Source organism: Coccinella septempunctata, chromosome 1, assembly GCF_907165205.1.
Source record: "Coccinella septempunctata chromosome 1, icCocSept1.1, whole genome shotgun sequence".
NCBI classification, from domain to species: Eukaryota; Metazoa; Arthropoda; class Insecta; order Coleoptera; family Coccinellidae; genus Coccinella; species Coccinella septempunctata.
Window position 1 is genome coordinate 60,381,145 of NC_058189.1, and position 288,358 is coordinate 60,669,502.

The following is a 288,358-nucleotide window of genomic DNA, read 5'->3' on the forward strand; positions in this document are numbered from 1 at the left end:
TTTTAGAAATTGTCATAATTCCAACTAGAAAGCAAATATTTCGTGAAACTCACACAAAGAATAACCATACATCAAGTATTGAAAAAATTCAACCAATAATGACGTACCGACATTCGATCTATGACAAATAAACTCTTAAGTTTCAATGACAGATTTATTCGCTGAATAACACTATCTGAAACTGAAAAGACATTCAGCATTTTTACTTATCCTAAGGCCCGGTACTTTCACGTGCGAATAACTAAATTTATTCGATAGATAAGTCTTATTCTTAGGATAAGTAAAAATGCAGTATTTTCACTTCAGATAGAGTTATTCATCGAATAAACCTGTCATTGAAACTTAATAATAAGATTTTATTTGTCATAGATCGAATGTCGGTACGTCATTATTGCTTGAATTTTTTAGATTCTTGATGTATGGGTTATTCTTTGTGTGATTTTTACGAAATATTTGCTTTCTAATTCGAGTTATGACAATTTCTACAATGCGGTGTCTTATTTAACATTAATCAGTGAAAAGTTGTATACCGTGCTTTCATAGAATTGTTATTCGTCAAATAATTTCATCTGAAAGCACCGAAATAAGGTATCCTTCAGATAGGAAATTATTTCACGGATACTTATTGACAATTAATCGAATAAATTTATTTATTCGCACGTAAAAGTACCGGGCCTAAGAAACAGATGGAAAAAATTTATGGAAATTCTACATTTATCGACAAAATCGAGATATCTTGCTTTTCAAATAATAGTTCTAATCCATACAAAAAAATGTTTTGCCATTCGAATTGATTATATTATTGATTCCTTCAGCATTTTCATTCCTCTTCATGAAACTGAGAATCATTTTTTGCTGTGATAGAAGCAACATAGTTCTTCATAACTTCAATTTAACCATGCATGAATGTAACATTAAAATAGGAAACAGGAAAACTCAGAGTTCTTGTATTTTCCCACCTATTTTTGAATCATATTGGGATACTAATCAAAATCTTGTACCTACCTATGTATGTTCCTACAACACGCAAATTGCCAATGCAATTTCTACGTTATGTCCAATGTGAGCTTCCTTCAATAATGATCCTGACAAGGGTTTCGATGAATAATTAATGTAATGGATTCGACGAAACTCCATGCAGCTACAAGCACGATCAAAGGTCGACATTATTGTCCTGATGTGTTGATAATCACCAATCCATCAATTCGAATTATTTCCAACAGTCTCGATGCCGCACGATGCATGATGAATGATTATTTTTATTGGTGGTTCTCTTGCTTTTTACACACATACAAGGTATCCCACAAAGCCAATCCTTGTCAAACATCACCTTTTGACGAAAAGTTCATTTATAACATTATTTCGGGAATAATGAAACTAACCAACACTCGACATCTTTAGACTATTTAAAAAATGTTGGGGGATGATTCCACGGAACAAACTCTTGATGGAAATTCGAAAACTCGAAACAGAAGTCGACCCGTTTTTTGAATCTTTGACAATTCTTCGTTTCTGAGATCTGTGGGGGTCAAATTTTCCTTGGGACAACAACGTATCATCCAGATACTAACCTACGAAAAGGAATGTTTTTGATCACATTTCAAAAACATTTTAATCACTAAATTTTGTGTATTACTTTCTACTCACACTATATCTGTAGTAGAAGTAGGTACCTAAATGTAGTTCAAAAAATCAATTACTGTAATATGTTCGGTAAAAGAACACTTCCTCGAGGAAATTTAACGCGTAAGAGTAATGTGTGAATCACAGTGAGGTTGATGAAGAAGCACAGGGTATCCCAAATTGCTAGATTTTGGTTGTTTCTGGTACTTCTAGACTAGATAGGTAGAAACGAGTCCTGGGCTTTTCGTGAAAAGTCCATTAGTGGAAACTGCTTCAAGATATCTTCATTTGTATTGAAGATATAACCGAATGTTGATATCCTGTCGATTTAGAAAAGGTGTCATACTTCCTTACTCAAGGCAAAATCACCATTTTAGTTAAACTTTGATTCTATGAAACCAGTGACCACAAAATTATGCACTCTCAACTCAATACATCTCCATCTCCATCTCTATGATACGAATTAAAACATTCATAGAACATAGAATTACAGATTGTCAGCTGAAACATAAAAATATATAACTTCAATAAAATCATGTAATTCATGTGACACTCATTCTGTGAACAAAGTCGACATATTTGTTTTAAAGAATTCACTGTATTCAACAGCATACATAAAACAGGAAATGTCTATGATGGCGCTCCTGACTCTCTGCTCTAAATCAGCCCTGTTTATGACTGGAGTCTTGAGAATTTTCTTTTTAACATATCCGCATACGAAAAAATCCAAAGGATTGATGTCTGATGATCTTGCTGGCCAGGCAACAAGACCATGCGTTCCCATCCACTGATTCCCGAATAAACAACTTCCACCTTATTCATGGAATAATGTTCGAGAGACTCGACAGTAAGTGATTATTTTACTTTTATTCTGAATTTGCCTTAATGTAAGTAATATATGTATATCAACATATATTTTTTTTGGAAAAGCTAGTTTTTTTGCATGGATTGAGATCAAGTGATTCAAGAGAAGAATGCACTCGAATTCAAAATAACGAAGTTGTTTTTTTTACACCCTCAGTACAAGAGGTTATTGAGGTTTAAAGAAACCTCAAACTTCCGGTTCGGCCCTAATAAAAAGATATAGCTATTTAAGTTTTCATTATGAGCTGTGCCACCCCTGAAAAAACCAAATTGCCTTCAGAATAACTAGCTGAACTGTGACACTACTCATCTGTGGATCTTCCAAACAAAGTTGTGCTCAGCCAAAGAACCCAATTTTTCAAATTTCAGAGATACTTTTTAATTTTTGAACATCGAATTACTCTAAAACGGCGCATTATGCGAGAAAATATGAAGAATACTTTTATTTTACAAAACATTGAAATATTCGTTAGATAGCATCCAACTTGGTTGCAAGAGTTGGGTTCTTTGAATTTTTGGTATTTTTATGACACGTAATGGTCATAATGAGAAAACTGAAAGACGTGGTTGATATCTTGTGTTCGAAAGAGATTCATCCAATAAATGAAAAACTATAGAGATAGAACTTAAAATAACATTTTTTTATAGTTTTTCAACAACCTTTTTTTTTTTGAACCCAGCCAATTCGAAAAAAATGGTAAAGGAAAAAAGTGTTTTCTTTGACCTAAAGAATCTACTGTTAAAATATTTGTACGAGTCAAAGACTCACTCTGTATAGTGTGGTATTCCCGGTGAAGAAGTGCCTGTAGAAAGTTTCCATCGTTTTTAGATACTTTCGAAAATAAAGAAGTTATGGCACATTTTCGAAATCGACAAAATATCGAAATTTGATTATATCTTCAAGATAAATGTAGATATCGTGAGAAGGTTTTCACTGATGGACTTTCCACAAAAATCAAGCCCAGAAGCTCCTTTCAACGTTTTTACCAGAAACAGCCATAATCAAGCAATTTGGGATACCCTGTACAGGGTGGGCAAAATTCGTTGTCTACTGAGGGGATCTCGAGAACTATAGCAGCTAGAAGAAAACGGACGACACATTCTCGAGCTCTTTTTACCTTACTATTTCAAATCTGAAAACAGATCCAGCCTTACGGTCATAGATTTTGAGTTATGAACGAAAATTGAGAAATTGTCATTTTCAATGAAGCTGAATAACTCGCTTATTTGAACTCGTATTCGAAATCCGTTGTCACATTCTACAGGCACTTTTTTATGAGGAATTCGAATATGATATTAAGAAATGTTTCGATCCAGTCATTTTCGAGATACAAAAGGGATTTCTGATTTTTCAAATGCAAACTATAGTTGAAAGTTCTTTCATCTTGCTGCAATTTTTTTGCTGATTTCAAAAATGTATCATATGTTGCTATTCACATGAATGTTACACGAGAAAAAAAATCAATCCTTTTTCCTACTTTTCTACTCTGTTGAATTATAAGGGTTCTGGGTTACCATAGCAACCGTTGAATATGCATTATATTTTGTGAACCTGAACCTCTATGATTGAAATCAGGGATTACTGAATAAATATTTCGATGATTAATTTGCCATCGTTTGTTCTCGCGATGTTTGCCATGCTTATCTTAAGATGGTTCTGGTTCACAATTCGAACACTACCTTTGACAGAAGTACCTATTTTTCATCATCTTACTTCTTTAAAAATTATAATTACAGATAGCTATCGTATTTTATTTATAATATTACTGACTCTTAAAGTGTCTTTCATAAATTGAAAAATGATAATTGAATGAATTTTCTTTTTTAATAATCAGACGAAAATCTTTTACTCTTTTTGAAAGGATATCGATCTCGATATCGATATATAAAAGAAATAATTATTCGTCAGTCAGTGATTCTTATCGCAGAAGGTTGAGTTCACATGGGATTATGTGCAGTTCACGAACCACAATGCATTTTCAACGGTCGCTATGGTTACGCCAGCCTACTGAAAATTCAACACTGAATCGAAAAGCTGGAAAAAGTATTGAATTTTTTTACTTACGTTATATTCATGTGAATAGCGACATATGATACATTTCTGAAATCAGCAAAAAAATTTCAGCAAGATGAAGGAACTTTCAACTATAATTTACATTTGAAAAATCAGAAATCCCTGTCGTATCTCGAAAATGACTGGTTCGAAAAATTTATTGATATCATATTCGAACTCCTCATAAAAAAGTGCCTGTAGAATATAACAACAGATTCCGAATACGAGTTCAAATAACCGAGTTATTCAGCTTCATTAAAAATGACAATTTCTCAATTTTCGTTCATAACTCAAAATCTATGAATGTTAGGCTGGATCTGTTTTCAGTTTTGGATTAGTCAGGAAAAAAGAGCTCGAGAATGTGTCGTCCGTTTTCTTCTAGCTGCTATAGTTCTCGAGATCCCCTCAGTAGACAACGAATTTTGTCCACCCTGTACATTCTTCTGTGGGATTTCCCTGAACCAATAAGGGAGCTCTATACGTCGGACGAAACTGACATATATCTAAGCGCGGGCTATTTGAATCCTGAATGATTTTCGAAAGAGATGATTTTAATATTTTTTTTTAAATCGAATTGTATGATGAATTGAAACAATGAAATATTATGATATTCTATCACAAACTATCATCGAAAAATAACCGTAAACTGAATTTTTTGTGTCTTCAACAGGTTAGGCAGTAGAGAGTCTGCGTGGAATAATTCGAAAAATTTGCAACGTTGTTGGCAGAAGCCCCCGGCGATGCGGCTGTCTTCGTGCGGAACATTTTGCCGCCAACCGACGACGTCACAATACCCTCCTCTATTCCTACTGCTGTAACGTCGCGACGCGTATACGTACGAAGTGCGCTCTCCTATTCGGTCCCAACTTTCGCTCGAGTCCCAAGAAATGTGTCGAGAGTTCTGGTAAGTGGTTTAATCTAATTGATGTAACAGGTGTCGGGAAATATTGCCCGCGGGAGGGATTCGAGCTTGAATTACGACGTTGGATACAGGGTGAGTGGGGCTGAATGTTTAAGCTCCAATGAAATGAAATTTCAGCTGGGATATCTTAGAAACACGTTTTTAACTGTAAAATTGAGAAAGAATAATAAGTGAGAATTGAATCTGGGTAGAACAGAAAATTAAAAAAAGAAAATTATCATATTCGAAAGTGTCAGATTCGAATATATGGAGTCAATTACATGTTGAGAAATCTACATTCCTTGGAGGGCGTCGGTATTGCCAAAAACATTTTTATCTGGGAAATGACGAAATCAGTTTCTTTTCAGATCTCTCCATTCATTTTCCAAGAATCTTTTTTGCATTCATTATGAAAGTTGAGTATCATGAAAAACTCAACAAGTTTTATCTGTAGCAATGTTTTATACGTCCATCTTTTTAGAGATTGCGAGCGATGAGTGCAAGCAGCTCAGCTCGGGTGTATATTTGAAGTAGAATGAGGTAGAACTTGTCAAAATGAAGGGTTTCACCAAAAATCACCTATACAAGACTTTCAAAATGACAAAGTTGAAAAAAAAAATTGAAAATGATTACTGAAATAGACCCTAATACGACCCTAGACCGTTTGTTAGCTGAATTATCGCAAAGCAGTGGGAAAAAACTCATCTCCTGATTCGACCATCAGTTGATTTCTTTTAGGATATTGGCTATATTGTCTGGTTCGATATTTACGTGAAAATGGAAACTTAGGATTGCCGAATTGTTGTCATTATTTTTTAGTAACTTACACGATTTTATGAAATGGCTAATTTCGATACCAACTGACAGAAGAGACTTAGGACACAAGTGTAAAAAATAGAATAATACTTCAAAATCTCACCAATGAAACTCGTCTAAATTATTCACGAATTTTTTCACAATTCGCATCACAATCTTCTTGTTCGGACATTCCAACAATCGTCGTAAAAATGGGATGAAATGGGGAAACATCATAGCACTTTTTCAACATAACTTACATAAGCACTTTCAAGGAAGTGTCTCGATTTTCTACATTTTTTTTCACCCTAAATTGCACGATACAACAATTATGATTCTCTCAAAAGTGACCTGATGCATCTAATCCGATGAACTTGGTACTGAACCATTCATTGTCCAGCCTTATGATTATGTTTTGTTTCGTTTTTGCGATGCCGGAGATACCTTCCACAGTTCCGTACTTGAAATTCAACGAAATTTTGTCGAACATCTAGGGGTTGTATCTCAGCCATCTTGGATATTTCATATAGATAATTTTTGGTTAAACGACTTATTTTGATGAGTTTCACCTACCATAAAAAAAGTCTCACCTTTGAAAACACCCTGTATTTATGCCAAATAAATATGTTAATGAATGGAATCGAATGCAGAATGGCGAATGCACAGGCACAGGTATGTGCCTGGAATCAACATCTGCATTCATATGTCTTCTTTTTGAGAAGATCGATATTTTCGTCATGTCTTCATTAAAGAGAAATAAATTCCACATGAAAAGCTACTCGAATAAATTCTCTTCAGTAGTTCACTCTAGTGAAATTCTCATCAAAATCGGAAATCTGTTTCAAGAGGTATGTAAGGACCCCCTTCAAATGGAACATTTTTTTGGAATGAATTAAAATGTCGAAATATGTTATTGAGGGTTATCCTCGACAGTTAGATATAAGTATGCCATGGTGGACTTTTTTATAGAACTTCTCGAGCTCTGCAAAATTATGCTGGATCATTTTACTTTATCTAATATTTTACCCAGCGTCGACCATAAAAGACTTTTGTTTATAAAAAATCGATATTTTTCGTAATCTCTTCATTGTTCATCTGAAGTGTAAAAAGAGAGAAAAATGTTTCGCTTACTAGAAAAAATACTGTCGGAAAGAAGGTTTTGTGTTTTTGTTGATGATAATAGTAGTAATTTGAAACTTTGAATAACGGTCTTCCATAAGGATCAGCTTTAGCACCTCTTATCTCTTCTTTTCAATTTATATCTGTGTGATTTCCCCACTACTTCTTCTGAGAAATTTATATATGCTATTGATATTGTCTTCGTATTCCGTCATTCTGATTTTAGATGAATAGAGAATAATCTATCTACACATTCAGAACTTTTGAGGATTTACTTTTTCTAGTGGCGTTCACGTCCTAACCCAAATAAAACCGAGGTTTCGTGTTTCCATTCAAATGAAATTGAACGTACTTTTCTATTTTGAAACATAACTTCAATCCAAAATATCTAGGAGCTAAGCTGGATTCACCGCTGAACTTCAAAGCGCATTAGGAAAATCTGCGTCTGAAGTTGAAAACTAGGAATAATATCCTGCATAAATTAGCTGCTACTTTATGGGGCGCTGAGGCAACTACTCTTCGAACGGCAACTCTAGCTTTGGCTTTTTCGGCTGCTGAATATTGTTGCTTCGTTTGGGTTAATAGTGCTCATGTGCGAAAAAATTATGCTCAGCTAAATCCTTTTATGAGAATTATCACTGGAACTATTAGATCTTCACTTGGTTCTTTCAAACATTGTACCGCCAAATATTCGGAGACAGAGTGCAGTTATAAACTCTTGGTATAAATTTCACTCCTTTCCCGACTTGTTTCCCATATGTTTCAACTCTTTCCTTAATTCGAATGTGAGGGCTAAGGACATTTGGCAATCAGAATGGAATACGTGCACTATCTTTCAACCAAAAATCAGTTAGTGATCCTTCGAAAAGAGTTCCTGGTATTTTCCCAGGAAAATAGGATGTATTCTGAATAGTATAAGAACAGGTCACGAACGTTGCAATAGTATGCCTTTCAGGTGCAATTCAGTTGAAAGCCCTAGTTGTGAATGTGGGAAACCAGAAGAAACCATAAATCATCTGGTTAATCATTGTCTCATTTGTAAATTTCAGGATGGTTTAAGGGCTATTCACGCAGTTTCCAAATATTTTTTGAATTGGAGAAGACTGCCTATATATATAGGATAAATTTTTGCAGTGTGAGATGTCCTTCAATATGAAATATTTCAGCTTTTTTTCAAATATGCTAAATGTCTCAGACTATTGATTAGGAGATATACCATGTTTTAGAATTAGGATATAAATTTAAAAAAAAATGAAATATACTTGTCCCAAGTCACCCACCGATTTGGGAGGCTTGGGACACAAGTTAAAATCCATTTCTCCACTCTCAAATGAAATAGGTGACTTGGGACGGTGTATAGTTTTGAAAAATTAGAATTTGTGATTATATAGTTGAAATTCGGTAAGGAAATTGAATGAAAAACCCCTATTACAGCAAAAGTAAATATATTGCAACTCAAATGTAAAAAAACTAAACAAAACAAGGGAACTTTGATTTCTTTCATTCTTTGGTGATTTCTTTGTGGAAATAACGTAAATAATAATATCCCGCGAAGAATCGGCATATTTCCTGCTGCCAATGCGCCGCTTATATCTATTTGGCAGTGTCCCAAGTCACTCAATGAAAAAACAAAAGAAATGAATATGATCCGTGTTTTATAATTTATTAATTTGGTAGGTTCAGGTGAGAATATAAAAGACATCGATGAAGTATCCAGATGGACTGATTTATTTCCTGTTGCTAACCATGTATTCTGCACATGTGTACATTAAGATAGTCAAAACATAGAGCAATATACACTGTTAGAACTAATGAATATACAACAATCCGTGTTGCCGTTTGATTTGTAAACAACCTTGTTTCATGACATATCTAATATCTCATTATCCCACGTTTCCAGAAAAAAAATACACCTGCACAAAGTGAAACATATGTACAGGACATAAGAAAGTATAAAGTCCATAAAAAACGCGCTTTAACTCTTCTGAATTTGTTAATTCTTCCTGTCAATTCAAACGCTCTGGTCACGGAAAACTCAACAGGAATTAATTGTTAAACTAACCGAAAAGACGCTACACAATCTTATAAGTTTGTCCCTGCACTCATAAACGGTAAGAAACAAAGAAATCTGCAAGGGGAGTAATTGTCCCAAGTTACAGGACATTCCCAAGTCACCCGAATCTACCGGCACTGCAAAATTTCATTTCTTTCATCTCTGAACGGAGCGTTTCCTGACATGGCTCCATAAGAACCTCATCTTATATTGAGGTAGTGGTTCTGCTGGTTCTGCATTCCTCTGACACCCTTTATAGACAGACACACGGACTTTCACATTTATAATAGTAGTAAGGATACCGAAATCAATGAATGAAAACAATGTAGATGCTATTTCCGATTTGTAGAGGGGTTCACCTTTTAACCTGAAGCGCTTTTCATGATCAGCATTAATTAAATATTTCTGGCAAGCCAAACCCAACATATCGATTTGAATATTTTCATGGTTTGCATATATGGAAATCAACTACTCATTTAATGCTATTTTCGATGATAGGCTATCAGGTGGCAGTAGCAACTTGTTACATAATATCCTGCAATGACTCTTGTAAACATTTCGATGTGTCGACGAAATACAAAGTAATTTATTGTTTATCAACGTCATTTATTTGAAGGACCTCAAAGTTGGAACACAAAGAGCAACTCTTCTGAAATGTCTTAGATTTCCTGGTCACATTTGCACAACTTCAAACTTCAAAGGCCTCTAGCATGGAAACGAGTGGACTTTTGACCACTCTCTTGGTTCCGAATGTAGGACTCTTTAATTTTCATTGTCGGTGCTTAGATAACATTCGTATTTCCTGGGCAGATATTACGGAAAAACCACTTTTGGGAGCAGAAACATTTCCTCCAAGGGGGAAAACTCACGTTAGCCTTACTGGCCTACCAATGAAGCAATGAAACTAACAAACCTTTGGATGGAATTAAATCCCTATTGGGCTATTCATTTTTGGTCTGGGCTACATGTCTGAACTTCAAGTGTCTTCCTCCTTCCACTGTACTACACAAACTTAGGTCCAATCTGAGGGAATTGTATTTGAAAACTTTACGGTCTTATTGAGGACTGTCTTTTCTATCATTTTCCCGAATTTGACTTTGAAAATTTCCGGAAAATAAGTTTTTTCATGAGTACTACCTATATTCTCGTATTCTTGCCTCTGTCTCATATTCTTCGAGGTCGAAAGATACGTGGAATGGTTCGTTTAATAATATGGTATGAGGGAATGGAGGTTCGGCATGATTATGAGAAACGAGCTGTACAAATGAAATTCTGCCTAAAGGCAATGAGCTATGAGAAATTTCTTCCATCGATTTTTCAGAGTGAATTGTTGTAAAGCTGACTCTTCACTGCGTAACATATGGTGTAGCTGAAGCGTGGAATCCTTATTTCGATTAGATATATATTGTGTCAATATAACTGCCATTGGGTAGATAAAAATGTTGTGTGTCCTGGTAAAACTTGGATGGAGTGAACTGTGAAGAAAACTTCATCGAACGGTCAAGTCATAAGTGTTTTATAGCAAGACACCTACGACTTTCTGCAGAAGAAATATAGCATTCTTCTCATGAATAGGCCTAAATATAGGCTTTTTTAAACAGTCCTTAAAACATCGTTATATTTATAGCACTTGAAATAAGTCGAAGTTTTGCAGTGAAGTTCTTTCGCAGAATTGAGCAAGTACTCAAATTATCAACTAGCCACTATCATTGACAACAAGCCACCACCTTGTAATTATGACTCTTCACTGAAAAAAAAATCACAACAATCACAAAGGAAAATTAGACGTTTATAATATACAGGGTGAGTATTTGACACGTACAAATATTTTAACAGTAGATTCTCGAGGTCAAAAGAAACACTTTTTTCCTTTACCATTTTTTCCGAATCGGCCTGGTTTAAAATATACAGGCTGATGAAAAACAATAAAAAAATTATTTCTAGTTCTATCTCACAAACGATTGTATCGATTGAAATGAATTTCGGAATATAGTCTTTCATTTATTCGATAAATATTTTTCGAACACAAGATATCACCCACTTCTTCCAGTTTTCTCATTATGACTTTTACGTACCATAAAAATACCAAAAGTTAAAAAAACCCAACTCATGAAACCAAGTTGGACGCTACCTGATGAATATGTTTTGTAAAATAAAAGTTTTCTTCATATTTTCTCGTATAATGCGCCGTTTTGGGGTAATCTGATGTTCAAAAATAAAAAAGTATCTGTGAAATTTGAAAAATGGGGTACTTTGACCAAATGCAACACTTTTTGAGAGATCTACATCATCAGATTTAGCTAGTTATTCTGAAGGTAATTTTATGTTTCCATGGGTGGCACAGCTCATTATAAAAACTCAAAATGGCTGTATCTTTTTATCAGGGTCGAATTGGAAAAAATGGTAAAGGACTCGGTAAAGGATTAGCCAAAAAAAAAGGAATTCAGTAATATAAAAAAAAAATTAGATGAGCAGCGATTTAAAGTCTGAAGCTTCTACAAACTTATTAAATTTCTCAACTAGATCGGCCATCCATTTAAGTAATGAACTGTTGAGGGATTATTTAAGAAATTCAACATGAAGCAAATAAATGTTTATTTCATTTTCAAATTACAAATGCTGATAATAATATGCTTCAAACTTTTATCGTACTGCGTACTGCATCATGTAAAATACATTCGTTGAAAGTACAGAGGAAAGCCAATTTTTAAATTTAACATACGACTGTATAAGTAGTTATCGAACAACTCATTTTCATAAGAATGAAAATTCGAATTCGTTTCAGGCAGCACGTTAAATGCATAAAAAGTAGAAAAGATTTCCAGGTCAGCCCAATGGAGATTGGATATTTTCACTTCATGGGAAAAGCTTCTAAAATGATTATTATTATATGAAAATGAAAGAAGAAATTATAGTGTGTGCTTTTCTCCAAGGTTTGGACGCCATCCAATTTCATTTTCTATCGGAACCAATTAAGTACGAGATCCTTTTATTTTCTGTAATATATAAGGGTATATAGTCCAGAGAAACCCTGATTGTCTCATTTTTGATACGATGTGAAACATAATGGTTTTATCGAAAGAGATAATAGTTCTCTCACCTTTTCAAAATTAGATGTTAATATGTTTCTAAATCATATTTCCAACTATTGATTCTCAAACTCCAAAAAGGTAAGCAATTAATCTTTTTTTAATATACTCACTCTGATTTTTGATAGTTCACTGATCTTATCGTGTAAAACAACTAGCCAAAAATCTTTCGAATATTGTACTATGACACAAAAGAGCCTCTCATTATATTTTATACCTTTATCGTGAAAATATCCTCATTTAAATGCAAGCTAGAATGTTGGTACTATTCTACAGAAATGTCAGGGCATATTCAGCGGACAATTTGATAGTAAAAAAGGGTAACAGAAGAGGCACGCCAACGCGTTCATTCTGAACACGAACTGGGAATAATTAGGTTAATTTTATTGCAAGTGCTAGTAGATAACTCCGTTTCCTTTCTGTGAGACTTGATTTGTTCAAGGGTATTATTTTCAAAGGATTGGGGTGTTGAGTTTACAAGTTTTTTCACCCTTCTCCCATTCAATCTGGGTAGTCAAAGAGATTTTCTCTGAAAACAACGGAAGAACGGAAAGTTGAAGACAATCGATGTAGATTATTTGAATGAACAGATACGAGGATATATTGAAAAATTTTTAGCCCACTATAGAACCAAACAAAATTTCAATGTCAAAATATTTTATTACTCAACATATTTTCCTCTTGATTGGATACATTTATTACAACGATCCTGCAACGTCTCTAGACCTTTAAAAAAAAATGTTTCTTCTTGCTCTGCAAACCAGATCTCCACAGCTTGCATTACCACCTCGTGGGAAAAAAATTTATGTCCTTTTCAACTTTTCTTCAGTTGCGGAAAGAGATGATAGTCGGATGGAGCAAAATCTGGTGAATATGGGGGGAGTACTAGTAATTCAAACCCTAAATCACGAATTTTTTGCATGGCAACATGATTTTTGTGCAGGGGGGTTGTCCTGCAAAAACAAAATACCTTTGGATAGCTTTCCGCGTCTTTTCTCTTTAATTTTTTCCCTTATTGTGGTCAGTTATTGCTCTACCCTTATCCAGAAAATCAATCATGATTACTCCATGGCAATTCCAAAAAACTGAAGCAAGAACTTTTCCAGCAGATTTTTGGACACGAAATTTCTTAGGTGTTGGAGAACCAGAGTGTCGCCATTCCATCGATTGTTGAATTGAACAATTCGGTTTAAGACGTCTACATCGTTTTCAAATCGAGCACAGATTGAATGCGATGCTTCTACCCTTGCACGCTTTTGGTCAACATTCAAACATTTGGGGATCCATTTTGCAGCAATTTTTCCCATGTCCAAATTGTCGTGAACTGTATGATGAACGCGTTCGTATGAAATATTCAGTGCTTCAGATATCCGTTTTAACCCAATTCGACGGTCTGATAAAATCGTGTCTTGAACTGCATCGATATTTTCGGGGAGTGACATAGAAACTTGCCTTCCCGATCGGTTATCATCTTCAATGGAAAATTTATCTCTTTTGAAGCTTGCAGTCCAATTTTTCATGGTCGCATACGAAGGACATTGATCACCGAGGGTATTAAGCATATCTTCGTAAATCTGCTTACCTCTTAAACCTTTTAAATACAGGTACTTGATGATGGCTCGATACTCCACAATTTTCACAATTTCGGTGGACATCTTTCTTTTAATTTATTGCGTAACTCTGGTTTATTTTTTGACCTGAAACTTCTATAATGAGTTATTGTTCCTTGCTATGGTAATGCAATATTTTTTCATGCATAGAACTGGTCAAGGATAACTAGATATCAATACGTCCTCGTATTTATAGATTATAGAAGTTCATTAACTGCTATATTCATACATGCATATTTGATAAGACTTCAATGTGGTACAATAGGGATGAAACTGATTCTATTTCTACTACATCATTTATTCAACCTGCCAATGTCTATTCGATGTCCAACTGAGTTCAATACCGTCCCTTTATATATCGGAATCACAGGGTCAGATTTCCATCTGTCTGTGAAAACTATGGCTTAAAGACGAAATATTATAGTAACGGCTGCTTCAAGTACATTCCAACTGACTTCTTTGGCTTCAATCCCTTGATTTCCTCATCATCATAATCGATACCGTCAATATTCTTCTGGAGGTAGCTCTCGCTATACAGGGTGAGTGAAGATTCTTGAGGTCAGAAGAAACACTTTTTTCCTTTACCATTTTTTCAGAATCGGCTCGGTTGAAAAAATACAGGCTGTTGAAAAACCATAAAAAAATTTAGTCCTATCTCACAAACGGTTTTATTGAATGAAATGAATTTCGGAATATAGTCTTTCATTTATTTGATAAATTTTTTTCGATCACAAGATATCGCTCACTTCTTCCAGTTTTCTCATTATGACCATTACGTACCATAAAAATACCAAAAATTCGAAGAACCCATCTCTTGAAACTGAGTCCGACGCTATCTAATGAATATTTGATCGTTTTGTAGGATAAAAGTAATCTACATATTTTCTTGTATAATGCGCCGTTGTCGAGTATTTCAATGTTCAAAAATTAAAATGTATCTGTGAAATTTGAAAAGTTGAGTACTTTGGTTGAATACAACTCTGTATAAAATATCCACAGATATAAAGTGTCACAGATTTAGCTAGTTATTCTGAAAGTAATAATAATATGAAAACTGAAAATGACTATATTTTTTTATCAGGACCGAATCGAAAAAATAGTATGGGAAAAAAGTGCTTCTTTTGACCTCAAGAATCTACTGTTAAAATATTTGTACGAGTCAAAGACTCACCCTATATAGGTGAATGTCGGGTATAAAATTCAATCAACACGAGCACTAATTCTGACGTCTGAAAAACGTCAAAATGCATTGCTAATCTCTTCTTTATCAAATGATTTAACCTGAAGCATGAACGTATTGTTTCAATATTTCTCCTTTCATTTGATTCCAGAACTTATTGTTGCCCGGTTTCAACTTTTCTCATAATGTGTCCACCCTCCTATTTTAAGCCCACTGTGCTCATAGATATACTTGTTGCACGTATTATTATGAAAGTTGAATGAACCACTTAGCCCTTCAAATAACATTTCAAGGTAACTTGCGACTTCACCAAAGTTCACAGCAGATTTGTTCCAGGCATCTGCAGGTAGTGGAAAGTTCAAACTAGATTCCCAAGAAGCCTGTACAAAGGATATTGCGAAACCGTATAAATAATGAATAAGAAGCTCATCCCTCACAGTGAACTTTCCTCTAATGGATTGATCCATACTGTCAACCTCCATTATTATTTTCACCTTGCCAAAACTTCTTTCTGCAATTATTAAAAAACGCCAGAAAAACAATAAATTGTTCCACTACCCTTCCACTTTTGTTTGCTGGGCGTTTTGATGAATATTTCTGTTAAATATTGATTGAAAGATAATATGGGATGACTCATTTTTCTTTATTTTTTTTTATGGATTTTCTCTTCAGATATCTACAACATAAGGAGGAGAAATCCCATAAAAAAGTTCAAGAAGAATATTTCTGCTACCCTAGCTCCAGCCTTAATGGTTTTATATCAGAAAGTTTCAAGTTCAATCTGTTCATATTTTTACAACAGTCAGGGAGCAGTCATTTTTCTTTCTCAGGATAAGATCAACTCATCAACACACGCTGTTGCACAATCCTGATTTTTCCAGGTACCAAGGTGATACCTCTCAAAGGCTCTCTGAAGAATTTGTGCATATATTTTATTTCCAAATCAATATTGTGATATTAAAATATAATAAATCCCTGCTTTGAAAAATACGATTTCTTCACTAATCTTCACAATAGAATAGAAATGTTGAAACTGTGAATATTATCCCTTCTACAAACTTCTAGCATTAACACTAGAATTACAGTAGAGCGCTATATTTCTCTTCACTATGAACACTCCTTCGATTTCAGTCTGGTGTTAATTTCCAGAATTCGTGGTGAACATGATGAAGCAATCAATTCAAACCACTCCTAATGAACTATGCATGCAGTCGACAAAACACATACGATTGAAAATTTTCCAATAGAACGATGGAGTGGATTTTTTCGATCAGAGTCCTCATGAACATGTGCATTCCATGTTCGTGAAAACCAGGATGAAAATCCATTACTCCCAATAACCGAACGAACTAATTCATAAAGAATCGAGTTAGCGAATCATTGCATAATTTCACATTAGTCCCCATACATACAAGCGATGCATGCACAAAATATGTTTTTGGAATGGACTTTTCACCTCTGCGTATTGGCGAAACTGCTCAGCATATGAAATGGAAATTTCCAGTATTGTACTCCGCTTTTTGAGCCCATAGATTCAACTGGATTGAAGCTTTAGGAAATGAATTTTCTGTGTGCGATTCTTATACAGGGTGTCCTCGCCATGGGGCAGCGGTCGATTACTCTGATTCTATTAACTTTACAAAAAAGAGTTTCAAATAAAACTTTCCTCTTTTTGAGTAGAGCATTTCCTAAAATTATTTAGGACTATACAAAGTGTTTCGTTTCTTCTGCACAGCTATCAACTTCGTTATTCTAAATGGAACACCCTATATACTTTTACATTTTTTAATTCCCTGTTAAATTTGAATATGATTTTGATGACACAACTATGTCTGAATTCTCTACTGTTTCCGAGAAATTTGACTTTTTATTAATATTTTGACAGTTTGAGGTACTTACATAAAGGACTATAGCTCCGTCCCTATTCTATATAATTGATTCAAATTTGGACTGTGTCTAGTCAATAAATGAAACACTAAAAATTTTTTCGTTAATAACTTTATTATATACAGGCTTCACGAAAACGTAGATCCATTATCAAAACAGAAATTCATCAAGGTCTTCATTTCTTTGAATGGCACCCCATATTTTTTTTCTGTTCATTCTTTAAACATTCTGTTGTTTGCTTTTAGTTGCTTTAAATAATGAACAGAACAAAATATGGGTTGCCCTTTAAAAAAAATCAAGATTTTGATGATTTTTCTGTTTTGATAATGGATCTACGTTTTCGTGGACCTATAATATGGTTATTTACAACAAAAATGTTTAGTGTTTCATTCATTGACTATACACAATCTAAATTCGAATCAATTACATAGAATAGGGACGAAGCTATAGTCCTTTATAAGTACCTCAAACTGTCAAAATATTAATAAAAAGTCAAATTTCTCGAAAACCGTTGAGAATTCAGACATAGTTGTGTCTTCAAACTACTATTCTAATTTAACAAGGAATTCAAAAATTTAAAAATATATAGGGTGTTCCATTTAAAATAACGAAGTTGATAGCTTAGCAGAAGAAACGAAATACTTGGTATAGTTCTAAATAATTTTAGGAGATGCTCTACTCAAAAAGAGGAAAGTTTTATTTGAAACTCTTCTTTGTAAAGTTGATAGAATAAGAGTAATCGACCGCTGCCCCATGGCGCGGACACCCTGTATCTCAGAAATTCAAGAAACATTGAACCTATGATTTCAATAATTATTGGGTTGTTCGGAAAGTCATTTCGTTTTTTGTCTAATCGTATTTTTACAGCAAACTTCCCACTTAAGCCGCACAATCATTATACAGGGTGTTCCTAAATTGAACGTACAAAGGAAAAGGGGAGATTCCTTAAGTGAGTTTAAGAAAAAAAAGTCCCATAAACATGGGGTCGCAAACGTTTCGTTCTCGAGATACAGAGTGTTGAAGTTTGAATTTTTTTCAAGTTTTTTTCTCATAGTATCTACACTTCACTAGATATTTAACTGAAATTTGGCATAGATATTACATTTTAGAGTTCTCACCACGTGACATGGCAATTTCGATAGAAGATCTACAGGGTAATAATTTGATGTGTCAAAACTGGCACTGAATTCATTCACCACAGATTACAAACTGGCCTTCCTATCATAGTTACGAGAATTTCGAGAGAATCGTTCAAAATTTTTTTTCTCGAAATCGTTGGTAGATACGACAAAACTACAAGAGACCGAAAAGTTTAGTATAAGAACAAAGCTTCTTTTTATATTTTTTCAAATTAACAGTTGCTCACCAAAAAAAAGTTCTGCAGAAGAACAGGTGGCAGTGTTCGAGAAAAAATAACACCCTGTAGATCTTTTATCGAAATTGCCATGTCACGTGGTGAGAACTCTAAAATGTAATATCTATGCCAAATTCCAGTTGAATATCTTGTGAAGTGTAGATACTATGAGAAAAAAACTTGAAAAAAATTCAAACTTCAACACTCTGTATCTCGAAGACGAAACGTTTGCGACCCCATGTTTATGGGACTTTTTTTTCTTAAACTCACTTAAGGAATCTCCCCTTTTCGTTTGTACGTTCAAATTAGGAACACCCTGTATATTTTGAAAGCTGATATAGTGAGGCTTGTTTGTTGAAACTTTTGTTTCATTCTTTGCAATAGTTTTTGTTTGGTGCTCTATCAAAGATGGAAAATCGAAAGCAGCATTTTCGGCATATTTTACTCTTTTACTCTCGAAAAGGTGAAAATGCAGTTCAAGCAAAGCGAAAATTATGTGATGTGTATGGAGAAGATGTATTGACCGAACGACAACGCCTAAATTGGTTTGCAAAATTTCGTTCCGGCAATTTCGGAGTTGAAGATGCACCACGTTCTGGAAGGCCCGTTATAGCCGATGAAGACAAAATAAAGGCATTGATAGATGCAAACCGCCGAACAACAACTCGTGTGAGTGCTGAGTGGTTAAATTTATCAAATTCGACCGTTCATAATCACGTGAAACGTCTTGGTTTAATTTCAAAACTTGAAATATGGGATTCACAAGTTCTTACAGAACGAAATTTGTTTCGCCGCATTAACGACTGTGATTTGCTTCTCAAACGTCAACAAAATGATCCATTTTTGATGATAATTATTACTGGCGACGAAAAATGGGTTGTTTACAAAAATATTAAGTGCAAGAGTTCATGTAGTGAAAAAGATGAACAAGCCCAAATCACTTTAAAGGCCGATATTCACCAAAAAAAGGTTATGCTATCTGTTTGGTGGGATTTCAAGGGGATCTTTTTATTTGAGCTTCTACCGGAAAATACCTCGATTAATTCTGTGTACTGTGATCAACTGGACAAATTGAACGATTCCCTCAAACAGAAAAGACCAGAATTAATCAATAGAAAAGGTGTAGTGTTCCACCACGATAATGCGAGACTGAAATGACTGCATACAAGTTTAGTAACTCGCCAAAAGCTTTTAAAACTTGAATGGGATGTACTATCACACCCACCATATTCTCCAGATTTTGCACCTTCAGACTATCACTTGTTTTGGTCTCTGCAAAATTTTTTAGAAGGTAAGACCTTAACTTCAAATCATGACGTCGCATATCACTTGGACCAGTTTCTTGCCAGCAAAGATCAGAAGTTTTATGAACTTGGAATCAATCTCTTGCTCGAAAGATGGCAAAAGGTATTGGGCCAAAATGGGTAATATATAATTAAATAAAATATTTATGCACTCTAAAAAAATCGTGTTTCATTTTCCTCCAAGAAAAACGAAATGACTTTGAGAGCGACGACACGACCCTATACAAAACATTATTCCAATGGAATAAAGATGATTTTATTGTTGCATGTTGCATGTGAAGTTTTTAATTATACTACCATGTTCCATATTTCCGTTCATATCCATATTCGAAGAGGCACTCATCTAGGCTACGATGATGGAGACTCAGGGATTCAAATCGAAGATTCATAATCTTCTGTTGAATCCTGTAATTGAAAATAAAATTGGGAAAACTAAAATATCATTAGGTTTTCCTCTCCACGTTTGCTGAAAAGACACATCGATCAATACGATTAAGTTTGACGATATGAAAATTGAAGAGATACTTTCTGAAGATGAGAAATTCTGAAACGAAGGTTATTAAATCCTCCAACTCTATTGATGAATAGACGTTCCATGAAGGCTTGATTGTTTGAAGTCTGAGGGTTCAGTTCGAAAGTTCAGTCAATATCAGACGCTATACGGTTGATGTAGGATTGATAATTTTATGTATAGATAATCCCCTAAATGTCGGAAAACTTCGTTGGATCTGATGATTTTCTTCGAGAGAAAAAAGTGAACACTGGGTTGAAAATACTTTTGGGACGTCAGAAGTATAAGTAGATGAAAATGGAATTGAATTAAATGGATTATAGAGGAACTGGCTGGTTGAATTTTTTTATACATATTGTAACCAGTCCGGCTCTTGCGGTCGGTCCTTTCGAGAACCAGAGCGGTCGAAAGCTTCCAGAATAACAGCGAAGGTACCTGAATGTTTCCGGCGCCTATATGAGCCCAGCGGAGGAGCAGGTAGCGAAGTACAAGTACAAGTACAGTTTCAGTGCAATCGACTAGTGGAAATAAACAAGAGTGGAAATAAATAGTTTGTGAGTTATAAGTGTATTAAGTGTAAATAAATAATTTTAATAAGTTGGACGTTTTAATCAAGCGAAGAAAACGTTACATTGGTGTCACGTGTGAGGTTCAACATCGCTCGAATTAAATAAATATTTTCGGTTATTTGTTAATGCCGGTGACCACAAGATTACAGAACGCAATGGAGACTCAAGCGGTAATGGACTTTTTGAGTAAGATGAACGAAAGAATGGAAGAAAATTCTCGAAAATTGAATGAGAAAATGGACGAGAACTCTTGTAAGTTGAATGAGAAAATGGACGAGAACTCTTGTAAGTTGAATGAGAAAATGGACGAGAACTCATTTAAGTTGAATGAACAAATGGAAGAAAATTCCAGAAAATTAAATGAGAAAATTGATGAGAAATTGAATGAGAAAATGGACCAGACGAGGGAAAATCTCCAAGAGTTTGAAGCTGATGTGGCGAGATTAGTCAGGCTGGCTTATCCATCTGCTCCAGATAGCTTCCTGGAACAGCTATCAATCCAGACATTCGTGGATGGGATAAGGGATAGCGAAATACAACAAGCCCTGAGACTAGCACGCCCTAGAACCATAGATGATGCCTTGGCCCAGGCTTTGGAAATTGAGGCAGCGAAGCAAGCGTCGCATAGAGGACACCTTCGTGTAAGACAAGAGCAAGAAACAGATCGATCTGTTGAGGAGATTGTCAGAGAAAAAGTCCGCAGAATATTGCTTGCTAGGAAAAAGGAAGCTGTGTGCTGGAACTGCAACAAAAGGAGGTATTTCAAGCAAAATCGTCCAGAATTTGAAAGGGCTACAGCTGGGAAAATAAGAGGAGTCGCTGTGGTAGACAATGGCTCGACCAAAACCATCGAGTGTCCCCAGAATTCCAGCCATTGTTCGCGCCTGGAAGAAAAGATCGATTTAAGGCGGACCACCGTAATCGAAGACGACTGGTTACCTGAAGAAATTCAAAGAGCACAAGAGGAAGATAACGACTTGAAAGTAATCCTGAGTTGGAAGAAGAGCGGTAGACGACCTACTTGGGAAGAAGTATCCAGACTGAGCCAGAATATGAAGTCGTATTGGGCACAATGGAAAACGCTGAAGATTGATGGAGGTCTTCTGAAACGTTGTTGGGAAAATGAAGATGGAACTGAGCAAAGACTTCAGTTGATTGTGCCGAAGAGCCGTGTGACAGACATTCTGACCAGACTACATAATGGAACTTCAGGTGGACATTTCGGGATAACTAAGACGTTGGAAAAAGTCAGGCAGCGATTCTATTGGCCAAATTGTAAGAGGGACGTTAAAGATTGGTGTAGAAGATGCAAGGTTTGCGCTGCTGCTAACGTACCTTATGGTAGAGGAAAAGCACCAATGAAGCAATATAACGTCGGATCTCCCATGGAACGAGTAGCTATCGACATCGCTGGCCCCTTTCCCGAAACAGACCATGGAAACAAGTACATTTTGGTAGCGATGGACTATTTCACGAAATGGGTGGAAGCCTACGGTATTCCTAATCAAGGGGCAAGTACGGTAGCTGATAAATTGGTCAGAGAATTCTTCTGCAGATTTGGAATACTTCTGGAGCTGCATTGTGATCAAGGCCAAAATTTTGAGTCGAAGTTATTCCAAGAAGTATGCAGCAAATTGGGAATTCACAAAACAAGGACTACACCTCTTCATCCACAATCAGACGGCATGGTCGAACGAATGAATCGGACCATGGGAAAACATCTAGCAAAAGTAGTTTCTGATCACCAGCGGGATTGGGATGAATATTTACATCTATTCACCATGGCATATAGATCTTCGATTCAAGAATCTACCAAGGAAACTCCATCCAGTATAATGTTCGGCCGAGAAATAAGGCTGCCTTGCGACTTAGAGTTTGGATGTAAGCCTGGAGAAGACGTAGCTGGGGAGGACTACGTTAGTAAATTAAGGAACAAGCTGGATTACATTCATGACAAGGTACGCAATCAAATGCAGCAAGCAAGTGACCGAATGAAAATGCGCTACGACATCAAGGCCATTGAAGGTGGATTCACCACTGGAGATCTGGTGTGGCTACATAATCCACAAAGGAGGAAAGGTTTTTCACCAAAGCTGCAGAGACAGTGGGAGGGACCGTATGAAATAATCAAGAGGATAAATGATGTAGTTTACCGGATAAGGAAGCCCCCCAGAGGAAAACCAAAGGTTGTCCATTTCAACCGATTAGCCCCGTACGCGCAGGACAAAGAAGAAGTACGTCTTGTGGAAGCCCCGATGCAAGGTAGCAGCGATTACCAGAAGTTTATGGATTGCTATGGTGAGACACGCGTTGCACGGTTCGGCGTTACTCAGGAAGTACATCAAGATCTCTTTACCGTGTCTGAAGAATACTCTCTCGCTCATTGCGTAGCGAAGGACCTTCGTATGAGCAAAGGATTAGCAAGAGTATTCAGAAATAAATTTGGACGTCAGGAAGAACTATTGCGACAGCAGCCAATAATCGGACAAGCTTTGAAATTGAAGGCTGAAGGTCGGTTCATTTATTACCTAGTCACCAAGCAACATTCCTATCAGAAGCCAACCTATCAGAATCTATGGACGGCACTGCATAGCTTGAAAGAAGACCTTCAACGCTTTGGAGTTAGGAAATTAGCTGTTCCCAAGCTCGGTTGTGGATTGGACCAGCTAAATTGGCGAGTTGTGCGAAGCATGCTGGAGGTGGTATTTCAGGGGACTGGTATACGGATCCTGGTGTGCAGTTTCAACCCAAAGCAGGCCAGGGAGCCTGGAAAAACTGTGGAGTGCTACTTCCATCAGAATGGCTACTGTAGGAATGGTGATGACTGCAAGTTTCGCCACGGTCCTCGCAGAAATTCACAAAATCTGTTCTGGGGCAGAACAGGCTTAAGGAGGGGACAGTGTAACCAGTCCGGCCCTTGCGGTCGGTCCTTTCGAGAACCAGAGCGGTCGAAAGCTTCCAGAATAACAGCGAAGGTACCTGAATGTTTCCGGCGCCTATATAAGCCCAGTTTCAGTGCAAGCGACTAGTGGAAATAAACAAGAGTGGAAATAAATAGTTTGTGAGTTATAAGTGTATTAAGTGTAAATAAATAATTTTAATAAGTTGGACGTTTTAATCAAGCGAAGAAAACGTTACAATATCTATTATCTTTTGTAACTCATTGTTACCTCACACGAAAAACGTTCTCGAGTCAAAAAAGGCTCTCAAAAACGATAAGATACAAGCTCGAATGTCAATATGAGATTTCGAATGAACCCTTTGTCAACAGGAAGAATTGGAAAACACTGAACCATTGTTGCCCCATAGAACCCGCTGTTTCGTTTTCAATGGGCCACTCCGTATAATGAATTTCATCCTGGCGTCACTTTATGGAAAGATGAAGCGCCTCTTAGATTATGTATACGGTTCTACGTTCTGATCTATCAACTTTTCCTTCATTTACTGCTGAGTCTCGAATTTTCATTGGGGGATATGATTGATGGGGGGTTAAAATCGTTCATTTTTCAGCCGTCTTACGTCGAGACTGAAATCCCCCTGACTTTGTTCCGCACATTTCAGGTTGGTTTTTTCATTTCCGGTCGAAAGATAAATGGACTGCTTTAAGTGCTGAATCTTTGAATATTCGTCAAGGAGAATACCTGAGGGACAATGACTGTAGTAATAACTAAAGACAGGATTATTTGCGATATGGGAATCTAGAGAAAAAATATTATAATTGCCAGTTAGAACAGACAATTATACAGTGTGGTCCAACGAAAACTCAACACCTCGATTTACCGGCTTTAAAATGAAAATATGGAAAATCGCTCGGATTGTTTCGCTCTTTGCATCTCCGTAACTGCAACCCTATAACGGGAGTGAGCACAACCCCTTGATTTTGAAAAGGGATGAGGGGTTTTCCGATAACTCATGTTGAAGATCTTATCGAGTACTATTTGATCCTGAAAATTCGCTTCAAAATCTCCATCGATAATGAAATGACAGGTAATATAGTGGGGAGTACTTACTTTTGTGATTGGCATTAAATGCTGGAAATGGGCTCCATTCACTTCCATGCAGTAATATAAGTTTTGCTGAAAACCTTCACGTACATTACTCAAGATTTCTGGTGTAATTTGACCGGCATTCATTAATGAACCAGTGACTCAGGCTGGGTAAATTTTGGTCTTTCGATGACCCCATAGGAAAAAGTCCAGTGGAGCCAGGTCTGGTGGTATGGGTGGCCTTTCAATGTGTCTCCTTCTTTCAATCAAGTTGTGAGGAATATTTTCATATGATAACTGACGCACCGGTTGAAAAAAACTAGGCGGTGTGCCATGTAGTTGGAAAATCATCGTTTGATGGTCTTCTGCATTCTCCAATACTTGCACGAGCGCTGGATAAATAGCGTTCTCCAACAGATCTGAATAAATTTGGTCAGTGAGCTTACCAGGTATAAAAAAAGGCCGATTATATATAAATACCCGACCACCGATTAAACATTCAATTTTTGGGGAAGCTGAGTATGTACCTGACGAAATAATCGGTCGGTTTACAATGCCGTTGAGGTGAACTGATCCGAAAAACAGATATCGAACATGTAGTTTTGATTACCGTTTATCATTTCACTGAGCACTTCACAGAACTGGAATCGGTGATCGGGATCATCCTCATTCAGTTCCAGAATCCAATGTATCTTATAAGAATGGAATTTATGTTCTTTGCGGATTCTCATGATTGCTGTGCGTGAAACACCAGATACATCGGACAATTTCTTAGAACTAAAGGTCGGATCCATTGCTACATGACCTAAGACAGCCACGTTACTCGCTTCGTCTCTTTTATGCACCCTCTTCACCCTCAATCTTGCAGGAATATGCAGCATACAAGCAAGCTTGTATGCTGTTATACCCTGCAACCACAAGAAAGGTGAATCGAAAAACTGTCTTCTTTTTTGGACCAAAAATTTATACTTTTTTGGACCAAACACGAGTGATTTTCCACATTTTCATTATAAAGTCAGAAAATCGAGGTGTTAAGTTTTCGTTGGGCCACCCTATATACCTACAAGGGTGGGCATAAGCATTGAGTACTAAACTCGATATTAATACTCAATGGCAAAAATCTGGAATGAAAGGTATATGTTTTCTTCAACCAATGAATCAAAATAAAAACGCTGAAACTTGTCAGTTGACTGTTTATTACCATTACCCCCTTCTTCTGGCAATAAAATTCGGTGTTTTCTTTAACAGCTAAGCTTCAACCCCATCCAAGGTCCTAGTATACTGCCACAATGACCTAATATCCAGTATAAGTTTTCTGCCCAACAGAGATCATAGAAAAATGTTTTGCTTACAGCTTGAAACGAGAGGTATAATCCATTCACTTTTATTTTAGCACTCGGTTGGCCATGGAAATTTGACACATTTCACTCTGTATAGTACGAAAATGTGGGGTTATGACGCTTGTCAAAATATTTTTGGGTTTTAAATCAACGCTATGTTGCCCGTTCTACGTAAAAGTTTCTGTTATTACGTATTTTACCACAATGTCGAATCTCTTCGGAAAATATGTGACGAACATAATCAGTTTATACGAAATGATTGCGGGCATACCAAATCCAGTTATTTGCATGGGAAATACAAGAGATCAGTATAATATCATAATATGCACAAGCTTGAGGAGAGTTAATGTTCGTTATCTTCTTTGGCTAAAGTTTGAATACGTTATATCAGTTGTAGATTTAAAAAATATTAACCCGAAGATGAAATGCATATGATGCAGTGGTTGAGAATGGGGAATCTCCCGAAGGAATTAACAGATAATTACAAGAATGTTGAATTATTCAACAAAAATCATCTTGCATCAATATGAGTAAAAGGAATTAAAGGAAATTTCAAGACAAGATGAACTTCACCTTCGAACAAAAATTTCACATGAATAAACAATTAACAAGACAACTAGTGCGTATTTGTACCTGTTCATCTCAATACATTGATAAAGTAATAATAATTAGGTATTTATTGGTACCTAAAGACATTTACAATGTATAGGACAAGTCAAATGAAAAATAGAAAAATGAATTTTTGGGAACTTATTCTACGATGACATTCATCGAAAATCCTGTAATAAACTTTTCGCATTTATTCACTCAAACATAAAATTCTCAAATGCCACCACTTTTTTGGGTCTCCCAACACAAAGAATTTATTTGTCATCCTCTTCATTCACAATCTTTCTGATTGTGGAAATATTCAGCTGAAATATAAGTCGTTTAGATTCAGATGAAACTACCGTCTACCATCTGACGTATTGTGGGTTTTAGAATATCAGGGTAAAACTATTTGAATGAGCAGACTTGAATTCTAAATAGCACTTCCTGAAACCCTGTTCCTTTTTTCAATCACTTTCGGCATTTTCGTAATAAAAATTGATAATAGTTGTGGCAACGGCGTTATGACATTAACGACATTTCATGAGTGCCAACCTTACTCCGTTCTAGTAACAAAAACTTGAGAAAATTATTTCATGGCCAACCTGACTGTTGAAATAAATGTGAATGAAGTATACTTATCCCCTTTTGACTTGAAAAATTTTTCTTTCGCATTATAGTGAAACGACCTGTTTGTCGAGGGTGTTGTAAAGGATAATTAACATTCTCGTTAAATAAACCAACCGGAAACTCTCGTCAGTCTAATTGGCTCTGTAATAGCTCATTATGTTGCCTGTAGATGACATATTTACATGTTGTATTGCAGATGAGGAAGTAAATTAATTACACATAATATGCAAAGTTTTTCTTTTCTTCAGAAGCAAGTAGCTTTCAAACTGAAAGGTGCATGGAAACATACAACATAAACATCGTTTCAAAATGTTGATTTGTTTAATTTTCAACGAACTGTTCTGTATTTCAAGTTACATCATTCGTTAATATAGTTCATTTCCTCACATTTGTTCAGCAATCATTTGAGCTTTTTCATGACGTCGTTAAGGTATTTCTATGTCTTCATTGCACTGAAACCTCATTATTTTTATTATATTATATAGATTTTCAACAACTACAGACCTATGCGCTTAATATATCTACAATCAGTTGAGTGGGGCTTAGAAGATTTAAAAATTCCTCCTATAATAATAAAACAAAATACTCCGCCTGTCGTATCCTCCTGTCACTTAGGGCTCCGATGATAATTTCCGGGAGGAAAACAAGAAATTTGCCTTTAAATATGCAGTATTTCGCATCAGAGGAAGGGAAGACATTTGTGATTGGGCCCGAATATAGAACCAGCCAGTGGAAATTTCACCGAGCAGACATGACAATTGAATTGATACCAGAATAGTTTTGCAGCCCATTTCAATAATTGCGGTATGGAAATACGATTTGCTATTATTTCCGCTATCATCGAATCAGATTCGGATGCATTAACTGGTCGCAGATTGCTTTTACTAAGCCAGGATATTTTAATAGGAAGAGGACAAATATTGTATGTGGTATCTGATGTTGAAGCTTGAATTTTACGAAAAATGATTGGGGCTCAATATTCTTGATAGAAGCTGTAAATTTACATTGACGGTGGATACAACGAAAAGTATGTAGGTATAGTAGACTAAACGTCTGTAAATTCAAAATTACCTACATTCATACGAGGATGTATTGATATCTAGTTAGCCTAGACCAGTTCCATGCATAAAAAAAATATTGCGTTACCATAGCAACGAACAATAACTCATTAGAGTGTCAATGTGTCAAGTTTGAGAGGTCAAAAAAGTAAACCAGAGTAACGCAATAACTTAAAAGAAAGAAGATGTCCACCAAAATTGTTAAAATCGAAAAATTGTAGTATCGAGCCATCATCGAGTACCTGTATTTAAAAGGGATAAGAGGTAAGCAGATTTACGAAGATATCCTTAATACCGTTGGTGATCGATGTCCTTCGTAAGCGACCGTGAAAAATTGGACTGAAGATGATGACCGATCGGGAAGGCAAGTTTTTGTGTCAGTCCCCGAAAATATCGATGCAGTTCAAGACATGATTTCATCAGACCGTCGAATTGGGCTAAAACGGATATCTGAAGCACAGAATATTTTATACGAACGCGTTCATCATATAGTTCACGTCAATTCGGACATGGGAAAAATTGCTGCAAAATGGATCCCCAAATGTTTGAATGTTGACCAAAAGCGTGCAGGGGTAGAAGCATCGCGTTCGATCTGTGCTCGATTTGAAAACAATGTAGACTTCTCAAACCCAATTGTTACTATGGATGAGACTTGGGTACATATCTAGGATCCAGAAACAAAGCAACAATCGATGGAATGGCGACACTCTGGTTTTCCAAGACCTAAAAAGTTTCTTGTCCAAAAATCTGCTGGAAAAGTTCTTGCTTTAGTTTTTTGGGATTGCCATGAAGTTATCATGATTGATTTTTTGGATAAAGGTAGAACAATAACCGGAGATTACTATTCGATATTATTGACCACTCTACGGGAAAAAATCAAGGAATAAAGACGCGAAAAGCTATCCAAAGGTGTTTTGTTTTTGCAGGACAACGCCCCTGCACACAAATCTCATATTGTCATGCAAAATATTCGTTATTTAGGGTTTGAATTACCAGAACACCCCCCTTATTCACTACACCTGAGCAAATGAAAAAAATTCGTGAACATACGTGGACCTACGAATAACCCTGAATTGGGCACCATCCCTCGCCTTATTAAGTAGATTGGTCTAGGGATTGCAAATGCAAAGAGATGTTTTCTCTAGGAAATGAAGACAACAACTTCTTAGGAAACGTCGGTTGAATGAGAAGAATTTAACAGTAACTGCAAGGAGCTTAGGCTTAAACGTCCAAAATAACGATTAAATGGAAAACCCCCACCCTGTTTGTTTCACAAAGAACTTTTCTTCCCCCACGTACACTATACCATAAATGACGCTTTACCTTCATCTCAATCAACTAGTGGGAAAGAAGCGTTTCAATACGGAAATTTCAAACAAAAGTATTTAACATCATAAAATAACATGGGACGCTTAATTTTAACACCCCGCTTTCCTAATTTTGCGCAGGCAGCGTCTCAAAGGACCTTTGGAGGATTCGGATGAAGTTTGGCGTGATGAGAATAAATTGCTTTATGTGTATAGATGCGCGAATGCATCAAAACGATGTTAACGTTCTTTCGTCACATGCAAAGCTCACTAATATACTTAGGGCCATATCAAAATTCGCAGTAAAAAAAATTAAAACGAACTATTTCGAGGCGTAGGAAGTAAGGGTTCATCAAAAAATGCGAGAGAATTGAAACAAAGGTTTTTTGATGAAATGTACTCAAAACAAAAATTTAATGAATGTGCCCCATTTGGTTTCAACCCTCTGTGCCAGGGGTTGCAAATTTGTACAGGGTGGGCAAATTTCGATGTTTTAGCACTACAGTTTTTAAACCAGAGGAGATACACAAAATCTGATACCCAATTCTCGTTCTCTTTTTCTGAGAAACTAACAATTGTAGTAGTAATTTTTGGCCACTCTCTTTTGTTTTTGAGTTATAAGTAAAAATTGGAAAAATGGCGATATTCAAATAAATTTATATCTCCGCTAATACTGATGCTAGAGCTCTGAAATTGAAACATTATACGGGAACTTTTTTCCGTAGAATCCAGTGGCGTGCTCGCCTTTTTTGCCGGATTTTTAATTACGAAGCTATTACCCGTAGTTATGTTTTTTTAAATGGGAACACTAGTTTTCTATGCAATTTTTTGAAAGCTTAAGTTTTTCTGATTTCAAAAATATATAACATCATATGGTTTGTATCAAAATAAATGATAGAAAATGATCAAAAACCATTTTTCTCAATATTTCTATGGTTTCAACTTTTGATGAGCACAGAAACATATAGCATCGTATGATTACCACTGTCTCCTTCTATAAGCCTTTTCATTATTATGAAAATTTATTAAATATATCTTGATTCAAATTTTGTGAAAATTGGTAAAAAGCATAGAAAGAATTACATTGCCTGAAGAAGACTGCTTTTGTTATAGGAAACTCTATTTTTCTGTGCTTGTCAAAAGCTGAAACCATAGAAATATTGAGAAAAAAGGTTTTTGACCATTTTAAATTATTTATATTGATACAAACCATATGATGTTATATATTTTTGAAATCAGTAAAAATTAAGCTTTCAAAAAATTGCACAGAAAACTAGTGTTCTCATTTAAAAAAACATAACCATGGGTGATAGCTTCGTAATTAAAAATCCTGCAAAAAAGGCGAGCACGCCACTGGATTCTACGGAAAAAAGTGCCTGTATAATGTTTTAATTTCAGAGCTCTATCATCAGTATTAGCGGAGATATAAATTTATTCCGATATCGCCATTTTTCCAATTTTTGCTTATAACTCGAAAACAAAAGAAAGCGGCCAAAAATCACTACTACTATTGTAAGTTTCTCAGAAAAAGAGAACGAGAATGGGGTATTAGATTTTGTCTATCTCCTCTGGTTTAAAAGCTGTAGTACTAAAACATCGAAATTTGCCCACCCTGTACATGATTTCTGCCAATCTAATGAGGATTCCTTTTTTATGAAAGGAGATAAAATGGAAGTACGTATTTCAGGACTTCTGGAAAATCATCCCCCACCCTTTGAATTAGGGGATGGAATTGAGAGCGCACAAAATGACTAATGTGTGGGATTGAAATGTACCATATCCAGCAAACACTGAAATCAAGCCACTGTACGCAAACTCTACAGCATTGCTGCACTTGAAATGCAGCTATGGTAACTGTATCAGAACTCTATCTGAACTGAACTGCACAAACTGCATTTGATATACAGCCACAGTTCACCTGCACTTCAAATACAGCGATGGTATTGCATTCGCTGTACAACAACTGTACAGGGTGGGCAAATTTCGATGTTTTAGCACTACAGCTTTTAAACCAGAGGAGATAGACGAAATCTGATACCCAATTCTCGTTCTCTTTTTCCGAGAAACTTACAATAGTAGTAGTCATTTTTGGCCACCTTCTTTTGTTTTCGAGTTATAAGCAAAAATTGGAAAAATGGCGATATCGAAATAAATTTATATCTCCGCTAATACTGATGATAAATCTCTAAAATTGAAACATTATACAGGCACTTTTTTACGTAGAATCCAGTGGTGTTCTCGCCTTTTTAGCAGGATTTTTAATTACGAAGCTATGACCCAAAGTTATGTTTTTTTAAATGGGAACACTACTTTTCTGTGCAATTTTTTGAAAGCTTAATTTTTACTGATTTCAAAAATATATAACATCATAAGGTTTGTATCAATATAAATAATAGAAAATGGTCAAATCCACTTTTTCCCAATATTTCTATGGTTTCAACTTTTGACGAGCACAGAAAAATAGAGTTTCCTATAACAAAAACAGTCTCCTTCCGGCAATGTCATTCTTTCTATGAATATTGGTAAAAAGTAACCAATATTCACAAAATTTCAATCAAGATATATTTCATAAATTTTCATAATAATGAAAGGATTTATAGAAGGAGACATTGGTAATCATACGATGCTATATTTTTCTATGCTCATCAAAAGTTGAAACCATAGAAATATTGAGAAAAAAGGTTTTTGACCATTTTCTATTATTTATATTGATACAAACCATAAGATGTTATATATTTTTGAAATCAGTAAAAATTAAGCTTTCAAAAAACTGCACAGAAAAGTAGTGTTCCAATTTAAAAAAACATAACTTTGGGTCAAAGCTTCGTAATTAAAAGTCCTGCTAAAAAGGCGAGCACGCCACTGGATTCTACGTAAAAGAGTGCCTGTATAATGTTTCAATTTCAGAGCTCTATCATCAGTATTAGCAGAGATATGAATTAATTTCGATATCGCCACTTTTCCAAAACAAAAGAAAGTGGCCAAAAATGACTACTACTATTGTTTGTTTCTCAGAAAAAGAGAACGAGAATGGGTATCAGATTTTGTGTATCTCCTCTGTTTTAAAAACTGTAGTGCTAAAACATCGAAATTTGCCCACCCTGTACATCAATGCCGCACTTCAAATGCAGCAGTGGTAGTGCAGTAACTGTATCCAAACTGCCTTGCAATTACGAATCCACATTGATTTAATCAAACAAAATTTTAATTCATTGAGTACAATATGTATATAGTCTTTGACTCCTACAAATATTTCAACCGTAGATTCTTGAGGCCAAAAGAAACACTTCTGTCCTATATAATTTTCTCCCTTCGAATAAATCTATGACACCACACATCTGTGGATCTTTTAAACAGAGTTGCATTCAGCTCAAGTACCCAATTTTCCGAATATCACAAATATGTTCTATTTTTGAACATCCAATTACTCGAAAACGGCGCATTATACGAGAAAATATGAATAATACTTTTATCTTACAATTAGTTCAAATATTCATTAGATAGCTTCCAACTTGATTTCAAGAGTTGGGTTCTTTGAATGTTTGGTATTTTTATGGTACGTAGGTAATGATCATAATGAGAAAACTGGAAGACGTGGTTGATATCTTGTGTTCGAAACAGATTTTTTTATGGTTTTTCAACAGCCCGTATTTTTCAAGCCGTTCGGAAAAATTGGTAAAGGAAAGAGCTATTTCTTTTGATCCCAATAATGTACTGTGTATATCTTTGTAGGAGTCAAAAACTCACCCTGTAAAGAATACAAAACAAAATGAAGATGGAATACAAATTATTAGAATATATGAATACATAGTTCTTTTCAATTGTCTCTCTTTGTGAGCTTCTCGTACCTCTCTAGTACATGTTTGTCAACCATGTTTCAACTATTACGTTGTGAATCCATCATCACGTGAAGATGCACTTCGTATACTATTATCACAACAAAAACATAGTAAAGTCTGTTCAATAGTTCACACAGTTCAATAGTTTTCCACACACAATTCGCCTACTCGACAAATCTTTACTTTCTATCCAAAACTAATCTAATACAATATGACCAACGCAAAACGACTTACGTTAAGCGTTCATCCATTCAACAAAGGACAAACTACCTACCCTGGACGCCCGACTTACTGTGCAGTAACTGTATATCAAATAGTGCACTTTTGAAATGCAGAATTCTCAATACAGAAACGATACATATCAAATACTGCATTAAAAATGCAGAAATATCCATACAGATACTGTGGAATAACTGTATATTAAATTCTACATTTCAAAATGAAGTATTATCAATACAGAAACTGTTCAATTTCAACAGTACAACAATTTGTTTGCTGCATTCAGGTTCACTTGTACTGCACTATCTGTGCAGTTGCTGTATATTGTGTTTGTTGAGGACAAACACAAACATTGTAGACCCATTGACCCATTAAACATAATATGTATTATAATGTTCGACTTCCCACATGTGTCTTTGTCGTTTTAAAACAGCCCTCCCACTAGTCCGATCTGGTTCATGAAACAAGTTTCAACAGAATTCGTCTGTCTATACTCTATGTAGAGGACGTCAAGTGCAGGCTAATTCCCGCATCATAATTTCTATAGCTGTGTTGTAAATCGATTAAATATGAAACCGCAATAGAGCCATTGTGGCCTGTTTCAATGAGATATGAAGTTTGTTGCTTTTAAAATAATTCCGTTTCATGATAATCGAAGTTAAACAAAACGAAATCATAGTCCGCTCTCAGAGTATCGCTCAAACTCGGATAATAGCTTGGCTTATATTATTATTATCTTAATATGTTCAGGAACACTGATACAGCGTTTCAATGTAATCAAATATGATGAAAATATTGTTAAACTGCGGATTCATATAATTAAATCAAAACAGACAATTTCCATTTTGTATCATGAAGAATTGTAGACTGAGCTTTTCTCAAGACCATTGAAACATAATTTCTTGAAATTGTTATTATTATTACGAAATATTTACAATTCAATACAGCTCAGAATGGAAGGCAATGAACAGTGTACAATGGGTCTGGAGTCTGGAATTATACTAAGTTATATTCAAATAACTAGGACACAATGTGATAAACTAGGCAGTGAAAAATGATTCGATGCTGGATTTTCATCCCGAGAAGGAAAAATATTGTCTTTCGTCTGTATGTCACTGACGCAAGGTATTTTTTTCAATCCCTTCTTATTGAACAAGGATTTGTTTTTTGGTGATGAATTTGGGAATAGTAGAGTCTCACAAAGTTATTTTTGATGCTGAATATATTGGGAGGTCAGTAATGATGCCCACGAGAGTCCCGTCTAGTTTTCGAGACGAGACTTGATTTTTCATCGAAGAGACGAGACTTTTCTCGGTTTCGTCTCGAGTCTCGTGCGAGAGTCTCGCAGTGGTCTCGTAGTCTCGTGAAAATTTTGGACTTCGTAAAGTGAAGCAGCTGTGTCCTAAACAAATAATATACGATATAACGTCTTGCGTTTTGCAAATACTGGAAAAAAATTACCCTGTAGATTACCTAGTAGTTGGGGAGCCGACGATGCTAAATCGGGATTTACTAGAGCGTCGTGAAGATCTAGTGGATTTTGAAGATTGGATGGTAGAAAGAAAAAAAGGTTCTATAATGTATACACTTTCAGTGGTGGATAAAGCGTCTGCAGGGTCTCAAAAATGTAAAAAAAAATCAGCAGGTGTACAAACTCGAGCGTTTCAGATTAAGATACTGTATATGCCCTACGTGTCTCTGATAATGAATTCATGCTTATCTGACAGTTTGCGCGGTGGGACTGGCCGTACGGAAGAGTTGAAAAAGGTAAAAAAAAATTTTTTCCAGCGTGTCAGATTTTCGAAGGATATGTTAATTGGAACCAAAGAAAGCTACTTTTCAAGGACTGACAATTTGGACGTGACGCAAGGTCACAGCGGTCCTTTGAAAATGTAAAAAAAAATCGTTACTTGTACATACTCGAGCGTGTCAGATTTTTATACAGGTGGTTAATCTCGGTGTTGTAAACGTGTTGACCGATTAATCTGACACTAATCAGGGGGGTTTTCTTAATCTGACACTTTGAAGATGATAAAATTTTTTTTTCGAATATTTCCCTGCCTGTACCTCTAATCGTTTTTGTATTCTTTATGATAGTTGTAGATAATAAAATTTTACACAACTTTTGTCTGAAGCAATTTTACATACTCTTAACCGTTCTTGAGTTAGAGGGCGATAAGGGCGAGAAGCTTAGCCACACATGCGAAAGGGCAAGGTCAATGTAGAATCCCAGTCTAATCTACATTCATCCAATTGTCAAAATGACAAGCTATTTCTATGATGACAATTTCGAAATTAGTCACGAAAATTTTAGTGTGTTCTCTGACTGAACCTTAGTATGTACAATAGTACATTCACTCGTTGGAAAATATTCCAACGAGTGAATTTTTGCTTCACCATCTCAAAAACGTTTGAACGTAGAAAAAATTGCTTGGGACAAAATTTGTAGAAAATGTTATGCTCTTCAACTTTTATGATGAATGTGAAAAAGATTTGAAGCTCAGGGATGGAGATAATTCAAAAAAACTGATTTTTGTGACCTTTATGGCCAATTTTTATTGTTTTGGCTTGCTAAAACTGTCAGATTATATTTTTTCCGTTATTCTTGAATCATTAGCTTCAAAATAAGAAAAAACGCCATCACGCTCGAGAATGTACACGTGATGTTTTTTTTTTCGCAACTTTGGCGCCCTCCCACACATTTTCGACACGCTTAAATTGTCAGATTAAGAGAATATATACTTTTCAACATGTAATTAACCACATATATCTTAATCTGACACGCTCGAGTATGTACAATGATCATTTTTTTTTACTATTCTGACTCTCCTCGACAGTTTCCCCTATATACAGGTCTAATTTTTGGTAGAGGTACTCTACAGGGTCCAAAGTATGTCCCCTTATATTAATCTGACACGCTAGAGTAAATCCCGAATTTCTCGCTTCGGCTCCCCAACTATAGGGTATGCGTTACAGTTATAATTAGATATATTCCGCTTTCAAAAAACTTTATGGCTACGAGACTATGAGACTCTCGCACAAGACTGAAGACAAGACGAGACTAGAGACCACGAGACGAGACTTCATGTCTTATCGGCAAGACGAGACGAGACTTCAGTAAAGTCTTTTGTCGTGGGCTTCAGTGAGGGCGCAAGTTTTGACTCACTATTTAAATCGATTTGGAAGGTAGAATATTGAAGAGGAAAATATAAACAGAATCATATTTCATTCATGCCAAACCAAGCCGCAATTTTTCCCCTAACCAAAAATCTCGTTTCTTTCACTTTTTAATCCCGAAACTCGGGGATTACAAATACGAGTCGGCTTCCCATCTTCTTTTCCTGCTCCATGAGGACACGTTTCCTGGGCGACATCTTACAGTGTCTCAATATTCCGTCTCACTTAAATTCCTGATTGTAATCGATATGCCTTTTCCTATTGGTACCTCTGATTTTTCGTTTCGAACGCATTCCTGATGGAAAATTCGCATATACAGGGGTTTTCAAAGGTGAGTCGTTCAACCAAAACTTGTCTATATAAAATATCCAAGATGGCTGAGATACAACCCCTAGAAGTTCGACAAAATTTCATTGAATTTCAAATACGGGACTGTGGAAGGTGACTCCGGCATTGCAAAAACGAAATAAAAAATAAACATATGGCTGGACAATGAATGGTTCAGTACCAAGTTCATCGGATTAGATGCATCAGGTCACTTTCGAGAGAATCAGAATTGTTGTATCGTGCAATTTAGGGTGAAAAAAAAAATAGAAAATCGAGGCAGTTTCTTGAAAGTGCTTATGTTATTTATGTTGAAAAAGTTATATAATATTTCCCAATTTCATCCCATTTTTACGACGATTGTTGGAATGTTCGAACAAGAAGATTGTGATGCCCATTGTGAAAAAATTCGTAAATAATTTAGACGAATTTTATCGGTGAGATTTTAAAGTATTATTCTATTTTTCACACTTGTGTCCTAACGGCCGTTTTCAATAACCTATCTATCCATCAAAACTGTGGATAGATAGATACTAGGGATAGACAAATCTGTCATTCTGTGCTTGTTTACGTTTCAATATTCTATCTGCAGATAGCGATTCTTACTGGCCGCAGCGATCTATCCCTTCCTCTGAAATGAGGTCAGATTGACAATCAGAGATAGGAACTTTCATTATATATGCGCCTATCTGCGTTTCAAAGAAATTTGAAGTAAACCATCGATTGTAAAAATTATCTCCGGTAGTTCAGTTTTTTGATCTGTCGAGTTCGAGCAGTAAGGGGTAGAGATAAGCGTTGGAAATTGCTATCAGGGTGCATTTCAGTGCTTTTTTCTTAACAATTGAATTGTAATTAACTTTAAAAAATGGATTATTTGAGTAGCGACGATAGCGACATGGAATTATTAGAGATGATTATGATGAAGAAAGTGAATCGGAAGAGACCCAAAAAGTTTATAAAGCACGAGTTGATTACATGATTATTTTGAATGATTACGAGTTCACATGTAGAATTCAACTGAGCAAAGGTGCTGTGAGTGAATTATTGGATTTAATTAATCCATATTTGAGGGCGCAATGTGGGAAAATTGAAACCGAAGAGTTGAAGGATTCGGTCAATCTTCTCCAACTCTCCTCTTTCAATTTATTGTTGGTAGCATTAATAGCTCTGCTGGTAATAACCCCATCAGCTGCTACAAATTGTATCAAAGTATGGCCTCTTCTTTAGTCATTGGTTTTGATTTAGGCTGCAAAAATCATTGCCTTCAGAACTTGAAATTAATGAAAAATGAATATCGATAACAACGGCGCTTTTATTTGAAGGTACTCACGGTTGAGGAATTCATTTTCAAGTATTGCGTGTTTGAGAATCTCGATCAACAATTATTGTGATGTATTTATTGCCGTATGCACCTTTCATTGAACGACGTTTAAGCATAGAATCTCTATGGGAAAAAAAGACATTAAGGAATTGAGCTCGTTTAATGAAATGGTGCATACGGGTATGTAGTCATACACACACGATTAACCTTCTATACATAATATTCAAATATTTACACTTTCTAACACACTCCAATATCTCAACCGCTAGAAATGAATTAATGATGTGAGGTCTTATATTAGTGTTCTGTGGTCTGAGCTGAATAGATTCCTATCTATCCTTGCCTTGAGATAGATAACGTCAAACCATAATTGTGAAATGCAAACCATAGATAGATAACTACAAGGATAGATAGGCAGACAAACTGGAGATAGCGATCTATCCCTTATCTTGGATAGGTTATTGAAAACGGCCGTAAGTCTCTTCTGTCAGTTGGTATCAAAATGAGCCATTGCATAAAATCGTGTAAGTTACTAAAAAATAATGAGAACAATTCGGCAATCCTAAGTTTCCATTTTCATTACCACGTTAATATCGAACGAGCCAATATCCTAAACGAAACCACATGGACGAATCAGGAGATAAGTTTTTTCCCAGTGCTTTGCGATAGTTCAGCTGACAAACAAACGGTCTAGCTATGGTTGTGTTAGGATCTATTTCAGTAATCATTTTACATTTTTTTTTTAACTTCGTCATTTTAAAAGTTTTGTATTGGTGAAACGCTTCATTTTGACCAGTTCTACCTTCTTTTGAAAAAAAGCCTCACCTTCAAATACACCCTGTACATAACGAAAAACATTACACCTCCGCATCATCTAAGAATAACCGAGAAAAGGAAATGGTTTAGGTGTCACAGCTGCAAGAATGAATTACTACGGAACTCCTTGGCCCCCGAAATATTGATGGAGTTTCGTCATGTACATTGTCGTTCGTATACTCGGGACTTTTATTACTTTTCTTGAACCATCTAGATGAAAAATTGCTTACACTTCTCAATTTTCAGAAGTCGGGTTTCCTTTTCAATTATATTCGACGCAAACGTTAGGTTTTATGATTATATCAAAGGAACACTTAACAGCAGGGGACTGTAGCTATTTTCTTATTGGAACTGCTTTGTTCACCCAGTTCTGTTCGATCCCTTGATGGAGCAGCCCTTTGGTCTAGCTCTATTGCAATCCCCTGTGAAGTCGAATGTATAAACTTCGTTGAACTAAGTGACTTCGAAATAATAACTTCCAGTCACAGTACGAATTTTTAACTAGGTGTATCGCGTAGTTATTTCAGTTTTGTAAGGAGAAAAAGTTCGGACGGATCCATATTAGGCAAATAATATGGTAATTCGATAAAATATTTGTTGAAACTTCAGTCAGAATCTAGTTCGAAGTTATATTCTGGTCCATTGGGGTGGTGAAGAAGCTGAAGTTTCTGATGACCAGTTAAATTCTTCACTAAACCTCGACGGCTTTCGATAATACAGGGTGGGCGAAATTCGTTGTGTACTGAGGGGATCTCGATAACTATAAAATCTAGAAGAAAACGGATGGCACATTTCCGAGTTTTTTCCAGAGCAAACCGTAGGTTTCGTAACTCGTTTTTGAGTTATTAGCAAAAAATGAGACTGACTTTTTCTTTGAAGTTACATATTTGAAACTTGAACTTTCTTAGGCACTTTTATACTCAGAATCTCATCAAAAGATTTCTTTTCAATTCAAAAATAACAAAGTCAATACAGAGTTTACATTTACAAAAACGAAAGTTCGCCTAATGATTCGAAATGAAAAAATATTTTGAGCTCGTCAGTGGTCTACGTAAAAAATTGCCTGTAGAAGGTTCAAGTTTCAGATCGGTTACTTCGAGACAAAAAAGGTATGAGAACTTTTCGAAATCGTTAAAATCCCTTTTTTTTAAATAACTCAAAAATGAAGAGTCGTAGGAGGCTACGGTGTTCTTTCACCATTCTTTGTTTCTCTGAAAAAGAGGAAATGTGTAATCCGTTTTCTTCTAGCTCTTGTAGTTCTCGAAATACCCTCAGTAGACAACGAATTTTGCCCACCCTGTACAGGGGAAAGTCAGAAAACTCCATTCTTGCTATGCAAAATCCAAATTATTAATTATTATTAATCCATATTAGGCAGATAATATGGTTATTCGATAAAATATTCGTTGAAAGTTCAGTTAGAATCTAGGTTGAGGTTGAAGTTATATTCTTGTCCACAGCTTCTGATGACCAGTTAAATTTTCCACTAAACCTCGACTGCTTTCGAATGTACAGGGTGGGCAGAGTTGGTGATACCTGAACTACAAATTTTTAACCCAATGAGATAGAGAAAAATAAATGTACCATTCATATCGTCTTTTTTCGAGAAACTAATAATGCCATCAACTGCATTCCTCTATCTTCTTTTGTTTTTGAGTTATAGGCCAAAATTTAAATTTGGGTGATTTCAACTTTGGTCACCATTTCCGTTTCTGTTTGTGCTAGGATGTTGAAATGAAGATACAATACAGACACTTTTTTGATAGCAATCCAGTGGCGTACTATGATTTTTTCCTACAGGTTTATTTGCTGAGCTATAACATAAAGTTGTGTTTTTTCTTATGAAAACAGTAGTTTGAAATGACTTAGAAAGTATCGCCATTTTTTTACCGTTTCAGAAATATATCATACATCACCCTCAATCTTTCTAAATCATTCAAAACTACTGTTTTCATAAGAATAAATATATCTTTATGTCATAGCTCAGCAAATATACCTGTTGGAAAGAATCAAAGTACGCCACTGGATTGCTATCAAAAAAGTGTCTCTATAATGTTTTCATTTCAACATCCTAACTTAAACAGAAACGGAGATAATGACCAAAGTTGAAATTTTAATTTTGACATATAACTCGAAAACAGAAGAAGATAAAGTAATGCAGTTGATGTCAATATTGGTTTCTCGAAAAAAGACAACCGTAATGTGCCATGCATTTTTCTCTATCTCGTTGGGTTGAAAGAGTTGTAAATCAGGTATCACCAATTTTAGCCACCCTCTACAGGAGCAAATCGGAAATCTTGCTCTGCAAAATTTAAAACTGTTTCTTTATTTGACAATTTATTCATTGCGAAAATAGCAGAAATATATTTTTCCGTGGACCTAAACAAAAAATGAAATTTCACGTACTGATTTCCTATCGAAAAGTCGACTATTTTGAAGGCAGATACTTTTCGTCCTCATACACTTTTCTTCCGCTCTGTTCCTCCTTAGTTACAGATGCGAGAGTCATTCAATCAATTTCGACAGCCAGGATTTGATGAAAAAATATGTGTCTGCTACTTTTTACTAGTGAACTCAAAACATGGTTCGACTATTATTTTTCATTATAATCAAGAATGGATAGTGATAGCCATATGGATATGAGTAACACACTCCTTCAGAGATGAGGGCATTGGCAACTAAGGTCAGTTTGCATTAACGGCACAAAAATGTGCACTTACTTTCATAAAGTAATGTGAGGTCGACGAAAAATGTAATATGCAACTCACCAAAAAAATGTCGATATTGTCTCGCCTGCTTGCTAGTCTCGGCTTTCAATTTGCGGGCTCGACTGTAATAGACAGTTTTTATTCATTATTGGTAAATTATCAACTGTTATATGAACTAAAGGAATGGATTACTGTGAAAAATCTAAATGACAGATGACTCTCAAGAAAGTTAAAAATTATATTATTATTATTACAATTTGTGCTGCCTATGGGCAAAAAAGAGTTTCGAACATTCTTTTTCAGGGATGGATTCCCTTATATGGCAAGATACCTGTACATCATGAAGAACACCAAAGTCTGTATAGGATGAGTAAATTAAATTATTTCCCCACCTATAATTTCCAGACGTGCTTAGTGCATGAAAAACCGTAGCCACGGCAACAAATTGACTCGGTTTTGTTCTAAGTAATTGAAGGTAAGTTTCGCTGCATGTTGTCTGGTATAATTTTGTTGGAAAGGTAGGGTAAAATATAAAGAGTGATTACTTCCCGCGTGTAACGACGAGGCAATTGCCTCTTATGAAAAGCAGAAGGGTCTTCTTCCATAAGCAATTGCTCCTTCAGCATAACTCCAAAAATGTGGCTTACATGCCTTTCCGAAGAAAATTGAGCACTTATATCTCTTACGCCACGTTGTTTTACCCCTGAATGTAATCCCCCCACAAACATATTCTGGATTCGTCTAGTCGATGTTAGATTAATATACAACAGTTCGAAATGAAATATGCAACTTTTGTGGGTCTCCCATATTATGTCCTTGATCTTTATGTTCTGCCTTTTTGCGAAAATCCGATAACCTTTCCTTTAAACTGGACACTGTTTGAAAAATCATATAGGTACCCTGAAAGACACTTTTAACAGACCGCGTCAATTGTCACAATATGAGGATTTATTGAAAAATTCTTAGCTTACTATAGAACCGAACAAATTTTCAATGTCAAAATATTTTATTACCTACTCAACATATTCTCCTCTTAATTGGATACATTTATTAGGTACACCGAACCTGTAACGTCTTTAGACCTTTCAAAAAAAATGTTTCTTCTTGCTCTGCAAACTAGACCTCCAAGGCTTTTATTACCTCCTCGTTGGAAGAAAATTTACGACCTTTACTACCTTTTAAACTTTATTTCAGTTGAGGAAAGAGATGATAGTCGGATGGAGCCAAATCTGGTGAATAAAGGGGGTGCTCTGGTAATTCAAACCCTAAATCATGAAGTTTTCTTGCATGGCAACATGACATTTCTGTGCAGGGGCGTTGTCCTGCAAAAACAAAACACCTATGGATAGCTTTCCGCGTCTTTTCTCTTTGATTTTTTCCCGTAGAGTGGTCAATAATGTCGAATAGTGATCTCCGGTTATTGTTCTACCCTGATTCAAAAAATCATGATCATGATTACTCCATGGCAATCCCAAAAAACTGAAGCAAGAACTTTTCCAGCAGATTTTTGGACACGAAACTTCTTAGGTCTTGGAGAACCAGAGTGTCACCATTCCATCGATTGTTACTTTGTTTCTGGATCGTAGAAATGTACCCAAGTCTCATCCATAGTAACAATTCGGTTTAAGAAGTCTACATCGTTTTCAAATCGAGCACAGATCGAACGCGATGCTTCTACCCTTGAACGCTTTTGGTCAACATTCAAATATTTGGGGATCCATTTTGCAGCAATTTTCCTCATGTCCAAATTGACGTGAACTATATGATGAACGCGTTGGTATGAAATATTCAGTGCTTCAGATATCCGTTTTAGCCCAATTCGACGGTCTGATAAAATCATGTCATGAACTGCATCGATATTTTCGTGGACTGACACAGAAACTGGCCTTCCTGATCGGTCATCATCTCGAATGGAAAATTTTTACCTCTTTTGAATCTTGCAGTTCAATTTTTCACGGTCGCATACGAAGGACATTGATCACCAAGGTTATTAAGCATATCTTCGTAAATCTGCTTACCTCTTAACCCTCTTAAATACAGGTACTTGATGATGGCTCGATACTCCAATTTTTCGATTTTCACAATTTCGGTGGACATCTTCTTTCTTTTAATTTATTGCGTAACACTGACACTTCTAATGACTTATTGTTCGTTGCTATGGTAACGCAATATTTTTTATGCATAGAACTGGTCTAGGCTAACTATTCGCGAATCCAATTACCGTTGAGAGCGCTGCGAAATGAAAACAAACTTTGACGTTTGTCAGTACTCTTTTCGAGATTTGTACGGCGTAACAGAGTTTTTCTAGAAAGTCAAGATATTTATCGGAAGTGAATTGATTGATTTAGTTTCGTAAAGAAAGATCAACATTCTTTGGAAATACCTACTTCATTTGAAAGGGATGAATTGTGGAATAAAATCGAGCGATGATATTGGTGATCCACTGTACCTAGACACAAAATCCTATTATTTCATAGATTCTTTCTTGAATTAAACCTTGCTAATAATGTTGAGGCAGCATATACTGAGTTTGTGAAGTTTCTATTTGAAGTATTTCAATTCCATGTTATGATATAGGTATGCCCCATACTGAAATCTCAAGAGACATAAATATGATTCAGCTCATGGAACAAGTTCTACAGATGAGAGAAAGCTTTCATTTGGTAGTATGAAAATTATGAAATTGTATTTCTAAATCGTCAATTGAATTTAGCAGAAAACTCTCGCAAAGAAAAATCGTTTAACCTAACTCCTTCCAGTTGAAAGCACTGGTATAAATACCTTTTCCAATATTTTTTCGGAAACAATATTTCTATTCAGAAACCCAGACAATAATCCCAATATAACTTCTCCAAATAATTATTATAATGCTTTGTTGGACAACGTGAGATAAGAAAAAACATAAGGAACTAAACTTGTTTTGACTTTGCAGTACTGACAAAGTAGTTTCGTAATTCAGTCGGCAGAGGGCGTCTAGATTTTTGGATTCGCCAATAGATATCAATACACCCTCGTGAACTCCTTTGCTAGACGGAGGGAGAACAAATTCTGATCCGAATGGAAAATGAAGAAACCTGAAACTGTAAAGACAATTACAGTTGATTGCTGCTGCAAAACGTGAAGAATTCGTGTTCCTACTGCGAATATTCAGGTGAGGGGAGAATCCATCATAATGACGAAATGAAATACGCATCAGGGAACAATGGGGAATGTCATATGCGAAATGGAAGGAATTAGAGCACTGAATAAGCATTATTATTTCCCTTCCCAAATTGGGGGAATTGTCCTGAGATCTGGGGCATTTCCCGAAAATATATGCAAGAATGTTTTCGGAGATGAACGTTGACTCAGATGAAAAAATTTCTTTATTTCACATTGTCATACCGACAGGGTGTTCGCCCTTATATGCTAAACTATAAAAGATATAAATAATGTGGTGATGAAGGAAGAATCTATTCTTCAATTATTAGAACCACCACCCAGACTTTCTAAAGTCTGTAACAGAATTAAAAATCATTCTTACCTGCAAAAATCTGGCTGAGATATTAAAGTGCAGAAAGAAGAAAGCAGTGTTGCTCAGGTCACTTTGAGTCATCAGGTCCCAGGAAATAAAAGAGCCACTTGTATTTAACCCCTTTCATTGAAGGATACTGTTAGAGCAGAATGAAAAAGTCTCCCAAGAATGTTCTTCTATTGGAAAATGTATATTCTTTTTTCGTTCAACAAATTTCCTGGTTTTTCGCGAAGGTTAACATAGATCAAATTGTATGAGATGAAAAAGATGCCAGCTTCTAATAACAGAAACAGAAATTTGCATTATACGGCGTCTATAAGAAAGGTGTTCCGTTAAAAAAACTTCTTTTGATGATATAAGTGCCAAAGAGGACAGTTCCTCTTTGTCAGTGCCCTATACGATTGCCAGAGTCCACCGTTATCTGAATTCCTCCAAAATACATCAATCATTTGATATGAATCTTTCGCTATCACCCCTTTCCAAAATTGAAGGATGTCCTTGACAGACAGGTTATCTCTCACAAGATCTACCTTGTCGACGTGATAAATGGATGCCTATTTAACAGAATGAGATTTCGGCCTTAAGTTCTTCTATCCGACAAAATTATACTTTATACCTATAATTTTTTCCAGCACATTTCACAGTGAATTTGCTCGCAAATTGTTTCCATTTGAGGATCAATGTTGATGTCGAAAATAAAATAACAAATTCCGTATTGAGTATCAGCAATGCTTCCTGAAATTCTCTGTTAAATAACGTCGCATCAAAGGGCTGAAGAGATCTGAAAACCTCTCTCCTCTCTCTTTTTCATATAGCGATTTCACAATTCCAAATTGGAACTGTCAATTAAGTTTGCAATTTGATTCTCCCTTCATTTTTCACTGTATCTATAGAGAAGAGGATTCGGATGAGAACTGGCGTGGTATGACCGTGGACATCTATACAGGGTGAGTCTCTGACTCGTACAAATACGAGGATGTATTGATATATAGTTAGCCTAGACCATTTCCATGCATAAAAAAATATTGTGTTACCATAGCAACGAACAATAACTCATTAGAAATGTCAGTGTGAAGTTTGAGGTCAAAAAAGTAAACCAGAGTTACGCATCAAAGTAAAAGAAAGAAGATGTCCACCGAAATTGTGAAAATCGAATAATTGAAGTATCGAGCCATCATCAGGTATTTAAAAGGGTTAAGAGGTAAGCAGATTTACGAAGATATGCTCAATACCCTTGGTGATCAATGTCCTTCGTATGCGACCGTAAAAAATTGGACTGCAAGCTTCAAAAGAGGTAAATTGTCCCATTGAAGATGATGACCGATCGGGAAGGCCAGTTTCTGTGTCAGTCCCAGAAAATATCGATGCAGTTCATGACATGATTTTATCAGACCGTCGAATTGGGCTAGAACGGATATCTGAACTGAATATTTCATACGAACGCGTTCATCATATAGTTCACGTCAATTTTGACATGAGAAAAATTGCTGCAAAATGGATCCCCAAATGTTTAAATGTTGACCAAAAGCGTGCAAGTGTAGAAGCATCGCGTTCGATCTGTGCTCGATTTGAAAACGATGTAGACTTCTTAAACCCAATTGTGACTATGGATGAGACTCGGGTACATTTCTACGATCCAGAAACAAAGCAACAATCGATGGAATGGCGACACTCTGATTCTCCAAGACCTAAGAAGTTTCGCGTCCAAAAATCTGCTGGAAAAGTCCTTGCTTCAGTTTTTTGGGATTGCCATGGAATAATCATGATTGATTTTTTGGATAAGGGTAGAACAATAACCGGAGATTACTATTCGACATTACTGACCACTCTACGGAAAATAAATTGAAGAGGAAAGACACGCATAGCTATCCAAAGGTGTTTTTTTTGCAGGACAACGCAACGTTGCACTGCACACAAATCTCATGTTGCTATGCCAAAAATGCGTGATTTAGGGTTTAAAAGGTCGTAAATTTTCTTCCAATGAGGAGGTAATAAAACCTGGTTGGTATGTGTGGTTTGCAGAGCAAGAAGAAACATTTTTTTTCAAAGGTCTAGAGACGTTGCAGGTTGGCTGTAATGAATGTATCCAATTAAGAGGAGAATATGTACAAGTGTTGATGGCTAAAAATTGACTTCCATTTTTTTTTTCATTGGTTTCTTAATATATATCTTCTTTTTCGTAAAATTATAACAATTCTTACTTTCTTTTGGGTTGAATAATAAAACTCTTGCTAGAATTTTCCCTAATATTTCCGAATATTTCTTTGAAATTATTGGATATTATAATGTCATTATGGATACAGAAAACTATACCGTTCTTCAAACAGTCAAAATAGATAAAGCACAGCTTTCGACACTTATTTTGTCGTGCCTCTAAACAATCATATTCGATATTCCCTGGAGGATTGGAAATTTCCGTTCACAATGCCTCTAAATTGTAGCTCGACAGTGTGGGATTCCGAGAAAACTCATTTTACGGTCATGTGTATACGGTACGCTCCTTTTTTCAATAAACATCTCTCCCTTGAAGAGCAAAAACCAAATACATGCATATATGGAGATCTCTCTTTTCCAGGTCCTCGATGAAGTAAACATTTCATCTTTGTTGAGGAGATGGGAATAACATTCATTCATCTGTAGGAATACGTGGCAGTAACAGAACCGCGTTTTCATGATGAAAACACCCCCGGGCAGTGCGTAGCCGGAACATATTGACAGGCGGTTTTTCAAACGGATATCGTGTGGTGATAACGATTATCCTGAAGCCCATCCACCAGATCCAGGATATTGAAATGTGCATCGTTTGTAGTTTCGTGCATCGGACGTGAGTTCGTTTTCATTCGCGGGAAAAACTTCAATTTTCCCTCAAGTGTGTGTTGACTTCACCTTCCTCGTATGCGAACAATCTCTGCCTAACAATGGATATCGCGCTTTGTGGGAAGGAGGACGGGGAAAATCAAAATTCCAACAATTTGTTCGGGTCGTTAGCCGAGTCGTCGTGGATTTGTGTATTCCCTTGCTTTGTTAGTCGTCTTTTCTGCTGTACCTTCCACTCGTATATAATACCTATAGATACTTGGAAATAATCATAATACTGAAAGAATGGATCGCGGGAAAAGACCGCCAAAATAATAAATAATAATTTGGGTTCAAGTCAACTTTCACTACCCAGATAAAAGTTAATGTTAAAATTGATCGTTATCAGAATTCAAGCCAGAGAAAATTCGAATCTGCCAAATACGAGGATGTATTGATATCTAGTTAGCCTAGACCAGTTCCAGGCATAAAAAAAGTATTGCGTTACCATAGCAACGAACAATATCTCATGAGAAGTGTCAGTGTGAAGTTTGAGGTAAAAAAGTAAACCAAAGTTACGCAATAAATTAAAAGAAAGAAGATGTCCACCGAAATTGTGAAAATCCAAAAATTGGAGTATCGAGCCATCATCAAGTACCATTATTTAAAAGGGTTAAGAGGTAAGCAGATTTACGAAGATATGCTTAATACCCTTGGTGATCAATGTCCTTCGTATGGGACTTTGAAAAATTGGACTGCAAGCTTCAAAAGAGGTAAATTTTCCATTGAAGATGATGACCGATCGGGAAGGCCAGTTTCTTTGTCAGTCCCCGAAAATATCGATGCAGTTCATGACATGATTTTATCAGACCGTCGAATTGGGCTAAAACGGATATCTGAAGCACTGAATATTTCATACGAACGCGTTCATCATATAGTTCACGTCAATTTGGACATGAGGAAAATTGCTGCAAAATATTGGAATGTTGACTAAAAGGGTACAAGGGTAGAAGCATCGCGTTCGATCTGTGCTCGATTGGAAAACGATGTAGACTTCTTAAACCGAATTGTTACTATTGATGAGACTTGGGTTCATTTCTACGATCCAAAAACAAAGCATCAATCGATGGAATGGCGACACTCTGGTTCTCCAAGACCTGAGAAGTTTCGTGTCCAAAAATTTGCTGGAAAAGTTCTTGCTTCAGATTTTTGGAATTGCCATGGAGTATTCATGATTGATTTTTTGGATAAGGGTAGAACAATAACAGGAGATTACTATTCGACATTACTGACCACTCTATGGGAAAAAATTGAAGAGAAAAGATGCGGAAAGCTATCCAAAGGTGTTTTGTTTTTGCAGGACAACGCCCCCTTATTCACCAGATTAGGCTCCATCCGATCATATCTTTCCTCAACTAAAAAAAAGTTTAAAAGGTCCTAAATTTTCTTCCAACGAGGAGGTAATGAAAGCTGTAGAGGTATGGTTTGCAAAGTGAGAGGAAACATTTTTTTCAAAGGTCTAGAGACGTTGCAGCTTCGCTGTAATAAATGTATCCAATTAAGAGGGGAATGTATTGAATGATAAAATACTTTGGTATTGAAATTTTGTTCGATTCTATAGTAGGCTAAGAATTTTTCAATATATCCTCGTAGCTCTCAACTTGTTTGTAGATCAGAAATGTGAAATAAGCAAACTGAGATATAACGCATAAATTTCCAGATTAAATTACTTCAAAAGTACTCGAGATGCATACATTGAAATGTGTTCAATAAAGTATCTTTTTAGCATTTTATAAACGAAACTCAGTACCTACTCTTGCCCTAGAAGATTCAAGCAAGTTAACTTTCAACGGTTCAAATATACACCAAGTGTAAATGAAAAGTTGCGAAAAAATTCAATCGTCAAAAAATTCAGTAGAAAAAATTTTTTTTTAGCAGCCCCATCATATACAGGAAGAGTCTTGGACTCGTACAAATATTTGAATCTTTTTCGAATACAAGATATCACCCACGTCTTTCAGTTTTCTCATTATGACCATTGCGTACTATAAAACAACAAAAATTCAGAGAATCCAACTCTTGAAACTAAATTGGAAGCTATCTTGTGAACGTTTCGTGAAATAAAAGTATTCCTCATTTTTTATCGTATAATGCGCCGTTTTGAAGTGACTTGATGTTAAAAAATGAAAAAAATCTGTGATATTCGGAAGATTGGGCACTCTGTTTAAAAGATCCACAAATGTGTAGTGTCATAGATTTAGCATGTTATCTAAGAGTAACAAGAATTGTTACTATTCAATGTTGTTCTAAAGGGAATTTTGTTTCTCCAGGGGTGGCATAGCTCATTATGAAAACATAAAATGGCTATATATTTTTATCAGAGCCGAATCGGAAAAAATGGTATACGAAAAAATTGTTTCTTTCGAACTCAAGAATCTACTGTTAAAATATTTGAGAGAGTCGAAGACTCACCCTGTTTAGAGCTTCCTAAAGATGGCACCTGAAAAGCTATTTTTAATATTTTCCTTATAAACTAAAACACATGAATTTCTTCCACCCAAACAAACCTGTTTTTTTGCAGGGATTTCCGGAAAAAAAAATGTAAACAAACTTACGGGATTTTAATGATCAGGGAGATGAATACATGTGAACAAAATAATTGCTATACACGTATAATTTGATAAAAAGTTTCGTTCGGAAAAGATCCAAGTTTTGAAGTCTTTGGACTCAAACTTTATTTCATTTATAATTCAGGAAGAAACTTCTATAATGATATACACGAGAATTCGTTTCAACTACGAATATCCGGGAATACTTAATAAATCATCGTCTAATTGATTGAATTTATTAAAACTATTTGGCATGGGAGAGCTCAAATCGAGTTTCCAATGCAAGATTTTCAATAAGTATAAAGTATAAGTAAAATTGTTAAAAATATACCGAAAGATAAGTAGTGTCAAACTTTTTCCTTTAGAATTTTTGGCAATTTAAGAACTAAGCTTTATCAATATAATCCAAAATTGATCAATGAATTCAATAAGCATTTCTAGTAGGCTTCTTAAATCATAAGAGCAATGCCATTCAAAGTAAAATCGAATTTTTTAGGATTGATCCCAAATGAAAGTATTTCTTGTTAGAATTTTTGTCAAACCTTTTTTTTAGTAGGTGAACTGTGAATTCATGATTCGAAAGCTTCCAAAATATTTTAACTTCACCCACTTCAAATTCTAATTGAATGAAAAAATTGTTCGAAATACTGCAAATTTCACCACTTCAATACAAATTGAAGCTTTCAACCTGAACTGCTATAGTTCCTCTGCTGTTTAGTAACGAAAGCAATTGTACATTCAGAGCGACCAAATCGTTATATACTATATAGGGTGAACAAATTCATAATTCCAATATTTGAGAACCAACGAGATTTTTAGCAAGAATCCAAACAATACTTTGAAATTTTCAATTCTGATCAATCAACCCTTGAAAGATTTTTCTCTCACATGGCCGAAAAAAAATTTATCAAAAGTGTACCTATTCCTTATTTTCACATCTTCCTAATAACCTTGGTAATAGGGGAAGGTATCGAACAGTTTATTAATACTAATAGCGATTTTCGATAGGTGTTTTTTCACTGCCTTCTTGAATTTGGCCAGTGCTAACTACTTGATTTGCACAAAAAATCTAAATCCCAAGGCAATAAATACTTTAAATTCAAATATTCCAGAAACAGCTGAAGTGAAAGCTAACTCTCACCAGTTTCCACTGGAAAAATCTTGATCAGCTGTCAATTCGACCAAACTTTCTGAATTTCTGTTGAGATTCCCGAAGTTTAGATTCCATCTGATGGGCATCCAGTATTCGAATGAGAGGGAGGTATTATTTTGATGAAATTTCCAGCCGCTTTATTTCGGGATATTCCATTAGGATCGTCAGTATAATTAAGGTGGAACTACTTGGGCTTTCTCCTCCAATTTACATCTCATTATTCTCCAATAATGAGTAAGTATTTGCATGAATATCAATGAGGAAGTTTCTGCGAGGAATTGGGGTAAAATGGAACATTTTTGTTGCCTTCTCATTAAAGCCCGTGTTTCCATACTGAGGTCTTGGATACGGTGAAATGAAACGAACATTCTGAGTTCAGAAATATAACGGAATTCTACTTCTTTGACGTGTATATGAGACAGAGGAGATAAACAACTGAAAGCTGCATGGAGGTAGGGGTCGCCAAGTTTTTGAAAATTTCAAGACAGAAGAGGTAATTTCAGAATTTCAAAACAAGACAAGAACTTTTATGTCAATACCAAGATTTCTTGTCAAAAAAAAACAAGAAATCTTGAAATACCTTGTCTAACCATGAATACGCTAGAACGTGTTTATTTGTGGAAAAGACCTAAAATGAAATACCTATTTTTATTACTGCACACATTTTTTTCAGCAAAATGTAAGTTAATTGAAAATAATTAATGATAATCTTGTTGAAACTCCAATTGGAACCTAGATTTGTTATCCTAACTTTTAGGCGTAGACTTTTTTTATGTTCATGAAAATATGGTACATATAATTTAGGCTTATTTATTATTTTTTCCGTTGGTACTTGTGTCCACGTGAATTCGAAATGATAACAATTTTTTTCTGTCAGTATTGCCACTATATTGCATTAGTGAATGCTGCTGCTTTTTCCCTTTATTACTGCTTTCGAAGCTACGTTTTCAGATTTAACATTTTCACTCGTTCTAGTCGAAGTCGGTTTTTTTTCACTGATCATTTCATATTTTTACTAAAACTTACATTTCCCTCTATTGTTTGTCAGTGAATATACTTAGTCAGAATCGGAGGCAAATGGCTCCGTAGACATTCTGTTTACTGACGAGCCAATATCACTTATGGTAAAATAAGACTATCATTTTGTGATAATCAAGAGCAGTTATAGAACGAAGCTGCAATTCAGTTCAAAGCCGATTGGAAAGGTGATGACGTAGAAGGTGGCAAAGTCAAGTTCAATTGACATAACTGCGCCCGTTAACAGTGGCGTATCAATAGATAATAGGAATAGGTAAAGTTAAAAAGAAGTCAATTTAGGTAAAATATTTTCAACTTTTGTGCCAAAACGTTATTATTCCAATTTCACTGCCTGATTGTAGATTCGGGTGACTTTGGATGATTGTTGAACTCAACTTGTCATATTTTCAAAACGGTGACCTATTTCATCTGAAAAAGAGGTTCGAATATACTTAATGACTCAGACTATTGATTAGGACATATACCATGCTTCAGAATTGGGATATAAATTTTGAAAAAAGAACAAAATATACTTGTCCCAAGTCACCCACCGGTTTGGGAGTCCTGGGACACAAGTTAAAATTTATTGATTTCTCATCTCTCAAATGAAATAGGTGAGTTGGGACAGTGTATATTTTGAAAAATTAGAATTCGTGATTATATAGTTGAAATTTGATAAGGAAATTAAATGATAAACCCCTATTATAGTGAAGGTAAATATATTGCAACTCAAATGTAAAAAAACGTAACATAGTATGAGAACTTTGATTTCCTTGATTCTTCATTAATTTCTTTGTGGAAATAAAGTAAATAATAATAATATCCTTAGAAAAATCGGCATATTGCTGCCAATGCGCCGCTTGTATCTATTCGGCGTAGTCCCAAGGCACCCTATGAGAAAACAAAACAAATTAATGAGATCCGTATTGCCGTTTGATTTGTAAACAACCTCCAGAAAGAAAATTACACATGCACAAAGTGAAACACATATACAGGACACTAAAAAGTATAAGGGCCATAAGAAACGCGCTTCTACTCTCCTGAATTCGTTACTTTTTCCTGTCATTTCAAACTCTCTGGTCACGGAAAACTCAACAGGAATTAATTGTTAAACTAACCGAAAAGACGCTACACAATCTTATAATATAGGGCGACTATTGGAGCTAGTGCTTGTCTGAGAAATAGAAGAAGATAACTTCACTTATCTAAAGGGGGTAAAGAGTGCAATTTGTTTTTTGAGTTCGTCAGAAACAGAAAACAAATTAATATCGGGGAATCACCGGATTGTCGTGTTAGCAACGCAAGATCAAAACAAGAATTTTTGTCTTGTCGACCCCTAGCTGGAGGCAAAAAGTGAATTTTCCAATACCATATCACATCAAATTAGGACGAATAAGATTACCGTATTTTGGAAGCAAATAATTCACTATGTATTTGTGTAAAAATGTTGCTTCCCCTCCCCTTGAATCCTTGATCTCAGCAAGAATATGCTACACCTCCTTACCGAATTCATGACAGGGCATTGTCATCTGAGGAAGCGAATGTGTTTAGCAGAAAATGACAAGTGCAGATTCTGTGAGGATGAAACTCTAAATCAAAGGACTAGCCATCTACGCAACTAAAATGCTCCGGAGAAACTTGGAGAAACGTGGAGATAACCTCCTCAAAGTCATCCCACATATTGGAGTTCATTGCAACTCTGACATAGAGGCGAAAACAGCTCTGATGGAGGCACAACAGATCTAAAGGTCACAGGCCAACGCAGAACAATTTAAAATCTAGAATCTAGAGTCTAGGCCCTAGAGGTATCGTTGCACACCCACGCGTTTGCGATCATACTCGTTTATGTGGATACAGAATATTCCTAGAAAAATAACATCGCTCTCGAATATTCTTCAAAAAATAAAACATGAAATACCACCCGACACGAATAGCTTGCAATACCTTGTTTTACCTTCGATAAGAAATGCTTCCCAGCTATCTGCACGTTTTCTATAAGTAATATGACTGATCTAGAATTCTTCATATATGCCGTTACTCGTGAGAACTAATACATCAGGTTCGAACATGCGAAGTATTCGATATATTCCTTCTTCCTTCAGTGAAATTCAATAATAGTACAGGAGAAGGGGCGAGGGATATGGACACTGGTATTAAGTCAAAATATTCGATGAATTTCCTGGAAGAATATTTCCAATAACTTCACATATACGTATCAAATCCACGTGTGTGAAAAAGAAACAATATTTCTCGAATATTTCTAGTCCTTGTGTTTCGAAAGTAGAAAGCTCGACCAAATTTTCTTTTATTAATAATTTCACTTCACTCCGAGAAACCAAGGGCCCATTTTTATACATAAAACTTTTGCATACCGAGGTGTATGGTAGTGAAGCCGTTTTCCAAGTGCTGTAGCGTTGAGGTTTGAATTTTTTTCCTAATGGAGAACTGAAGTATGAGGGAGAATATCCTGGCATATGAAATCTGCATCAATTCTCACACTAGGGCATATATTTTCTGATATCTGCGACAAGAATACCCACATGATTCAAACTTCTATGCACCGAGAATCTCGATGTTCGTGTTATTCAATTTTACTCCATATATTCCGGGTATAACCTTCGGGGTTGCTTTTCGTTCATACAAAAGGTCAAAAGTATCTTTGAATAATTTCGATCAGTAAAAAGTTCAATGTATAAAAGCGCTGTGGCTTCAAAAAAAAAATTATGGATTGTGGATGAATAACGCACTATCGCGTATTACCAAGGTTTTACTGAACATTTTCTTGAAAGAATACATGAGCCCATCCTCACAAGGCTTACAATCTCCCTTTTCAGAGTTTTTCACTCGATTTCATGCAATTCGATTCGATTTGTAATCCTTTTTTGTAAACATTTAAACATTTGGGGATCCATTTTGCAGCAATTTTCTCATGTTCAAACTTAGAACATAGATACATGAAATGGAAAATAAACATTCCAAAGACTGGAGTGAGATAGTTGCTTAGAGTCGCCCAATCACAATTGAGACAGTTGATTCGGACATTGGAGCATCAATTTTCAATACGAATAGACAGGAATTTTTCAATAAAACGCCACTGCCTTAGTGTCACTCTAGACAGAGAAACATCGAATGTGTGGACTACAAACCATTAATTCGTAGCACTGAATGGCTATTCCATGTATCTATGTTCTAAGTGTCCAAATTGACGTGAACTCTATGATGAACGCGTCCGTATGAAAAAGCTGGAGAGCTAGTGAACCCTGGGAGTAACGGTCTCCCTGTAAGGTTAAAAATTTGAATACTTACGATTTATGACATGCTAAGAGCAATAGCCGTGACCTGGCAGGCGTCAGCCCTGCACGTCATCAGCCCCTTTATTTTTTGGACTGTTAAGTAAATTGAGTTTCAAAACTTGTTTCTGTAAATTTGAAAATTTAATAGGATAAAGTATATTTATTGTACATCTTAAAAAAAAATTGACGGGCGATTACAATAAGCAGAAGTATATGACAGATCAATTAGAAAACGTACAGTTGATGAGGTAAAATAAACTTTATCCTGTATACTTAAAATTTTTATATGTTTTCAAGTAAACGTCTCAGAGTAAATATGTACAATGCCAGGCGGTTTTGAACAGCATAAGACCTTTACAGGTGAGGGGACAGCTGCTAAGGGCCTGCAAATAAGAAATGTTACATGAACGCATACAGTAAATGCAATGTATTTTATTGGGTTTTATGCATTCATTTTCTTCAGCATCATGTGATTCTTCAACATTATTTTCCTCATCTGAAAATAGTAAAAATCAATATTTTAATGAATCAATAAGGTTGTTAAGAATTAAATATCAAGCTCAATTACATAGGACTGCGTATTAAATGTTACGGAATAAAATAGTTGTATGTTACCTGAAATGCATTCCTCAGTTTCAGTCGATTGTGCTGTGGCAGTATCAGCAGGTCCTTGTAAAAGTATGTCGTATATAGAAGATGGAACCGTATTCCCCTAAAACCAATTAAATTCGTAACGACCAACCGTTATTTTCAGGTGTAAGAATTGTTTGTTCTTTTAAATTACAATTTCGCCATATATTTGTAATGCAGGCAGTTTTCAATAATTGTTGATATAGTTCACGTTTGCAGGGTGTTAAATTCGATGAATCATAGCTTACTACTTTTTTCATGAACACTTTAGGATTATTTGTGTTGTACGTAGCAAGCAACACTTCATAACGTGCATTATTTAACTTTGTACATTTCAAACCATACATTTGGCATACAAATTTCTCTAGTATCGGGAAAATTTTTTCTTTCTTCTGTACTATTTCTGCATTTCCTAATTCTCTGAATGCCTTCTGATATACACTCGATTTCTGCAATATTTGGAATGGTTTTTTTTACCTCTTCATGCCAAATGAATGAAGATGTATCCGACGTATTAATAAAAACATGTGACACAGACATATTTAATATTACTGCTCAGAAACATGGACCATCTCCACAATAATAATGATTTAAAAATCTATATGGAACATGGCACTAATAATTGTAAAAAATGGATAAATATTTCTGAACTATATACAAAATTGGGACCTTCTATATGCCAAAGCTTACCGGGATTTCATGCATTCACCGGTTGCGATTTCAATCCGTCCTTTTCAAGAAGAGGTAAAAAAAACCATTCCAAATATTGCAGAAATCGAGTGTATATCAGAAGGCATTCAGAGAATTAGGAAACGCAGAAATAGAACAGAAGAAAGAAAAAAATTTTCCCGATACTAGAGAAATTTGTATGCCAAATGTATGGTTTGAAATGTACAAAGTTAAATAATGCACGTTATGAAGAGTTGCTTGCTACGTACAACACAAATAATCCTAAAGTGTTCATGAAAAAAGTAGTAAGCTATGATTCATCGAATTTAACACCCTGCAAACGTGAACTATATCAACAATTATTGAAAACTGCCTGCATTACAAATATATGGCGAAATTGTAATTTAAAAGAACAAACAATTCTTACACCTGAAAATAACGGTTGGTCGTTACGAATTTAATTGATTTTAGGGGAATACGGTTCCATCTTCTATATACGACATACTTTTACAAGGACCTGCTGATACTGCCACAGCACAATCGACTGAAACTGAGGAATGCATTTCAGGTAACATACAACTATTTTATTCCGTAACATTTAATACGCAGTCCTATGTAATTGAGCTTGATATTTAATTCTTAACAACCTTATTGATTCATTAAAATATTGATTTTTACTATTTTCAGATGAGGAAAACAATGTTGAAGAATCAGATGATGATGAAAAAAGTGATACCGAAATTTCGGATGATGCTGAAGAAAATGAATGTTTAAAATAATGTAGATTGCATAAAACCCAATTAAATACATTGCATTTACTGTATGCGTTCATGTAACATTTCTTATTTGCACGCCCTTAGCAGCTGTCCCCTCGCCTGTAAAGGTCTTATGCTGTTCAAAACCGCCTGGCATTGTACATATTTACTCTGAGACGTTTACTTGAAAACATATAAAAATTTTAAGTATACAGGATAAAGTTTATTTTACCTCATCAACTGTACGTTTTCTAATTGATCTGTCATATACTTCTGCTTATTGTAATCGCCTGTCAATTTTTTTTTAAGATGTACAATAAATATACTTTATCCTATTAAATTTTCAAATTTACAGAAACAAGTTTTGAAACTCAATTTACTTAACAGTCCAAAAAATAAAGGGGCTGATGACGTGCAGGGCTGACGCCTGCCAGGTCATGGCTATTGCTCTTAGCATGTCATAAATCGTAAGAATACAAATTTTTAACCTTACAGGGAGACCGTTACTCCCAGGGTTCACTAGCTCTTGGACTAAAATTTTCAGTGGTTCAGATCCGTTTTAGCCCAATTCGACGGTCTGATAAAATCATGTCATGAACTGCATCGATATTTTCGGCGACTGACACAGAAACTGGCCTTCCCGATCGATCATCATCTTCAATGGAAAATTTACCTCTTTTGAAGCTTGCAGTCCAATTTTTCACGGTCGCATACGAAGGACATGGATCACCAAGGGTATTAAGCATATTTTCGTAAATCTGCTTACCTCTTAACCTTTTTAAATACAGGTGCTTGATGATGGCTCGATACTCCAATTTTTCGATTTTCACAATTTCGGTGGACATCTTCTTTCTTTTAATTTATTGCGTAGATCTGGTTCACTTTTTTGACCTCAAACTTCACACTGACACTTCTAATGAGTTTTTGTTCGTTCCTATGGTAACGCAATATTTTTTTATGCATGGAACTAGTCTAGGCTAACTTGATATCAATACATCCTCATATTTTCCATTTCAAAAGCTTATTTGATTCCTTCCGATTTCAAAAAGTACATGCATATGTCACGGTTAAATTGATGAACTCCCTAACTTTTGTGAAACAGTGTATTTTCACTACAACTGGGGGTTCTTATTTCAATATAGTATGTATGTGTGTATAGCAGCAAGAAGGGCGGAACAAGCAGACTTGCTTGTGAAATTGCCCTAATACCAAACCGACATTGCCTTATATTAAAATACTCAGCGGCCTCATTCGTTCAATGATGCCCACTCAACTTCTATCTGTTCCTGAACTTTCCATATTTCGCTGAAATAAAAGCAGGCGATGAATGGAGAATTATCGGAATGAGAAATATTGACGCGCTGTCGGCTGGAACAATGAAAATTGTTTGAAATTCTTTCATCCCCAGTCTACCTCGATAAAGTGAGTGGATTATCGCGAAAAAAATTTTTCGCTCATTCAAGTTTTCATTGAAATCGAAATCGATCGATTAGACCTGCTGATTCTGTTCATTGAGTTATTTGAAGGGCGGCTATCCCTACTCTGTGTTTTTTTTCATGTTTTTGTAGAAAATAACAATTCGGCGGAACTCGGAGTTTATTATGTAAACAAATCATGGAATTTCTCATTTCCTCAGCTTTTGAACCGCAGTCTAATAGTTGGGGGAGCCGACGATGCTAAATCGGGATTTACTCGAGCATCGTGGAGACCTAGTGGATTTTGAAGATTAGATGGTAGAAAGAAAAAAAGGTTCTATGATGTATGCACTTTCGGCGGTGGGGAAAGCGTCTGCAGAGTCTCAAAGATGTTAAAAAAAATCGTCAGGAGTACATATTCGAGCGTGTCAGATTAAGATACTGTATATGCCCTGCGTGTCTCTGATAATGAATTCATGCTTATCTGACAGTTTGCGCGGTGAGACTGGTATGGAAGAGTTGAAAATGGTAAAAAAAAATTTTTTACAGCGGGTCAGATTTTTGGAGGATATGTTAATTGGACCCAAAGGAAGCTACTTCTCAATAAGAAACTGACAATTTGGACGTGACGCAAGGTCACAGCGACCCTTTGAAAATGTAAAAAAAAATCGTTACTTGTACATACTCGAGCTTGTCAGATTTTCATACAGATGGTTAATCTCGGTGTTGTAGACTTGTTGACTTATAGCGTTTTCTATTGGTAAAACTAGTGCTGCACTGGATCACAGAACCTCAAATATGAATTAGGATATCTTTAAATATATGCTCTATTTTTATAATATGCACTCAATGAGCACTAGTTCCACTAATGGAATATTCAATAACAGTGAATTCCATTGAAATAACTAACTTCATATCATTTGGAATGATTCTAGTGACATCAAAATATGCACTCGCACTGCACTAGTCTTACCAATAGAAAACGCTATTATTAATCTGACACTAATCAGGGGGAGTTTTCTTGATCTGACACTTTGAAGATGAGAAAAAAGCTATTTTTTCGAATATTCCCCTGCCTGTACGTCTAATCGTTTTTGTATTCATTATGAATGTTATAGATAATAAAATTTTTCACAACTTTTGTCTGAAGCAATTTAACATACTCTTAACCGTTCTCGAGTTAGAGGGACGTAAGGGCGAGAAGCTTAGCCACACATGCGAAAGGGCAAGGTCAATGTAGAATCCCAGTCTAATCTACATTCATCCAATTGTCAAAATGACAAAGTATTTCTATGATGACAATTTCGAAATTAGTCACGAAAATTTTAGTGTTGTCTCGGACTGAACCTTAGAATGTAACCATTTTCCAACGAGTGAATTTTCGCTTCAGCATGCATCGCTAAACACCACGCATTAATCGCCATGTATCTCAAAAACGTTTGAACGTAGAAAAAAATTGCTTAGGGCAAAATTTGTAAGAAATGTTAAGCTCTATAACTTTTAAAATGAATGCGAGAAAGATTTGAAGCCCAGGGGAGGAGATAATTCAAAAAACTGATTTTTGCGACCTTTATGCCCAATTTTTATTGTTTCGGCTTGCTAAAACTGTCAGATTATATTTTTTCCGTTATTCTTGAGTCATTAGCTTCAAAATAAGAAAAAACGGCACCGCGTTCGAGAATATATACTTTTTTTTGCAACTTTGGCGCCCTCCCATACATTTTCGACACGCTTAAATTGTCATATTAAGAGAATATATACTTTTCAACATGTAATTAACCACATATATCTTAATCTGACACGCTCGAGTATGTACAATGATCGTTTTTTTTTTACTATTTTGACAGGCTGTCCTAAACAATTCCCCCTATATACAAGTCTAATTTTTGGTAGAGGTACTCTACAGAGTCCAAGGTATGTCCCCTTATATCAAACTGACACGCTCGAGTAAATCCCGAATTTCCCTCTTCGGCTCCCCGACTATAAGTTTCACTTCATGAGATGTTCCATAATATGTGACAAGATTCGAAAAAAATTATGTTGAGAGGCAGGACTCATTGATCCCAAAACAAGATCACACACTAGACAAGGAACAAAAAGTTCCCATACTCAATTTTTTCCAGTTTTTAACGGCCCCTCCTGGGTATAATCCTGGATCTCTTTTTCCAAGAGTTTAACTCTCGAATGCATCCCTATTTACTTATCGTATTGAGTCATGTTGCCCCCAACTGAAACCATTCGTAGTTGCTTTGATAATTAAACCCCATTGAACAATCAGGTACGTGATTTAGCTGTGCTGGTGCAAATAATTCCGTCTTATAACTGATGTTTGCCAGCCCTTTGAGCTTCCGTTCAATTGGTGGTTGAAGGAACATCATCAGGAAGATCACAGAATCCCTATTAACAAATAATGAGTCATTGTGCTCCAACCAGAATGGCTTTTGCGTGTTACGCTGCAAGATTGACGATATCCTATGATTCTGGAATCCGGATGGATTTCCGGGGTTTACGTAAACTACGCCATTTTCAATTGCAGATTAACGAAATGGGATTTTTGGGGAGTTTTGCACGAAATTCAATGAAAAAATATTCACATTCAGACAAATATTTTTGAAGTAGATTCTTGAGGTCCAAAGAAACACTTTTTTCCAATAACATTTTTTCCGTGGCTCGGTTTAAAACATACGGGCTGTTGAAAAACCATAAAAAAGGAATTTATGGTTAGTAAACTATCTATTGTTGAGCAGTGCTCAAAAGTAAATAACACTTTGGTAACGAAAATTAGAAAAAACATATAATCGACCAATATTTGGGAAAGAATCGTTTTTCTGAAAAAGATGCTCCCTTCTGAAAAGAAGTGAAAAGTTTTAGAATAGAAAACCAAATTCATTCATTCATTCATTGCTGTATGCCGTAACCATGAATGAATCTACAAAAAGACTCAAAAAACAAAACTATCGGTGCGATCAAGCTTACAATTTCTTAGGGCTAATTGCGACAGTGTGCCCTCCTGTGACTGAAGAGACCCAACCGTGACGTACAGATCCTTCCACACTCCGGGCATGGATAGTCACCAATCAGATCTGGTCGCCGCTGTATTCTTCTTGAGTCTCCATTATAACTATGGACCAAAGACCTCCACTGTGATCTATCTAACGTTAGTTGTTCCCAGTTATTAACTGATTTTAGGGGTTTATAAAGTATATCCTTGAACCGCTTATACTGGCCTCCGGGTTTCCGAACTCCCTCAGTGAATTCGCCATACAGAGCTATTTTGGGGAATCTTATGTCTTGCATCCTCAGAATGTGGCCGCTCCATCTGAGTCGAGCCCTCGTTACTTGAGTCTAAGTTGTTATGCAACTCCCCCGCTGCAAGACTCCTGCATTTGAAACTTTGTGAAACTATCTGATATGCATTATTTGTCATAGATGACGTTGTTGCGTTTGTTCAAGATGTTTAATATGTCGCCTATAGGGCGTACAGCTTTCGCTTCCGTAAAGAAGCGTTGGGAGGACCACTGCTTGTAAACAGCTGTCTTGGTCTTCAGATTGAGGTCGTAATTTTGAAACACTTCCTCCTTTAGCTTCCAGAATGCCTGTGATGCCGAATTGATACGGTTGTGTAATTCCGTATCCAGGTTGGCCCTAGTATTTATGAAGCTTCCCAAGTACTTGAACTGCTCGACCTGTTCTAGAGTTTCATCCTCCAGGCTGATATCTGTTTAAGGCTTTCTGGCGGACATAACAGGACTTTGGTTTTGTCAATATTAAGTCTAAAGCCTAAAGCTTCGTATATATGTTTATAGGTGTCCAACATTATCTGTAGATCCTCTGAGCTACTAGCGAGAAGTTCGCAGTCGTCTGCATATTGAGTTTTTGCTCTGAGGCGCTTCAGGTTAAACAGGCCTCCATAAAATCTGAATCTTATTCCAACACCTCTTGCAGGCATACTCATTTTAGCAGATCTATGGCGAAAAATATTGAACAGTAAAGGCGCTAACACGCAGCCTTGTTTTATTCAAATCAGAAATCAAATGAGTTATATATTCACAATGCAATGAGAAACTACACCAGTAAGGTTTCTTTTCCAAAGTCCTTTTTATGGACTCTCTCCTTATATTTTGATTATTTCCTCATATAGTATACCTACATATACGAATTTGAGATATTCGCACTAAAAAATTCGGGCGAAAATATGCGAAATGAATATTAAACATAGGGCATCACTCAAGCTCCTCATGAAAATCAAAATGAAACCCCTAAATATCCACATTCCCGCATAGTCCGGTAAAATAAACCCATATAAAAACCAGTTTTCGAGGTGAATTTCTGATACGTGTTTGTTTGGCTTCATTACAACGGTATGCGTTGATAATAAAACGAAATCCACGTTCAACTAACCGCTCTTGGCTGCTATTTTCAATATCCGCGCCGCTTTGGCAGCAGAACATCAGATGTGGTTTATCAGAAGTTGGCCGCTGAAAGTAAAATACTCGGATTCACACGCTGGTGGAAGAATCAGAGAACCTTCCTTCATTCGAAATCGAATAGAATTTATAACACCCTATTTGTGATGTGTCCAAGACTTCTTCTACCTTGAAAGTTCGCCGTTTCTTTCAATCGTTTCCTCCTGATTACCTGAGCTGAGAAGTTTTTCACCTTTTCAATAGAACAAAGTTGTTAAAATAATGTATAAAAGGGCTTTAGCATTCAATTCATAACGATATATGAGAAGCTTCATCCAATATAATAGGTAGTATTTATTTAATTTCTTGTGAATTTAGCTTGATCGGTAAACGAAAAGAATGTTATGAGAGCATTCGAAGCCAAACACAAAAATCTTCTCTGGTAGAATAATCCTATATTTCAATTCTCCTTCTAAACCTCCCAAGGAGTTCTTGTCAGATGGCTCTACTGTCTACTGTTTATCCAAGCACCTTAGCTACTGTTGACATCGAATAAAAGGTAAATTTTCATCGAGCTGTGAGTTATGATGCTCTGACGAGGTCAAATGAGACCGAAACCATGGTAAGTATCTACTCTTCCTCTTTAGGTGGCAACATCTGTTGATATTCCGAGTGATGGTTACTAGCTACCTCGATTTAGATCGAAGATACAAATGAATTGACAATTTCTGAGACGAAGAATTAGATCTTAGTAGCAGCAAGAGGGTTAGATCCTTTCTTTCAAGGCATAAAGGGACTGTATCCAAACTGGAAAAGATGGACGAAAGAGTACTAGAGCATTCAAATGTTCTCTGAGGGAGGGGAACATTATTTATTACAATGAAACAGTCTTACGACATCGCTGTTTTCATATAACTAATTGTTTTTCCCCGAATTTCAAAGTCAATATACTTAAAACAGAGAAATTTCTGGTTTTCCGGGTTTTGAGAGTGTTTTTCTCGTCAAGGGAGGAAGCAGAGACATTGTTTTCCCCGTCTAACCCTGTATTCATCATCTGCTGGTAGAAAGATAAATATGTATATTCAATTTGCATTAATGAGAATCCCAATCTCGAAATGAAATTTCTGTAAATAAGATTATAAAAGAATAAAGACAGTACAGTTATTAGTTAATTTGGAAAAACAATGATGGATTGTCTTCCTGGAAAAATAATTATTTGTCTGATCTTGTCCTAGAAGGAGCAAAATATACTGATTCAGATCCTAAAGGTACATACAGGGTGTTCGCGCCATGAGGCAGCGGTCGAATACTCTAATTCTATTAACTTTACAAAAAAGAGTTTGAAATAAAACTTTTCTCTTTTTAAGTAGAGCATCTCCTAAAATTATTTAGAAGTATACAAAGTGTTTCGTTTCTTCTGCACCTCTATCAACTTTGTTATTTTAAATAGAACACCCTATAGAATTTTACATTTTTGAATTCCTTGTTAAATTTGAATATGAGTTTAATAACACAACTATGTCTGAATTCTCAACGGTTTTCGAGAAATTTGCCTTTTATTAATATTTTGACTGTTTCAGGTATTTACATAAAGGACTACAGCTCCGTCCCTATTCTATTTATTTATATTCTATGTAATTGATTCAAATTTGGACTGTGTCTAGTCAATAAATGAAACATTAAATATTGTCCTTGTAAATTACTATATAATATACAGGGTCCACGAAATTGTAGATCCATTATCAAAACAGAAATTCATCAATAGCTTAATTTTTTTGAATAGCAACCCATTTTTTCTCTGTTTATTATTTAAAACAACTAAAACTGGATAAAAAATGATTAAATAATAAACAGAAAAAATATGGGTTGCCAATTAAAAAAATTAAGATTTCTGTCTTGATAATGGATCTACGTTTTCGTGGACCCTGTATATAATATGGTTATTTACAAAGAGAATTTTTAGTGTATCATTTATTGACTAGACACAGTCCGAATTTGAATCAATTACATAGAATAGGGACGGAGCTATAGTCCTTTATGTAAGTACAACAAACTGTCAAAATATTAATAAAAAGTCAAATTTCTCGAAAACAGTTGAGAATTTAGACATATTTATGTTATCAAACTCATATTCAAATGTAACAAGGAATTCAAAAATGTAAAAATAAATAGGGTGATCCATTTAAAATAACAAAATTGATAGCAGTGCAGAAAAAACGAAACACTTTGTATAGTTCTAAATAATTTTAGGAGATGCCCTATTTAAAATGAGGAAAGTTTTATTTGAAACTCTCTTCTGTAAAATTAATATTATAGAATCATAGTAATCGACCGCTGCCCCATGGCGTGGACACCCTGTATAAAGCAACACTGTATTGAGTGTATCTTTTATGTAATAAACTTCATGAAACAAATCTGAAGTTGTGCATTGCATTCTTCAGAAATCAATAGTATTCTTCTTTCAGCTTCCTAAAAATATCCATAATTGAAACTTGAAAAACCAGGTGGCCACAAAGATGGTTTCAGCTTTCTTCAAATATTTTTCCATTTGAAAAACCAAAGTGGATGCGAGTTTTTGATAGAAGCTTGCCAATTTTCAGAATATTCGAAAGTTTCGTTTTCCCAAAACGTCTAATAGGCCATCCACCGCGGAGCATCTTGTATATTCATACATAACATGAGTTCATCTCATCAGCAGAAATTGCAGAAACGTGAAAATTGGATAGTAAATCTTTCCGACATACTTGAATTGGATGTTTCGTCAAAGCAATCTTTCCGGGGGTGGATTTATTTCGACACGCTTATAAAAATAGGGTGAAAGGCATCCGCCTTTCATTTCATCTACGCGGATCTACCCGGGAAATATTCACCCCCATTTCGAACATTCCAAATTTCAACGCCAACTTGGAAAAAATTTATATTGAAAAAGTTGAAAATGATAATCGACAAATGTTCCTATGCGAGAAGAAATATTTTTATGTACCTATACCCCTTCAGAATGAATTTTGAAGAAAGTCTAACTTAGTCGATGTAAAAAGTTTCGATTTTCAATTCAGAGAACATGTCAGTTATCATACAATACAAATTTCACTCTTTTCAGAACTTTTATATTCCATTTGGGAATATAATTTTCAATTAGAAAACTTCTGAAAGAGTTTACCAAGAGAAAAAGTAACGTGACCTCCTGAAATATACACCCTAACCAGTGTGAGTACAACCTCTAGATGACGAGGTTGAAGATCTTATCGAATACTATCTGATCCTGAAATTTCGCTTCAAAATTTCCATCGATAACGAGGTAAAATAGTGAAAGATTACTTACTTCTGTAATTAGTTCATTAAATGCTGTAAATGGGCACCATTCACTTCCATGCAGTAATATAAGTTTGGCTGAAAACGTTTGCCTACATTACTAACGATTTCTGGTGTAATTTGACTGCATTCATTAATGATCCGAGTTCGCAAATCATCCAGTGACTCAGGTTGGGTAGCGTTCATCTTGGATTTCAGGTGATAGAAAAAAGTCCAGTGAAGCCAGATCTGGTGATCTGGGTGGCCATTCAATGTGTCCCCTTCTCCAATCTAGGCTTGAAAAAAATTTTCATCTATAGAACTGACGCACCGGTTGAACGAAATGAGGCCATCTTGTTGGAAAATGATCGTTTGTTGGTCTTCTGGATTCTCCAATACTTGCACGAGGGCTGGATGAATTTGGCCAGTGAGATTACAGGGTAAAAAAAAAGTGTCGGTTATGTGATTTCCATAAATAACTGCCCAAACATTCAATTTTTAGGGATGCTGGGTGTGTATCTCACAACATCCCTCATCTCTATTCAAAATCAAGAGATTTTACTCATCCTCGTTTGGAGGTTGAAGTTACGGGAATGAAAAAAGCGAAAAATTTGTCCCCCCCCTTGAATCAGACCACATTTTCATTTCAAAGTCGGAAAATCGAAGTGTAAAGTTTTCTTTGGACAATCCTGTATATGCCGACGAATATTGATCGAAACGAGAGGTAAATAATACAATGAACAGTTGAATCAATTTCTGGTATGAAAAGCATTGTTTTTTGCCCTTTTTTCATTCTTTGCCATATTTATTCAATCGATCTTTCAAAATAATATTGAAAAAAAAAATAAACTCCCAACCGAAGAGAAGAACAATTAAATCATAAAATGAATAGAAACAACTTGCCTTGTATTGCTGCAAACAGTTGTTGGATCTCATATGGAATGGCAGCATATAGATGAATTATTCATATAAGAGGCTCAATATTTTCATCCTTCCGAATATCAAATTGAGTCAGTTGGAATTTCACAAGAAACAGATGGCTTTTTCAACGAATTCCAAGGAAGTGAATGAACATCAGTAATAATTCAGGGAAAAATGAAGGAAGCTCAAAATGGGCGATTCCATAATTTAAATTTTTCTTCTTCCTTGACCTTCAGGGTGCTTTTGCGTTAGGGGTTAGAGAACCAAGTGATTCCGTTATTGTTGCATATCATTCACCAGCTGAAACTGGAAAAAGTATTATCGCTCATTTTTCGTACAACTTTTTTCTTATTCATATCAAAGAATGACAATCAAAGGTGATTTAGTAACTTTCAACAGAGAACTAGTATAGGGATGGTAGTGGTGGTCAAAATTCTCGGGAATTAAACTTCCGACTTAGTCGACGTTTCGGAAATTATATTTCTATCATCAGGGCACTGAAAATGAGTAATAAGCTCCAAAACATCTTTTTTTTCACAATAAAAGTAAGACAAAAGTATAATTTACATAGAAATCAAACAAGTTCTCAAAAAATGCTCCGAAATTATCAAAAAATACAGAAAACCCCTATACTGTGCTTCTTGTTTTCGGCTCTATTAGTTTTTTGGAATATTTTGGTAATTTTTTGATCATTGGTTGAATCTGCTAGTAACTATTTCTGAAAAAGTGCCTTTTCATAAAAAATTATGATCATGTCATCCATGTTTACATATTTTCATTTCGGGAACATGAAATGATTCAAAGAAAGAATTACGTTGAGTCAAAGAGCAAGAGATTTTTTGAATCCCACTGATCTTTTTACCTCGGACAAAATTGGTGATAGCTGAACTACAACTTTTTAAATCAGCGAGATGGAGGAAAATGAATGTACTATTCATGTCATCTTTTTTCGAGAAACTAATAATGCCATCAACTGCATTCCTCTATCTTCTTTTGTTTTCGAGTTATAGGCCAAAATTGAAATTTGGGCGATTTCAACTTTGATCATTATCTCCGTTCCTTTTTGAGCTAGGATGTTGAAATGAAAACATTATTCAGACACTTTTTTGATAGCAATCCAGTGGCGTACTATGATTTTTTCCAACAGGTGTATTTGCTGAGCTACAACATGAAGTTGTGTTTTTTTTTTATGGAAACAGCCTTTTAAAATGACGCAGAAAGAATCTCCATTTTTTTCCGTTTCAAAAATATATCATACATCATACATCGCCCTCAGATGCGTTCAGATATTATGAAAAACATAGTTTATATGTGAATTTCAAATGATTGAGTATTAAGTAGGCTGAATAACACAATAATATTTCTCCACGCATAGTTTAATTATTATTTAGCTTTTGAATACTTGATTCAAACCTCCATGGTTTGATCTCGGTTTAGAACAACCGTCATTTATCAGAATTCGAAGTCATTATTGGCGGCATTGTGGAAATATTCGAAAATTAGGAGATTTTTGATTTGTTGAAAAATAAATCTATAATTCAGCTTCCATAATACTCTTCATTTTAAATTTAACATGAATACAAACTGTAGTTTTCATAATATCTGAACGAATCTGAGGGCGATGTAGATGTATGATATATTTCTGAAACGGGAAAAAATGGCGATTCTTTATAGATCATTTTAAACTTTAAATTTTCCATAAGAAATAACACAACTTCATGTTATAGTTCAGCAAATACACCTGTTGAAAAAAATCATAGTACGCCACTGGATTGCTATAAAAAAGTGTCTGTATAATGTTTTCATTTCAACATCCTAGCTCAAACAGGAACGGAGATAATGATCAAAGTTGAAATCGCCCAAATTTCAATTTTGGCCTATAACTCGAAAACAAAAGAAGATAGAGGATGCAGTTGATGGCATTATTAGTTTCTCGAAAAAAGACGACATGAATGGTACATTCATTTTCCTCCATCTCGTTGGGTTAAAAGGTTGTAGTTCAGGTATCACCAATTTTGCGCACCCTGTACATCTGTCAACGAATTTTGTTCGGTGAGGTTGAATAATGAAATGAATATCCAACCAATGTTTTTTAAAATGGGCGCGATTCTTTCCAAGGTCTATTTGAAATTCCTTTTCATGCTCCACATAGTTAATGATCAATTAATGAATCTGAAGTTGCGGCAAATCAAAGCAATTGAAAGTAAATCTTTTACCCTTCAGAATTCGAATGTATCGATAGCTTACACTGCGCAAAAATTTTCCTAATGAAAACAACGTTCATTTTTACTCTTATTTACTGAAGAGAGTGATTTTTTCTTTGTCCACATCCGAAGAGTTCACGAAAACTACACAGAGTAGAATATTTTCCTCAAATACCCTTTTTTATGTAAACAGTGCTAGTCTTGTTCTTACAATCTGAAGACAGATCGTTTGTTGTAATTATCTGAATTCATATTCTGTCAATCCGTTGAATGAGTTATTATGAAAAGTACCGAGCTATATCTTTTGACCCTCGATAACATTGGAATGTAAAATCCAAGTTTGCTATAGCAGCTTTGGATGTATTTTCAGAATTTCAGTTATTAACGTTACATTCTGTAATTATTTCCGAACGAATAATATGTCACTGCTAGTTATGCGTCGAAAAAACTCTGGAAATTAAAGAGTAGAGCAGCAAAGGGCATTTCATTCATTATTATTGAATATGAGTTTGAAGGGAACTTGTTAAACTATCAACTTCGAACTTGCTGAACAAGTATTGGAGTTCTTTGGAACTGTTATTATGTTGGATGGGGTAACGAGTCCGGGAAAATGTCAAACTGTGTGGCACGTGCTCCTCTATTTATTGGAGATGAAGGTATTTATTTGAACAAACTTTCATCATGATAGGTACAAATATCTTTGCGATAACCGAGGAAATATCTTTTCGCCTTTATTTCTTTCGAATGAGACTTATTTTCCACCAATGCGAAATAAACCTGAAAAACTTTTCTGTTTTCAGAGTCCTCACAATTCGCAGGAATATCCTACCTAGGGCATTCAACCACTCCTATTATAATTGAAATTGTTTCTATACAGAGAGCTTCCAGATTTAATATTAATCCATATACAGATTTCTGAGGTCGAAAGAAACACAATTTTTTCCAATTCACCTCGGTTGAAAAGATGCAGGCTGTTGAAAATCCTTTGAAATAATTCAATTTTCAGTTATATCTCACAAATAATTCTATCGAATGGAATGAGTTTCGAAATATACAGGGTCCTACAATAGTGCGTTAGGCTTCCATAGCTGCCCAACCAGACGTTTTAGAAATTTAGTTGAAAAGCATTCGCTTTGTACTTTCAATTCTGCATCTCAGGAAATTATTTTCTGAAATACAGGGTGTTCCCAAATAAAATTATTCAACAAATGAGTGATTTTTCAAATGGAAGACCTCTTATATTTTTGCATATTTTGAATGCTCTTCAATACCTCTACTACTCTATCCATAATGCAAAATATGCTGGACGCAGGAGTGAAAATAGCCCTTTGGTTACTCCTGAAAAAATGTAAGGTTTTAAACTGTGTACATTATCATCAAAGAAAATACAGGGTGTTACATTTGAAAAAATCGAGAAAAAACAATTTGAAATTCTTCATATTTGGACATTGATAACGGACACCCTGTATAAGAGAGATTGATCATTTAGTAACGATAACTACGCAAATTCTTAAGCTAAAAGAAATCCTGATCAAATTCATGTTTCCATCGATTCTAGAAATCGGTAAAGAGCTTTTACCTAACTACTGTTTCGTCGAAATTTTGCAGTTTTTTCTGAATAAGATCCGTACCGTTGGAAAAATATCCCTTATATTTTGCGTCATGGTAGAGGTATTGAAGGGCATTGAAAATATGCAAAAATATAAGGGGTGTTCCATTTGAAAAATCACTCAATTGTTGAATTTTATTTGAGAACACCATGTATATCAGAAAATAATTTCCTGAGATGCAGAATTGAAAGTACAAGGGGAATACTTCTCAACTAAATTCCTAAAACGTCTGGTTTGGCAGCTATGGAAGCCTCACGCACTATTGCAGGACCCTGTAGTTTTATTGAGCTGGTGAATATTCTGCACACAAAATTGAATGTACACTTTCCAGTTTCTCCATTATGACCATATAAATAACAGAAAATCAACGAACTCAACTCCCAAAATCAAGTTGAACGTTCACTCAAGAATATTTGAGTATTTTGGAAAATGGAAAAATATTTTTTTTCTATATTTTCTCGTATAATACGTTGTTTTCGAGTACTTTGATATTCAAAGCTGAAAAATATCTGTGAAATTCGAAAAATTGGGCTGAATGCAACTTTTTCCGGCTGATCAAGTTTTGAATGTAATTTACTCCATATTTCATATGTTCAGTCGATGTTATTTTAATTAACCTCCCAAAATGCATCGAGGCTCTGCCGCAGAAATTATCCTGAAACCTGAAATTTCGGTGCTCATTTATTGAACATAATCTAGAACTAATTTATCATCTGCTATGTTGGATTCGTGCTCATTATCTGGCTTATTCAGAAGTTCGTGGAAAAGGTACCTACATACATGTAGATCTACAATGCTGACAGCATTGAAAGTCCACGGAAATTAGTAAATGTGGCTTGCATAGATGAAAATGCCTCGTCAGGATTGCATTTTGTTTCGATTGTATGTTGCTGAAAATTAATCAGAGACTGTGGTAGCGTTTCCACGAATTGTATGGATGATGGGGATAGGATTGGAGATATCAAGGTGCCATTATATTTCGAAAGTCAGTAGAAAAATGACAAATTAATGGTGTTATTTTAGAACACTCTTCGGAAGAATACTAGGAATGTCTACTTCATCTTGTCACCATTATTTTTCTGCAATTAGGAGATGAGTAGATGACAACTCTTCGATACAAAATTCAACCTCATATCAAGGATAAGAAAGTTTGTTTTCAACTGCTTAAAGAAATAAAGCATGGAGGATCCTCTGATAAAATCTCTCCTCTTATTTTACAGGGTGTCTGGGAATATAGGACTTGATTCCTTCATGAAAATTAGTAGGGGTGTTTCATAAAGGGTAGCCCAGCCCAGAGTGTGTACAGGATTTGTAACTTTGTTTCTATCCAAGCTATGGACATGATATTTCATCAAACAATTGGATCCACAATGAAGATATCCTAGAAATATACTGCCCAAAAGTTAGGGATATCGTATTCAATCGTTTTCAAAAGTATGTAATCTTCGAGAAAATCGCTGTAAAATCATTTAAAACTCAATAACAACTTGAATCGATCCAATAAAAATCAGTATGGACATTTCGTCAACCTGGTCGCCTTTTTTCTGAAGTTTGGTTCTCTGCATATGCTTCATTTGAAATGAAATTATTTTATCAACGGCTTCGATTTGAAACGAGTTTTCTGAAAATGCCAAGACCTAAATTAACATACGCTGAGGCTAATAGGGCTATCGGAATGCTATAGGGTGGCCTAACTCAGGTTGTTGTAGCGGAAAGGCTCCAAGTCAGCCAAAGTGTGATATCTCGACTTTGAAATAGGTTCAGGGAGATAGGTTCCGTGTTGGAAAGACCATGGCTTGGTGGGCGACGAAAAACACCTGCTCAGGATCGTTTCATCACCGTTTCGGCGAGAAGAAACATCTACGTGTAGTATGCTACGGAATACTCTTCAAAATGCAGATGAAGTCCAAGTTTCCATCGAAACCATCAGACGACGTTTGAGAGAGGTGAATCTAGGTTCTAGACGTCTATTAAGAGGAGTTCCATTAACAAGTGACCATAAGCGTCAAAGACTGGAATGGGCAAGGCAACATATCAATTGGAACGATCAATGGCGTAGTGTCCTTTTCACTGATGAATCCAGATATGGACGATTTTCAGGATCTCGAAGAATAAGGGTATGGACAATCCCACGCATACCCCGTAATCGTCTCTATGTCCAAGAAGTCCATCCATTCCGAGGGGGTAGTGTTATGGTATGGACCGGGATATGTTTCAACGGGCGCACAGATCTACACATTTGTCCTGGGAATATGACCGCCTTACACTATAGGGAGCATGTCATTGACAATGTTGTGCCAAATTTTCACACTGCTATTGGTGAAACTTTTCAATTTCTAGACGATAACGCTAGACCGCACCGTGCAGCCATAGATGAGAATGCGCGCGAGGAGCTTGGTATTCCACATTTACCAATAGTTCCGCACTCACCAGATTTAAATTGCATAGAACATGCATGGGATATGCTCCAAAGAAGATTAGATAATCATCAACCTACACCAGAATCCTTAAATGGTCTGAGAGAGCTTCTGCCCCGTTTATGGAACCAAATTCCTCAAGAAATGTTCAACAACCTCGTGTGTAGTATGCAAAGAAGATGTCAAGCTGTTATTGATGCCCGTGGAGGCCATACATTGTATTGATAGTCTCAAAATGCTTGAATTCTCTGGGATTTCGTTATTTTATTCGGTTTTTTTTAACCACCCTGTATACACTTCAGACCTACAGGCTAAAATTAATTTGCAACTTGAAATCATATTGATATGAATTCTCATCACAAAAATCTTATTTTAACTATATTTTTTTGCAATTTAAGGCAATATCCCTAACTCATGTGGGACAGTTTATTTTCATATTTCTAAAGGATGTCCGAAATGCACACATAAGTTCTTTTTTTTGATTAGCAACCCGCTATGTCGGTTACAATTTTGAATTTACCACCAAGGGCCAGTTTCAACGGTGATTTAACAGCGCTTATTGAAATTCGATTACTGTTTCCAACATTAACATCTGCTGTGTCTATGAAGTGAAGTAAGGAGGGTAGATAGACCATGCACAGAACACAGACACAATCCATCATTTGGATTGACAGAAGAGCACTATTCCTTGACTCTCAAAAAAGGTCGTGCAATGAAATACTGGGTGTTGCATTTGAACACGTCGGGTTATTCCAACTTGCAATTTGTCCCAAGCAAAAAAACGTAGTACATGACGGTTCTTCGAAGTCCAATCAGCCTGCATGTCAAATGATATGCGCTGAAACTCAACGAATTGAATGGAAAAAAGACGGTTGAATTGAATGATCCTGGATTTATGAATTTTTCCATGAACATAAATTCGCATAAGTCGAAAACTAAGGCATGAAGGTCTATGAAATGAAACTAGTGTGCGTTATTTTTGAGACAACGTCAAATTACACTATGGATTCTCTCGTTAACGACCTAATCAATAATAGAGAAGGAATTAGAGCTTACGATTGTATCATAAATACTTCCACGTATTACCAATAAATCACTGAGTATTTGGGGTAGAGGCCATGAATTATTTCAAAGAGTTCATCAATTTTCCTTGGGTATAGAGAATAGAGTCCCTCATCTGTGGAAACTACCCATTAATTCCCGAAATAGTCTACCCGAATTATATTTTATCGCTTAGAAACCAGGCTCAGTCCGACTGCTGTTCGCTGATAAGGGAATTGCAGAAAAGTCCTAATATTCAATACATAGATGTAGCTATTGACGGCTCAACAGTTACCAATTCTTCTGAAAATTCATTTTCATATTAGATAAATCCTTACGAGTAATATGGATTTTATATGAATGTTTAACATCGAACTTTTGCTTTAAGCAGACGCGAAACATTTTTTTATTTCTGTTACATTTGTCACGATCTAGCAACATAGGAAAGATAACGTTTAGAGTGGTATTTACCGCCTGTTTATGTATACCCAAGGAACAGGAAAGGACAAACGGCTTCGTGGTATCTGATTTCGACCCTCTGATGCTTGTGAAAACCACTAAACGTTTATTTCAGCAAAATGTTTCCGAACAAAACTCACCCTTTGGGTTGATGCGATGTCCTTTACCTTTTTCAATAAGAGATGACGTTTAAAGTTGCCTGTCCCCACGCTTTGCCTTTATCCACTTGACAGTTATAGATAGTTTGTATCGAGGCTCGTGTGATAGTTTTTGTTTCAATGGAAAGCGTACAGAATAATTCAGAAAAAAATTTGAAATCTTACCGTTAACTTCTACCAACATACTCGGAATTTATTCCATATAAAATTCTGCATAAATGACTTTAGCATGTTATTTTACCATCAACTTATTTCAATATCTCACTATTGTAGGCGTTATCTTCCTCTCCTTAAACTTTACAATACTCAGATGCTCCTACTTTACAACACTCAAATGATCCTACTACTTTTAGGCCCATACTTTCACGTGCGAATGAATAAATAAGTAGATAGATAAGTAAAAATGCTGTCTTTTCAGTTTCAGATAGTGTTATTCATCGAATAAATCTGTCATTGAAACTTAATAATAAGAGTTTACTTGTCATAGATCGAATGTCGGTACGTCATTATTGGTTGAATTTTTTAGATTATTGATGTATGGTTATTCTTTGTGTGATTTTCACGAAATATTTGCTCTCTAGTTAGAATTATGACAATTTCTACAATGCGGTGTCTTATTTTACATTAATCAGTGAAAAGTTGTATACCGTGCTTTCATAGAATTGTTATTCGTCAAATAATTTCATCTGAAAGCACCGAAATAAGGTATCCTTCAGATAGAAAACAAAGATTATAATCTTTGATAGGAAATTATTTGACAGATACTTATTGACATTGAATAAAATTTATTCGAAGGTGAAAACATAGATAAAATACCGGGCCTTAATCAGGGTCCGTCATTTCAACAATTCCGAACTTTTTCCAGCGCAGTAGGAGTTGTGTTCTTTTTCGCTTGGACTTTTCAAGTCCATCTATCTATCCAGTCTATCCATAATTAGATAATATGACCGATTACACCTCATTTCTGTAATCTTCTGAAGTGAATAGACGTTTTCGAGGATTTCAAACTTCCTATTTGGACTCTATATCCAAACATTTTTCTCCAGTGACATATTTCCTCAGATTATTGAATACACAATGACGCAATTTTTTTAATTTGGGTCACTGTTGGTGAAGAATGTTCTTGCAATAAATGGATCCGTCAATCGGCCAAGGTTTGCTACTGCTTTTACGTCACTCATCTTCGGGCATAATCGATTAATAAAAGATGGTTTTTCTCCAGGGTAACACTGATTTTCATAATGTCTTGTCACATTTAGATCATCTAGGGAAACTGTTTCCTTCATGGAAATATTGTCCTCAATAGTTTGTTTTCAACTGCTGAAAATCTATACTACTACTACACATTGAAGGAAGGAATTTTTTGTTATGGGCCTTTCTTATGTATGACCTGGATTCAATAGATATTTTTAAGTTCCAATGTTAAGTCTATTCTAGGGGTGATTTTGTGTACAGGTTGGGTTCTATATCTTATGTATCTTGAAGTGCTGAGCTCAGTGAAAGTAGTTTCAACTTTTGGAAACCAATGTTTTCAAAATAACGTCACTTTGAAGTTACAATTTTCGATTTATTTTGGATAATGTTCATTATAATCAAAGATTATAGAGTAGAAAGATAGGAAGCGCCCTCACATCTCTAGTACTAAAAACCGACTACATTTTGGTCAGTGAAAACACATTTGACAATGAGATGGCGCTGAAAACGTAGTGTCAATACAGTGATTGTATCAAACACAGTGGCGACAATTGGAAATTTAGCAAGAATATGGCGGCTTAGAAGCACAGATTTCAATGCTATGATCTCTAATTCGGAATGCGGATTGGCTCACGTCACGTCACGTGACCAAATCCGCCATATTCTTGCTAAAACGATGAAAAACGAGACCACAATTGTCGCCACTGTCTCGTTAGAGTCACTGTAACTGTCAATACAGAAAAACTGTTTAATAACAATTTTCTGTTTTATAATTGATGGGCGCGTAATTCGAATTCTATTCCTTGAATTGAATTTCAATATCAACATTGATGCGACCAGAAAACAAACATCCTTAGCGACAAAACGAAAGTATGGTTTTGTTTTGTACCATGATGTTAGTTTTCATCTGAACATTTTTGGGAATCAATTGATATCAATGAAACACGCCGTCGGATGTGCTATATTTTTATTTGCAATTGATAAAAAATTCACGAAAATTTGAAATTATGGACAACAAATAGAGCTTTCAGTAGGACACAAAAGTATATTGTGATTAGCTATACGTCAAAGGTGTTATTTCTGTTTAATAGGTTGTTTTGAATTAATAAACTTAGTTGAATTTGTACCATTCCTATCAGAAATAAATATGAACCAATATTGTATATACCATCATAGCATACACATTTCAGTTACTTATTACATATTATTTGCAGAATTTTCAGAACTCCAATTAAAAAAAAAAACTTTTATTTGATCCACAGTTCTTCACCATACAATAATTTTTGAACGATATTTTGAGGTTTTCTCCAAGAAATCATCAACTATATAGAACGAGCTCGATAAACAAAAGGCGGTACGAGAATCAAAACATTCAAAATCTCTTTGATCAAAATGGCTGTACCTATATTAGCGTTCTGTAATGGCCATCTGAAATCTCACAAAATTTCATATGTTCCTGCAAATGTCCCTCGCTCCCTTTAACCAGTCTTAGGGCCTTAAAAACACATTTGAAACACAGATGGCGCTCACATCACTTTAGTCGCTTCATTTCCTATCTTTCTACTCAATAATCTTTGGCCATAATTTTTTTATGATAAGGTTAGATTAGAGTTGGGTTAGTTTAATGTATCTGAGTAATCTGAGCCAATATATATTTTTTCCATGCTCTCGACTCACAAATGTCATCCAGAATAGACCTACCATTGGAAATTCCAAGTGGCGTAACTTTTGAACCAGTGGTTTCCTAAAGTTGAAAGCAGCTTTTTCGAACTCAGTTCGTCGAAACACACAAAATAAGATTAAATAATTACAAATAATCTCCTTTCGTTGAAGTGTACGCGAACCCATCTCCCTATCCCCAAACAAAATACAAATACAGGGTGTCAAAACCATAAATTTAATCTAACTAACCATAACAATAGGGTTCTGAACTTCGAACTGAGTTTTTTCCTTCTATTCGAAAGCATTCCGTTCCAATTTTTCGTTAAATTGGAAAATTCCCAAGTATTATATGACGGAATAAAAAACTTCTGGGTTTTATCATCATTCGCTATTAAGAGTTTCATTAAGGACCGTGCTGAACTTGACCCAACTTTTAATTGCGACTTAAAATTCGCCGCTGAAGTAGGAAATAAATAATGGGGATATCCTTTTCGAAAATAACCCGTTCCTGAATAATTGCCCTCGTAACTAGTAATTTTTCATAACGGAATGCGGTAAAATTGAGGCAATTATGGAAGAATGTTAATTTTGTGGAATTAAAACGCCCTTTTGACCGAGTACTAGAGCATGTGAAATGAAAGGATTGAATTAATTTCAGGATTAGCTACTTCAATTCATTAATTTAGCCTTTCAAGATTGAATGGAGAATCTGCACAGGGAATAAAAAGTAGGGAATAAAATTCATTTCTCGGTATTTGATTTTTTCCTGAAAAATTCTCGGAAAAGTACTCAGGTTGTCATGTATAATTGAGGAGTTTATCATGCACCCTCTACAAGGTGGAGGATAAGGTAGGAGTCAAATTTTTTCTGATAATCGTGAATAAAGTCAAAAAAGGAATATGAATTCTATTCTTTCCTCCCAATTTCCATTAGAGGCAGTTCCAAAGAATTATGCAATCATATCTTCAAAAACTATGAGATTAGGTAGATACAAAATTAATTTCTATCGAACAAACATTCTATCAATTTCAGCCTTCAATAAACTAACTTGACATCAAGCCCTCTACCTCTAATTTTGTGCTGCATGAGATTAGATTATTTACCTACTGAAAAATCAGTTAGTATCAAACAGTAGGTATTATTTAATGTGTACAAGAAACAGATCCCATATAAGAAAAGTTTACCTTTACTCACCTGAAAATGCTGTCGTTATAGTGAAAATTAGGTAATTCAGTTTTTAATTCTGTTGTACAGGTTGGGCTAAACTCGTTGTCTACTGAGGGGAATTCGAGAACTATAGCACCTAGAGAAAAAAAACGGATGACGCATTCTCGAGCTCTTTTTCATGAGTAATCGAAATCTGAAAACAGAACTAGCCTACAATTTCTAGATTTTGAGTTATGAACAAAAATTGAGAAATTACCATTTTCAATAATGCTGAATGGACGAGTTCAGAAACGTTTGCCAACCTTGTAAATTATAGAAAAATCTCTTTCAATGAAAACGTATTTTTTTCAATTATATCTGTGCCTTTCTGTTGCTGTCATCATTTTACAATCCCTGGCTCTCCAATCCAAGTGAAAATTCATATTGAATATTCAAGGTGAGTTTTGACCACAGAACATAAACATCAACATGGTTTTGACATTATTCAGGCGTTTTTTTCGTGCATTATATTTATGGTTTCATCCAGAGACTAATAATTTATCATATATCTATTATACCAATATCGATAACACGCGTTCTAGACTACGACAAAAAGTTAAGCCAAATCGTTGGGAGGAATCCTCTTGTACGCATGCGCGAATTAGAAGTTCGAAAATGACAATCAAGATATTGGTTAGTTTGTTTTCATATTTGACGGTGAATGAATTCGAATGATGATTTATTTCAAATTCTTGTACACATTTTGAGAAGAATTTTATTCGACGCGAAAGTTAATGAATATTGAATTCATCGAGAATTTATCCGTTTTTTTCAACTTTCATATAAATCAACGAAAAGAGATCAAACCAAATGACTGCATCAAAACTATTCACTCAATATTATTATGATTTGTGAAATAATAAGTGCCGAATAGGAATGGTATTGTCTATACTCAGTACTCAAGAGTGACATAATAACAATTTCGTTTAATATTACTGTTTCATACCAGTTTCAATATTGCGTGTTTACTTATCTCACCTCCTGAATTTCCCCTCTTGTAAATCTACTCAATACTCAATAAAAAATATTCTTTGGTCAACATTTAATGTAATATGTAGTTATATTTTATATATAAAAGTACAGAGTGCTCATTAAAAGAGCCATGCTTCAATAGAAGCAATACAATAATCAATTTGGCAATAAGAATATTGCCAGAAGATGAGAAACTTGTAGATACTAGTAACTACAGTTGAGCTTTAAATATATAGATGTCGATTTAGATATTTCACTATTTCAGTGCTGAAAAAACAATCATATAAATTGAACTAGAATTATTACCTCAACTCCCAACTGAATTTCAAGACAATAACAGACTTATCTAGATACAATGCAGACAATATACGATAGTGAACAACCTAGAAAAATGTATTCACAGTCCTACAATTTTGTTGATTCAACATCACTTTTGTTAGTCTCCGCACTCCGCAGGTTTTCTGTGGATTACAAATAATATTTCACTTTTGTTATGAATCCAAGCGTCTAGTGTTGCAAAATGATGAAGTTTCAAGAATTTCGACTTCTAGTTATTAGAAATCAACGAAGAAATACAAATTATACTACGTAATGCAAACCTGAGTTTGAACCTGATTCAAACCAATATCAACATATTGATAGGTTAAGGTCGAAAATATTCGAATGGTTGTGAAGTAAAATCATTTCATTCCTGTCAATTCATGAAACCATGTATCAGAAAGAGACAGAACTAATCAGGTATTTTTATTCTTAATATTTCTGCATATGCGCATAAGTCGATTCCGGCCACGGGCTGGCTTCAATTTTCGAGGTCCCATTATCGATATAGAATATAATAGATATATGTAATTTATTCATTATTAGACTATGGTTTCATCACAGAACACCTCAACTACTAATATGTTCTGTCATGAAACCATAGTCTAATAAATAAATAAATAATTTCCGCCGACCTCTTAATAATAGCACTATTTAACGTACACGAAATTAGCTGTTAATGAACCCTTTTATTAGTTAATTTCCTATCAATGCATTATTGTCATGGGTAATCGAACATAGAAGTATTCAGCAGCTTCCCAAATAATTATTTTATTTGTATGTCGCATTGATTTTCGTAGTACCTAGCAAGTGAATTGAGAAGAGATTGTGGAGGTTGCAGAAAAATTATGATGGTTAGGGAGAAATCAATATATCTATGTACTACAACTCCAGCTTCCACCAGCTGCACACATTCTTTAACAGATATTATAGGGAACGATATCAAAGTGATTTAGTCAAAATGTCACAACTCGAATATGCCCTCTATGGACTCGAATTGTTCGATCGGCCCATAGACTTATAATAACATGTAACAATGTATTATAAGTCTATGGATCGGCCGCATAAAAATTAACATTCCGATATGAACATAGAAAATTTATAAGGTGTCAAATTTGACTAGGTATAGATAGAAAATTTTTGCAATCAAGAATTCACATTCTTGATTGCAAATTCTTGATTCAAAATGTGGTCGACGGAAAAATCTTCTAATCAACTCGTTTATTAATTGAGCGATTAATGATCTCGAACATTAACATTAAAATATCTCAATCATTGATATTGATCGCTTTCATTAATAACCTAGTTGATTAAATAACTAATTTCTCAAATATTTAGGTGAATAGATACATATATGATACATTTTTGAAATCTGCAAAAAATTTGCAGCAAGATAAAAGAATTTTCAACTATAGATTATAGTTCACATTCCAAAAATCGGTATCTTAAAAATGACTGCATCGAAAAATTTAGTGTAATCATATTTGAATTACCCTTACGAAAGGGCCTCTAGAATGTAATGATTTTCGTGTTCGAGTTGAAAATCATCGAAAATGGCAATTTCTCAATTTTTTTTCAAACTCTATTTGATTCTGTTTTCAGATTTGCATTAGTCAGGAAAAAAGAACTCGAGAATGTGTCATCTGTTTTCTGCTAACAGCTTAAGGCCCGGTACTTCCACCTTCGAATAAATTTTATTCACTGTCAATAAGTATCTGTCGAATAATTTCCTATCTGAAGGATAACTTATTTAGGTGCTTTCAGATGAAATTATTTGACGAAAATAATTCTATGAAAGCACGGTGTAATACTTTTCACTGATTAATGTAAAATAAGACACCGCCTTGTAGAAATTGTCATAATTCCAACTAAAAGGCAAATATTTCGTGAAAATCACAAAAATAATAACCATACATCAAGAATTTAAAAAATTCAACCAATAATGACGTACCAATATTCGATCTATGACAAATAAACTCTTATTATTAAGTTTCAATGACAGATTTATTCGATGAATAACACTATCTGAAACTGAAAAGAGAGCATTTTTACTTATTCTATGAATAAGACTTATCTATCGAATAAATTTATTTATTCGCACGTGAAAGTACCGGCCCTTAGTTCTGTACATATTCCATAAAGAATCAGGTAATTTTTAAAGGATATCATTCCTCGATTCAAAATTCTTAGCAAACTTTTCGAGAAGACCTTGAAATTCGAACGTGAAGCAAGTTTGATTCCTGGATTTTCAAGAGTGAATAAGTCATGCCTTAAAACTCAACACCTACGTAAATTCCCTAGGTAAACTCTACATTCGTCAAGCAGGCGATTCCTCCCCCGATATTTGTCGTTCTCAAGTGGTTTACTTTGCCTTGGTTGGGATCGTCATCGCAATCCATAAGTTTTCCCACCGGAAACAAGAATACTTCAGCATATCAATGAGATTATACACCTTAAAATCAGAACAGATATTTCACCAGACCCAAACCGACTTGGAATATGGATTGTCTAATCTGATTTTCACGGAGATCTGTCTTTTCCAGCCATCCTGAGTGAAGTCAGAGCATCCGAATAGGGTAAGGGATGAATTTGTCGTGTCAGCTTCCATATGAATATGTCGAAATATGTTGACTTGGATCTTATGAATAAATTTACATTATACGTATTAAAATCACTATTGGTATTAACATATGGCGAGGTGTAGCTCCTTTTTAGGAATTATGTTGTACCGAAGACTGAATAAAGCCTTTATTCGTAATCAAAAGATGATTTGAACAGAAATGAACTCAGACTAGCTCAGCTGGAACATTTCCATATTCAGTTTGTTGAAAGAGAGATTCGTGGGCAGCATCTGTCATCATTAACCTTAGTGGAGCTCAGTACTGAGGTTTTGTTCTGAAAATTTCAATGTCAAAATATTTTATTACTCAACATATTCTCCTTTCAATTGGATACATTTATTACAGCGAACCTGCAACTTTTCTAGACCTTTCAAAAAAAATGTTTCTTCTTGCTCTGCAAACCAGACCTCCACAGCTTTTATTACCTCCTCGTTGGAAGAAAATTTACGTCCTTTTAAACTTTTTTCAGTTGAGGAAAGAGATGATAGTTGGATGGAGCCAAATCTGGTGAATAAAGGGGGTGTTCTAGTAATTCAAACCGAAAATCACGAATTTTTTGCATGGCAACATGAGATTTGTGGGCAGGGGCGTTGTCCTGCAAAAACAAAACACCTTTGGATAGCTTTCCGCGTATTTTCTCTTTAATTTTTTCCCGTAGAGTGGTCAGTAATGGGCGGTTATATTGTTCTACTCTCATTCAAAAAATCAATCATAATTACTCCATGGCAATCCCAAAAACCCGAAGCAAGAACTTTTCCAGCAGATTTTTGGACACGAAACTTCTTAGGTCTTGGAGAAATGTACCCAAGTCTCATCCATAGTAACAATTCGGTTTAAGAAGTCTACGTCGTTTTCAAATCGAGCACAGATCGAACGCGATGCTTCTACCCTTGCACGCTTTTGTTCAACAGTCAAACATTTGGGGATCCATTTTGCAGCAAAATTTCTCATGTCCAAATTGACGCGAACTATGTGATGAACGCGTTCGTATGAAATATTCAGTGCTTCAGATATCCGTTTCAGCCCAATTCGACGGTCTGATAAAATCATGTCATGAACTGCATCGATATTTTGGGGGACTGACAGAGAAACTGGCCTTTCCGATCGGTCATCATCTTCAATGGAAAATTTACCTCTTTTGAAGCTTGCAGTCCAATTTTTCAAGGTCGCATACGAAGGACCTTGACCAAGGGTATTAAGCATATCTTCGTAAATCTGCTTACCTCTTAACCCATTTAAATACAGTTACTTGATGATGGCTCGATACTCCAATTTTTCGATTTTCACAATTTCGGTGGACATCTTCTTTCTTTTAATTTATTGCGTAACTCTGTTTTACTTTTTTGACCTCAAACTTCACACTGACACTTCTAATGAGTTATTGTTCATTGCTATGGTAACGCAATATATTTTCATGTATGGAACTGGTTTAGGCTTACTAGATATCCATTCATCCTCGCAGAAGTGAGCTGTAGTACTCGTACTCGTAATAATGTAATGGAAACATTTGTACTCAAATGGCAGGATATTTCATCGTAGCAAATAACGTATAATATCTGAAACTCCCATAATCAACGGATCAGCATAAATCTCACTACAAATTCACTCAACGCCGATTGAATTAATGAATAATTTAACGAACGGGATGATAGATGTGGAGGAGAGTTATTGAAAGATTTTCGGTTCTCTTTGATTTTCGATTAATAATGCAAGGCTCCAAGGCCGCTGTGCCGGAGTTTCATCGTGTATTCAAATCTGGGCGAGAGTGCTTCGTGTTTTTGAATAATCCAAATATGATTTCTCGAATCCCAGAAACTTTTTTCGTTTTTTCGCCATAAGATATCTAGAATGATAGCAGAAGTTCTCAGTGTTGTTGGAACTTTGATATACTCGTAGCATGTATATAGTTTTTTTTTTTTACAGAGAGTGGATACTACGCTGATTCAGTTTCATGAATAATTTTTCCTTCCGCTGAATAATGCATTTTATTTGACTACCATACCCCAGACATCAAAATATTACTGTTTCATTGGCCCAAATAATTGAAATAATTTCTTCATTCTTTTTGTCAAAAATAACCAGTGCAGGAACCATACAGCAGATCCATCATTGAAACTGCAGAATAAATGGGTGAAAACCCGATGGATTTACACAGCATGCTTGAAGGAAAAATCAACGATGTTTAAAATTCAAATGTGATTATTTCGAAATAAGATTCGATTGCCTGAAAAAGAATTGAATATACTGAACTCATACCTTAAATGAGGTATCACCTACCACATCTTCCTGATATAAAATATAGGGGTTGGTTTGTAACATTAAGGATTGAGGGGATGCGGTTTTGAAGTTAATCTTAGAAGTTGTCCCCCTTGAAACAAAAATCGGCGATTCTGAGCGTTTTTATACAGGGTGAGTCTTTGACTCGTACAAATATTTCAACTGTAGATTCTTGAGGTCAAAAGAAACACTTTTTTCCTCTGACATTTTTTATGATTCGGCCCTGGTAAAAATATATAGCCATTTTAAGTTTTCATAATGACCTCTGTGCCACCCCTAGAACAACTAAATTACTTTCAGAAAAACTAGCTAAATTTGTGACACTACACATCTGCATCTTTTAAACAGAGTTGTATTCAGCCAAATTACCCAAATTTCACAGATACTTTCGAATTTTTGAACATCAAATTACTCGAAAACGGCGCATTATACGAGAAAATATGAGGAATACTTTTATTTTACAAATATTCATTAGATATAGCGTCCAACTTAGATTTAAGAGTTGGGTTCTTTGGATTTTTGGTATTTTTATGATACGTTATGGTCATAATGAGAAAACTGGAAGACGTGGGTGATATCTTGTGTTCGAAAAAGATTCATCACATTGATGAAAAACTATATTCCGAAATTCATTCCATTCGATGAAACCGTTTGTGAGATGGAACTAAAAATAATTTTTTTATGATTTTTCAACAACCGGTATCTTTTAAACCGAGCCGATTTGGAACAAATTTTTAGGGAAAGAAGTTTTTCTTTTCACCTCAAGAATCTACTGTTAAAATATTTGTACAAGTCAAATATTCGCCCTGTATAATTCTGTTCTGCCGACCTAGAGTTTTCAGTGGCCCTCTCTGTATCTGCTGGCACGCTTTTTCAAACTTCTATTTTTCTAAGCCGGAAATCCTTCCATTCTCGAAAACCCATTCTTTCCATTCAGACTTCTGGAATTTTCTCCCTAGAATTCACCATTGATTTAATCCTTAATCACACCGAATGAAAATTCTATGATATCTAGCTGAAAACTTTTCCTCGACAAAGGCAAGTTTGCCCCATTGCAGTACTTAATTGTTTACACTCCTGAAACTTTCCATCTGGAGTTTATAGCAAGTTCTAGAAAATTCCAGGAGAAGACATCCGAACTTTATAAATCCACCAACGGTTGCTCTGAACTTCAAACGAATCTAGGAGAATGTGTGAGGGCTTTCAGGCCTTCTCTGTAATCAGTCTCTCTAAGATCGCGCCGCCGGATGTTTCTTTTATGCATGCCCGAAATGGTGTTTCTCGAAATGTAAGGAGGAATTATTCATGAATTGTCTAGTGATAATTCATGAAATCCTGAGTTAAACTCGGCAATTCAACAAATATCCGAAAGGCTGAAAATTCAGCTCTAGTGTGTCATTTCACCATGTACAGAGAATCCCAAATTGCTTGATTCTGGCTGTTTCTGGTACTTCCAGACTATAAAGTTAGGTAAAAACGTTCAGTTTTCGATTTTCGTGAAAAGTCCATTAGTGAAAATCGCTTCACCATATCTTCATTTGTTTTGAAGATACAACCAAATTCTGATGAGAGTCTAAATTTTGATTTATTGATTCTAGATTGAAAGGGTGTACTGGACAGCTCACTGTCCAGACGTGAGCTGCATCGAGTATATCTCTGGGCAAATATGACTAGACAAGTGTCCTCTCTAGAACAACCGATTAAAAATCTAGTGCAGCTTTCCTACTCTTTACTGGATATATTTAGACCATTGGTCCCGAAATATGATGAATAGGCTTATCAAAAGTGTGCCTCGAAGAGTAGAATGCTTGAAACGAGCTCGTAGAGCACCAAACAAATGCTAGCTTCACCAAGACTTTCAATTCTCTTCCTTCGATTTTTTTCTCGGATATTCCAACCTAGAAATTCTCAATTTTCAATTTGAATTCATTCATTCATTCATTGCTGTATCCCGTTGCCGGGAATGAATCTACAAAAAGACCAAAAAAGAAAAAAAAGGAAAAAGAAAGGAAAAGAATTTGAAAAGTTTTTTATGATCCTCCTCATTTTTCTCTGAAAAAAAAACAAGAATATCAGCTAAACATAGGCAGAGTCCGGGAGACTTGCTCAGGTAAGAGACTTGAACCACCTCAAATATTTCAATTCTAATTTCGAGCTACCGGTATCGTAAATAGCTTGCAACATACTCGTAACAATTTCTAACTAGTGGTGGCTTCATTTTAGGCGCCATCAAAACAGTTCGGGAGTGAGAGGGTTGAACGTGATTTTGTTGTTAGAAAGAAAGAAATTGAATAATTTTTGTTTGTTACACTGTCTGAAAAGTTTAATAGGTCCGTGGTGTTATTTAGATTTATTGCTTTCAATGATTAATATTGTTGCATAAACGATGAGCCTTTTTAATAATGGTTGTGAAAGTTCCAAGAAAACATCTGTTGAATAGACTAAAAGGGGGAGACTTGACCCATGCTATAGTCGAAAGACATATTCAGTGGTCTAAGTTTTCCTCATTGAGCTTAGATAATAGTTTGCTTCAAAAAAAAATTGAATAATAGAAATAAATATAAAAAATATACAAAGGTTCAAAAAAGTAAAAACATCTCGGAAATAAAGAAGAGTGACTCTGAAATAGAAAATATGTATTTCATACGCTGATACATCTGATGATGAAAACCTTGACATAGACAATCGTTGGTTATTGGAAATTGTTTTCTTTCAATGTTTTTCCTGATAAACAAACTTATGGTCAATTCTCTCTCGTCCCCTGTTCAATTCTCCCATGGGTTAGGGAGACATGAGCCAGTTTTCGGTTCCTAATAAAAGAATTGCTGTACTCAAAATGTTCATCTTACCATGACTCTATTATTGTCTATGGATATCTACACTGCGCAAAAAAATTACCGCACATTCTGAAAATCTCAATTTTAATGAAAGTTAACTCTACATTGACTTTATAACTTATTTTTTATGTTCTCTCGGGAAGGTTTTGAACGAAACAAGACACATTAAATGGAAGAAAAATTCAGGATTTCACCGAATCTTATGTGAAAGAAGAGAAATGAGCAATTTTCAAAATACTGAAATGCTGATAAGTGATTTAATACTTGGTATTTCCACCCCTTGCGTTAATTACAGCTCGGCAACGACGGTTCATACTCAAAATGAGTGATTTTAAAATGTTGTGATCTAATCCTTCCCAAATTTCTCCGAATTGGATTCCTAAGTCATTAAGAGTAGCTGGATGATTTTCTGAACTTCTCAGCCTTCTATTGAGGTTGTCCCAAACCTGCTCAATCGGCTTGAGATCTGGACTTCTTGCTGGCCATTTCATTCGAGAGACTTCAACCTCTTCAAGGTACTCCTGAATGATGCGCGCACGATGGGGTCTGGCATTATCGTCCATAAAAATGAAATTTTCACCAATGTATGGGGCAAATGGCACTACATGCTCTTCAAGAATGTTCCTTATATACTTATCAGCATTCATAGCTCCATTATCAACGACCACTAGGTCTATGCGAGCAGTCAAAGATATTCCACCCCATACCATAATCGATCCTCCCCCGAAACCAGTAGTAGGAAATTGCACTGAGCATATCTTTCATATGGACGTCTGTATATAAGGGAACGCCGATCACAATGGTAGAGGCAGAATCTAGACTCATCTGTGAAGAGAACTCTTTCCCAATCGGCCTCTTAATGGATATGCTCTCTCGCAAAATCCAAACGCACCCTTCGATGGGCCTCTTCCCGCGACACGAGGCCTTAAATCATATTATCTGAGGCGATTTCTTATTGTCTGAGTGCTAATTTGCACCTCATGAGTTTGCTCAAGCTGAATTTGAAGGAGGCGAGCGGTTGCAAACCGTTGTCTCAACGAAGAAACTCTCAAGTAACGTTCTTGAATGGCAGTTGTTACCCGTGGTCTACCCTATCCTGGTCTTCGGACATTCAAACCTGCCTCCCTGAATCGCTGCAACATTCTGGACATACTTGTATAGGAAACTCCAAACCTTTCTGCAATTCTTGTGTATGTCCACCCTTCTTCTCGCAAAACTACCGCTTGGGCACATTCCTCTTGGGTCAAATTGCGTGTTTCGCGTTGCATAGCGATCGAGTGTAGAAAATCAAACGAAAGAAAAACTATTGATCACTAGAATTGATCGAGAACAACTGATTTTAGAATGGAGCCAATACATTCAAAATCTGATAATATCATCTTTTTTTATTCCTGCTGGGAAAAAACATCTGTATTGAAGAAAACCGTTGAAAGTGGATAACATATGCATGCATAATTCTGATAAAAATAATTATCATCGAGAACACCTTCAGTTGTAGAATAAATTTGAGATTTCCATAATGTGCGTTAATTTTTTTGCGCAGTGTACTGATTCCCATCAGTTTAGGATCAGTGATCCCTGTCATTTTCATGTTGAATCATAAGTTCAGAAGTCTAGATAGTGAAATGTTGATCATTCAACTGGGTGTATTTCGAAAGATTTCTCCATCCATAACACGAACAAGAAGACGAAATCCTATTCGTTAACACATGACAAATTTGTCTTATTTAACATTTACCCAAATAATTGAATCCTGCAAATCTCCCGTACAATATCCGAGCGCAAACATCTGGAAAAGCTCCACCTGGAGAACAAATTCGTACGGAAAGTTAGCCAAAGTGGGGGATGTTTAATATGTTGAAATGAGGTTACGAATGCAAATGCACAAACACACGATAAGTTCGGAGCTGACCGCCGCGCCGGTTCAAAGTCCGAAACTATTCCCTCTTGGTCCTCCTGCTAAGGGGTTATGTTGTCAGTTCTTGAGAATTGGACGTTGGTTGGTTGGAGGATCAAAGAGAAATGCGACAAACTTCGTCGGTTCAGATGTCAGTAAAAGGCAAATCTTGTTTTGGGATACTGGACCAAAGTTATTTATGTTATTTCAGACTCTTAATTGGTATCATCCGAGTCTGTAATCCGATTAAGAAGGACTCAGTTCCCAATATCTTTCTATCAACCTAATTGTCATAATTGTCCCTATACAATAGTTTTTCCCCTAATCCATCCAAAAACACATATATCTACTGCTCCGCTAAAGCTAGTGTATGGGGAGTTTGGGAGAGTTGAACCCCTTTTCACTCTGAAGCCACTCAAGTTGCATCTGTAAATGGTAGCAACTTATTTTTTTGCGTGAAGATATCATGCCCAAATAGGTAGCGAAAGATAATAGTTAATAGAAGGTGGGATGAACATTTTGAGTGAAGCAATTCTTTTTTTAGGTATCGAAAATTGGCTCATGTCTCCCTAACCCATGGGAGAGATGAACAGGGGGAGAGAGCTACTTGACCATAAGTTTGTTTATCAAGAAAAACATTGAAAGACAACAATTTCCAATGACCAACGATTTACATCATTAGATACATCAGCGTATGAAATACATATCTTCTATTTCAGAGTCACTCTCCCTTATTTCCGAGACATTTTTTACTTTTTTGAAACTTCGTATATTTTTTTATATTTATTTCTCTTATTCAATTTTCTTTTTTTTGAAGCAAACTATTATCTAAGCTCAGTGCGTGAAACTTGACCAATGATGATGTCTCTCGACCATAGCATGGGTCAAGTCTCCTGCACTCCCTCTCAGCCTAATCAGCAGATGTTTTCTTGAAACTTTCACAAGTATTTTTAAAGAAGCTCATCGTTTGTAAGACAATATTAATCAATGAAAGCAATAAAAATAAATAACACCACACAACTATTCAACTTTTCAGACAGTGTAACAAACAAAAATTATTCAATTTACTATGTACTTCCCAAACAACAAAAACGTTCAACCCTTTCACTCCCGAACTGTTCTGATGGCGGCCAAAATGAAGCCGCCACTAGCGCTTTGTTACGAGTATGTCGTGAGCTATTTACGATACCGGTAGCGCGAAATTTGAATTGAAATATTTGAGGTGGTTCAAGTCTCCCCCTACGTACAGGGTGGTCAAAAATCGTTGTCTCTCGGGATCTCGAGAACTTTGAGAGCTAAAAGAAAACGGATGACACATTCTCAGCTCTGTTTTCCTGACTAATCCAAATCTGAAGACAGAATTGGCCTATCATTTCAATATTTTGAGTTATTCACAAAAATTGAGAAATTGCCATTTTCAATAATGCTCGCTTATTTAAACTCGTACTCGAAAATCATTATGACATTTTAAAGGCACTTTTTATGAGTGATTCAAACATGAATTCATTAAATTTTTCGAACCAGTCGTTTTCAAGATTTTTCGTGCTTTATGATCTTGAATGATAAGACAATAAGTACGTGGACTCATAGTGATCGGAATTACCAATTTTCGAATCACTTTTTCTATGCATCGTTTCCTACTTCAGCATTATTGAAAATGACAGTTTTTCAATTTTTGTTGATAACTGAAAGTCGAGAAATGATATGCTGGTTCATATTTGGATTACTCAGAAAAAAGATCTCTAGACTGTGTCATCCGTTTTCTTCCATCTGCTATAGTTCTCGAGATCCCCTCAGTAGACAACGAATTTTGCCCACCTTGTATATATGAGTGAGTAAGAATTAACGCGCAAAGTTCATTACCTCGGAATATATAATTATTTGATGAGTTGGTCCTTGATATGATTTTTTATCTTTCTTTTTGCTAGATAATTCAATTCAAATCAGACTGTATGCAAAAAGCAAATTATAGGACACAATTTTTTTATTTCAATTTAAAAGAATGATACTGCTCGGAGGAAATAAAAATGGTGAAAATTTTCGTGATCGACCTCACAATACGTGAAAAAATCGCTAATTGGAATTCAATGGGTTCAGCCATTTTATCCCTATGATAAAAAACTCAGTCGATGACCCCAATAATCCCCAACAACAAAGGAACTAGGTATCCATCAAGCTCAACTACCCTTCAATTCTCGAAGAGGATGACGAACTCCACATATGTGAGAAGTTGCATAATTGAATATGAAAATTGATCTGTTCCAGCATTTTTCAAGGAATAGAATACCTATACTGAAGGCATCAATTTTGTGCGTTACTTTATACACATTCTGTATGTCTCCAAGTTGGGATTAACATCATTACGTTTTACTAACCTACCGTAATCTTGGATAATTTAGTGCCCTACCGATATGAAATAGGCAATCAAAGTTTTTACCAATAGGGACCAAGGCTTCTATGATGGGAGCATTATAAAGCTACCCTCAAAATGGCCACAAATTATGGAACAAAACGTTGGATCTTCTACCTGAATCGCACTATGCAGCTCCATGAACTTTTCAAATTTATTACTAGAAGAGTTGCTCTTTCAGAATATGTATCACATTTCAATCTGCGGTTGTTTTATTGAGAGATAAGCGACTCGAACATTGACTATCGAAAAATTCCCAAAAAGATGGAATCAATAAAATAATCGTCAAGACAAAACGGCTGCATCGAGCTCCATAAAATTTTCAGATTTATTACTATACTCCATTCACGTTTATTTTAGCAGTCGGTTGGCCATGAACAATTTTCTCAAGTTTTTGTAACCAGAACGGAGTAAGGTTCGCACTCATGAAATGTCGTTAATGTCATAACGCCGTTGCCACAACTAATATCAATTTTTATTACGAAAATATCGAAAGTGATTGAAAAAAGAGACAGGGTTTCAGGAAGTGCTATTTGGAATTCAGGTCCGCTCATTCAAATAGTTATACCCTGATATTCTAAAATCCACAATACGTCAGACGGTAGCGAACATATTCAATGTAAGAAAATTTATATAATGTTTCATCTGAATCTAAACGACTTATATTTCAGCTGAATATTTCCACAATCAGGAAGATTGTGAATGAAGAGGATAACAATGAATTTCCTTCTATTGGGAGACCCAAAAAAGTGGTGGCATTTGAGAATTTTATGTTTGAGTGAATTAATGAGAAAAGTTAAAGAATAAGTTGTCCTATACATTGTAAATGACTCAAGGTACAATAAATACCTAATTATTATTATTATATCAATGTATTAAGATGAACACCCACAAATACGCGCCAGTTGTCCTGTTAATTGTTTATTCATGTGAAATTTTTATGTTCAAAAGTGAAGTTCATCTTGACTTGAACCTTCCTTTAATTCCTTTTACTTATAATGATGCAAGATGATTTTTGTTGAAGAATTTAACATTCTTGTAATTATCTGTTAATTCCTTCGGGAGATACCCATTCCCAACCACTACATCATATGCATTTCATCTTCGGGTTAATATTTTTGAAATTTACAACTGATGAAACGTATTCAAACTTAAGCCAATGAAGATAACGAACATTAACTCTCTTAAAGCTACTGCATATTATGATATTATACTGATCTCTTATATTTTCCATACAAATAACTAGATTTGGTATGCCTTCAATCAGTTCGTATAAGCTTCAATTATATTCGTCACATATTTTCGACTTCATATTTTCCGAAGTGATTCGACATTGTGATAAAATACGTAATAACAGAAACTTTCACGTAGAACGGGCAACATAGCGTTAATTTAAAACCCAAAAAAGTTTTGACAAGCGTCATAACCCCACATTTTCGTACTATACAGAGTGAAATGTGTCAATTTTCCATGGCCAACCGACTGCTAAAATAAAAGTGAATGGAGTATAGAAGAGTAGCTCTTTCAGAATATGTATCACATTTCCATCTACAGTTACTTTTATTGAGAGATAAACGACTCTAACGTAGCAGGGCACAATGCGAAACATGTCGAATAAAGTATTGAATTTATGCATTTCTTTTCCTCCAACCTAATATGAAAGGGGCTGTCAAGATATGAAGATTTTACTGATATCCTCGATAGGGAATAGGAGAAATAAAATCAAAAGACTTTATTTCGTCCTGTTAAGGAGGCTGTCTATCTGTTGCAAATCTCGAATAGCTCTTCAGCCCTGACTCCCGTGCAGATGGCATCCAATATGGAAATCGCGAACAATCTTGCCGAGTAGTTCTAATAGAATCTCTTCCCTAATAATCAAACGTTATTAGACCTGAACACATTGGATCCGGCGATAATAGAACCAAGAGGATTATTCGAATCGTAATTTTATTAAGTTTGTTGTCATCCGAACGAGGCAAAATTCTATTTCCGAATCTGTCTAGGAGTTTATTGTTTAATTGGAAAACGCGGAAACCGCCCCGTTCCGATGGAAATTCCGAGCGAATGATGGAATTGCAGGTTGCGGACCTGTTCATTTGGAATTCATGAATTCGAGGATGAAAATTCAATTTGAACTGCAGCATTTTTCACACTGAACCGTTTCGCAAACTTTATCTAAGTTCAATCAGTCCGACTTCTTCTCCTCATTGTAGATATACTATACAGGCCCTCCGTATGATTTGATGGAGGCCTGTTTAACCTGAAGCGTCTCAGAGAACACACCCGTAGAGTCATTCGGAGCAACTGTACGCACTTTTGACTTTCAAGCCATAGCCTGTTTCAAATGTTGAATCTAGGAAAATTAAAACATATTCATAAGATAGAGAATTTTCTAATCTATAAAAAAACATCAAAAAGCAAACAAACAAAAAAGTTTTTTTCCGCAAAAAATAATTTGAAAAGTTGAGTGCGTTCACATGCCCCGTATTGCGGGTAAGTGTGCGCATGCGCACCCTCACGGGGTAAGTGAACGCAGTGCTTAGTAAACCACACAATCAAAACAAATTACAAAATAATGTCATCAAAATGTTACAATATTAGAGAAATGCTGTTTATTGTCAATACAGAAGCGCCTTTTTACAAGCACTACATTATTGTTCGTGCCACCATTCCTGGTGAACACAACACTTGATACATTCCCCTGTTCGTGGCTCTTCATATTTTTCTGAACAAATAGGACAATATTGATCGAGTCTCATCCAAGGAAATCAAAAATGTCATAATTTTTTCCTCACTGAACTAATGCCCATATAATAAATCTATGCGCACACTTACCCGCGCACACTTTCCCCAGTAAGCCAAAATTTGAATTGACGTTCTCATAGAGTTGAGCAGCACCTTAAATTTTTGATGATATATTTAGATTAATATGCGCATAATCGAATAAAATATTGTTTAACACTGTCGGACTCGGAACTTGGACCTGGCAGAATTTGCAGAGATGCTGAAAATTAAAATGAAAACTAGTGAATTTGATTGATTGCAAATATAAAGTTGAAGAAACGTCGCACGGCGTATTCTTATGAAAAACTAATCTGGCGATTCTGCGCCCTTGCTTCACCCAAATGAACCCTTCTTTCATACATTGCATAGTCGAGATATACGCACTGCGCACACTTACCCTCTGCGCTCACTTACCCCGAAAGACTACAAAGTTTATCACGGAACTTCAATATTCAGACGACTGCGGACTTATCGCTAGCAGCTCAGAGGATCTACAGATAACGTTGGACACCTATAAACATATATACGAAGCTTTAGGCCTTGGACTCAATATTTGAAAACCAAAATCCTGGTAAATCCGCCAGAAAGCCTTCAAACAACAGTTCGAGCAGTTCAAATACTTGGGAAGCTCCATAAATACTAGGGCTAACCTAGACACGGAAATACACGACCGTATCAATTCGGCATCACGGGCATTCTGCAAGCTATTGCAAAATCACGACCTCAATCTGAAGACCAAGACAGCTGTTTACAAAGCAGTGGTCCTGCCAACTCTTCTTTACGGAAGCGAAAGCTGGACGCCCTACAGGCGACATATTGAACAGCTTGAACAAACGCAACAACGTCATCTAAGAAAAAAAATGCATATCAGATGGTTCCACAAAGTTTCAAATGCAGTCTTGCAGCGCGCGAGTTGTATAACAATTGAGACTCAAGTAACGAGGGCCCGACTCAGATGGAGCGGCCACATTCTGAGGATGCAAGACACAAGGCTCCCCAAAATAGCTCTCTATGGCGTATTCACAGAGGGAGATCGGAAACCAGGAGCCCAGTATATACTGCATCAATCCCTAAAATCAGTTAATGCCAATCATAACACGAAACAACTAGCATTAGACAGATCACAGTGGAGGTCTTTGGTGTACAGTTTTAATGGAGACTCGAGAAGAATACAGCGGTGGCCAGATCTGGTTGGTGACTATCCATGCCCAGAGTGTGGAAAGATCTGTAGGTCAAGATAGGGTCTCTTCAGTCAAAAAAGGGCACACAATCGCAAGTAGCCCTAAGAAATTATAAGTTTGATCGCACCGATAGTTTTGTTTTTGAGTCTTTTTGTAGATTTATTCTCGGCAACGGGATACAGTAATGAATAATTGACATGGCGTCAGTAAAAAGGACCCTATACTTTATATGCGAAACTAAGAAGTAAAAAAAATTGTCTAATGAAATTTGTTCTGGATAAATCTGTCTCCAATAATTTAATAATACTGATTTGTATACAGAGTGGCAAGCAATACCTTCATTTTTCATTCGATATTTGAGTAGAGTAGGTACTTTTCTTCCAACGGACACTCCACGCTCTATTTTTGTTTATTTTGATTAGCATATCGAAAAAATTTAAAGAAATATGCCTAGTACCAATTTTATAAACGGAAACGTGAGAAAAGTATCCATTTTTGACAGCCCATATCACAGAAGTGGTACATATTTCACCCCATGTCAAATATTAATGTTTTCGCACGAGGAATTACCTCATGCATTTTTGCCCAACACCCTGTATGTTGTCCGTGGATCCATTCTTCATTTCTATAATGAGGGATGTTATCCCCAGATAAAGAGAGAGTTTTCATTAATTTCTATTATCATTCTTCTTCTTTCCTCATTTCGTAGTCGACGTCTGGTAACGCTTTATTGAAAATAAAATAATTATTTTTCAACCAATTTTCAAGACGCTTGCAATCCCCCAAAATAACTGAGCGTTATTTGCCCAGGAAATTCATTAAAATCATCTTGAGACTTTTTTCTTCTCCGAATAAATTCAGATATCTGCATTGGCCGCAGGCCCGGACTGGGACCACTTGGGGCCCTCAGCTGAGACCTATTAAGGGGCCCTATATCGGTGGGTCCGGGGCTTTACCCGGGAAATTTTTGAAAACGAATTAGGTGCTTGAAAACAATGAAAATGCATTTTTACGCTAGGTATTTATGCGAATATTATGATTCTCGACTTTTATTGACTTTATTTTTTATTAAAATTAGAAATTCACATTATTTTTAAGATACCACTTGAAAACACATTCTGTAGAACTGTCAATAATTACAAAGGTGTCAAAAATGAAAGTGGAGTATTGAATTGATGTGGCCGATACATCCAAAATTGAACTTGAAACAGATTATATGATTTTCACAAAAAAGGGTTGTCAAATCACGACACTCGTTCCGTTATCACAATACCATCTTTAGGTGGGTAAAGGTAAACTGAAATATATGGTATCGAACGAGAAGATATTTAAACAAGCATTTTTCTCTTAGAATATAGAATAACAGGAAGGAGCATATTGCTCATTTCAATTTGACCGGAATAGAGAAGAAATATGGCCGACATATATTTCCGTTTCAACAGTGGCGTAGGACAATGAAGTTTCCAAAAAACTAACTTCAATAGTCAGTTGATTCTGATTAATCAAAAAAATTTGGAAAGCACTGACGTAAAGTCAGAAGCTTTTTCACGCTCGTTGAAATTTATAATCGAAGCGGAAATTCACCCCGCCTAACACTGCTTGGCTATATACTTAATGGTATTAAGGTCTTTGACTTAACATCACCTACGCCCATGGAGTGTTATTATCATGGGATAACCTTGTTATGTCATGAAATTCCATTGAACTTTAGTTCAATGTGAAATTCAGAAACTCATAATAATTACCTGATATTCAGCTTAAAAAATCACCTACCTATGAATTATTCACGATAAAATATCCAAAATCCTTATTTCCAGTAAATTTCAAGAATCCAAATTACCAAAATTAAGTTAAAACATCACTTTGTTCATTTGGCCACAGATAACAGAATCATTTGACTTCCAAGTCTGCCACTTTTCAAATCAGAATTTGGAAGACCAATATGGCCGTTTCCGTCGCAAAATTCCCGTCACATTTATTCGAAAAAGCTCCTTCCTGATATTCTATGTTCTAAGATTTTTCTCTATTCTAAAAATCTACAGGGGGCAGTGACAGTTTCCAGAACATTCTGAGCAATTTCATTTCAGAGTTGGTGAAAATCGGACTAGAGGGGTAATGGTAATTTTCGGAACGTTCAGATCAATTACAAAATAGGTACCAATCGGATGATCGGTCATTAAATAATATAGCAAAGGAAACCTTCAATAAATGCATAATGATATCATCTTTCCCTAGATTTCAACGAGTTGTTTTTTTATTCCTTTCGCATACAATTTTTCAAAATTTTTTTCTACAGGATTTTTGGTTTGCTTGTTTGTTTCATATTAGCAACTAAGCAGACGAAAAAATCCTGAAATTACTCTGAATGTTCTGATGTTCTGGAAACTACCCCCGCCCCCTCTAAATTTTTAACAGTAGAGAGTTAAATACAGGGTGTTCTCAAAGGTGAGGCTTTTTTTTTTGACAGGTAATAGAACTCCTCAAAATAATTCATAGTACCAAAAATCATTTATATAAAATATTTACCAGGGCTCAAGGTATGATTTCGGTAGTGCTTCGGATGCAATGCTACAGTGCTACAGAATGTGACTGCAGCTTGGTAATTGCATATGGGTAGTCACATTCTCCAGCCACTGCATGCATCCGACGCTCTACCGAAACCATACCTTTATGAGGCTTGTGCCGGTGAAAGGTCAGTATACTGGAAACCGTCAGAGTCAGCGTAAGATTTTTGTGAATTTTCGGAGTGTCGCAAAGTAGTTGCCTCACGTTTACTCAAACAATGAACTTGTTGACATGATTTTAATTTATGGTGAATCCAAACAGAGTGCCAGTGCAGATTGTACAGTAGAGGATTTCCGTTAAGAAATCACCCAACTCCTCGGATGTTCATAAACTTGGTGCAAATATGTAGGGAACTGGAAGTTTGCACTGATCCCGGGGAGCAAATGTTGGCAGGCCTGTAACATCGCAAATGGCAGAAATCGAGGAGCAAATTCTGGACATAGTTGAGGAACAACCGACAACAAGTACTAGATCCATAGCCAGGGTCGTCGGAGTGAGCCACAGTAGAGTTTGAAAGACACTACAAGAGCAACTGTACCCCTATATACCATTTCCAGAAAGTTCAAGCACTCCAACCAGAAGATCATACTCCAAGAAAAGATTTCTGCCTGTGGCTTTTAAATCACCAATATCTAACAACATTTATTCTGTTTAGTGACGAAGCCACTTTCACCAGAAATGGAGAAAACAATTTCTACAATACCCATGTATGGTCTACAGAAAACCCTCACGCTATCAGAAGAACAGATTTTCAGCAAAGGTTTTCCTTGAATGTCTGAATCGGACTCCTGCGTGGAATGCTTATTGGGCTATTTTTTCCACCACCACGAATGTCAGGTGAAGACTTTCTCCATTTTCTCCAGAACAATTTGCCAGGATTACTAGAAAATGTTCCTCTCAATATTCGACAGAGAATGTGGTTGTTACTGGATGGAGCACCACCCCACTTTCGAAGCAACGTTCGAAATTATTTAAATAATGAATGGGTTCCCGAATAGGTGGATAGAACGTGGCGGATCCATTTTTTCCCCCAGATCTCAACCCCTGTGATTTCTTCCTTTGGGGTCATTTGCAAACATAAGTGTACAGTGACGGTGAAGTAGATAGTGCTGACGAACTAAAAAGAAAACGCATTGAAAATGCTTGTGAAAGCCTCACCGTAAAAACAACCTGTGTTTGTCTATAAATCTCCTCGTTCTGTACCAAATTTTTCAGTGAACCCTCAACAACCTGAAGATCTTATTGTGATCACAAAACACGTGTCGTGGTTTGCCACTCATTTTATGTGAAAATCATATTAATCATATATGTAATCTGTTTCTAGTTCCAAAATGCAGTATTGTAGCCACACCAAATGTATGAATGAATTAGGTGAAAATAATTTTTGTAATAAAAATAATTAAAAACGGATTTTAGTGATTAGAAAAATAACACTAAAATTAAAAACGAATCTGTGTGTTTAACAGTTTATAATGCTGTGATACTAGAATAGAAGGGGCTTAACTAAGATGCCTCAACATTTTACTCCCCTTGGCCTGAAGTAACAGCTTCTTTGTGGGCAACTCACTTGTTGAAGCTACTTCATCTATTATCTTTATCTACGTTAGTGGGGGCCCCTCAGGCCGGGGGCCCTCCGCGATCGCGGACCTGCGGACCTGGCCAGTCCGGGCCTGATTGGCCGGTTGCAGAAAGTCATACAAACTGATTCTGTATGTGAATAATCATTGTTTTGTATTTTCTTTAAAAGGTCAGAGGGAGCCCACGATACTGAACATGGATTAACTTGACGGTCGCGAAGACTTTGTGGATTGGGAAGATTATTAGATGGTAGGATAAAAAAAAAAAGTTATATGAGGTATGCCAATTCATCAGTGGGACGAAGAGAGTCGAAAATAGTTAAAAAAATAGTCAAATGGACAACTTGTGTCAGATTTTGATTATTCTTTATATGGACTATAAAGGATGTCTTTAACTAGTACAAATTTTTCAACAGTATAGGTATTGTTGAGGTCAGAGGTCAAAAGAAACACTCTTTTCCTTCACCATTTTTTACGAATCGGCTCGGTTCAAGTGATACAGGCTGTTGAAAAACCATAAAAAAAATATTTTTAGTTCTATTTAGTTTTATCGAATGAAATGATATTCGGAATATAGTTTTTCATTCATTATTTGATCAAACTTCTCCAAACACAATATATCACCCACATCTTCCAGTTTTTTCATTTTTTGAAACTAAGTTGGACGCTATGTGAATATTTGAACGCATGGGCGCCCGCAGGGGGGGCCAGGGGGGGCCACGGCCCCCCCTGAGATTCTGATAGACACCGTTAGAGAAATTTTTCTTTCAGTAAAACTAATCGTAGATGATATTTTGCCCCCCCTGAGAAAAATTTCTGCGGGCGCCCATGTTTGAACGTTTTGTAAAATAAAAGCTTTCTTCATATTTTCTCATATAATGCGCCGATTTCGGGTTATTCGATGTTCAAAAATCAAAAAGAATCTGTGAAATTTTGAAGATTGGGTACTTTGGCTGAACAAAACTCTATTTAAAAGATCCACAGATGTGTAGTGTCACAGATTTAACTAGTTATACTGAAGGTAATTTTGTTTTTCCAGGGGTGGCATAGCTCATTATAAAAACTTAAAATAGCTATATCTTTTTATCCGGGCCGAATCGGAAACAATGGTATGGAAAAAAGTGTTTCTTTCACATAAAAAGAGTATTGCTTCCTCCCCAAGCTAATATTACTATATTACTTGATATATAATTTATTCCTCACAATGTCCACAACTATAAGATGTAGTATTCTATATTCAATGAACAACCGCCTTTGTTGGACTGATGTAAGATGATAATTATGAACCAGGAATCCAGTAAATTTCTACATTTTAAATGTAAACAGCCACTCGTGCATCATAATGAGCTACAGAGTACAACGATCGTTGGCTTAATTTAGTAGCTTCGATTTCCACAATCGCTTCCCTCTCATGTTAACTAAACATAACCTTTAAGGACTCCTTTCAGTTCAGGTCTAGATTAATTAGCCACCACACAGCTCGCAATAGAGTTACGTTTCAAATGCACTCAATTGAGTATGTTAGCCATGCAGCAGTCTGCGTGGACAGCAAATAAGCCTATTATATCTAATTAAACTTTTACCTTATACCCTGGACCAGATTCGTTACTGGAGGAAAAGTAATTAGTTCAACTTCTGTATATCACAAGTACGAAATTAATGTTGAATTCATTATCATCAGGATATTGCGCTTTCGAGGGTCTGGCATCATACGTCACGTTATACATTGTGTTTCAACTGAAACGCTACTACTTTCATTCATAAAATATTGCCACTTGAGATGCAGGGCTGTCGGCTGTCCTAAAATCGTACTATATTTCATTCAAATATAAAGGCCACAAATTCAGAGCTTTGTCTTGAGTGTTTCGAGATACAGATGAACGCACTGTTTTCTAAAATATTCCCAATTTTCCTTCCCAGATCCACCATAATATTCCATTAATTACTCGCCATTCTTGAACAATTTTACCCGAAGCATTCGCCAATTTGTTTCATGTAACCATCTCAAACCTGGTAATGTATACAGGGTAAATCTTTGACTCGTAAAAATAATCAGTAGAATCTTGAGGTCAAAAGAAACAATTTTTTTCTCTACCATTCTTTCCGAATCGGCTCGGTTTGAAAGATACAGCCTGTTGAACAACCATGAAAAAATTTATCTCACAAACAAAATGAATTTCAGAATATACGAGGATATATTGAAAAATTCTTAGCCCACTGTAGAACCAAACAAAATTTCAATGTCAAAATATTTTATTACAGCGAAACTGCAACGTCTCTAGACCTACCAAAACTAATGTTTTTTTTTTTGCTCTGCAAACCAGACCTCCATAGCTTTTATTACCTCCTCGTTGGAAGAAAATTTACGACCTTTTAAACTTTTTTTCAGTTGAGGAAAGAGATGATAGTCGGATGGAGCCAAATCTGGTGAATAAGGGGGGTGTTCTAGTAATTCAAACCCTAAATCACGAATTTTTTGCATGGCAACATGAGATGTGTGCTGGGCGTTGTCCTGCAAAAACAAAAACCCTTTGATGGCTTTCCGCGTCTTTTCTCTTTAATTTTTTTCCGTAGAGTGTTCAGTAATGTTGAATAGTAATCTCCGGTTATTGTTCTACCCTTATCCAAAAAATCAATCATGATTACTCCATGGCAATCCCAAAAAACTGAAGCAAGAACTTCTCCAGCAGATTTTTGGACACGAAACTTCTTAGGTGTTGGTGAACCAGAGTGTCGCCATTCCATCGATTGCTGCTTTGTTTCTGGATCGTAGAAATGTACCCAAGTCTCATCCATAGTAACAATTCGATGTAAGAAGTCTACATCGTTTTCAAATCGAGCACAGATCGAACGCGATGCTTCTACCCTTGCACGCTTTTAGTCAACATTCAAACATTTGGGGATCCATTTTGCAGCAATATTTCTCATGTTCAAATTGATACGAAATATATGATGAACGCGTTCGTATGAAATATTCAGTAATTCAGATATCCGTTTTAGCTCAATTCGACGGTCTGATAAAATCATGTCATGAACTGCATCGATATTTTCGGGGACTGACACAGAAACAGGCCTTCCCGATCGGTCATCATCTTCAATGGAAAATTTACCTCTTTTGAAGCTTGCAGTCCAATTTTTCACGGTCGCATACGAAGGACATTGATCACCAAGGGTATTAAGCATATCTTCGTAAATGTGCTCACCTCTTAACCCATTTGAATACAGGTACTTGATGATTGCTCGATACTCCAATTTTTCGATTTTCACAATTTCGGTGGACATATACTTTCTTTTCATTTATTGCGTAACTTTGGTTTACTTTTTTGACCTGAAACTGCACACTGACACTTCTAAGGAGTTATTGTTCGTTGCTAGGGTAAAGCAATATTTTTTTATGCATGGAACTGGTCTAGGCTAACTAGATATCAATACATCCTCTTTTTTTAATAAATCTTTTTCGAACACAAGATATCACCCATGTCTTCTTGTTTTCTCTTTATGACTATTACGTAGTATAAAAATACCAAAAATTCAAAGAACCCAACTCTGAAACTCTTAAACTGAGTTGAACGCAATAATCTTATGAATATTTTAACGTTTTGTAATTGTATTCCTCATATTTTCTCGTATAATGCGCCGTTTTCGAGTAATTTGATATTCAAAAATTAAAGTATCTGTGAAATTTGAATAATTGAATAATTTGACTGAATACAACTCTGTTTATAAGATCCACAAATGTGTCACAGATTTAGCTAGTTATTCTGAAGGCAATTTTGTTATTCCAGGGGTGGCACAGCTCATTATGAAATCTCAAAAAGCCCATTCCTTTTTATCAGGGCCGAATCGGACAAAATGTTGTAGGAAAAAGGTGTTTCTTTTGACCTCAAGAATCTATTATTGAAATATTTGTACGAATCACCCCTGTATTTTTCATTCAAGCAATTTTATTTTAACAAATCGAAGCATAGAAACACTTTCTAGACTGTGTCAGTTCACCCAATAAAGCTGTGGATATGTTGGAAAAGTAAAATCAAGTCAAAAAACCTAGCAAAAACATTGAAGGGTTTCGTGAAATCAATTTAGTTGTTCAAGGAGTAAAGGGGACATCGCTGGAAAAATCACTGAAAAACCTACTTCAAACATACTGTTTTTTGAAATTAAGCAATGAAAAAATATAAAGGCTCCAAAATTCATATACACTGCTGAACAATTCATATAGGAATCACTTATAAATTTCTCGTATCTATTCCTGGTTTTTGTTGAATTATCTGAAACATCTGTTAAATAAAATATCTTTTTCTACAAACGTCAAAAAATGACAAGGTTCGCGCATTGACAACAATATGCGAAGTGACCCTTTTTTTCATTTTCCTTCGTTACCATGACACCATGCGCGAAGTAGTGTGCGAAATACTTACTTCGCACACTGCATGTAAACTATATGGGATTTTTATGTCTTAACCTTTATGTTCCTCAATCAAGCAAAAATCCAAGAAATCATTCATTTATTAATGTATAACAATAATTAAGGCTTTCAAATTGTGAGAAAATTTAACACTATCTAATTTTATTTATTATTCACAATGTTAACATTAATGGTGCAGCCAGTGCACGAACCAATAATTAGGTATTCCTAAAACAGATAACTCAGATTCAGCTCGTGATATCGTAGATTTAGGAGTTGGATAAGACTATCCATTTTTGATTTGCAAGCAACTGCCGTAGAGGTGACAGCACTTGATCCTGAAATTTCAATACTCTTTTTCATATTAAGCTAAGCATGTTTCTTATTTTAGAATAATATTTTTGACGTTTGTAGAAAAAATTTTGTTTGCATCTCATGCGCGAAATACTTTGGTGATCTCGACTATTTTTTTAACTCGGCTGCGCCTCGTTAAAAAAAATCAGTTCTCGATCACCAGAGTAGCATTTCGCGCACTAGATACAAAAATAACTATTAGTTGTTTCATCCTATTCTTTTTCAAACACTTGTCTTCTGAAATCATGCAGTAGCATGAAAAATCATGTGGTTTTTCATATGCTTAACCTGTTATTTCCCATTTGAATTGACAATAATTGAAGAAATGAAAGCATGGTGAAATCTGGTATCTGATCAAAATAAACATCTTGTTGGGAAAATTCCTGGAATAAATGGATGGAAGTTCAGTGATCTCTTTCAATAATTGTTGATGAGGAGATTTTGAATCAAATATCACAGAAAGGAGGGGAGGAGCTCTAAGGGTATCTCAATTTGAGGGATGAGATTTTCTATCCATTTGGGATCAATATTGATTGCTCCATCATTATCAAACTATGAAACGATCACATTACTTTCATAAGTCGGGTGAATTTGTGCAGTAGGGTGGTTTCCCATTACTGGCTTGCTCCTTGCTCTTGTACCAAATTAACGCCTCTCATTTCCTCCGTTCTGGGGAAGAATCGGAAAATCCTCCCGGAGGTTTTTTTCATTAGATTCCGCAGACACGCAGCTCATTGCAAACCAATAATCTCCACAATCAGATTCGCGTAAGTATGCTTCGACGAAAGAGGATCAACTCTCCAAGATTTCCTCCAAGAAATTCCAATTAAAAGGGAATTTATTCTCTATGTGTATTAGTGGGATTCTTCTAATCGTGATGACGTCGAGGGGGGAATTTTGATTGGGAGATTAAAACGGGGAAGATGGAAATAGTTTGCGAAAGATATAAATCATGACCCTCGAGGTGGATCATGGATGTGGCTCGTTAAAATCTGTAATCGGTGAAATTAGTGAGGGAAGTACAGGGTATCCCAAATTGCTTGAAAGGAGTCTCGATTTTCGTGAAAAGTCCATTACTGAAAATCGTTTCTCGATATCTTCATTTGTCTTGAAGATATGACCAAATTTTTATATTTTGTCGATTTCGAAAATGTGCCGTAGCTCCTTAATTTTCGAAAATATCTGAAAACGGTAAAAACTTTCTACAGGCACTTTTTTATTGGAAATACGATACCATATTCAACTTTTTTTTACCTCTTGTATTAAGGGTTAAAAGAAAAAAAACAACTTCGTTATTTTAAATATGAATGCATGCTTGTTTTGGTCTCATATCATCCAAAAAAATTAGCTTTTCAAAAATATATAGATGTCAATATATGTATTACTTCTTTACTCAAGGCAAAATCACCATTTTAGTAAAATTTGGATTTTTGATAGAGTTCTAGGAAACCATTGACCATAAAATTGTCCACTACCAATAAATCTCCATCTCTATGATCCAAATTGAAACTTTCCGTTCATATAAGTTTAAAGTTATATGGATAGATGAAGTGAGGATCAATAGTGATTCAATAGACATAATGAAAACTATTGGTCAAACCAAAATGAAAATATTTGTAGACAAATAAACAGGCAAGGACGGTTTGGATTCAATGTATGACTTGCAATTGTGAACAGAAGATTTCTGGGACCTAAAATATATGATATAATTTGGATACGCGGGCTCATTTGAATATTGAAAGACCCTCCCAGTCAAAAGCAAGATTTGACTATTATTAATTTGAGTACTGAAGGCATTTCTAACGACGAGGGTGATCCTCCACCAGGCCCGGATCTAGGGGGGGGGGCAAGCGGGGCGCTTGCCCCGGGCGTCAGCTTAAGGGGGCGCCAAAATCAACCAGAGGTTAAAATTTTTTTTTTAGTTCCTCGGAAAAAATTAATTTCCTAGTGCTTAAATCGAAACTGTAGAATGGAAACATGATAAACCATCACTATGCCAAAAATCTTCAAAATCAATGAGGGATCAATTAACTGTATATGTATTATTCAGTCATCTAGGAATGACTGCCACACTTGGGTGAAATATGTCTACAATGTGTCGCAAGCATAGAGCCAGTATGCCAGTAATTTCTTTGCCTGGGGAATTACCGACTCATCCCCATTTCATCTGGAACTAAGGGCCAAAATTTCCGATTTTGAATGGACCATAACTTAAAAACTAATCCTTTCAGCAAAATTCTGTTCGCATATTCGTAATCTAGGCCCTTATATTGGCAAACAGAATCCTTTTATGTACCTATTCTTTTTTTCAGAGTGATGCCGTGAACAGATGGCAAATTTTACCCAAATCATCTCCGATTCGTCATATGCAGATAAAGGAGCAGTGCCCGAAGATATCGAGAATTTAACATCGATAGTGAAATGGTTGCTATGTGTGACGTGCGTTTTGGCCGTGGTGGTCAACCTGAAGGTATTCGCCTGTATTCACTGGATAAGAAGGCCCTTGAATTCAGTTTTGAAGATCAGCCTAAGTCTGGCATTGGCTGATAGCTGCGCATCGTGCCTGTCGGGAGGGGCCATTTTTTGCGAGAATTTGATCAGCAGGCGAACGTACATCATCCTCGACATCATCAGGATGTCTTTTATACTGGTTACAGTTTTTCACCTCCTCGGTTTGGGTTTCACCCACTACATAGGTAAGTTAGCAAAAAGGCAGACGAAAATGAACTCCATCTAGTCTGTAGTATGATGTATTATATTATTATTACTGATTTGTATTGAGTTAGCATTAATATAAAAAGATATAGCCATTTTGAGTTTCATAATGAGCTGTAACACTCCTGGAAAAACAAACTTACCTTCAGAATCTTCAGCTACATCTGTGACACTACACATCTGTGGATCTTTTAAACAAAGTTTTATTCGGCCAAAGTACACAATTTTTCAAATTTCGTAAACACTTTTTAAATTTTTGAACATCGGAGAATTTTATGAGAAAATATAGAGAATACTTTTATTTTACAAAACATTCAAATATTCATTAGACAGCGTCCAACTCAGTTTCAAGAGTTGGGTTCTTTGAAATTCTTGTATTTTTATGGTACGTAATGGTCATAATGAAAAAGTTGGAAGACGTGGGTGATATCTTGTGCTAAAAATAGATTCATCAAATAAATGAAAAATTATAGGTCCTTTCGTTTGCATAAAAAATGTAACACTTTTCTACACTCCATTTTAGTATACGTTTGCTGATTGAATTTACACCAGTGTGGAGGAAGTGTAGTTTATCTACATCTCATTTTGACTATGCGTAGATAATCTACACTTCTTCTACACTGGTGTAAATCAACTCGAGTGTAGAATAGTGCTACACTTTTTATGCAAACGAAAGGACCTTATATTTCAAAATTCATTTCGTTTGATAAAACCGTTTGTGAGAACTAAAAATAACATTTTTATGGTTTTTCAACGGCCTGTATCTTTTAAACAACATTGACAAAACCAAAATGCTGGTAAGTCCGCCAGAAAACCTTCAAACAGATATCAACCTGGAGGATGAAACTCTAGAACAGGTCGAGCAGTTCAAATACTTGGAAAGCTCATAAATACTAGGGCTAACCAGGACACGAAAATACACAACCGTATCAATTCGGCATCACGGGCATTCTGGAAGCTAAAGGTCAGAGTGTTTCAAAATCACGACCTCAATCTTAAAACCAAGACAGCTGTTTACAAAGCAGTGGTCCTCCCAAAGCTTCTTTGCAGAAGCGAAAGCTGGACTCCCAACAGGCGACACATTAAACAGCTTGAACAAAAGCAACAACGTCATCTAAGACAAATAATGCACATCAGATGGTTCCACAAAGTTTCAAATGCAAAAGTCTTGCAGCGCGCGAGTTGTATAACAATTGAGACTCAAGAAACGAGGGCCAGACTCAGATGGAGCGGCCACATTCTGAGGATGAATGAGATTCCCCAAAACAGCTCTGTACGGCGAATTCACAGAGGATGCTCGGAAACCAGGAGGCCAGTATAAGCGGTTCAAGTATATACTGCATCAATCCCTAAAATCAGTTAATGCCAATCATAACTGGGAACAACTAGTGTTAGACATTTCACAGTGGAGATCTTTGGTTCACAGTTATAATGGAGACTCGAGAAGAATACAGCGGCGGCCAGATCTGGTTGGTGACTTTCCATGCCTAGAGTGTGGAAGGATCTGTAGGTCACGGTTGGATCTCTTCAGTCACAGCCACAGGAGGGCACAGTCGCAAGTAGCCCTAAGAATTATAAATTTGATCGCACCGATAGTCCGGTTTTTTAGTCTTGTTGTAGTTTTATTCTCGGTAACGAGATTCAGCAATGAATGAATGAATCTTTTAAACCGAGCTGATTCGGTAAAATGGTAATGAAAAAATTGTTTCTTTTGACCTCAAGAATCTACTGTTGAAATATTTGTACAAGTCAAAGACTCACCATTATAATATTGAACAATTTGTTGTTTTTGCTTTAAACTTTCAGAATGCTAGTTCATCAGACTTTTGTCAATGTGCAGAATCGTTAAGATTAAGAATTTAATTTTTTCTTTAAAAATAGTACGTGCCTAAAAACGTTAATTGTGAAAATTCAAGAATATTGTAGTCATCTTTTCGAAGTAATTTTCAGACATTCATAATGTAACATTTCTGCTTGTATTCTTCCATAGATAAAGCTTATTTTAAAAAGCCAGGAAAAAGGAAGTACGTTTCCTGGGAAACACATTTCAGGGGTGGCTTGCAATAAGAGGGAAACACCACCAAAATTTCTTTTTATTGCCTTGTCTGCCCAATTTCATTGCTGTCACTTTCCTGGTTTCCTTGGAGAAAAATGTGAAAATTTTTCAGGGAGGCTTTATCTAAGCTGGGGTTGTTCAAAAAAGAGAAACTTATATGAAAGACCCATACAATTTTTTGACAAGGAATTAACCACTTGAATTTTTTCGCAACTTTGTATATGCAGATTTATGCCTTGTATATACAGATTAGGATTCTGGAGATGTCCAATATTAACTTATTCAATTTCTGACCGATGGTTCCATATTCTGGAACTAACGCGAGGGGAATTTCACCACAGGCGTGATGAATTCGATCAATTTCCGTCCACAGCTTCGTGACAAAACGTCCTCACAGCAACAGACGATGATAGCACGAACCACGATTCAGTGACTCTTCGGTAGCTAACTGAACATTCAGGATGTGTAGTCTCCTCAAGCCACTCAAAGTGTATCTCCATCTCCGATACAGATTTTGATTCCATTTAAGTCAAACTAACAGAATTCAAGTCTTGAACCAGAGCATCAACTTGAATAGGCTCTACAATATGAGAACATCGAACAGGCAGATAATATTAATTTGCCCCTAAGTTTAATCTAGGATATTTCTTCCACGGCAACTCTGGAGATAAATTGATCGATTTCGAAAGCCTATCTCCCTTCGTTCAGATTTTCATATTGGAAATGGCATTTTTCAAAAATTGCAATTTTCAATTTGCGATATCTTCTCTTATATTCGTCCGATCGAATTGGGTTTTGCGGTTTTATAATCAGCATTGCCAAGGCTTCCACCCTAGCTCAAAAACTCGATTTCGAAAATCTCGATTTTTTGGGTCAAAAATGAGCAAGGGGTTAGACCCCCCTAAAATGACCTATTTGCTAGTCTTTCTGAAAATCAGAATGTTCTATTACTGACTCAGGATATGGAGCGCATATAATTTGTTTTGAGGATTCTAGAAAACCAAACAGTTGATGATTCAATAAAGAGTTGCACTCCATAGAGCTCTTCCAAGACAACTCGAAAATGAAAAGTGAAAAAACCAAAAAAATTATTTTCCTTAAAACAGGACCAGATATTTGAGATTTTGGTATGAGAATATGAGTTTTCGAACACGCTGCATCTATTGCGAGCAATTCCGAAACCCTATCTCCCTTCGTTTAGATTTTCATCTTGGAAATGGCATTTTTCAAAAATTGCAATTTTCAACCTGCGATATCTCCTGTTATATTCGTCCGATCGAATTGGGATTTGCGGTTTTATAATCAGCATTGCCAAGGCTTCCACCCTAGCTCAAAAACTTGATTTCGAAAATCACGATTTTTTGGGTCAAAAATGAGCAAGGGGTTAGACCCCCCTAAAATGACCTATTTGCTAGCCTTTCTGAAAATCAGGATGTTCTATTACTGACTTAGGTTATGGAGCGCATATAATTTGTTTTGAGGTTTCTAGAAAACCAAACAGTTGATGATTCAATACAGAATTGCACTCCAGAGAGCTCTTCGAAGTCAACTCGAAAATGAAAAGTGAAAAAACAAAAAAAATTATTTTCCTTTAAACAGGACCAGATATTTGAAATTTTGGTATGAGAATATAAGTTTTCGAACACGCTGCATCTATTGCGAGCAATTCCGAAACCCTATCTCCCTTCGTTTAGATTTTCATCTTGGAAATGGCATTTTTCAAAAATTGCAATTTTCAACCTGCGATATCTCCTGTTATATTGGTCCGATCGAATTGGGATTTGCGGTTTTATAATCAGCATTGCCAAGGCTTCCACCCTAGCTCAAACACTCGATTTCGAAAATCACGATTTTTTGGGTCAAAAATGAGCAAGGGGTTAGACCCCCTAAAATGACCTATTTGCTAGTCTTTCTGAAAATCAGGATGTTCTATTACTGACTTAGGTTATGGAGCGCATATAATTTGTTTTGAGGTTTCTAGAAAACCAAACAGTTGATGATTCAATACAGAATTGCACTCCAGAGAGCTCTTCGAAGTCAACTCGAAAATGAAAAGTGAAAAAACAAAAAAAATTATTTTCCTTTAAACAGGACCAGATATTTGAAATTTTGGTATGAGAATATAAGTTTTCGAACACGCTGCATCTATTGCGAGCAATTCCGAAACCCTATCTCCCTTCGTTTAGATTTTCATCTTGGAAATGGCATTTTTCAAAAATTGCAATTTTCAACCTGCGATATCTCCTGTTATATTGGTCCGATCGAATTGGGATTTGCGGTTTTATAATCAGCATTGCCAAGGCTTCCACCCTAGCTCAAACACTCGATTTCGAAAATCACGATTTTTTGGGTCAAAAATGAGCAAGGGGTTAGACCCCCCTAAAATGACCTATTTGCTAGTCTTTCTGAAAATCAGGATGTTCTATTACTGACTTAGGATATGGAGCGTATATAATTTGTTTTGAGGATTCTAGAAAACCAAACAGTTGATGATTCAATAAAGAATTGCACTCCAGAGAGCTCTTCCAAGACAACTCGAAAATGAAAAGTGGAAAAACAAAAAAAATTATTTTCTCCTAAACAGGACCAGATATTTGAAATTTTGGTTTGAAAATATAGGTTTTCGAACACGCTGAATCTATTGCGAGCAATTTCGAAAGCCTATCTCCCTTCGTTTAGATGTTCATCTCGGAAATGGCATTTTTCAAAAATTGCAATTTTCAATCTGCGATATCTCCTGTTATATTCGTCTGATCGAATTGGGATTTCCGGTTTCATAATCAGCATTGCCAAGGCTTCCACCCTAGCACAGAAACTCGATTTCGAAAATCTCGATTTTTTGGGTCAAAAATGAGCAAGGGGTTAGACCCCCCTGAAATGACCTATTTGCTAGTCTGTCTGAAAATCAGGATGTTCTATTACTGTCTTAGGATATGGAGTGCATAGAATTTGTTTTGAAGATTCTATAAAACCAAGCAGTTGATGATTCAATAAAGAATTGTACTCCAGAAAGCTGTTCGAAGTCAACTCGAAAATGAAAAGTGGAAAAACGAAAAAAATTATTTTCTCCTAAACAGGCCAGATATTTGAAATTTTGGTAAGAAAATGTAGGTTTTCGAATAGGCTGAATCTATTGCGAGCAATTTCGTTTAGATTTTCATCTTGGAAATGGCATTTTTCAAAAAGTGCAAATTTCTCATTAGAATTCGTCAAGACCGAACGGTTGTGCTGAAATGATTGAAATTCTCAGATTCATTACTGGAAGAGATGGTCTTTTAGAATATGAATCATATTTAGATCTGGAAGAAAAACGACTCAAAAATTGACTTTCGAAAAATTCCCAAAATGATAACTTCCTCAAGACCGAACGGTTTTGCCGAAATGGATGAAATTCTCAGATTCATTACTAGAGGATTTGGTCTTTCAGAATATTTATCACATTCAGATCTGCGATAATTTTCCTGGAAGAAAAACGACTCGAAAGGGAACTTTCGAAAATTTTCCAAAAAGATGGCGTCAGTTGAAACTTCCTCAACGGTTGCGCCAAGGTGAATGAAATGTCGAGATTCATCACTAAAAATGTTGCTCTTTCAGAGTTGGTATCACGTAAATCCAAAACTTCTGAAACAGTCTCAAAATTCCTCAACATTTGTGGAGCAGTATATGTACAAACTGAGTTCTCTGACCCTGTAATGTCACATTTGCACAATCTGCATATTGTGTGCAAACTCACGTTCTCACTTATAACTTTTCTGTTGCAGGCATAAAGAAGCCACTCCATCATAACTCCCGTCTTTCACAGAGGGGAACGTCAGGTCTCATCCTTCTTCTGTGGTTAGTTCCAACCACCTTCATCATCGCCTTGTACACATTAGAAGGCGGTGTGTCTTTTTGGCAAGCGATGCTCAGAGATCCAACGCCCCCAAATAACACATTGGTGTACTACAATTTTACGCTCAATTTCAATCTAAGCCATCCCGAACTGAATGATAGCTTCTTCAACGAAACAAACTGGTACCCCACCTACCTACCCTCAGCCGAGGACAGCGATGATATAGATGAGGAAAGCATAAAATTCATCTCAAGCTTCCGATTCAGGATGATCTTTGGGTCTTTCGTTCTGCTCTCCATGTTTCTCATCGTCATATGTTACTTGTGGATATTGATAATGATAAGGCATCAGAGAAAAGTCTGGAAAGACCTGTCCAGGACGGGTAGCACGGTGTGGAGGGGGCATAAATGCAGGCATGTGACTAAGCAGAAGGCCCACGAGCAGAATAAGACCAAGGGGAACCTTAGGGCTGTCTACACCACCCTGATCATATTGGGATCTTGCGTGATGGGCTGGATGCCAGCTCTTATCCTCTACACCCTTACCTGTAGGCAAGATTGCTTCGTTAGGGGCGAACTGCTTGATAAATTCAACGAAAATTATCCGCGTCTTATACTGATGATCAGATTTTTCGACAACGAAATGCTGTTTTTGAAGATGATCGTTAATCCCATCATCTATAGTATAAGGATGAGGGAGATTAAGGTAGGTTGGAAACTTCAATTCTCACTCGATTTTGGATTTTTAACCAAGTTACATTCAAAATTTTGGCATATATTAATTCAGGTGATTTAATTTGAAAAATTTTAGGAACCATAGCAGTACCAGTATCAGTTAGTTGTGTTGGAATTTCGAAAGTTCGAGTATGGTTTATACTGTTAATAATACTGGAAAATATCCAGTAATATTTTAAATATTAAAGATTGCAAACCATGTGGAATAAAGATCAAAGTCATATTTCTTTGAGACGTCTACATAGGAGAAATATGCTGGCAATAAATATTGATATTTCAGAAACATTCAGCATAAACCGTTGCTCCAACTGAAAGAGCCTTCTAAAATAAACTCATTATATACAGTACAAAATAATTGAAAAGGCGTGCTTCCTTTTAAGAAAATAGTGTGCATCTTCTATATTATTTTTTTTATCATCCTCTGCTAAGATGCGACTCCCAAAAGATGGCACACTTTTAAACTCATATATTGGGTGTCTGAAACAGGGAGATGATTCCTCGATGAAAATAAGCAGGGGTAGTTCCTATAATTTTTTTTCGAAATCGACCTCCCTTCCAAGATACAGCCTTTGGAAGGCGATGACGAGTTGACAGTTTTTAATTTTTTTTACGGGTTCTAAAAACACTGAGTCATGAAACTATACATATTATGAAGCACCAAGTAGATGTTACTCACACAATTTTTTTAGATTTCAATACTGCATTATTTGGGGTTGAAAACCTCCCGCTAAAATACATGCATCTCTGCATCATAGACCTGCGTATACTGCTTGTAAGTTTTTTTTTATTCCGAGAAAAGTATCGACTGTATCGAAATTTCGCTAAAGACTTTTTTTTCTAAAATTGAATGGAAAACCATAAGAGAATTTTATTTTTCGAAAATCTGACCCGGGAAAACAATTTTTGGAGGAAGATCATAAGGAGTTGTTATTTTCAACCCCAAATAATGCAGTTATGAAATCTAAAAAAATTGTGTGAGTAACATCTACTAAGTGCTTCATATTATGTTTAGTTTTATGGCTCAGTGTTTTTTAGAACCCGTAAAAAAATTAAAAACTGTCAACTCCTCATCGCATTCCGAAGGATGTATCTTGGAAGGGAGGTCGATTTCGAAAAAAATTTATAGGAACTACCCCTGATTATTTTCATCGAGGAATCATCTTCCTAAGTCCTTCGCATTTGTTTACAGACACCCTGTATATTCAAACACTGACACAAAATTCATAAGGGGAAAAATTGATAAAGATATGGTAAGATTAATTTGAGATTAGTTTTTTTTTTTCATACATAATCAAAAGGAGATGTAGGTATAAGATGAATGAATATTCAGATTAAAATAAGGAAGTTTCGAAGAGGATTGCAACTCGTATAACCTCAACTGAACTCGACTGGTTGGGAAAGTTTCTAGTTCTGGGACTACTTAGGGTCTTACAAAGCATTCTCAACGGGGTTCCCGAAGTGCAAAGCTAGTAGCCAGTAAGATTTTCGCAGTATCTGTTATGCCTTCATCTGCAGACATTAACAACGGAGTTACGAGATTTCATTCATAATCTGGAACGAGAGAACGTACAGCTTTGGGAAATCAGGAAATTTAAAACGATGCAAACTTCGCAGAAAGGTCAAGTTTTCAACTTTCACTTCTCCGTCTGCACTGAAAGAAAAATAGAAAGAAATTAAGTCTCAAGCGAGTTTCGAATCCGGGTGATTCATTTTATGGGACGAACGCGAGAATTAAAATTTACGTAGGTACGCTTTTTGAGCAGCCCCTGATTAGACACACCTCCCTAAAGATAGCTCCTGAAAGGCAATTTTTTTCTCAAAAACCCGAAAACTGACAGACCAATTTTTGGTGGTGTACCCGTATAATGTGAGCATTATATAGGGTGTCTGAACGAAAATTTGACCCCCTCATAACTCAGAAAAGAAAGAATTTTCGAAGATTTAAAAAAAAAAGGCTAACTATTGGGGGACAGATTTTCATCATAAATTTGTTCCGGAAAAAGACCCCCATAAAAGGTGGCTTCAACCTCGAAAAATTTTTTAATAAGAAAGAGATGGTGGATGTGTTATACAAGGTGTTTCCTAATTGAATGTCAATATTTATGGGGGTGATTTTTGGGCCCATTTTAAGAAGAAAACTTCATATGAACATATGTCCTAAACGTCTTACCTTTTGAGATACAGAATGGTATTATTTAGACAGTCACAGTGGCACGCCGGGATGCCACTGACATGATATCTTGAATTTTCTTAGTCAAACTCACGGGTTTCACCTGAAAAATTAAATTTACGTATGTCTCTGCATGGTGATATTGTGATATGTATGTATTAGGGATATTGTTATGATCATGCAGAGAAACGGTTTTTATTTTTTTTAAGCGGAAACCGTGAATCGGATTGAAAAAAGTCAAGTGATCAATTTTGGTAATAAAGGATTGGGAATTTCAAAAATAATTTTTATTTCATTAAAAATCTGGAGCGTACCATCAATGTCTGCAAAAATAGGTAGGTCAAATTACGTACTAACGCCACTGGTGGAAATTGAGAAAAGAGTGATACATTAAAAAATGCCTCTTGATTAATAGTATACATGTATGACAAATTTCATTGAAATATTTGAAGTGGTTTTGTAGATATTGATAATAAATGATTCATTTTTGAAAACTTTACCACCCTGTATCTCAAAAGATAAGACGTTTAGGACATATATTTATATGAAGTTTTTTTCTTAAAATGGGCTCAAAAATCACCCCCATAAATATTGACATTCAATTAGAAAACACCCTGTATATGAAGGTATGTACAGGGTGGACAAAATTCGTTCTCCACTGAGGGGATCTCGAGAAATATAAGAGCTAGAAGAAAACGGATGACACATTTCCTAGCTCTTTTTCAGAGAAACAAAGAATGGTGAAAACCGTAGCCTCCTACGATTCTACGTTTTTGTGTTATTGACAAAAAATGAGATTTTGACGATTTCGAAAAGTTCTCATCATAACTTTTTAGTCTTTGAATATACATATCCGAAAATTGTACCTTCTAGAGGCACTTTTTTACGTAGAATCCACTGACGAGCTCAAAATATTTTTTCATTTCGAATCATTAGTCGATTTTTTTTTAATGCAAACTTTTATTGAATTTGAAATTTTTAAATTAAAAAAAAATCTTTTGTCAGTAGAGTCTACGTATAAAAGTGCCTGAGAAGGTTCAAGTTTCAGATCTCTAACTTTAAAGACAAAAAAGTTATGAGAAATCGTCAAAATCTAATTTCTTGCTAATAACTCAAAAACGAAAAATCGTAAGAGGCTAAAGTTTTCCACATTCCTTGATTCTCTGAGAAAGAGCTAGAAAATGTGCCATCCGTTTTGACCGTTTTCTTCTAGCACTTATAGTTCTCGAGATCCCCTCAGTAGACAACACCCTGTATTGTATACATATAATGAGTTTATTCGAAATGACTTTTCCATTTGGAGAAACGGTTTTATGTTAGATATTTTCAAAATATCAAGATTTGTTGCCAAAAGCCTCTTATTTCCTTTAGTTTTTGAATATAAATAGACATGTCCCAGCATATTTCTCCTGAACATAGTCAGCTTCTAATCTTTTTCTCGAATGGTATTTCCGTTGATACTTTGAGTGATGGTGGTTTGCTAGTTCGATTTAGGTCGTAATATTTGTTGTGGATTGTGTAATTATTTTTCTCAACTTACCGAATACCAATGTTTTTCAGGAGGGAACAAAGCAAATGCACAATATAATTTTACACCATCTCTGTAGAGGACGGTGTAACAGGATGCACAACGACTACTCCAAGTCTTTTAAGTCAACGAACGGTAACCATTCCCATGTGGTTCTCACTTCGCTTGGATCTGTCAAAAACGACAAATGCTGCTCCGGGAGGTACAGGAGTCGTCGTCAGACTGGACAAACGTCCCATTTGTGAAGTTTAATGATGAGTTGTTAATGTTTCATTTGCAATAAATTGAATGAAGTATTTTTGAGTGCTTTACTTGCATTGTGTAGATATCCCATATTTTAGAAAATCATAACCCATAGAATTTCCTACGTGCTGGTCTAGTTAATGATGTTTTGTAACTATTTCACAGAGTTCAAAATATGTACTCAGTTTGCACCAAAAATGTCATCACAAACTTAAAGTTTTATGACCGACTTTCTTTGCCTTCTGCTTGAAATCTGTAAAATGACTGACAAAAACATCAATCAAAATTCAGCTGTATAGTGAGTACAAAACGTCATTCTGCGAAAAAAATGGGTAAGGATTATTACTCCATATTAGGTATATCCAAAAACGCAAGTGATGACGAGATAAAGAAAGCTTATCGCAAATTGGCGCTTCAATATCATCCCGACAAAAATAAATCCCCGAAAGCTGAAGATAAATTCAAAGAAGTAGCTGAAGCTTACGAGGTCCTTTCAGATAAGAAGAAAAGAGACATTTACGATAACTACGGCGAGGATGGACTTAAGGGAGGCGCGGGGCCCCATGGCAACACCGGGTTTACTTACACTTTCCATGGAGATCCAAGGGCCACTTTCGCTCAATTCTTTGGCAACACAAATCCGTTTCAGAGTTTCTTTGGTTATGACGATGCCTTTGACAGCGATATAAATGAGTCGACATTTATCTTCGGATTTCCCGGATCTCAAAACCACGTTGGGCCACATAGGGATATGATGAGTCAAGACCCTCCTGTAGAGCATGAAATTTATTTGACGCTGGAGGAGGTTTTCCACGGATGTGTGAAAAAGATGAAAATCCAGAAGAAAGTCCTACTTCCGAGTGGTAAGCTAGCCCGGGAAGAAAAAATGCTGGAGATAAATGTTCAACCAGGTTGGAAGGCTGGTACAAAAATAACCTTTCCAAAGGAAGGAGACCAAGGAGTTAACAAAATACCTGCTGATATAGTGTTCATTATAAGGGATAAAACGCACGGTACTTTCAAAAGAGAAGGTAGTGACCTAAGGTACACAGCCAAGATTTCCCTAAAACAAGCTTTGTGCGGTTGCATCGTGAATGTTCCATTAATAAGTGGTGGTCAAGAAGCCCTTAACTATAAGGGTGATATCATAAAGCCACAAACTGTCAGACGAATTGCTGGCAAAGGTCTCCCTTTCCCCAAGGAACCTTCCAGAAGGGGGGATTTAATTGTTACATTTGATATTCGTTTCCCCGATGTTATTTCAACAACAGTACGAAAATACTTAGAAGAAAAATTACCATCCTAAAATAAAAAAAATTTCATATTGCATCTTGTAATTATTTCATCGTATAACTGTGGTTTGTATTATCCAATGTGATATTGAAAGGCAATCATTCAATTAAAATGCATTACATATTTTAAAATAATCCACTTTTCCAATCATTCAACTTGATGCACTTGGTGCCATCTGTTATAATCGACTCGAACTACTTTCCATTCCACTTCATGGTCAAAGCACAGATTGCTGTAATAAATTTGTGGTCAACATTCAAAAGCACAGAATATTTGAATTGTTCTCTTGCGGGAAATCAAAAATTTGAGGTTATAAATTACTGGTTTCCAGAAATGTTTGCAACTGCTGCGAATAATAAATAATAATAATTTCATTAATTTCAATCAGAAATACGATAGCAAGACAACATACCGATGTCGAGGTTCCAATAATTCTGCAGTTCGAGAAAAATTTAATTGATTTAGTTTAAAGAGCCGGCAGTAGAATGGCTGAAGGTACTTTTCAAATTCTGCAATTCTGAATAACTCTTTAATTCAATTTTTCTTTTAGTATTCACGAAATCTGAAGATTTGTGGAATCCGTACAAGGACCTCCAAGATATTGTATTTAGACATCTCACTCAGAGTTCCTTAAATCTTTGTAATTCTGAGTTAGAAAGTGCACTTCGGAAACATAAACAGAGTTTTTTCTCCTTACTTAAAAATCCGGTGAGAGGCTTGTGTGAATGAATTCTGGAGTGTTCTTACAATACTGTTTTTTCAGCCTAAAAATGCCAAGAGCAGAGAAGACATAAAGAAGGGTATGACCGAAGGAATAACAGTACGTGGTTTAGGTCATCAAATATTATCGCAAGAGTTGTACCAAGAGACAATAATAATTTCTGATATGTTTGATATAAATGAATTTGTTGCTCTGGACTTACTGTGTACTGCACAGCTCCAAGTAACTTATCATCCTGGTTTACCTAGAGGTTTAGTAGCGGTCCTCCTATACTACGATGGTAGAAAGGCTTTACTCTCAGCCTTAAAATGTCTTGTTCAAGCCAGGAATGGAGTGCAATGGTCTGTCAATATCAAGGAAGAGGTAGCAAGATTCATCACAATCTATACTGATCAGCTGATGGAAGGTGGACTATTTACTAGAATTTTTGAATTATTGAGGGAATTAGACCTAAGTAAAGAACTAGAAAAATTACATCAGAATGTTGCATTGGGGGGTCCCAAACATAGAAAACAGGTTAAGGATTTATTTCTGGATATTAGAAACCTTTTGGGAGATATAGTATTCATTTGGGCCACACAGAGTGGCCTTCCAAAAGCGCCTACCTTAGCCCTTATAGATTATCTGAAAGAAGTTAAAGGTGAGTTTGATTTTAAAACAATAATGTATATGAATTCATTTAAAAATACATCAGGATGTTTTATCTCAAAAATGAATCATAAAGTTGACCAAAAATTGGAGTTTTTATGTTTTTTCTAATTTTAAATTTGTTTTCAATCTCAGCTCCAAAACCCATCTAGATATTTCTTTATAGACAATTTTATTTTTGATGATAGGTGAAGAAGAAGCATCAGGAAAACTGGACTCCGTAAATTTGACCTTACAGATGGCCTTACTATCTGCCTTAGATCTCAGTATTCTTCATACAAGAGAAGATGGTGAAGAAGTAGTAAAAAGCCTTCCTATTCTTTCCCAAAAACATTATTTGGAGTATATTATCAAAGAATTTGGACCAAATAAGCCAAAATGGAATTGTGCAGGGCTGGAGGCCTTATCTACTTTTGGAGTAGCTGTTTGTATAGCTTCGCTAAAGTTACTTTGTCAAAATCAACAATTCCAAGAATTTATTGGAAAAGAGGAGATCTTCATTGACAAAGCTATCGAGATGAATGTTTTTGACTTCTTGAATAATATGGTGCTGGATTGTAAACTTTTATACGAGGATGAATTTATGTATAAAAGGATGCACTACTTACTTACCGATTTCATAGTTTATCTATACCCAAAAGTGAAGGAATTGAGGATCAAAGCAGATGAATCGGCTAGAACTATACAAGTGTACATACGTGAAGGTTTAGAAGCTCCAGTTAGTCTTCCAAGACATTTTGAAAACCTCCTTCTTTCCATCGCTAAATTGTACCAAGGTAACAAACTGAAAAATACGTATGTTTTGGACTATTGGAGTCCCATTGAAATAAATCCCGATCAGTCATACTCTTACCATGCTCCACCAAGGGCGGTTTCTTTATTCAAGTTTGTAAGGTTTGCTGGAGATATGCTGCCTTCTACGTTGTTCGTGCCTTATGTCACTTTTCTCAGCAGTCTTTCGACATGCCAACAAGCTGCTAGGAATTGCTTCAATATGCTGAAGCAGGTGAGTTAAATTATTTATTAAAAAATGAATCGTAGCAATAATATGCTAGTAGAATATTGTACTTCATCCATATATATACTAATAAAATTCTCAGGTCGGTCTCCTGCCTAGCTCCACCATATCCTGGGATCACTTTTTCATCTCGTTCGCTCAGTACTACTCCAATCTTAGAGAAGAAACACCCCCATTAACGGACACCATTTACGGCCAGAAAGGGTCATATCACAGAGCAGTTTCACCGTTAGAAATAAAAGGCCTACAATCCGTTCTCCTCCTCATCAGAACTGTCGCGGAACACGATGAATTTTCGAGGTTGGCTCTATGTGAGCATCCAGGATGGGCCCCCTTAACTGTCCTTCTTGGTTTAGTGGGATGTTCCATACCGATTCCCTTGAAGGCGGAATTGTTACTGACCTTGGCAACACTTTCGAAATCGCCAGAAAACGCTTCACAGATGTGGGAGAACCTTGAAGCATCCCAAATACTCATCACAATACCCTCGATTTCTGGGTATACTCCGAGAGGTATCGAAACCGAATTAGAAGAAGTAGAGTCTAGAGATGAAGAATATCCACTTACGAAGGCCTTCTTGAATCTGCTGGATAGTTTAACAGATTTCGGTATTCCGAGAATGTTGGGCGCGGGACCAAGAAAACCTGGATTCACTCCCTACTTAACTTTCATTGTTAATTCTGTGTTTCTGCGTTACCACACTAGGTCCTACAAAGATCCTTCTGAAAAGTGGGAGGTGGCCATGCTGTGTTTGAAACTGTTCGAGAAATTCTTGAAGCATTACGATCCACAAATAGCCGACATTTCACCAGATGACACCACCAAAGAATTCCACACTCCCCCTGGTTTTCACCTGATGATACAATTCAACAACAAAACCGACTTGTTAAATCTGATTTTGGACATAGTGAATGATGGTTGCAACTTTTTCAGTCAGTTCGTTTCGTTTCCCGGTGAGGAGATGCTCAAGCTATGTGTGCTGCACTGTTTGAATATCATCCATAGGGTTCTTCTACTACAAGGATCATTCTCTAACATAGTAGCAGCTTCTTCTGAGCCCATATTGCTCACGGGAATGATGAAACTTCTGCTAACCATCAACAGGAGAAGTGGAAAACCGGATCATTGCATAAACATAGCGAAATATGTCAACTGTCATTACCATCTGTCGGAGCATTCCAACAGTGCTGTGAAAGTTTTGAGGTTAGTTCTGAGCTCTCCAGTAGCCCACAGCCACTTTGTTAGTATGCTGTTTTCAATGGAGGACGTCGCGAAGGATATCAAATTTGGTTTTATAGAATGCTTGGATGAAGCTCTAACGGAAGATAACGAACAATTGAATTTAAGTACAAAACTGGAGATCTTAAAACTACTGAAGCAGTGTGTGGTGTTCAATGCGCCCAATTTCTCACATTATCTGCTCGGATTTGATATCAAGCAGGATATATCGAAATCCAATTTGTTATTACCTGGTGTGAACGATTATCCAAGATCATGCTTACATTCGATTTTCGTTCTATTCAACATCGCCATCAGAGAATCTATTCCGGATCAGTTATTGGAATCTATTTACAACATGTTACATATTTTATGTTCGAACGCTAAAACTTCGGGTCCTGTCTTGAGATTCATCAAATCCAATGAGAATTTCTTCATAACTCATCTCAAATTCTGTTATAAGCATTTGAAGAGCATGCAGTCTCTGAGACAAGCGTCTTGGTTGATGAAAACCGTGGCTATTGAACTAAAAGTGTGCAGTACAAGTAAACAAGTGAAATACTTGAAACAGTTATCAAATTTCCTCACAGGTTATCCGTCTTATGATATCGGAGTATGCAATGACACATTTGCATTGATATCGAAGCCCAGCCTATCGGATTCTGGACCTGCGTTCGCCCCCATATCATTTGACGAACCAGATTTTTTCATGTTGAACCTAACAGAACATTTCGAAGCGAAAGAAACCGAAACAGAGATGCCAAGTTGGGAAATTTTCAATACAACAGTGTTAGAAAATTTGCTTAAAAGTTGCCAAACAGAAAGCACTCCGAAATTGATAAACATAAAGAAACTGCACCAAATCCTAAATGATGAACTGAAAAACTTTCAAGGAACTGCTATAATCGGACAAATGCAGGCAATAAATCAAGAAATACCAAAAGTATTGAAATATGCTTTGGAAGTGAATAAATGCAGAGAAGAAAGCGCTGCTGTTGTTCAGTTTGTGGAAGCCTGGTGTCAAATAATCGATGTTATTGTCCTCTACATTCCGTTCGAGATATTATCGCCAATCGATAAGCAATATTTGTGCATACAGTTGCTGGTTAAATTGCTTAAAACTGTGACAGTTGTTGATATTGTTAGTGATGCAAACAAGTTGTTGTCAGGTACAATTCTTTTATTGTTAAGTAACTTACAACAGTGCCATATACAGGAGAAGAAATTGAACAAAATGTCTGTAAATTCAAAGAAAGATTTATATGTTATACAAGCAAATGCTGATACATTGAAAGAAATTTTAAGGCTATTAATGAAATGGATACTTGCATCGAATATTGTGAGTGAAAAATTGAGAATCAATATCTATGCTTGCCTGATGATTTTCCTACAGCTAACACATATCGACCAAGAAAATGAAGGTTTATTTGTTGCAAATAGCTCGTTTGTTAGCCGACTTGATAGCTCTCGGTTGAACTTAACGCAGCTAGATGATACCACAATAAATATGCCAACAGATGTTATAAACGATTTTGGAGAAAAACTCGTTGAAATTCTTTGTCATGATTGTATAAGTTCCCATGATATGTGCAAAGTACTAGCGATGACCAGCTTAGGACAGCTTTTATATTTGACAGGAAACATGAACTGGATAGCATTCATGTCGGGAAGAGGCTATATAAAACACATAATTCAAAGTATATTTGAAAGTGATAAAGATTTGCTGAATTTGTTGGAGCCTTCATCGAATAATATTAAAGTTCTTTACGTTTATTCTGCCAAAATTGCGTTTTTGATCAAATTGGCAGGTAACAGGATGGGCGCTGAACTCTTACTAGAACACAACCTATTGTCGTGTTTGAGTAACATGAAAGTTTTCGGACATCATCCTGAAATAAACAAGACCTGGGACTTCAAGGAAGATATCAGTCAGTTTGCACCGTCTTTGGAGGAACAATATTTACAAATATGGCTGCCAACTTTTGATCTTTGTAATGCATTACTAACGACTTTGGGTTGCGACAATAAGTCGGCTTTAGTTCAAATACTTTTTTATGTTCTCAGCCATATGGATGTCGTTGAATTGGTGTTGAGGTCTGGAAGTCCAGAATTGTCCACTGTATCTTTAAAAGAACTGTCTCTTGTTACTTTCGTTCTTTCCAGAAGTGCAAATAACGAACTAATCAACATAATGGAGAATCCCGATTTGATTCAGAGCAATCGCGCCCAGTTATACCGATTGCAGAAATTGATATTTGCTCTTTTGCCCAAATTCATCCTCACTGAATCAGTAATAAGAAATTTGATTCACAACGCTTCCAACAGCATGCTGAATACTTACCAGACGTCGCAAAGGCTACTTTACGGAATGCAAGTCATTTGCAATTTATTGTCCTATTGTAGAAGCATTGTGGCCAATCACGGCATTGATCATACAGGAGTGGGGGTGATCTTTGAGCCATCGTTGAATACAACCAGCAACACTCAGAGTGCCTATGAACAGACTCCTTCGTTGGGTGTTATTGTGCAGCATCTGATCAGTGCAGTGAGTTACCACCATCAAGAAAAGGTGACTTTGGATAGACTTCACAGAAAAATCAAAGATATACCAGAAATGAGTTCAATGGATCTTAGGGAATTCGTGAATGAATCTCTCAAACTTCAAGATTTGACTTCAATGAGAGAGCACATCCTTGATTTTACTCGGGAGAAATTGGAGAGTAAGGAGAGGGAAATTAAATATTGTACTTTTATTATTGAGCATGCCCTGTACCTAACTTGGGTACACTTGGATTATTATATGCTGAAAGCCATACCCAGAGCGAAACATTTTGGACCAATGGTTACCAGAAATACAAACAACTTGAATGGTGAGTTATCAATAATCAGTATTTATTGAGAGGTTTTCTAATTGAATGACTTATTCCTATCGTAGAATGAAATTCTTGTAAGTTCCATTCTAAATGTTGAAATTTTTTTCAAGAATCCCTGCCAACTGCTATGGAGGCTACATGGAAAGTGTCAACAGATGATATAAGCAACCTCAAACAAGGCCTTGTATCAATTTTCAATGACAGTTTTACAAAGCAGCTATTGGAGACTCTTCAAGATCTGCCAGAATCCGATAAAGGTCTTGCTGAAGCACTATTGAGGAAAATCAAACGCCTAATTCAGTTTGTCCCTGTGAAATAAAAATATTAAATTTTGTATAATCGAATTCATAATAAAACAATTAAGGAAACCCTTGACCTTTTATTTTTCTCAAATGACATGAGCATTTGTCTAAGTTGTGTTCGACTAAAATATCTACATATTTTTGTTTCGTGCATATAGAAATCCACCAGTACTCCTGGGGGGTATCAACAGATGTGAATATCTAATACGGTCCTGTCTGTGAATCGAAAATATTTTCATTACGGTCCTGTCGAAATATCATTAGATTTCATATGTCACTTAGTTTTGAGTACTACTCCTACTTTCGTACTAATGATGAAATAGTTCTGATAAAATTCACTTTGATTTATCCCATTATTTTATTGATCCGTTATGAACAAGAAAATCTGATCTGTTGACATTTATATAACCAAATTTCAAACATGAATGTCAAAATATCTTCATTTCTCTGGTGTTTGTCTAAAATTTTGGGATTCTTGGTTATGAATTATGAAATATTTATCAAAATTTCTAATACCGAAATATAATTTAATAGATTGAGAATGATGGATAGATAGAAGTTCCTAATAAATTGCGTTTAATGTAAAATAGACTTCAGTTATTTCAAAAATTAATCTTTTCAATATTTTTCAAAAAACAATCTCAGGTGTTCGTATTTTATTTTTATTAAAACTTCTATCCTCTCGTATCTGCCGTGATGTCTGAACCGATAGAAATTTTCGAAAAATTGGAATGTAACGATACAGAAATCATTGAAGCAGCTAAAGCTGAAATATATAATATTCTTCAAAGTGGTATTTCATTTTAAATCGTCTTGGAATTTCTCTACTCTGATCAACTTTTATTTTAGTACGAGATCCATGGTTTATCAATGGCTTATATGACTATTATCTGAACACAAATTCTCTTCGTTCTATGGAGATTTTAGCAAATGTTAATGAAAATCATCATAGGTATTTATTTGATAGGTAAATCAACGATCTTGTGGAATAATGTCATGATTTTTATGATATTTCCTCTCAAATTTCAGACTGAACGAATCCATAAAGAGACAGGAGACTGAACTTAGAGTCAAAGCTTTAACTTTACTGGGACACATCGTTAGAAAACAGCCAACTTGGATTTATAAGATAAATGAACATCCACTAATGAAAGAAATTTTATACGTATTGAAAGTAAATATTGATTGATTTTCATTATTTGCCAGTCAGGCCCGGTTGTTCAATTCGTGATTAAAGTTAATCCTGGATTAATTTTGACATTTCCGTTCAAATCTATCATGTTAATCCAGGATCAACTTAAATCTCGGCTTGAACCTGAATTGAACAACCGAGCCTAAATATATATTTATTTTCAGACAGAGGATGATATTCTGGCATTAATAAGTGCATTATTATTGATAATTGTCCTTATGCCCATGATTCCCTCTTTGATAGCTCTTCATCTACAGGAAATTTTTGATATATTCAGGTAGGTTGAAAGCTGGCTCGCTTTTCATACAGGACTATAGATTTTCCTTTTTTCAGCCGCCTTGCCTCATGGAATCTGGGAACTGGGGCATATTTTGATAAGCAGATGATGATTCACATGCAGATTTCTTTGTATGCCTTATTTTTGAGATTATATGGGATGTATCCATGCAATTTTGTGGCTTACCTTCGGTCGTTTTATAGAGATAAAAATAACCCTGTTTTCATACACACTATTCAGGTGAGAGTTATATTATTCTATCATATATCAGTCATCTCATTTCTATCTTTCAGCCGATGCTTGAAACTGTCCGAATGCATCCAAGACTAGTCACAGCCTCAAAGGATAATGAAATGTCGGCCGACAGGTGCGTGATTTCCATATGATAATAATAATTTTTCTTTGTTTCTCTGAAGCCTTTCTCAAGGGTGCCACTCATCTTTGCAATTTTTAGGTGGAAGACGAAAGGTGCCCAACAAATTATCGCTGAATGTGAACAATTTTATGTTGATGTAGTTGATAAATGTCCCCACGATTGTTGTTATGTCAGTAGTGGTTTTCGATCCCGCTCGAATACAACAAATTCAACAATAATTGGTAAGTTGAAAATTTTATATTATGATTCAGTTTAGCTGACAGTTTCAATTGACAATAGTCCAAAATTGATGCAAAAATGCACTTCATGGAAAATTGTCGAAAAATATTTGAAATTTCGTGAAAACCAAATTCAATTATTTCTATATTTGTGTTCAGATTTTGACCAACAGTACTTTTTCTCCCTTCAGAATACACTCACTAAAAAGAAACAGAGAACAATCAAACTGCTCTCCGACTGCTTTTCAATAAAGACAATAAATTCACACACCTAACGTTATTTCATATTATGTTGTAATAGAAATTTTTTTTCTCTTTAGCGCTTCTGGAAGATCAATGTGATGGTAAATTCAATATATGTATATTTAACCCTCTAATGCCCAAGTTTTTTTCCTTTTTTAAAATTATTTCCGTATAGTTTCAAATTAGCTTATGTATAATCTACATCTTTTTTTCGCAAATAGTTAACTGATTTACATTAACACCTGTACTCACGAAATGAACCTATACTGAAGGCGGATATGGGCAGAATAATTTTTTATCCACATATATGCAACCAGTCTCAAGGCGGACTTGGGTATTAGAGGGTTAAACTACAACTTCAACTCAGTTTTGTGAAAACTCATTTTTCACAAAGCGGGGTTTAGCTGTGTGATAAATGAAATTCTCAAAATCTCACTCAACACTTTATTCTGATTCTGTATATAACAAATCAGTATCAGATAAAATCGAAAATATTTCACTAGAATACTGAAATTGCCCAATATTGATATTATTTGTGCAAAAAACGCCTGTGATTTCATCTTTCAGCAACTAACTTTGAACTCTTAATTTTTTCCGTAGAAAAACCGAAATTTCCACATTTAAAACTGACTGAATTGTGCAAATTGCCACCACAAGATTCGAAGGCGTTTTTTAGTCCAAGTTTAGCATTCCCAAATCGCATTCCTCCCCCAACTACTCCGAAAAGTATCATCCAACCACTCTACATAGTAAGTATTGCTTCTACTGGAGATTCTTCTCATCAAGTAAAAAAAAATGATTAAAAAAATTTTTAAGCAAAGCACTGGCAGTCATGAAGGCACTTCACCTCCGGAGGCAGCTATAGAAGCAACACCTGAAACAACACCAGTACGAGTGAGTAGTGATTTCTTCAATTTATCTTTCAATTTCAGTAGTTAGCATCGCTGGTAATCTTAGTTGCTACTTGCTTTTGCTTTATAAATCAAATGGACCCTTTATTTTTTTGCCCATATTAATTTTGCTTTGAAATCACACCGGATAGTCAGCTTTATGCATCCAAAGAGCAAATTTACTAAGTATGCAGATTAACAAGAGTAGTTAATTGTAGAGCTTGAGTGCAGCAAGTCATTGGCAGAACAAAGTTTTCTTGTAACAAGTAACTTGATAATCAAATACTCTCTGTATGTTATGCTGACAGATTCATTTTCGGAATGATCTTACTTAATCTCTATAGTTTTTCCTCATGAATTAATGGTTTTATGTTATTTCATTTCACGCTTTTCCTGATTTTGATCCCTTGCTTTATATTCCAACCTTTAGGCGTTTCAATCTCTCATTGTGCAGTCGCATCTCTCAGCCTTGGACCCTTCCTTCATTGTTTTATTCCATACACTCGCATACACGATTTTATCGTTTGAAGGACACTCGGAATCCTGCAATCATCCGATCTCCCCACGTCGGCTCATCAGTCGTGCGTGGACTCACCTCATTCGCTAAAAACAGGAGTGCAAACACAACGCCCACACATTCACAACCTTCATCACCCATGCGCAAAGAAGTATCCCCCTTTCATTTTCCATCATCGAGCAGCGGAGCTGTTAAAAGAGAATCATTCATTAACCAAAAACTGCAGAAGCTGCTGTATGAGAGGAGTCAGGTGAGAACGTTCATTTAAAAATTTGACCTCGAAGAAGTTTTAGGCCAGTTTCTAACACAACAAAAAGTACTTTACTCGAAAATATAAGCTGTGTAAGTTCAACGCAGTTGTGAAAAATTCTGAAAAACTCCTTGCAATTTGATGATTATTCTTGAAATGGATTTTTTTGATCCTGATCAATCTACTCTGATAATTCCAGAGTGTTGAAGCATGTATGGAGCCCAGTGTATCATCCCTGAACGTACCAACGAGTCCTGTTAAAATTGTCACATCATCACCTCGTAGAAACGATTCACCGTTGAGTAGGGAGGATGAAGAAGTTAGGGCTATAGTTGAACAAAAAGCGGAAGTTGATCCGGTGGTTACAAGGAAATGCGATAGTGTCCTTCATGAGGATGTTGATGGTGAGAATTAAAAAAAGAACGAAAAAAGAAACCTTCAAAAATCTTATCTCATTACTGCATTTTAGAGCGTTAGAAGATTTCTTACAGCTCAGGTGTTTTATTCTCTTTATCAAAACTGAAAGTGTTTTAGCTGATGGTACATTCTCCAATTTTAATCTGCATGAGCATTTTTTGTCATTTCAGTTGATACTGAGATAGAGAATTCATTAGAGCAGGGGTCCCCTTGCTCCCAGGGAGGATTACATATGCCCAACTCTAGATCAATGAATGATTTTGCTAAAAGAGTGCAACGTCTCAGATACCACAGCCAGAATTACGATAGAGATTCCTCAGGAAACTCTGTCGGTGGAAGTCCAGACAAAGGTGTCTAAATCAGTAAATTTCTTCTAAATTGCTTTGTCTAATGGATATTGCGTTATAGGAACCTCAGAAACAACCACCGTTAGGAGAGCCAGCTCTTGTCCTGATATTAAAAAAAGAAGTCCTGTAGCTCGGAAAGGAAATAAAACTCTTAGAGAAACTGATGAAGAGGTTAGATATTTTGAAGCGTGTTCTACGCGGCGAATTTATTCACTGGAGCATCATTCTCTTTTCTGAGATTGGTGAACAAGGAATAATATCATTTTTCCTTTTCTCGTTCTGTTTTCTCTGGATTTTTTACTTGGCATTTTTCCTGGAGTTTTTTTATAGTCTTTTTTGGTTTAGATCAATACTACCTAGGACGTTGAGGCTATTGAGGTCAATGCCTTCCGACTATGTCTGGGTTTATTTTCTTCACAATTTCGCCGTGTAGAACTATACAATTTCAGTTATTCATTTCGAAGACAATATCTCGATTTTCTCTGGTTCAATATGGGTAAATCGATAATTTTTAGGCATTCGATGAGGAAGTGAACCAAACAAGGGAATCTAATCAGAAGAGCTTTACTACTAGTGAAACCCAAACTGATAGTTACATGTCATATGAACATCTTTTTCTGAATATATTTCCATGTTTAGGAAGTACAGATGTCAAAACTAGTCCATCTTCGAGTCCGATGCCTATCAAGCCATTTGGTGAAAAAGACAGCCAACAACATTCAATTCACAATGTCCTCGATAAGTGAGTTGTATAATATATCTTATATAATATTCTTAACACAATTGGTTTTTCTTAGATATATGGAAATTTGTAAAGGAGACATCTCTAATCCGACTATTCATATACAATTAGTTCAGCAACAACTTCTTTTTGAGAGATATAGACGTGAAGCATTCTCGTCAAGAAACAGAAAGCTATTGGCTGATGCTAAGAATGTTAAAGCCTTAGAAGAATATAATTCAGCACTGGTAATTTCGAGTTTGTCCATATTTTGCTATGTATGATAAAAAATATTTACTTTTCAGAAAGATACAATACAACTTCAACAGCGTGATTTAGATTATTTGAGGAAACAGCTTTCCACTATACAAATGGAACACTTCGAAGAAGAAAGGAGATTGTTATCATATAAAAAACATTTAGAAGAAAAGGTCAGTAACATTCAATCAGTCATAATAACAAAATTTAACTCTTTATTTATTGTTCTAACTGTCTGAAATATTGAATTGAAGGTGAAAGATTTGCTTGATCAAGTGGATAAATTGAGTGGTGAGAAAGATAGGGAAAGTTTGAAATTGTTGGAACTGAAAGACAAGTGCAGCTCGGTTGATACAGAGAGACAACAAGCATGCTCTGCTCTATTTGAAGCTTATGCCGAGTTGAACGTGAGTACAGCAACCACGATGTTCTTATTCACAATAATGTAAGGCCAGGCAGATAAATTCGGCATTTTCAAATTGACTACTGATTTTAATTTAATTGCCTGACCTTATGAAATATAAACAACAATCGAAATTATTCTTCTGTAAATATGGAAAAAAGATTTGTTTTTAGTTAGCAAAAGAACAAGTAGCTATGGGGGAAAAAGCAAGAATAGAGGTTGAAAGATTAAATAAAGAAATATTATTGTTAGGTGAGGCGAATATGAAATTTCAAGAAAAATTGGAAGATAGAGAGAAAACAGGCTTGTTTGATGCCCACATCGAAATGCTCGAGACATCGTACAAGGAGGAAGTCAATTGTAATGCTCTACTTCATTTGATTTCAGTGAAATCAATAAAAATATCAAAATGATTAAAACTTTTTTTTTTCAGTTTTGAAAAGTAAGATTGAAGGTAAAAAGACACTAATGGATGCTTACAAGCATAGAATAATCGACTTAGAAATGATATTATCCCAAAAAGATGAAGGAATATCGGATCTTAAGCGGAATTTGATGGAAGTTAATTCTGAAAATTACGAAAAACTCAAGGTGAGAAAAATGTACATTGAGAGGTATGTTATGTGTCAAGAAATATTTGTTATTTACTCCTCCACCTTATTTCACTTCACTTCTCTCTACTCCACTATACTCTAACCCTATTCTTCTCTACTCCACTCTACTAACAGGGTGAGTGTTTGACTCATACAAATATTTTAACAATATATTCTTGAGGTCAAAAGGACCACTTTTTTCCTATACCATTTTTTCCGATTCAGCCCTGATAAAAAGATATAGCCATCTTAAGTTTTCATAATTTGCTGTGCCACCCCTGAAAAAACAAAATAACCTTTAGAATCACTTGCTAAATCTGTGACAATACGCATCTGTGGATCTTTTGAACAGAGTTGTATTCAGAAAAAGTACCCAATTCTTCGAATTTCACAGATCCTTTTTAATTTTTGAACATCAAATTACTCGAAAACGGCGCATTATATAAGAAAATATGACAAATACTTTCATTTCAATAAATGTTCCAATATTCATTAGATAGCGTCCAACTTAGTTTCAAGAGTTGGGTTCTTTGAATTTTTGGTATTTTTATGATACGTAATGGTCATAACGAGAAAACTAGAAGACTGGGAAATTTGAACTGCAATATTTGATGAAATGAGAAATGTGCTTGTTGAATTGCTGCTCAAAATAAATAAGAAAATTTCAGAGCCTGTTTATAATTTATAATGGTATTGATTAGTATCTACTTTCCAAATAGGCTGTGGAGAGCAAGTACAAAACCCAGTTGTCAATTAACAGGGCGCTTGAACAGAAGATGCTACAATTGTTCACCGAAATCAAATCACCCGGTTTGAGAAGCCTTCATTCACCTGAAACAAGTAGCTGCCACGAAGCCATAGCAACCCCAAGCGTTTCTGGTTTGAGTCCGCATTCTTCACCTTTGTCGGTATCTTTGGCTTCCTCAGAAAGCAGTGCAGCTTTTCTGAGTTCAGATATCAAAGACATGAAGAATTTACAGGTAGGGATGACCAAACATGTGGTCCCTATACAAAATACAAATGTAGCTTTGCTCCTGACATACTAACATTTTTCTTCAGGTGTTGGTAGACAGAAAAATCAGTAAAGCTGAAGAATCCGTGGAAACTGTTGGAGAAAATATGGAAATGTTACCAAACCCATCGTCCTCTTATACACCATCATCTTCAGCAACAAGCTTACAAACTCCTTCAATCCCTATCACACAGCAGCCTTCAACCTCTAGCACCCAGTTTTCAAATACCGACACGCAAACATCAGGTAGTGGAAACGAATCTTCAAATAATAGTAATCAAAATCCACCAAACCAACAAGTTAAGGACTGAACTAATTTCGAATTGAAGTAAGAGATGTCTTCGTTCTCAACCTTTTTTATTGTAAGTTACCTAAGGACAGTCAATATATATTCTAATGTTGGAATTGCATATAAGTTTATGGGGGATATTCTAAACTTATCAGGAACAGTCTACAAGTGTTTATTTCTCATATCATAATATTTCAGACCACTAGGTTTTAGGCCACAGTAAGAGAAAGTTTTTGTGTTTTTGAAAAGTTTGGAATACCATTGTTTAAAATTGGATGTATGTGAGATTTTTGGATTCTCAAGGAGTTCGGTCCAACAGATGTCGCAAATAATCTAGAATCAAAATCAGTATTATTTTGGTTAAATCTTTTCCTCAAATCTCCCTGTATACACTGGGAGCAGCTTCTGAAAGAGTTATTCCTTCCAGTAGGGAATTAAAATTCTCATGAATAACTTCATATTATGTTATGCCTATAATATCAAGTTACAAAAAAATCAAAGATAGAAAAAAAGAATTCCTTCTCCAAAATTATAATAACAATTTATCTATGCATTACCGAACCATTAACAAAACGAATTATTGATTCATTAAGGGTGCCTTATGGTTGAATCACATTCATTTTAAATAATATTTCAAAACTGAATGGGATACACCCATTAATTATAATCCTAATTTACAATTTTTGGAAAATTCTTGAGTTTCAGCATCTGTTAAATTGAATCCTTGAAATATCCATCATCCTTGGTTTGTTATTTGCCAAAGAGTCAAATAATTGAGTGGCATTACTGAAAGAAATTGATTCATTGACAATCTTTGTTGGCATATTTATATTTTGTAAGACGAATGAATTATGTATTATTGCTTAATTTTAAATCATTAAATTCTTTTAAAATTCATTCTAGATGGTTTCATTTGAACTTGAAAAGGGAATCTTCAGAAGAAATGGATGTAGTTCTATATTTTTATTATCATATCGTCAATAAACATTTTAATTACAAACAATATATTCAACATATCATCAATTGAGTCTTAACATTATAAAAAATTGAACAATTATATAAAATTAAGTAGATTCGTCTCCCTAAAAATTAAAAAGTTGAGTCAATACTTTTGAAGTGTTTCTTAATTTTTGACCAACAAAATTTCATAATTGTAATAATTTTTCGTACATAGTAGTATAACTAACATTATTTGGTTTTTAAAACATCTCTTTTTTCGAAAGAGGCACATTAAAATGAATTCACCCAACATTGTTCTGATAGAAACTTTTTTTAAGGTGAAATCCACAATGCAATAAAATGTGGTCTAAAATTTCAAAATAAATAACGATTTTTAACTGGACGGTTTTATCTTCTGATTCAATATATAAATAAATTAAGTACAAATGCACATGCCCTGCGGAGGTCGTTAGTTAATCACAAAAAAGGACTAATGATACATCATACTGTATCACATGGGACAATTAATTTTTAATGTGATGATAAAAGTATATTCTTCAGTTAAAAGTGAAAAAAAAAACGAAATCATTGTGTAAAACTTATTCATGGAAATAGTGTCTACCATATTCCGAGAATTAATTTGAAAGGTGGGATGTTGTTTTTTATTTTTTACTAGTGATAGCTGTTTGAACTGTAACTGGTGTATTTGAGATAAATATTTCACTCTTCCCCAAATTCTTCGATTGAGTTTTGATGAAAATTTTCAATTAATAATCTCGAAATTTGTGTACTGGATTTGAAAATTCGGTGTACCTACACTTGAGGAAGTGAATCATATGTTGATTCTCTTGATTAAGTTCGATTTGAAATCAGTTCTTTAAATAATAAGAATATAATTCTCATGTAGTCTTCATTCTTCGTCCATCACAGATTTTCGGTTTTGCCGCACCCTCCTCTTTTTTATATTAGACAGGGTGTCGTATGCCTGCTTTATTTCCATGAATTTTTCTTCCGCTTCTCTCCTTCTGTTTGGATCTTTCACTTTGTCGGGATGATGAATTCTAGTTAGAGCTCTGAATTTCGCTGTTATTTCTGTTTGACTGGCTGTAGGACCAACTCCCAAAATCTTATAAGCATTTTGCTCCCCTTGTGGATCTGATAGTTCTATTATTTGTTTCCATATCTCATACCTGGAATTTCAAATTTTATTATTTTTTATTTGCGAGGATAATTTTGTTTAAAAGGGAAGAAAAACGGTATCTCCAAGAATGCTTCGATAGGCTTTACAGCGAAAATAGTTCTAAATTCAACATGAAACGAATTTCAGAAATTGTCTCATCGAATGTACGCCTCGAAGAAAAGAATGTTCGAGACCTACTCGTGGGGTCCCAATTTTGTGCTAGCTTTACCGAGACTTTGAATTTTCTCTTTCTTTTCTCCTTGTGTTATTCAAACTTAATATCTCTCAAATTTTCAATTGAAAATGTTTTACAGGAAACTCTTCATTCTTTTCTGAAAAAAATAAGAATATCAACGAAACATACTCTATAGTACCTGATCAAAATGCACTTCATGAATCGATTATTCCTGAAATAAGTTTATGGAACATCATAGTGATTTCACTGATCCCTATATCTATTGTTGAGCTGTGTATTTGGATTCATTTGTTTATCAATAGGTTAATAAAATGGTATTAGATTTTTGAGTTATAATAGGTACGTGTATCTGGAAATATATCCTGATAAGTAATTTTATATTTTTTGAGTTTTCATCCTTTCTGTTTGAAGTTCATCTTTTTATTTGATGATATGCGGTTTCAAACTTTTTGAACAGATGTATTGGCTGAGTAAAACACATATAGAGGGTAAAAAATATTTATTAACAAAATAAATTAACAAAATAAATCAGTCTTTTTCAGTGTTATTAAAATGCTAACAATAAATTATGTACATTAATCAACTTCCTCGATGGTAGGACCTCGGTTGCCGCCAAAACCACCCGCTTGTTGTCCACAATTTCCAGGCATTCCACCGTTGAATCCATTTCCACCAGCTTGGCCTCCACTGTAGAGTTTTGTCATGATCGGAGCGCAGATGGATGTCAACTGTTTCTGTTTGTCTTCGTATTCCTCTTTTTCCGCCAGAGTATTGGAGTCCAACCACTGGAGACAATTCTGGCATTCCCTGTCAACGGTAGCTTTATCTTCAGCACTTAGTTTGTCTCCACAGTCGGCTACAGCTTGTTTCAGTTGGAAAATATACCCCTCTAGTTGGTTTCTGGCTGAAATTCTAAGCCTTTGCTTCTCGTCTTCTTCTTTATATTTTTCTGCGTCAGCAACCATCTTATCGATGTCCTTCTGGGAGAGACGACCCTTGTCATTCTTGATTGTGATATTTCTCGAATTTCCAGAGCTCGTATCTTTGGCGGAAACGTTCAAGATTCCATTTGCATCGAGATCGAAGGTGACTTCAATTTTTGGGACTCCACGTGGCGCGGGAGGAATTCCAGTTAAATCGAACGTTCCCAGCAAGTTGTTGTCTTTGGTCATGGCTCTTTCACCTTCGAAAACCTGGATGGTAACTGCTGGTTGGTTATCTGCGTAAGTCGTAAATGTCTGAGTTTGTTTGCAAGGAATTCTCGCGTTTCTCTCGATGATTTTGGTCATTACTCCTCCTGCCGTCTCGATTCCAAGTGATAGAGGAGTCACGTCAACCAAAAGTACGTCTTGGATCTTGGAATCGTTTTCACCGCTGAGTACCGCAGCTTGGACTGCTGCTCCATAAGCGACTGCTTCATCCGGATTGATGGATAGGTTCAAGGGTTTGCCACTGAAGAAGTTCTGGAGTAGCTGTTGGATTTTTGGTATTCTTGTAGATCCCCCGACTAGGACGACATCGTGGATGGATCCTTTATCCATTTTAGCATCAGCTAAAGCTTTCTCGACCGGTTGAAGAGTTCCTCTGAATAAATCTGAACACAACTCTTCGAATCTAGCTCTCGAGATTTTCGTGTAAAAATCAACTCCATCATACAAAGCGTCGATTTCAATCGTAGCCTCCGTGCTCGATGACAATGTACGTTTGGCTCTTTCTGCTGCAGTTCTTAGACGTCTGAGGCTTCTTGGATTGCTTCGGAGGTCTTTCCTATATTTCCTTTTGAATTCTTCCGCCAGGTGATTCACTAATCTATTGTCGAAGTCCTCACCACCTAGATGTGTATCACCGGCTGTAGCTCTTACTTCGAACAGAGATCCTTCGTCTATTGTTAGAATGGAGACATCGAATGTTCCACCTCCCAGATCGAAAATTAGAACATTTCTTTCGCCTTTCAGATTTTTGTCCAGACCATAAGCCAAAGCAGCAGCTGTTGGTTCGTTTATAATCCTCATAACGTTTAACCCAGCGATGACTCCGGCATCTTTCGTGGCTTGTCTTTGAGAATCGTTGAAATAAGCTGGTACAGTGATTACAGCATCTTTCACTTTTTCCCCAAGATACGCCTCTGCCGTTTCTTTCATTTTCGTCAAAACCATCGAGCTGATCTCTTCAGGAGCGAATATTTTCTTTTCCCCCTTGTGCTCAACCTGGATTTTCGGCTTGCCATTTTCATTAACAACCTTGAAGGGCCAATGTTTGATGTCTTGCTGAATTTTTGGATCGTCGTATTTCCTTCCTATCAGTCTTTTCGCGTCGAAAACTGTGTTGCTGGGATTCATCGCTACTTGATTCTTGGCTGCATCTCCAAGGAGTCTTTCGGTCTCTGTAAACGCCACATAACTTGGGGTCGTTCTGTTTCCTTGGTCGTTTGCGATGATTTCCACTTTTCCATGCTGCCAGACACCAACACAAGAGTATGTGGTTCCCAGATCGATTCCAATTGCTTTCACCATTTTTTCCACACTTCAAAACACCACTTTTTTCACAATGTAAAAACGCTTTTTCAAGTTCAAGCTTCACTTGCTTGTGTTCGCTTCGAATGCTTGCTTTCGAATACTTTGAATCTACCGCGCTGCGCTCGGCTTATATACCTGCCGAAGTATCGATCTCGAACGGTCCCGAAATTGCCCGATTCTTCTAGAATCTCACAACTGGCAGGGGCGTACCCAAAACATTCTTCCTCGAATTTGTGAAATGGATCATTTTATTCTCGTTAAATTTTCATTGTTTTTTGATTTTCAAATGATCTGTAGAACATTTTAGAGCATTTTAATGCGCATTATTAGATCGAATTTGAGATCAAAAAGCTCATTGATGAAATTCATTTCGAATAATATCAAACTTACATAAACGAATATAAATATTGAATATATCATTAAATTTGATATTGAAATAGTTACCTGTGCTACCAGTTGGGAAAAGCATTATTTTTCGCAAAGAACGCGAAATACGAAAAATAGTGTTTCCCAACGTGTTTCACACAATATTTTTTCTAATTCTAAATAGGTTGTTGCTATGAATTCAAATTGAAAATACAAAAAAATAGTCCAGTGAAGGAAATCATTCAATTTTTCTCTGCGTTACTATGAAAGCAAGTATCGTTTCATCATCAGTTGCGAAATATTTTACTTTGCGAAATGTGAAACGTTTCAAAACGTCAATGAGTTTTAAAAATTGTCACTTCACATGTCCAAATTAGAAAAAGAATGTTACAGAATTACAGAAATCATTTACAAAAAAATATACCCCAATTTTTTCAAGTGCTCCTCATTTTTCACCTTATTTTGCTGTTGAGTTGAAGAATAAGCAACTATTGAACTTGGTTCATTGAGTGGGACATGAAGAAAAAAATGTTAACTCAAAATTTCTAGGAGTTGTGAAAATAAAAAAATATCAACCCGATATGTTTCCGGACCAATGCTCATTCGATTGTGAGTTATCAAATAACCCAAAATGAAACTCCTTTTGTATGTGAATGATATTTGAGAATATCATGTTATTTTCACAATAAGAGGAGTAGAAGTGAAAGAATGGAGGGGTGAAACAAAATATTTTCATTAAGTAACAATTAAGCATCACTAAAATAGTCATAATAAAATCTTCCGCAGATTTTCGGCTCTATAATTTACATTAAAATGAAGAAATCCTGATATATTCTTTTATTCCTTCTCGATCATGAGATTTGTATAATTCCAACGGTAATTTAGATTCAGATAAGTTTCTGTATCATAATTTCCAATCTTAACACATCGAGTAAATTTGTAGTGATCCTGAATCCGATCCTGGCAGTCGAGAACTTCCAGAATTCTCCAGTCCCCTCTAGATTCGTCTGGCGTAACGTGAATAGAAAGAAAGAGGAGACGTAGTTTGAACTTTTCAAATTTTTCTCGAAAGTAACACAAATAATAATGTAACTAAATCGACATTCGTGTACGTACTTTATTGTTGTCATGATTTATATCGTTTTTACGGGTAGCATGGAATAACTACTGAAAATCGGAAATTGAACATTTTTTGTTGCGGTTTATGGACTTTTGAAAATATATTTTCAAACCGTACGCGATATAGGTGTGCCATCTGTTCTGGATATTTACACCAAGTGTTTCTGAAATAGGTGGTCAAAATTATTCGCCCACCTGAAGAAGCTATTGTGGTAGCGAAAGAATGGAGGGGTGGAACAAAATATTTTCATTAAGTAACAATTAAGCATCACTAAAATAGTCATAATAAAATCTTCCGCAGATTTTCGGCTCTATAATTTACTTTAAAATGAAGAAATCATTATATATGTATAATATTTCATCCCAAATCAGCTCCCCATTGAGAAATTTAACAAAAAACAATGTTGAATGGTATTAGAACTACAAAGATAACTACATGTAATACAATATATTCTTTTATTCCTTCTCGATCATGAAATTTGAATAAGTCCCACGATAATTTGGATTCAGATTAGTTTCTGTATCAATTGTATCATAATTTAAAATCTAACACATCGAGTAGATTAGTAGTGATCCTGAATCCGATCCTGGGAGTCGAGAACTTCCAAAATTCTCCAGCCCCTTCTCGATTCTTCTGGCGTGGCGTGAATGGAACATTTTCAATTTTTCTCGTAAATAACAAAAATAATACTCTAACTGAATCGACATTCGTGTACGTAGTTTGTTATCATGATTTAGGTATATCGTTTTTATGGGTAGCATGGAATAACTGCTGAAAATCCCAAACTGAAAATGTTTTGTTGCGGTTTATGGAATTTTGATAACACATTTTCAAATCGTACTCTGTTTGTTCTGAATATTTACACCAAGTGTTTTTTAAATAGGTGGTCAAAATCAAAGAGCATATAAAGGCTGTCCCGATTCAACGTTCCTTTATTTCAGGGGGTGATTATAAAGATACGAATAAAACTTCATATCAACTTAAGTCGTAAAATGCCATAACTTTTGGCAATGAATTGACCATAATATTCTCCATAACTTGGTATAAAGCATGCAGAGAAGATGCCAAGCAGCTATTGATGCACGAGGAGGTCTATATTTTTTATATATAAAACCATAAAAATTCGATTTTTTTCAGAACTTCGGTTTTTCACACAATTTGATACTTCTTCAAATATTGAATTGATGTGGCCGATACTTGATGAAAATCCATTGAACTTAGAACAGTTTATACGATTTTCACAAAAGGAGGTTTTAAACCACGACACAGGTTTCGCTACCACAATAGCATCTTCAGGTACCTATGATTATTTATTTTTTTCTTCAGTCATCATCAAGTCTTAGAATGAGTTTGGATGAAGGCTTTATTATTCTTTTTTTTTTCTCGTTTTCTGCTCCGTTTCTTTGTTTCAGATATTATTTCGAAATGGAAGAGGATAAAGAAATTTTCATGTCAATGGAAAGGAAGCCCTTCAGTATTAAAAGCTTATTCTGTGAACAAATTTGACTTCACTACACTACTCACGGGGAGACAGGGTTTTTTTACTGAGGTTTTTCCCTAAGCTCTTGTATCATACTCCAAATTTTATGGTACCCCGTTACACTAACCTTTGCTGAAACTCATACATATGCTATATTGTTTGATAACTAAAAATGTATTGCTGACATTCAAAAGAATATATATATATATATATATATATATATATCTTCAGGTGGGCGAATAATTTTGACCACCTATTTCAGGAACACTTGGTGTAAATATCCAGAACAGATGGCACACCTATATCGCGTACGGTTTGAAAATATATTTTCAAAATTCCATAAACCGCAACAAAAAAAATGTTCAATTTCCGATTTTCAGTAGTTATTCCATGCTACCCGTAAAAACGATATAAATCATGATAACAATAAAGTACGTACACGAATGTCGATTTAGTTACATTATTATTTGTGTTACTTTCGAGAAAAATTGAAAAAGTTCAAACTACGTCTGTCAAAAAAATATTTCCTCTTTCTTTCTATTCACGTTATATTACGCCAGACAAATCGAGAGGGGACTAGAGAATTCTGGAAGTTCTCGACTGCCAGGATCGGATTCAGGATCACTACAAATTTACTCGATGTGTTAAGATTGGAAATTATGATACAGAAACTTATCTGAATCCAAATTATCGTAGGACTTATTCAAATTTCATGATCGAGAAGGAATAACAGAATATATCAAGATTTCTTCATTTTAAAGTAAATTATAGAGCCGAAAATCTGCGGAATATTTTATTATAACTATTTTAGTGATGTTTAGAAAGTAGTGCAGCTTTCCTGAGTTCGGATATTAAAGACATGAAGAATTTACAGGTAGGGATGACAAACATGTGGTCCCTATACGAAATTCAAATGTAGCTTTGCTCCTGACATACTATAATTTTTCTGTAGGTGTTGGTAGACAGAAAAATCAGTAAAGTTGAAGAATCCGTCGAAACTGTTGGAGAAAATATGGAAATGTTACAAAACCAATCGTCCTCTTATACACCATCATCTTCAGCAACAAGCTTACAAACTCCTTCAATCCCTATCACGCCGCAGCCTTCAACCTCTAGCACCCAGTTTTCAAATACCGACACGCAAACATCAGGTAGTGGAAACGAATCTTCAAATAATAGTAATCAAAATCCACCAAACCAACAAGTCAAGGACTGAACTAATTTCGAATTGAAGTAAGAGATGTCTTTATCATATTATTATGATTTAAATTTGATCATTTGCTCAAGAGTTAGGAGTAATTTTATGAAAGACTATCAACTAAACATACTCTGATATCTAAACAAAACTGAACGTCCAGAATAAAGATTATAATCTTTGGTCTAGAATAGATTATTCCTCAAATGAATTGATGGAAGGTTAATGATCTCTATCAATTGTTGAGCAGTTTATTTTGACTCCTTTAATGTAGATAGATGCACTATTGCGAAAGTTTCATATCTACTGGTTAATAATAGGGTTTGATTTTTGATTGTAGGTACCATGTACTTTTTCTGATGAATAATTTGATATTTTTTGAGTTTTCAAAGGTTCTGTTTGCAGTTTATCTTTGTATTTGATAATATGCGGTTTCAAACTTTATGAACAGATGTGGTAGCTGAGTAAAACACATATATAGGGTAAAAATATTTATTAACAAAATAAATTAACAAAATAAATCAGTCTTTTTCAGTGTTCTTAAAATGCTAACAATAAATTATGTACATTAATCAACTTCCTCGATGGTAGGACCTCTGTTGCCGCCAAAACCTCCCGCTTGTTGTCCACAATTTCCAGGCATTCCACCGTTGAACCCATTTCCACCAGCTGCGCCTCCACTGTAGAGTTTTGTCATGATCGGAGCGCAGATGGATGTCAACTGTTTTTGTTTGTCTTCGTATTCCTCTTTTTCCGCCAGAGTATTGGAGTCCAACCACTGGAGACAATTCTGGCATTCTCTGTCAACGGTAGCTTTATCTTCAGCACTTAGTTTGTCTCCACAGTCGGCTACAGCTTGTTTCAGTTGGAAAATATAACCCTCTAGTTGGTTTCTGGCTGAAATTCTAAGCCTTTGCTTCTCGTCTTCTTCTTTATATTTTTCTGCTTCAGCAACCATCTTATCGATGTGGTTGCGATTGTGGGAGAGACGACCCTTGTCATTCTTGATTGTGATATTTCTCGAATTTCCAGAGCTCGTATCTTTGGCGGAAACGTTCAAGATTCCATTTGCATCGAGATCGAAGGTGACTTCAATTTTTGGGACTCCACGTGGCGCAGGGGGAATTCCAGTTAAATCGAACGTTCCCAGCAAGTTGTTGTCTTTGGTCATGGCTCTTTCACCTTCGAAAACCTGGATGGTAACTGCTGGTTGGTTATCTGCGTAAGTCGTAAATGTCTGAGTTTGTTTGCAAGGAATTCTCGCGTTTCTCTCGATGATTTTGGTCATTACTCCTCCTGCCGTCTCGATTCCAAGTGATAGAGGAGTCACGTCAACCAAAAGTACGTCTTGGATCTTGGAATCGTTTTCACCGCTGAGTACCGCAGCTTGGACTGCTGCTCCATAAGCGACTGCTTCATCCGGATTGATGGATAGGTTCAAGGGCTTGCCACTGAAGAAGTTCTGGAGTAGCTGTTGGATTTTTGGTATTCTTGTAGATCCCCCGACTAGGACGACATCGTGGATGGATCCTTTATCCATTTTAGCATCAGCTAAAGCTTTCTCGACCGGTTGAAGAGTTCCTCTGAATAAATCTGAACACAACTCTTCGAATCTAGCTCTCGAGATTTTCGTGTAAAAATCAACTCCATCATACAAAGCGTCGATTTCAATCGTAGCCTCCGTGCTCGATGACAATGTACGTTTGGCTCTTTCTGCTGCAGTTCTTAGACGCCTGAGACTTCTTGGATTGCTTCGAAGGTCTTTCCTGTATTTCCTTTTGAATTCTTCTGCCAGGTGATTCACCAATCTGTTGTCGAAGTCCTCACCACCTAGATGTGTATCACCGGCTGTAGCTCTTACTTCGAACAGAGATCCTTCGTCTATTGTTAGAATGGAGACATCGAATGTTCCACCTCCCAGATCGAAAATTAGAACATTTCTTTCGCCTTTCAGATTTTTGTCCAGACCATAAGCCAAAGCAGCAGCTGTTGGTTCGTTTATAATCCTCATAACGTTTAACCCAGCGATGACTCCGGCATCTTTCGTGGCTTGTCTTTGAGAATCGTTGAAATAAGCTGGTACAGTGATTACAGCATCTTTCACTTTTTCCCCAAGATACGCCTCTGCCGTTTCTTTCATTTTCGTCAAAACCATCGAGCTGATCTCTTCAGGAGCGAATATTTTCTTTTCCCCCTTGTGCTCAACCTGGATTTTCGGCTTGCCATTTTCATTAACAACCTTGAAGGGCCAATGTTTGATGTCTTGCTGAATTTTTGGATCGTCATATTTCCTTCCTATTAGTCTTTTCGCGTCGAAAACTGTGTTGCTGGGATTCATCGCTACTTGATTCTTGGCTGCATCTCCAAGGAGTCTTTCGGTCTCTGTAAACGCCACATAACTTGGGGTCGTTCTGTTTCCTTGGTCGTTTGCGATGATTTCCACTTTTCCATGCTGCCAGACACCAACACAAGAGTATGTGGTTCCCAGATCGATTCCAATTGCTTTCACCATTTTTTCCACACTTCAAAACACCACTTTTTTCACAATGTAAAAACGCTTTTTCAAGTTGCTTCACTTGCTTGTGTTCGCTTCGAATGCTTGCTTTCGAATACTTTGAATCTACCGCGCTGCGCTCGGCTTATATACCTGCCGAAGTATCGATCTCGAACGGTCCCGAAATTGCCCGATTCTTCTAGAATCTCACAACTGGCAGGGGCGTACCCAAAACATTCTTCCTCGAATTTGTGAAATGGATCATTTTATTCTCGTTAAATTTTCATTGTTTTTTGATTTTCAAATGATCTGTAGAACATTTTAGAGCATTTTAATGCGCATTATTAGATCGAATTTGAGATCAAAAAGCTCATTGATGAAATTCATTTCGAATAATATCAAACTTACATAAACGAATATAAATATTGAATATATCATTAAATTTGATATTGAAATAGTTACCTGTGCTACCAGTTGGGAAAAGCATTATTTTTCGCAAAGAACGCGAAATACGAAAAATAGTGTTTCCCAACGTGTTTCACACAATATTTTTTCTAATTCTAAATAGGTTGTTACTATGAATTCAAATTGAAAATACCAAAAAATAGTCCAGTAAAGGAAATCATTCAATTTTTCTCTGCGTTACTATGAAAGCAAGTATCGTTTCATCATCAGTTGCGAAATATTTTACTTTGCGAAATGTGAAACGTTTCAAAACGTCGATGAGTTTTAAAAAGTGTCACTTTACATGTTCAAATTAGAAAAAGAATGTTACAGAATTACAGAAATCATTTACAAAAAAATATACCCCAATTTTTTCAAGTGCTCCTCATTTTTCACCTTATTTTGCTGTTGAGTTGAAGAATAAGCAACTATTGAACTCGGTTCATTGAGTGGGGCATGAAGAAAAAATTGTTAACTCAGAATTTCTAGGAGTTGTGAAAATATCAACTCGATATGTTTCCGGACCAATGCTCATTCGATTGTGAGTTATGAAATAACCAAATGAAACTCCTTTTGTATGTGAATGATATTTGAGAATATCATGTTATATTGTCACAAGAGGAGTAGAAGTGAAACAATGGAGGGGTGAAACAAAATATTTTCATTCAGTAACAATCAAGCATCACTAAAATAGTCATAATAAAATCTTCCGCAGATTTTCGGCTCTATAATTTACTTTAAAATGAAGGAATCCTGATATATTCTTTTATTCCTTCTCGATCATGAGATTTGTATAAGTCCTACGATAATTTGGATTCAGATAATCATAATTTCCAATCTTAACACATCGAGTAAATTTGTAGTGATCCTGAATCCGATCCTGGCAGTCGAGAACTTCCAGAATTCTCCAGTCCCCTCTCGATTCGTCTGGCACTCTGGCGTAACGTGAATAGAAAGAAAGAGGAGACGTAGTTTGAACTTTTTCAATTTTTCTCGAAAGTAACACAAATAATAATTTAACTAAATCGACATTCGTGTACTTACTTTATTGTTATCATGATTTATATCGTTTTTACGGGTAGCATGGAATAACTACTGAAAATCGGAAATTGAACATTTTTTTGTTGCGGTTTATGGAATTTTGAAAATATATTTTCAAACCGTACGCTATATAGGTTTGCCATCTGTTCTGGATATTTACACCAAGTGGTCCTGAAATAGGTGGTCAAAATTATTCGCCCACCTGAATTGTGATAGCGTGGTTTAAAAACTCATTTTGTGAAAATCGTATAAACTGTTCTAAGTTCAATGGATTTTTATCAAGTATCGGCCACATCAATTCAATATCTGAAGAAGTATCAAATTGTGTGAAAAGCCGAAGTTCTGAAAAAATCGAATTTTTATGGTTCTATATACAAAGTATAGACCATCAATAGCTGCTTGGCATCTTCTCTGCATGCTTTATACCAAGTTGTGGAGAATATTATGGTCAATTCATTGCCAAAAGTTATGGTATTTTGCTACTTAAGTTGATATGAAGTTTTACTCGTATCTTTATAATCACCCCCTGAAATAAATGAACGTTGAATCGGGACACCCTTTATAAGCTCTTTAATTTTGACCACCTATTTGAAAAACACTTGGTGTAAATATTCAGAACAAACAGCGTACGATTTGAAAATGTATTATAAAAATTCCATAATGCGCAACAAAACATATTCAGTTTGGGATTTTCAGCAGTTATTCCATGCTACCCATAAAAACGATATAAATCATGATAACAAAGTACGTACACGAATGTCGATTCAGTTACAGTATTATTTTTGTTATTTACGAGAAAAATTGAAAATGTTCCACGCCACGCTAGAAGAACCGAGAAAGGGCTGGAGAATTCTGGAAGTTCTCGACTGCCAGGATCGGATTCAGGATCACTACAAATCTACTCGATGTGTTGAGATTGAAGATTATGATACAGAAACTTATCTGAATCCAAATTATCGTAGGACTTATTCAAATTTCATGATCGAGAAGGAATAAAAGAATATATCAGGATTTCTTCATTTTAAAGTAAATTATAGAGCCGAAAATCTGCGGAAGATTTTATTATGACTATTTTAGTGATGCTTAATTGTTACTTAATGAAACTATTTTGTTTCACCCCTCCATTCTTTCACTTCTACTCCTCTTGTGACAATAACATGATATTCTCAAAAATCATTCACATACAAAAGGAGTTTCATTGGGTTATTTCATAACTCACAATCGAATGAGCATTGGTCCGGAAACATATCGAGTTGATATTTTTTTATTTTCACAACTCCTAAAAATTTTGAGTTAACAATTTTTTCTTCATGCCCCACTCAATGAACCAAGTTCAATAGTTGCTTATTCTTCAACTCAACAGCAAAATGAGGTGAAAAATGAGGAACACTTGAAAAAATTGGGGTATATTTTTTTGTGAAAGATTTCTGTAATTCTGTAACATTCTTTTTCTAATTTTGACATGTAAAGTGACACTTTTTAAAACTCATTGACGTTTTGAAACGTTTCACATTTCGCAAAGTAAAATATTTCGCAACTGATAATGGAACGATACTTGCTTTCATAGTAACGCAGAGAAAAATTGAATGATTTCCTTCACTGGACAATTTATTGGTATTTTCAATTTGAATTAGGTATGTAATAGCAACAACCTATTCAGAATTAGAACAAATATTGTGTGAAACAAGTTGGGAAACATCATTTTTCGTATTTCACATTCTTTGCGAAAAATTAATAATGCTTTTCCCAACTGGTTCCACAAATAACTATTTCAAGATCAAATTTAATGATATTCAATATTTCTATTCGTTTATGTAAGTTTGATATTATTCGAAATGAATTTCATCAATTAGCTTTTTGATCTGATATTCGATCTAATAATGCGCATTAAAATGCGTGTTCTACAGATCATTTGAAAATCAAAAAACAATGAAAATTCAACGAGAATAAAATGATCCATTTCACAAATTCGAGGAAGAATGTTTTGGGTACGCCCCTGCCAGTTGTGAGATTCTAGAACAATCGGGCAAACTCGAGACCGTTCGAGATCGATACTTCGGCAGGTATATAAACCGAGCGCAGCGCGGTAGATTCAAAGTATTCGAAAGCAAGCATTCGAAGCGAACACAAGCAAGTGAAGCAACTTGAAAGAGCGTTTTTACATTGTGAAAAAAGTGGTGTTTTAAAGTAAAATTAGTGGAAAAATGGTGAAAGCAATTGGAATCGATCTGGGAACCACATACTCTTGTGTTGGTGTCTGGCAGCATGGAAAAGTGGAAATCATCGCAAACGACCAAGGAAACAGAACGACCCCAAGTTATGTGGCGTTTACAGAGACCGAAAGACTCCTTGGAGATGCGGCCAAGAATCAGGTAGCGATGAATCCCAGCAACACAGTTTTCGACGCGAAAAGACTGATAGGAAGGAAATACGACGATCCAAAAATTCAGCAAGACATCAAACATTGGCCCTTCAAGGTTGTTAATGAAAATGGCAAGCCGAAAATCCAGGTTGAGCACAAGGGGGAAAAAAAAAAATTCGCTCCTGAAGAGATCAGCTCGATGGTTTTGACGAAAATGAAAGAAACGGCAGAGGCGTATCTTGGGGAGAAAGTGAAAGATGCTGTAATCACTGTACCAGCTTATTTCAACGATTCTCAAAGACAAGCCACGAAAGATGCCGGAGTCATCGCTGGGTTGAACGTTATGAGGATTATTAACGAACCAACAGCTGCTGCTTTGGCTTATGGTCTGGACAAGAATTTGAAAGGTGAAAGAAATGTTCTGATTTTCGATCTTGGAGGTGGAACATTCGATGTCTCCATTCTAACAATAGACGAAGGATCTCTGTTCGAAGTAAGAGCAACAGCCGGTGATACACATCTAGGTGGTGAGGACTTCGACAATAGATTAGTGAATCACCTGGCGGAAGAATTCAAGAGAAAATATAGGAAAGACCTTCGAAGCAATCCAAGAAGTCTCAGACGTTTAAGAACTGCAGCAGAAAGAGCCAAACGTACATTGTCATCGAGCACTGAAGCTACGATTGAAATCGACGCTTTGTATGATGGAGTTGATTTCTACACGAAAATCTCAAGAGCTAGATTCGAAGAGTTGTGTTCAGATTTATTCAGAGGAACTCTTCAACCGGTCGAGAAAGCTTTAGCTGATGCTAAAATGGACAAAGGATCCATCCACGATGTCGTCCTAGTCGGGGGATCTACAAGAATACCAAAAATCCAACAGCTACTCCAGAACTTCTTCAGTGGCAAGCCCTTGAACCTATCCATCAATCCGGATGAAGCAGTCGCTTATGGAGCAGCAGTCCAAGCTGCGGTACTCAGCGGTGAAAACGATTCCAAGATCCAAGACGTACTTTTGGTTGACGTGACTCCTCTATCACTTGGAATCGAGACGGCAGGAGGAGTAATGACCAAAATCATCGAGAGAAACGCGAGAATTCCTTGCAAACAAACTCAGACATTTACGACTTACGCAGATAACCAACCAGCAGTTACCATCCAGGTTTTCGAAGGTGAAAGAGCCATGACCAAAGACAACAACCTGCTGGGAACGTTCGATTTAACTGGAATTCCACCCGCGCCACGTGGAGTCCCAAAAATTGAAGTCACCTTCGATCTCGATGCAAATGGAATCTTGAACGTTTCCGCCAAAGATACGAGCTCTGGAAATTCGAGAAATATCACAATCAAGAATGACAAGGGTCGTCTCTCCCAGAAGGACATCGATAAGATGGTTGCGGATGCAGAAAAATATAAGGAAGAAGACGAAAAGCAAAGGCTTAGAATTTCAGCCAGAAACCAACTAGAGGGATATATTTTCCAACTGAAACAAGCTGTAGCCGACTGTGGAGACAAACTAAGTGCTGAAGATAAAGCTACCGTTGACAGGGAATGCCAGAATTGTCTCCAGTGGTTGGATTCCAATACTCTGGCGGAAAAAGAGGAATACGAAGACAAACAGAAACAGTTGACATCCATCTGCGCTCCGATCATGACAAAACTCTACAGTGGAGGCCAAGCTGGTGGAAATGGGTTCAACGGTGGAATGCCTGGAAATTGTGGACAACAAGCGGGAGGTTTTGGCGGCAACAGAGGTCCTACCATCGAGGAAGTTGATTAATGTACATAATTTATTGTTAGCATTTTAATAACTGAAAAAGACTGATTTATTTTGTTAATTTATTTTGTAAATAAATATTTTTTACCCCCTATATGTGTTTTACTCAGCCAATACATCTGTTCAAAAAGTTTGAAACCGCATATCATCAAATAAAAAGATAAACTTCAAACAAAAAGGATGAAAACTCAAAAAATATTAAATTACTTATCAGAAAAAGGACATGGTGCCTACAATCAAGAATCTAACCCTATTATTCACCAGTAGATATGAAACTTTCGCAATAGTGAGTATAGATTCACTCAGTGTAGATTTACTGTAGATTCTACAATGAAGGAATCAAAATAAACTTCATTTGAGGAATAATCTATTCAAGACGTTTATTTTTCTTTAGATACCAGAGTGTGTTTAGTTGATAGTCTTTCATAAAATTACTCCTAACTCTTGGGTAAGTGATCAAATTTATATCTTAACCAGAGAAATAGAGACTCCTCAAACATTTCTGAAGAAAAAGAAAAGAGTACCCTTCATAGAAAGCTTTACGTAGCACCATTCTCGAGGAAAAAATTACCTACATACCACATATTTCAAAGAAAATTGGGTTCTTTTAAAACACACAAATTATGCTGTATGCTCTTAAGTAGAAACTCACCATCCATGATGCTGGGCATATTGGTAAACATCTATCAGCGACTGTTTCAGATCCGTCCACCAGGGGGACGTGAAGAAGTGATGAATGGCTTCATGGACCGGTATCTCATCACCATTCGTATCCGTTATCTTACCATTGAAATAGAAATAAGATGACCATAACGCGATGTATAACATTGCGCAGAGGACCAATGTTGTCACCCTTTTGGTGGTCGACTGAGGTCTGCGGGGTTTCCTCCTCCATTCCTTGGAAAACTGATTGAATCCAAGGGCTGCGAAAAACGTCACAATGGTGAGCCAGGTATTGATGTCGTAAAAATACCATCTGGATACGTAGCTTAGGTAGGAAATTATTATTGTCGGCCAAGGTCCTCCCTGCTCTCGTCCAATGTTTCCCACCACCCAAACTCCTGCAAAATGATTCCATAAATAGGTACTTCGATAACTTAAGTTTGAGCTTACAAAACTGATAATGACACTGGGTGGGCTTTTTAAAACGAAACAGGCGAGATAACGGGCGGAATAAATTTATTTCGAAAAATGCTCGGACACGTCGATTTTTGTTTCGAGGGGGACAACTTTTAAGGTCAAATTCACAACTATATCGCTTCAACCCTTAGTGTTAGAACACCAACCCCTAAATTTTGAATAGGAAAGATAGGGTGAGTGATACCTCATTTGAAAGGTCTTTTTATCCTGAATTCAACGTATTAATTTTTTTCTCATTCAATGCATTTGTTTTCGAGATATTCAATTTTGAATTTCGTACAGTACCAGTCATTCCGCTAACCATGCTATGTGAAATCATCAATTATTTGACTAATTCATTCTGTGGTTACGATGATATAACCATTAATTGTCAACATGAGACAACGAAATAATTATTATTGGTAATTACTTTCTCCAACAATTAAGGTGGTTGTCACGTCTGTTTCGTTTTAAAAAGCCCAGCCTGTATATTGATTTATTGAAGCAAGTAGCAAGAAGCAGTACGAGGATATATTGAAAAATTCTTAGCCTACTATAGAACCAAACATAATTTCAATGTCTAGATATTTTATTACTCAACATATTCTCCTCTTAAGTGGATACATTTATTACAGCGAACCTGCAACGTCTCTAGACCTTTAAAAAAAAATGTTTCTTCTTCCTCTGCAAACCAGATCTCCACAGCTTTCATAACCTCCTCGTTGGAAGAAAATTTACGACCTTTTAAACTTTTTTTCAGTTGAGGAAAGAGATGATAGTCAGATGGGGCCAAATCTGGTGAATAAGTAATTCAAACCCTAAAGCACGAATTTTTTGCATGGCAACATAAGATTTGTGTTCATGGGCGTTGTCCTGCAAAAACAAAACATATTTGGATAGCTTTCCGCGTCTTTTCTCTTTAATTTTTTCCCGTAGAGTGATCAGTATCGTAATGTTGAACAGTAATCTCCGGTTATTGTTCTACCCTTATCCAAAAAATCAATCATGATTACTCCATGGCAACCCCAAAACACTGAAGCAAGAACTTTTCCAGCAGATTTTTGGACACGAAACTTCTTAGGTCTTGGAGAACCAGAGTGTCGCCATTCCATCGATTGTTGCTTTGTTTCTGAATCGTAGAAATGTACCCAATTCTCATCCATAGTAACAATTCGGTTGAAAAAGTCTACATCGTTTTCAATTCGAGCACAGATCGAACGGGATGCTTCTATCCTTGCACGCTTTTGGTCAACTTTCAAACATTTGTGGATCCATTTTGCAGCAATTTTTCCCATATCCAAATTGACGTGAATTATATAATGAACGCGTTCGTATGAAATATTCAGTGCTTCAGATATCCGTTTTAGCCCAATTCGACGGCCTGATAAAATCATGTCATGAACTGCATCGATATTTTCGGGGACTGACACAGAAACTGGCCTTCCCGATCGGTCATCATCTTCAATGGAAAATTTACCTCTTTTGAAGCTTGCAGTCCAATTTTTCACGGTCGCATACGAAGGGCATTGAACACCAAGGGTATTGAGCATATCTTCGTAAATCTGCTTCCCTCTTAACACTTTTAAATACAGGTACTTGATGATGGCTCGATACTCCAATTTTTCGATTTTCACAATTTCGGAGGGCATCTTCTTTCTTTCAATTTATTGAGTAACTCTGGTTTACTTTTTTGACCTCAAACTTCACACTGACACTTCTAAGGAGTTATCGTTCGTTGCTATGGTAACGCAATATTTTTTTTTATGCATGGAACTGCTCTAGGCTAACTAGATGACAATACATCCTCGTAGATGATAATAGTACTTCATTGTATAAGAATGAACAACGAACTTCTTCACGCAACTAGATATTTTTTTGGGCTGCAGTTCTAATTTCACAATCTTAGAATTTCTAATTTATCACCGATAATATTGAGCACAACTATTTGTGACAAACCTACCTAATGCTACAGCGAAAGGTATAAGCCAGTGCATGAAGCTCCAGTCCACTCCTCCAACTACTTCTTCGGGTATTGCTATCATAACCAGTTGGCCCCAAAGATATCCTACCATCAGAGCAGATACAAATCTACTCGTTGAATAGGGAGGCTGCAAAAAATAACTAAATTCATCTTGTTTCAATGTAGGTAACAGAAGTTAAAAAATACTTTGAAGAGAAGTGGATGATATTTGAATGAAATTCAACAAGAACAAAAATTCTGAATTATAATATATCTCTTCAAATTGCAGAAATAAAAAAATTAATTACAAAAATTATTTAACGGCTTGATTATTATCTTATTATAAAACTGTAAAATTCTCTTCGAAAAACATAATTAGCATAAATCATTGATACTATTTTTGGAATGGATAGACATTATTTACTGAAATTAGTCCTAGATGCCACATGAATAAAAAATGCTCAATTTTGTCTACATCAAATGAGAAACAATTATTCATGAACCTTTTAATGAAGGTCATTACCGATGCTGCATCTATTTTTTCAAATAATTTAGCCACTTTTTCCTTTTTTTTTTTCATCCATTTCCTTTTTTCAATCAGAAGCATATCCGCATAAATAAACTCAATATAAAAGGTACTTTCAAGTCGTCATATTTCACAGAAATAATTTTATTGTAGGTACCTGGTATTGTTTTTAAAATAGGTGATGTGGTACTCGTCGTTTTAAAATTTCGAGGAATATAAGTCGTACCACTTGCCATAAAAACTTTTTATAGTCATATTTCTTCCATTTTTATTGAAGATAGTGAAGAAACATTATATTTGTAGAGTTTCGTCAGTGATCTGAAATTACTTTCTGAAATATTGTATACATTCCCCTCAAAACCGATGGTATAAGTTGAAAGACCCCAAACTGTCGTTGGGTTTTCCGCCTCTGTATAGGTTGAAGAATCAATTTCAGAATATCTTTGCACTGCAGATGTTTAACCGTTGAAATGATCACTAGATAGTAGTAGATATTGATATTTCCAATATTTCCATTTATATTTAAATCGAATGTGAGAAACCGGAGTTTTATAAGAAATTTTCTGCCGAAATGTCAATTATTTTCTTATGACCAAAGATTATAGAGTAGAAAGATAGGAAACGAAGCGACTAGAGTGATGTGAGCGCCCTCTGTGTTTCAAATGTGTTTTTAAGGCCCTGGTTAAAATATCAATTCGAGAGACATATAAAATTTTGCGAGATGTCAGAGTCATATGGCCATTTTGATCAAACCGGTTTTGAATGTTTTGATTCTCGTATCCATAGACAACCTCGTATCGCCTTTTATTTTTCAAGCCGGTTCTAGTTGCTGATTATTGAAATTTTTGTCGGATTTCTTGGCGAAAACCTCAGAATATCGTTCGAAAATTATTGTATGGTGAAGAACTGTGGAGCAAATAAAACGAATTTTACTGAGGAAAATGGGAATGTAAGTATTAAAACTGGTAACATGTGACTCGGTCATTCATTGATTTTTGTTTTCAGTGCTACGAAGTGGATAAAATTTTCAGGGCGCGTAAAGGCCTGCAAACACTACTGACTACACCATGTGCAATAAACATTTTACTGCAAGTCGATTGAGAACTGTTCATCCACGTAAATTGTTGTATGCAGGAAGCATCCCTTACATGAAGGGCTCATTTAGGGGAAATTATGACTTTTACATGTCCATTCAAAGATTCTCAATTGCGTTCAATATATTCAGAAATGCAAAAGTTTTATGGATTTCGATTTGGGAATTGGGTGACTGTCAAATTGTTGTTTGGAAAGTCAAAGTTTTATGAAACCTGAAACCTTCTGTGACTGTTTATTCGTCAATCAATTTATATATTGTGTCATAAAGAGACCATACCATGAAGAAATCATGAAAAAGCATGAAGAAATTATACTGACATTATACTGACGGGCTTGAATACAAGGCTTGTATACCTATGTAAGGTTTTTTTCAATTGGTTCTGAAAATTTTGTAAATAATATGTAAGTAACGGAAATGTGTATCCTATGACGGTAAATTGAATATTGGTTCATATCAATCTCTGATATAAATTGTAAAAATTCACCTCAGTTTATTAATTCGAAACGTTTTCTCAGAAAAAACACCTTTCACGTAACTATAGCCAGATAACCATGTACTCTTGTATCCTAGTCAAAGCACTATTCGTTGTCCATAATTTCAAATTTTTGTGAATTTTTTATAGATTGCAAATAAAAATTTAGCACATCCAACAGTGTATATCATTGATACCAATCGATTCCAAAAAATGTTCAGATGAAAACTAACATCCTGGTCACAAAACAAAACCATCCTTTTGTTTTGTCGCTCAGGATGTTTGTTTTCTGGTCTCAACAAGGTCAATATTGAAATTGAATACAAGGAATAGAATTCGAATTTCGCGCCCCTCAATTATAAAAGAGAAAACTGTTATTAAACAGTTTTTCTGTATTGATAATACGTTTTCAGCGCCATCTCATTGTCAAATGTGTTTTCACTGGCCAAAATGTAGTCGGTTTTTAGTACTAGCGATATGAGGGCGTTTCCTATCTTTCTACTCTATAATCTTTGCTTATGACTGGATAGACGAAACTCATCCTCATGATCTCAGTGACCTACTCTCAAAATTTCAGCTTCAGAAATAATGAAATTTCTTTTCTATGCCTTTTTCATTGTATCCATGTTTTTGGCAACCGTGGAAAACCCTGTATATCAATTATGGAACTTTTTTTCCGGAATAAATATTAGAAAAATGGGTGAAGCAGCAAATCATTGGATAAATGATATGTCTGCTTCGGCGAATTTACTTAAAACAGCCTGTATTTCGAAAACTGAGCCTTTCCGGATATAGGTTCTGATAAATGTAACGTCCTATTCTTTGACGTAGAATCAACCATTAAATTTTTTCGATATAATTTTGGACACCCAGAATAACGTCGCAAATTTAAAAACGACTTGTCTGAGCATTTGTCTTCTTTCCTGACGTCGAATAAAATGTATAATTTTAATTTATTTCATATTTTTGTATGCTCATCGCACCGGTTTCATACCATTATTGGACAATCATTTTTGAAAAATCGGTAATAATGACGTCTAAATTTTGCATCGTTTTCTATACAATAGAGCGTGTCAGATCAATATAAGGGAATATACGATATACCTCTACCAAAAATTAGACCTGTATATATGGGGAATTGTATTGTAAAAATACAAATAGTAGAAAAAAACGGTCATTGTACATATATTATACTTGAGCGTGTCAGATTAAGGTATATAATATGGTTGCTATTGCTATTGCTATTGCTATTGCTGCTGTATCCCGTTACCGGGAATAAATCTACAAAAAGACGAAGAAAGAAAAAAAAAAAAAACATAATATGGTTAATTAGGTACATGTTGACAAATATATATTTTCCTAATCTGACAATTTAAGCGTGACGAAAATATTTTATTTGCATATTCAAAGAATTGCAGGCCCGGATCTAGGGGGGGGGCAAGCGGGGCGCTTGCCCCGGGCGCCAGCTCAAGGGGGCGCCAAAATCAACCAGAGGTTAAAATTTTTTTACTTTTGATTTTCTCGTAAAAAATTAATTTCCTAGTGCTAAAATGGAAAGTGTAGAATGGACACATGATAAACCATCACTATGCCTAAAATCTTTAAAATCAATGAGGGATCAATTAACTGCATATTATTCAGTCATCTACGAATGACCGCCACACTTGGGTGAAAAAGGTTGAAAGATCTGATATGTTCACACTGCGTCCAGCAGTAATTTCTTTGCCTGTCGACTCATCGCCTTCTCATCTGGAACTAAGGGCCAAAATTTCCGATTTTCTATAGACCATAACTTAAAAACTAATCCTTTCAGCATAATTCTATTTGCATATTCGTAATCTATGCCTTAGTAAAAACACCAATTTTGGTGGAAATCAGTGAGATTGAAATTTTTTCAAATTTTCCATAGATGTATACTTCATTCAACTTTATTTTAGCAGTCGGTTGGCCATGGAAATTTGACACATTTCACTCTGTATAGTACGAAAATGTGGGGTTATGAAGCTTGTCAAAACATTTTTGGGTTTTAAATCAACGCTGTGTTGCCCGTTCTACGTAAAAGTTTCTATTATTATGTATTTTATCACAATGTCGAATCTCTTCGGACAATATGTGACGAACATAATTGAAGTTTAAACAAACTGATTGAAGGCACACCAAATCCAGTTATTTGCATGGAAAATACAAGAGATCAGTATAATATCATAATATGCACTAGCTTGAGGAGAGTTAATGTTCGTTATCTACTTTGGCTTACATCATTTGTAGATTTCAAAAATATTAACCCGGAGATGAAATGCATATGATGCAGCGGTTGGGAACGGGTATCTCCCGAAGGAATTAACAGATAATTACAAGAATGTTAAATTCTTCAACAAAAATCATCTTGCATCAATATAATTAAAAGGAGTTGAAGGAAGTTTCAAGTTAAGATGCAACTTCACCGTTGAACAAAAATTTCACACGAATAAACAAAAAACAGGGCAACTTGCGCGTATTTGTGGCTATTCATCTTAATACATTGATGTAATAATAATAATTAGGTATTTATTAGTACCTTAAAACATTACATTGTATAGGACAAGTCAAATGAAAAATAGAAAAATCCATTTTAGGGAACTTTTCGCATTAATTCACTCAAACATAAAATTCCCAAATGCCACCACTTTTTTGGGTCTCCCAATAGAAGGAAATTCTTTGTCATACTCTTCATTCACAATCTTTCTGATTGTGGAAATATTCAGCTGAAATATAAGTCTTTTAGATTCAGATGAAACATTATATAAATTCTCTTACATTGAATATGTTCGCTATCGTCTGACGTATTGTGGATTTTAGAATATCAGTGTATAACTATTTGAATGAGCGGACCTGAATTCTAAATAGCACTTCCTGAAACCCTGTCTCTTTTTTCAATCACTTTCGGCATTTTCGTAATAAAAATTGATATTAGTTGTGGCAACCACAGATTACAGAGTAGGTGGCAACCGCGTTATGACATTAACGACATTTCATGAGTGCCAACCTAACTTCGTTCTAGTTACAAAAACTTGAGAAAATTATTTCATGGCCAACCGACTGCTAAAATAAATTTGAATGAAGTATAGGTACCGAGTTTTTCACCATAATTTGAGCCCCCCTTTAACTTTGTTACTAAGAGAGGTACAAAAAATAATTGTTTTATACAAAAGTTTCACGAAATGGAGTGTTTTAAAATGTTTTCACAAAATGAAATATATACAGAGTGGGCGATTTTTTGAAGAATATTTTTGGTCTCCGATCAAAACCGAATTCATTCTGTACACTAATTCGAGGGCGTAGAACACGAATATGCAAACAGATATTCAAAAAAAAAAAATTTTTCAAGTTTTTTGGGAGTATTTTGGGAAAAGAATAACTTTTAAAGGAATAATGAGAAAAAATATGTTTTGATGGAACAATGGGAAAAAAATAAGAGTGATTTTTTTCCCAAAGTACTTATCTTAGGAAAAATCTAATTGCATAATCTATACCACCTGGAACTAGTGAAAAAAATAACTCGGGTTGAAAGCGATGACGAATATGCAATTAGATTTTTCCTACGAACCTTAGAAGGGGGGGGGGGGGGGGCGCCATCATGAATTTTTGCCCCGGTCAGAAAAAATCGTAGATCCGGGCCTGAAGAATTGCTGTGACCTTACGTCACGTCCTAATTGTCAGTCCCATGAAAAGTAACTTCCAATTAAAATATCCCCTGAAAATTTGACACGTTCGAAAAAAATTTTTGTTTTACCATTTTCAACTCTTCCGTAAGGCCAGACCCACTACGAAAACTGTCAGATTAACATGAATTAATCATCAGAGACACGTAGGGCATAATATGCAGTATCTTAATCTGACACACTCGCGTAAATACACCTGACGTTTTTTTTTACATCTTTGAAAACCTGCAGACGCTTTCCCCACCACTGAAAATGCATACATCGTAGAACTTTTTTTTCCTTCTACCATCTAATCTTCAAAATCCACTATATGTCTCCACGACGCTCGAGTGAATCCCGATTATTGTAAATATTTTGGAAAAAGCTGTCATATCGATTGAATGAATTATTTCCGAGGAACCGAAACTCACCTTCTTATTATGCCTTATTTTAAACGCCAACTCTTCCATGTATCTCGGATCCTCGTTACAATCCCTCACATACCTAGGAATCTTCGTGACATCCGCCAGCCACCCCAAGCCGTAACCTCCCAAGGTGCTCCAGGTCAAGAAGGCATGGGCGTCCCGGTCCAAATAAAACAAATGAAGACCGAATATACCCCCGAAAAACCAGCACGCGTATGCCTTCACCACACTCTTCTTGTTGTCCGTCACAGCCATATCGAAATCTTCCGGTTAAAATTTTTTTTTCGATGTTTTGTATTCGGCTATCAACAACATACGCCGGTACCGCTGTGATAACACTACACGTCACTGTATCATTGAAACGATTCTAATCACATTTGCCACCGCACACTGGCAACTTCCGAACTATCGCATTTTCCAAAAGTTCGAACGACTCTATTCAAATCTAATTTAATGCAATTTGCGGAGGCGGCAGTTGATAATTCAAAAATGATTGTGTTTTCACCGATTCACCGAGATTTGCCGCTATTATGAATTCGCTGTTGAACAGTGAATTGGTTTTGTTTCAGTGACGTTGCTACCTTCTTGAGTTCACGGAAAAATGAACTGTAGTACCTTCCGAAATTGTTGGAGACGCGCAGGTGAGACTCAAGATGTAGTACTGCAAGTCTACAGGTTGTGCATCGGGAGATCCTCGAGCTGGGAAGTATGTTATTATTACCAGAGACTCTATTATTACTAAAATACCTAATCTCAGTCCCAGCAATATCTCAAGAAGCAGATTCTGGACATGAAAATTTGTTTTCCCCCTTATAGAAAGCTCAAAAAATACCACCAACGATGGTGACAGTGGTGTATACAAAGAGGGGGGAAAGCCAGAGCTCTCCCCAAATGTCCCAGTTTTTTCTAAAAGAACATTTATAATTTAGGCTACAAAGAAAAATTACCTCAATTTAAACGGAAAAACCTGTACGCCGAAGACGAAGTGTAAAAGTGTTGGATGAATGACCAATTAAACATCGGTCAGTAGAATAAACTAACGGTTCTTTCCTGTTGTTGACTGACTGGCAGACGTAACATTTGTTATGAATATCTGATTCATAACTTCTGACCACAATGAGCACTTCACTGATCCATTAAATTTAAATTAAATTCACTTAGGCCAGGTCAGAATTCAGAAAACCTCAAGGTTACTATATGAATATAGCAAGAGCTTTCTCTCGAATACTCGCAGTAGTAATGAATTATGCTACTCGTTTCGAAAATAGGTACATATACAATTTACTTCGATTGATAATTTTGAAAACTATTGCAAATGAACCCATCCTTGCTGGCAAGAAAAGAGTAGAAAATATTTTCAACAATCAACAAAGCGAACTATAAAAACGCAAAAGTGATTTTATAAAACCTTTCTGTGTTTCTTGAAAAGCCGTTTGCTTATTATAAACTTTGTGGATGTTGAATGAATTGATTTTGTTTCGCGTATAATAACTGAGTATTTTCATGCCCAATATGATTGGAAATATAAATAAACCAAAAAACAGTTTTCAAATCCTCTCGAATAAGAATTATATTCGCAAAAACCACTCTTAACATGAAGTATTAAATTATGCATAATAAAGTCAGTGCAAAATACGTTTTACATATGGTTCAGAGTTAGCGAACTATCTCCGCAAACATTCTGTATAGTGAATAGTGATATTGTTTTGTTCTTCACTAAAATAAAACATTTTGCACAAAGCACAGGCACAATTCGTGCACTTTGCGCCACCTATTGAATCGATTCCTGAATAATTGTTAGAAAATATGTGCGGTTTGAAAACTTAATAATAGAGGGCAGCATTTATGTGTGAATAAATAATAAAATTTGGTATCTAGGCAAGGAATATTTAGGAACGGACTATTTATGGTACTCTCCAAAGAATGGACAAACTTCGCATTTCATTTTAATAAACAAATATGTGATAAATATTCATAACATTATTGAAGATGTCTTTTGTGATCTAGTTTCCTGTATTCCAGATAGCTTGTTCGAGAAATCTCTTCTAGATGGCTTAGTGTATTTCCAATCAATTTGATGCAGAATCAAATCATTCAACTCTCGATTGATTTAACTCGTGAACGTACATTCTTAAATCATTATTCCTGATCAAAAATTACACTGCATGCAGTAGCAGTGTCGCAGCATACAGTTTACTGTAATCTGTATATAGATGTCTACTCCTACGGTCCTTATCAACGGTTGTCATTTATGCCTCTGACACTGACAGACGTCATCGTTTAGGGTTGAGGTTATGTTACTTTTGTTCTTCCATCCTCTTGTTCAATATCATCTGTTATCTTGAATAATTGAGGGGCTAATTCTTCCGTCTCATAGACAGATCGATATTGAAAATTAATCATACTTCTTTAGACTTTCCCAATAAACTCCCGTTAATTCCATATCAAAGAAGTATTATGTAACCTACTTCTTGGGAAATTTAGAATAGAATTATTCAAGTAAGCCATTTTGTTTGACTCAAAATATCTTTTAAGCGTAGCAAGAATTTTTGCCAAGTAGATAGTCTGATATAGGTAATCATTTCCTTGATTCAAATTATCACCAATTGAATGCAGAAGTTATTTATAGGAATTCATTTCACATGACTTCACTTCGTATTGAATTTCACAGAATAGAAATACCTACCTATTTACTAAAACTGCAAGCTTTCAATTTGCAATGTAGTTGATTGTGGAAGTAGCTTTGTTGTTTTATTGAGCTAAACAATCTCATTGCGTTCTGTTGGTTAGAAAAGAGTCAACAACCTATCAAATTAAAGTGTTTTTATATATTTTATAGAATGTCAGAGGTAATGGCAAATGGGACTAATACTAAGCGGGATCCAGGTGAGCGCATTGTGTATTTCAGGATTCGCTTGGTGTCTGCATGATCGACTTTTATTCTAGACTATAAAAGTGCATTTGTTTTGTTTTTTCCCCTAACCATTAGTTATATAGCGCTGTTCAAGTCTCTGAAATTCGTTGTGGATACACAGGAAAGCTTTCCCTCGAATCAGCTGGATTATTTACCTGTATTTCCCACTGTAAAAATTTGATGGTTACCCTTATAGATTCGCCTGTATAGTTTGAATATTGATAGGTTTCTGAATTGACCAATTATCCTCTTCTTTTCGTTCTGTCCTTTCCCGAAATATCCTAGAAAGCCTCCGCCAAATTGAATGTCATTCTTGCTCCATGATTTCTTTTGAATTATTGGTAGTAAAATTTTTTGAAAAATAGTAGAACTCGTTTTCAAGCGTTCTCGATTCTATCTCAATTTGAATTTTTTGTAAGGCTTCTCTTCATCACGAGTTCGAAACAAGCCAGCATGGAAATATTGACAATTAAATCTCATCACCTAATGAAATTACATTATATGCGTCAGTTATACACGAACGCGTTATAACTAACTTAAACCTCTTCAGCGAATAATTATATGATGCGAAGAACTTTTGCGTAGGTATTGTTTTTTTCTGAAATTTTTGAAAATTGGAGCATCTGCTTTGAATGACCTCCTCGAGCCAATTATAAAAGGGTTCGAACTACATACTAATTGAGTTGTATAATGGGCAGGGTCAGCCCAGCCCGATGGTTTTGGAGTTACAGAGGCATACGAATTTTTTTCCCAATAAGTTGAAAAAAAAAATCTTTCAATCCAATGAAATTGAAACTCGATGAATACTTGCTATTACAGTTGTCAAGCTACTGATTGAAATACGTGTGCCTAATGGAATCAGGATAATATCGCTCGGAAAAAATTCTGAGAAATAATTGGGACATTCTCTGGGAGTCCGGCAGCGCTGGACTAGTTCAATACCTGGATGGGTGACAGCTCTGATTATAAATTCGAAGAAGTGCGTAGAAGCTCATTCAGTTGGTCCAATTGTCATCCTGACGATCAAGACTTACATCATTGTTAAAAAAATGCACTTTCAATTTAAGGTAGTCTATAGTTTCGAATTTTCAAAATTTGGAGAATCTATACCACCATCTGTTGTAGTGGTAAATAGATACACCATTATCAAACAAGTTTATGCATCCCTTACGAGGAGAATAAATTTTAGATGAACACTCGTTCATTATTGTACAGGGTGGGCAAAATTGGTGATACCTGAACTACAACTTTTTAACCTGACGAGTTAGAGGAAAATGAATGTACCATTCATGTCGTCTTTTTTCGAGAAACTAATAATGCCATCAACTGCATTCCTCTATCTTCTTTTGTTTTCGAGTTATAGGCAAAAATTGAAATTTGGGCGATTTCAACTTTGATCATTATCTCCGTTCCTGTTTGAGCTATGATGTTGAAATAAAAACATTATAGAGACACTTTTTTGATAGCAATCCAGTGGCGTACTATGATTTTTTCCAACAGGTATATTTGTTGAGCTACAACATGAAGTTGTGTTTTTTCTTATGGAAACAGTCCTTTGAAATGACCTAGAAAAAATCTCCATTTTTTTCCCGTTCCAGAAATATATCATATATCATACACCGCCCGCAGATTCGTTCAGATGTTATGAAAAATATAGTTTTTATGTGAATTTCAATTGATTGAGTGAAGTAGGCTGAATCACACAATAATATTTCTCTACGCATGATTTAATGATTATTTAGCTTTTGAATACTTGACTCAATCCTCCATGGTTCGATCTCGGTTTAGAACAACTGTCAGTTATTAGAATTCGAAGTCATTATTGGCGGAATTGTGGAAATATTCGAAAATTACGAGATTTGTGATTTCTTGAAAAATAAATCTATAATTCAGCATACATAATACTCTTCATTTCAAATCGAACATAAATACAAACTGTATTTTTCATAATATCTGAACGAATCTGAGGGCGATATAGATGTATGATATATTTCTGAAACGGAAAAAAAATGGCGATCCTTTCTAGGTCATTTTAAGTGACTGTTTCCATAAGAAAAACTTCATGTTGTAGCTCAGCAAATATACCTTTGGAAAAAATCATAGTACGCCACTGGATTGCTATCAAAAAAGTGTCTCTATTTAATGTTTTTATTTCAACATCCTAGCTCAAACAGGCACGGAGATAATGATCAAAGTTGAAATCGCCCAAATTTCAATTTTGGCCTATAACTCCAAAACAAAAGAAGATAGAGGAATGCAGTTGATGGCATTATTAGTTTCTCGAAAAAGGACGACATGAATGGTACATTCATTTTCCTCTATCTCGTTGGGTTAAAAAGTTGTAGTTCAACCAATTTTGCCCTCCCTGTACACACGAATAATATTGAAGATGATGAAAATTTTGTAGAAACAAAAGTTTGGAGAAAAGCATAATATCATGTGTAAGTCATTGTGTAGACCACATACCACATGTGATGAAAACGTTGACCTCAGATTTACAAACATCAATAATATCGAATTGACGTCATTTATTCTTACTAGTGCGTAGAAGGAAATACCTACGTCCTAAACTATTTTACGAATGTGACATGTCAAACTCTCGAATGAACTATTTGAAAACTGTTATAAAGGGAATAAATATGAAGAACAATTCATATCAACTTACGTCTTGAAATCATCCCATACACTCTAGAGCTTTTTCAGCATGACCTCCGAAATCCAATCAAGTTTCGATAGCTTTGTCAGAATTTCGGAGGTTTAAAATCCTGATGGCTATATGCCCCATTCGAGCAAATGAAAAATTCTTCTTCTTTCTGCGGAAAGAATAATTACAAAACGGATCCTTAGTTCTCTCACTCAACAATTCAAAAAATCACCCTTTACGTAGGTTCAAGTAATAACAAGAAAAACCTCTGAAATATTACAGTACTTTCTCGATTGCTCACCTCGCTGAAAACGAGCGGTGGAAGTCTTCCCTGTACAGACGAAGATATAGGCTTTCTCAGCGAACTTCTGCAATCCAAAGAACTGCACGCCTTGGTTAATGTACATAATAAAATCATCAGCAATGGGGCCAGCGGAAAATTCTTCCCTATGCTCTCCACATCCATGCACGTCATGGTTGATGTCCTCGAAGAATTGGCAAGTGTTCCTCAGGCTTCAGACGAATGCAAGGAGTTGTTTTATTTGCTGCAGAAGCCTAATATACAGGTGCGTATCGGTTTTTTTAATTTCCAACAATCTTTGTTAGACTTTGTTAGAAATACTCAGTGAAAACTGAACCAGAGCCAACAATAAGAAAAGGGATTGCAATCAACCCATTACATTCGTAGCTACGAGGATATATTGAAAAATTCTTAACCTACTATAGAACCAGACAAAATTTCAATGTCAAAATATTTTTTTACTTAACATATTCTCCTCTTAATTGGATACATTTATTACAGGAAACCTGCAACTTTTCTAGACCTTTCAAAAAAAATGTTTCTTCTTGCTCTGCAAACCAGATCTTCATTGCTTTTATAACCTACTCGTTGGAAGAAAATTTACGACCTTTTAAACTTTTTTTCAGTTGAGGGAAGAGATGAAAGTCGGATGGAGCCAAATCCGGTGAATAAGGGGGGTGTTGTTCAAGTAATTCGAACCATAAATCACGAATTTTTTGCATGGCATCATGAGATTTGTGTGCAGGGGCGTTGTCTTGCAAAAACAAAACACCTTATTTGGATAGCTTTCGCGTCTTTTCTCTTTAATTTTTTTCCCGTAGAGTGGTCAGTAATGTCGGAATAGTAATCTCCGGTTATTGTTCTACTCTTAACTCTCATCCCAAAAATCAATCATGATTACTCCATGGCAATCTCGAAACACTGAAGCAAGAACTTTTCCAGCAGATTTTTGGACACGAAACTTCTTACGGCCGGTTTCATAATCAAACCTAAAGCCACTTTAACTTTAAAGCTTCCTTTAACCCTACTAAAAATGACAGTAAAAGAAGCTTTAAGCTTAAAGTGACTTTAAATTTGATTATGAAACCGGACGTAAGGTCTTGGAAAACCAGAGTGTGTCGCCATTCCATCGATTGTTGCTTTGTTTCTGGATCGTAGGAATGTATCCAAGTCTTATCCATAGTAACAATTCGGTTTAAGAAGTCTACAACGTTTTCAAATAAAGCACAGATCGAACACGATGCTTTTACCCTTGCACGCTTTTGGCCAATTAATATTCAAAAATTTCGGGATCCAATTTGCAGCAATTTTTCTCATGTCCAAATTGACGTGAACTATATGGTGAACGCGTTCGTATGAAATATTCAGTGCTTCAGATATCCAATTTAGCCCAATTCGACGGTCTGATAAAATCATGTTATGAACTGCATCGCAGGCCCGGATCTAGGGGGGGGCAAGCGGGGCGCTTGCCCCGGGCGCTAGCTTAAGGGGGCGCCAAAATCAACCAGAGGATGAAATTTTTTTTTGTTTCTCGGAAAAAATTAATTTCCTATAGCTAAAATCGAAACTGTAGAATGGAAACATGATAAACCATCACTATGCCAAAAATCTTCAAAATCAATGAGGGATGGATCAATTAACTTTATATGTATTATTCAGTCATCATCTAGGAATGACCGCCACACTTGGGTGAAATAGGTTAAAAGATGAGATATGTCTAGAATGTGTCGCAAGCATAGAGCCAGTAATTTCTTTGCCTGAGGAATTACCGACTCATCCCCATCTCATCTGGAACTAAGGACCAAAATTTTCGATTTTTTATGGACCATAATTTGAAAACTAATCCTTTCAGCAAAATTCTTTTCGCATATTCATAATCTATGCCCTCGATTTAGTAAATACAACAATATTGGTGGAAATCGTAGAGATCGAAAATTTTTCAAATATTCCATACTGTATGGATTTTTTGAAAAATAATTTTTGGTCTCCGATCAACACCAAATTCGTACTGTACACTAATACGAGGGCGTAAAACACGAATATGCAAACAGATATTTTTTGAAAATTAAGTTTTCAAGTTATGGTCGATGGAAAATCGGAAATTTTGGACCTTCGCGGAAAAAATTATAAAATCTAAACTGTTAGCGGTAGATGAATGAAGTGTGGTTTTTTCTATTCGCAAAAAACCAATCTATCACAAAAAAATCTGCATATGACTAGTGCTTTTTTTCTGGATGCTACACCGCCTCAAAGTTGACCAATTTCTTCGAAATTTTGCACTTAAAGTGATTTATTTCTCAGAATACTGATCCTACAAAAAATCAAATTGCATATTCGTAATCTACGACCTCGAATTAATAAGTAAAATGACCCGGGTCGATATATGTCGCTGAAAAAATTAATTTTCGTTCGGAATAATGTCGTTCGTAAAGCGCGGGTAAAAACGATAGGTGAGCGAGGGTTGCAAACGACATTCTTGTAAAAACAAACTTTTTTTATTTTTCGAACGATTTCAACCCGAGACTTTGTTTCTACTAATTCGTGGTCGAAGATTACGAATAAGAAATTAGATTTTTCCTAAGATGAGTACTTCGGGAAAAAAATAACTTTCAATGGAACAATGGGAAAAAAATAAGAGTTATTTTTTCCTAAAGTACTCATTTTAGGAAAAATCTAATTGCATATTCGTAAGCAACGACCTCGAATTAGTGAAAAAAATATCCCGGGTTGAAATCGCGATGACGAATATGCAATTATATGTTTCCTAAGAACCTTAGAGGGGGGGGGGGGGATCATGAATTTTTGCCCCGGTCAGAAAAAATCGTAGATCCGGGCCTGCTGCATCGATATTTTCGGGGACTGACACAGAACACCTGGCCTTCCCGATCGGTCATCATCATTCATCTTCAATGGAATATTAACCTCTTTTGAAGCTTGCAGTCCGATTTTTCACGGTCGCATATGAAGAATATTGATCACCAATGGTATTAAGCATATCTTCGTAAATCTGCTTACCTTTTAACCCTTTTAAATACAAGTATATGATGATGGCTCGATACTCCAATTTTTCTTTGACCGCGAACTTCAAACTGACACTTCTAATGAGTATATATTAATATTTTTCATGCATGAAACTGGTCTAGGCTAAGTAGATATCAATACATCCTCGTATCTCACTACTAGATCTGGGGAAATCTGCTACAAAGTTCTCGCAATTTTTGTAGCATAAATATCTACGATTTCCGTCAGAAATCATATTCACTATTGCCACACTAGTTTAGAGATTGCATTTCCCAAATAATTTTCACTGTATACCGAAAATAATGAATGTTCGATTGAATAATTTTTTCCAGGGTGTCTTATGTGCACACGACGCTGTGGCTCAGAAAGATTATTATCCCCATCTCCCAGAAATTCCCCCAGATGCAGATGAAGAAGAAGAAACTGTTAAAATAGTACAACTTGTTAAAAGTAACGAACCTTTGGTGAGTAGGTAATTTATTCCAAGGAAACTCCGCATATAAAAACCACTGCGAAGGAAAGTGATTATATAGAATTTACCCTCTGATACTTTCGCGTGAAATTCATGCATTGGCCAGATTCATCTTGACATTTCAGTTTAGTAGCGAATCAAAAATGTTCAAGAACTTTTGAAAAATAGTGTACTCGGATGTAATGGACGTTTGAATAACAGCGAAAGTTTCAAATATAGAAAGATTTCATCAATTGATTTTTTCAATCAATGCACGACAGACTCAGACCAAGCTGGTCCACAGTTATACCTAATGATTTAATCTCGCGAAATTTGAAACAACTTAATTCCTGGGAAATTTGTTCTCTCAGGTGAAACCAGTCCATATTAAAGCAATCGATAAGTCAAGCTAACCTACTGCGAACCAATGAAAGTTACGACCTATATGATGTTGTCAACCATCTATTATTGTTTCAAAACTCTGAAAAAATAGAGGATTGTTTCTCGCCATTAACGCTGTTATTAAAACGCCTTATTTATTCATAAATATACATTCTGACCCATGTTTGAGTTTCAAGTAGGAAGATCAATTTCCTTCCGAGTGGAATATCAATATTGACTTCCATTTTCTGAAAATGTTACTCATTCTACGTTCTAGTATTCATTATCTCGATTATTGTGATAATTTCCTTTTAATCGAACATTTATTTTGTGCCTTTCTGCAAAGACTGGGTCACAAAGTGCCGAACCTATAGTAGTAAGTATAAGAAGTTAAAAATAACCGTTTTAAGCACCCCCATTTGAAAATTTTTTCACTCACTATCTATGATTTCCTCAGAAAAAATTCAGGAACAAAATATTGAACAGAAGTTGGCATCATCGTGAAATGAACATTTTATTTCGCCAAATCTCTGAGAAGAACGAAATTTTTTTCATTTCATATAAAGTTTTGCAAAAAATACCTAAGAAGGCATGGAGCGCTCCCCAACTGGAATTTTATTTTCTCATTTTTGAAAACTTCTCATTCCCTTTAGGGAGCCACAATAAAAACAGACGAATCCACAGGAAAAATCATCATAGCTAGGGTAATGCATGGAGGGGCAGCTGACAGATCTGGATTGATCCATGTAGGGGATGAAGTTGTCGAGGTCAACAACATCAACGTCGAGGGAAAAACTCCAAATGGCGTTCTTAGTATACTGGTACGTACATACATGATTGAGTATTCAATCTAGACTCTTTGAAATGTGGTTGAATTGAAAATTTTGGGGTTGGTACTCAACGAATTCAAATTTGAACCGCATCATTGAGTATTCAACCCCAATATAATCGCAATTTTTCAAAACGTTTTCTTCGATTTCAGCAAAACTCGGAGGGTACCATAACGTTCAAATTGGTTCCAGCTGATGGAAGACTGAATCAACGAGAGAGTAAAGTACGCGTGAGGGCCCATTTCAAGTACAACGCAGAAACTGATCCGTATATACCGTGCAAGGAGGCAGGTTTAGATTTCGAGAAGGGCGATATTCTTCATATTGTTTCACAAGATGATGCCTACTGGTAAGTAGGTACCTGGTTACGTTTATTAGGAAAATCAATAAAGTTAAGATGTCAGTCTTCGACAGTGTAACCAAAGAGTTAATACTCTTTGGTGTTACTCTGGACATTCTGTGGGTAAAGATAGAATATACATGTAGAAGTTACATCTAGAGATTTGAGGATTTGGTGAATCTTCAACGCAACATAACATTTTTCTCCACTTCTCTCTCTTTTTTCAACTAACTATTCTTATGGTGTGAGGGACTCTTTTTTCGTAGACTTGTCTCAGTTTGTGAGTCTACAAACTACAAAAAGACGAACAATGGGCCACAAGGCTTCAATACTGCGATGTGGACTCACAGCACGTGGAAGAGGGGGGGCCTTAATATTGAGCCTGCCTTAAATGAGTCTGTGTAAACAGGCATCATACAGTATTAGATAGATTAGTTGATGTATACCTACCTCTCTTCAGTTTTTCAACTGATTTCCTTCGACAGGTGGCAAGCAAGAAAAGAGGGAGACAGAAACATGAGAGCAGGATTGATACCCAGCAGAGCTCTTCAAGAACGGAGAATTGTACATGAAAGATCCCAAACGAATTCGGAGGATCCTGAGCGTAAGTAATGAATAATATAACAAAACGAAACTTTTTCGGTCATGTGTCGCCATTCCATCGATTGTTGCTTTTTTTCTGGATCGTAGAAATGTACCCAAGTCTCATCCATAGTAGCTATTCGGTTCAAGAAGTCTATATCGTTTTAAAATCGAGCACAGATCGAACGCGATGCTTCCACAGTTGCACGCTTTTGATCAACATTCAAACATTTGGGGATCCATTTTGCAGCAATTTTTCTCATGTCCAAATTGACGTGAACCATATGATGAACGAGTTCGTATGAAATATTCAGTACTGTTAGATATCCGTCTTAGCCCAATTCGACGGTCTGATAAAATCATGTCATGAACTGCATCGATATTTTCGGGGACTGACACAGAAACTGGCCATCCCGATCGGTCATCATCTTCAATGGAAAATTAACCCCTTTTGAAGCTTGCAGTCCAATTTTTCACGGCCGCATACGAAGGACATTGATCATCAAGGGTATGGAGCATATCTTCGTAAATCTGCTTACCTCTTAACCCTTTTAAATACAGGTACTTGATGATGGCTCAATACTTAATTTTTCGATTCTCACAATTTCGGTGGACATCTCCTTTCTTTTAATTCATTGCGCAACTCTGGTTTACTTTTTTGACCTCAAACTTCACACTGACACTTCTAATGAGTTATAGTTCGTTGTTATGGTAACGCAATATTTTTTATGCATGGAACTGGTCTAGGCTAACTAGATATCATCACATCCTCGTACATCTTACCTACATTTGAAAAATATTAGATTGATCTTCCAAAATAATCTCTTGCAGCTCTTTGTTCGGTTTCTCCAATACTGAGTCTATCTTGCAATCAATCACCAAAGTCCCCACACTGTGCATCGGCCCCTAAAACAAAAAAGATCATGTACGACACCACAGAAAATGACGACTTCGATAGAGAACAGATTGCGACTTACGAAGAAGTGGCGAAACTGTATCCAAGACCTGGCATCTACAGGCCCATAGTCTTGATAGGAGCACCAGGTATAGGCCGTAATGAACTGAAGAGGCGATTGATAGATACAAACCCTATGAAGTATAAAACACCCATACCGTGTAAGTACTCCTCGAGAAAGTTGTATTTTTTTAATACAGGATACATCTTGTAATACTTCTCGTTTCCCGATTTCAGTTACTAGTCGACCGATTAGGCCTGGCGAAGTGGAAGGAAAAGATTACTTCTTTGTCACTAGGGAAAAAATGGAAGAAGACATCGAAGCAAACAAATTCATAGAGTTCGGAGAATACAAGGGTAACCTCTACGGTACCTCCACCGAAAGTGTGAAAGCCATTATAAATAGCGGTCACGTCTGTATTTTGAACCCTCACTATCAAGCCCTGAAAATACTGAGAAATCCTGATCTCAAACCCTACATAATTTACATCAAGCCACCCCCATTGGAGGAACTGAAGGAAACCAGGAATGCAGTACATGCCAGATCCACATTTGACGTAAACAATTCCAGAGGGTTCACGGTGAGTTCATCTGTCAATTTGGATGCAGGTTGCAGTTTATACCTCTAGCCCAGTCATATTAGGTAAAAAATGGCGTTAACCTCGGAATGAGAGATAATAAGCTGTAAATTGTTATAAACCTTTGTTTTGTCGTCCTTAATATTGTCTGAAAAGCTATCGTGTCCGCGTCTCAAGATATTGATGGTCAAAAGTCATAAAAATCGTTTTTTCGAGAATATCTCGGTTCCTATTGCTTCAATGAGATTTGCAACCATTATGGAACTTGAAGAGTATAAAATTCTCTCCAACTTTTGTTCGAACTTTTTTCATACGATCAACCGTTTTTGAGGTAGAGCGCGAAGAGTGCGCAGCGTACAGTCATATATGGGCTAATGCAAGGTCAAGCGTGAGTTACGGTTATCAGTACGTTGTATGAAGTCAATTATTCATTAAAAAGTTATAATTATTCAACAATGTCCATTATTTATGTACTTATTATCAATATATAGTATATTATTAATTCTAGATTATAAATTTTAATCATATCTATTTATCATTACATATGGCATTTATTAAAATGTGAGTTTGAATAGAAAGAATTTTTATTGATTTTAATTATAATAAAATTGTAAATGGAAGCTAGTTATCTTCTTCTTCGTTGTCTTCTCCTTGTTGTCGCTCAAAAATGTTCAATTCATTGTCATCATTCATTGCATTTTAATTTGGCAACTAATGGCATTCATTATATGCCATATTTACCTAATGATAAATAAAGATATGTGAGAAATATATTCCCTTACTGTCTTTTTAATATAAAAATATGATTAAAATTTATAATGCAGAATTGATAATATACTATATATTTAAATAGTCAAATACAAATCATTAAAGTTACTTATTTTGATAAAATAAAAATTATTGATGATTACTACATGAATAATGAACATTGTTCAATAATTATAATTTTTTAATAAATAATTGACTTCATGCAACGTACTGAAAACCGTAACTCACGCTTGACCTTGCATTAGCCCATATACGCTGCGCACTCTTCGCGCTCTACCCCAAAAACGGTTGATCGTATAAAAAAAAAGTTCGAGAACAAGTTGTTGAGAATTTTATACTCTACAAGTTTCATAATAGGTGCAAATCTCATTGAAGAAAAAGGAAGCGAGATATTCTCGAGAAACCGATTTTTATGACTTTTGACCTTTCAATATCTCAAGACGCGGAAACCATAGCTTTTGTTACTTTGACAACATTAAGAACGACAAAAAAAGGTTTATACCAAATTACAGCTTATCTTTCATTCCGAGGTGAAACCCCTAATGTGACTGGGCTACACTACGAAATGAAAATGTAAAATTTACGTTGCTCAGCAATTGATAGGAATCACATAATGATTCACGGAAAAAATATAATCTAACAGTTTCAGCAAGCCGAAACAATAAAAATTGGCTCAAAAGGTCAGAAAATCAGTTTTTTTGAATTATCTCCTCTCCTGGGTTTCAAATTGTTTTCGCATTCATTATAAAAGTTGTATAGCATAACATTTTCTACAAATTTTGTCAGAAGCAATTTTTTCTACGTTTGAACATTTTTGAGATATGTGGCGATGAATGTAAATTAGACTGGGTTTCTACATTGACCTTGGCCTTTCGCATGTGTGGCTAAGCTCCTCGCCCTTATCACCCTCTAGCTCGAAAACGGTTATGGGTATGGAAAATTGCTTCTGACAAAAGTTGTATAGAATTTTATTATCTACAACATTCATAATGAATACATAAACGATAATAGGCACAGGAAGGGAGATATTTAAAAAAAATGCCTTTTTATATTCTTCAAACTGTCAGATTAAGAAACACCCCCCTGAATAATGTCACACAAAGGACTTCTGTGACCTTGCGTCACGTCCGAATTGTCAGTCTCTTGAATAGTCGCCTCCTTTGGGCCCAATTAACATATCCTCACAAAATCTCAAAAATTTTTTTTTACCAATTTCAACTCTTCCCTACGGCCAGCACCACTACGCAAACTGTCAGATTAACATGAATTTATTATCAGAGACACGTAGGGCATATAATATATCTTAATCTGACATGTTCGAGTATGTACACCTGGCGATTTTTCTACATCTTTGAAAATCTGCAGTCGCTTTCCCTATATCCAAAGACTATAGAGTTAGGTTTGATTAATAACTAACTATCTCTATAACTATAACGAGCCCATAAATTTTCATTGAAATCGGACTGCTCATTCTCAAGTTATGGATATCCAAAATTCAAGCCGAAACCCATAAATCACCCTGTATCTCCGAATCTAATGGCCTATGGGTTCAAAAGAAGCAACTCTTTTGAAAGGCTTGGAAGACCCTCATTCTGGAGAAATTTTTTTTTTTTTTTACACTTTTATATGTGGAATATTTCTATTTTTTCTGAACCGAGTTTTTAGATTTTTGACCTCTACTTGATCCCTATCAATTATTGAGCAGTGTATTTTTCATTTTCAGGCAAGTTTATTAATTTTTCCACTCAAATTCGTTTTTCAGGAAGAAGAGTTCAACGACATCATAAAATCGGCGCAGAGGATCGAGTTTTTGTACGATCATCTTTTCGACGACACTGTCGTAAATGGCGATTTAGCCGTAGCTTTTAGTCAAATTCTTCAAATTGTCAGTCGTGTCGAGACGGAGCCCATGTGGGTACCCGCCTCTTGGGTGCAGTAAATTTACCGTTTTAGTTGTGCTGCCAAAACTGAGATTAACTCGAATTGTTACCTTTTCTATTCGCTTGAGCAGAAACATGCATTGCATTCGGAGGACGGTTTTGTTGAGGTTTTCTTCGTGTGAAAACAATCCGGTTGAAATTTGCCATTCCAAAACTCATTGTGGACAATAATAGATTTCATATTTTATTAAATGTTCGATTAGTTGTTTTGCTGACAGGATATTAATGTTTTGTTGGTCACTAGATGGATATAAACCATTTTTTTATGACCGTGAAGTACATATAGCAATAAACGCTTCCTTGCTGTACCAAAGCGGAAATGGTTATTCAAGCCAAAAGTGTGTTTGAAATAGAGCCCAATTATTTTAATTCCGAATGGAAAAAATATAAATTACGTCTAGAAAAGATCATACACCGTTTGATTGGAAAATAGAATTTGGTTAAACTTCCTGATTTTTGGTTATTTTGTAGATTTTGACACTAAAACTTCGAAAAACAAATTTCTTAATTGTTTTATCTCTTTGAAAGAACCAATTATCATTTTCTCATCATTCCCACTGTGGAATTCAACAAAATCATTCAGAAGCTCATAATTATTCATAACACTGTGCTCTTGGGCTTATCAGCGATTCGCTTTTTTAACCATCTCCTTAACAGCATAAATTGAGAAAAAATAATACGTATCCGAACACTATTTTGACAAAATAAAAAAAAAATTACTTTAGAATATATGGCTCGCCATAAATACCTCTTAGGCCCGTTTGCACCAATCCCCCTTAAAATGAGTACTTAACTAAGCGTAGCTTCCCCGGGTTTCATAAAGCTTGATCGGGGAATCAACGCTTGATTGACAAATAGACGTAAATTTGGGTTAAATCGATAATTCAGTCATTATCCTGCAGAATATCATTCTCGCATCAAATTATGATGTTCATACGTCCATTCTATTATTCTTAATCGCTATTCATTAAATATATTCAGAAATGAAAAGGTTTCAGTGATTTCGTTTTAGAAATCGAGTAACTATCAAATCGTTGATCGGACATTCGGTGTTTTATGAAACCTGCTGTTATGGTTACTGGACGCTTAATTTTATTTCCAGTTGCACGACTGCGGCTTAACCGAATCTTAATTAAGGGGCCCTTAAGTTTTGATATCTAGTGATATTTCAGTTTTTTATTTTGGTGCAACTTCATTCTAGTCCAATAAAGCCTTTTCATTGGTTGGCCTGTTGAAGATGATCCTTGTCATTTCATTAACCTAACTTAATTGTTCTGTCAGTCAGTTTCAAGTAAATTATCATATTATTATCAAAGAGTGATAACTTTTTGTTGCTGAATGAGCATTATTATTGATAATGAAATGGATTGTCAAATAAAAGGTACTTGACGTTATTAGAAAAACCACAGCAGTTCTGCAGCCAGTTCAAAAAATTATTTTAGGATAGAATCCCGCCCTTAAATACCTTCGTGGTCATTACAGGAGCGCTTAAATTTAAGGCTAGCTTCAGCCATTTGAATGTCACTTAACAGTTGGTGCAACGTAATTACAGATAAGGGTTCATTTTAAGGGACACAACACTAAGTGCGTTTGGTGCAAACGGGTTTTATCCCAAGTGTTTTTTCTATGAGTAATCTTGAGTTCAAACTTTTTAAAGAATTTGTTGAAGAAACATATATCGTATGAAAGTCACTGAAAATAAAAATATTTTGAGCTTGCGAATGGTTGAATGGTTAAAATTCACAATTGTTGAAGAATTGAAAATAGCCATAGGGAAGACTCTTCATTTTCATGGGTGTTATTTTTACCAAGTTTCAAAACAGAATTGAGGGTGTTTCTTATGTGTGTTAAATAATTTGTGTTGTTGAAATAATGATAACTTTTCTTTATACATAGTTGTTTTCTATAACTCTTGGGACATTTCAATATAATTTTGGAAGATTTGGGAAGAAACGGTGTGTGATTTCGTTAAAAATGTTGATTTCATATTAATCAGTGGCTTGCGTACAGAATGATCGATTGTTTGGAAGTGAAATGTCCTACGCCTCTGTTCCAACTCTTTCTCGGTCTATTGTCTGTTCCATTCGGAAAAACAACTTGCCTTTGCGTTTTTTCGTTTTCGAGTAAAAAAACTTTGTAATGTAGCACTACTTCCAAATGAAACGGACAATTTAAGAAAATTGACAAAAATAGGAGCAGTGGCGTAACACTTTGAAACTTTCAAACCATGCATTTCCGTATAGAAGCATTTTTGAGCCATCATGTTATGCATCTTAATAACATTTTTTTTATTTGATAAATTCATCGAATATCCATCATCTCAACTTAACGGTTCATCAGTACATATTGTATTTCACTAGTGCATAAAGTTTGTTTTTCAATAATGAAATATTGATTCGTCAGAAGCATCAATATAACTAGACGTTCAAGTTATGAATGAGTGTATAATGTTTTAGAATTGTAAACTGTTAATATTTACCACCTAACATTCTTCCAATTTCTGGTAGTTTTTCCAAGATCGATTTCCTCAACGCGAGAAAAAGAGAATAAAACTAAAGTATGTGTCGATTTTCAAGTTACATAATTAGAGGAATACCACTTTCCCGTAAAATCCAATATTTCAACCCAACATTTCGACATTTGACTGTTTCATTTGTATAAAATTCAAAATCAAGAATAGATTTGTTGTAGGTTTTATACCAATTTGAAAATTTTTATAAATGCCTCATAACTGGACAAGTTATTAGTGAATGTATATAGACTGAATCGTTTTGTCACTCATAGTAGGGGAGCCCACGATGCTGAATGTGAATTTACTCCAGTGTCGTGTAGGTTAGATGGTACAAGAAAAAGAGGTTATATAAGGTTTGCCATTTTATCGATGGGGACATACTCCAGCGTGTAAATTCCCCCTACGACATAGGTGCAGGTCTAATTTTTGGTATAAGTGCTCCACATTGTCCAAGGCATCTTCCCTGATAGTAATCTGGCCTGCTTGAGTAAATCCCAAATTTCCTTCTTGGGCTCTCCAACTATAAGGCTCTGTTTCTTACTTTGACAATCAACCTATTTAGAAATGATGTAATCCCCCAAAATTATGAATTCGAGATAAGAATAGGAGATGGAATAATTCAAATACAATCTTGTTGAACGAATTATGCGAAACCAAAATTGATTGAAAAAATATCCATAATCATTCATTCTTAAAGACGTTGAATCCCACAAGATCTCACCTACTTATTATTTGAAAAGACGGAAAACATAATAGAAGAATGAACGAGCGCTGTGATACATATCACAGTTGTGTAACTCGATTATGTTTAGACTGTAATGAAATCCTGTGTTACCAGTTAATTATTGATAGTTTGCATGTTTTTTTTTAATGGAGATCATGAACAACGCTCTTCTGGAGCATTCCTTGGAGGATGTTGATGTAAGACACTGCCATATTGTTTTTTTTTAACATTTCACTGCAATAAACTATTGTTGACATTTATTCTCCTCATTTCATACCCGCTTCCTTAAGAATTTTTTTCAGAAATACAGTAGTACTAAACATTCATAAAAATATTTATTGTCCTGCATACACATACTACAAACAAAAAGTGTCATTTATACATATCAGGTTCTATTGTATCACTTTGTAGACGATCAAAAATTCTGCCAAGATATCTTCCATTTGCCATTTAGCAACAATACCATTTTCGAAATTCACTACACCATTATCGCCAACGAATTGCTTGACTTTTGTGTCACAATCACTGGGGATAGCTTGCCAACGTTCTTTAGGTGTTCGGTCGATGTCGAGAGGATTACCAATCAATACCTTACATCCGAACATGATACGATGAGTATCTGGTACTATTGGCGATGGAAAACTCGATGCATGTGCAGAACTAGAAGTTAGATAGACAACGTCGCCATACTGCCTGCTAACACAGAAGCTAAAATTCGAGAAATTAGTATTGAAAAATTGGTGTAGATGCTGTGGAGTCTATCTCTATGATTAGTTAAATTAGTTTTTAAAATAAGTATCTTATATACTGAAGTAGTACTTTTACTAAGAGAGCGACTGTTTCTTTCTTAGATGTTAGTTTTTTGTTCTTTGGAAACTGAGTAGTTACCTCAACCATGACGTTTTTGACCCTACCGAATAGAGTTATAACTTGAGGTACTGAAGGTAGGTGTACCTACTACTACTTCCAATTCCAATTCTTCATACACCCAGAATAGAAGCGCAAGTCTAACTTGGAATAATTCAGTACAACAAAGACAGTTTTTTGCTCGGATAAGTAAATTGCGCTCTTTCTGATGTAAAATGATGGTAAACTATACTATTTACCTTCACCCACCTGAAGATGACATGGTGATAGCGAAACACGTGCAGCTTGCGTAGTGCTCCATGTTAGTTAAAATTTTATGATTTTTTAGTTTTCATCTATAGATTTTGCGGTTGTTCTTATCAGGAGAATCTATGCTTACCTTGGATCCAGATTATGGGTGCAAATTGATTCCACATTCTGTAGTTGGGTTCCATGAAGTAAGAGTTCTTCCTTAAAGTTGGGATAAAGACTTCTTTTACTCTTCCTTGCCTCTTTGTACATGGCCACAGAATTTGAATTTCTTACATGATAAACATCAGTTACTTCTAATTTTCTACTTTTCGAATGCTCCACCATTTTCTTCCACCTTATATAGAAGGTGTTATGCCTATCGAGTCTGTGCAATTGGAACTGATCCGTGGATTCGGGAATAATCAACATAACTGACAAATTGGTATTTGCTGAGACGAACTATCGAGAATGAATAAGTGCATCGCATATTACTACTATTTAAATCTTGATGATAAGATTTTGGGGATAAGATTTGATAACCATCATCCTTTAAGATTAGATGGTAGAAAGAAAAAAAGGTTCTATGATATGTATGCACTTTCAGCGGTGGGGAAAGCGTTTTCAAAGATGTAAAAAAAATCGTCAGGTATACATACTCGAGCTGGTCAGATTAAGATACTGTATATGCTCTACGTGTCTCTGATAATAAATTCATGTTGATCTGACAGTTTGCGTAGTGGGGCTGGCCGTACAGAAGAGTTGAAAATGGTAAAAAATATTTTTTTCGAACGTGTCAGATTTTCAGAGGATATGTTCATTGGACCCAAAGGAAGCTACTTTTCAAAATACTGACAATTCGGTCGTGACGCAAGGTAACAGTGATGCTTTGAAAATGCAAAAAAATTCATTACTTGTACATACTCGAACGTCTCAGATTTTCATACAGATGGTTAATCTCGGTGTTGCAGACACGTTGACCCATTAATCTGACACAAATCAGGGAGGGGTTTCTTAATCTGACACTTTGAAGATGATAAAAATCTTTTTTCGAATATTTCCCTTCCTGTACCTCTAATCGTTTTTGTATTCATTATAAAACTTGTAGATAATAAAACTCTATACAACTTTTGTCTGAAGCAATTTTACATACTCTCAACCGTTTTCGAGTTAGAGGGCGATAAGAGCGAGGAGCTTAGCCACACATGCGAAAGGCCAAGGTCAATGTAGAAACCCAGTCTAATGTACATTCATCGCCATATATCTCAAGAACGTTTGAACGTAGAAAAAATTGCTTCGGACAAAATTTTTAGAAAATGTTATGCTCCACAACATTTATAATCAATGCAAAAAAGTTGTTCCCCCTCGAATCAGAAATTGACTGGTCCGAGCGATTTTACACATTTTCTTTTTAAAGTCGGAAAGTTGAGGTGTTAAGATTTCGTTGGACCACCCTGCATGTATGTTAGTATATAAGAAAGATATTCTCAGTTGGAATAAAGAATTACGTTTGTAATACTTATTTGTATTGAACAACTCAACTCATCGTAAGATTGAGATAGAAATAGAAGATATAAAACGCTAGTCGTATAAATATATATATTTTTACACAATTCTTCTACAAACTTCAAGGGAAGTCTTGCTAGGAGACAAAAATAACTTACTCGATTCACTATATATTCTTTCATATAATTCTACATGATGTTTACGATCTATAATATAATTTCTTATGGTCTTTGAAATAATCAACATCTTTAAAATATTTAAATAAACTATAACACAGTATATCAACTGAAGTTACTACACATTCAATCGAACGTATTGATGTAAACACAATAAAAAAGTCTTTATTCTTCCACATCCCTTAAATTGGGTGCAATATGGAGTTTTGACATTAATTCAGAAGCACTTTAATTTGGAGAGTCACTAATTCCATCTTTTTCATCGTCTTGTAAAGTGATGGCAAAATTACAAAGAAATAATTCTTTTTTTCAATGCTTCACCAGCATTCAAGTAAGTTTTTATGACAATGAAAATTCTTTTTATTGGTGGTGTTCTCGGTGCTCTCGAAATAACTCATGTGATAAACTGAACCGATATCCTTGGAAGTTTTGATGATAATAATGAGGAAAAATTCTGGAGTTTCTTCGATCAGGAATGATCACGAATCAGTAGTTTTATAGAATAAATTATCGAAGTTCAGGTGAGTGCTAAATAGATAGAAATAGATATTTTAAGAACCTATTCTCCAGGCTGTTTATTCCTTGTTCCCGTGTTTAATTTGAGGAGTTTGTGCTGGGGTAGGGTCGTCTTGGTATAAGGGATTCTTAACCTCCATTTCACCAGTCTGAAAAGAAGAAAGGATGCTCAAATACTCAAGAAATTTGTTCTTCAATTATATTGTTTTATTTGGGGTTTTGAAGGATCATGATTAGAAATGACACCATTAAAATGAATAATGGGAAAACATGTATTATTTTAACTTACTGGTGCTAATCCAGGACATTCATACACAGTGTAATCTCCTTCTTCATTCTCCTCATCTGTGTCTGCGTCTGACACAGAACCATGACGATCACCATTTGCTGCTCTGCAAGGAAACAAGGGTAAGTGATTTTTTACATATTCCACCAGAACGAAGTTTTTCTCAACTAATATGTAATAGAAAAGAATATTAAGAGAGGTCTACACCTTTTTAGAGGTTAGTTCAAAAAGAGAAGATGAATATCTTACGCCAGAAACCACTTATTTATATGGGGTTTTCATTATAATTCAATTCAATCAGTTCAACATCTTGGAAAGTCAGAAATGTTTTAATTCGTCAAACGGAAAAAAAAAATAAAAAAAATTTTTCATTGAACAACAAATATTCATTCATGTTATTAACTTTCCGAGGTGAAATTATCTCTTCTATGAATTTCCAGATGGAAAATTTTTCGGAAAAGTCCCTACATTGGCTACAATTCGTATCCTGGTGAAATTGAAGAAAAAAACGTTCGTTAAGTGCTGCCATCTTCGACGAAAGTGGAAACTATTGTAATATTCGTAACCTTATGAATAAATATAATTTTGAAAAAAAAGACGACACGTGAATAAATGAAACATTTCCAAATATCATCCTATTACCTAATGATATTTTCACCATTGATATAAGGGGATTTCCCCAAATATTGAAAACTCAAAAACAATTGCTGAAAACTATCGAAATAATTTATCTTCCCTCTCGTGTGTTATTAGAAATTCTCTATTGTCGTTAAGAAAAAAAAATTATCTAGATTATCAGATAGACGAGAAACTGTACGATTTCATAGACTCCGAGAATTAATTTTTCCTTAATATTTTTTCCCGAGTAACTAGGAATGGTCCAGAAGGAACTTACTTCTCCATAGCAATTATCTGTTGTTTCTGATGTTGGTAATGGTACATTTGAGCAGATTGAGCCAGTCTCCTATCGTTCGAAGGAGACGCGTCTTTGTTAGGGCCTGTTACCCCATAAGCTGGATAGTCTACGTCCGTAGCATTCTTGACGTGCTTCTGAAGGCTGTAAATAGAAGGACGAATCAGTTGTTGGCGTTTCCTCAACAGAAATAATAATGGTTCTATTCTAAGTTCAATGATTCATATATTTTCCATGATCTAATAATTAGCAAATTAGATTACGGAATATGAATTGTATCATTATCCTGATCGATATCATTTCAATTGCATTATGTACGAGCGGAATATTAAAATATTAAATATAGAAACCTTGTTTCGGCTCCGCTTTGTATTGAATTTGCGTCATAAACGCACAAAAAAACACCATTGTGTGAATTATCTGATGACAGATTAGTTTGAAAAATGAAAACAGTCCTTATTTGAAACTTTTCCTTTGAAAAATATACAGGGTGTTCCTAAATTGAACGTACAAACGAAAAGGGGAGATTCCTTAAGTGAGTTTAAGAAAAAAAAGTCCCATAAACATGCGGTCGCAAACGTTTCGTTTTCGAGATACAGAGTGTTGAAGTTTGAATTTTTTTCAAGTTTTTTTCTCATAGTATCTACACTTCATAAGATATTCAACTGAAATTTGGCAAAGATATTACATTTTAGAGTTCTCACCACGTGACATGGAAATTTCGATAGAAGATCTACAGGGTGATAATTTTTCTGGAACACTACCACCTGTTCTTCTGCAGAACTTTTTTTTGGTGAGAAACTGTTAATTTGAAAAAATGTAAAAAGAAGCTTTGTTCTTATACTAAACTTTTCGGTCTCTTGTAGTTTTGTCGTATCTACCAACGATTTCGAGAAAGAAACTTGAAAAAAATTCAAACTTCAACACTCTGTATCTCGAAAACGAAACGTTTGCGACCCCATGTTTATGGGACTTTTTTTTCTTAAACTCACTTAAGGAATCTCCCCTTTTCGTTTGTACGTTCAATTTAGGAACACTCTGTATAAGTATTTCACATATTAGCATAGATACATTTTTTTTTTAAACTGAATATCGACACTTTCATTTCAGTGCTTTTTTGCGTTGAACATTTTCAGTTCTGTTGTCTAGTGCGTAAACCAATAAAGTTGAGGTTTTGCCAATTATGCAGCAAACACTCGAGGACTGTCCCTGCGGTTCATCATTGCGAATGCAAGTCACACTGGAATTCGCAGACGTTCAAACTTGAATGGCTGTGGTTGGAACCATGGGGATGCAAGGGTAGAAGGTCTGCTGTCCTCTCCTTTGTAATTGCCCTTTATTATCGTGGCTTCAATGACATTGTTCATCAGTTTTTTCACAGCAAGTCTGGTACCCTTACGTCCGTTACATGTATACTCCATTCACTATTACTTTAGCACTCGGTTGGCCATGGAAATTTCACACATTTCACTCTGTGTAGTTAGTATAGTACGAAAATGTGGGGTTATGACGCTTGTCAAAACATTTTTGGGTTTGAAATCAACGCTATGTTCCCCGTTCTACGTAAAAGTTTCTGTTACGTATTTTATCACAATGTCGAATTTCTTCGGAAAATATGTGACGAACATAATTGGAGTTTATACAAACTGATTGGAGGCATACCAAATCCAATTATTTGCATGGAAAATACAAGAGATCAGTATAATATCATAATATGCACTAGCTTGAGGAAAGTTAATGTTCGTTTCCTTCTTTGGCTAAAGTTGGAATACGTTACATCAGTTGTAGATTTCAAAAATATCAACCCGAAGATGAAATGCATATGTTGCAGTGGTTGGGAATGGGTATCTCCCGAAAGAATTTACAGATAATTACAAGAATGTTAAATTGCATCAGTGTAAGTAAAAGGAATTAAAGGAAGTTTGAAGTTTCAAGTCAAAATGAACTTCACCTTTGAACAAAAATTTCACATGAATAAACAATTAACAGGACAACTGGCGCGTATTTGTGGCTGTTCATCTTAATACATTGATATAATAATAATAATGAGGTATTTATTGGTACATTAAGTCATTCACAATGTAGAGGACAAGTCAAATGAAAAATAGAAAAATCAATTTTCGGAAACTTATTCTACGATGACATTAATCGAAAATCCTGTAGTAAACTTTTCGCATTAATTCACTCAAACATAAAATTCTCAAATGGCACCACTTTTTCGGGTCTCCTAATAGAAGGAAATTCTTTGTCATCCTCTTCATTCACAATCTTTCTGATTATGGAAATATTCAGCTGAAATATAAGTCGTTCAGATTCAGATGAAACATTATATAAATTCTCTTACATTGAATATGTTCGCTACCGTCTGACGTAATGTTGATTTTAGAATGTCAGGGTATAACTATTTAAATGAGCGGACCTGAATTCTAAATAGCACTTCCTGAAACCCTGTCTTCTCTTTTCGGCATTTTCGTCAGGGGGGGTTAACTATGATTTTCCTAATAAAAATTGATATGAGTTGTGGCAACGGCGTTATGACATTACCGACATTTCATGAGTGCCAACCTTACTCCGTTCTAGTTATAAAAACTTTAGAAAATTATTTCATGGCCAACCGACTGCTAAAATAAATGTGAATGGAGTATAGATATTCTATATTACGTACCATTACAATAGGGAATACTCCTTCTGACGAAAATGATGTATTTTTTATGGAATATCTTTGAAACGTCACAGTTTGAAAAAACCAGTTCAACCGTTTTCCAAAAAAAATTATTTTAAGCACTTAAAAATGAAAAATAAAAATGGGTAGGTATTTAAAATTTAAAGCGTTTCATTTCGATTGCACAAGTTGGCAACATCGACTGAAATATGCCTTGATAATAAAGGCCAACAAATACATTATCTTGATGAGATAGACAAAGATGGCTGTCTATGAAGTCCGCGACGAACGAGGAAGGTCGTAAAATTTTATGAGATTTTTATGGCCGGTTGCAGTTTAGGCTCGCCAGTAAGTACGCGACTGTATATCAACAGCTGTTATTTTATAAACAAGCTGATCGGGCATTGTTCTTTTCATTTTCTAGTACGCGCTGTTGCCAAATCGTAAACTTGAAACCAAGCGATTTAAATTTTTAAACCCCATATTTGAAGAATGATTTTGAATAGTTTCCGAGGTGCATTTGAAAAAATCATGAATGAAACTCATAATTATTCAGTTTAAACTTGCATATGCAGTGATAACTCAAATTGAGGAGAATTCCCTAATGGAGAATTCTAGTAATGAATCTCGAAATTCCATCATGATCGATTCAACCGTTTTGGGAATTTTTCGAAGGTCAACTTTCGAGTAGCGTATCTTCCAGGAAAATTATAGTAGATTTTAATGTGATACTTATTCTGAAAGAGCAACTCTTCTATTGATAAATCTGAGAATTTCATTCATTTCGGCACAACCGTTCGGTCTTGAGGAAGTTTCAACTGACCCCATCTTTTTGGGAATTTTTCGAATGTCAACTTTCGAGTCGCGTATCTTGAATGACTTGTGTGTGTAACTCACTCTTTATATCGATAATAAAACAGGAAAGACTCACAAATATATGGTTTTATTCTGATGTCCTCTATTCGTCGATTTCCTTCTCGTACGGTACGATGTAGGTTCAAAGAAAAATTATTTTCCGTAATATTATCCTACATTCGAATTCCTTAAAGTTGCCCCCAAATCGAATACTTCTTTTCCAATTATTTATGAATGAAGGGAAAGCACAAAGAGTGTAGAGGCTAATTCGACTCGCCGTCTGTTCCGATATTCCTGAATAGTACTGTCAGTATTTCAGAAACGATGCCTATTGGCCCAGTCGTTCGAGTTCTATTGTTATTCGATTGCGGGCCAGTACTAACAGCAATATCGGAACAGGCCCTCGGTATAAATTCGATACCCAATTTAGAGAATGGATCACGTGAAAAGGATGGAGTCTGTATTCGTTCGTCAAATTATACATCAAAGAATCTAATCGCACTGTGTAAATTCTTATAAGATCAAAGAAAATTCTACACTCTGACATATTTTGCAGTCGGATTGAACATTTATGAAGTATACCGATGGGACTTTCTGAAACCCTCTGAGATTTTTCAATTAGAGCCTTATTGACTATTCTCTTCTTTTATAACTTATAATGAAACGATAATAATCGAAGGGTAATGGTTGCAAGTGATAGTGTTGCTACTGCCCTTCTGAAGGTTTATTACTGTCGTAGAAGTTCCAATGGGGATTGAATGATAAAATTAATGTGCAGTTTTACTGTCTTGGTGTTTTGTTTGATACCTATTAAAACAGCCAATATGAAACAACTAAGATGCCAGATTCCTTGGAAATATAGGGCGAGTCTTTGACTTGTAGATATATTGTGTTTTATCCCTTTCCCAATTTTGTCCGTTATTCGTTAATGTTAAATCTTCTCCGAACACAAAATTCCACCTACATCTTTTAGTTTCATTATTACTACCATTACATATCACAAAAATACTGGAAATTTAAAGAACACAGCTCTTAGAAGTAAGTTAACTAATGAATATTCGAAACTTTTGAAAAATAAAAGTATTATTCATATTTTCTCGTAAAAATAAAAAATACGTGTGAAATTCTAAAAATTGGGTACTTTGGCGCAATGCAATTTTGTTCCATTGAACTAAAGAAAGAAATGGAAGGGACTCTCGGGTCAGCAAAAGTGAGGCCGACTGAAATAGACAATTGGATGTATATCTTTCTCTCTCTGTTCTTGCGCAAGGGGAGATAACCTATTAAAGTTTGAATTTAAATTTTTGACGTTTCGTTTTTCTGATTTGAATCGTATTTTTTATCAAATCAGGACTTTTTCTGAGTTGATTATGCGATTATAGATAACCTCTATGCGATGTGAATTATATTTTTCATAGTATTGTAGAAGGAATTTAATAATTTTTTTGCCAAACACCTGCAACAATGAGATGGGGATATCTGAAATTTTGGACCCGTTTCTCGAACTGTGATGATTGGAATCATATTTTTCATCAATTCAAGACGTTTTCTGAGTTAATTTTGCGACGTTGATCATATTTTTCAGAGCAGTGTAGACGGAATTTAATAAGTCTTTTTTTGTATGAAAAGAACAGAAATTTGTTCATTTTAACTAGATTAGTATATTATGAAAGAATGTAATCATGTGAAATTCATCAAGGTTTTAATCTACATGTTGAACATACATATTTTCCTTCTACTATAATGAATTTTAAGTTAATTAAGGAGCGTTGTCCAAAAAAAAACAAGTGTCAATTCTTTCTATATTTTTATTATATACAATATATAAAATAGTTTACATATATCTTCAGTAATAGTCTACAATGAAAAAGAAAATTATTGATTTCAAATAATTTAAATTCACTCGAAAACTTACATGTGCTCTGCTTCTCATCGGATTAGATTAGGTTAGAGGGATCTTCGTTTGCAATTAATATTACAAATGGTGCCGACAGTAATAAACAAATATAAAATATCACAGTGGTAACAACATGCATACAAACACAATAAAAATAAAAACAAATCTCATCACATATTCTTTCTCGATAAGAACTTCTATAGAATATATAGTTTCATTTAAAAGCAACCTTTTCACTTCTCTCCTAAAGTTCATCTAGGACTTGTCATGAAACTCAGAAGAAAATTTATTATATAGTTTGGGGCCGCAGAAGTCCATGCCCTGGTGTATGCGCTTCAGATGGTGCACTGGAATCTGCAAGGAGTCTTTATTTCTTGTTTCATATGCATGATTTATAGAATTGGTCGGAAAGTTCTTCCAGTTCTGATGCACATAACACAGTGAGTTGTATATGAAGAGTGATGAAACTGTAAGTATTCCATGATCCTTGAATGTCTTGGGATATTATTGAATACACTTGGTACAGCATCAAGTTTCAATATTTTTCTTGTATAACTTGGATTATGAAGGTAATCTTCACATATTCTACTATACTTTGAGGGATACCAATTTTCCCTTCCTACAGCAGTAATCCAAAGTTCCAAAATATCTGGGCGTTTAAAAGGAAACCTAAAATAAAGTAACATATAATGCTTTAGAAGTCGCAAAAAGGGATCTCATAATGAAAATATTTAAAATAGACCTACCTGTGGAAACTCTTTGGCTCATTTTTGTTCGGCTCATTGGAGCATCCTTTAGCAACTTGTTACAACCATCGTTGTAACAAGAGTCTGAAATTTACCAATTTTGCGTGACTGCAAACAGTACTGATATTGATGGGGACAACAATGATTTGAGAAACACAAAAACCTATAAAATACTTTCTCTAAAACTTTATACCACAAATTTACAAACAACTTCAATTCTGAAGATTACTTACTTTGATTTTTTTTTAACTGTCCAGTTAATATCGAAAGAGGTCTTTTCAGACAGTTTCAACCCTTTTAATTCCCTCGGGTGGCCAGGTAAAGGTAATCTGTCCCTTCACTAGATCCATATTTCTCAGAAACCGAAAATCCAGATACTTAAAGGTTTTCGAGTGGGATTCGGAGATTCCCCGATTTATTTGAGTTTTTTCAAGTTTCAAGCGAATATTAATCGTGAGTTTTAGCATTCTGAACACTTTTAGATCTCTTTCCAATTGAACACAACCGAAATCATCCCAAAAACTAATTTAAACTGAATAATCAACAAAACCGTCAGCTGATTGATGTAAACAAAACATCTAAAAGAGAGAGAAGGGATACCCACCAATAGTCTTTCTCTCTCCCACACTTTTGGACACACTTTCGACCGATTTGCTGAACTGCGGGTCCCTTCCATTTCTTTCTTTAGTTCAATGTTTTGTTCAAAAGATAGACAGTCTTGTATTGTCATATTGTGTGCTGTTATAGACTAGGCTGCTTATTCTGAAGGGGGTGGCATAGCTATACTGCATTCACATTTATTTCAGCAGTCGGTTGGCCATGAAATAATTTTCTCAGTTTTTGTAACTAGAACGGAGTAGGGTTGGCACTCATGAAATGTAGTTAATGTCATAACACCGTTGCCACAACTAATATCAATTTTTATTACGAAAATGCCGAAAGTGATTGAAAAAAGAGACAGTGCTATTTAGAATTCAGGTCCGCTCATTCAAATAGTTATACCCTGATTTTCTAAAATCCACAATACGTCAGACGGTAGCGAACATATTCAATTTAAGAGAATTTATATAATGTTTCATCTGAATCTAAACGACTTATATTTCAGCTGAATATTTCTGCAATCAGAAAGATTGTAAATGAAGAGGATGAAAAAGAATTTCCTTCTATTGGGAGACCCAAAAAAAAGGTGGCATTTGAGAATTTCATGTTTGAGTGAATTAATGCGAAAAGTTTACTTCGATTAATGTCATCGTAGAATAAGTTCCCGAAAATTGATTTTTCTATTTTTCATTTGACTTGTCCTATACATTGTAAATGTCTTAAGGTACCAATAAATACCTTATTATTATTATATTAATGCATTAAGATGAACAGCCACAAATACGCGCCAGTTTTCCTGCTAATTGTTTATTCATGTGAAATATTTGTTCAAAGGTGAAGTTCATCTTGATTGAAACTTCCTTTGATTCCTTTCACTTATATTGATGGAAGATAATTTTTGTTGAAGAATTTAACATTCTTGTAATTATCTGTTAATTCCTTCGAGATATACCCATTCCCAATCACTGCATCATATGCATTTCATCTTCGGGTTAATATTTTTGAAATCTACAACTGATGTAACGTATTCCAACTTTAGCCAAAGAAGATAACGAACATTAACTCTCCTCAAGCTAGTGCATATTATGAGATTATACTGATCTCTTGTATTATTTTCCAAGCAAATAACTGGATTTGGAATGCCTTCAATTAGTTTGTATAAACTTCAATTAGGTTTGTCACATATTTTCCGAAGAGATTCGACATTGTGATAAAGTACGTAATAACAGAAACTTTTACGTAGAACGGGCAACTTAGCGTTGATTTAAAACCCAAAAATGTTTTGACAAGCGTTATAACCCCACATTTTCGTACTATACAGAGTGAAATGCATGGGCGTAGCCAGGGTTGAGTTTCGGGGGGGGTTTGAAATGAAATTTTTGTGATTTTGACATATAAAGTGAGACTCTTTGAAACTGATATTATGTACCTAAATTATTTCGGGGGGGGGGGGGGTTTGAACCCCGAAAACCCCCCCCCCTGGCTACGCCCGTGGTGAAATGTGTCAAATTTCCATGGCCAACCGACTGCTAAAATAAAAGTGAATGGAGTATATATCTTTTTATTAGTTTTTATTCAGGCCCAATCGGAAAAAAATCACCCTGTACATAGGGTGAGTCTTCCACTCGTAGGAATATTTATTCAGTAGATTCTTGAGTTAAAAAAAAACACTCTTTTTCTTATACCATTTCTGTCGATTCGGCCCTGATGAAAAGCCATTTTAAGATTTCATAATGAGTTGTGCCACCCCTGGAAAAACAGAATTGCCTTCAGAATAACTAGCTAAATCTGTGACACTACACATCAGTGGACCTTTTACACAGAGTTGTATTCAGCCAAAGTCCTAAATTTTTCAATTTTCACAGATAGTTTTTAATTTTTGAACATCAAATTACTCGAAAACATTACATTAAACGAGAAAATATGAAGAATACTTTTATTTTACAAAACGTCCAAATATTCATTAGATAGTCCAACTTAGTTTCAAAGGTTAGGTTCTTTGAATTTTTGTTTTTTTCATGGTACGTTATGGTCCTAATTAGAAAACTGGAGGACATGGGTAATATCTTGTGTTCGAAAAAAATTAAACAAATGAATGAAAAACTATAATATATTCTGAAATTCATTTTATTCGATGAAACCGTTTGTGGGATGGACTCAAAATAACATTTTCTCATGGTTTTTCAAAAGCCTGAATCGTTTAAACCGAGCCGATTCCGAAGAAATGGCAAAGGAAAAAAGTGTTTTTTTGACCTCAGAAATCTACTATCAAAGACTCACCCTGTACGTAACAAAAAAAACTGTCTTAGCGTACTAGCGACAGTGTGAATTCATTGACATTTTTCTTACTCACAAGTCTTGCGAGATCTGGATAACGCCGAGTTTAACATAAATTATGAACTCTCTCACATTGTGGAACATGGAAAAATTGTTGGAGATTTGCGAAGCACAAGCGCGCAACTGCCCGGAAAAGAGTTTTCCAACTTCGTCCCATCTAGGGCCGACATGAACTGAATGCCGATGAATGGATTGGACATTTATATACCTCGGAAGTACATGCTTTGGTAACGTATTTGTGTATGTAACTCAAACAGTCCTCCGGTGAATAAGGTTGGTACTTGAAAGGGGCTCATTCATGTCAGTTTCTATGAAACTGCTTTGTTCGAATTCTAATTACGCTCATTAAAGTGGTTACGATGATATCCTGACTCTAAATGCGCCCGGAAACTATAATCAATGACATTAGCAATGTTATATAAAGAGTCAGACGACAATATTTCAAGAAATTTTACCGAGTCCTTTCCTTATACAATATGAATATATGTACTTAATGACCAAAGTTGAAATTTTATTTTTTTCTCATTTGTAAACGTCAGTTTCCAAAAACACAATATTAATCAAGAAAGTTTATTTTATCAAGTCAATAACTTGTAAAACTGACAGTTAACTTGCAAAATTTTCACAAGTTAGTAGTATTATTTACATAAAAAAATTTTGTTTTATCGTCATATATGTTGAAAATCATGGTACAATTGTTATTTCCAGTAACACAGATTTTTGATGATGAAGAGTTGATAGTGATGATGATGAACCATCTGTTGACTCAGAAACTGCTGAACTCGAGGACTGCAGAACATTTGTACTCTCCTTACTACCAAATAATTTGCTAGACATTTCGATTTTTTTGTTGACCGAATCATCGACATAACTCATCGCAATTTCGGTGATCTTCCACCCTCCTGCACGCTTTAGTGCTAAAATATCTCCACCCAAATCCGCAACCATAGTGGCTCCAGTTCTGAGAAAGGAGTGGTCGGTGTATAACTCTGGGTCTTTTAAACCTAAATATTTCGCTATTTGCTTTGGGACACCACCAATAGTGTGCTGACCAGCATTAAGGGAAATGCACTTCTTTACATGTCGGTATGTCAAAAAAAATCTTAGGCTTTCTGTTCCAGGAGGCCGAAGATTTACATATTTTCTGTATAACATGCAGGGCTTGAAACTGCAGTCATCATCGGTTATGGTGAATCTTCTTGTTGTTAAATTTTTTGTTTGCCGCAATGTCACAATAGCGTATTTTCCCATATCTTCTACATCATTCATGTTTAAGGAGAGAATTTCGTCACATCGACAACATCCAAAAATCCCAAATATTGTTGCAATTTTCGCCAGCAACCACTGCTCTGCAGGGGCATGTAAAAGAAATTGTTCAGCCTCTTCTTTACTTAATACCTTGGCCTTTTTTGGCGTATAAGGCTCATTTTTTCGTTTCAGAAACGCTATTACCTTTTGAAATCTGCAAATGACAACTGAACGTCATATTTTTCAATAAATTTTTTAAGGAAAACAAACCTGCGAACAGGGGCATTTTCTTTCATTTCCAAGCAGCTTTTCAGCATAGACCATTTTGCCCATAAAGCATTAGGGCTGAATTAGGCTGATAGTTGATTCAAGTAGACCAACAAAACATCTTCAGTTACCCCAATCACACTATTTTTGTTTTGCCACTTTTTGAAGTCGTCGTATTCTCGCTCGTACCTTGAAGCTGATTTTGTAGGTAATAAACTTGAAGCTACACTGCTGGCTGCCTCAATAATTTCTTTTGGTACATTCATTTTCGCTTTCGCCAAAACAAATGTAAAGAAAAATAAACAGACATGTTCATGGCAACGCTTCCATAGCTTACGACATTTGCGCAAATTATTGAGATTTTTTTGGAATTTATCTAACCTTTTTACAAATGAGAAACAAATAAAATATAAAATAATACACGCAAGGTAACGGATTTTACTGGCTCAGGGAGGTAACTGACTCGCTTGCGGCTCGTCAGTTATATCCTCCATTCGCCAGTAAAAACCCTCTTACCTTGCTAGTAATGTTATATACTATTAATTTTGACCTATAACTAGAAAACAAAAGAAGATAGTGAAATGCAGTTGATGGCACTAAAATTATCTCGAAAAAAGAAAAGACGAACGTACTATGCCATTCATTTTCCTCTATCTCGTTGGGTTAAAAAGTTGTAGTTCAGGTATCACCAATTTTGCCCACTCTGTACATACTCTTATCCTTATCAGAGATAGAGGAGGAAGCTACAGGGTGATTTTCAAAATTCATGGAAATACTGAGACCATTATCAATGACAGACTCATCGACGAAATTTATTGAAACTTGGGAGGTTATTGACAGATCGAAAAGTTCAGTCAGGACAAATATAACTAAATAATAACAAACCAAACAGGACATAATATAACTAAATAATAACAAACCAAACTTGCACCTGCACCATTTTGCAACAACCAAAGTTTCGGTGCGAAATTCACTTACAGTGTGGTTCAACGAAAATTTAACACCTCGATTTTCCAGATTTACAGGTAAAAGGTCCATGAATTTCGAAAATCATCAGAAATTAGTTTTTTATAGTCAATCTCTACTCAGCTAGTCCTACTCTACGAGGATAATTTGATATCTAGTTAGCCTAGACCATTGCGTTACCATAGCAACGAACAATAACTCATTAGAAGTGTCAGTATGAAGTTTGAGGTCGAAAAGTAAACCAAAGTTACGCAATAAATTAAAAGAAAGAAGATGTCCACTGAAATTGTGAAAATCGAAAAATTGGAATATCGAGCCATCATCAAGTACCTGTATTTGAAAGGGTTAAAAGGTAAGCAGGTTTACGAAGATATGCTTAATACCCTTGGTGATCAATGTCCTTCGTGAAAAATTGGACTGCAAGCTTCAAAATAGGTGAATTTTCTATTGAAGATGATGACCGATCGGGAAGGCCAGTTTCTGTGTCAGTTCCCGAAAATATCGGTGGCTCATGACATAATTTTATCAGGCCGTCGTATTGGGCTAAAACGGATATCTGAAGCACTGAATATTTCATACGAACACGTTCATCATTTAGTTCACGTCAATTTGGACATGAGAAAAATTGCTGCAAAATAGATGCCCAAATGATTGAATGTTGACCAAAAGCGTGCAAGGGTAGAAGCATCGCGTTCGATCTGTGCTTGATTTGAAAACGATGTAGACTTCTTAAGCCGAATTGTTACTATGGATGAGATTTGGTACATTTCTACGATCCAGAAACAAAGCAACAATCAATGGAATGGCGACACTCTGGTTCTCCAAGACCTAAGAAGTTTCGTGTCCAAAAATCTGCTGGAAAATTTCTTGCTTCGGTTTTTTGGGATTTCCATGGAGTAATCATGATTGATTTTTTGGATAAGGCTACAATAACCGGAGATTAATATTCGACATTACTGACCACTATACGGAAAAAAATTAAAGAGAAAAAACGCGGAAAGCTATCCAAAGGTGTTTTGTATTTGCAGCCCCAGCACACAAATCTCATGTTGCCATGCAAAAAATTCGTGATTTAGGGTTTGAATTACTAGAACACCCCCTTTATTCAACAGATTTGGCTCCATCCGACTATCTCCTGTTTCCTCAACTGAAAAAAAACTTTAAAAGGTCGTAAATTTTCTTCCAACGAGGAGGTAATGAAAGCTGTGGAGGTCTGGTTTGCAGAACAAGAGGAAAAATTTTTTTTTGGAAGGTGTAGACACTTTGCAGGTTCGCTGTAATAAATGTATCCAATTAAGAGGAGATTATGTTGAGTAATAAAATATTTTGACATTGAAATTTTGTTTGGTTCTATAGTAAGCTAAGAATTCTTCAATATATCCTCGTATTTCTGATGAGAGTATGTAGATTTACTCCCGGAACACCCTGTATGCAAGAATTTGGGATGATTCCTTTTTCAAATGGAGCAATTTGAAAATATGAGCCAAAACCGGAAAGCATCAGTCATACGAACGATGTAAAACGTAAAACCCATCATGTGGGATATTTTTGGAATTGCCTGAGTATCATCTATCGCAGTGTATGAAAGATGTACAGTTTATCAAGATTAGCAATAAAATAGTTTTTATTTTTGTGTCCTTATTCCATTTTTGAGTATATTTTCGATAAGCAACAACCGAATACGAGTTCAGTTAGTGAAATATATTCAATTTCCTTTGATGGCAGCAGAATTGAAAGCAAACAAGGGAAATTCACAATAGAAAACTCACAAAAAATACAATTACTCCCTCAACAACACCAGGGACCCAAATAGCTATCAATTACGCTTATTCTCATACCATTTACATTTTTTTTCTGGATTTTGGTGATTTCTTTGGAGTTTCAAACAACCTGTTACGTCGCGTCGTCAAGATACTTCTTTTTCAAATAATTTGAGTTGCTAGGGAGTTTTTTCTAGGAGAGCGGGCTATGATAGTTATTTTAGACAGATTGTAAAAAATAAAAATAAAGAGACATACGTCGATTAGAAATTAAAACATTCCTTGTATTTAACATTGATTCAGATTTGTTTCTTGTATTTAACACAACCTTTTACTGTAGGAAAATAATTATTTAATGAGGAAAGGTAGAATGTATCAGAGGAAAGGAACGAACCATTGATCGAAAACCATGAATAAATAATGACCAGGCAACGGTTCTATAACTCGTTTTTATCCTCGCCGAAAAAAAATGTGGCTCTAGAAACCAAAAGGTCTGATCGATAAAGGAATATCCTCAAGTGACGGTATTCGAATCCAAGATGCCTAAGAAATAAGCTTTCTCCAGTTAAAAGTTCCAGAGTCACGTTCTCCGCAAATGATGTTAAAAAGTTTGGGTGGAAAATCAATCTTTCTAAACAAACGATGGGATCTACCTACATAGGAAATGCATTGGAAATTGGATACGCTGAAGTCTTTATATGAATTTTTGCCTGTTGTTTCTCGCAGGATCTGAGGATATTTGGGATTTGTTGAACGTTCAGAATTCCTAATTCAAACCTGAAACTATGATGATCTCTGCTGGTTTCCACAGAAATGCTATTTGAGGAAAAGTATAAAAGTAATACCTTGTGAATCTCCATACAGAAAGTTCACAATGATTTATGATTTGATCTTGTGCATCTTCAAGTTAAGACTTATTTTTTCTATTGAAGTTTCGATCATGTGTTATCAATACTTTTCATTTTGGGAATAATAATCTAGAAGGCTTTGACTTGGATTAACATACAGCAATGCTCAGAATTTAAATTGAAAATTATTATATTGATGAAACACATTTTTAATTCCAGTTAAGTGTGTGGAACCTTTATTTCCTATAGAGTACCTACTCAGTACCGTACAGTGGAATTACAAACTGGGGGTTTTCAAAATAACGAACATAAGAAAAATTACATTGAAACGAAGTAGTAGAAGGCCAAAATGATATTTCAAAAATTTTTTCGCTAATTTCCGAATTTGTACAGGATTCACAGTGTGTCCATTTCAATGGACAAGAAATCTTATGTACACTTGGTGTTATTTCAACATCAACGATAAAATATGTGTATATTGTAACGTCTGAATTCCCTGAATACGCTCCTGTCGCCACTCGAAAACATCGCGATGGTTCTCGGTGATGACGAAAGTCTCTCGAACCGGGGCGTATCGATATAAAAGATACACACGGTGGACCCCAGTGCAGCTAGTGTTCTAGATAGAGAACGGAGTTGACACTGATACTGAACAGTTACAGTGAAAGTAAAATTAGTGAGTGTGTAAATAAATTAAAGTAAGTCCTTGTACATAAATTAGTGTATTAATTGTGTGAATAAATTGAATATTGTGTGAAAGAAGACAATTCAATCAACCCCTAAAACGTTACAATATACAGGATGAGTCTTAAACTCATAATAATATAACAGTAGATTATTGAGGTCAAAAAAAACACATTTTGTCTTTATATTTTTTCCGAATCGATTCGGTGTAAAAAATACAGGCTGTTGCAAACCATAAAAAAAATATATTGTTATCATGGACGAAAACCAAACTGACATAAAAAAAAAATGTTATTTTTAGTTCTATCTCACAAACGGTTTTATCGAAAGAAATGAATTTCGGAATATGGTTTTTCATTTATGTATTTGATTAATCTTTTTCGAACACAAGATATCACCCGCGTCTTTCAGTCATTATGACCATAACGTACCATAAAAATACCAAATATATCTAATGAATATTTAAAAGTTTTGTGAAATGAAAATATTCCTCATATTTTCTCGTATAATGCGCCGTTTTCGAGTAAATTGATGTTCAAAAATAAAAATATCTATGAAATTCAAAAAATTGGGTACTTTGACTGAATGTAACTTTTTTTAAAAGATCCACAGATGTGCAGGATTTAGCTAGTTAGTCTAAAGGTAATTTTGTTTTACCAGAAGTGGCGTAGCTAATTATAGAAACTTAAAATGGCTATATACACTGCGCAAAAAAATTAACGCACATTCTGAAAATCTGAAAAAGGTTTTGAACGAAACAAGACACATCAAAAGGAAGAAAAATTCAGGATTTCACCGAATCTTATGTGAAAGAAGAGAAATGAACAATTTTCAAAATACTGAAATGCTGATAAGTGATTTAATACTTGGTATTTCCACCCCTTGCGTTAATTACAGCTCGGCAACGAAGGTTCAAACTCAAAATGAGTGATCTTAAAATGTTCTGATCTAATCCTTCCCAGATTTCTCCGAGTTGGATTCCTAAGTCATTAAGAGTAGCTGGATGATTTTCTGAACTTCTCAGCCTTCTATTGAGGTTGTCCCTAACCTGCTCAATCGGATTGAGATCTGGACTTCTTGCTGGCCATTCCATTCGAGAGACTTCAACCTCTTCAAGGTACTCCTGAACGATGCGCGCACGATGGGGTCTGGCATTATCGTCCATAAAAATGAAATTTTCACCAATGTATGGGGCAAATGGCACTACATGCTCTTCAAGAATGTTCCTTATATACTTATCAGCATTCATAGCTCCATTATCAACGACCACTAGGTCTGTGCGAGCAGTCAAAGATATTCCACCCCATACCATAATCGATCCTCCCCCGAAACCAGTAGTATTCAGGAAATTGCACTGAGCATATCTTTCATGTGGACGTCTGTATACAAGGGAACGTCGATCACAATGGTAAAGGCAGAATCTAGACTCATCTGTGAAGAGCACTCTTTCTCAATCGGCCTCTTCCCAATGGATATGCTCTCTCGCAAAATCCAAACGCGCCCTTCGATGGGCTGGGGTAAGAGCTGGGCCTCTTGCCGCGACACGAGGCCTTGAATCATATTCCCTGAGGCGATTTCTTATTGTCTGAGTGCTAATTTGCACCTCATGAGTTTGCTCAAGCTGAATTTGAAGGAGACGAGCGGTTGCAAACCGTTATCTCAACGAAGAAACTCAAGTAACGTTCTTGAATGGCAGTTGTTACCCGTGGTCTACCCTGTCCTGGTCTTCGTACATTCATACCTGTCTCCCTGAATCGCTGCAACATTCTGGACACACTTGTATGGGAAACACCAAACCTTTCTGCAATTCTTGTGTATGTCCACCCTTCTTCTCGCAAAACTACCGCTTGGGCAGATTCCTCTTGGGTCAAATTGCGTGTTTCGCGTTGCACAGCGATCGAGTGTAGAAAATCAAACGAAAGAAAAACTATTGATCACTAGAATTGATCGTGAACAACTGATTTTAGAATGAGCCTATACATTCAAAATCTGATAATATCTTTTTTTTTTATTCCTGCTGGGAAAAAACATCTGTATTGAAGAGAACCGTTGAAAGTGGATAACATATGCATGCATAATTCTGATAAAAATAATTATCATTGAGAATACCTTCAGTTGTAGAATAAATTTGAGATTTCCTGAATGTGCGTTAATTTTTTTGCGCAGTGTATTTTTATCAGGGCCGAATCTGAAAAAATGGTATAGAAAAGAGTGTTTATTTTGACCTCAAGAATCTACTGTTAAAATATTTGTACGAGTTTAAGACTCACCCTGTATAGCCTGTCTTTCATATGTAGGAACATGTTTTAAAGTAGGTAAATAGAGGTTTCATGTATTCAGGATTTCCTTTGATATATTTTCTATTTTTTCCCTCATGAGGAGGTCATAACTACAGAATTCTCCATTTTTTCAATCAATCTTAACTAATGAACCACCTTATATTTTTGTAATTTTCGATTCGTAAGTTCTTTGACCAGAATACTATCGATGAACATTATAGAAAAAGTCCAGGTCCAGCCCCAAAAAATTTATAATTAGCTTTAGAGTCTAAAAACACCCTATACATCAATATTTTAAAATTTTATTCAGAAATATGGACAAAGCTAAAAAAAATGAGCAAAACGAAATGTATTTTGAGGCATGTAGTCTAGAAAAAAATTCTCTCGGATGATATCCCTGCTCAGGTGCTGATTATGTCTACTCCCCTTTCCTTTTCCTCCGTTTCTGATCAATCGCTTACGATCCTGATAATTCCAGCTTCTTTATTGCATTCCTAGTATGGAAAGGAATGTCGGAGTTCGCTTTATTAAAACATATTTCGAATAGAAGGAAAGTTTAAAACTTCTTTCGGATAACTTCACGTACTGAATAGCAGTAGAATTCGCAATTTTCACGTAATAATCCTACAATTTAGGCTTATAATTTACAAAATTATTCAATTATCAGACGTTTAAGTCATCCACAACGTCTGAAAACTGTAGACCTCAATATGTGAATATTTCAGGGTGCCCTAATAAAAAGGAGACAAAAAATAAACGTTGTTTCATTTGAGTTGTCCTTCGGTGCTTGTGTTTTTTTTTCTATAATTGTGGGTCTGTATTGGTTTGATAAAAATCAACATGATGAAATGTTTGTATTAATATGGAAATCAATTTATTCATTCTCTGCCAAGAGTGCGTTCGTGTAGTACACACTTTAGAATTTTGATAATGAAAAATAAAAATATAATTCCCCATCAAAATATCAGTGGATTCAGTACGCTTGAATTTGCATCAATATTCATTGAACAGTTCCATCCCCTGCAGTAAATTCTGAGAGATTACCTAGCCACGATATACATATATATATGTAATTATGTCAAATCGAACTTCACTCTGTCCTTCTATGACGCAACACTTCGACTAATCGGAATTCCTATTTTCTTATCAGAAAATGCGTTTATGAGTGCTCCTGGCGTGAATAGAAAGTATTCGTGTTATTTTCACAGTGCACAGTGAATAACTCAGTTTTTAAAACATTGCATTAATCTACTTCTAGTGGAGAATAATAAAATATACCTACCAATGGCCTTCAATCCAGCAGGTAAATATTCCACATAAATAAGTTGGTGTACAACTTGACATTGATAGACAACTAAAGGCGGCCACACACCAAAAATCTTATAGATCGTAATTCCTACACGATCATGTTATAATTTTAATAAAAATAGGATTTCTTCAGAAAATTCAAGCTTGAAATATAGAAACTAGTAGATTTATTTCATATGAGCTGTTGCAATTTGTGAAAACCATTACTGGACATCCGTAAGAACCAGTAATTGTTGAAAACACAAGGTTGTATAGAGGTCGTGGAAATAAGTTAACAGGGAACTCTCATTATGTTTCATGCAGAATCGCCCCTTGAAGATTGTCGCGCTTATTCACTTACATTTTGTATGATTTGGAGAAACAAACACGAAAAGAGGAGATATTAACAAAAATTCACAAATTAAGCTCAAAACTATGGCGAAAATCTATTTAGATGTTTGTAAATAGTATAATATTTTTCGAAATGTATTTGAAAACATTAAAGTCAAAATCATATCGAAAAGGTATAAACCTTGTCCTCCTGTCATTTTTCGGATTAATATTGGGAAATTATTTTGGAGCATACAGTAGAAAAAGGCAATTTATAACTAGAACTGGAGACTTATATGGAAAAAACAGTATCTGATCAAATCAAATAAAGTTTTTCTGCTTATTATGATTGATGGACCCTTACAGATCATCCTCACAACAGGTACAATCCGTTGAGGGGAGAATGGGTCCTTGTATGCCCCCATAGGGGTAAACGACCTTGGGCCGGTCAAATTGAAAAAGTCCGGGAGGCAGCCATACCACGCCACGATCCAAAAAACCCACTTTGCCCGGGAAATGTGAGGGCTAATGGTGAGGTTAATCCCCATTACGTCCACACACACGTCTTCACCAACGACTTCCCCGCCCTGATGCCCGATACCCCAGCACCCCCTGAAAGCGATGATCCCCTATTCCAAATGCAGCCAGCTAGAGGTAGGTAAAGGTTTCATCAAGTACGAGGATATATTGAAAAATTCTTAGCCTACTATAGAACCAAAAAAAATTTCAATGTCAAAATATTTTATTACTCAACATATTCTCCTCTTAATTGGATACATTTATTACAGCGAACCTGCAACGTCTCTAGACCTTTCAAAAATAATGTTTCTCCTTGCTCTGCAAACCAGACCTGAACTGCTTTTATTTTATCTTCTCGTTGGAAGAAAATTTATGACTTTTTAAACTTTAATTACTTGAGGAAAGAGATGATAGTCAGCTGAGTCAGCTGGAGCCAAATCTGGTGAATAAGGGGGTGTTCCATTAATCCAAACCGTGAATTACGAATTTTTTGCTTGGAAACATGAGATTTTTGTGCAGGGGCGTTGTCCTGCAAAAACAAAACACCTTTGGCTATCTTTCCGCGTGTTTTCTGTTCAGTTTTTTCCCGTAGAGTGGTCAGTAATGTCGAATAGTATTGTTCTACCCTTATCCAAAAAATCAATCATGATTACTCCATGGAAATCCCAAAAAACTGAAGCAAGAACTTTTCCGGCAGATTTTTTGACACGAAACTTCTTAGGTCTTGGAGAACCAGAGTGTCGCCATTCCATCGATTGTTGCTTTTGTTTCTGCATCATAGAAATATACCCAAGTCTCATCCATAGTAACAATTCGGTTTAAGAAGTCTACATCGTTGTCAAATCGAGCACACATCGAACGCGATGCTTTTACCCTTGCACGCTTTTGGTCAACATTCAAATATTTGGGGATCCATTTTGCAGCAATTTTTCTCATGTCCAAATTGACGTGAACTATATGATGAACGAGTTCGTATGAAATATTCAGTGCTTCAGATGTCCCTTTCAGCCCAATTCGACGGTCTGATAAAATCCAGTCATGAACTGCATCGATATTTTCGGGGACTAACACAGAAACTGGCCTTCCCTATCGGTCATCATCTTCAATGGAAAATTCACCTCTATTGATGCTTGCAGTCCAATTTTTCACGGTCGCATACGAAGGACATTGGTCACCAAGGGTATTAAGCATTTCTTCGTAAATCTGCTTACCTCTTAACTCTTTTAAATACAGGTACTTGATGATGGCTCGACACTAAAATTTTTCGATTTCCATAATATCGGTGGAAATCTTCTTTCTTTTAATTTATTGCGCAACTCTGGTTTACTTTTTTGACCTCAAACTTCACACTGACACTTCTAATGAGTTATTGTTCATTGCTATGGTAACGCAATATTTTCTTTATGCATGGAACTGGTCTAGGCTAACTAGATATCAATACATCCTCGTATTTAGACTCAAGTTCAATATTCTGAAGTGTGGCGTGATTTTTATTGATTACAGGAACCTGTAAGGTGATGTGCTACCATCCCCATTCCGACCTCCACTACGCAAACATGGAACTCAGCGACATCCACCTAGTCATCGAAGAATGGCTAAGGCAGTACCAAGAACTGGGCAGAAAATTCCTATGGGTCCAAATAATGGAGAACAGGGGTGACATGATGGGTTGCTCTAACCCACACCCACATTGTCAAATATGGTCCTCGGAATTCTTCCCTAATGAACCAAGGATAAAACACGAAAACCTCAAGGCTTATCACGAAAAATACAAGAAACCACTCTTACAGGATTACCTGGAGAAGGAACTCAACAGGGGAGAAAGAATAGTGTACCAGAACAAAGAATGGGTGGTTCTAGTGCCGTTCTGGGCGTTCTGGCCCTTCGAGACAATGGTCCTTCCCAGACGTCAGACGCAAAGGATGTCAGATCTGGACGAGGAGCAGAAGAAACACCTGGCAGTGATGCTGAAGGAGTTCACCTCGAAATATGACAACCTCTTCGACTGCGCATTTCCGTATTCTATGGGTTTTCACGGTGCTCCTACCGGTGAACAGTTTGAGGTCGATATGCCTTTCTGGACGCTTCACGCAGTTTACTACCCTCCTCTGCTCCGATCTGCCACAGTGAAGAAATTCAAAGCTGCATACGAACTGTTGGCACAAGATCAGAGGGATATTTCGCCTGAATTGGCGGCTTTGAGATTGAGGGAGCAACCAACAACTAGAATCACAAAATGATCCAATGAAGAATTTATCGTAAAAGCCTTCCAGTTATCCATCAAAATTTTTTTTTATTGTGCAAAATCGGTGTTTTGGATATATCTTTTCAAAATCTTTACATGTGTGTTGAGCCTTAGCTCCTGCTATTGCATTCCAGGATACCCTCAAAAATCTGAATTAAGAAGGAATTTTTATCCATTATTGATATTTCTGTTTTTGTACTACTCCATGCTTCATAATATAGATCAATCAATTCAAGATGTAGATCATATTTGAAGATATTTTTTATAAAAGTGACTTTCCCTCGAAAAATGGCCAGTATCATTTTATATATCAGTATAATCGAACCTCTGTGTTCTACCCAAAAAGGCTATTAATATTATTCCATTGATCGTTCGAATAATGTTCTAAACAGTAAGTTTCAAGATAAGTTTTTTGTAAGTACAAATAAAACCATTTGAAGTTGATCGATCTTTCTATTCCATTATCTACTTTTTTATAGATTTCAAAACTAACTATCTCATCAATGTATTTATCTAGGAAAACCAATCAACCTTATAAGTCTTATAAGTATTGCATACTGTTGCCAAGCGTGGTACAATGTGGTACATACCATTATTGTATTACGAGGATGTATTGTTATCTAGTTAGCCTAGACCAGTTCCATGCATAAAAAAATTGCGTTACCATAGCAACGAACAATAACTCATTAGAAGTGTCAGTGTGGAAGTTTGAGGTCAAAAAAGTAAACCAGAGTTACGCAAGAAATTAAAAGAAAGAAGATGTCCATCGAAATTGTGAAAATCGAAAAATTGGAGTATCGAGCCATCATCAAGTACCTGTATTTAAAAGGGTTAAGAGGTAAGCAAATTTACGAAGATATGCTTAATACCCTTGGTGATCAATGTCCTTCGTATGCGACCGTGAAAAATTGGACTGCAAGCTTCAAAAGAGGTAAATTTTCCATTGAAGATGATGACCGATCGGGAAGGCCAGTTTCTGTGTCAGTCCCCGAAAATATATCGATGCAGCACTGAATATTTCATACGAACGCGTTCATCATATAGTTCACGTCAATTATTGGGATATGAGAAAAATTGCTGCAAAATGGATCCCCAAATGTTTGAATGTTGACCAAATGTATGCAAGGGTAGTAGCATCGCGTTCGATCTGTGCTCGATTTGAAAACGATGTAGACTTCTGAAACCGAATTGTTACTATGGATGAGACTTGGGTACATTTCTACGCTCCAGAAACAAAGCAACAATCGATGGAATGGCGACACTCTGGTTCTCCAAGACCTAAGAAGTTTCGTGACCAAAAATGTGCTGGAAAAGATCTTGCTTCAGTTTTTTGGGATTGCCATGGAGTAATCATGTTTGATTTTTTGGATAAGGGTGGAACAATAACCGGAGATTACTATTCGACATTACTGACCACTATACGGGAAAAAATTAAAGAGAAAAGACGCGGAAAGCTATCCGAAGGTGTTCTGTTTTTGTAGGACACCGCCCATGGACACAAATCTCATGTTGCCATGCAAAAAATTCGTGATTCAGAGTTTGGATTACTAGAACACCTCCCTTATTCACCAGATTTGGCTCCATCCGACTATCATCTCTTTCCTCAACTGAAAAAAAGTTTATAAGGTCGTAAATTTTCTTCCAACGAGGAGGTAATAAAAGCTGTGGAGATCTGGTTTGCAGAGCAATAAAAAACATTTTTCTTCAAAGGTCTAGAGACGTTGCAGGTTCGCTGTAATAAATGTATCCAATTAAGAGAAGAACATGTTGAGTAAAAAATATTTTGACATTGAAATTTTGTCTGGTTCTATAGTAGGCTAAGAATTTATCAATATATCCTCGTATTATTATTGTCTTCTATAACGTAGGTTATTATTTTATTATTATTTTCACTTTTAAAACTATTCCAACTTAATTTTTCTCATCTCTCAATTCACCAATTCTTAAATATCCCCCCGTTATTGCAGGATAATGTCTACTGGGTCAGCTAGTAACTAATAAATATAATCTTCGCACTCACTTGTACCATCCAATGCCAACTGCGATCAAACCAACCGTTGCAGCGGCACTGATTCCTGCCACAATGGCTATGATGTAGAGTCCAGTCGAATCACTATCTAGGGTTTTGTGTTGGACAACAACATCACCAGCCGACCTTCCAAGAGTCAGATCTTGACGATAGTGACTTCTGGAGGCATCCTCGATGTAGGTGTGATCTCTACGCAATGGAGCTTCTATAGTTTTCATGGAGTTGTTGCTGTCGGATGGACGTGCTGTGTTGGACCCTTGCTGAATAGGTGAAGAAATTGGTTGTGCTTCCGTTGCTGAAACTGAGACTTATGTATCAGTACATCGATGTTATAAATCCATATTAGGTTGAGAGCAAGAAATACATAATATCTTGTGGAGTATACAGGGTGCTTTCAAGGGTCAGGTTTTTTTTCAAAAGAAGGTAGAACTCATCAAATAAGTCGTTTAACCAAAAACTGTCTTTATAAAATATCCAAGATGGCTGAGATACAACCCCAAGAATTTCGACAAAATTTCATTGAATTTCAAGTACGGGACTGTGGAAGGTGACTCCGGCATAGCAAAAACGAAACAAAACATAAACATATGGCTGGACAATGAATGGTTATGTACCAAGTTCATCGGATTAGATGCATCAGGTCACTTTTGGGAGAATCATAATTGTTGTATCGTGAATTTAGAGTGAAAAAAAAAATATTGAAAATCGAGACAGTTTCTTGAAATTGCTTATGCTAGTTATGTTGAAAAAGTGCTATAATGTTTCCCCATTTCATCCCATTTTTACGACGATTTTTGAAATGTTCGAACAAGAAGATTGTGATGCCTATTGTGAAAAAATTCGTGAATAATTTAGACGAATTTTTTTGGTGAAATTTTGAAGTATTATTCTATTTTTTACAATTATGTCCTAAGTCTCTTCTGTCAGTTAGTATCGAAATGAGCCATTTCATAAAATTGTGTAAGTTATTAAAAAATAATTATATTACCACGTAAAAAATATCGAACGTGCCAATATCCTAAACGAAACCACATGGTCGAATCAGGAGATAAGTTTTTTCCCACTGCTTTCCGATAATTCAGCTAACAAACGTTCTATAGTCTATCCAAATCCGAGAGGCCAGCGTAAACAAACTGACCAACGCGTGATCTTATTTAAGGTACTCCTCTTATTGGTCAAAGCATCAGGAACGCCATGTTTGCAGGTGGGAGTAATGCAGTACCGCATTACGTTTGATTCATTGATTGTATGCGAATTGTTGTGCAGAACTGCAGAGATCATTCATTGCTTTTTCTTTCGTAAATTGGTTTATAGTTGTAGCAAGTTATTCAAGTTACAAGCATTTAAGATAATGTCAAGTACTGATACTGCTGAGGAATCGCGTGTTGACTTAAGTCCTCCAAAAAAGAGACGTCTGAAACGACACTTCAGTGCCGAGATAAAAGATATGATTTTGAATACTTATAAAATTGAGATTATTCAAAATGCAGGAATGTGTTTAAAGGACGTAGAACTCCGAGTTGCAGAGAGTTGGCATTGGAGCTCGAAGTGTTAGGAGAATTATTTCCGAATACATAAATTCCGGTGTTCTATCACAGCCGGCAACAAATCAAAATCGGAACACCAAATGGGAGTCCTTATCAGATTTCGATAAAAATGTAATACGGCGAAAAGTTCACGAGTTTTTCTTCAGAAATGAACACCCGACTATAGAGAAAGTATTAAAAATAGTTAATGAAGACTCGAACTTGCCAAATTTTAAGAAGAGTACCTTCTCTATAATATTGGAAAAACTTAATTTCAAATATGGACGTCGCCAACGCAACAGTTTTTTAATGAACCGTGACGACATTAAATGTTGGAGAAGAAACTATCTCACGAAAATTAGGACCTTCCGTGATGAAAACAGGAAGATTTACTGCTTGGATGGAACTTGGGAAAATACCGGTCATACTAAATCCAAAGTGTGGACCGATGAAACAGTTACATCTTCTCGGCAAGCGTTACTTGCTGGATTATCTACTGGATTAAAAATCCGTCTGGGAAGGTCTTGAATTTTGAGTTTAACCCTTTGGTTTCATAAAGCTTGATCAGAGAATCAACGATCGAGTGACGGATGAACGTCAATTAGTTTTCAGTCGATAAGTTGGTCATAAGCATTCTGAATATCATTCTTTCACCAAATAATTATCTATACACGCCCATTTGATGATTCTCAACTGCTACTCCTCCAATATATTCGGAAATATGAAAGTTTCAATGATTTCCTTCGGGAAATCGAATGCCAAATCGTTGATCGAGCAATCAAAGTTTTGTGAAACTTGATGTAAGTACCTTTTTGGTGAAAAACAATTTCAACATTGTTTTTCAAATGAAGTGAATATATTTTTCCAGGCAAAGGGCAAAGAATTATAGTGTGTCATATTGGCAGTGACACTGGTTTTTTAACTGGAGGACTCTGGACTTTCCAATCCAAAAAAACTGGTGACTACCATGAAGAAATGGATGGTCAGTCATTCGAAAAGTGGTCGAGGGTATAGTTCCTAAATTGGAGGAAAATTCTATAGTAGTTTTAGATAATGCTCCTTACCATTCAAGGAAAATGGAAAAAATTCCTAATTCACAATTCAGAAAGAGTGATATCCAACAATGGTTGAGGGAGAAAAATATTGATTTCACCCCTGACCTCATAAAAGCGCAATAGTTGCAGATAGTCAGGCAGAACAAAGAAAACTTTGAAAAATACATTGTGGATGAAACCGCAAAGGCCCAAAATATTACTGTACTTAGATTACCGCCCTACCACTGCGAACTGAACCCTATTGAATTGATTTGGGCCGATGTCAAGAATTTTGTGGCAGATAAAAACACCACATTTAAAATGGCTGACGTCCAAAATCTTTTTCAAGAGGCTCTCTCACGGGTTACTTCCGAAAGATGGAGAAAGTGCGTGAAACATGTCAAACAAAAAGTTGAGGTAGACATGTGGAAACTGGATAATATTATGGATGATATAACACCAGTCATCGTCAACTTAGAGGAAAGTTCTGCATCTTCTGACGACACTACGGGGTAGTCACTTTTACAAAAAAAATATTGTTACACATTTATATACATAGTATTTATTAAAGTGGGAACTTTAGATTAATTGTTCATTACTCAGACTCGTAGATAAGCATACACATTTTTCACCGAAACTGGAACACTCAAAAAGTTTTAAAATATAACGCTCTCGGAATTCAATTTATTAGTACACCTCTGCGTTATCACGTTCTTGACGCGTGATCACTTCATGCTGCAATGTTTACCGCTGGCCTCTTGGATTTGGATATACTATAGGGTCGTAATAGGATCTATTTCAGAAATCATATTCAATTTTTTTTTCAGCTTTGTCATTTTGAAAGTTTTGTATAGGTGATTTTTGGTGAAACGCTTCATTTTGACCAGTTCTACCTGTCTCACCTTCAAATACACCCTGTATATTGAACAATTTCTAATCAATTTTGGTTTTGTTAGTTCCGTTCAGGTATTTTTGATGTTAAAGATGATCTTCACTTAGATAGGCCCGTAGTCGAAAATATCGTTAAAATCACAGAAATATTCCGAGTTAATTGTCATTTTAGCAGTCGTATCATCGCCAATATACAGGGTGAGTCTATGACTCATACAAATATCTTAATAGTAGATTAAGTGGATTAAATATTCTTCATATTTTCTCGTATAATGCGCCGTTTTCTAGAAGTTTTATGTTCAAAAATTAAAGTGTCTGTAAAATTTAAAAAATTGGATCCTCTGGCAGAATACAACTCTGTTTATGATCCACAGATGTGTAGTGTCACAGATTCAGCTAGTCAATTTGAATGGTATTTTGTTTTTCCAGAGATATGGCACAGAATCGGAAAAAATGGTACAGAAAAAAAGTGACTCCAAGACTCACCCTGTATAAAGATTGACCATAAAACGTTTTCATTTGCACATAGCTGAATTGAAAAAAGAGCTCGATTTCCGGGTACCATACCAATTGACACAAAAATCATACTGTATCGAATTTCTTTGCTTAGCCTTGGCCAAACAAAATGGATGGTGACATACGTCAATGCACTGAGCGAAAACCATCATGGTCAAAGCACAACGGTGACCCAAACAGAACTCACAACCAGAAAGTATCTTATATTGAAGGAATCATACATTATCATTGACATTATGGCTAGCTTATTCGAAACATACATATGAGAAAGCCTGTCAAGGTAACAGCCAAGGGTTTAAAGGACTAAGTCTAAAAGAACCTGTCCAAACAGAGATCAACACGGTCTCAAAACCTCTAAGAGAGGTTTGAAGTCATAAGACGTACTACACCAAGATTAATATACTGAGTGAAATTTATTCAGGAACACCTAATAATACTTTTGGAATATAAAGTCTAAAGGACAAACTGGATATGTATTACCATCAGTTTTCCTAAGATTCCGAAAGCATCGACATAAATTTTGGCAATAAATAGGTCATATTTCCTTACTTGTTTCACTCTGCTTTTCGTAGTATCTCGGATCAGGTGGAACATAAGCGAAATGCGCTGGTTCTTCTCTCGTGGTATGTTCTCCTGATTCGTATTTCGATGTCTTCGATGAATCATCATAGAGCGAGTTCTGCAGATGATCCAGCATTTTCTTCCTGCTGGTCTCCTGCCACTTCTGCAGGATTCTCTGCGTGTTGCGTTCGATCTCATCGTTCAACCATTTCTGATCGAAGCCTCCATCAGAATCTTGAAGAAAATGTAAGAAAAAAGGATATAAATGCTTCGCTGAAGGCCTTCGATATAACTAATAATTGGAAAATAAAGCAATGCAGCAATTGATTAGCAACACACTTTGCTGTATCGATGAACATTTCCAGTATTTGCGAATTATGTGACTGAAGAATAGCGTAAGCAAATTAGATGATAACAATGCTGAAAATCGATTCAATTGTTGATTTTACAATCTCAACGTATAACGATAGTCCTCTATCTGGGCCATTTGAGATAAATTACACCAGTTTTTTTTTAATCCGTGTTTGAAGATTAGGAAACTTTCTTCTGAATTCACTGACAACTAGAAAAAAGTCGAGATTCATGAAATTTTCAGACTTATTACTAGAAGAGTTGCTCTTTTAGAATATGTATCACATTTCCATCTACGGTTACTTTTATTGAGAGATAAACGACTCTAACGTTGACTATCGAAAAATTTCCAAAAATATGGAATCAATGAAATAATCGTCAAGATCGAACGGCTGCATCGAGCTCCATGAAATATTCAGATTTATTACTAGAAGAGTTACTCTTCCAGAATAAGTATCACATTTCCATCTACGGTTACTTTTATTGAGAGATAAACGACTCTAACGTTGACTATCGATAAACTTCCAGAAAGATGGAATCAATGAAATAATCGTCAAGACCGAACGACTTGAGCAGATAAAAGAGATGGTTTACTGCCAAATAAAACAGAATCAAAATCTTTTGGGTATGTAGACCATGCACTCTATTCTATTATAGTGAGTCTTTGACTTGTACGAATATTTTAACAGTAGGTTCTTGAGGTCAAAAGAAACACTTTTTTTTGCTATACCATTTTTTTCGAAACGGTTCGGTTTGACAGATACAGGCTGTTGAAAAACCATAAAAAATGTTATTTTTATTTCAATCTCACAAACGGTTTTATCGCATGAAATGATCAATTTCGGAGAATAGTTTTTCATTTATTTGATGAATCCTTGTCGAACACAAATATCACCCACGTCTTCCAGTTTTCTCATTATGGCCATAAAGTACTGAAAACATATCAAAAACTAAGTTAGACGCTATCTACACTGCGCAAAAAAATTAACCGCACATTATTGAAATCTCAAATTTATTCTACAACTGAAGGTGTTCTCAATGATAATTTTTTTTATCAGAATTATGCATGCATATGTTATCCACTTTCAACGATTTTCTTCAATACAGATGTTTTTTCCCATCAGGAATAAAAAAAGATGATATTATCAGATTTTGAATGTATTGGCTCCATTCTAAAATCAGTTTTTCTCGATCAATTCTACTGATCAATAGTTTTTCTTTCGTTTGATTTTCTACACTCGATCGCTATGCAACGCGAAACACGCTATTTGACCCAAGAGGAATGTGCCCAAGCGGTAGTTTTGCGAGAAGAAGGGTGGATATACACAAGAATTGCAGAAAGGTTTGGAGTTTCCCATACAAGTGTGTCCAGAATGTTGCAGCGATTCAGGGAGACAGGTATGAATGTCCGAAGACCAGGAGAGGGTAGACCACGGGTAACAACTGCCATTCAAGAAGGTTACTTGAGAGTTTCTTCGTTGAGACAACGGTTTGCAACCGCTCGCCTCCTTCAAATTCAGCTTGAGCAAACTCATGAGGTGCAAATTAGCAGTCACACAATAAGAAATCGCCTCAGAGAATATGATTTAAGGCCTCGTGTCCCGGCAAGAGGCCCAGCTCTTACCCCAGCCCATCGAATGCCGCGTTTGGATTTTGCGAGAGAGCATATCCATTGGGAAGAGGCCGATTGGGAAAGAGTTCTCTTCACAGATGAGTATTGATTCTGCCTCTACCATTGTGATCGACGTTCTCTTGTATACAGACGTCCACATGAAAGATATGCTCAGTGCAATTTCCTGAATACTACTGGTTCAGAAAAACATCCAGCTACTCTTAATGACTTAGGAATCCAACTCGGAGAAAGGATTAGATCAGAACATTTTGAGATCACTCATTTTGAGTATGAACCGTCGTTGCCGAGCTGTAATTAACGCAAGGGGTGGAAATACCAAGTATTAAATCACTTATCAGCATTTCAGTATTTTGAAAATTGTTCATTTCTCTTCTTTCACATAAGATTCGGTGAAATCCTGAATTTTTCTTCCATTTAATATGTCTTGTTTCGTTCAAAACCTTCCCGAGAGAACATAAATAATAAGTTATAAAGTCAATGTAGAGTTAACTTTCATTAAAATTGAGATTTTCGGAATGTGCGTTAATTTTTTTGCGCAGTGTATATAATGGATATTTGGACCTTTTGTAAAATAAAAGTATTCTTCGAATTTTACTCGTATAATGCGCCGTTTTCGAGTAATTTGATTTTCAAAAATAAATATTATCTGTGGTATTCGGAAAATTGAGCTGAATGCAACTCTGTTTAAAAGATCCACAGATGTGTAGTGTCATAGATTTAGCTTGTTATTCTGAAAGGAATTTTGTTTTTCCAGGGGTGGCGTAGCTCATTGAAAACTTAAAATGCAATATCTTTTGACAGGGCCGAATCGGAAAAAATGGTATAGGAAAAAAGTGTTTCATTTGACCACAGGGATCTACTGCTAAAATATTTGTAGGAGTCAAAGACTCACCCTGTATAAGGGTGTGAAACCCCATATTTTTTTGGATTTTCAAATCATTATAATCATCTGTTTAAAAGATCTGCTCTATAATCCATTTTGTGGAGTTTTCAACATAGGAAAGGAAACTCCCATTTTTTCGAACGAATGAAGATTTAAATCATGTTGAGTCTCACAGCTAAACTCTTTTCATGTTTGAAAGAGGCAAATCAGCGTTTAACAACTGAAAGACTGGTAAAAGTGCATGTCCTGGAAATGAATAAATTCTCGAATATCCTGAAGAACAGGTAAAATCAGAATAAAATCAACATCTCTTACCTTCATCTTCGTATCCATCAGGATCGGCTTGCTGTGGTAATCTGGGAAAGATACCACGTCTCTTATCAGCACCATCAAGGCCCTTGTTCTGCTTCCTGTAGAGGAATTTCAAAATACCGTCCAAAGAGTTCCTTCCAGAATCTCCGGAATCTTCTTCATCAGATCTGCGGCTGTCATAATCCGCACCGGGAAACGTCTTTGTGTTGTCTTCGTAATCTTCCACACCAGAGTCATATCCCTTATTTGATAAGGGCACGTCGGCCTCATCGTAAACGCTGCGCTCGTTTTGTCCATAATATTTCGATTCTGAAATAAGGACTCATTTTGAGAAAAATGATTGTGACCCCACTTACGATATTGACGTTTTTCTGACGCACAAATAGGTACCGAAACAAAAAACCATCTTGAAGAAGATTTGTATAGCGTTTTCAACTCACATCCTCATTGAAGATAGAAAATATGAACATGAACCGATAAAAGTAGTGGTGTTCCCCAAATGCTGAAAAAAATCATCCCTAAAATTTGTTTCGCAAGAAACCTTTTTTCATTTTCCATCAAAAATTAATTTCCGATAATAAACGTGGATATATTGAAAAATTCCCAGCCTACTATAGAACCAAACAATATTTCAATGTCAAAATATTTCATTACTCAACATATTCTCCTCAATTGGATACATTTATTACAGCGAACCAGCAACGTCTCTAGACCTTTCAAAAAAAATGTTTCTTCTTGCTCTGCAAACCAGACCTCCACAGCTTTTATTACCTCTTCGTTGGAAGAAATCTTACGACTTATTAACCTTTTTTTCAGTTGAGGAAAGAGATGATAGTCGGATGGAGACAAATCTGGTGAATAAGGGGGGTGTTCTAGTAATTCAAACCCTAAATCACGAATTTTGTGCATGGCAACATGAGATTTGTGTGCAGGGGTGTTGTCCTGCAGAAACAAAACACCTTTGGATAGCTTTCCGCGTCTTTTCTCTTTAATTTTTCCCGTAGAGTGGTCAGTAATGTCGAATAGTTATTTCCGGTTATTGTTCTACCCTTATCCAAAAAATCAATCATGATTACTCCATGGCAACCCCAAAATCTGAAGCAAGAACTTTTCCTGCAGATTTTTGAACACAAAACTTCTTAGGTCTTGGTGAACAAGAGTGTCGCCATTCCATTGATTGTTGCTTTGTTTCTGGATCGTAGAAATGTACCCAAGTCTCATCCCTAGTAACAATTCGGTTCAAGAAGACTACATCGTTTTCAAATCGAGCACAGATCGAACGCGATGCTTCTACCCTTGCACCCTTTTGGTCAACATTCAATCATTTGGGGATCCATTTTGCAGCAATTTTTCTCATGTCCAAATTGACGTGAACTATATGATGAACGCGTTCGTATGAAATATTCAGTGCTTCAGATATCCGTTTTGGCCCAATTCGACGGTCTGATAAAATCATGTCATGAACTGCATCGATATTTTCGGGATTGACACAGAAACTGGCCTTCCCGATCGGTCATCGTCTTCAATGCTCTTTTGAAGCTTGGAGTCCAACAATTCTAACATTTGCGGATCCATTTAGTAGCAATTTTTCTCATGTACAAATTGACGTGAACTATATGATGAACGCGTTCATATGAAATATTCAGTGCTTCAGATATCCGTTTCAGCCCAATTCGACGGTATGATAAAATCATGTCATGAACTGCATCGATATTTTCGGGGACTGACACAGAAACTGGCCTTCCCCGATCAGTCATCGTCTTCAATGGAAAATTTACCTCTTTTGAAGCTTGCAGTCCAATTTTTCACGATCGCATACGAAGGACATTGATCACCAAGGGTATTAAGCATATCTTCGTAGATCTGCTTATACCTTCTTAGCCCTTTTAAATACAGGTACTTGATGATGGCTCGTTACTCCAATTTTTCGATTTTCAAAATTTCAGTGGACATCTTCTTTCTTTTAATTTATTGCGTAACTCTGGTTTACTCTTTTGACCTCAAACTTCACACTGACACTTCTAATGAGTTATTGTTCGTTCCTATGGTAACGCAATATTTTTTTTATGCATGGTACAGGTTAGACCTAACTAGGCTAACTATAGATATCAATACATCCTCGTATATAGCTTGATTCATTTTGAACCAATGAGGTCTATCGTAATTTCTTGCTGAAAGTAACGGTTTTTGAGAAAAAAGTAATTCATTCAATTCACAGGTAGGTATGTAGCGTCATTTAATCAATGAACAAAACCTGATTTCGTTATGTCGAAATAAAATTGAGACAGCTTGTATATCACCAGTGAAACTACGTCAGAACACCCTTCGCAGTAGATTCCCATTGGAAACTTGAAAGCTGTCAATTACAGTGTTATATTTAGGTTTTGAACGTAATGCTCTTATCTTTGTGGTAAGACGAATATCGATTGGTAAAATTAACAACGAAGCGGAAATGAGGCATTACTTCAACCGCATTGAGAGAGAAGACAATTGTTCCAACTTTCGAAAGCTATACGAATATGCCCAATTGGAGATTTGAAATTGAGGTCTAAAGTGCTCTAGTACAAAAAATATATACAAGCATACCTTCAAATCAGTCAGGAATTCATACTAATTCAATGAAAATATGAAAATGATAATATTCAGATGCATAACAAACTTCAGACATTTCGGTATCTGTTCACATTGGAGTTGTGTGGCTCTGATGAAATCAAATAAGGATAAAACTATATGGTCATTGGTCAACATCTACTCTTTCTCATTGGGTCTTTCCTTCAACACTCTAAATGATAGTGGTTGGCTAGTTCGATTTGGATCGTAACATTTGTTGATATTTATATCGACTTCTGTTATGCATCTGAATATTATTATTTTTATAATATTATACATGATTATTACTGAATATCAAGTGAATATTGGCGGGATCAAAATTTGGTAATTCAAATATCTGCTAAAGAGGTTTATACCATATTATTTTTTGATGTAGGTAGGACAAGAGTAAATGGCTTGAAAATAATACTTTCCAACAAATATAAGAACGAAAGGATCGATATACCCAATTCAAAACATGAAATAAATTTCAAAAAGTGAATATCAAAGTAATTCACAATCAGTTTAAAAATATCATCTCAATAGAGATGAGTTAACATCGCTGACTAGAAATAATGAGGAAAATCCAGGGATTGTTTATCAGAGGAGAAAATAATGGGCTTCAACCCCAGCATTATTCCAATCAAGCAACTTTCAAGGTATTCCTGGAAAGTGGAGAGACTGGAGAAAAACAAGCTATTTGCGTATTGAAAAAGAAATGACCCTGAAGCAGGGACTGCGATGGTTTTTCTTCAAGGGAGGCTAATAACTTCATTGAACCTTTCAAAAGATTTGGTTCGTTTGAATTTTTTCTTATTCTGTCCGATATTTTTGGTCGATAATGGCAATTTCCAATTAATGGCAAATCACAGAAATTTTCTCATTTGACTATATGATCAAAGGTGACCTCGATTCAAATTCAGAACTGATGGAATTTCCATTAGGAAAACGAGCTCGGTTATTGTGTACTGAAAGCTTCTTCGAGTGGAAAATGGAATAGGTATACTAAAATGCTTCCGAAGCATTACTGTCTGATAAAATTATGAGGTTGAAATCAATAGAGAGGATACATTTATGGCCTCTCCAATACGAGTAAATTTTCTGTGAGGATCATACAGGGTGTCCCAACAATTGATATTCCCAAATCAACATATTCGGAACCTTCAGTTTTTCTGTTTTATGAGGGTTTTACTGAAGGATATACTCTAAATACATACCATGAAAGAAGATTCAGTATATTCTGCACTTGAACGTGCACGTGTACGAAATTTTCTTTATTTGTGGAGTGTACATGCTTATAATTTCTGCAAATAAATTTGCTGGCGCGGGATTGACTTTATCTGAGTCATTTGCTGTAGTTCATTTAAAAGAAGCCAAAAATTCCGAGGAATGTGTGAACTTTTAGTCCATTTAGTGCAATAGAGCTTATTGTTCTTAAGGAGTGTTCATTTTCCCACATAGAAAACAGCATGAAATTTAATCAACATAATTTCTGGATACTATCATGCAAATACAATTTTATGTGAAGCTTCGAAAGTGGGTGATGTCAAATATGAAAATGAGATTTTCATAAGCGGGGTTTCTTGAACTCTCGGAGGTCATACACCTCCAGATATACATGGTGGTAGCAGGAAATTCGGTAGGGAACCCAAAAAATTTCCAATGAAGGTCAAATCGGCTATATACTTTCTCATAAAACCACCTGTTCAGGCGCTATTAAATTGGTTTATTGTTATCCATATCATGGAATTCATACAAGGTAATGTTAACGACTTGCATTATTGGGAATCTAAAAAAATATTTGAGAAATTTTTGATCCATTGTTTAAAATTTTGTTTCATATTGATGGAATATGTTGAAAAGTCTTATCAAAAACTTTACTTTGTGGCAAACTTGAAGCTTTTGAATTTCTCTATGGTTTTCCGCGAAGTTTCATGATAAATATTTTTAAATTGTTATTTGTTTCATTATTTCTGATAATGACAAGCAAATATTTTCACTGAAATTTTGAGTTTTGGTAATTCACAGTTTATTTTATCTAATATATCGAATATTTCCTGTGGTAGGTGGCTTAGGTCCATAACTTTTCGAATATTGGCCGATACTTGATGAAAATCCATAATTGAACTAAAAACAGAATTATATGATTTTCACCAACATGAGTTCTTTAACCACAGCACGTACAGAACACGTACAGCTCACACCCACCTGAAGACGATACATATTATATGATAGTGAAACACGTGTCGTAGTTAAAAAGCTTGTGCAAGTGAAAATCATATAATATTGTTGGGTTACAATGTTAAATTTCCATTTCCATTCCTTGTACATATTTGGTTGTGGAAAAGTTGAAAAACATTAATTCAAAAAAAGAGATTGGAGAACCAGAAGCATGTAATTAACCAAGCTCGTAGGAATGTACAAATTCAAGACATTCATCGCAATTAACATAAAAGCCAAATGGGTGAATATGGAATTGCATTTGTCTCTAGCATATTTTTCGAGGAAATAATTGTTAAAATATAGGTTTTTAGAGCAGGTTATGATGAAGGAGCTCTAAGTCCTTTGCAGGAGGCAGGTTGATATGAAGTTTTCTCAATATTTTGACCTCTAGAATCACGTTAATATGAGTTAACCATATGTTTGAATGTGGCAAATTTCGATAAAGTGTTATTTTCACTGACTTTCGCAGAAACGCTGAATTACTTCAATTAATTTTTGGCCTGAAATTAAGAAAATAGGCACCTACATACACTTGCAGTTTATTGACGAAAACACAAGAAAACATAAGTAGTTCCTATAATTTTTTTTTCGAAATCGACATCCCTTCCAAGATGGAAGGCGATGACGGGTTGACAGTTTCAAATTTTTTTACGGGTTCTAAAAAACACTGACTCATTAAACTATACATAATATGAAGCACTAAGTAGGTGTAACTCACACAATTTTTTTAGATCTCATAACCTTATTATTAGAAGTTGAAAACAAAAATCCCTTATGATTTTCCTTCAAAAACTGTTTTCGTGGGATAGATTTTCAAAAAATAAAATTCTGTTATGGTTTCCCATTCAATTCTGGCGAAAAAAAGTCTCTTACAAAATTTCGATACAGTCGATCTTTTCTCGGAATAAATAAAAACTTACAGACAGTTCTGATCACTGTTCATTCCATTTCATAGTATAAGTGTTCCATAGAATGACTACCTCCCGCTAAAATAAATGTTGTTATTTTCAACCCCTAATAATGAAGTTATGAGATACAAAAAAAATGTGTGAGTAACATCTACTTGGTGCTTCATATTCTGTATAGTTTTATGACTCAGTGTTTTTTAGAACCCGTAAAAAAAAATTAAAAACTGTCAACTCGTCATCTCCTTCCAAAGGCTGTATCTTGGAAAGGAGGTCGATTTCGAAAAAAATTTATAGAAACTACCCCTGCTTATTTTCATCGAGGAATCATCTTCCTAAGTCCTTCGCATTTGTTTACAGACACTCTGTAATATCAGTTTTTGCACAACACAAATTTGTGGTAAGTTTAGAAGCATAATGAAATTACTTATAGTCTAAATGAATGCAGCCACAGAATAAGTGAGATGAAAAATTTAAAATTCGTAGATATCAGAGAATTTTGTTCCTACTGGAAATTTGAAAATAGGTACTTAAGTTCTAAGGAGGGTAACAGTTCATATAGTAAGGGTGGTTAAGTATCTGGAATGATCCATTATATATAGCAACTTCAGATAAGGTGTACTCATTAATATTTTATGACTGAAATGCAGTACAAAAATAAGGTATCAGGTATCACATAAAACGAAGCATCAATATGTTTACCAAACACAAAATTCATTGGATTCGAACATTTTTTCCAGTCGATCAATACTATAATAAGTTTTCCGAGAGAAATCCATGGAATAATACAAACTAAACAAACAGGTCGTTACGAAAATACCCATATTTCATAAGTACATTATCTGTTCGTGGAAATATGAGGAGAATGAGGACTAGAGAATGTTTTTCTCGGGAACTTTCCTCGGGAAATCGACGTTATTCGCGAAGAATTTCAAATATCTGGAGTGATCATCAATCAAGCATGTTGGAATGCACCCCTAGTTCATTCACAAATTACTCCCTCCAAACGTTCCGTTTTTATGTCGCGTAGCCAAAACTCATTTTCATGCTACTCACCCGGATATAAGTCCATATCAGCGGAAGCACAATAGCTACATGTTAACACGATGACAAAACACAAGAGCGGATATTTCATATTGCCAAAATTCAGAATGTCACGTCCATATGTTCCAAGTCGGCCGCCATTTTCGGGGATAATCAATAATAGCATAGCGGGTTTTCCATTGGGCTAGGGGCGCTTTGGTAGGTTTTCCCGGTCGGGGAAACTGCTCTGCCAGACTAGACGTGAAGGTAGCCGATTTCATTGACTACACTAACGTTGCGATAGCTGCCTTTTCCAGGGCATGCGCCTGTTATTTTCCTATCGGCGCTGATGGATGTTAAGTTGTTAAAGTCTTATCGAAAACTTGTCGTTTTATGTATCGAATGCGAAATGCCCTTGTTTATTGGTCGTTAGCCGAGCCATCTCGTCCGTCCTCATGAATAAGTATTAAAATTAAGGGAAATCAATTTTGAGCGACATCTGGAAATTTCACAGTTGAAGTTTTATGTATCTATATCATCTCTCCCATCAGTTGAGTGATCCACTCCATAATCAAGAATATTAGAACGTGGAATAATGCATATAGTCTATGATATAACAACCCCGTATTTTTACACTGGAGTATGGAGGGTAGATACCTTCCATAGCCTCAAGCTAACCCATGCACCGACAGCTAAGCCAAGAATCACTTTTATGAAAGATGCAATTAAGTATGATATTATCAGGGTAATACAAAATAATAGATACAGGGTGGGCAAAATTGGTGCATGATACCTGAACTACAACTCTTTAACCCAATGAGATAGAGGAAATGAAGGAATATGCCATTCCTGTCGTCTTTTTTCGAGATACTAATAATGCCATCAACTGCATTCCTCTATCTACTTTTGTTTTTGATTTATAGGCCAAAATTTATTATAGATTTGGACGATTTCAACTTTGGTCATTATCTTCTTTTCTGTTTAAGCTAGGATTTTGAAATGAAAACAGTATTGAGACACTTTTTTTATAGCAATCCAGTGGCATATTATGATTTTTTCCTACCAGTTTATTTGCTTAGCTATAAAATAAAGTTTTGTTTCTTCTTATGTGAACAGTAGCTTAAAATAAATTAGACAGAACCGCCAATTTTTTACTGTTTCAGAAATACCTATATCATACATCGCCTTCAGTCTTTCTAAAACATTTTAAACTACTGTTTTCATGAGAAAAAACACATCTTTATTTTACAGCTCAGCAAATATTCCTCTTGGAAAAAATCATATTACGCCACTGGATTGCTATCAAACAAGTGTCTGTATAATGTTTGCATTTCAACATCCCAGCACAAAAAGAAACGGTGATAATGAACAAAGTTGAAATTTAAATTTTGCCCTATAACTCGAAAAAAAAAAGAATATAGAGGAATGCAGTTGATGGCATTATTAGTTTTTCGGAAAAAGACGACCGTAATTTTCCATGCATTTTTCTCTATCTCTTTGGATTAGAAAGGTTGTAGTTAAGGTATCATCAATTTTGCCCACCCTGTACCTATATATGAACTCCCCGTCGAAATGCTACGGATATTGATGTTTTCCGAAGATGCGAAACAATTTTTCATCGAGTTTTCATCATGTTTTGTCCACGTGTGTAGAAAATTCTCCTTTCAATGGTTTGTTCTTCATTCTGTATTTCGTTTACAATAAGATTGAATGGTTCTACTCAAACACAAATAGAATTTCCGCTCGCAATGCCAACAGAGCCCTTTTGGGATGCTTCAGGCTAGTTTGACATAAGTGGAAGTGGATAATTAATTCATTCAATGTTAGTCAATAAGAATCTTTGATGTTGGACCAAATTGTGATTCACTCTCATGGTATTTTTCCTCTGGAACTATTCGTCTAAGACTCAGAGAAGTGATAAACGTAGAAGAGACCATCTTTCAACACTTTTCTTGAGAAGACAGCCTCTTTTAGAACTTGCAGAATACCAAGTCAAGGTCTTCGAGATGCCACAGGTACTTCAATTTCCATGAGTACAGGGTGAGCAAAATTCGTTGTCTACTGAGGGGATCTCGAGAACTATAAGAACTAGAAGAAAACGGATGACACATTTTCTCTTTCTCTTTTCCAGAGAAAAAAAGAATGGTGAAAACCGTAGCCTCCTGCGATTCTTCGTGCTTGAGTTATCAGCAGAAAATGAGATTTTGATGATTTCGAAAAGTTCTCATAACTTCTTTGTCTTTGAAGGTACAGATCTGAAACTTGAACCTTTTTAGGCACTTTCATACGTACAATCTACTGACAACAGATATTTTCAATTCAAAAATAATAAATTCAATAAATTTTGCTTTTAAATAAACGCCGAAAGTTCGCCTAATGATTCGAAATGAAAAAAAAAAATTGAGCATCGTCAGTGGATTCTACGTGAAAATGTGCCTAAAGAAGGTTAAAAGTCTCAGATCCGTATCTTCAAAGACAAAAAAGTTATGAGAACTTTTCGAAATCGTCAAAATCTCATTTTTTGCTAATAACTCAAAACGAAAAAAAGAATCGTAGGAGGCTACGGTTTTCACCATTCTTTGTTTCTTTTGAAAATAGCTCGGAAATGTCCATCCGTTTTCTTCTAGCTCTCATAGATTTTGAGATCCCCTCAGTAGACAACGAATTTTGCCCATCCAGTACAGTCAAAAGACGTCCACATTAAGTCATTCTAGAAAGGGAAGAATGAGAAAGGGAATACACAACCCTCAAATCTCAAAACAAATAGAAATACCATAAAATACGCTAGAATATGGGAGGTCAGCACCACCAAGTGTCATCGACTCAATAAGGGCGGGGGTGCGAAGGGTGTGCCCATGCACCCTGGCCCCTCTATCTACGCCCATGTTTGCCACAATTTTTGCAACACATTGAGTAGGATTTTCTCGACAACTTGGTGGCAAGCATGCAGTGAAGAACTAGATAGAAAATTTAGAAATTTTTCAGAATATTGTGACTGTATCTAATATTTTATTTTAGGTTTAGGGTTAAAAGAGGCTTTAAAATTAAAAGGACTTTAGGCTTGATTATGAAACCGGCCCTAAGTCACTGCAGATATATGGTAAAACGATAATACCATCACTTCTCCTCTCCAATGATAATACCATTGAACTCTGTTATCAGTAACCATTGTATAAGGACAACATTGTCCTTAAACATTATTATATCCAATGTTGTCCTAATACAATGTTGTGAATTTCACCGTGGCGACATCTCAATTTAATAACGGTAATTACAGATGTTGTCGATTTCTTTTTTGCGAAATCTGTTTTTTCAGGTTAGAAGTTATTTCCTTTTGCGCAGGTAGTAATCATTTAAGTCAAATTGAAATTACAAATTTCAAGGTCTTTAATGATATTGACTTCGCGATTGAGTTCAAAAACTTGTGCATTGTTTTCTGGAATATCTAAGTAACATGCAGATCATCGTGGTGAAAAATCGGGATGAGGTAATCTCAAAATTAATGGACCTCGTTCAAAATATTGCTGAAGAATCCATCTCTAAGAATGGTGTTTTCACAATCGGCTTATCAGGTGATAACAATGACTTTCACGTTTTTCTGCAGCTAAATTACAATCTTGAATTAATCAAGGGGGATCCCTTGGTAGTTTTCTAGCTACTGGATTACCCAAACTACAGGCAGATTTAACTAAGTGGAAATTGTTTTTCTGCGATGAGAGAGTGGTTCCAGAGGATAGTAATGATTCCACTTATGGCTTTTATAAGACCACTCTAATAGGGAGCACCAAACTGAAAGAAGAACAGTTCATAAAAATAAAGCAAGGAGTTTCAGGTGAAAATTGAAAACTGTTTTTTATGGAAAACTATAATACACTTGACATTATCTTTCTTTACATGGTGTATCTTCACCAAATAGCCAAGGAAGCTGCAGAGGACTATGTAAAACAAATGAAGGAGCATTTCCCTGAGGGAAAGTTACCAAGATTTGATCTTTTATTACTTGGTATGGGGCCAGACGGACATACTTGTTCACTATTCCCTTCTCATCCACTTCTTAAAGAAAATGAGAAGTGGATAGCGGCTATTACTGACTCACCCAAACCTCCACCAGAAAGAATAACGATGACTTTTAAAGTTATCAATAATGCCAGAAATTGCATTTTTGCCATGTGTGGAAAGGAAAAAGCACCTATGGTGAAGGTAGGTATTTCATATTTTTTCATCTACAAACTATGCAGAAGTTAGACAAAATTTGGTAGGATTGTTAGTTCATTTTGTTCTCACTGAATCAATTTTTTGTTCCAGAGAATACTGAAAGATAAAGAAAATTTACCAGCAGGTCAAGTCATTCCAACAAATGGAGAAGTTTACTGGGTCTTGGACGAGGGGGCAGCAAAAGAAACGAAATAGTCAATTTGAAATATTTTATTTTTATAAATTACATAGGATTTCTTTAATAAATATCGCTTATTAAAATATTAAGTACATCACATTTCCATAGTCGGAGAACCTTGAAGTCATAGATACAACAATTTTAAATATTTATCACGTAACAATTGTAAGAGAGTGAATGCTGTCATACATCTTTGGTAGGAAAATTTACACACGAATACGTTAGCACGCTATTCCTCGTCAAAATTTGACACATCCTTCACATGAATATAAGACTCTAATCGTATGAAATTTAACTGTATAAAATATCAGTTATTCGTGAAAATTGCGGAAAATTTAGTCTCTAAGTCAACAGAACAACAAATACTTACCTGGAATATGCATATGGATTATTTATAAAAAAGTAGATTTACGTGATGTTATTGTCTATTATATGGGTCAACATATTCAAATAAAAAAGAATTGTATCATTTTGTTATTCCACCAACGAAGGAATGAATGTGAGAAAAATAATAACAAACCGGTTCGACCTATTTCAAGTGTATTTTATAAAAAAAAAGTTTCAAAAAGATTCAAATGAGAACAAACTTAGACAATATGACAAATAGTTAATAATGAAAAAACAGTTGCCTATTCAAACAAGGTTCGCATTTCCAAAATTTACTTTATTCGTGTATTTTCTAGTCACTGGGTAACACCTTTCAAATCACTAGGAATAAGCATATTAAAAATATATAAAACTGTTATAAATATAATCGGAGGCCATCACAGAAAGTAGTCATTCGAAAAATTCCTTCCCGCCTAGATTCTCCAAATTTTGACGAGGTGTTTAAACATATTAACAGCCGGTGAAGCTTATTAATATTTTGAGCTTAAATTAATATCAATCTGTACAAATAAATTAATAATTCATCAACAAGAAAAACGATTGGAGGATATCCTCAACCAAACTCTGCTCTCAGGGCCCTGCCCCAAGAAATGCAATCAATCTCCTAAAGAAAAATTTGTTCCTAGACGAAGTGCTTCATCATGTCATGTTCACACCAAGTAATCTGCTCGAGTACTCGTAAACGACGTAGCTAATACTGACTGCCGGCATTACTTTGATGAAATTCGGAGTGATCCCCCTGTAGAGTCCGGTCACTCCTTCCGTTTTCACTATCCGCCTGAATAGCCCTGTCATGTTCACTGCTGACCCATCCATAGAAGTGTGGACCGCTGGAAAGAAATTGTTCGTTTACTTTTCGCACTCTCAGCAAAGTTGCTCAAACTTTAAGAATGACGTGGCAAGTCTTGAAAGTCCAGACAGCTGGACACAAATGATCACTAATAATTTCTGTAAATTCAACCATAGAAATAAAATACACTGCGCAAAAAAATTAACGCACATTATGGAAATCTCAAATTTATTCTACAACTGAAGGTTCTCAATGATAATTATTTTTATCAGAATTATGCATGCATGCATGCACTTTCAACGGTTTTCTTCAATACAGATGTTTTTTCCCCGCAGGAATAAAAAAAAGATGATATTATCAGATTTTGAATGTATTGGCTCCATTCTAAAATCAGTTGTTCTCGATCAATTCTAGTGATCAATAGTTTTTCTTTCGTTTGATTTTCTACACTCGATCGCTATGCAACGCGAAACACGCAATTTGACCCAAGAGGAATGTGCCCAAGCGGTAGTTTTGCGAGAAGAAGGGTGGACATACACAAGAATTGCAGAAAGGTTTGGAGTTTCCCATACAAGTGTGTCCAGAATGTTGCAGCGATTCAGGGAGACAGGTATGAATGTCCGAAGAGGAGGACAGGGTAGACCACGGTCCACGGGTAACAACTGCCATTCAAGAACGTTACTTGAGAGTTTCTTCGTTGAGACAACGGTTTGCAACCGCTCGCCTCCTTCAAATTCAGCTTGAGCAAACTCATGAGGTGCAAATTAGCACTCAGACAATAAGAAATCGCCTCAGAGAATATGATTTAAGGACTCGTGTCGCGGCAAGAGGCCAAGCTCTTACCCCAGCCCATCGAAGGGGCGAAGGGAGCTTTTGGATTTTGCGAGAGAGCATATCCATTGGGAAGAGGCCGATTGGGAAAGAGTTCTCTTCACAGATGAGTCTAGATTCTGCCTCTACCATTGTGATCGACGTTCCCTTGTATACAGACGTCCACATGAAAGATATGCTCAGTGCAATTTCCTGAATACTATTGGTTTCGGGGAAGGATCGATTATGGTATGGGGTGGAATATCTTTGACTGCTCGCACAGACCTAGTGGTCGTTGATAATGGAGCTATGAATGCTGATAAGTATACAAGGAACATTCTTGAAGAGCATGTAGTGCCATTTGGCGCATACATTGGTGAAAATTTCATTTTTATGGACGATAATGCCAGACCCCATCGTGCGCGCATCGTTCAGGAGTACCTTGAAGAGGTTGAAGTCTCTCGAATGGAATGGCCAGCAAGAAGTCCAGATCTCAATCGGATTGAGCAGGTTTGGGATAACCTCAATAGAAGGCTGAGAAGTTCAGAAAATCATCCAGCTACTCTTAATGACTTAGGAATCCAACTCGGAGAAATCTGGGAAGGATTAGATCAGAACATTTTAAGATCACTCATTTTGAGTATGAACCGTAGTTGCCGAACTGTAATTAACGCAAGGGGTGGAAATACAAAGTATTAAATCACTTATCAGCATTTCAGTATTTTGAAAATTGTTCTTTTCTCTTCTTTCACATAAGATTCGGTGAAATCCTGAATTTTTCTTCCATTTAATGTGTCTTGTTTCGTTCAAAACCTTCCCGAGGGAACATAAAAAATAAGTTATGAAGTCAATGCAGAGTTAACTTTCATTAAAATTGAGATTTTCAGAATGTGCGTTTTTGCGCAGTATATATAAGGCATTTCAGATCAGATGACTTTGACAGGTGATTATTCCTGAAGTTTTTTATTGGAATTCTGCACTGATGACTTATTTCAAGTTTCTTCTTCAAACTAATACACTTACTTGTAGCTTGCAATCTTGTCCTGATTAAAGCTAAGGGATAAGAGCACATCTGACCCAGGGTACTGGAAGCGCTGCCGCAGGCCAATAACAGGTAAAAGCTAGGTTGTTCATCCGAGGCATGCGTACTGAGGTAATTCTTCTTAAGCGTTTCGTAAACAGCAAGATCTATGCCAGCATAGGGAATGATGCCTAGAATATTGGGAATGTAACCTCGATAAAAGCTTTTCGGACCTTCGTTTGTGTAGATCTTGAACGCGGCATCGGCTATGCTCTTATATTGGCCCGTTTTTCGAAGAGCCAACCTGAAAAAAAAAGGAAAAAAGTCAAAAAATGATTCGTGAAAGATTTTGAAAATAACAGGATCATGGTCTACTTGTTTCTACTGGGAAAAATCAAAAATTTGGGAAGGCAAATTATAATACTTCATTCGATATTCGACCAGCATGACGCGAGGTCGCGGAATTTGCTGTACGCAATGTACTAATAAAATCGATCGCTACGATGATTCTATAGAGTGTGCAAATTGTGCCAATAGCTATCACATAAAATGTGCTAACTTATCACTTGAAAGCTACAATAAACTCCGTGAAAATTGTGGCGATAAATGGATCTGTGAGAATTGCCGTCAAGTGGGTGAGAACGCGTCTAATTTCATCAATCGAGAAACACAGACCGCTGAATACCTGCATTCAACAATGGACTTTTCCAAGTTGAGGGAACAAATCGTCGCTGATATCAGTGCTATTTTCTTCAAAGAGATCAACGATTTGAAGACTATCATAACAAACCAAAGTAAACAGATAAAAGAACTCTCATCAGAACTACGTTCATTCAAAAAACAAAAGAACCTTATCGCTGCACCGCATGACAGTAATACACCCAGCAATCAACCGGTTCGGAACATCCCCGATGACTCATCTTTATCTTCGGCATCGGTACCACTGAATGTTACACCTGCTTGCATTCCGGATAAGGAAATTCCAAAATTGAATGAAACCTTGACCGGCGATTTATGTGTAACTGGTGAGAATTCCTCTGAGTGGAGTACTGTCACTAAAAGAAGAAAACGTAAGAACCCAAGAAATTCACCTGCTGTAAACCCTATTTCTCCGAGAATTCCAATATCTGAAACAACGACTGTAACCAAAAAAATTAATAGGCCTCTGGTTGGTACACTCAAGTCGAACATCCTGCATGTAGCACCTAAAAAGCAATTATCTTACCTCCACGTATCACGACTCAGTCCAGAGACGACCGTACTTGAATTGCAAAATTTCCTTAAACAACATATACAGAATGTCTCCTGCGAAAAACTCAATTCGAAACAACCGGAGTTGTATTCTTCTTTCAAGGTATCACTACCTACAGAATACTTTAACACAGTAATGAATCCTGAATTTTGGCCTGAAGGAATTGCTGTGAATAAGTTTTTTATAAAGCGACATCAACCTGTGGTCACAAGCTGAACTTTAAAGCTGATTCTGAACCGCTTCAAACATCCATCGCCAATAATAATTGCCCTGATGCCAAAAATAAATTCAAATTGCTTCAATTAAATGTCCAATGCATTTCTAACAAGTTGGAAAATCTTGAAATTCTTTTCACCGACGAGCGTCCTGATGTCGTTTGTATTTCTGAGCATTGGTGCTGTCCTGAGGCGATCCTAACAATGACCATTCCGGGATACTACCTGACTGATTTCTACTGCCGCCCTTCAAGAGTTCATGGTGGATCTATGGTCTATATCCGAGATGGTGTTCAAGTGAAAGAATTGTGCGTGTCGCGGTTCTCCCAAGAGATGCAGTTTGAAGTGAGTGGGACAATAGTTCTCGTCCAAAAAATCCGCTTGGTTGTTCTCAGCGTCTACCGACCATCCTCTGGAGATTTCGGAATATTTTTGAATGCAATTTCTGCGACTTTGGACTATTGTGGCGGTTTAGCCGATAAAATTTTCGTTTGTGGCGATTTGAACGTCAATTTTCTAAATAATAATTGTCCTAATCTTAAATTATTTATAGATCTACTTGAATGTTTCAATTTGCATATTTCTTCTCGAGAACCTACTAGGATCTTCACGGACATAACAGGCCACACATCCGTATCAAAGTTGGACTATATTCTGAGTAATGTGGACCTGTCCGTCTGTACCACCGAAGTATACGAAGCTCATTTGGGCGATCATCGAGCTCTTTCGCTTGAATTTCCCATTAGTCTCTCGCCGGTGGCCAAGCATGGGTCAAAGTTGGTCAGAAATTTGAGTCAATATAATCTCGACGACTTTGTGTACCGTATATCTGTAAGTGACTTTCGTGGGATGTATGGCGTTCTGGATGTGAATGGATGTTTCGGTGAATTTGCTGACGTGATTCAGACGACATTTGAGGTGTGTTGTCCACTCTTCAAGTGTAATGGTTCTCCTCATCAGCCCAAGAAGTGGATTACTCCAGAGATTGTGACGGCAAAGCGCGATCTGAAGCATCTTCACTGGATGCGTACTAATATGGCCTGTCAGTCCACCTGTGACCTGTATAGGAGTGCCAAATCTTCCTACAACTCCTTACTCAGGACGGCAAAGTTAGATTACCATACTGGATTGATCGAAAAATCCGATAATAAAAACAAAACTGTGTGGTCCCTGGTTAATACTCTTACTGGCAGAGGAAATAAAGGACTTCGGCCGAAGGAGATTTTAGTGGATGGTGTTTCATATGTCGAGGCTGGGGATCTGGCCTCTGTGTTTGCAGATTATTTCTCGACGATCACCCAGCGAACGTTGAGTGTGTACTATAATAACTCTTTGTCGTCCTCATGCACTACATCTTCAATGAATAGCTCAACATTCTTCTTTCATCCTGTGCTGGAATTTGAAGTGATTGATGCAATAAAGTCTCTCAAAAACAATAAAAGCAGTGGAGTGGATTTTATTTCCGCCAGAATTTTAAAACTGATCGGGGCGCTCATTGCTCCACATTTTGCCCATATTATCAATTTTTCAATAAGTAGTGGCATATTTCCCAGCCATCTCAAGAAGGCTATTGTCATACCCATATTCAAGAAGAATGACTTGAACGAAATCGCCAACTATAGACCAATTTCCATCCTCAGTGTCTTTGCCAAGGTCTTCGAGAGGATTGTGCTGGACAGGATGATGAATTTCCTCGATAAGCATCATGTACTTGACACCGCACAACATGGTTTTCGGAAGGGCCGCTCAACTGAATCCGCAGCTCTCTGCTTTGTTGAGTGCGTTTATGAATGCCTTGATAGTGGATTGTTTGTCGCGGGATTGTTTTTTGACCTGTCACGGGCATTCGACAGTCTCTCCTTCCAATTTATAATCGAAAAATGCTACAGTATGGGTTTTAGAGGAGTGTTTTTGAGATGGATTTCCAGCTATCTTGAGGGTAGAACTATGATCGTCAGAGTTGACAACGCATTTTCGGATGAACATGAAGTGAATTTGGGTGTCCCTCAGGGTTCAGTCCTGGGGCCGCTCCTATTCTTACTTTTCATAAACGATCTACCATGCAACTTAAAAAAGATGATGATCGCTGCAACATCCCGCCACGATCTTCTTCGTCTATTGAACATGATCAGAATACTACTGTTCGCCGATGACACCTCAGCATTGGTTACTGCGCGAAGCTTTGACGAGCTACAGAGGTTATGTCACCTTTTAGTCCAGTGCTTTGTTGATTGGTGTCGCTCTAATTCAATAATGATTAATGTTGCTAAAACTGAATGCGTTCATTTCGCTCTAAGATCCAGCGAACACAGATTGGTTGTACGCTATTTGGACGAGGTTATTTCATCTGCGGACCATACCAAGTTCCTGGGTGTCCACATCGATTCCAACTTGAAGTGGAGCACTCATGTCGATTCTGTCTGTAGAAAACTCAATGGCTCTTACTTTGCTTTAAGTAGAGTACGGAATTCACTTCCTTTGCGGTCCGTTCTCAACATATACTACAGTTTGGTGTACAGTCACCTATCATACAACATCCTACTGTGGGGTAATTCATCGGACGTTGGCAGAGTCTTTGTTATACAGAAGAGGATCTTGCGTATGATATTTAATGTTGAGCCTAGGTCCTCCTGTAGACCGGTTTTCATTGAAAATGGCCTCCTCACCTTGGCCTCGATTTTCATTCTCAAATGTTTGATCTATACCAAAGAAAACGAAAATAAGTTCACCAAACTTTCTAGCTTTCATAGCTACAGTACAAGAAACGAAGGATTGTTGTGTGTACCAAAACATAATTCCTCTAGATTCGAATGTTCACCAATGTATCACTGTATCAAACTTTTTAATCACTTACCTAGATCATTGCGAAGTCTTAAGTTGAATGAATTCAAAAAAGCACTTAAAGTTATTTTAGTTAGTAGATGTTATTATTCTGTTGCTGAATATTTTTCTGATTCTTGTGAGTAGTTTTCTATTTCGATTTTGTTTTTTTCTCTGACTTGTCCTATACATGTATTTGTCTGACAGGATTAATAAAGTATTATTATTATTATTATTATTATCTCACCTTGTCTTCAGCACCTCCATGGGGTAAATAGCCGTTTGGCTTATGCCTCCGGCAAGAGCTCCAGCAATGAATCTCTCGTAAATGCCAAGGTTTTCCTTCGAGTCGCCCTTTATGAGCCTTTTCACTTGTTCGTAGGAAGCAAACTTTATCGCAGTCTCGGGTGCAATTTTCAAAACGTTGATACCGTTACCTCTCCATAAACCTTTTATGCCTCCCTCTTTCAGCATCCCCTTGAAACAGTCGAAAATCTTCTGTTTGGTTGGTTGTACCTGAAAACGACAGTTGTTCGAAGTTTTTGAGACAAATAAAATGCTTGCGGAAACGTACTTGGAGAAAAACTTTCAGTCTGTCCAGGGGGGCTGTACATGTACGTGATACGGCACCAGCTATGCCGCCCGCGGCTAGATGGCGCCACCACATTCCTGTCTGCATTTCACTCTGCGTGAAGTCATCGGGAACATTCATGTCCTCCCCGATGTCGAGGTACTGCAATAAGAAGTGCCATATTAGTGGTACATCCTGGAAAGGTTATCGAAAAGCACACAAATTTTTTTCGCAACAATATTTACCATTCCAATGGCGCCATTTTATAATACTGATTTGCCAGTCAGATAGATGCCTTTTTGATCGAAAGTGCTTCGTGGTTTCAATACATTCACCGCGTATTTGAATTCATTGAAAATTGTCGAACCATTAGAAAGCCCATACAATTGTGAAACTTTCTTGTCCCTTGAAAGTTTTTCGAGAAACGCAAGATTTTCGAGAAAAATCCAAAAATTTAAGCAATCTGGCGTTTCATGAAAAATTAGCAAGACACTAGAAACTTTTCCAATTAAATGGGCTTTCTAACGATTCAACAAGGACATTGTGGACCATTAAAAAGTATCTTGGGCGGGTATATCGCCAAAATAGGTAGCACCACGTACCACGAGATCTCACATATCATAAAACTCCTGTACACCAAATTCGGTGATTTTCTCGTGATCGGATTCTGAGATAAAAAGAAAAGACTATTTTTGGGGGCCAAATTCAGGGGGCTGTAACTTTGACAGGGGGAGCCTTCTAGTCTCAAGAATCTGACAAAATTTTGTTGCATTAATTTCGGGACACCTGTATTATAACCATATGTGGCACTCTGGCAGACAGCATTATTTGTCACTAGAGAAACCAGCAGAAATCATTGGAAATTGTATGAGAAGTTAAGAGAAAACACTTCATGAAGATTTTGAAACCTATTTGAGTAGAGGGTTACAAATCTGAACAGAAAAACACATATACAATAGCCATTAAAAAGCAACATTTGAGGCGTGTATTGAAGCCCACCTAAGGGAAGTATGTGGGGTATGCTTATATTTGATTCACCTTATATGTCCCACAAACAAATATTAAATTTATCATCAGGGAACGTAATGATATTTTTATGGCATAGTACACCAAATAAGCAGAAAGCTCATGCTTATGCAATTTTGCAGAGTTTATTTTCACAATCATGAAAATTCCCACTGTGAGTTGACCATGAATAAGTCCCTTCATATTTCTGAAATCAGTAGGGTTATACAAACAAAGAAAAAAGACTGACTAATAGCACAAAAAAGGGGATGATACAATATTCATGATGGTACTTTACTTTTTTTGGAACAACGTGGGAATTATTCTTCTTGAGGTATTCATTATCCATTCGATATCAACCCAAACAAGTTGCATCCGTTTCAAGTAATTTCAAAGAAATTTCGAAACTGACAAAATTCTCAGAATTGTCAGCGAGTTTCGAACACAGAAAAGAGCGAATCCACGAATTTACAGATAATTTCCTTTTACAACGGTCGTAACTGAAACGAAAAATGCACCAACAATTTCTGACTACTACCGGTTCCAAGTGATGAATTCCCGAAATTTAATTGACTCCAATTGTTGATACGAAAAGCACAAATGGAATAATAGAAGCTCTCGCTAGGCCTCCTCGCATATGTGCCAATTAATCTCATTCAGCTGTTAGTATGTAAAAATACAAATTTTTGCGATCTCTATTGTGAGCGTACGTAGTTTCTATTCGTGATTCCTCCGAATAAGTTTATAAATAAATTCTCAACAAGGCCAGGAAAATTGCGAGCCATCTTTTCCTAATTTCAAGCTTTATCGAAAGAAAGCCGGCCTAAAATCTCCACCATTTCCAACATCTTTGTTATAATAATAGAGGCTCAAAATAAAAAAAACTTCCCACGTTGAAGAAACTCCAAAATCCCATTCTCGAACACAATTTGAAACCTCACACCAGTCTTTCAAACAAAAGATCCGCACAAAACTTAGATTCTGGTCAAACGTTATGATAATTTGAGTTATTGTTTGATTTTCCTCGAAAGGAATACAGGAAAATTTGCGCTTTGTCGGAAATGATTCGAAAATGGAACGTGTAATTGTGAATATAATCAAAAGAAGGCGCATTCGGTAATGTATTTGTTGAAAGTTGAAAGAGATTGGTGAGTTCCTGAATAAATGTTAAAAAATTATCGTATTCAAGAGAGCATCCTATCTAACACAACAATAACTACAATTTCATTTCATTGCTTCAAAATTCGAGCACTTATACAGGTATAATTAATAATGTATGAGTATGTAATCACCTGTGGAGATATTCTACTCATCCTATAGCTGATCTCGATTACACATTTTAATAGGTAGATACCTTGACCCTAATAAACTTCCTCTATGCATGATGTACATATTCAGTTGACTAACATAACGTTTGCACTAGCACATCTTATCTTAATACTTCAATTAGAACTGGTTCAATCTGGGAGTCAAATTTGCAGATACAGCAATAAAGGAACCAAGTACTTCCTTTTTTAATCGGGGAAATACATTATACTATATATAAATGATGTTATCTACCATACTAGGTACTTTCGGTTCATTCATAATTTTCAAGGAAAATGACGTGGATGGAATTTGAACGAACTATCATTGCAGCAATCTAAGGAGATTTTTACACCTTTGTGAAAATTAAATTACAGTATCTCGAGAACTGAATTACTCGATCATCTATAATTGATTAACATTCGGGGAATGCTAATAAATTGATGTGACCTCGATTTTATTTCGGAATCGTTCGGGAAATACACAAGGTGTCCCAACGAATATGACACCTATCGCAAGTCAACAAGAGTACTCTCAAGAAATGCCAGTTTTTTTTCTGAAACAACATCTATATCCAGCTGACCAAACCATAAACTTGTCTAAATCTTAGTTCCGTTCCCTCAGTTCCTTGAAAGTTGAACATATACAGAGTAGGGATAAAGTATTGAACTAAAGAAATATCTTCAAAAACTGAATCTTAAAAAGTTATGAAACTTTGGAGGCAAGTACAATTAGGCATAACGCATTTATAACCATCTTTTTTTAAATTTTTTACTCCATTAATTCAAATGTATAGATCAACACCCCATGAAATGCTATTCCTCATCATGTGATTCGTTTAAATTGGACATGAGAGTGTCTTACAAGCGGAATACATTGCAAGACTCTATTTTATGTTTGTCAGAATCCACTGGAGGCTCAATCTACAAGATACGAGGATGTATTGATATCTAGTTAGCCTAGACCAATTCCATGCAGAAAAAAAATATTGCGTTACCATAGCAACGAACAATAACTCATTCGAAGTGTCAGCGTGAAATTTGAGGTCAAAAAAGTAAACCAGAGTTACGCAATAAATTGAAAGAAAGAAGATGCCCATCGAAATTGTGAAAATCGAAAAATTGGAGTATCAAGACATCATCAAGCACCTGTATTTAAAAGGGTTAAGAGGTAAGCAGATTCATGAAGATATGCTTAACACCCTTGGTGATCAATGTCCTTCGAATGCGACCGTGAAAAATTGGACTGCAAGCTTCAAACGAGGTAAATTTTCCATTGAAGATGATGACCGATCGGGAAGGCCAGTTTCTGTGTCAGTCTCCGAAAATATCGATGCAGTTCATGACATGATTTTATCAGACCGTCGAATTGGGCTAAAACGGATATCTGAAGCACTGAATATTTCATACGAACGCGTTCATCATATATGTAGTTCACGTCAATTTGGACATGAGAAAAATTGCGGCAAAATGGATCCCCAAATGTATGAATGTTGATCAAAAGCGTGCAAGGGTAGAAGCAGCGCGTTCCATCTGTGCTCAATTTGAAAACGATGTACACTTCTTAAATCGAATTGTTACTATGGATGAGACTTGGGTACATTTCTACGATCCAGAAACAAAGCAACAATCGATGGAATGGCGACACTCTGGTTCTCAAAAACCTAAGAAGTTTCGTATCCAAAAATCTGCTGGAAAAGTACTTGCTTCAGTTTTTTGGGATTGCCATGGAGTAATCATGATTGATTTTTTGGATAAGGGTAGAACAATGATCGGAGATTACTATTCGACATTACTGACTTACGGGAAAAAATTAAAGAGAAAAGACGCGGAAAGCTATTCAAAGGGTTTTTTTTTGCAGGACAACGCCCCTGCACACAAATCTCATGTTGCCATGCAGAAAATTTGTGATTAAGGGTTTGAATTACTAGAACACCCCCCTTATTCACCAGATTTGGCTCCATCCGACTATCATCTCTTTCCTCAACTGAAAAAAAGTTTAAAAGGTCGTAAATTTTCTTCCAACGAGGAGGTAATAAAGGCTGTAGAGGTCTGATTTGCAGGGCAAGAAAAAACATTTTTTTTAAAGGTCTAGAGACGTTGCAGGTTCGCTGTAAGAAATGTATCCAATTGAGAGAATATGTTGAGTAATAAAATATTTTGACATTGAAATTTTATTTGGTTCTATAGTAGGCTATGAACTTTTCAATATATCTTCGTACTTATGGAGCCAAAAAAGTTGATCGTATAATAGTCAACCTCAGAGGGCAGGCTTTTCCAAAGCATTATACTCATTTTCATAGGCAATAGACACAATACGTAGTGCATTCAAGTTTTCGTTGCGAAATATTCTGCCATGGAAAACACAATCAATAAGAGCAATTTTTCAGAATTTGTAAGGAAAAATACTGAACCGATACACTCTAACAACATAGAGAAGATTTGGATAACCTCGATCGATGTATATGGATTGTTTACCAGACTTCACAACTTGGAAACTTTCTCGCATCGTAGGTCTTCGTTCAGTGGAGTACTAAATAGGAAAAAGGGTGAAAATGAGGAACCTCTATCCAAAAACCAAATATATAGGTACCATAAAGAAAAACTGCGTCCAATGCGACCATGAACTTTCAGCTCACTACGATTGGAGTCATTGGGGATAAAAACGCGTGGCCAAACAACTGAGATAAAGCTTTGATATAAGCACGTGTCTCAAAACAACCTCTGTACCACGACCACCTTGTCCACCTCAACCAAACAAACAAACAAAATCCACCAACATACTACAGGTAGCTTATCTAGTTGTACCTGAACCAGCCAGAAGCTGAAGGCCATCATGCTGCCTCTGCAATCACTCACAGCCAGAACAACACGCGACATTTTCTTGAACGAAACGGCACTAAAAACTACAAACGGGTAAAAGTTCAACAGAAAACCCCGCTGGAGATGTATTATTCGGCCGCATGGTCAAAATGATCCCGAACGTCTGGATGAGATCGAGACGAGAGAAAACGATACGGAAAAAGAATAAGAAGGGTTATCAATAGATAAGACTCATTACATCAGATCGCTCGTGTCTGTCGTCAGTTTTAGATAATGGACTGGGATCATCGCGTACGTAGGTGATGCCAATTCGAATTGCATAAGGGTCTTCTTTTAATAGACTAATAGGATTGACGGACAGGTGGACGTAAGATTAGCAAGGCTTCCTCTTCGAGAAGATTAGGTTTTTTTTTTGAAGTGAATTAAAAGTGAAGCCGACGTTTTGTGAAATGTGATTTACTCATTCGAAAATTGATAGTGCCGAGGTCAATGTTACCCAGAATAGCAAGGTCGATATGTAGAATTGAAAGTGAAAAGGTAAGACTTCAGTTTCTTCGACAAAAATACATTTGAAAGTGAATAAACGCGAAATATTTCAATGGACGATTGCCAAGTTATTTATATGTGAAAAAGTTAATGTGAACACAAGTCCAAAAACGCCAAGTGTACAAAATACACGACCAAATAACGACTTAACATTGTCTAAACTCTTGAAATTCTAATCACTTTTTGCTAAAATAATTTGGAACATGGAATTGTTGCGGACGATGAAAATCTATCAATTAGAAACTCAATTAATTGATTTTCACTACGAGAGTTATTCAACCATTACACGTGTTCAGTTATCAATATAGCATCTTAGTTGGGTGAAGGTATTATTCCTCATCCCAGTGGGGATCATCCAATTGAATTTCTAGCTAAAGTAACACTTTTTACAGAATTAGTTCAGCTTGAGTGGATTTCGAGTAATTGAAATTCGAAATTTTCTGTAACAAAGCACTTTTACTTGATGTACAGGCTGGGCAAAATTGGTGATACCTGAACTACTGAACTTTTTAACCCAACGAGATAGAAGAAAATGAATGGCACCTTACGGTCGTCTTTTTTCGAGAAACTAATAATGCCATCAACTGCATTCCTCTATATTCTTTTGTTTTTGAGTTATAGGCCAATATTGAAATTTGGGCGATTTCAACTTTGGTCATTATCTCCGTTTCTGTTTGTGCTAAGATGTTGAAATGAAAACATTATAGAGACACTTTTTTTATAGCAATCCAGTGGCGTACTATGATTTTTTCCAACAGGTTTATTTGTTAAGCTATAACATAAAGTTGTCTTTTTTCTTATGAAAACAGTAGTTTAGTGACTTAGAAAGAATCGCCATTTTTTTTCCGTTTCAGAAATATATCATACAGCGCCCTCAGTCTTTCTAAGTCATTTTAAACTACAGTTTTCATAAGAAAAAACACATCTTTGTGTTATAGCTCGGCAAAATTCCTGTTGGAAGAAATCATAGTACGCCACCGGATTGCTATCAAAAAGCGTCTCCATAGTGTTTTCATTTCAACATCCTAGCACAAACAGAAACGAAGATAATGACCAAAGTTGAAATTATAATTTTGGACTATAACTCGAAAACAAAAGAAGATAGAGGAATGCAGTTGATGGCATTATAAGTTTCTCGAAAAAAGACGACCGTAATGTACCATGCATTTTCCTCTATCTCGTTGGGTTGAAAAAGTTGTTCAGGTAGTTCAGGTATCATCAATTTTGCCCACCCTGTACAACTACTAACACGCGGTGGTTTAGCTTTGCGATTAGAATTTTAGAACAGTGTGTTTTCTACTGGCGTGCATTTTCAAATACTTTGATACCTTCCCACACTCATTTTTTTCGACTATTTGCAGAAAGTGAAATGAGTTGAAGAAAATGGAGGACGGAAAGATCGTAGAAAAATAATGTTTCCAACTCATGCGTAAATTAGAAAAATGACAATTCTCTATTCCCGAGTGTTTTTCCACTTTTCTGCATTCCAACTAAAATGAGGGGAGAGAATGGTTAAAAAAAAAAACGAAAGGTTGTAGAAAAAATAATGTTGCCAGCACATACGTAAAGTGTCTATCCCGGCATTCGAGTGAGTTTTTCATATTTCATATCTAACAAGGAAATGAGTATTAATCCTCCCAGTCTCCCGTACCATAGTTAAAATTTTTCTGAAACAGTAAGAAACTGAGCAATCTGTACCTTCGAAGGTAAGCATTTCAAGATATGGATTTATATGAACCCACTCAAAACGTTTGTCTGATTTTTTGACCATCAATAAAAACTTTGGATCAACATTTTCAAGATCCAACTTACTGGAAACATCTTTATCCGCATTTGAAGGCATGCAAATAAATAAAACTCATAAAAGCAGCAGTCGAAAGATACCACTCCTCAAGTGTAGTTAAATGCATTTTGAATCCTAAAAATCTGTTATACATTTAGCTTAAAAACTCAAACTAGCGATAAAAACGGTACCGGGCTGCCTATGTTGGTACAACCTTCAATATTTTGAAATTCACATTAGTTAGAATTCTGGTATGACAAACAGCAATAAACATTTAATGATGCATATAGGAAGAGTGCCATAGGGGTTGCTGATCTTCAGAGATTATATGACAAGCTTTGAAATGCATATGATGTGCTGGGAAGGTAGATAGGAGAGTTTGTAGAATGACAGATAGATGAATTCTCTTTTATTTCATATTCAGTATTTTCTCAATGAAACAGTATTTACTGAAAAGTAATGCACAAACATTTCACCATGTATCTGTCCTCCCACTACCTGTAGAATTTCAACATTTAGACCCTCAAGCAAAATCACGCATCTACCACTCTAGAACTAACGAAATGTGAGGTTCTAAAAATATTCCAGATATTTACCAAACTCCGTTTCTTTTCATCATCCGCTTGCTGAGAAAAAATTACATATTCATCAGCAAAAAAAATTCTATACAAAACCTTAGTGAAAATGTTCAAATAATAATGAAAATTCTTTATCTTCACAGGTTAAGATAGTTGAACTTTATACGGAATTCCTGTGAGATAAGATATAAACGAGTCCAAAGTTTGCTGATGATTCGTTGTAGCAATAAAGTCCATATTATTCTCCTAAATTTACAAACACATTTTCATTTGAATAAAACAGGTCTGGCTTATAATGCAACAGCAGGATTATTTAAGAGTTCGACTCAATTTCAAATATTTCCAATATAAAAATATTTAGCAAAAAGATGAATATTCGTTTGTTATATTCTGAAAGAAGAAATATAAGAAATCATGGTTAACTCACCGTAGAATGACGCCAATATTTAATCAGCTGATGTATATCATGGCTAGGGGCAAGCAATAAAAAATCCCTCCATTCATCGAAACTTATATTCAAACTTCCGTCTTGGTCCATCCTGCAAAATTGGTGCATAACAATAAATGTGAATTTATGTTCAATCTTTGCCTCTAAATGCATAAAACATGGAAAATTCTAGTGAATTCTTCCCCTTTTTGTCATATATCCAATTTCTTATAATACAAGAACAATGGATAGATGAAATTGATGGTCAATTTTTATTTCTCAATGTAGTCATGCAAATTTTTGTATTGGTAAACATTCTATTTCTAAGCATGAATAATTTACCTTTGTAAAAGCTTCTTCGCCTCAGCTTTTTCCAATGGAATACCCAGATCCTTAAATGCCCCTGCCAATTCTTCCAAGTCAATCTTGCCTTTAAAAAAACACAAACACAATACATAAATCTTCAGATAAATCTTCTCCTCCATTTCTGAATACAAAAGAACATGCTGTAACAACTCAAATTTCACGATTGCACAACAGGGTATCTTGCAGCACAGAAACTTCACAAAAATCATAAAATAACTGAATGGAAAATTAATATACTCACCATCACGATTACGATCCAAATGAGAAAAGTGTAATCTCAAGTTCTTTTCATGTTCTCTCACATAAATAATGAAGTCTGCCAATGACAAATGATCACCATTGGATTTGGAACTCTTCAGAAATTTCTGAAAAGTAAATGCAATATATATGATTATCGATTTCAAGTTTTCTTAATTCAATTTTTTGTTATACTTTGAAACATATGGTCTATTGTTACAAAAAAGGAACAGCATCATTAGCTATTGATTAATGATTATGGTATCTTTCAGAAATCTCAGAATTGTAAATTCATTCATCACCCCTTCAAATGAGTAACCATTTCCTTTAACCCCTCCCATATGAATAACCTTTCATTTATATTGCCACCTTACTTCCTAGATTTTCAATTCTGATTTTCAACCAGTACTCACCAAAATATAATGGAATATTGTGATTTTCTCATCAGAACTACTTCCAGCTGAACTCAGTCTTTAGCATACACTATGTAAATAAAGACATTTTTCATTATTTGATAAAAAATAAAAAGTCTTAGTCGTTTGCCAAATCTCAATAACTATGTAATGAAGCGAATTATGAAACACTTTTACATGCCATTCTGTCATGGTTAATCAATGCAGAACATTGGAACAGTTCAGATCAATGATTACAGTTTATAAATAAGGTTATCTAACTAACATTTATTTACACTGCATATTACGTAAACATGAGTTGTCAAGGAGGCACAGCCTGTTATACTAAAAGTATGACAATGTTCAGCAGGAGGTAACAAATTATAAAAAAAGAACCCTTAAGAAAGAAATGTTAAATCTACATTTACAATACGAGCAAAACATCGTTGATATCTGACAGCTTCTTAGATAAACCAATTGCAACAGAAACAATCTGGAGCAATCTAGACCATTTCACTTACTAACCTCTGCATAATGTTGGTGAACCCCAAATTTTTTGAGTTCATCAGAAAGGTCGTGTATATCAATTTTTCCATTTCCATCTTTATCCAATTTCTTGAAAAGTTTCTCTAGCCTTTCTTCGTCCTCTTGTGGCAGCTCATGAGAGAAAGTTGTTTTGGGCAAAGTTCCACTCCAATTTTTTATATTAGACATTATGATCCAATTACTTTCAATCAACAGCGGCCAGAACCATATAATATCACGAAAGTTTCAGAAGGATTTTTTGAAGGTTTTCAGAAGAAAATGGATCTCATAAACACCGCATTGCGACTTTTTTTTAGAAAGGCGATCAACCTCTTTCCTTTCATTTCATGCGGATTTCTGGCACATTTCTCTTTGACACATCAGATTTGTCACATGGACATAAGTATGTGCCAAATGACCTACAACTACAATCACCCTCGTTCGAGAAAAATTTCAGATTTTGTGGATAAATTATCATAAAATCTTTCAAATAAATTTTTAATACATTGTTTCACGTTATAATGTTTTTTTTATCTATTTTTCCAGAATGATGGCTCTCAAAGCTTCCAGTTTCTATGGCAACGATGATAAATGTCAAAAACCGAACACAAATCACAAAAATAAACAGAACCTATTCGATTTAAAATAATTTTTATTTTACTTTTCCCAGAATTGTTTGAAAAATAATTGAAAATGCTTGCTGTTCAAGGAGTTAATCAATCTGGTATTCCAGATAAAATGTGGCAACCGCCTTTTGTTGTATTTGAAACAACGTGAGTACAAACAGTATATGAATTTATGTGCATTTTCTCTAATATTATTTTCCTCTTTCAGAATGGGTGAGATCACTGTAGAATTATACTGGAAACATGCACCTAAAACCTGTAGAAACTTCGCTGAACTTACAAGAAGGGGATATTATAACAATACGATATTTCATAGAATCATAAGAGACTTTATGATTCAGGGGGGAGATCCTACTGGAACAGGTAAAGGAGGACTTTCTATTTATGGTCAAACCTTTAAGGACGAAATACATTCTGGATTGAAACACAGTGGAGCTGGAATATTGTCAATGGCAAATTCAGGACCAGACACTAACGGTTCTCAGTTTTTCATAACGTTAGCTCCTACACAGTGGCTAGATGGTAAACATGCCATTTTTGGTAGAATATCATCAGGAATGACTGTTGTACAGAGAATTGGTTTAGTTGAGACAGATAAAAATGACAGGCCTGTGGATGAAGTCAAAATTATACGAGGGAAAATATTGAAGTCGTAACATAACAATTAATTAGTAAGATGCTTTTTTTGTACAAATTTTTTAATGAATAAACTTTACGATCACAATTCTTCAAATAAATTGTGGCTAATGTGGGCTATCAAGTTGCTACAAGTTTTGAATTGTAATGGGTTAATGTGTAGCACAATTTTTTGTGTGTTCAGTGAAAAAATGAAAGTGGTGGGCTGACTTCCTTTTAATTTTGCGATTTTCCGGAAAATACTAGGAATTTTCGTGAAAATATTCACAACAGAAGGAGAAACAACAATGCTGCATTTTCAATTTCCAGAAAAATTGAGACTTTTGTCTTGAAAAATAATTGTGGTCTGCCTAGAGTATCCTTTTTATTTTTTTTTGGCCCCACTGATCATATCAGAAGTGTGTTCCAAGATTATTTTTAGTGGGGTGGGTCTAAAATGAAATGAAAATACTTAGAAAACTACTTTATTCTCTCCAAACTCAATATTGATATAAACTTGAAAGTAAGACTAAACATTAAAATTTCAAATACGAATATGAAACATGAAACACGTGACTTCAAATTATTGTCCAATATGTCCCACTTCGTACAAATAGGCTGCCAACAGTTTTGACTGAAACAAACCAAACACCATTTTGACAAATGCTGCAAAAAATTCAGAAGATTAAATTCAAAAACCAAACTTACCCCTTCAATATAATTCCTGCGATCAATTTTTTCGTTTTGGCTATGAGCACCATCATCTCCAGCTCCTACAGGTAAGAGCAAAACGTTTTTTCCAGTAGCTTCCTGGAATGTGAGGGTGATTGGGATTGAACCTCCTTCCCTGATGAGATCCGGTTCAACGTTATAAACATACTGGGTGGCCTTAACCCCAGCTTGATAATGAGGGTGTTTGAAGTCTTCACTCCATGGAGAACCTCCCCCATTCAAAGTAATCTAAAATCGGGTTTCCAATTAACCAAGTTTTTAAGTGTTTTTTCCATTTGTAAATGGAAGTCCTGAAAAATGTTTGGTTGAGTACTTCAAGTTTACCTTCATCTTATTAGGGCTGTTCCTTTGTTTCCACTTATTCTCTATATGATTGATGACACATTTTTCGACTTTCTCAGGAGTTTGATTTGGCACGATTCTGATCGAAAACTTTCCAGTTACCTTAGCTGGGATGACAGTTTTTTGCCCTGGTTCAGAAAAGGCTCCTTCGACACCGTGGATTGACAATGATGGGAATCGCCATCTAAGTTAAATATAATGACAAAAGTGAAATATTCTTGAAATTAACATACATGCACTAAACCCACCTGTGCATCAATAGTTTTGACTTATCCTCATGCAAGAGGGCCTGACATCCAATGTTGTCTTTATAGCATTTCAAGTCGAAGGCAATTTTATCATAGGCAGCAGTTTCTTCCTCTTGAATCTCAGCGACATCATCGTATAGGCCTGGGATCAAAATTTTTCCCGTTTCATCAACAAGAGTATTCAGGAGATAAACTAGATCAGTCATTGCTTCTGCACTGTAAGAAAAGATTGAAATTTATTAGTAAAATAGGAACTAAAAATTAAATGAAGGACACTATGCTGGGTCTGAAATCAACTTACACAGTACCACCAAAAATACCACTATGTAAATCCTTTTCGGCACCTTCAATTTCCAGATAGAAATAACACAATCCCCTCAAACCATAGGTGATGCACGGTTTGTCGGTACCCAACCAATAATTGTCGGAAATGCAGACATAATCGACGTCTTTCAAGAATTTGTCTTTTTCGGAAAGTAGCAAGGGTTCCAAACCTTCGCTGCCCATTTCTTCCATTCCTTCAAAAACGAATTTGATATTTACTGGAATTTCGACATTGTTCTTTTGGAACGCTTCAATCGCGTTGATCCAGCAGATGACGGGGCCCTTGTCATCGCTCGAACCTCTGCCTGAAAGAGAAAATCATGTACTCATTTAACAATGAACAAAAAATTGAATAACCTAGAGAATTGATAAAAAACAAATCAAAGGTTACCATAAAATTTTCCATCCTTCTCAACCAACGTGAAGGGATCAGTATGCCATCCATCCTCTTTTGCTGCAGGCTGGACATCCAAATGCCCATAAACGAGCACTGTTTTCTTTTGAGGGTCTTTGCCTAAGACTCCAAGTAGAACGTTGGGTAAAGGTATTTCTCCTTGACCAGGAATTTGTTGCACGCCAACATCTCTCAGCTCAACTTCGACGCCCAGTGCTATTAGTCGATCTCTGGTCCATTTGACCATTCTGTCGACATCTTTCCTTTTTTCGGGCCATGCCGACACTGATGGTATAGAAACAGCTTCCCTCAGCCTTGCAATGCATGTCAGGTGATTATGACTAATAAAGCTGAAATAATTAATTTTTGTTTTAATGTTCGAGACAATTTGAATTTATCCAGAAGTTAATTAGAACTTTTTTATTTGAATCTGTTAGGAATTTACATGGGAAAAAGTATAGGTAGGTACTATTTGCTTTCGTTTTCTAAAGCTATTTGATTATCATTGATTGTGAGGAATAAAATTTCTACACCATGGTGCAAATATAATATTACCACTATGGTCTGCACTCATTTTGGTGAGTAGGTTTCAATTTCTATATATTTCCACCACCCTGTAATTTTGTTCTTTCATTTCAACTTGTATTTCGGAGCTATTGAGCTCATTCTATATTTACATAAAAAAAAATTAAAATATGTATACCAGTCACAAGCGGGACATCATAGAGAAGTCTCTGCGGGACATCTTAAAATGCGCATGCGTGTGCACATGCAAATTATGGAGGTTAGACTACCCTTCATACTGCATATGAACCAAATTCAAACTTAAAAGATCTAGATCACCTCTTGACTGCTGTTGAATTCACAACTGGCTCTAGAGGAACCAGTGAAAACATTCAGATCCAAACTCAAACATTTTTGGAAATCTGAATTGTTCAAATTTCAAGGCTAAAAAGTCTTCTCAACAACCCATATTCCTCTAGAACCATTTTTATTCGAAGCCCCAGTTGGTTTGCATGTGTTTTTTGACCCTATTTCATCATGAAATCTATATAGAATAGAATAGTACTGCATAATACCTTGAAATCTAATCTTTGTGAAATTCTATAGAGCCTATTCAAGTTATCTCAGATAAGGTGTTTCATTGTTATGCACATTGTTTGCAGCATAATCTCCTCTAGAAAAGTCTTTGATATGAAATACCACTCTTATTCATCAATTTATGTGATAAATACTTAATGTTAATGTTGATTGCAATTAATTACTGCTGAATAAAAATCATTATGTAATATGTAATTATTTCCTTAGTATGTGTACTAATAAACTTCATTATTATAAAATACATAATTCAACTGAGCAACATGGAAAATCTGAGAAAGGCAATGGTGTCTTCAACAATTTTTTTTATCATTTTTTTTTTTGAATATGAACTGTAAAAGAACATTAATTTTTGCTGAATTTGAGGTCGAATTTTTTTTTGATAAGTTTTAACAATAATACCAGAGACAAACTCTTTGTCTCTGATAATACCATCATTATAATACTAATCATAGTGTAATGGGAACACGAGAATCGTGAGAATGATTCTACCTTTCGCTAATTCTGCCGTTCTAAGAACAGACGCCGTATCTACAGAAATTCTGTTTTTGAGATTTTTGCCTTATTCGATCCCTGACATGTTAGTTAATCTTTCTACCAAGCAAAAAGGTAGTTAAATTTTTCCAAATATCCGAAACGTATCACGTTCTTTAGCCGCTCAATATGGAAAAACCTTTAAGCTCAATTTTCTTGGTTTGGCCGCATTTGTATATACGACATTGATTCATTTAAAGTTTATATATAAGAAATATCCGGTTCATAGATAAAAAATACATAAAAATTAAAATGAAAATCTTCATTTAAAAACTTACTCGAATACTTTAACTAAATCTTGAGGTATTTCCATCACAGAAGTCTCAATAAACCTCTTATCTCAACAGGATATCTGAGACTATTTTGGAGGATAATAGATACCAGTTGAAACTCTGATATAAATTTATCTGGAATTATTATTTTATTGAGTTAATGAATATGTATCTTTATTATTTGATTATTATTAGTCATGTCAAGTGTAGCCGTCACCAAGAGAACTTCTGAACTACACTGAAACCGAACTACTTCCATTTGAAACAATCTTCGAATTCTTCGATTAGGACAAAGATCAAAGGAACCTTTATCATTTGAAATTGAGAAATACATCGCATCCAAAATAAATAACGAGCAATCCTTTTCACATATGTTAGCAAAGAGGAACTCTTTGATGTCAGCCATAGACTTATAAATAAGTCTATGATGTCAGCTTATGTTAATTCCTAATGTTCTGTGTTTTCTGTTTATGTTTATGACAGATGAATACAAAAAAATCAAAATGTAAATAATAACAAAGATTTTTTATTATAACAGAAACAGAGACAACCTCTGATAATAATCATTTAATGAATTTGTTGCAATAAAAGTATTATGCAGCCTGAGAAAACTCCTTCCTTTGCACACAAATGTTCTTTATGTTTAAGTACTTTCACAAGAAAGAGTAGTTTTAAGCGTCATGTTCAAAATTTTCACCCAGGTAATACTGAAATATGATGAACTCTAATTTTATCAATTCAAGTTTATCTTTCAGACAGAGAAGATGAACTCCTTCATGATCACAATAAAAAATTTAAATGTGATAAATGTAATAAAACCTTCACTTATAAAAATAGTCTGAGACAGCACAAAAGACGTATACACAAAGTTGTAAATCCAATTTCAAATTTTCAACATGTCTGTGTTTTTTGCAAATATACCAATTGCGAAAGATGCAATATTATCAAACATTATGAAGAAAATCATCACATTGGCATTGAATCAGAAGTTCATGTTTTCAAAGATAAGATAGAATTTGAGAAGTGGAAAAAAGAAATGGAAAAGCAGACAAGTGCATTCTTTAGAAAAACATGTAGTCATAATGACCCTAGAAATGGATTCAAAAAATTTAAATTCTTCTGTAATAGGTCAGGCTACTATCAGCCAAAAGGTGAGAATATTTTAAATCAATAGAAAACAATCACTTCAGTTATGAGGCCAAGGATAGTTTTACATTTTTGAAATGCCTCATTAGCTGTAGTACTCTACGTCTTCATACTTTGTTTATTATTATAGGCAAGGGAGTGAGAAGAATAAAAACACAAAGTTTGAAAATTGGTGGTATCTGCCCAGCTGAAATAGATGTTGTAGTATATGATGATGGAAAACATTTTGTCAAATATGTGAAAACCCATTGCGGTCATAAAAATGACTTCCAGGACTTACACCTGAGTAAAGATCAAAAAGAATCTATAGCTGTGAAGATTGCTGCTGGAGTACCTTATAGGATAATTTTGGATGAGGTCAGAGATTCTCTCAAGTCTGATACAAAATTAGAAAGGGCCCAATTGATTTCCAGAAAAGATTTGTACAATATTGCAAAATGTTTTCAAGTCGAAAATGAACTCAAGGTTCCAGTAGATGGATTAAGTATTGAAGAGTGGGTGAAAGAAATGAATCTAAGAGGTAGTGTTATATACTATAAGCTCAAAGGTATGTTGATATAGAACCTAATGAAAGTTTTTGTTTCATTATCACAAATTAAATTAGGTTCTGTTCAGCGTTTCTTTGATTTCTTCTAGGTTCCTTCTGCAACTTGTACATAAATCTCCGTGATGATGATTTTGTTATAATCATTATGAATCAGTGTCAATTGGAAATTCTATTGAAATACGCTTCCAAATGTGTATGTATTGACAGAACACACTTTCTGAATAATGATCAGATGGAATTGATCTCAATACTTGTTGTGGATGATGAACAAAAAGGATTCCCATGTGCATTTTTAATTTCGAATAGAATAGATGATGAAACAATATCTATATTTTATACATGTATCAGAGCAAAGATTGGAAAAAGCCTGGAAACTACTACTTTCATGTCAGACATAGACAGTATATTCTATTCTTCTTGGTTGGAGGTAATGGGTACACCATATTCCAGGTAAATTGAAAATTTTGTTCTTAATAGGTCAATCACAGTTTTAAGATCAATTGAAAACAAACTTTTTGGGTTTCATATGAGTGTTTTTTAAATTTTATCTCAAACAATTTCTGTACTTGAGACAGCTCTTTATTTCTTTCAGATTTTTCTGTCCATGGCATGTGGAAAAGTCTTGGAGAGATATTATCCAAAAAATAAAATCAAGCAGCCGACAAGTGAGTTGCTCATTGTTTTTACTGATATTTCTATTAATTGAATATTTTTGCACAGTCTGAAGCCTTCGAACACTTGAAGTTCTTACAACAAATAGAGGACGCAGAGGATTTTGATGATAGCCTGGATGAATTTCTGGAAGTTTGGACATTAAAAGAGACTATTGAATTCTCTTATCAGTTTCAAACAAAATTCATGGATAATCGTATGTTTTGGGCTCAATATTACAGAACTCGAGATGAAATAAGCCTATGTACAAGTCTGAACGAATTACATGAAGAAATATCGAAGTTATTTGTTTTTGGAAAAAACAAGAATCGACTCAATTCGGCAGTGACATCACTGATGAACTTTGTTACTAAGAGACTACTTGAAAAAGTTTCCAGAAGTGAGAGTGCATCCCAGGATAATGCTTGTATTCTGGGAAAACAAAATGTTGTGAACCAGAAATAAAATGACGTTACAGTTTTTCCATGATGTTGGAATATTGTACACTGTTAGTGATGATATTTATTACGATGATCTGCATTAATATGTTCTCCGAAGTCAGATTGTTATATTTTGATATTTGTATTGTTTTTTTTTTATCCAATAAACATGGTTCTTTTTTCAAAGTAGTCTCAGAACTCTTTGCATAAGTGACACTTGTGTCGATTTTCCTTCAAATGATAAAAATCCGTTTGCATAGCATATTGTGATATTGTGGAAGAAATACATGTGAATACATGTGTTTCAATGCACTTCTTTTTATCTACTACATGATTCACAGTTGGGATTTGATTCATTTGAACAGATATAAATAGTGGTTCTTCAAGATTTTACAGTAAAATTACAACAATAAGCTCAATTATTGTGCAAGTTATAGAGTTATTTTATATCAGGATACCTCAAATAATAAGGGATAAATGAACGGAACTGATACCAATGTTCCTTCAGAGTCAAATAATCGACGAGATTAATTATTTTTAATGGCGATAAATTCACATAAGTGGTACTTGTGTTCATTAGAGCAAACGAAATATTCATGAGTGTTAAGTAATTTATCTGCACATATTACTTGCCACGTACTACGTAGGCCTTCGGGGATTGAATACTAATTGTGAAACTATTTATCGATCCTGAACTTCTGATTTTCCACACGTGAATTGCCACTTTCTGGCCATTATGTAGATGAAATAGGTGAAATTGACGTCATTGTAGATGATTGGAACTCCTGTTCCTGTTCTCACATTATATAATCAAATTGTAACCGCATCGAAATTACGTTGAACTACCCTCCAACATGAAACAAAGGCGTAGGCTGTATTCGGGCCCTCTCGTGAATCATTTGGACGGTAGATACACGCCTACATTTTGAACCTTTTGGCTTGAATAACTGTCTAACGTTTTGGCAAGCCTTCGCCATGCAGCTGTATCTTCAGGGATTCTTTTGTTTTTAACCGAAGAAACAAAGATTAGAGAGATATTTCTAATACTTAGAGTGAAGGATTTACTTTCCGTCAATACCTACTATACAGGGTGGTCCAGATCGTAACCAAGAAATTTTAACCGCGTATTCTACATCAAAAATAAGCCCTAGTTTGTCATATAAACATATGTCGAGAAATGTTTCCTCTCCGAGATACGGGGTGTTAAAATTATAGAAAAAAAAAATGTTTTTTATTAATAACTTTCACACTGCTTGAAATATTTTTATGAAATTTGAGACATAGGTTTTGAGCGTCAAGGAGCACTTTTTGCATAATATCATTTCTTTTCTTTTCTACCAGTGGCGTCCGTACTGCAGCGAGACTGAATATTTTCGAATAAAAAAATGATACGCCACTGGTTTTTCCGAAAATAAAAATTACTATTTGAATCCTTATTTAATTTGGAACGAATTCGGTCTCTTGACTTTTTGCTGTACAAAAATAGTCTCATTATTATTATGTACCTACCATATCAAACTTTTGGCGATTTCTTCATGCCTGAGAATGTGTTTTATTTTTTTAACCGGAAACGGTGCCTCGTACAGCAAAAAGGGAAGACCGAATTTGCTTCAAGTTAAATAAGGATTTAAATAGTAATTTTTATTGTCGGAAAAACCAGTGGCGTATCATTTTTTTATCTGAAAATATTCAGTCTCGCTGCAGTACGGACGCCACTGGTAGAATAGAAATGAAATTATATTATGCAAAAAGTGCTCCTTGACGCTCAAATCTATGTCTCAAATTTCATAAAAATATTTCAAGCAGTGTGAAAGTTATTAATAAAAAACATTTTTTTTTCTATAATTTTAACACCCCGAGAGAAAACATTTCTCGACATATATTTATATGACAAACTAGGGCTTATTTTTGATGTAGAATACGTGGTTAAAATTTCTTGGTTACGATCTGGACTACCCTGTATACCGGGTGGCCCAGACGAGCTAGGCGCTCATTTTGGGAGAGTAAACAAAGATATTTTGCAATGTGGTGTGTGTAGGGTGTTCAGAGGCACAATTTAAAATTATTTTCATTTATACAGGGTGTTCGAAAACAGAGATGTAGTCGAAAGTTACACTTTTTTAAATGTAACACCCTGGACCTCAAAAATGGAATGGCTGGCTCAAATTATGATGAGTTTCTTCAGATCACTTTATATCTTAGTATGTAGCACCCTTTACGAGATAATGGAGAAAAATTTAAAATTTTCTAACGATTTCCATAAAAAATTGTATTTTCTTAAAATCTATACCTCTTAGATTTTGAAATTCGACATTCAACTCCTTTCTCAAGGTAGCCATATTTATTTTTTCCTAATTCACATTACACCTCTAATACAACCAAAGATATTTCACACAATATCTTTTATTATTACAACCTAATCACATATTTTTAGGTACACTCCAGAGACCCACCCAGAGAGAGAGTTGTCTCTGGGTACACCAGTTGGTCCAAATCCGAATTGACGACATTTCCACAATATTTCTTGACAAGGAATCACACCTTTACATTGTTTGATAGAAAATACGTAAATAATGGTTCATTAATCACAAGAATAATGAATAATAATAATAGAAAACAGCACTCCCTGTACTTATGTTGTAAAACGCTATACTCGTGGAAAATTATCGTTATTACTGGCTTGTCGAGGAAAATCCCATATCCACCGAAAATATAAGAATTTAAGTGTCTTAACCTTCGCCTGCACCCTGCACGCTCATGAATATTTCGAAGTTCATGGCCTAAGGAAATAAAATGCCCGACCTTCGAAGCACTGGTACAATATGGGTATAGCACGTCATACTTCGTGATGCGAAATATATGGCTCCACATCCGGAGAATGCCAGATGAATGTAATTTCACGAATGTGGGGCTCGTAATTTATCCATCAAGATCGCAGAGCTGAAAGGCATAGTTCTCACGATTCGTTTTGCTTCCCGGCACTTCTCATTTCCAAGCCATGAGTGAAGCACTCGACAGATTGCAATAGTTATAATTAAACATTTATCAATAAGGAAGAAAAAATGTCTATTATAATCGAACCTGCAAATTGAAAGCCCAGGCAAGAGAACTCTGATGGCGAGATAATAAATAATCTGCCCCACAAGAGTTAGGGATATCGTATTCAATCATTTTTAAAAGTATGTAATCTTCGAGAAAATCGCTGTAAAATCATTTAAAACTCAATAACAACTTGAATCGATCCAATAAAAATCAGTATGAAACATTTCGTCAATCTGGTCGCTTTTTTTCTGAAGTTTGGTTCTTTGCATATGCTTCATGAATGTTCTTATTTTGAAATGAAGTCAGTTTATCAACGGCTTCAATTTGAAACGAATTTTCTGAAAATGCCAAGACGTAAATTAACAAACGCTGAGGCTAATAGGGCTATCGGAATGCTACAGGATGGCCTAACTCAGGTTGTTGTAGCGGAAAGACTCCAAAAGTCAGCCAAAGTATGATATCTCGACTTTGGAATAGGTTCAGAGGGAGACAGGTTCCGTGTTGGAAAGACTAAGGCTTGGTGGGCGACGAAAAACAACACCTGCTCAGGATCGTTTCATCACCGTTTCGGCGAGAAGAAACCCTACATATAAGTGTAGAATGCTACGGAATACTCTTCAAAATGCAGATGGGGTCCAAGTTTCCATCGAAACCATCAGACGACGTTTGAAAGAGTGAATCTAGGTTCTAGACGTCCATTAAGAGGAGTTCCATTAACACGTGACCATAAGCGTCAAAGACTGGAATAAGCAAGACAACAAATCAATTGGAACGATCAATGGCGTAGTGTCCTTTTCACTGATGAATCCAGATATGGACGATTTTCAGATTCTCGAAGAATAAGGGTATGGACAATCCCACGCATATCCCGTAATCGTCGCTATGTCCAAGAAGTCCATTATTCCGAGGGGGTAGTGTTATGGTATGGGCCGGGATATGTTTCAACGCGCACGCAGATCTACACATTTGTCCTGGGAATATGACCGCCTTACACCGCCAAATTTTCACGCTACTATTGGTGAAACTTTTCAATTTCTAGACGATAACGCTAGACCGCACCGTGCAGCCATAGTTGAGAATGCGCGCGAGGAGCTTGGTATTCCACATTCACCAATACCTCCGCACTCACCAGATTTGAATTGCATAGAACATGCATGGAATATGCTTCAAAGAAGATTAGATAATCATCAACCTACCCCAGAATCCTTAAATGATTTGAGAGAGCTTCTGCCCCGTTTATGGAACCAAATTCCTCAAGAAATGTTCAACAACCTCGTGTTGAGTATGCAGAGAAGATGTCAAACTGATATTGATGCCCGTGGAGGTCATACATTGTATTGATAGTCTTAAAATGCTTGAATTCTCTAGGAATAAAATTTCGTTATTTTACTCGATTTTTCTTAACCACCCTGTATACGCTGCAGACCTACAGGCTAAAATTAATTTGTAACTTGAAATGATATGAATTTTCATCACAAAAATCTTATTTAAACTATATTTTTTTGCAATTTAAGTCAATATCCCTAACTCATGTGGAGCAGTTTATTTTCTTGCCAAGGTGCATATTATATTTTTCATGCTTCATGAAAGTTTGCTGGCCTCGGCTACGTCGCCGTAGTCGCCAATTCCCTCAGCTCTGGAGGAGCTGCCATACTTTGCATTCTTGATATCTTAATTAAATCGTAAAATCTAACTTACTTCGAAAATATGGACTTACTTCGTAAGTATGGAGGGTCTCTACCGTCCATATTCGTAAATAATTAATTTATTGACAACATCAAATGACAATTATGATCATATAGACACTCACAAATAATTTCTCTGTACAATTTCATTTTTACAAGCAGAGTGTCCTATCTATTACAAGAAGACCTTGAAATTATGCGTTTTCAAGTCACCTTTCGAGATGGAGTTGGAGACGGAGAGGTAGTTACATGAATAAACCAATATCCTGAAGATATAAGAAGAATTAAAATGTAACAAAATTAGGAATCATTTTTTGATTTCGATTCATTATTTTCAGTCAGTCAGATCATCAAAAACTATATTACATATTTAAATGGCAGAGCTGTATTGAATATACGTCAAGGTTGTTGATACCATTACGTGTTCGAAGGCATTTGCTATTTTTATAGCTATTCCATGACTGAAAGCAATAAGCTTCTCACCAAATAAAGTAAAACTTTCTCCGCAATCTCCAGAACGTTTACCCCAACATTAGAGATCTCGTGCAAATTCTCATTATCTGATCACATTTTCATTTTAAGGGTTATTGTGTTTCGAAATATCATAGATTTTTTATTCTTGGAACAAGGAGATGTGCCACAAGACTTCAGAGACGCTTTAGTTATCAACCTCTATAAGAAAAAAGGCGATACGTCAAATTGCAACAATTACAGGGGCATATCGTTGCTCAGCGTAGCCGGCAAAATTCTCTCGAAGATTATGGCTAATCGTCTGATTCCACTCTTAGAAAAGATTTTACCTGAATCCCAGTGCGGCTTTCGACCAAATCGAGGTACGGTGGACTTAATTTTCACACTGCGACAGCTGCAAGAGAAGGACCGTGAACAACAATCAAGGATCTATACAGCCTTCGACTCGGTGAATCGGAGAGCGCTATGGAAAATCATGGCCCGCCTTGGAGTATCCGAAAAATTCTTAGCAGTGTGTAAAAGCCAACAACACCGCTAGAATACAGCATAATGGCCCTACAACCGACCATTTCTTAACCAACTCTGGAATAAAACAAGGCCTTTACTGTTCAATATTTTCGCCATAGCTGTCTCGATAATTGCTGACATGAGTATGCCTGTAAGAGGTGTTGAAATAAGATTCAGATTTGATGGAGGCCTATTTAAACTGAAGCGCCTCAGAGCAGAAACCCGTTCAAAGTTTATCACGGAACTTCAATGTGCAGACGACTGCGCACTTATCGTTAGCAGTCCAGAGGATCTACAGATAATGCTGGACACATATAAACATATATACGAAGCTTTAGGCCTTAGACTCAATATCGACAAAACCAAAACCCTGGTAAGTCCCCCAGAAAGCCTTCAAACACATATCAGCCTGGAGAATGAAACCCTAGAACAGGTCGAGCAGTTCAAATACTTGGGAAGCTTCATAAATATTAGGGCTAACCTAGACACGGAAATACACAGCCGTATCAATTCGGCATCACGGGCATTCTGGAAGCTAAAGGTCAAAATGTTTCAAAATCACGACCTCAATCTGAAGACCAAGACAGCTGTTTACAAAGCAGTCGTCCTCCCAACGCTTCTTTACGGAAGCGAAATCTGGACGCCCTACAGGCGACATATTAAACAGCTTGAACAAACGCAACAACGTCATCTAAGACAGATAACGCACATCAGATGGTTGCACAAAGTTTCGAATGAAGAAGACTTGCAACGCGCGAGTTGTACAACAATTGAGACTCAAGTAACGAGGGCCCGACTCAGATGGAGCGGCCACATTCTGAGGATGCAAGACACAAGACTCCCCAAAATAGCTCTGTATGGCGAATTGACAGAGGGAGCCCGGAAACCAGGAGGCCAGTATAAGCGGTTTAAGGATACACTACATCAATCCCTAAAATCAATAAATGCCAATCATAACTGGGAACAACTAGCGTTAGACAGGTCACAGTGGAGGTCTATGGTGCACAGTTATGATGGAGACTCGAGAAGAATACAGCGGCGGGCAGATCTGATTGGTGACTATCCATGCCCGGAGTGTGGAAGGATCTGTAGGTCACGGTTGGGTCTCTTCAGTCACAGGAGGGCACACAGTCGCAATTAGCCCTAAGAAATTATAAGTCTGTTCTTTTTTTATGTCTTTTTGTAGATTTATACCCGGTAACGGGATACAGCAATGAATGAAAATGATGAGTGTCCTTATAAAATGGTTTTAGTTCTATAGATAGTTTCTTTTATCATTCTTTATTGATTATTCCATCCTTCTTCTGACCAGCAGAAATATGCAAAATAATGAATTAGAACTGGATTTTCTTGTGACACTGTTAGGTACATATTGGTACCTCAACTACAGGATATCATTCCATAAAAATCAACTACCCCAATGTTTGAGCATTTCATCAAGCCGCAATACTTCTCAGGTGACAGAAGACGAAATAATGTACCGCCAATAAAGTTTTTGGTTTCATCCAATCGATAAGACATCTCTCCATATTTATCAGACCCCGCCAAAACCTCCAAGCCTTAGTTAATTTATTACTGCGGGCTGTATGATAAACTTCCGTCCCTTCCCACGAATTGGGGCAGATTCATTCAGAGCAGTTCGTGTACAGGGGAATAAAAGGGAAGGCAGAGCAGCAGCGTACACCGCATCCAGGCCTGGGCGTCCTGATTCCAGGCAAACTTCGCACATGACCTTGGGTCCGGCAGCTCAGCCGGTGTCGCCCGATCTTGCCCTCTCTCTTTCCCCGTTTTGGTGCATTCAGTTGCCATTGACCCCATTCGGGATTTGGGGCAGATCGGCAAGGGTGCAGGGTAGGAGTTCCAGCGGATTCCGCACAAAAGCGAGAAACTGGAAGGATATTCCAGAAGGAAGACAAGCTTGACAACTCATTTCTTCTACCCCAATAAAGCAGAACTGATTTTATGGCAATTGTATCAATATACAGGGTGGTCCAGATCGTTACCAAGAAATTTCAATCACGTATTCTACATCACAAATAAGCCCTAGTTTGTCATATAAACATATGTCGAGAAATGTTTCCTCTCCGAGATACGGGGTGTTAAAATTATAGAAAAAAAAAGTTTTTTATTAATAAGTTTCACACTGCTTGAAATATTTTTATGAAATTTGAGACATAGATTTTGAGCGTCAAGGAGCACTTTCTGCATAATATCATTTCTTTTTTATTCCACCAGTGGCGTCCGTACTGCAGCGAGACTGAATATTTTCAGATAAAAAATGATACGCCACTGGTTTTTCCAACAATAAAAATTACTATTCAAATCCTTATTTAATTTGGAGCAAATTCGTTCCCTTGACTTTTTGCTGTACGAGGCACCGTTTCCGGTTAAAAAAATTAACACATTCTCATGCATGAAGAAATCGCCAAAATTTGATATAGCAATAAAAAGCTTACTACGGTTTTGAAACAATTTTCTGAGATTAGATAAATTCTACCCTGAAAATAGGAGTTGGGTGTGTGTTGAATTCATCTAATCTTAGAAAATTCCTACAAAACCGTTTTTTGAACGCCTAATGATTCGAAATTGAAAATATTTTGAGCTCGTCAGCGGATTTTACGTAAAAAGCGCCTGTAGAAGGTTCAAGTTTCAGATCTGTAACTTCAAAGACAAAAAAGTTATGAGAACTTTTCGAAAGCATCAAAAAGCAAAGAATCGTATGAGGCTACGGTTTTCACCATCCTTTGGTTCTCTGAAAAAGAGCTCGGAAATGTGTCATCCGTTTTCTTCTTGCTCGTATAATTCTAGAGATCCCCTCAGTAGACAAAATTTGGTGCCCTTGCTAAAGTTTCACTCTTGAAAGACGAACATATTTCACATAATTTTGGATTATCCCATGTCCTTTCAATTTTATCAACGAGAAAGTTTAGTTCAAAATTTTTGACACCCTCTATATATCCCAGGTGTTCTCCTGCATTTTTTCGCGTCTTCACTGAACACTTTGTAGATGATTCTGCTCCTGGTGCAAAAAATTGTTTATTCCCAACAATTCCTGAAATATATTTATTCAGTTATCGACCTGACAAATTTTTCATAACCTTGTATCTATACGAAAAATTTTCCTTGGAAACTAATGAGCGGTAACACAAAGTTCTTCAAAGTTTTGAATCCAACCACTTTGCTAGTCTCCTATCCCATATTCAAATGAAAATCGATATCGTAAAATATTCAATGAAATATTTGTCATCGACTGAAAGCAGTGAATAAATAATGATGGGAAATTAAGAACTGCGCTTCAGGTTCATGTTCTAAGAAAAACGTCAAAATGAGAGGTGATTTCGGATTTGAATTTAGGATCACCTTCATTTACATTAAGCACGCGAATATATCGTTCGAAATACGCTACCTATATTTCAAAACTCAAGGTAACACGAACATTTTTATACTTTTCCAACCGAGTTGAAAGTAATGGGGATCGTTTTTGATTCATTAGTTGCGGTCATAAACAAGCAATAAAAAATTACTATTCCTTCGAAACTAGGAAGTTTTATGAATGTTTTGAACATTTGACGTGGTTGCTACTAATTAAGTACAATAGCAATCGTATTTATTCAGATATCCTCCGTTAAATTAGAAGTTTAACACTCGGACTGGATTTATTGCCATTGTGTTAATTTTACACCAAGAATGAAACAATGACATTCCCAAGAAAAATAGTAAAGCGTTCAGCAACCTCATAGCTGAGTTTACTTCTAATAAGATATCGACAAAATTAGGTGATCCATATCTATTTGTTGCACATGTTTCCAACCCTGACTGGATTCTTTATGACAAAGTACAAAATGGACAGTCTCCTCTCCATCATATGCCACACAAGTTCGATGGGATTTGAGTCTGGAAAAGAGGGATACCAGTGCCACACATTAACTCCCACTTCTAGGAGAAAGACTGTTTAGGGGAGATATATGGTGACGTATATTGTCTAGCTCAAAAAAGACATGCATACCGTTATCTAAATAGATTTGTAATGAGGACATCATCAACAATTACCTACTTCTGCGATACTGCATAGAATAAAGAGAAGATCAGCTGCCATAAACAATAGCTCCTTTACTCTACATCTACATCTACAAGCCTTTCAACAGCAAACTCATTACATATCGACATTCAAGTTTTCTGAAATTTGGAAGAAAAGACAGAAAAATTTTGAGTCATCTAGAAGAGGTTAAACTGATCGAGGAATTTTTTGGAGCTCCCACTGAATTTCCAAAAACATAAATCGATAGAATGCTTCTAATGCTTGTCGAATATTATGTGAAAGAGTATGAGATTTTTTTTTACACCGCGACCTGCCGATCATGGTAATTTCAATGACCACTTTGATCTGCAGACATCAGAGATTTTCAGATCAGTCTTGATCTACAATCAAATCCCTAGTGTCCCAATTTTTAGAGGTCAGTCAAGAGAAATTTGATGCTCCTAAGTCGGAGATTTAGGTAAGTTAGGGGATAAGAAACACTTAAGATAATTTAATTTTTGGTACAAGTGAATCACGGGTTGTTTATCAAAGTTCAGCCAAAGATAATCCTCTCTTTTAGCCATATATTGAACATATAAACTCCGCAGACGCTTAAAGAAGGTAGTGCGAAGATTCCAGCAAATCACATCCGGCCAGGACGTCCAGGATCTTATCCCTTATCACGCCACCCCCGTATCTCATCTCCACCGTGAAACAGACGCAGATCGACGCCGAGCGTCGGATGCAAAGGTACGATCGCCTACGTATCGACCTGATCGGGCATTTCAAAAAGAAATACTTGCCAAAACCACCTCTGTTCCATGTCATTTCTCCGTAGCCACGCTTGCGCATGCCACAGCTCGCGCGCGCTATCGACTCCTCTCTGGGCCTTCAGCATGCTCAGCACAGCTCCGGTCTGTGCCGCGGCTCAGTTCTCGGCCACAACGAGATGTTAGACAGACGCCCCCAAAAGCGCTCGCAGAAAACACGCGAACCTGCCGAAGGCTGCCAAATCAATGGTCATCAATTAATCAGGGGTTGATAGGGTTATTTATGCCCTCAGAAAGGACAAGAACTGACTTGTTGTGCCTGCAAGACTTCCTCGCTAGCCATCGCTTCGTTTTGGCAGAGGTGAAAGTGTTTTGGCGCTCTAGACATCGATAATCTTGAATGGAAAGTGATGAGCTGACAATTGAACAATGTAAGTAAATATTGGGGCCACTTTTTCATCTTAATTACGAAAATTACGGTTCGAATATGTAACGAATAATTAGACTTTTATTGATATCGATGATATTTATGGACAATTAGGTATGGCATTGAAAAAGTGATCCCAACAAACCAACAATTGATATTCATTCAGTCAGATGTATTGAATATATCAGTTAAGAATGAATTAAGTTTACAATTTAACCCAAATGCCTACTGAGAAGATCTATAGGTTCCTAAGAAATGCAAATTTTTGTGAGAATTCATTTTGCTCAGTCGATGTGGATGAATTTTTTGGAAATAATTCCACATTTTAATCCTTATAATTTATAATAGTTCCTTACTCATATTCTGGAATTTCTGACAATCGAAAAATCTTGAATATTAATCTAATTAGTAATGGAACACAAAAGGTAAATATTTTTCTGGTTTTCCCCGAATACAGCAAAGGATTACAAATCTGAATCAGAAAAGAATAAGTTAGGAAAAAGCTCTTATATCCGCAGGGATTGAAACCTCTGACCTACATTTGAATTTCGATCCTTAATAGCAAAAGGAAAGTTGAAAACTTCATTACTCGAAAACCACTGAAAGTGAAACTTTTGAAATTATTTACAGAAAAGGGCATAAGTCTGGAATTAAATTAATATTTCTTCAACTAATAACATAAAACGCTGAAACCCGACAATTGATTTTCAATTATTCTCATTTTCTAACAATGAAATCGAGTGTTTCTCTTCTACCTCGTAGCTGAAGCCCATTCAACGATTTTCAAATGGAAACATGTGTGGTGTCATTGGAAAGCACACGGAAAATGACATCCCAACATAATCTTTGTCTTCTATTTAATTTGTGGTTATCAGAAGAAACACAAGAGTCTCTTGGAAATAAAATAAAAAAAAGGTTCTCGACCAATAACTTTTCAAAATATGGGGGTTGGGGTTGTAACATTAAGGGTTGAAGCGGTATGGTTTTGAATTTGATCTTAGAAGTTGTGCCGTTCTACAAAAAGCTACTGTTTAGGTTTTTGATGGCCCACCCTGTGGTACTTCATTTTAAAAAGATTACATTTGAAGAATGTACAGGGTGGGCAAAATTCCTTGTCTATTGAGGGAACCTCGAGAACTATAAGCAGAGCCAGAAGAAAACTGATGACACATTTCTAAGCTCTTTTTCACAGAAACAAAGATAGGTGAAAACCGTAGTCTTCTACGGTTCTTCGTTTTTGAGTTATTAGCAAAAATGAGATTTTGAGGAAATCGAAAAATTCTGGTAATTTTTTTGTCTTTGAAGTTACAGATCTGAAACTTGAACCTTCTACAGGCACTTTTTGACGTTGAATCCACTGACGAGCTCAAAATATTTTTTCATTTCGAATCATTAGGCGAATATTCCTTTTTTTAAATGCAGATTTTTATTGAATTCGTTATTTTTGAATTGGAAAAAAATCTTTTGTCAGTAGATTCCACGTATAAAAGTGCCTAAGAAGGTTCAAGTTTCAAATCTGTAACTTCAAAGACAAAAAAGTTATGAGAGCTTTTCGAAATCGTCAAAATCTCATTTTTTGCTTATAACTCAAAAACGAAGAATCGTATGAGGCTACGGTTTTCACCATTCTTTGTTTCTCTGAAAAAGAGCTAGGAAATGTGTCATCCGTTTTCTTCTTGCTCTTATAATTCTAAAGATCCCCTCAGTAGACAAAATTTTGGCCACCCTGTACCCAATTTGGTGCCCTTGCTAAAGTTTTACTCTTGAAAGACGAACATATTTTACATAATTTTGAATTATCCCAAGTCCTTTCAATTTTATCAACGAGAAAGTTTAGTTCAAAATTTTTGACACCCTATATATATCACAGGTGTTCTCCTGCATTTTTTCGCGTCTTCACTGAACACTTTGTAGATGATTCTGATCCTGGTGCAAAAAATTGTTTATTCCCAACAATTCCTGAAATATATTTATTCAATTATCGACCTGACAAATTTTTCATAACCTTGTATCTACGAAAAATTTTCTTTGGAAACTAATGACTTTTCGAAATCGTCAAAATCTCACTTTTTGCCAATAACTCAAAAATGAAGATAAGTAGGAGCCTATGGTTTTCACCATTCTTTGTTTCTCTGAAAAAGAGCTTTGAAATGTGTCATCCGTTTTCTTCTATCTCATATAGTTCTCGAGATCCCCTCAGTAGGCAGCGAATTTTGGCCACCCTGTATGTCTCAGCGGAAGATGACAGTTAAGATTGTGTGAAATTGGCGGATAACATGTCACGAAAAAATTTCACGGTTTAGATAACCTTTCAACGGCATATTATTGTTGTCCCAAAGTATTGACTGAGAAGTAAAAGATTCGCTTCTGATATAAACATAAAATTCGTATGTTACGACCAGGGTGGACCTCATTGACCCTTTATCAGGTTGGGGGTAGTAAATTACTTGATATATTTGCCGGGTAGTAAACATTTTTACGATTATCTAACAATTTTTTCTCCCATCCTTAACATTGGGATCAGCTACCAAGTTCGGTTGGTTTATTATCGGAAATAACAAACCAAAGAAAAACAGACTCATCATCACGTTAGGGTGGATTATTATAACGAAACCAACCGCAGATTAATTACTTCCGCAGGATAATTAGGTTATATTTCCGCCATTGATCAGTCTACAACTGGCATGGGTGCATAATCCTTTCAACTAATTCAGTGACTGGGCATTATTCGGGCAAACTTCAGAAGGCTCCGAATTTTGGCGATGAATCGAATCAGCGAACCGGAAAATTGGGTTTTATATTTTCCATTTTCCGCGTTCAAAACGTGAATCCGCTTGGTAGAAGCGGTAGAAAGGGCAGAGATTTCCAAACCGGTTGGTTTTTGATATTAAGCTCCGATTCATTTTCATATTGACCTCCTTGGTGTAAGCTGAGATTTTAGGGCTTTTCGAAGATAAAACGCTACGAACTTGTTCAACCCTTTCAGCGCATTAATTTTCTCTAAATTCGCCACCTTCTGAGGACAAATACTACTAGAATATATTTCGATTTGAAAAATCTATAGGTAATATACAGGGTGTTTCCAAATTAGACGTGAACCTTGGAGGAGGTGTAAGTATCACTCATTTACTGTCGTTTGGGCCATATTTATTGATAACCAAAAATCAACAGTATCCGAGATATTTGAGCTCTTGTGTTTTTCAAAAAATTCCTCACCTTACTTCATTTTTCGTCAATTTTTTCCACGTTGACCAAGTTTGATTATAATTTTGGATTATTTTCATCAGAAAAAGATATGATACGTATGAAAAAAGCAAAACTATCCAGTATTAGATGTTGAAAAAGAGTATGATTTAAAAGTTGGTTTATAAAAAAATCTGCTGAAACGAAAATAGTGACTGCATTCTAACGAAAACTTTTTTAGGGAGTGAAGAAGGAATTTGGCTAGTTTTTAAAATAATTTTTGTATACATGAATTGTTGATTTCGAAAGTTGCAGGCAAATTGATATTAGAAATTTATATTTTTTTTCTTCATATACCAAATTTTAAATCATAGTAATTATTTTTCAACATCTAATACAGGATAGTTTTGTTTTTTTTATACGTATCATATCTTTTTCTGGTGAAAATAATCCAATCATTGACAATTGACGAAAAATTAAGTAAGGTGAGAAATTTTTTGAAAAACACAAGACCTCAAATATCTCGGAAACTGTTGATTTTTGGTTATCAATAAGTATGGCTCAAGCGACAGCAAATGAGTGATACTAACACCTACTCCAAGGTTCACGTCTAATTTGGAAACACCCTGTATAATTTTTCGTTTTTCTTTACTTTTTTTTGAATCAAATTGAGCCCGAAACAATCGTTCAGAAGTTCGGTAATTTGATGGAATTCTGTCTTTTTTTATTACCCTCTCGCTCCCTTAGAATGTCTGCTCAATTTTATTTCCCTCAGTTTTCATGTGCCTAGGAAAAAAATTAAAAATTGCTTTTCAGGTGCTATACTCAGGGAGCCTGTATTCAAGCAGGGGCTGCTGAAAAAAAACACAGGGTGAGTCTTTGACTCTCACAAATATTTCAACAGTAGATTCTTAAGGTCCAAAGAAACACCTTTTTCCCTTACCATTTTTTCCTATGCTACAGGCCCATGAAAACCATAAAAAAATTTTATGTTTAGTTCTATCTCACAAATGGTTTTATCGAATACAATGAATTTCGGAATATAGTTTTTCATTTATTTGATTAATCTTTTTCGAACACAAGATATCACTTACGTCTTTCAGTTTACTCATGACCATTACGTACCATAAAAATACCAAATATTTAAGGAACCCAACTCTTGAACCTAAGTTGGTCGCTATCGAATGAATATTTGAACATTTTGTAAAATAAAAGTATTCTTCATATTTTCTCGTTTCGAGTAATTTGATGTTCAAAAATGAAAAATATCTGTGAAATTCGGAAAATTCTGTACTTTGAGCGAATGCAACTCTCTTTAAAAGATCCACAGATGTACTCGTATAGTGTCATAGATTTAGCTAGCTACTCTGAAAGTAATTTTGTATTTCTAGGGGTGGCCCAGCTCATTATGAAACTTAAAATGGCTACATCTTTCATCAGGGCCGAATCGGAAAAAATAGTTCAGGAAAAAAGTGTTTCTTTTGACCTCAAGAATCTGTTAAAATATTTGTACAAGTCAAAGACTCAACCTGTATAGTTGAAGGACCCAAAAACTATTTCTTGACAAGGAATCACCAATTTTCTTTAGCAACTATTCATTTAGACCGTTAATCGAAGTATTAGTTAGTATTAGAAAATACTTCAACCGACGTTTACACCCAGTATATTTACCTTTGCCATAAATAATATTTGCGCCTTCGCCATTTTGCAACGAACATGCTAGAAGGTTGAACCTAAATTTTATCCTCCTGGATAACATAATTCAATATTCTTTTCCGACCACCACCTTAGCATAAACGTAGCAAAAAAAACTCGATATAAATTCATGTTTTTAGGAGTTTTCGTATCCTTGTACATTACGCAGAGTCCCAACTTTTATAGCTCAGAGTGTATAGGAACAACTTCGGTAAACTCAATTTTCCTGATAATCCCGCCATTTATGCATTTACGCTCTTGGATCGGAGATGGGTTTGAGGGATGATATGCGGAGAATCACGCTCTTTTCAAGAAGTTAAGCTCCTCCAAAATATAACAGAGAACAGCAGGTTGTCCAAGATCTATAATTGCAGACTTTGATCGTCTCAAGCATTCTACTCTCCTAGACATACTTTCGATGAGCGATGAGACAATTTATGAAATTTTGGGACGAATTGGTCCAAGGATCGAACAAAGCGTTAGAAAGTGGATCCAGATTGTTAATAGGTTGTTCTAGGGAGGACAGTTGCCTAGGCATATCTGCCTAGACATGCTCCATGTAATTCATGTCTAGAGAGCCAGCTGGTCACATGAAAATTTTGAGAAATGAAAACGTACTGCTTCTCGCCGTAAAGTGCAATAAGTCGTACATAAAATATTTTTTATAACGGTCTTTATAACTATAAGCATTAAACGATATTACATTATTCATGTATTATTTTTTATTCAGGGGACCAGCATTTATTGAATACGAGGATATATTGAAAAATTCTTAGCATACTATAGAACCAAGCAAAATTTCAATGTCAAAATATTTTATTACTCAACATATTCTCCTCTTAATTGGATACATTTATTATAGCGAAACTGCAACGTCAACCTTTCAAACAAAATGTTTCTTCTTGCTCTGCAAACCAGACCTCCACAGCTTTTATTACCTCCTCGTTGGAAGAAAATTTACGACCTCTCAAATTTTTTTTCAGTTGAGAAAAAAGATGATAGTCGGATGGAGCCAAATCTGGTGATTAAGGGGGCTAGTAATTCAAACCATAAATCACGAATTTTTTGTATGACAACATGAGATTTGTGTGCAGGGGCGTTGTCCTGCAAAAACAAAACACCTTTGGATAGCTTTCCGCATCTTTTTTCCGCATCTTTTCTCTTTAATTTTTTCTCGTGGAATGGTCAGTAATGTCGAATAGTAATCTCCGGTTATTGTTCTACCCTTATCCAAAAATTCAATCATGATTACTCCATGGCAGTCCCAAAAAACTGAAGTAAGAACTTTTCCAGTAGATTTTTGGACACGAAACTCCTTAGGTCTTGGAGAACCAGAGTGTCGCCATTCCATCGATTGTTGCTTTGTTTCTGGACCGTATAAATGTACCCAAGTTTCATCCATAGTAACAATTCGGTTTAAGAAGTCTACGTCGTTTTCAAATCGAGCACAGATCGAACGAGATGCTTCTACCCTTGCACGCTTTTGGTCCACATTCAAACATTTGGGAATCCATTTTGCAGCAATTTTTTTCATATCTAAATTGACGTGAACTATATGATGAACGCCTTCGTGGGAAATATTCAGTGCTTCAGATATCCGTTTTAGCCCAATTCGACGGTTTGATAAAATCATGTCATGGACTGCATCGATATTTTCGGGGACTGACACAGAAACTTGCCTTTCCGATCGGTCATCATCTTCAATGGAAAATTGACCTCTTTTGAAGCTTGCAGTCCAATTTTTCACGGTCGCATACAAAGGACATTGATCACCAAGGGTATTAAGCATATCTTCTTAAATCTGCTTACCTCCTAACCCTTTTAAATACAGGTACTTGATGATGGCTCGATACTTCAATTTTTCGATTTTCACAATTTTGGTGGACATCTTTCTTTCAATTTATTGCGTAACTCTGGTTTATTTTTTTGACCTCAAACTTCACACTGACACTTCTAATGAGTTAATGTTCGTTGCTATGGTAACGCAATATTTTTTTTATGCGTGGAACTGGTCTAGGCTAACTAGATATCAATACATCCTCGTATATTTTTTCACATATTAGTTTGTCGTAACATCAATAACTTTTCATGTATAGGCAATAGAGGCATGTCAGTTTTCGTATTCATAAGACTGACATTAGATCAAGTTTTTTACTCTTTTTTTCAAGGTTTTTTCGTTTCGTGTCATTTTTCCTCTGTCACAAAAAACTCAAGTTTCCCGATAATATGCAATATACTAAGTTAGTTGAATGTGGAATGATATTGAAAAAATTTTCATCATATTCTTATTTAGAAATTGCTACTTATCTAATTCACTATAAAGAAGTTGCAAATTCCAATCATTCTCTGGCCATTAACAAAATGAAAGATTCTTTCTAATGGAAGACTGAACATCCGCTGTGTTCATTTAAGAATATCAATTTAAAATACGCCACTCGAAGACAAAAACGAAATGCACGCCACAAGAAATTGATAAAAGTTCTCGAGAGCTCGCAAGAAACAGACATTCGCCTTTAATTTATCAATTCAAGAAGTTGTTTCCAAGGAGCGTTCATTATTCAAGAATCGTTGACATCGAGGATCGTAGAGTGAAGAGGTTGATTTCGCTTTCACCCTCGAATGCGAATGTAAACTTTGATTGGAAATTCGTAAGGTGATATCTGACTGTAGAACGTCGCGGAATATTAAAGCATACGTCGAAATATTGATTGCTAACGAATTAATTTTTTCTGGAAGAACGCGTGAAATATACACTGCGCAAAAAAATTAACGCACATTATGGAAATCTCAAATTTGTTCTACAACTGAAGGTGTTCTCAATGATAATTATTTTTATCAGAATTATGCATGCATATGTTATACACTTTCAACGGTTTTCTTCAATACAGATGTTTTTTCCCAGCAGGAATAAAAAAAAGATGATATTATCAGATTTTGAATGTATTGGCTCTATTCTAAAATCAGTTGTTCTCGATCAATTCTAGTGGTCAATAGTTTTTCTTTCGTTTGATTTTCTACACTCGATCGCTATGAAACGCGAAACACGCAATTTGACCCAAGAGGAATGTGCCCAAGCGGTAGTTTTGCGAGAAGAAGGGTGGACATACACAAGAATTGAAGAAAGGTTTGGAGTTTCCCATACAAGTGTGTCCAGAATGTTGTAGCGATTCAGGGAGACAGGTATGAATGTCCGAAGACCAGGACAGGGTAGACCACGGGTAACAACTGCCATTCAAGAACGTTACTTGAGAGTTTCTTCGTTGAGACAACGGTTTGCAACCGCTCGCCTCCTTCAAATTAAGCTTGAGCAAACTCATGAGGTGCAAATTAGCACTCAGACAATAAGAAATCGCCTCAGAGAATATGATTTAAGGCCTCGTGTCGCGGCAAGAGGCCCAGCTCTTACCCCAGCCCATCGAAGGGCGCGTTTGGATTTTGCAAGAGAGCATATCCATTGGGAAGAGGCCGATCGGGAAAGAGTTCTCTTCACCGATGAGTCTAGATTCTGCCTCTACCATTGTGATCGACGTTCCTTTGTATACAGACGTCCACATGAAAGATATGCTCAGTGCAATTTCCTGAATACTACTGGTTTCGGGGGAGGATCGATTATGGTATGGGGTGGAATATCTTTGACTGCTCGCACAGACCTAGTAGTAGTTGATAATGGAGCTATGAATGCTGATAAGTATATAAGGAACATTCTTGAAGAGCATGTAATGCCATTTGACCCATACATTGGTGAAAATTTCATTTTTATGGACGATAATGCCAGACTCCATCGTGCGCTTATCGTTCAGGGGTACCTTGAAGAGGTTGAAGTCTCTAGAATGGAATGGCCAGCAAGAAGTCCAGATCTCAATCCGATTGAGCAGGTTTGGGACAACCTCAATAGAAGGCTGAGAAGTTCAGACTTAGGAATCCAACTCGGAGGGGAGGATTAGATCAGAACATTTTAAGATCACTCATTTTGAGTATGAACCGTCGTTGCCGAGCTGTAATTAACGCAAGGGGTGGAAATACCAAGTATTAAATCACTTATCAGCATTTCAGTATTTTGAAAATTGTTCATGTCTCTTCTTTCACATAAGATTCGGTGAAATCCTGAATTTTTCTTCCATTTAATATGTGTCTTGTTTCGTTCAAAACCTTCCCGAGAGAACATAAAAAATAAGTTATAAAGTCAATGTAGAGTTAACTTTCATTAAAATTGAGATTTTCAGAATGTGCGTTAATTTTTTTGCGCAGTGTATGAGGTCACTTACAGATTCGTCAAGATCAAACGGTTGCATCGAAGTCGATGAAATTTTGATATTTATTACTAGAAGAGCTGCTTGTTCAGAATATGTATTACTTTTAGCTCTGCGATGATTTTTCTCAGCGATACACGTGTCGGAATTTGACCTTGGAAAAATTACGAAAAAGATGGCGTCACTTAAAAATGCGTCAAGACCAAACGATTGCACCGAAGTCGATGAAATTTCGATATTTACTACCAGAAGAGCTGCTTCTTCAGAATATGTATCACTTTTAGCTCTGCGAAGATTTTTCTGGTCGATACGCTTCGAAAAATTACGAAAAAGATGGGGTCACTTAAAAATATTATACGTCAAGACCAATCTGTTACACTGAAGTCGATAAGTTTTCGAGATTCATTACTAGAAGAGCTGCTCTTTCAATATATGTATCATTTTCAGTGATATTCTTTTTATAACTCAAGTGAAAATGAAAAATTTGATCCCATTGTACTTATTTATCGTCGTGCGTATCCAGATATGTGGATTAAATATAAATATCTGGCAGAACGAAAGGAGAAACTCCTCACACATAGAATGATCTGACGACAAGCTATAATCAACGCATCCGTGATAATGTTTTTGAACTTGAAAAATTTGGCACACTTAAAAAAACATCGGAAGCCGGTTTCTACGTTGTGTTTTCTGGTGAGAGTGTGCTCGGTTCTGAGGTGATTCTCGACATTTTTTGGATTATTGGATTCAGTGTCATGAAGGATGGAAGAGGAAGGACATGGTTCATTTATTGGTAAAGAACTCATACATATTAAAAAGTACTGAATTGAAGTAATCAATTCTTGAAGTGAATATTCACATTATATAGGGAGTCCCAAAACTAGTGAATCAAACGTCACACCACGATAGAGTAGATCAAATACTATCGAATGACACCAACATCAGTTGAGCCAAAAATGTACCGTTTCTGAAAAAAATTTAACCTAAAGTTGCCGATTTTCGAACTATTTTTTCAATGACAAGGCCAATTTGTGTTTAAGGATAGCGTTTTTTCTCTCATATTATCACCCCTATAGAGGGGGTTTATTCCGAGTAATAAAAATCGTGTAGAAAAAACAATTGTTTTAATTTACATTTACTTAAGTTATCGATTAACTACTTAAAATAATTTCAATTAGGGGAGATAAAACAATAATCTTAGTTCAATGTAATTTAAAATCGATATCCTTTTTCACAAACTGGCACTGTGATTGAGAAAAATAGTTCGAAAATCGGCAACTTTAGGTATTTTAATGAAATTCGGATTATTTTGGAAACGGTACATTTTCGTTGAACTAATGTTGGTGTCATTCGATAATATTTGGTCTACTCTATCGTGGTGTGACGTTTGATTCACTAGTTTTGGGATACCCTGTATACAGGATGAGTCTTCGACTCGTACAACGATTTTAACACTAGCTTCTTGAGGTCAAAAGAAACACTTTTTTCCTATACCATTTTTTAAATTCAGTCGAAGTACCCATGTTTTTCGAATTTTACAGATATTTTTTTATTTATAACATCAAATTACTCGAAATGAAAGGAATACTTTCATTTTACAAAACGTTCAAATATTCATAAGATAGCTTTCAACTTAGTTTCAAGAGTTGGGTTCTTTAAATTTGTAGGATTTTATGGTACGTAATGGTCCTAATGAGAAAACTGGAGTACTTGGGTGATATCTTGTGTTCGAAAAAGATTAATCAAATAAATGAAAACGTATATTCCGAAATTCAATTCATTCTATTAAACCGTTTGTGAGATAGAACTAAAAGTTCTTAGTTTTTTGGTTTTATGGTTTTTCAACAGCCTGTATCTTTTGATCCGAGCCAACCCAACAAAAATGGTAAAGGAAAGAAGTGTTTCTTTCGACCTCAAAAATCTAATGTAGAAATATTTGTACGAATCAAAGACTCACCCAGTATAACAAAAAATTTCATGCTATCAAATATGTATAGCCAAATACGTGTAGTAACTTTGAACTTTGAAGTGAAAACAATTTAATTCAGCCAATGAGAGTGAAAGAACAATTTGTTCATTTCTGGATCTGAGCTCTTAATTAACATAAAACAAATTCAATAAAGTGTGATCTCCAAAATTCAAGAAAATGCTGAAAATGAAGTACTTTCATATTATCGAGTGAAACTCAACAGCCATTATAATAAAATCTATCTCTGTATATTGCTTCGAATATTCTAAACATAAGAATTAGTTGCCCTTGTCAAAAAATTGATTGTTGGATGTAGGTGATAAACTTCTTGCCCTTGTCAGATTAACTTACGTCTTACAGGATGCATGTCTACCTGATATAAATACTGATTCAAGCTGATTAAACTAACGGGCTTGAAATACCTAAACATAATTAATCTAATTCGATTATTTATTTAATTAATCCTGAAATATTCCCTTTGACACCAGTGGATAATCGTGAAAGAAAAAATTCGTCGACTTTTCTCGATAAGTAGCTACTGGAAATTAATCGATGAAATTTGATACAAATTTCGACTTTCATCAGACAAATATCCTTTTTACCTATAACCTAGAGGCAATTCAAACTGAATTTGAACTATACAAGGTGTGTTTTTGACACGTACAAATATTTTATAATATTTTATTCTTGAGGTCAAAAGAATCACTTTATTCTTCACTTTTTTTTTCCGAATCAGCTCGGTTTAAAAGATGCAGGCTGCTGCTTTTCTCATTATGACCATTATGTACCATAAAAATACCAAATATTCAAAGAACCCAACTCTTGAAACTAAGTTGGGCGCTATCTCTGATGAATATTTGAACGTTTTGTTGAATAAAGATATTCCTTATATTTTCTCGTATAATGCGCCGTTTTCGAGTAATTTGAAGTTCAAAAATTAAAAAGTATCTGGAAATTTGAAAAATCGGGTACTTTGGCTGAATACAACTCTGTTTAAAAGATCCACAGATCATGGACCTATAATACCAAGTTAGTATTATACATCTATGCCACAGATGTGTAGTGTCACAGATTGAGCTGGATATTCTGAAGGCAATTTTGTTCTTCCAGGGGTGGCACAGCGCATTATGAAAATTCAAAATGGCTATATCTTTTTATCAGGGCCGAATCGGAAAAAATTGTATAGGAAAAAAGTGTTTCTTTTGACCTCATGAATCTACTGTTGAAACATTTGTACAAGACAAAGACTCACCATGTATAGTGAGTTTTTTCTTGTAATCTTTCAATTCTTCATCAATGAGTGAAGCCCTTTTAAACCTTTATCTTTTTTGCACTATAAACTATAATATACAGGGTGGTCCAGATCGTAACCAAGAAATTTTAACCACGTAGTCTACATCAAAAATAAGCCCTAGTTTGTCATATAAACATATGTCGAGAAATTCTTCCTCTCCGAGATACGGGGTGTTGAAATCATAGAAAAAAAAATGTTTTTTATTAATAACTTTCACACTGCTTGAAATATTTTTATGAAATTTGAGACATAGGTTTTGAGCCTCAAGGAGCACTTTTTGCATAATATCATTTCTTTTCTATTCTACCAGTGGCGTCCGTACTGCAGCGAGACTGAATATTTTCAGATAAAAAAATGATACGCCACTGGTTTTTCCGACAATAAAAATTACTATCCAAATCCTTATTTAATTTGGACCAAAGTCGGTCTCCTGACTTTTTGCTGTACGAGACACCGTTTCCGGTTAAAAGAATAAAACACATTCTCATGGATGAAGAAATCGCCAAAATTTGATATGGTAGGTACATAATAATAATGAGACTATTTTTGCTATATCAAATTTTGGAGATTTCTTCATGCTTGAGAATGTGTTTTATTTTTTTAACCGGAAACGGTGCCTCTTCCAGCAAAAAGTCAAGAGACTGAAATTTCTCCAAATCAAATAAGGATTTAAATATTAATTTTTATTGTTAGAAAAACCAGTGGCGTATCATTTTTTTATCTGAAAATATTCAGACTAGCTGTAGTCCGGACACCACTGGTAGAATACAAAAGAAATGATACCATGCAAAAAGTGTTCCTAATTCAATCGTGAAATGTAGTGGATTCTGAAAAGAATGAATTCGACAACAGCAAATGACGGTTGGATTCACGAAAATGACGCAATCGCCGCTTTCGTACAGTGGCGTATCATAATATAATTACAGCGGACGAAAAGTGTCTGCGGACGAAAAGTACTACCTTCACAAACAGTCAACTTTTCCTTCAGAAATTAGTAGGTGAAATGTCTCATTTTGTTGCGGTCGACGAAAAACGTAACTTTTTTGTTGAGGTCGACGAAAAAACCTATTTAACCCTTATTTTTCTTTCAGAAACTCCATCGAGCAGCAACACCAACCTTATCTCCTCGATAAGGTCCATAATCAAACACCAATCAATGGCAATCAGCAGTCTGTCACCTCTCGATCATCAGCTCCCTAAAAATGTTGTTACAGGGCAATCAGAGGCCGCGATCATCCGCTGATTTGCCCCCCCTTTCGGGCCCTGGCAGGGGTATGTTCCGACTCAAGGACACCGCCACCATGTTGATTTTGACTGATAATAGAAACGAAACCGAAATTGTTGTATCTATCGAGAGCTTGACGCAAGCTGCCATCATCTTCGTTATGGCTGCTTCCATTATTATTCTAAATGTGCTGGTAGTGATGACAATTCTTAATTATAAAGGTGAGTTACGAGTTTGATTATTAAAAAAAATCAAACTTTCTGATCCAGAAAATTATCGTTACACTTATTACGCAACCAATGTACAGGCTGGGCAAATTTCGATGTTTTAGCACTACAGCTTCTAAACCAGAGGAGATAGACAAAATCTGATACCCCATTCTCGTTCTCTTTTTCTGAGAAACTAACAAGAGTAGTAGTCATTTTTGGCCACCTTCTTTTGTTTTAGAGTTATAAGCGAAAATTGGAAAAATGGCGATTTCGAAATAAATTTATATCTCCGCTAATACTGATGATAGAGCTCTGAAATTAAAACATTATACAGGCACTTTTTTGAGTAGAATCCAGTGGCGTGCTTGCCTTTTTATCGGGATTTTTAATTACGAAGCTATGACCCAAAGTTATGTTTTTTTTAATGGGAACACTAGATTTCTGTGCAATTTTTTGAAAGCTCAATTTTTACTGATTTCAAAAATATATAACATCATATGGTTTGTATCAATATAAATAATAGAAAATGGTCAAAAACCTTCTTTCTCAATATTTCTATGGTTTCAACTTTTGATGAGAATAGAAAAATGTAGCATCTTATGATTACCACAGTCTCCTTCTATTAGTCCTTTCATTTCTATACTTCTTACTCAATTTCTCTAAGATTAAAATTTTGTGAAAATTGGTAAAAAGCATAGAAAAAATGACATTGCCGGAAGGAGACTGCTCTTGTTACAGGAAGCTCTATTTTTCTGTGCTCGTAAAAAGTTGAAACCATAGGAATATTGAGAAAAAAGGTTTTTGACCATTTTCTATTATTAATATTGATACAAATCATATGATATTGGGTTACAGTTCACTGCAAACTTTGGGTCTCTTGTCAGAGCTGCCCTCATCACTGCTAACGATTAGGATTAGGATGGTTGGATTGGCAGAGAAGCAACTACCTATTCCTTGGCCAGAGCGATTCCCAAATCATAACCCTGTACAGGGTGGGCAAATTTCGATGTTTTAGCACTACAGCTTTTAAACCAGAGGAGATAGACAAAATCTGATATCCCAGTCTCGTTCTCTTTTCCTGAGAAACTAACAAGAGTAGCAGTCATTTTGTGCCACCTTCTTTTGTTTTCGAGTTATAAGCGAAAATTGGAAAACTGGCAATTTCGAAATAAATTTATATCTCGGCTAATACTGATGATAGAGCTCTGAAATTAAAACATTATACAGGCACTTTTTTAACACGTTGACTGTCCCATGCATCACATATGATTCATAAAGATTTTCGCCAGGAGTCCATGAGTCGTATGTGATTCATTGATTCATTTAACGTTCAAGATAAATATGGTTACTTTTCATGAACGCTGCAGTGTGGTCGGTTCATATGGGCTGAACCTCTTGTAGGAATATGTATTGATAACCTCAATCATCATTAATCATACATGATTCAAGAAATATCAGCATCAAGCCTTCCATTGGACTTGAAAATTTTCAACATGAACAGTTCCTTAAATGGGTGCAGAATTAATTTTTTCATAGAATATATATTTTATCACTCAAAAGCAACCCTTATCTTGGGATAAACGTGTTGGACGTGGGGAGTGAAAAAAAAATTAGAATGTGGACAGTCAACGTGTTCAGTAGAATCTAGTGGCGTGCTTGCCTTTTTTCAGCAGGATTTTTAATTACGAAGCTATGACCCAAAGTTATGTTTTTTAAATGAGTACACTAGATTTCTGTGCAATTTTTTGGAAGCTTAATTTTTACTGATTTCAAAAATATATTACATCATATGATTCTTATCAATACAAATAATAGAAAATGATCAAAAACCTTTTTTCTCAATATTTCCATGGTTTCAACTTTTGACGAGCACCGAAAAATAAAGCTTCCTATAACAAGAGCAGTCTCATTCCGGCAATGTCATTCTTTCTATACTTTTCACCAATTTTCACAAAATTTGAATCTTGGAGAAATTGAGTAAGAAGTATAGAAATGAAAGGACTAATAGAAGGAGACAGTGGTAATCATAAGATGCTACATTTTTTTATTCTCATCAAAAGTAGAAACCATAGAAATATTGAGAAAAAAAGGTGTTTGATTATTTTCTATTATTTATATTGATACAAACCATATGATGTTATATATTTTTGAAATCAGTAAAAATTAAGCTTTCAAAAAATTGCACAGATATCTAGTGTTCCCATTTAAAAAACATAACTTTGGGTCATAACTTCGTAATTAAAAACCCTGATAAAAAGGCAAGCACGCCACTGGATTCTACTTAAAAAAGTGCCTGTATAATATTTTAAATTCAGAGCTCTATCATCAGTATTAGCGGAGATATAAATTTATTTCGAAATCGCCATTTTTCCAATTTTCGCTTATAACTCGAAAACAAAAGAAGGTGGCCAAAAATGACTGCTACTCTTGTTAGTTTCTCAGAAAAAGATAACGAGAATGGGGTATCAGATTTTGTCTATCTCCTCTGGTTTAAAAGCTGTAGTGCTAAAACATCGAAATTTGCCCACCTTGTACTGGAATTGAAATTTGGCGGGTTCTGTATTCTCCAGCTATCATATCAATACAAGTTCGTTGAATAACACATCTACGACATCATTGAATGAATTTCAGGGTGTCGACGTTAGCATTCACGTCAAAACGGGGAAAACCAATTAGTGAAGTCGTTCCTTTTCCAATATAAACTCACAAAGTGAATTAATACCTTTTTTTGAACGTTCCTGTTTAGGATTCAATAGCCAATTAAGGCAGAAAATGTGAATGACATCAAAAGAGCGAAAATCGATAATGAAAACCTATCAGTTAATTGGTTTATTACTGGGGAACAAAAGGATCAGTTAATAAAACTGCTGCTGTTTGTAAAATTGGCATAAAAACTCTTAATCTATCATTTGATCATGGGAAAATTGGTTATTTTAAATTATAACACCCATTTTTATAAGTATTGGGAATCCGAAAGAAGTCCAAGAACTATACTCCTGCACAAGATCGGTTTCTGATTGTGTCTCCTCGTAGGCATGTTTTGGTCGAATATTTCTAACATTATATGTTCTTAATTTTTTGCAAGGATTGATTTTTGTTGATATCAGGTCGATTTCGTTTCCACGGTACTCTCACGATATTGTAACAGTTTGCATATTACCAACAGAATAACCTAGGAAGGACCTAGAAAGAAACAAATTGGAAAGGGATGTTGAAAATTAATGCATCCTTTGTCTGAGCGCCATTATACAAGGATAACCTTTATGCCTCCGGCTAGACTTTAGGCCTTGGTAATGATCCCATTCTGGTGAGACAAAAAATATGAGATATGAAAGGAAAGAAAGGTCATATCAGCAAAATTTCATTCTTATAAATGAGAAACTCCAGACGAAAGAAGTTGGGTCTTGTTGTAGTTGTCACAAAGAGTAATGGAGGAAGGACGCAGTTGTCACTTATAACCTTCGTAAACAATTTATCTGAATATTCTGTTTCATTCAGGTGAAATTTGTATATTTTTATAGACACACTTTTGGTGGCGGTTTTTTGAGTTTAGGTAGTCTCATATTTCAGAATTTTGATTTGAGTGCAAGTAGATTGCCAGATTTACACTGTCAGTTGGTTATCTTGTAACAATCACCACATTAAAAAAGAATCCTAATTTTTTGTCACTGTATAAAATAGTTTATTTGGTGTACCTATTGCTGGCAATTTTGATTTTAAATAGTTGACCTTCAAACATTTCGAAAACAAAAATAAATTATTAATCTTCTCGAAAAATTTGTTTATCGTTCATTTAGCAGCAAACCTTCTTATTTTTAAACTTCTCAATAACTCCTCGAATGGGAATCACAGATTTCTTTCTTAAAATCATTTTCGTTGGTTCTTACCCCAACGAAATATCATAAAAAACATTCTTCCTCAGATCAATATCGTTCAAGCATTCTTCTACTCGAACAAACTTTCCACTCAACGAAAATTCCTCAATAAATTGATCTGATGTAATAACAGAGTGGATAAAAGTACCCCATATATATCACATATTTATATATCGATCCTTTTTTTTGGAGAATCCTCTCTTTCCATATTACGTTGGTCAAAACTGTCATAACCCAAAGGAAACTTGATCAAACAATGCGCATTTATATCGACATTTGTATTTTTCCCGAGCTATAAACTAAAAAACACTCTCGCAATTGAACGTGCGTGATATAATTTTCATATTTTCTTTTCTCGCGAAGGGAATTGCGAGTGTTTCAATGTGAGGCACGTATATTTAGCTGGAAAAACATGACATAATTCACCTCAGCGAACTTTCAAGAGTGATTATAATGGGAGTTGGCCTTTGATGTAAATACGAAGCGCTCATTGTAATTGGAATATTTTACGTGTTTTTAAATGGTAAATACGCGCAGTTGACTGGTCTCCTGAAGAAACGAGAAAATTGAATGAAAGGATGTACTTAACGAATTGTGGGTGAATTCCTTTTCGTAGTTTATTTTGTTCGAATTTTCCATGATTATTAACGCTAGGTTTGAAAACAGAATGAGTAAGTGTTATACAATGTATTTTTTGGATACAATGATGTAATTTAATCAAGATTTACTGTAACACAATTTGTTCATCTCAATGGACAGGCAATATTTGCCGGAAATTTCACATTCTGGGGAACGGCGTATTCGCCATTTTGCACCGAATGGCATACTGTACATTAAGCTGTCAAATTTCTTCGAATTCCTCGACGTGGCCATGAATTCCGAACAAGTTACCGCATAATCGATGAGCAATTTTCTCTCGTTCGTCTCTAGTATTTCAACTCGGGATGTGAGAGGAATTCCCCGAATAGATTTGTTAGGTCCTGATCCAAGTTCGGCTGGCTTTCGCATCTCCTGGATTCTCGATGAAACAATAAATAATTCAGGGCCTCGGTATGATATCGAGTGGAGAAGTGTGACTTAGGGGAATCAGCCAGAAGTGATCTTTATACGAACTGTTCGATTAAATATGGGATTTGAGACTTGGGAGAAAAGGTATTGGACGGCAATCAGGGAGTAGGTACTCAGAACTCGATATGTTTATTAGGTAAAGATTGTACTTTAGGGATATACAGGGTGTTCTAAAAATTATTGTTGTATCTTTTGGCTTCAGATTACTCTCTGCTGTTTCTTACTGAAGAGTTTTGAGCTATACATGATCATCATCATCATCATCATTGCTGTATCCCGCCAGGAATGAATCTACAAAAAGAACAAAATAGGAAAAAACAAAAAGAAAAAGAAAAGAATAAGAGAAAAAAAGGGGTGCGAACAGACAAATATTTTAACAGTAGATTCTTGAGTTTAAAAGAAACACTTTTTCCCTATAACTATCTTTTTTCCTATACCATTTTTTCAGATTCAGCCCTGATAAAAATATATAGCCATTTTAAGTTTTCACAATGAGCTGTGCCATCCCTGGAAAAACAAAATTACCTCCAGCATAACTAGCTAAATCTATCACATACATATCTGTGGATCTTTTAAACAGAATTGCATTCAGCCACAGTACCTAATTCTTCAAATTTCACAATTTTTGAACATCAAATTACTCGAAAACGGCGCATTATACGAGAAAATATGAAGACTACTTTTATTTTACAAAACGTTCAAATATTCATTAGATAGTGTCCAACTAGTTTCAAGAGTTGGGTTCTTTGAATATTTGGTATTTTTATGGTACGTAATGGTCCTAATGAGAAAACTGGAAGACATGGGTGATATCTTGTGTTCGAAAAAGATTCATCAAATGAATGAAAAACAGTATTCCGAAATTTAATTCATTCGATAAAACCGTTTGTGAGATAGCACTAAAAATAACATTTTTTTCATCTTTTTTCAACAGCCTGTATATTTTAAACCGAGCCGATTCGGAAAAAATGGTAAAGGAAAAAAGTGTTTCTTTTGACCTCAAGAATCTACTGTTGAAATATTCGTAAGAGTCCAATACTCACCCTGTATAGTTCAAATCCAGTTTGAATTGCCCCTAGATTATAGGTAAATAAGGATATTTGTCTGATGAATGTCGAAATTTGTATCAAATTTCATCGATTAATTTCCAGTAGCTACTTGTCGAGAAAAGTCGACGAATTTTTTCTTTCACGAATATCTGTGGGTGTCAAAGGGAATATTTCAGGATTAATTGAATAAATAATCGAATTAGATTAATTATGTTTAGGTATTTCAAGCCTGCGTTAGTTTAATCAGCTTGAACCAGTATTTATATCAGGTAGACATGCATCCTGTAAGACGTAAGTTAATCTGACAAGGGCAAGAAGTTCAGCCTGTATCATTTGAACAAAGCCAATTTCGAAAAAATGTTACACACAAAAAGTGTTTCTTTCGACCTCAAGAATCAACTGTTGAAATTTTTGTACGAGTCAAAGACTCACCCTTTATATGTATGTGTATCCTATTTGTTCATGGGTTCGGAAAAAATGGTAAAGGAAAAAAGGTGTTTTTTTGACCTCAAGAATCTATACTGTTAAAATATTTGTACTAATCAAAGACTCACCCTGTATATGTCATAGAATTTCGAAACTGATGACGCCCGCTGCGTTGTTACAATCATCAATAAAGACCCTGTTTCAAGTAGAGAGAAATATACTACCCCCAGTTTGGTAAAAGTGAAGAATTTTAGAGCAACAAATTCTCATCAACTCTACCTGGTTAGTACTGTAACCTAAACAAACAATACAAAACAAATTATCTGATTTTGTCTCACCTCTGACAAGGAAGTTTTTTTCAGTTGATTTTCAGGCTTTTTTTAATTGTTTCAATCGCAGCAAAATTTTAAGTGCTTCACTTCAACATAAGTATGCGAATTCAATTGAGAATATAGTGGTATTGTTCTCCTTTGATACGTCAGAGCGAGTGACAGGCAGTAAACAAGGAGTTGCAATATTTTGAACAAATACTAAAAAAGGGAGTTTTGTGCCAAGTTACCCTTCTGATCCATGATACGAGGTTTTACGGTATGAGAAATCTTAATATTTACTCACTTATCTAACTCATTCTTTTGCCCATTTGTCTATTAAGCCCGTTTGCAACAGCCGAGAATTCTCTAGAAAATTTACTCGAGATTTCATGCGCCGTGAATTCTTTACCGTTACATACGCACTTTCGGTAGAATTCTCTGTTCAGTTGCATACAAAATAATCTCTGCCGTTTTCTTACCAAAATTTGGTAGAGAAATCTCCAGAGAATTCTCGGCGGTTACAAACGGGCTTTAGTTTCACTGTTTCGGTACACATTCAAAAACCGATCTTGTGTAGGAGTGGTAGATCTTGGGCGTCCACTTTTCGGTCTTTCGGTCACGTTTCCATTTTCTCGATATCGATTTAGACGAGCCGGGGAGATATTCTTTTACGAACTTGAAAGAAATTCGCAATATCTCTTTGATAACGTCCCACCTCGACCATAATAATAGCCCTATTGGCTTTATCCGCGAAGAATTTGAGTATATGCATTATTGCAAAAGGAATTTTCAGATTTTGAATCAAAGTTCATTGTAACTAACATGTTTACAACGGTTTTTTTGAAGTTCCCTGCACCCAAACCTGAAGGTTTTTGAGATATTAATTCATTTAATCTCAAATTTGTCGTAAAGATCTCTTCAATGAATTGAAATTTGAGGCTTTTAACTGTTATTGTATCACAACTGGGACAGAGTATAGACGAGGATTGATGTTTCAAACTGTCATTTGAAGTGAATGGGGCCAAATTGGCTTTAATTTTGTCGGCCCCTATACATACCGTACAGTCTACAAACCAACACAACGGTGTGTTCAGGGTGTTCAAAATTGGTGATACCTGAACTACAACTTTTTCAACCCAACGAGATAGAGGAAAATGTATGGAACATTACGGTCGTCATTTTTCGAGAACTGCATTCCTCTATCTTCCTTTGTTTTCGAGTTATAGGCCAAAATTAAAATTTCAACTTTGTTCATTATCTCCGTTTTTTTTTGTTGATGTTGAAATGAAAACATAGTAGTAGTAGTATGATTTTTTCCAACAGGTATATTTGCTGAGCTATAACATAAAGACGTGTTTTTTCTTATGAAAACAGTAGTTTGAAATGACTTAGAAAGACTGAGGGCGATGTCTTATATATATTTCTGAAACGGGCAAAAAATGATTCTTTCTAACAGCCGTTTTCAATAAACATATCTATCCATCTTTTCACTTATATACTGACGATTGGAAACCATTCTAAAATATATCTACATATAGATCATAGAAACGAAATCAAATGGTTTTTCTAACTTCAGTAACTGAAACAATGAATAGAAAGGTTTATTGAAAACGGCCGTAAGTCATTGTAAACTACTGTTTTCATACGAAAAAACACAACTTTATATTATAGCTCAGCAAATAATCCTGTAGGAAAAAATCATAGTACGCCACTATCATGGACACCACTACATGGATTTCTATCAAAAAAGTGTCTGTATAATGTCTTTATTTCAACATTCTAGCACAAACAGAAACATACAACATACAACAGATAATGACCAAAGTTGAAATTGCCCAAACAATTTTGGCCTATAACTCGAAAACAAAAGAAGATAGTGGAATGCAGTTGATGGCATTATAAGTTTCTCGAAAAACGACGAACGTTATGTGCCATGCATTTTCCTCTATCTCGTTGGGTTCGAATGTTGTAATTCATGCATGAACTACCCTGTACAATAATTTCCGGATTTGTTTTTTTTTACCATACTCTTATAGAAAAGCTCGAGAACAGATGACGTTGCCACCAATTAAAAATAAATCTGTCTTCCAAGAAACAACATTTGACCTTCTGACTCAGATCTCGACTAAAATTATAAGCATAACGGCGCAGCATCCTTTGATCGTCGGAAGATTTAAACGCTTCATCGACATCAAACAAACCCATCTCTACCGTTAAGTGCCATCAGCACGTTTTTGAAATACGACCATTTTCGGTGGGCGATCGATATCCGCCTGCGAAATTCCATTGAATCCGAGAAGTTTTGATTTACATGCGCCAGCCCCCGTCCTTTTGCATCTCAGACCAGCGAGAATGGATGAGACATATCGAATTAATGGCTCAAATTTAGGGAGAAACGATCGGATGCAGTTCCAGGTTTCTATAGAAGGCTGCCAGTGCCAAACCTCGTATAGCCTGAGATTGAATCAGAATTGATAGGAAAAATTTCCCACCCAGGAGAGTCTTGAATACTAGCCCTTCACTCCACGCGAACTAGAAAATTTAGTGGTAGATATACAGGCTGCAAACCATAGACATAATCCCAGGTTTAGTCTATGCTCCAAACGAATAGTTGCGAACAAAAATCAGCTTGACAGACTCTAATAT

General features: G+C 35.7%; 18 protein-coding genes and 1 long non-coding RNA gene across 30 annotated transcripts in view; 11 read left to right on the forward strand and 8 right to left on the reverse strand.

Annotated features, from left to right (window-relative positions):
• The first annotated feature begins 5,320 nt into the window (after positions 1 to 5,320).
• Positions 5,321 to 120,176, forward strand: LOC123322779. The gene is made up of 4 exons (XM_044910795.1): positions 5,321 to 5,444; positions 109,156 to 109,539; positions 115,376 to 116,151; positions 119,911 to 120,176. Exons 2-4 carry the CDS (start codon positions 109,173 to 109,175, stop codon positions 120,121 to 120,123), a joined length of 1,356 nt encoding a protein of 451 aa, XP_044766730.1. The 5' UTR covers positions 5,321 to 5,444; positions 109,156 to 109,172; the 3' UTR covers positions 120,124 to 120,176.
• A 213-nt stretch (positions 120,177 to 120,389) lies between these two features.
• Positions 120,390 to 121,448, forward strand: LOC123314852 (dnaJ protein homolog 1-like). The gene has a single exon (XM_044900244.1). The coding sequence runs from the start codon at positions 120,450 to 120,452 to the stop codon at positions 121,425 to 121,427; it is 978 nt and encodes a 325-aa protein (XP_044756179.1). The 5' UTR covers positions 120,390 to 120,449; the 3' UTR covers positions 121,428 to 121,448.
• Positions 121,449 to 121,789: 341 nt separating this feature from the next.
• Positions 121,790 to 128,260, forward strand: LOC123323043 (nuclear pore complex protein Nup205). Its single transcript, XM_044911244.1, has 6 exons — positions 121,790 to 121,909; positions 121,965 to 122,122; positions 122,178 to 122,775; positions 122,972 to 123,789; positions 123,884 to 127,889; positions 128,003 to 128,260. Exons 1-6 carry the CDS (start codon positions 121,900 to 121,902, stop codon positions 128,209 to 128,211), a joined length of 5,799 nt encoding a protein of 1,932 aa, XP_044767179.1. The 5' UTR covers positions 121,790 to 121,899; the 3' UTR covers positions 128,212 to 128,260.
• A 373-nt stretch (positions 128,261 to 128,633) lies between these two features.
• LOC123323044 (hamartin) lies at positions 128,634 to 136,700 on the forward strand. 2 transcript variants are annotated; one of them, XM_044911245.1, is made up of 21 exons: positions 128,634 to 128,987; positions 129,044 to 129,161; positions 129,224 to 129,368; positions 129,551 to 129,663; positions 129,720 to 129,903; positions 129,957 to 130,030; positions 130,118 to 130,260; positions 131,101 to 131,249; positions 131,317 to 131,394; positions 131,921 to 132,157; positions 132,357 to 132,561; positions 132,745 to 132,924; positions 132,983 to 133,092; positions 133,437 to 133,663; positions 133,719 to 133,890; positions 133,948 to 134,073; positions 134,155 to 134,307; positions 134,477 to 134,663; positions 134,737 to 134,894; positions 135,616 to 135,876; positions 135,956 to 136,700. In XM_044911245.1, exons 1-21 carry the CDS (start codon positions 128,891 to 128,893, stop codon positions 136,217 to 136,219), a joined length of 3,381 nt encoding a protein of 1,126 aa, XP_044767180.1. In that variant the 5' UTR covers positions 128,634 to 128,890; the 3' UTR covers positions 136,220 to 136,700. The 2 variants fall into 2 exon arrangements, with proteins under 2 accessions (XP_044767180.1, XP_044767181.1); XM_044911246.1 differs by lacking the exon at positions 131,921 to 132,157.
• Positions 136,701 to 137,147: 447 nt separating this feature from the next.
• Positions 137,148 to 163,205, reverse strand: LOC123323049 (dnaJ homolog subfamily C member 22). Its single transcript, XM_044911250.1, has 4 exons — positions 162,592 to 163,205; positions 156,387 to 156,534; positions 153,960 to 154,368; positions 137,148 to 138,326 (listed from the first exon to the last, which is right to left on the reverse strand). Exons 1-4 carry the CDS (start codon positions 162,838 to 162,840, stop codon positions 138,047 to 138,049), a joined length of 1,086 nt encoding a protein of 361 aa, XP_044767185.1. The 5' UTR covers positions 162,841 to 163,205; the 3' UTR covers positions 137,148 to 138,046.
• LOC123323047 (heat shock protein 70 A1-like) lies at positions 138,997 to 141,071 on the reverse strand. The gene has a single exon (XM_044911249.1). It carries the CDS (start codon positions 141,023 to 141,025, stop codon positions 139,088 to 139,090), a length of 1,938 nt encoding a protein of 645 aa, XP_044767184.1. The 5' UTR covers positions 141,026 to 141,071; the 3' UTR covers positions 138,997 to 139,087.
• On the reverse strand, positions 145,670 to 147,790 carry LOC123323045 (heat shock protein 70 B2-like). Its single transcript, XM_044911247.1, has one exon. The coding sequence runs from the start codon at positions 147,699 to 147,701 to the stop codon at positions 145,758 to 145,760; it is 1,944 nt and encodes a 647-aa protein (XP_044767182.1). The 5' UTR covers positions 147,702 to 147,790; the 3' UTR covers positions 145,670 to 145,757.
• Positions 151,279 to 153,396, forward strand: LOC123323046 (heat shock protein 70 A1-like). The gene has a single exon (XM_044911248.1). It carries the CDS (start codon positions 151,373 to 151,375, stop codon positions 153,308 to 153,310), a length of 1,938 nt encoding a protein of 645 aa, XP_044767183.1. The 5' UTR covers positions 151,279 to 151,372; the 3' UTR covers positions 153,311 to 153,396.
• A 1,599-nt stretch (positions 163,206 to 164,804) lies between the features above and the next one.
• LOC123320959 (MAGUK p55 subfamily member 7) lies at positions 164,805 to 179,090 on the forward strand. Of its 4 annotated transcripts, none has more exons than XM_044908459.1 (10): positions 164,805 to 165,084; positions 165,425 to 165,471; positions 168,426 to 168,709; positions 171,798 to 171,929; positions 172,951 to 173,118; positions 173,280 to 173,476; positions 173,953 to 174,071; positions 174,881 to 175,165; positions 175,242 to 175,585; positions 178,113 to 179,090. In XM_044908459.1, the coding sequence occupies exons 2-10, from the start codon at positions 165,426 to 165,428 to the stop codon at positions 178,287 to 178,289; spliced, it is 1,752 nt and encodes a 583-aa protein (XP_044764394.1). In that variant the 5' UTR covers positions 164,805 to 165,084; position 165,425; the 3' UTR covers positions 178,290 to 179,090. The 4 variants fall into 4 exon arrangements, with proteins under 4 accessions (XP_044764394.1, XP_044764399.1, XP_044764397.1 ...); XM_044908462.1 differs by lacking the exon at positions 164,805 to 165,084 and adding an exon at positions 165,110 to 165,159; XM_044908468.1 differs by lacking the exon at positions 164,805 to 165,084 and adding an exon at positions 172,644 to 172,673 and having other exon boundaries at positions 165,282 to 165,471.
• A 2,752-nt stretch (positions 179,091 to 181,842) lies between these two features.
• LOC123321517 lies at positions 181,843 to 183,101 on the reverse strand. Of its 2 annotated transcripts, XM_044909178.1 has the most exons (3): positions 182,919 to 183,101; positions 182,773 to 182,843; positions 181,843 to 182,234 (listed from the first exon to the last, which is right to left on the reverse strand). In XM_044909178.1, the coding sequence occupies exons 1-3, from the start codon at positions 183,051 to 183,053 to the stop codon at positions 181,919 to 181,921; spliced, it is 522 nt and encodes a 173-aa protein (XP_044765113.1). In that variant the 5' UTR covers positions 183,054 to 183,101; the 3' UTR covers positions 181,843 to 181,918. The 2 variants fall into 2 exon arrangements, with proteins under 2 accessions (XP_044765113.1, XP_044765105.1); XM_044909170.1 differs by having other exon boundaries at positions 182,773 to 183,101.
• Positions 183,102 to 184,206: 1,105 nt separating this feature from the next.
• LOC123311412 lies at positions 184,207 to 224,330 on the reverse strand. Of its 2 annotated transcripts, none has more exons than XM_044895346.1 (7): positions 224,058 to 224,330; positions 217,288 to 217,593; positions 214,094 to 214,339; positions 209,569 to 209,872; positions 186,001 to 186,162; positions 185,109 to 185,211; positions 184,207 to 184,968 (listed from the first exon to the last, which is right to left on the reverse strand). In XM_044895346.1, exons 1-7 carry the CDS (start codon positions 224,209 to 224,211, stop codon positions 184,879 to 184,881), a joined length of 1,365 nt encoding a protein of 454 aa, XP_044751281.1. In that variant the 5' UTR covers positions 224,212 to 224,330; the 3' UTR covers positions 184,207 to 184,878. The 2 variants fall into 2 exon arrangements, with proteins under 2 accessions (XP_044751281.1, XP_044751272.1); XM_044895337.1 differs by having other exon boundaries at positions 209,569 to 209,878; positions 224,058 to 224,326.
• LOC123311427 lies at positions 191,330 to 192,871 on the reverse strand. The gene is made up of 3 exons (XR_006537487.1): positions 192,412 to 192,871; positions 192,179 to 192,341; positions 191,330 to 192,101 (listed from the first exon to the last, which is right to left on the reverse strand). It is a non-coding gene; the product is annotated as an uncharacterized LOC123311427 (long non-coding RNA).
• Positions 204,247 to 207,633, forward strand: LOC123311422 (probable galactose-1-phosphate uridylyltransferase). The gene is made up of 3 exons (XM_044895359.1): positions 204,247 to 204,470; positions 205,151 to 205,438; positions 206,807 to 207,633. The coding sequence occupies exons 1-3, from the start codon at positions 204,452 to 204,454 to the stop codon at positions 207,541 to 207,543; spliced, it is 1,044 nt and encodes a 347-aa protein (XP_044751294.1). The 5' UTR covers positions 204,247 to 204,451; the 3' UTR covers positions 207,544 to 207,633.
• Positions 224,331 to 227,402: 3,072 nt separating the features above from the next.
• On the forward strand, positions 227,403 to 228,502 carry LOC123322815 (6-phosphogluconolactonase). Its single transcript, XM_044910839.1, has 4 exons — positions 227,403 to 227,596; positions 227,656 to 227,856; positions 227,941 to 228,224; positions 228,330 to 228,502. Exons 1-4 carry the CDS (start codon positions 227,479 to 227,481, stop codon positions 228,432 to 228,434), a joined length of 708 nt encoding a protein of 235 aa, XP_044766774.1. The 5' UTR covers positions 227,403 to 227,478; the 3' UTR covers positions 228,435 to 228,502.
• Positions 228,435 to 246,652, reverse strand: LOC123322813 (calcium-binding mitochondrial carrier protein SCaMC-2-A). Of its 5 annotated transcripts, none has more exons than XM_044910832.1 (8): positions 246,270 to 246,652; positions 245,357 to 245,480; positions 245,092 to 245,236; positions 244,750 to 244,861; positions 236,287 to 236,445; positions 235,960 to 236,228; positions 231,428 to 231,729; positions 228,435 to 229,634 (listed from the first exon to the last, which is right to left on the reverse strand). In XM_044910832.1, the coding sequence occupies exons 1-8, from the start codon at positions 246,456 to 246,458 to the stop codon at positions 229,444 to 229,446; spliced, it is 1,491 nt and encodes a 496-aa protein (XP_044766767.1). In that variant the 5' UTR covers positions 246,459 to 246,652; the 3' UTR covers positions 228,435 to 229,443. The 5 variants fall into 5 exon arrangements, with proteins under 5 accessions (XP_044766767.1, XP_044766769.1, XP_044766770.1 ...); XM_044910834.1 differs by having other exon boundaries at positions 245,092 to 245,179; positions 246,270 to 246,650; XM_044910835.1 differs by lacking the exon at positions 246,270 to 246,652 and adding an exon at positions 245,766 to 245,934.
• On the forward strand, positions 241,672 to 247,619 carry LOC123322816 (peptidyl-prolyl cis-trans isomerase-like 1). The gene is made up of 3 exons (XM_044910840.1): positions 241,672 to 241,952; positions 246,816 to 247,042; positions 247,104 to 247,619. The coding sequence occupies exons 2-3, from the start codon at positions 246,963 to 246,965 to the stop codon at positions 247,549 to 247,551; spliced, it is 528 nt and encodes a 175-aa protein (XP_044766775.1). The 5' UTR covers positions 241,672 to 241,952; positions 246,816 to 246,962; the 3' UTR covers positions 247,552 to 247,619.
• Positions 247,620 to 247,981: 362 nt separating this feature from the next.
• On the reverse strand, positions 247,982 to 251,655 carry LOC123322814 (cytosolic non-specific dipeptidase). The gene is made up of 7 exons (XM_044910838.1): positions 251,461 to 251,655; positions 249,548 to 249,900; positions 249,134 to 249,461; positions 248,833 to 249,048; positions 248,567 to 248,768; positions 248,219 to 248,470; positions 247,982 to 248,144 (listed from the first exon to the last, which is right to left on the reverse strand). Exons 1-7 carry the CDS (start codon positions 251,493 to 251,495, stop codon positions 248,094 to 248,096), a joined length of 1,437 nt encoding a protein of 478 aa, XP_044766773.1. The 5' UTR covers positions 251,496 to 251,655; the 3' UTR covers positions 247,982 to 248,093.
• A 293-nt stretch (positions 251,656 to 251,948) lies between these two features.
• On the forward strand, positions 251,949 to 254,424 carry LOC123322812. The gene is made up of 6 exons (XM_044910831.1): positions 251,949 to 252,155; positions 252,210 to 252,605; positions 252,731 to 253,147; positions 253,237 to 253,597; positions 253,740 to 253,812; positions 253,868 to 254,424. Exons 1-6 carry the CDS (start codon positions 252,050 to 252,052, stop codon positions 254,261 to 254,263), a joined length of 1,749 nt encoding a protein of 582 aa, XP_044766766.1. The 5' UTR covers positions 251,949 to 252,049; the 3' UTR covers positions 254,264 to 254,424.
• Positions 254,425 to 264,865: 10,441 nt separating this feature from the next.
• The window catches only part of LOC123313321 (G-protein coupled receptor 52-like), a 29,458-nt gene continuing 5,965 nt past the window's right edge, over positions 264,866 to 288,358 (forward strand). The window contains exons 1-2 of one of the 2 annotated variants that reach the window (XM_044898171.1): positions 264,866 to 265,162; positions 278,641 to 278,995. In XM_044898171.1, the coding sequence (XP_044754106.1) occupies positions 278,752 to 278,995 (244 nt within the window). In that variant the 5' untranslated portion in view covers positions 264,866 to 265,162; positions 278,641 to 278,751. Of the gene's footprint in view, positions 265,163 to 274,899; positions 275,080 to 278,640; positions 278,996 to 288,358 lie in introns of those variants that run through there. The other variant, XM_044898162.1, reaches the window with a different exon arrangement.

Coding starts and splice junctions, on each gene's coding strand:
- LOC123322779 (XM_044910795.1), top strand. CDS start 109,173: ATGGCAAATTTTACCCAAATCATCTCCGATTCGTCATATGCAGATAAA. Junction 109,540..115,375: donor GGGTTTCACCCACTACATAG/GTAAGTTAGCAA, acceptor TTTCTGTTGCAG/GCATAAAGAAGCCACTCCAT. Junction 116,152..119,910: donor TAAGGATGAGGGAGATTAAG/GTAGGTTGGAAA, acceptor AATGTTTTTCAG/GAGGGAACAAAGCAAATGCA.
- LOC123314852 (XM_044900244.1), top strand. CDS start 120,450: ATGGGTAAGGATTATTACTCCATATTAGGTATATCCAAAAACGCAAGT.
- LOC123323043 (XM_044911244.1), top strand. Junction 122,123..122,177: donor TCTCCTTACTTAAAAATCCG/GTGAGAGGCTTG, acceptor CTGTTTTTTCAG/CCTAAAAATGCCAAGAGCAG. Junction 127,890..128,002: donor AAATACAAACAACTTGAATG/GTGAGTTATCAA, acceptor ATTTTTTTCAAG/AATCCCTGCCAACTGCTATG.
- LOC123323044 (XM_044911245.1), top strand. CDS start 128,891: ATGTCTGAACCGATAGAAATTTTCGAAAAATTGGAATGTAACGATACA. Junction 128,988..129,043: donor ATATAATATTCTTCAAAGTG/GTATTTCATTTT, acceptor CTTTTATTTTAG/TACGAGATCCATGGTTTATC. Junction 135,877..135,955: donor AAGACATGAAGAATTTACAG/GTAGGGATGACC, acceptor ATTTTTCTTCAG/GTGTTGGTAGACAGAAAAAT.
- LOC123323047 (XM_044911249.1), bottom strand. CDS start 141,025: ATGGTGAAAGCAATTGGAATCGATCTGGGAACCACATACTCTTGTGTT.
- LOC123323045 (XM_044911247.1), bottom strand. CDS start 147,701: ATGGTGAAAGCAATTGGAATCGATCTGGGAACCACATACTCTTGTGTT.
- LOC123323046 (XM_044911248.1), top strand. CDS start 151,373: ATGGTGAAAGCAATTGGAATCGATCTGGGAACCACATACTCTTGTGTT.
- LOC123323049 (XM_044911250.1), bottom strand. CDS start 162,840: ATGGCTGTGACGGACAACAAGAAGAGTGTGGTGAAGGCATACGCGTGC. Junction 156,535..162,591: donor AAATAAGGCATAATAAGAAG/GTGAGTTTCGGT, acceptor TATTTTTTGCAG/CCTCCCTATTCAACGAGTAG. Junction 154,369..156,386: donor ACCTTTCGCTGTAGCATTAG/GTAGGTTTGTCA, acceptor ATCATTTTGCAG/GAGTTTGGGTGGTGGGAAAC.
- LOC123320959 (XM_044908468.1), top strand. CDS start 165,426: ATGTCAGAGGTAATGGCAAATGGGACTAATACTAAGCGGGATCCAG. Junction 172,674..172,950: donor AAAGTGCCGAACCTATAGTA/GTAAGTATAAGA, acceptor CATTCCCTTTAG/GGAGCCACAATAAAAACAGA. Junction 173,119..173,279: donor ATGGCGTTCTTAGTATACTG/GTACGTACATAC, acceptor CTTCGATTTCAG/CAAAACTCGGAGGGTACCAT.
- LOC123321517 (XM_044909170.1), bottom strand. CDS start 183,053: ATGTTGATTATTCCCGAATCCACGGATCAGTTCCAATTGCACAGACTC. Junction 182,235..182,772: donor ACCCATAATCTGGATCCAAG/GTAAGCATAGAT, acceptor CTCGAATTTTAG/CTTCTGTGTTAGCAGGCAGT.
- LOC123311422 (XM_044895359.1), top strand. Junction 205,439..206,806: donor CCAAATGCAGCCAGCTAGAG/GTAGGTAAAGGT, acceptor TATTGATTACAG/GAACCTGTAAGGTGATGTGC.
- LOC123311412 (XM_044895337.1), bottom strand. CDS start 224,211: ATGCTATTATTGATTATCCCCGAAAATGGCGGCCGACTTGGAACATAT. Junction 217,594..224,057: donor TGATATGGACTTATATCCGG/GTGAGTAGCATG, acceptor TCCTTATTTCAG/AATCGAAATATTATGGACAA. Junction 214,340..217,287: donor TGATGGATACGAAGATGAAG/GTAAGAGATGTT, acceptor ATTTTCTTCAAG/ATTCTGATGGAGGCTTCGAT.
- LOC123322815 (XM_044910839.1), top strand. CDS start 227,479: ATGCAGATCATCGTGGTGAAAAATCGGGATGAGGTAATCTCAAAATTA. Junction 227,857..227,940: donor AATAAAGCAAGGAGTTTCAG/GTGAAAATTGAA, acceptor TTCACCAAATAG/CCAAGGAAGCTGCAGAGGAC. Junction 228,225..228,329: donor AAAAAGCACCTATGGTGAAG/GTAGGTATTTCA, acceptor TTTTTGTTCCAG/AGAATACTGAAAGATAAAGA.
- LOC123322813 (XM_044910832.1), bottom strand. CDS start 246,458: ATGTCTAATATAAAAAATTGGAGTGGAACTTTGCCCAAAACAACTTTC. Junction 236,446..244,749: donor AATATTGGCGTCATTCTACG/GTGAGTTAACCA, acceptor TTCTTATTGCAG/TACCTCGACATCGGGGAGGA. Junction 231,730..235,959: donor ATGGAGGTGCTGAAGACAAG/GTGAGATAATAA, acceptor TTTTTTTTTCAG/GTTGGCTCTTCGAAAAACGG.
- LOC123322816 (XM_044910840.1), top strand. CDS start 246,963: ATGCTTGCTGTTCAAGGAGTTAATCAATCTGGTATTCCAGATAAAATG. Junction 247,043..247,103: donor TTTGTTGTATTTGAAACAAC/GTGAGTACAAAC, acceptor TTCCTCTTTCAG/AATGGGTGAGATCACTGTAG.
- LOC123322814 (XM_044910838.1), bottom strand. CDS start 251,495: ATGGAAATACCTCAAGATTTAGTTAAAGTATTCGA. Junction 248,471..248,566: donor ACAGCCCTAATAAGATGAAG/GTAAACTTGAAG, acceptor ACCCGATTTTAG/ATTACTTTGAATGGGGGAGG. Junction 248,145..248,218: donor GCAGGAATTATATTGAAGGG/GTAAGTTTGGTT, acceptor GGTTTGTTTCAG/TCAAAACTGTTGGCAGCCTA.
- LOC123322812 (XM_044910831.1), top strand. CDS start 252,050: ATGCAGCCTGAGAAAACTCCTTCCTTTGCACACAAATGTTCTTTATGT. Junction 252,606..252,730: donor AGGCTACTATCAGCCAAAAG/GTGAGAATATTT, acceptor TTATTATTATAG/GCAAGGGAGTGAGAAGAATA. Junction 253,598..253,739: donor ATGGGTACACCATATTCCAG/GTAAATTGAAAA, acceptor TATTTCTTTCAG/ATTTTTCTGTCCATGGCATG.